The sequence below is a fragment of the Pogona vitticeps genome, chromosome 4 (assembly GCF_051106095.1).
Source record: "Pogona vitticeps strain Pit_001003342236 chromosome 4, PviZW2.1, whole genome shotgun sequence".
Taxonomy (NCBI): domain Eukaryota; kingdom Metazoa; phylum Chordata; class Lepidosauria; order Squamata; family Agamidae; genus Pogona; species Pogona vitticeps.
The window spans coordinates 138,931,183-139,174,975 of record NC_135786.1 but is presented as its reverse complement, the minus strand read 5'-3'; the positions used below and the strand labels follow the sequence as shown (position 1 = coordinate 139,174,975).

General features: G+C 40.9%; 2 protein-coding genes and 1 long non-coding RNA gene across 5 annotated transcripts; 1 reads left to right on the top strand and 2 right to left on the bottom strand.

Annotated features, from left to right (window-relative positions):
• Positions 1-357: 357 nt before the first annotated feature.
• CLPTM1L (CLPTM1 like) lies at positions 358-27,040 on the bottom strand. The gene is made up of 17 exons (XM_020797160.3): positions 26,681-27,040; positions 23,147-23,247; positions 21,542-21,731; positions 19,758-19,903; positions 18,739-18,817; positions 16,295-16,412; positions 15,499-15,593; positions 13,751-13,835; positions 12,690-12,793; positions 11,265-11,330; positions 7,870-7,920; positions 6,888-6,970; positions 5,619-5,653; positions 4,372-4,427; positions 4,230-4,274; positions 3,899-4,014; positions 358-2,701 (listed from the first exon to the last, which is right to left on the bottom strand). The coding sequence occupies exons 1-17, from the start codon at positions 26,873-26,875 to the stop codon at positions 2,617-2,619; spliced, it is 1,650 nt and encodes a 549-aa protein (XP_020652819.3). The 5' UTR covers positions 26,876-27,040; the 3' UTR covers positions 358-2,616.
• A 2,355-nt stretch (positions 27,041-29,395) lies between these two features.
• On the bottom strand, positions 29,396-111,547 carry LPCAT1 (lysophosphatidylcholine acyltransferase 1). 2 transcript variants are annotated; one of them, XM_072998460.2, is made up of 15 exons: positions 110,986-111,547; positions 87,677-87,819; positions 84,747-84,961; positions 76,319-76,431; positions 74,453-74,513; positions 61,379-61,437; positions 57,456-57,490; positions 57,055-57,109; positions 55,471-55,553; positions 54,767-54,892; positions 49,659-49,812; positions 47,833-47,931; positions 43,014-43,152; positions 42,564-42,766; positions 29,396-30,465 (listed from the first exon to the last, which is right to left on the bottom strand). In XM_072998460.2, exons 1-14 carry the CDS (start codon positions 111,529-111,531, stop codon positions 42,591-42,593), a joined length of 2,004 nt encoding a protein of 667 aa, XP_072854561.2. In that variant the 5' UTR covers positions 111,532-111,547; the 3' UTR covers positions 29,396-30,465; positions 42,564-42,590. The 2 variants fall into 2 exon arrangements, with proteins under 2 accessions (XP_072854561.2, XP_078247816.1); XM_078391690.1 differs by lacking the exon at positions 29,396-30,465 and having other exon boundaries at positions 40,077-42,766.
• On the top strand, positions 110,323-194,650 carry LOC140706820 (uncharacterized). Of its 2 annotated transcripts, none has more exons than XR_013544219.1 (3): positions 110,323-110,392; positions 191,822-191,901; positions 194,048-194,650. It is a non-coding gene; the product is annotated as an uncharacterized LOC140706820 (long non-coding RNA). The 2 variants fall into 2 exon arrangements; XR_012086696.2 differs by lacking the exon at positions 110,323-110,392 and adding an exon at positions 193,443-193,519 and having other exon boundaries at positions 191,830-191,901; positions 194,048-194,180.
• The last annotated feature ends 49,143 nt before the right edge of the window (positions 194,651-243,793 follow it).

Below are 243,793 nucleotides of genomic sequence, written 5' to 3'. Positions count from 1 at the left end.
TGCTTTTATCTTTTTATGTTTTTATTCAATTCAAATTGTTGTAAGCCACCCAGAGACCTTAGGGCAGTGTGGGCGGCATGATTGATAGATAGATAGATAGGTAGATAGACGGACGGACGGATGATACTCCCCCAGGCTTGCTTCACGGGTGAAGTGATAGTTGAAGCAAAACCCACAACTTGTAAATCAGTCAGAACATACAAATCTCATCTTTGCAAAATAGATCAGAAGAATTTGTGTAGATGCATCGCCTCCTGCCCCTTCCCCACTTTTGCCTGAAGTCATTTTTCAAAGGATGTTGCACGACAGATCCATTATATTCAAAGTACTTTTCTGCAATATAATCGGAACCTAAGGTATATCCATAAACATTTATTTGTACACAGAGTGAAGGAAACAAAGCACTGACTGGACGAGAGGCTAACCAGGTCTCTCTGCTTTGACAGGACAATTCGATGTCACTCCATTCAAACTTTAGAACAAAACATGTTCATTTAAATCAAATAATATTTGCACTGCAAATTATTCAGCTAAGCACAGATACTCTGTATTTATAAACACCACCCAGCCAAAAAACTTGGAATGTGACTATTACTGCCAAGGCAATATTTTTAATAGTTCAGACCTAAAAATAATTGGTCTTGCTTGGACCAGTTTAACCCTGGACACGTTTCAGAGATTTAAATTCTGTTTTATAGAAATAAATAAAAGTAAAGCTGACAGAAGAAATGAAGTGTTTTGGGGGGCAATATTATTTATTAAGATTATTGGGCAGAGAGTTGGATATATCATTTTTGGTCCCATTGAAATTTGTAAGTTAATTCTGTACTATTACTTTGAGTGGGGCGAGAGCATGACAGTCTTAGTCTGATTCCAACCCATTATCAAGTTCCCACACTAATAACTCACAACAAGCAACTTGCTATCATCTGTGAAAATCAAATACCAGTGGACTTGGGCTTGTTGGAAGTGAAGAAAATACGCATCGGTACTCAGATTAAATGCAAAACCTTTTGGCAACAAAGGTCACTATCAAACATTCACAAGGGGACATGGCATGATAAGCTCTACACCCCAAATCCAGTGATTCCTTTACAGGTGGGGCGGGCAAGTGGTCCAGTGGCACAGAGCTCCCATACCTTTTCATGCATAGGAGGTCCTTGTTTGTACTGCAGTGCTCAAAATGTTAGGCATCTGGGTCTAAAACTCTGCAACTTTGTATATTATTGTCCAGGAGTAAGAATCCCACGGAATGCAATGGGGATTAGCTTCAAAATAGGATTTGCAGGATTGCACCTCTTTTCAGTTTCATGCCTGAACAGAAGTGAATTTTTCCCCACTTGCATTTTGAGCATGCTGAAATTATATTTCAGGAGAAGCAGTGCCATTATTTGATGAATACAGACATAAAAAGGATAGTTGCAAAAGGCTACATACAGCCCCATATCCAAACACAAAAGGCATTTGGATAGTTTTTCTAGCAATTTTGAATACAATTTCTTCCTATAAATTTCTCTTGATGCCTCCATTCTGTTTACTAGTTGCATCAAAACCACTTATTCTAGACATTGTTTATGTCAATGTAAGAAAAAGTCTTCATTTTCCCTGCCGATGTATAATTGGCACAATAGTGTCATGCAAATATGTATTTACACCCTCTGAAAAAGATGTCTGACTACAACGTAATGGCTCACTTTAGGAAAAAGGGTTCAGTTTGGGAGGAATCAAAAAAATTCCAATTCTAAGACTACAGAAAAATATTTTGGCCTTGTTTTAAAAAAAATACCCCTACCGGTTGCTATTCACTGCACATGCTCAGTTAGACTTCTGTTAATAAGATTTTGCAATTTAAAAATGCATTTTTAAAAAGTTACAAGTTTTACATGTCCAGTGCTAGATTAGAATTGTTATCAGATACAGTATAGAGTGCATGCCTTTGTATGATGGTAAAATTTCTAGTAACTAGTTTCATCAGTTACCAGAGTTTTTTTTGTCTTTTTTAAAAAGTTGCTCATAGTAGGGAAGGAGATACAAAATTGGGCACACAATCCAGCCAAAACCCCATTTTTCAACCCAGCTGAATTCCAAACTAGAGCTAAGCGCATGTGGCATAATCTCTCTCACTGTAACATAAAAGGGTTTGGCTGGATCACTGTACCAACAGAGTACAAAAATTTTGAAATTCAAGGGCTGAATTCATCATTTTATCACCTTTTCATAATTATTGACAATATTTCCCTCCTCACAGTCTAAGTGGTGGCTTAAAACATACTGTATGTACTACACCGTCAGTCAGTGGGATGGTTTAAGACTATAAATAGAACAGACACAGATATTTATGCAGAAATGCTCACAGAAATTCAAAATGATAAGTTTTTGTGGGAAACCTGGCAGAAGTATTGGCAGGCTTCTTGACACCCCTGAATACACAAATGAAAAAAAGAAGATAGTTAGATCCACAGGCAATGAAAACATGTTTTGGCAATGTAGATGATATATTGTCCATTAAGTTCTGTCACAAGCCTTGAAGAATACTCTTTTGCTTCATCTCTTTTAAAAGTCATACAACATTTGCAGTCAGTATCAGTCCAAAGAGGCTCTCAGAGTTATCTTAAATTATTCTTTGTGGGGCTTTCTTTTTGGCTTCTCTTCATAGGATTCTCCATATTCATTCACTCTGCTCTTATCCACAGGATAAAGCCTTATGGATAAAAAGAAACAATTACATTTTTAAAGGTTCCACATGATCATATTTTTGCAAACTTTTACACTTTTTATTGAGCAATTAATAAATAATATGAATTTTAAAAACAACATACTGTAACTGCTTGCATCAAAAGTTCTCTAAATGTCATTATAATGGTAATTTTGTAGCAAAAAATATACTCTGGCAAGAAAAGGAGATAACAGAAAGGCAACCGCCAGAGGTGAAGCCAGGTCTGATGTCAAAATGTGGTCCTCATTTGTTTTTCCTCAACCCATCCTGGTCTCCACAGTCAAAGAAACAAGGCAAGAATACGACTTCTACCTTCTACTCAAGAACTGCACACTCCCCCAACCACCCTTCAAAAGGGGGAAAGAAGAACATGGCTTCCTTCTACCACCACAGCCTTAATTAGAGAAGCTAGACTCTTCCTGTCAGATTTTGTCTATGCTGCACTATTCCCAAGTGCAGTGTGGTTTTACTTCTACACCCAGCAACGAATGACTGTCACTCATTTGTATGATGGAAAGTAAAGGGATACACCCAAAGCTAGCAGCATAGCAATGACGGCTACTCATGCCACTTGCAACTCCTGCCAAGTCTGCTACTCCATGTATAACCCCTACATTCTTCTCTCTCATATTGCAGCTGGCTTGCCGATATGGTACCCTCCAGGTGGGTTGGACTGCAGATCTCACCATCCTGGCCAGCATGGCTATTGGCCATGAAGGGAGTTGTGGTCTAATGCATCCAGAAGGCACAGAGTTGGGGAAAGCGCTATAAGAATGTCAAGAGGTGGAATCTTAAAAGGCCTGAATAAAATCCTGGCCAGCAGCTGTACAATCGAACTGACACGGGAAAATATAGATAGCTAGATGGGAAAGGAACTACCTGGCAACCTATATCCCTTCTAGAAACGGTGGCAGGATTTTATAAGAGCTCATTGCCTGGAATCTAAACAGAAGTTGAGTGACTGGCAGTGTCCTTCAGGACTGTGGATTTCCATATAATGTCTCATCTATCCTTGAAAATATGCTTGCCCTTCAATGTCAAGTCAGCAATAACATTAACAGCTTCCTTTTACTCAAGTTTTAAAGCTAGTTTTCTCATCCACTTATGATATCCAAAGTTATTAAGATGTGACTAACAAAAACCAAAGCAGTACTGAAGCACTGCTAAGGGACGAAATCATACCATCTTTGGTAAAGGTAAACCAGAAACACGACATCATCTCTAAAACATGCCAGCCGATGAGATGTTGGCATTGTGATGATAAATGCAAATATATCATCAATGAAAGTGTTGAATGCCTGGAAGAAAGAGACAGCACATTTAATGGCACAGGAACCACCAGCAGACTGAAGTCTGCTCACATTGCTGATGCTTCTCTAATGATATTGATCAGTAACTCTTCTAATAATCTTTTATAAGTTAATGAACACAAATCTACTTACTGCTTTATTTTCAAGTAAATAAAAACAAATAATCTCACAGGACTACATGTTTTAAAGTGAAATCAACTTACTTTATAAGTGAATGCCTTCCATGGCAAATGTGCAACAGATTTCATCTAGAAAAAAAAAACCCAGATGTTTGTATGTACTCAAAAGCAGTGAAGGCAAGTAGACAAATTAAAACTTAAAATGTTCTATTAAACTTTCAGTTACCTTATAATTTACAAATAATTGTGGCAACATAAATAGAAATCCAAAAGCATATACACCTGTTGGAAAAGAAAACATGAATATGCTTCAATTTTTAGCATTACAGACCCAAGAATGCATGTGCTTGCACATCCTGATACGCAGTCAAATGTACTGCGGACACATTACATTGAGATTTTTGTCCCAATATGGTCAATAAGGGTGGCTTCCAAGTAAGCATGCAATGTAAATTAGTACAGTGTTCCCTCCAAAATAAGACAGGTTCTTACATTAATTTTTGCTCCAAAAACCCACATTAGAGCTTTTTTTCAGTTTTTTTTTTCATGTACACCAATCTACATTTATTCAAATGCAGTCCTCTCTTCTTCTGGTTGCTGCACAATGGTGGAGGACGGGGTTTCGCTTAACTGGGGCTTAATTTTGGGGTTGGGCTTATAGTACGAGTATCCTGAAAAATCATACAAGGGCTTATTTTCGGGGAAACAAAGTAGCAGCCATCCCATCTGGCTGCAGAAAAGGAGAAGCGAGGGAGCAGGATCCATTCAAATAGCTGCAGGGATTAGCTGCCATTTGGCTACTCCTTGGATTGCCCATCTCATTGTCATTAAATGTGCATGCAACTGAAATCCTTAGGCTCCTCTTCTATTCATACTGAAGTGCAGCAGATGAACCGGAAGAGCTACCCAAGTGGTGGTGTGTGAAAGAGAATGAGGAGACCAACTGGATGTTTGCAAAATGAATTGGCGAAAACCATGAATGACATAAAGAAATAATGTGATGGTATAAAAATTGCAGTGGTACAGCTTCCTTTTCCTTCACCTCTGCTTCTTCTGTGATCGCTTGCTATTTTATTTCAGACCACTGGAATAGAAATTTTGTTCAAGAATGGAAATACTAAGATTCCAGGGAAATCAGGAATATTTTGGATCAACTGTGTGCCTCTACTTCTACAATGAACTGTTCTAGGGAACATTTGAATGGTCTGCAGCATGAAAAACTCCCTGTACACATAGCACTACCTTCTAGTGATAGTTAGCATTTATTTCTAACACCCTAATTTTCTGCTTTCAAGGTTTATTTATTTAATAAATCATTTAAGTTAGGATTTCACTTGCCCACAATTTGAAGTGCCAGTCTTGCAAGAATTTCAATCTAACTGATGTGACAAATATTTCACATGCCATCTTTCAAAGAACCTGGTCCGTATTCTTCTCTTCAACAAATCAGGTAACCAAAGAATTCAAACTTACCATTGACAAAACTGTTGATTAACCACGAATACCAACTAAGGAAAAAAGAAAGAAAGAAAAGAAAACTATATTCACTCCTGGACAATTCAGAAACAGAAGATTGATTGATTGATTGCTCTATTAGTGCAAAACACTGTTGTGGGCAGTATAACAAATAAAATTCAAAGACAATTAAAAACTCACAAAATAAAAAAATGGATGGTGCAAAAACAGTTTATAAGTAGCAGGACAGGAGATGAGAAAAAATAAAAATAAAAAGAAGTTGTAAAAAAATATAAGTGTTGTAAAAAAGTTTTGTTGTAAAGTGTTGTACACTTTAAAAATCATCTGTACAACAGCTTCATCCCTTTATCCATTTGATTACATATTTTGAATTTAGTATTTGGAAATCATGGTCACATATAGTGTATAGCATTGGCTGTCAAGATGTAACCTTTAAAATAGAGAGAATGATAGGCCAGAAATATGTGCTTTGTGCAGCATCAACCCAAATTGCATAGCTGGCATACACAATTGTTCCAACTGTCTGCTACATACTCTGTAGTACCAAGATTGTGCACTCAGTTGCGTGCCCAGCTGCACAATAGTCAGAAAAACTATAAAAACCACTTGTGCAATTTCCCTTATGCACACAGTGCACAGTCAGAAACCACAGTTGGAAACACTTTTGCTACACATTCCTGATGGCTATGAAACAAGCTGGTTATGACCTGATATGAACCATTGCTGGCTTAAAGGATCCAGCATTCATTCTATCTACATTATTTGCAATATTTACTGAAGATACAAAATCAGATAAATATTTAGCCAGCAGGAAAACAAAAAATGTAATTCTTTTCAAATAAGAGCTACGGAAATGCCTCTGGGAAGCCATCAAGCAGGACAACAACTATGATATCAGAGATTATAGAACAAACATGATCAGTACCCATTGATAGTCCTATCTTCCTTCTAAGTTCTGTTCAGCATTAACACCTGAAACAGGTACTAATATGGAAATAAGGGCTGTATGAAAGAAGCAATTTTATTTTTATTTTTTTTCTGATCATGCCGAACATGATTTTTTTGCCTCTACTTGCATCAACTTACACTTGCTTACAATTACCTTTCCCCAAGTTTTGAGAAGTCTCTTTGGTTCTCTTTGCAATCTATTTTTGTTCCAAACACTCTTCGGTATTTTGGTGCCAGCATCCTGTTACCACCCTCACTTCTCAACCATTATGTTTTAAGTTTTTTGAAATAAATTTATACTTTTATAAATGTAAATACCTTTTGTATTTGTTATTCAGTAGTGAGTAAATTGCACCTCCAATACACAATGGATATAGTAAATATGACAAGTACTTCATGGCCTAAGAAAGAAGACAAAAGATTATTTTTTCACCTGAATTCATATGTTATTATTACACACAGATTCCATTTTTCCCTCTATGGAATTCAGGGTGATACACCTGAAGCCCCCTTCCACCATTTCCCCCTCAAAAAGTTAGATTGAGAGATTGCAACTGCATTCCCAGGGTTACCCAGAATGTGATCCTAGGGACTGCATCCCAACGATGTTCAAATGAGGAGTTCCAAGCTGTTTTACTTTCTGTCCACGCTAGTGAGTAGCAAATATGAGGAACCAGGACTGTTCTGAATGGTACCATCAATTCCTCTCACTGGAAGGCCTTGCTAGGCTCTATTCTGCAATTATCTACCAATCCCCCAATATTTACCTGAAGTTTCCTGATTAAATAATCATCATGACATTTCCATTTACAGAAGACAATGAATAGCACAGCTTCCAACCGTATTTTAAAAGTCTGATTCTTGGATCTGTGTCAGAGATAGGTAATTATATCTTGCTGGTTCCACAAGATTTTCCCCGGACATCAGTATCTGCGCTACCTTAAATACCCTCAGATGCATTAAACTGCTCTCAGATGTTTCAGTTTATTCAAGGAGTTGCTGTGGATCTTTTCTGTGAATACTGGACATTTTTCCAAGGATTTTCCTTGAATCTTCAATCCAGCTGTATATATTAAGCCACTAGGAAATTAAGAAAGAGATCCAGACTATGACACTATCACCAGTGCCAACAATATTGGCTCTTGCTCCTTCCTATCCTTATACTGCAGGCTCATTTTTATACATATACTGCTTGGCCGTGGCTTAATAGCAGCAGTATTGCTAAGAAACTGCACAGTGAATACATTTGTTCTCCTCAGTTAACATCTCCATTAAAAGTTACTTTGAAGATTTATCTTACCTGGGTATCATACTCCTCCGTTTTCTTTTCAGATTCAGTGAATGCACCAAACTGTATAAAATGTAGAGGAAAAACCATCAGGGGAATAATATGCACATGCTGAATGTGTCAGAAGGGAATTCTGGTTTTCAGATACTCTTGGTTTCAGATTTTAAAAAAGCACAGCAACGCTCTGAGAGCAATGCACTGCCTAGATCAGCCACCAAAGAGCCTTTAACCACATCTGGCTTGTTGAAGGACATCTCTCCAGAGGCTAAAGCAGTGTGGGGAAAATGGCAGGAAGGGCAACAGAAGTTCCTGGCAGGCTAGCTCAGGGTAGTAAGGCACTAGCAAGAAAACAGTTACTCCTCAATCACTGCTCAGAAAAGACTACTAGGAAAACTAATTGCTGACCTGAGGCCTTAGAGCAAGGAGAGGACAAGGGCACAGTGTGCTTTATAACCTAATAAAAATGATGCTGTTGACAAAGTTATGTCCTAAGGTTGAAACAGCCTCGCTGAGTATAGCTGCCAGGAACTCCACGGAGTATGATGACATGGCATTGCGGACTTAGTAGGTAAAGGCAAGAGAGGATCAAGGGAAACATCCATTACACTTTTGGGCACAGCGGGACCAGATGCAAACTCACTCTTGTTTAACATTAACTGTAACAAATGATGTGAATGATCAATCTTATTCATAATGGATTACAATATTTGTAAGATGGAAAACAATAGTCTTCCAAGATGAGATATCAACTAGCTTTAAACCAGAGACTTTTATCTGTTCAAATACTTTAAAGATTAAAATGGATTAAAGTTGGTCTGATTTCTAAAAAAAGTTGTTTCTTTTATATGAAAGATGCATCTAACCCAAAATACAAACCTATTTTATAGGCCAACTACAATTTGCATATAAAATATAAAAATTATCATGTCCTAATATTTTGGTCATTTTGATTAAATGACCAAAATAAAGGAAAGGGGTTGCAACATGTATCAAACAAAGAAAGGCACATACCACTTTGTATGTTTTATATAGGAAAGGTGAGCATAGCATAGTTTTCCAGTCAGATTTTAAAAAGTTCTATTATGCTCGGTATGAGTTTTGAGGAATATTGCTTTGGTTGCAGACAGGTTTGTAAAAAATAAAATAAAAAACTATTTGTTAATTATTTTCTATCACAGAAAAGCTTATCTTTCACTGGGACTTAAATTCAAACAATCCTTTTCCTGTCAGCAGCCTAAGTGTTGAATTCAAATATGACTGGTCACTTCTGTGTTTTTCAAATTTTCTCAGCCTTTCTGCTATGTTTGCAACAGAGAGTTCCAGAGTCTATTAAAATAAATCATCAGGAGATGTATCGCTTTCATTTGAGTTATTTTTATGCTACATCAACAGTTCTGTTCCATTTATCTTATTTGTGTATTACTTTTGACCATGCTTTTAGTGTTATTGCAAACCACCTTGGCAATACATTCGAAGAATGGATTATAGATACAGTCAACCTTTGACTTACGAATGGCCTGAGTTACGAACATTTTCACTTATGAACCGCTCTCATAGGAAAATATTGACTTGACTTACGAAATTAGATTTGAGTTACGAACTGAAAAAAAAACGCGCAGGAGATGGGGAAAGTGTGAGATTTGAACTTTCAGTTAACCATTGGCCAGTGAAGAGGGTGCCTGTCAGCTTCTTCACTTTTCCCAGCGTTTAGAGAGTGTACTGGGAGACAGTCTTCAGACTGCCTGGTACTGCCTGGTATTGCCTGAACTGTATTTTTATTTTTTGGCTATTTTTTGATTTTTGCTTTTTGACATTCTTTTTTTAAGCAGAACGACTGCCTGTTCTGGGTGAGTACACTGTATATTTTTACTTTACTGTATGTACTGTACAGGGTTTTTTGCAGCTTGTTGGGGGGGTAGGGCTAGGTGTGTGTGGGGTCTTGCAGTGTTTTAAAATGTCTGTGCCTGTGGTTAAAATATTCTTTGAGTGCATATGCTGTTTGTTCAGGAAGGAATTTTCGTGCTGGAGGAATGGTTGCTGGATTGCTATGCCTTGCTGGGGGGGTATGTTTCTGTGCTCTTATGGGTCTTGCGGTGTGGATGTGGATCCAGAGTCTTTTAAAATCAGAAAATATTCTTTGAGTGCATTTTTGTGCTGGAGGAATGGTTGCTGGATTGCTATGCCTTGCTGTGTGTGTGTGTGGGGGGGGGTTTATGTTTCTGTGCTCCTATGGGTCTTGCATTGTTTTAAAATGTCTGTGCCAGTGCTTAAAATGTGGATCCAGAGTCTTTTTGTGCTGGAGGAATGGTTGCTGGGTTCTGTGCCATGCTGGGGGGGGGGTTTACCGCACCTTGACCTAAGAACCAAAAACAGCCAGAATGGATTAATTGGTTTTCAATGCACTCCTATGGGAAATGCTGATTTGACTTACAAACTTTTCAACTTACAAACTTCCTTCGGGAATGGTTTAAGTTTGTAAGTCAAGGCCTGACTGTATGCATAAACAAATAGACTCAAACATATAACTTATTTCCAACTCCTTCATACATGTAATTCTTAATCTTCATGTAGAGGGGAGAAGGGTACACACCCCTATATACATAAAAAACATGATTTGTTTTATTCTGCCCGAATATATGATACTCCCCACCCGTGCAGATACACAAAGGTATGTTAAATTACCACAGTTGAAGTCATTCTTGTTTAGTCCTATATGGAACGCAGAATATATGTTATCTTTAGTTAAACATATCTGCAGATGTTCTGAATAGGATCAGGGCAGTAACACTGCTGAAGTGTATTCAACGTTTTCCCAGCCTGCTCCCCCAACACTGCTGAAGCCCTGAAGTACATCTGGATGCAGTGCGATATATATGCAAAGGTTCCTATCCTACAATTTAAAATCAATGTAACTCTTTATTTTAAAATATTGTGGAGTGTGTGAGGATGAACCACCTAATACAGGCATACCTTGGTTTACAAATTTATGTGTTCTCTGGGACGTTATGTAATGCAAAAAATTCGTAAACTGAAATGTGGCTTGCCATAGGAATGGGGGCAGCACTATAAACCTCCAGGCACAATGCACCCTGGGTAAACTTGCTTCGTACTGCGAAAAAAAAATTCATAAACTGAGGCATTATTTTAATTGGATTTGTTTGTAGACCAAAAATTATATCAACCGAGGCATTCATAAACCAAGGTACTACTGTATGTTCAACTCATTCAGTTGAGGATTCCTTGCAACTTTTATCAAGGTTTAATAAAAAGGTGTCACAAGTTATAGTCACAGATCTCACACAGAGTTTATCTTTTGGTCCTTATTTTCACATATTGTAATCTTCCAGAAGAAAACAGGTGTTGAATGGCATGAGATGATTCAAATATACTAAACACCAGGACAATACCTTCATTACTGGTTTCAGACCATTCCATTCAATTGTCATTTTCAATGCTTTCTTCACTTTCCAGAGCTAGAAGGTAAAATATTATGTTAGCACCTTGGTGTATCAAAACTGAACATTTCTGCCTTGTTTAATAATCTGAATCTTATTGGTAATAACAATTTTCAAGTGTAAGACACAAACGAAGGGGTTACTAATGGAAAGATACTTTAATTATAACTGCCACATAGATAAATTAAAATCTGGAAAGAACATCAGTCTTGTAATCCTCAGACCAGTGACCATGGAGCAGTGAAACCACATTTGAGAAGCAACAATTAATACAAAATGTAAACATGTAACAAAATGTTAAAATGTATCTCAGCCCTTAGCCTGGAGCAGAAGGTTTGTAGTACTAGTGCAACTGTCCTCAATGTTTCACTGGATTTTTTTATCCTACATTTTGAAAATTTTATGTACTTTAATTCACAAAGAATACACTTGTCCATCTTGTAGGAGCTCTCAAAGTATTCAGAAAAACTAGAGTGTCATTGGTGCCCCACTTCTGGATCACTCAAGTTCAACATCACAATTTTCTAACCAAAGAAGACAAAAATCTTAACTTTCCATTTCAAGTTTCATACATTGATCCTCATCATGCATACTTTTCCTTCCCTTGCTCTCCTCAAATGAGAGATCTATTTTAGTGAGCAGTGCAAGATGGAGCTACCTCTGTGAGCCCAAAATGTAGGCAGTCAAAACATGGGTCATTACAATTGAAACCAGCAAGTTCCCAGGTTCACAGAAGCAGGCCAGTTTCATGGGGCAGGGGCAGACCATAAAAGTTAACATGTAAATTCAGATTTCAGCCTTGCATTTTTAACAACTGAAAGAAAGAAGAAGATAGCATTTCTAGCCCTTGTGAGTGTGAAGATATGTTTGGCAGTGTGTTGAGCAAAGACTATTGGGCATTCTAGCTGTCGCTGCTCCTGCATCAGTTCTCCTTCCTCTCTATGACTTGCAATATACAGTATATCACAAAGTAAATGAAAGAGCAAAAACAGCAGAAAAAATTAAGCAAAATATAAACATGCAAAATTACTAAATTGGCTTTTTCTTGCTACAATTTTTTCCTTGCAGATCAAACAATGCCTAAACTATTTCAACATACAACCCAAACAGTTGGAACAGTTTTTACCAAGCTATTATTTTAAGATTTTTAGGTATTGTGTCAACAACTAGTTATTAAACTGGTTTCTATCATCACCATCCGTTCACCCTTCAAACCAGTTAAAAAAGACAAACCATTTGGAATTAAGCTGGTTTTGACCTCTTAAGGTAAATTGGATGAAGTCAGCTTAAATCCACCTATTTTTACTAAGCTGCTTTGACAAGAGAACTGGGCTGCCTATGTTTACACATAACACATACAGGTGTAGAGCAACTCACCTCAATTACTGCCCCAACACCAGCAGGAATCAGCACCAACAAGCTTGTTTGCTCATCAAAGAGGAAAAGAAATATGATCACAGTACTGAAGCATCGCCAAAGAACTGTATAAAAGGAAGTCGTATTAGTACACTGTGCATTTTATAAGAAGAAAACTCTACAGTCTGAAAAACTCATGAGTTTAATCGTGCTTCACAAATGACAATTGCTTGTTAGACTTCTACAAGTCCAGGCAGAAGAACTGTCACAGTTACAGTGTAACCTGTCTTGACTCCAATAAGACAGTCTAGCACAAGGCCGGGGAAACATGTAGCTGCAGTGAGAAGGACATTACTAGTGACCAGGGTAATCATTAGCAGAAGCAAGGTGCATGCTGATGCACTACATTGTGATTCTGCTCACAAGCCCTAATGTATGAGAGAGAGATGTCATAATTTTGGAAGCAGAATAAAATCCCCTGTGGATCACAAAAGGGAAACATATAGCCCCAAACATCGGTTAAGAACAAGTAAGGGCTGGCTTGCAAAAATTAATTCCTTATGTGGGGGGAAAAACCCTAACATGAAATCTTCACACCTCTTCCTAATACACCCCACATAAATGCAGCAGAAAAATCAGTGCTGCATGTATGATGAGCAAAACATGGTACGACCATTTGCAAGAAGCCCTTCCCACTTAGCACGATAAGGTGATGATAGTGGTTTGATTTTGGATGTCCTGTTCTGAGGCATTTGAATTCTGGATGTGCTTCTCAGTTATAAGGGGATGGATGGTAACTAGACATGGGATATTTGTATTTGTAGCTCCAAGGATATGAATATCCCATGTCTGATAGTAACCTCTTCCTAGCTGTTGTCTGTTGAGTGATATTAGCAAGTATTTAAGCAAGCCATTTTAAAACAATACTGAGGTGTTATACTTTCACTTATTTCTGGCAGCTACTATTGTTTATTTGTTCAAAACTCATATTGCTGACATTTTGCTGGAAGAATTCATCTAAAGATGGAGCCAAAGGGGAGGGCACCCTTCCCCACATATCAAGTCAATCAATGCAGCCATACCTGCTTTTGTAGACATGCCAATCATGCTCTTCTTTTTTTTCCAGAAGCTGATGTCATTTTTGAATGCAAGGAAATCAAAGAGAAGCTGCAAAAGATTAGTAAGTAAACATATTGGTAAAAGTAATAATGATATATATTGTTCTTTATCACATTCTGGTTTTTTTTATTTACCCTAGTATCTTATTCCAAATCCCGTTCTCTATGACCTTTCCTTGGCCCAATAGAAAATGAATTAAAAAGAGAGAGAGAGAGAGACTGCATAAGTCAAACATCACCACATTGTTATCCAGAACTGCCATTAAAAGGGAGCAGCATAATCACAATTTCACAATGGGCATATGTCCACTATACTTTTTACTAGCCACCTGACCAGACATAGCTAAGTATGTGACCTTGCAACAGCGATGAAGAAATGAAACCTAAAACCTTCCTCTTTATAAATGCTACTTTGCCAAACTGCCTAATTCTTACTTGCCATGACGAGACTGTTTTCAATCCTCACTTAATAGTATGTGTTTGATCTGAATAGCCATTTAACACCCCATCTTGTTTAAACAAAGATAAAGATTCACAGACCTTGAGGATCTTTTATAAAATCAGCACTAAATTGAAATTAATGACAATGCACCTTTGCTTATTTGTAGATTTCTGAGTTTATGATTTCCAATGACAAATTTTGAATTAAACTCTTCCGAAAAATTTAATACATGCCTTAAACGCAAAGTAGAAACATTTATATCTCAGAATATCTCAAGAAATAGTGTTGCTGCTATACTATATAATTTTGTAGGTTATGGAAATAGAAATATTTAGGTTAGGGTTCAAGTGAGTGCGAATGAAATAATGGCCAAAATCCAGTAGTAAGCCACAACTAGAGTTAGTTGTATTGACCTATGGAAACTCATGGAAGGTGTGACTTACCAAATCCCCACTGATTCAATAGGCCTAGTTTAGTTGCAACTTACTACTGGATTTGAGCCACAGGCTCTCAAGCTTAAGCACCCATCTTCTTTTCAACTTCTCTATGCATTTTGGCTTCTTTTTCTGACCCAGTTCATTCCTAGGTTGCTTGTTTTAACTAGCTTTCACAAGAATAAACCACAATTTCCCAAGTTCATATGTAATGCCAAACTGTTTTAGTTCTATAATGGGAAAACTGATTAAAAATGGAAGCAGAATCTTTTATGCTCTTCTATCGCTGGTGGAGGAGTGATGCTGAAGCTCACTATATACTGTAGATGCTTCTGAGAGAATAATTATTCTCTAAAACAAGACACTTTGTTTCAGACTGCAGATGAAGCCTATCCCATCACTCTGTAATTCAGAAAAATAACAAGATTGGAGAGAAGCTAGCACCTGTTTAATTACTTCATGCATGTGAGGAGCAGTTATGTCTGAAGAGAAGAAGGGCCCTGGATGTGTACACAACCTATAGGAGGGCACTAATTTCTCATCATCAGATGATGATTGCTGCTTACAGGAGCAAAAAAACAGCAAAGGGTCAGGCTAGCTTCTGGATTACAAAAGGATAAAATAGGGATTGACTTGCAAGACAACACTCCAACACCAAAATTGAGGAGTGAGGGTAACATGTATAACCTGAGGGACACGAGTGTGGCCCACATGTTGTCTATGTGCAAGCTAAACCATGAGAAATTCCTGCTCCTGCTCTGCTGCCCTCTTGTAATTAACACCTGCAATTTCCATATTAGCAGATAGCTATCATACAGTGTCTGTGATCTACTTACATGGAATGCTGCAACAAAGAAGGTCAAAGCAAGAAAATAGAGGTTTGTATCCACAAAAATGCCCTTTACTTCATCAGCATCTTTTTCTGAAAAACCTAGAAGAAGAAGCCACTATATGGTTAATCAGAAAACGAAATCAGTAATTCCTAGTGTTCTAAGCAGTCCAGTTTTGTGATATTCACAACTCATGCTTTTCGTCTCTTTTTCATTCAGTCTGTGGCTCTTCAAGCTGTTGCTAGATTGCAACTCTCAACCAGCATTGCTAGCAGTCAGGGATGATGAGAACTGCAATCCATCACTACCCTTGCTTTCATTTTGGAAAAGGTGATGTTACCCAAACTTGTACAACTGGAATGATACCACTGGGATACTGGCAACCGAGTGCAATTCAACTCTTGCTGAACAAAAACTGAAAAATCTCCACTTTCTTTGGACTACACCCATTTTGGGCATTCTTTCTATACATGCTGTTGTTTATATGGCGCAACATTCAGCCATGTCAACCCCAAATTTGAAGGCTGAAGTGGCACAGACCTGGAAGAGTTTTCCTCTCATATTTGTTCCCTGTGTAAATAAGAAAGAAGCAGGACATTTCTATCGCCTCCAGATTACAAATTTATTCAAAATATTTATACATGGTGTTCTTCACGTTGAACAGTACCAAAACCAAACACCTGGAATAAAAATCGTCTACACAATTAACTTGTGATCTTCGGGACTGATGTCAGAAACTTTTCTAAGCAATTCAATTTTCTCCACCATTATCCTCTTTAATCAAATGGAAACAGAAGCTTACCAAACTGCTGCAGGGAGTAAACAGCATCTTGCATGTGGATCCAAAATCTAAGTTTTCCCAGGGATATTTTATCATAGGACACCGTAAGTGGCAGTTCTGTTGTAGAACGGTTTATAATCTGAAGTATGGTTAAAAAAGCATAACAGGATTAAAGCTGCCATCTGCTTTTCAGTTTAAGATTACCATATTTTTCCGTATATAAAATGACACTTTTCCTAATATAATTAGAGGAAAAATTGAGGGTCGTTTTATACACAGAAGTAAGGGGGAAGGGATCAAAGCGCTTTAATTCCTGCTTTCCCCCTCCACTTTCTTGCGAGGAAAGCTCTTTCCCCCTCCACTTTCTTTGCAAAAAGTCAAGGGGGAAAGCAGCTTTTTGCAAAGGAAGTGGAGGGAGAAAGCACTTTCCTCGCAAGAAAGTGGAGGGGGAAAGCAGGAATCAAAGCACTTTGATCCCTGCATGCCTATGTCATCACCCTGCCTTCACCGTGGTTTACAGATGACGTGGTATGCTTCAGATCATGCACCGTTTCAAGCCTTCTCCATATTTTTTATTCCCATCATTTTGGTACAGGTTGATTTTAGTTTCATCTGCCCAAAGAATGCCATTCCAGAACTGGGCTGGCTTTTAAAGAGATTTTTTGGCAAAGTCTAATCTGCCTTTCTGTTCTTAAGGCTTATGAATGGTTTGCACCTTGTGATGAACCCTCTGTATCTGCTCTCATGAAGTCTTCTCTTTATGGTAGACTTGGATAATAATAAGCCTACCTTCTGGAGAGTGTTTGTCACTTGGCTGGATGTTGTGAAGGGATTTTTCTTTACCATAGAAAGTCTCCTACGATCATCCACCACTGTTGTCTTCTATGGATGTCCAGGCTTTTTTGTGTTGCAGAGCTCACTAGTGGGTTCTTTTTTCCTCAGAATGTATCACTTAGCCACTCCTAATGTACCTGCTATCTCTCTGATGGATTTCTTTTTCTCCTGCTGCCTAAGGATAGCCTGTTTCACTTGCATTTAAATGCATGTTGTGGGTTCATAGCAACAGATTCTAAATACAAATGCTATACCTGGAATAAACTCCAAACCTTTTACCTGCTTAATTGATGATAAAACAACGAGGAATAACCCACACCTGTCCATAAAACAGCTTTTGAGTCAACTGTCCAATTACTTTTGGTCCCTTGAAAAATAGGAGGCTGTATATTTAAGAGCTGTAATTCCTAAAATCCTTCAAGTTGGATGTGAATACCCTCAAATTAAAGCTGAGAGACAGCACTTTGAGGAACTATTCATTACTTAACTGTAAATTCAATTCCTGAATTCAGTTACTGATGGCAATTTTTAGAGTATATATTTTAATTGTATTTTAATTGCATTATCTTTTTTATTGTATTTTAATTGTTGTAAGCAGCCCAAAGATGGCTTTTATTTAATAAATAAATAAATAAATAATTATTTATTAAATAAATACATTTATTTATTTTGGTACACTGTCAAAATAACAAAACTTGTTTGTGTCCAATTATTTCTGGACCTAACTGTATATTCTTCTAACCGACTAGGTGATAAACAACATCATTCTAAATATCTACATGATGGCCTCCTACAAACATTTCTGGGGTGCTATCTAGGAAAATTGTTCTAAGTGTTGAAAGAGTTTTTGGAATCTAGCACAAAGAGTTAAGAGTAGAACACTTGGTGATCTGCCAAGATAAATTTCCTAGGCATATGGCAAATTCACTCAGGATCTGGTAATGCCATTTGGTAATATTTAGAGTTATCCAGAATACCATTTATTTAGACTTTTGAGTTTCAGTCACGGTGAACTAATGTTCTGGCCAATATGCTTGGCTAATGAGATCCAGCAAAGAGAGGCTGGCTGGGTGAGTCCAGGAGTTGGTAAATGCTTCATTATGTCAAGTGCTGCCTTTTTATCCTCTGGATCTCTTGTCAGCTTCTGACACTGTTGATTATAGCAGGCAACTGGATCTGTAGGGCTGCTTAGAGGAAGTGGCATTGAGGATGTCCATTCACCTCTATATTTATAAAGCGCTGGAGTGCCACAGGGGTTCTGTCCGTCTTCGAAGCTGTTTGTATCTATACAAGCCTGCTGGCCACAGTCACTAAGGTTTTTGGAGACAGTTTACATTGGTTCCAGTGACAGACACCTCTACTCCTTGTCATAAGTCAGCTGAAGATCTACAGGTTTTGCACAGCTATAATGGGATGAATGAGGGGCAACAGAAGAGAAATTCTGGGGTTCAGTGGTTCCAATGTCCAGGGAAGCACAAAGTTCATTCAAGTATTTGAGGAGTAAGGGTTCACATCTTGGTTTTAAGTCCATTAGTCTGTGGATTCTATTTTGATTTTGATAAATTTGTCTATATAATTTTAAATTGTTTTATGTTGTTTTTATTGTTCACAAATGAATCAATTTTACTTACCATTAAATCTTTCACTCTGTTGCTCAGTTGATCAATAAATAATATTGGAAGATAATGCACTGTCTTGCCTAACTGAATCCTACATTAAAAAAAAAGAATTGTATTCTGAGTGTATTAGTTTAAAACAAATATTTCTATTTTAAGCAATTTTTATCATATGCATCTTTCAAAACAAATCACACATTCTGTGTCAGGCAAAATGTATCTCCAAAACCTCAGTATTTAATTTGAATAAACACTCAGAGAAAAAAACAACTTGTAACAGTATACTACACAGAATTGTGTCTATCACGCTGAAGTAAACAAAACAAACATTAGATCAGAAGTGTCCAACCTTTCACCTTCCCTGGGCCACACTAGAAGATGAAAATTTGGTTTGGGCCACACATAAATTTGGTTTGGGCCGCATGGGGGGCAGCCCCAGCCGTCCTACGCAGCCCCGCCCCAAGCGCGCTTACTGGCAGCTGTGATCTCAGACAGCAGAGGCTGCCAGCTTCGACTCCGGCAACTTTATGGGGCCGGGAGGGGAGCCACCTGTTGACAGGGACAGCGCAATGGAGTCACGCAGCCCCCCTCTCCCCTCCCCTCCCCCTCCTTCCTTCCCTCTCTCCTCCCCTACTGTTGTGATGTGCCCCAGCCGCATTCCAGCCGCAAGTGCCGGCACTGTAACTTGAAACTTTGGAATTTCTTTTAAAATATAAAATTGCACTGGGCCGCATTACGAGCTGACCTGGGCCGTATGTGGCCCACGGGCCGCAGGTTGGACAAGCCTGCATTAGATAATGGAAGTGCTGTCAGCTGCAAAGCCCCGAACCCATTAAGATATATTTTCAGAGACTAAAACTGTTATTAAATGAAACTACCATCGTGCCATCAGCTTTCAGTCAACTGTCGCTTTTCTGATAACCAAACTGTAGAGAAAATCCTAGGCCACGGCACAGAAGTATTGCTCTTCACCCTGCATCCAAATATTTTGTGGACTTTAAGACTAGCAACAAAAAGTATCAATATTCACTTACATTTTCATGTATCTGTGCACATCAGCTGGGAGAGAAGATCCATCAAAGACAAAATCTTCCACCATAACATTTAAGGTTAGCCTGGACCTCCAATGAGAGACAGGCTCATCTAGGGCATAGGTCTGCTTCTTTTCTGCTTCAATTTGCTTTTCAATTAAAAAGAAAATTACAAAAATAAAAGGACAAGGTTTAATTCCATTTCAGAAATCTAGATTCAAAGCAATTGCAATATTCTGTGCTAATATTACATTATAACCAGAATAGCTAAATAGTAGTTAAATAAAGCATCCATCCTTTTCTCTTCTATTACTCCTGTAGGAAAATACTTTGAGTGACAGAAAGGTGCAAAAATGTAGAATCAAGTATCCTCGGCTTTGTTTTGCATAGAAATAAAACAATTGCTTAGAAATCTGTTCAATTGTCACAGATATTATGTGAGGATATTTACCTGGCTCACATCAAGTTGATTCACAGACTGAAAAGGAAAGTATTTAAAGCAAAGCAAAACATGCTGCTTATATACTACCCATAGCACTTAAAGCACTCTCTGGGCAGTTTACAATTTAAGTATGCAGGCTACACATTGCCCTTCCAGCAAGCTGGGTACTCAACTTACTAACCTCAGAAGGATGGAAGGCTGTATTTTGCAGTACATATGTCTCACAGCTCTGCCTTCAATGTACTTAAGTGGATATGTTTATTTTCTATGCATGCCCATTAGCAGGTGACATAAAGACAGAGGTAGGACAATCTGATTGAGTTAAATTGCAATTGTGGCATCTTGATGTGAACAGTGTACCAGTTTGTGAGCCCGATAGCTCTGTTCCTGCTGGGGAGTGTGGGCTGTCAACCTCCACCCAAGCACCGTGCACCTGCACATCTGCAGTGCACCTCTGGACTGGGCTGGAGAGGCCAGCGATGGCCTTGAGGGTTTGCAAGTGTGCACCGAGGCATTTAAGGGAAGAGACAGAGTTGGAGGAGGAGGAGGAGGGCTGTTGGGCTGACGCTCTGGTGGTGCTTGAAGTTCAGAAGAAAACTGTGATGGCCAAATTCTCCGGGAAGGCTGGGAGACCATCTACCATTGAGACCTACTCTCTGGCTGCTGGGTGGAGTTTTGTGTTCCCCTGGAGGAGGTGGCCAGGGTGCGACAGGATGAGGCGATGAGAAGCGAGGTGCTGAGAGAGATCAGTGCCAGGCACACCGCCATCAAAGACAACCCCAGGACAGCCCTTTCCCTGAGCCAGACTACAAACATGGGAACACTGGGGTTCACCCAGGTACTCCTCCACCTCTGCCATCACTGTGGGCCTCACGGAGGCAGGGCGAGATGTCCTGGGTTTGGCTGGAGTTGAGCACACCTTGAGGGCAGTGCACTGGATTGCACAGATAACCACACCCTCAGAAGAGTATCCAGGATCTGGTAGGATGAGTGCTGAAGCTACCTGAGTGCCGGGAAGCTTACAAGCTTGTATTTGCCATCCCTGCTGTAATATCCTGTGCCTTGCACACTTAAGGGGGGGGTGTCTTGGACTTGATGGAGGAGGCAAGGTGACTGCGATTAGCTCATTTGGGACAACATTAATACTCTATGGTGCCTTTTAAAGATACATTTTCTGTTATACACCGAGCAGGCAGTATTTGAGTTCATGTAAAATAAAACAAACGTTTTCTTTGACCATAACTGACCCTTTCAATGGAAGGCAATGTGGAGGCATCTCACACAGTTTACATATTGTGAATTGTTCTGTAGAAACAGTGCCAAATGTCAGACAAAAACATCTCACCTGGGTGACAGATTCTCCTGTGAGAAGATTAATTTCTTCTGGTTTTGGTACCATATAGGTAGTCAGAGGGCTTACCATATGCACCTCTTTGCCATCACGCCAAGGCAGAATTCCAGCATGATGAAGAAATATGTAGGCATATAATGTCCCATTATTTCGTGTTTTCTTTGGTACAGATACATTAACTGTCCTACAAACAAACAAAATTAGGTATATAAATTTTACAATTGCTCTTAGTTCTGGCATCATATCACTTCTACCACAGATAGGATGACTAACATTTTAGGCACTGAAAATGAGTTTTTCCTTCATCAGTAATTTAATTGATAACTTTTAACACTAACCTTGAAATGTTCTTTAGATGAATGATGGCAAAAAGTCAATTCACAGTTCGGAATGGATCATGAGTTTTAGTCTGACTCATCTCTCTTTGGTTTTGTTTTAGTGAAGCATTTAAAATAATGGGCAACTTTCAACTGTCACAATTCACAAACATTAAAAACCTTATTAAAGACTATTTCTATAGAATACATTATTTCATTCTGTTTTCCAGGAAATTCCTGCTCATTGCAGGAATGATCCCCCAACCCAAATTCTACACAGAAAAAGGGAGAGATGGCTTGCTTCCTACTTCACTTTTTTTCTGCGCCCAGAAAACACAAGCAGTGCCTTGTTACTGCCTCCTTCCATGAAAACCCTATGGGAAGGGAGGGAGTAAGGTTTGCCTATCTGCAACTACAGTTCTGTGTGTCTGAGTTGTCCTGAGGAGGTGCAGAGCAACTCATGTATGTGAGTCATGCAAGCCATGAACTACTTTTTCTCTATGGAGACTGGGGGCAGGGAGGAAAGAAAGATGGTTTCTTTCACTTCCTGTTGTGGCTTAGCAGGTGGTGCCAGCAGCAAGTCACTGCTGCAGTTTCTGCAAAAGCCAACCTAGAAAAGAAAACCATACCACCTTTCAATCCCATCTACCAAAGAGGAAAGCCCGGGTAATTCTTTCCTGTGGGTTTTTGGAGGATGTAGCAGCAAAGATGCTAAGCAAAGTCTTCCACAATAAGTCCACTACATCATAAATTTCTTCTCAGCACAAAGTTCTTTGTACATTTTACAGTACTTAGGGAACAAGAAGAATTGATGGGCATGCTACCAAGCTATTTTAAATATGGAAGTATCCTTTGCACCATGGACAAACCCTGCCCAGAAAATCAAAATAGAGGGGCTTAGCTGTGAAGCCTTAGAACATTTATCCGGAATGAAATCCTACTAACATCTATTAGACTTATTTCTCAGTAAGGATGCTTCAAATTGGAGTGCCTGTCAGACAGATTTTGTCTTCTGTAAACTATTTTGAAATCAGTAAGAAAATAAGGTGTTTTAAATAAGAAGAAATTCAGTATCATGGTCTAAAAGCATTCAGGGCACTAGATAATCTAGCTAACATTAAACACTTTGAAGACCCAGTCATTCCAATGAGAGAGATTAAAAACATGCTTATCCCTGCCACCAAAATAAATAGGACTTAATAGTACTTAACACAGGCTCAACTGAAATCATTGGCACATAAGGGATTCCTTTGGAGACACTTTACAAATAAATCCATAATACCTTTCAAATTTGGAATTGACATCAAAATTCTCCACATTCAGAACTAGATCTATATTATTTTCAGTTCCTATGTTGGATCGTGTGGTTGTGTAAACACTCAGCTGAAACAGAAAGGGAAGAGTTAACACATGTAGGAAGGCTTGCTTCAACCACCTTACCTTGCTGGCTACTGAAAAAGAACAGGCTGTACTCCTGCCACTCATACAACATTTATTCCCTTTACCTTGGATTACACGTTGCCCACATAAGCTGCCAGAACCCCTTCCCCCAACCCCCACATTTCCATCAAACTTAAGAAAGCAGTGGAGAAAATGTTACTGCCTCTGCTTTCTCTCTCCTCCATTTCAGCCTAACAGCCCACAAAACATGTGTTCCACCAAAGTGAACAGAGACTGTCAGCTCATTTGCCTTTGGTTCCTGCCTAGTACTGTACAAGCAGGAAGTTACTGGTCAGATGGTGGACCACAATACAAGGCCAGTGGGCAACCTTCAGTTGTAGGCTGCATTTTTAAGTGGGCTTAAGGTACCTCTCCTTTTACCTGCAATCCTATTTGAAGAGAGGTAAAAGCTTAGAGTACATAATTCATCAGGGACTCCAAACAGGAACTGAAGGTCCTAATTTGGTGTTTATCAAAACCCAGTGATTAGGACTATGGGATAAGACCTAAGGGAATTCTTCACTCGCTTGTCTTAGACGTGGCAGTCCAGGAGGAGAAACTACCACAATCAAACAGATTGTCTGTGTGTGGGGGAATATGTTTTGGCAGGCAACTCATTTTCTTTGGGATGATTATGATAAATAGATTTACCCAATTTAAGGGCAGCTTTTTTGTTCCCTGAAAAGCATGACTACATCCTTATATGATAACATCCCACACTATTTAAGCAATATCTTAAATACAAAAACCATATCAGAGGGGTATATAAACACTCCCCCCCAACATACAAACATGTCTGTATACAGTATTAATATCTACCAGAGAGTCCATGCTTCATGTCTTAGCAAGAGAAGTGTATCGACTAGACCACTGGTTCTTAACCTTGGGTTACTCAGGAGTTTTGGACTGCAACTCCCAGAAGCCTTCACCACCAGCTGTCCTGACTGGGGTTTCTGGGAGTTGCAGTTCAAAAGCATCCGAGTAACAAAGGTTAAGAACCACTGGACTAGACTATGGAAAGTGTCAATATGGTGTATTAGTTAGAGTGCCGGTCGGGGGTTGGGGAACCAGGTTCAAGTCCTCGCCAAGCCATGCAACTTGGTGAATGACCTTTAGCCAGACATTCTTTCAGCTTGACCTACCTCACAGGGTTGTGAGGAAAAGGTCTATAGAAAAAGAAAAGACATGTATGCTGGTTTGAGCTCCTTGGACGAAAGGAGGGATATATATGAAAGCAATAAATACTGTTTAACGCACCCAAGCTGCAAACAGGAGCAACTGGGCAGTATACGTAAACATGCTGTTCATACATAACAACATGTGCTTTGCTGGCTTGCTGTGCCTTTGAAACCCATCTTGGACAGATCATCTATATCTGAGGCTGTGGTTTCTCTACCACCATCTGGACTGCAAAGTGCTTTGCAGGAAGAAGCTGTCTTCCTCTGTGAACTTGTGCTTAGTTTATTTACATAAATGGCTAAACTACTGGACACCTTTTTGTAATGTAAGTGCTTTTCAAATCTTGGCCCATGTCCAGCCCAATTTGCACATGACTGATATTAATGCCATTGCATTCCAAAATGTATATTTCTGTGTATAATATATACAGATATGTTCCTTGTCATGGTCTATTTGGGACTGCCACTCATCAGGGGTAATGTGAATTACTTTTGGTTCCCAGCAGCATTACATGCTGACACGTTTGGTCAGAGTACAAATAATAGTATTCTGAACAAGTGGGGAGGGAACAAGGAACAAGCAATAAACAACCCTGTGTTGTCATCTGTTCTGTTGGTCTCACTTCCCTTTCAGATAGCCACTAGAGTGGAGAAAATTGACAATTACTCTTCTCCATGAGGATAACTCATTATAACTACTGTACCAGTAGACAAGCTCTGTCCTATGAAACACACCTGGGTTCAAAAACCTTTTTACACTGCCTAATTTTTTTAAATATTCACCCACTTTTGTGTTTGAGCCTCTGTAATCATAAGATCCTAGACGGTTGCAATGCCTATATATGTCCACACTCCCATCTATTTTGTGCAGGACTGACGTTTACATTTTGATAATTGAAATCACACAAAGATTATGTAGTGGTGCCTGTAATTTTGAAGGAGAAAACCACCCAAAATTTCAAGCCCACACCCCCTAATGATCCTTCCAACTGAGAAAAAGATGAAAAATCAAATTCCACCATTTATTGGCAGCAGAGTGGGGTGCTAGTTGTTAATTATGTAGCAACCATACTTAGTGTTACACAGCATTTGGAAAAGACTTCAAAGCATGTATAGGGCTGCTTTCTTCACATAGCTAGGGCTAGTGGGAGTTGCAGAAAAATAATGTCTGGAAAGTCACAAATTTTCCACCTTTGCCTTATTTGGGAACATTGCCTTGGATCAGAGGACCCTGCTGGAGGGAGGGGACAGGAGACCATCTTTGCCAAGTCCTCCTTTCCACCACATTGTTAATCTTCTAGTCCTTTTCAGGAGGTATGGGGAATGCAGCTGTCAGGAAGAATGGGAGTCAAGCCCCTGCCTGAGCCATTCTTCCAATGTCAGCAAAGCTCTGTTAAACACAACTTCAGATCCAACCCAGAGTAACCCTTAGAATTCTGATTAGTAGTTAGTTAGCCTGGTGCCAAGTCAGGACAGTGTCTCTATTTTCCAAACAGCTTGCTGAGTAATCTCCAAGTTCGTCCTCCTGGCGCATCTGAAACATTCCCCCACCTGCATGTTGCATAAGGGCAAAGGTAGCCGAAGCTTATACGTATAGCCAAGACGTTCCTGATGGATCGCTCACCCAGCCTATTAGCGGGCACAAAAGTAACTGTAGATCCAGCTTCTCCCAAACTGGGTGCCTGCCATACCAGCTGGCTGGAAGTCAACAGGTGAAAGAGGCTGCTGTAAACGCAAGGAGGACTGGGTCTGATTGTAAAAAAACCAAGCACTTCCTGCTGGGATTTGTGCACAGGGCGCTGGATTTGGCATGACTTGGCCTAACTGAGCCAAGGAGATCCAACCTCCTTAAAAGAAAGCACACCTTATTTACACCTTGGCTACTAAGAGCCTCCTGCTCTCTAAATTTAGCTGGTGGGTGACTACATTTTTAAAAAGGCGGGCGAGGGGAGAGGGTCGCCTAAAGTTTAGCCCACTGACTTCGATGCAAGGGCTTTGGGCGACACCCCCCCTCCCTTCCCCCCTTGTGTGAAAACAACCCATGCCAAGAAAATAAAAATAAAAAAAGAGATTCCACCCCCGCCACAGAAAGCGCATCCCTTTCCCCCTCTGCCTGCATCTGCCCTCGGAAGTGGGGATGGCAGGTGTGGGGAGCCCAAGAGCGGAGGGGCCCTCCGACCCTCCCCGGCCCCTCTCACCTGGAGCTTGGGCCGTCGCGCCAGGTAAGGCCGGATGCAGCCGTCGTTCCCTTCGGCCCCGCGGGCGGCGGCGGCGGCGGCGGCGAGGCAAGGCCGGGTATGGACGATGCCGTACATCACCCAGCAGGTGTGCGCCACGTAGACGGCGAACAAGCCCACCGCCAGCCCCGTCAGCGAGCTGCGCCTCGGCAGCATCGCCCCCCCCGGACCGGCGCAGCGGCCGCCAGCGGCATCGACCACCCACCACAGGCAGCGGGGCAGGAGGCGGCAGCAGGCGGGCCACACCGACCGCTCCAACCCTGGGGCCGGCTAGCGAGCGAGCGAGACCAAGCCGGCAGACAGACAACCCGCTTCCCTCCGCTCGGCTCTCCCTTTCCCTCGGCAACGGAAACGGATTCGCCGCTGCCCCGTGGCATGCTGGGAAATGTAGTTCCCCTGGTCGCCTGCCGCCGATCTTTTAGAAACACAAAATACTGTATTAGGAAATACAAATCTGGGAAAGCATATTATAAAATTACACAGACACCGTTTCTTCTTTATTACTACGCCTTCCGAAATCTGTTGTCTGGATATCTGACTCCAGAAACAGGGGCTGACATTGGTGGATCACTGAGCTAGGAAACAGTAGCAAATTTAGTTTGTGTTAACTGTAGGTTCTAGGTTATATGATATTATTTAGTTACTAGCAACAGGTGAACGGGCAGAAGCGGAGACTTAAACTCAGCATAGGTGTTTAATTCATGCCTAACAATAGTGTTTCATGCATTGGTAATTTCTAAAATAAACTATTGTAACACTTTCTATGTAGGGCTAGCCTTGAAGTCAGTACAGAATGTCCGCAGGTCCAAAATGCAGCAGCCAGACTGATAACAAACACCTCCAGATATGAACATATAACCCCAGTCTTGACACACTTTCATTGGCTCCCTATTAGTTTTTGTGCTGGTCATGGCCTATAAAGCCCTTAGTGGTTTAGGACCTCAGTATCTGTCAGAACATATATCTCAAAAAACAGCTACCTGTTCCACCTGCTCCTTGCAGCCCAGGATGTTAAAAATATTGACACTGAAGAAGGCTAAAAGTCTACACCAAGAACCATGTATTTCTGGGCATAGCCCCTCCACTTTAGAATAAACATCCAGGGGCTCATCAGGCACCTTCCCGGTTTTTGGCAAAAACTGTATTATTCAAAGCTGTCTTTTATTAACTACCTGAGATGTGCGAATCAGTTTTATTCTGTTGAATTTTTACTGAAAATTTGATTTTAATTAGGATAGGGTTTTATCTATTTAAGTATTAATTTCAGGGTATTTGTTGTATTTTCATGTATCTTTAATAGGTTGAAAACCATTCAGAGAGTGTGTGTTCTATGAGGTAGTACACAAACTTTCCTTTCACTTCCAAGCACGTCCACAGCTGAGTGTCCTTTCGGCTTTGGCCCAACCACGTCATTAGCTCTGGAGCTACTTGTACTTGTCCTCCACTCTTCCTCAGTAGCATGTTGGACGCCTTCCAACCTGAGGGGCCCATCTTCTTGTGCCATATCGTTTAGCCTTTTGTTTCTGTTCATGGGATATTCTTGGCAAAGATACTGGAGTGGCTTGCCAATTCCTACTCCAGGTGGATTCCGTTTAGTCAGAACTCTCCACTATGTCCTGTCCATCTTGGGAGTCCCTGCATGGCGTAGCCCATAACTTCTCTGAGTTACTCAAGCCCCTTCGCCATGACAAAACAGCAATCCACAAAGGGGCACTGTGAATATGGGTGGATATAAATCCAGGAACATCACATGGAGTCAATCGTATATGCAGATTTTACTGTATTCCACTGATTTTGGTGAGATTGAAATGTATGTAAATAGGATTAACTGTTGGGTTAGATTATCCAGGACCACAGCCTGGACAGAAAGGGTCCATCCATTAAAATCTCAAAAAGCTGAAATCCCTGCATATCTATTGGTTGAAATCCAGTAGCAGAACTTAATACTGCATAAAGCAGATGATGTAATCTGCTGCAGTTGTTGTAAATTAAAAAATTCTCATTCCCCTCCAGGTTTCAAGGCTCCCTCAAAATTCATTTCGTCAAGGCAAAGCTATTGAGGTCCATGAGTTTCAGGGGAGAGAGTCTTTATTTTCTGAAAATCACCGCTGGTGGCATGAAAGTGGCAATTATAGGAAATTAAAAGATTTCTATCCCATACCTCCCATGCTTTCCTCCTTGACAAAAGGGATCCCAAGGGAGCCTCAGGGGAGGTAAAGCATACATTTTTTATTTACAAACAAAAAACAAAAAACCCACAAACTTTGTTGATGACATCATTAGACACACATAGCCTACACTCCACTACTAGATTTCAGCCATTATCAGATTGTCATGCTTCTGACTTTACAGTATTATCTATCATAGTGGTTCTTAACCTTTGTTACTCGGATGTTTTTGAACTGCAACTCCCAGAAACCCCAGCCAGCACAGTTGGTGGTGAAGGCTTCTGGGAGTTGCAGTCCAAAACTCCTGAGTAACCCAAGGTTAAGAACCAGTGAATTCTATCACATTTAAAAAAAACACAGAAGCCAGAGGTTCATCACTGCACCCTTTTGTCTCCACATTTACTGCTGGCCAGTCAAATGAGGTGGGGGAGGGGCAACAATCAAGCAGGCAAAATGAGCAGCTGTTCTATAATGTATAACTGAAAACTTGAAAGGAACCTCTTCAATCTTTTTTTAATAAACAAACACGAGATTTATTTAAAGGAAACCAGCATGTCTCATAACAGTAAATCATAAAAGCCATTATTATTTTGTTCCTTGGCTTGGTTCAGTTTATAGCACTTTACAATCAATAACAAAGACACAGACTTTCACTCACTTGACAGATACAAAAACAGATTGCTTGAAGTGAGGTATTTCCTTTAGGAAATTTGTGAGCAGTACTGATATCAGGTACAGTCAGACCGTATAAACTTGAGACAATGTACAAAAAAGTAACATTCTTTGAAAGATTATGTCAGTCAAGACAGCGAAATGAAGCATTTCATGACTGGAACATAACTATATTTGCACCGTTGGACTGGAGTGCAATGTCAACATGACATCATAGCTGGGGATGCTATTTTTATACAATATTTGGGTACACTGTCCTCATCTAGTGCACTTATTTGCCAGTACACCAAGTTTGGGGACTTGACTGTAGATCCATGTAGCTGATATCTGTTCCCGTTTGGACTATAGATAAAAGTCATTACTGTTATAATGAAAATAAGTATACACACAACAGTGAAAAAGGTACATTTGCATCAAAAATAATATTCATTCCAGGATTTTTAGCTTAATCAGTACAATATGTTGTGTGAACACAAAGATACAGCATCAGAAAACTGTCCCCAGAAATAGGCTAATTTCCCCCTCATTGAATACAGAATGTACTCAATTCAGTAGCACTGATTGCCATGGAATGTACAGCATTTATATAAGTGCTGGTAGTCAATTAATTCTCGCATTGAATAGCAGCATTAGGAATCCGTTACTATCATATCAGCAGAGATTGTTGGTCCAATACAGCACAATTCTATACATATTTACTCGGAAGTACATCTCTTTGGCTGATATCCTGTTGGTGCCTTACACCTCATAAGGCTGATGGCGGCAGTAGCAGCAGCTATTTTTTTCAGTAAACATTTCCGACTTCTGTCCTGAAGGTTCTATGGAAACCCTTTCATCATTAAAGGGATCCCCGGTTGTGGTGATTTCCAGTAATTGATGAAATTGATTCTATGGGAGCCCTGGGACCTTTGGGAGAGAAGTGGGACATCTTTAATTTCTGAAAAATTGCCACTGTACACATAATTAGGCTTATATGGTGTAAGTTACACCAACAAGGTCTCAGCCATTGAATTAGGGCTTATTCTTAAGTAAATGTGAATAGGAATGCAATTTTATGCTGTCTTCAGGCAGTGATCCAGATTGGGCATTGAAGTAGCAAAGTAATCACTGATTAGAGAGAAGAAATTTATCCCCAAATCTAGTTTTTTGTGTGTGTGTGTGTGTGTGTGTGTGTGTGTGTGTGTGTGTGTGTGTGTGTGTGTGTGTGTGTGTGTGTGTGTGTGTGTGTGTGTGTGTGTGTGTGTGTGTGTGTGTGTGTGTGTGTGTGTGTGTGTGTGTGTGTGTGTGTGTGTGTGTGTGTTTGACCTTGAGCTCAGAATACTCTTTTTAAATTTTTAAAACCACTTTAAAATTAATGGTTCAATGTTTTTGATTTCACCCACAAAATAAATCCCTGTCTGTAATGTAATATGTCAGCAATTACAAAAAGATATGGAAAATAGTCCTACTGCAATGGTCTTGGAGATAGTTTTAGTAAGTTACTGTAACTTAGAGGTCATAAAGTACGTCATACAAAGCTAGTAGATGTATAGGCTTACTGTTGTAGTTGCCTATTCTTGGTCCTTACGTTATAAACCTCAGAATGTGTTAAAGAGGAGCTAGTAACCTACTGAAGTTCCCATCAATAACAATTATAACTTTAAGGGGCTTTCCTCCCCTAAAAGTAATAATAGAAAAAGTGTACTGTAGTCCTAATGTAAACATGACACAGAACTCTTTACTAACAAGAGTGATCTGACCTTTTAAATATATCCTATTACTTGTGAAATTCCATACATATAAGAATATTCCAATTTCCTTTGTTTTAAAATCAGGACATTGAATCATAATGCTGGCTCATATACCTGCTCTCAAAGAAGTGCCCAGATTGATTTTCATAATAAGAGGCAAGATATGTAGAATATATGGACATTAGGAATATTCAAAGTTTCTTTACAGTTATTTTAGCATCTGAAATTGAACATTTTCTTTTTTGATAAGGGTTGAAATATGCATTTAAAAATCTCATTTACAGATAAGATGCTCTGAAATAATTTGCCAAGCTATATTCCTTCTAGAAGCTTGTCATCATGAGTGTTGTTAGCTTCAAGACTGGTCTCCTACATTGGGTGATTTTAGAAACATGAAGTGATGGTGGTATCTAAAGAGCTATTTCCAACACAAACTTTAAACACATATGGAACATTTTAAAAAGATGTTTACATACATAACATCCTTTCCTCCCCTGACACACTGGATGAAATCCTATTGCTTAATGGAGTAATTTGCCAGCAGAACAGGCCCACTATCCCACATGGATTTTAAGTCAGCTCCTCCACAAGTTCTACTAATGCAGTGGGCTTATTCCAGTTCTGACTTGTTCTAGAGTGCCTTATTCATGCCAAGCAACAGAGTTTCAGCCTTTATATCACATTCTCCCAGGTTCACAAAGCATATTTGCTAGATAGCACAGGGAGTGAAAGGAATGCTGATTGCAAGATTAAAGCCCAAGTCACCCTGGATTTATATGAAACTTGTTAAAAGTTACTTATATCCTGAGCTAAAGGCTCTGAAGATGACCTAAATCCCTAAATGATGGTGTGTTTAAAGGTAAAGAATTATAGCCTTGTATTTCATTTCACCATAGGTTCCCCCCCCCCTTTTTCCTACAAATGAGAATATGGATACCTAGAGGAGGAAGTTGTACGGCTTAAAAGAAGAGCTACTTATCGGAAAATGTCTTCCAAATGCTGGTTCCTGCATCTGCCTTATAATTCATGATAGTAGAACTTAGGACTACTGATTAGTTCCCAGGGCCATAGTGAATCATTACAGTAAGTAAAGAAACAAAGCCGGGAATCCTGTCGTGCCACTTAAAGTGTAATGAAATTTAGTGAAATATGTAGCAAAACCTTTGGCCATGCAGTAGCCCCAGTATTAAAATGCTTTCCACTTTTCCTGAATGTGTAAGGGATGCTGGTGTGAGTAGGAAGGTTGAACTTAAATTAGTACACAATAACCATTTAAAACCTTCCTATCTTGCAAATATGTTTTACTTGAAAAAAAAATTGGAGAGATTTACTCATGAGGCTTATGCTTTGATATAACTAAAAGAAAAGAAAGAATTTGGAGACATTTTACTCTGTGATAAACGACACCAAAAGCCTTTGGGTGTATTTGAAACCCTGACATGGAGAAGCAGCTCTGTTTAGATGCTATGTAACTGGCAGTGTCGACCCACAGATGAGGTGCTAGTCTTAACCAGTCAAATGAGAGTCTACATTAATTTTCCATGTTGTGGATCATGTTTATCTTGTTTACAGGCAATGACAGGAAGTAATGGCTATTTAGATGAAACCAGAGCTATAAGGTCAGCAGCAGCCTGAAAGGTCTGTAAGATCAGTAACATTTCATTGTTCACCTTCAATGCCAATAAGAAGTAAATAAATGAGGAGTGGCCAGGGAATTCTATGTACATTTCTTTAAGTACAGAAAGATTTGTGTTTAATTTATTAAGAAGCTAGTTGGTTCTTAAATAAATGCAGGATTCCTATGTTGTACTAAGATCTCTTGATTGGAAGGAAAAGCCAGCGAAAAATGAAAAGTAAAATTATTTGCTTATTTTTGTTAATTATTTGCTTACTTCTACTAATTAATTACTGTAAGGTAAAAGCCAATACATTTGTTTCCTCCAGATTTTTCTCAACTCTTCATTCATGGCAACATATATGACAATAATGAGAAAACATGATCACAGAAACCACTGAGAAAATGCAAACAACTTGACAGATAAGCCTTGTAGTTCAAGACTCTCAATCAAATCCATGTTTTTAAATTGATTCTAGATTGATTATGGCTTTTAAAAGAAAGACTATTGGTCATGTTTTCCTACCATATTACAGGTTGCTGTCATGAATCATCTTGGCACTTTATCTGGATGTTTATAACCTCAATTAGCAAGTGTCAAAAGAAGCAACAGGAAGACAAGAGAAGTGGAGATTTAATCCTTCTATTTTGTGAGATAATCTTCTTTATAAGTTGTTCACCTGGTTTGCTAATGTTCTTAGCAAGAAGCTTGAACAGGGAAGCAACATCACATCAGAATTTAAAACCAGGTGGAGTGAATCCTTTGTGGGATAAAGAAATGCAGATTCATAAAACAATATAGAGAGAAACTCTACAAGAATGCAGGGGAAAAATACCTGTTTTGGTACCTCAGTGGCCGACTGATGATTAATAATTTGCCAAACTATTACTTACCCTTGTGACTTTTCTTCGGACTAAGAAAGACTAAACCATAGTTGGTAATTCATCAGTACAAATTATTGACAAATGTAGGGTTCAAGTTACAATCTCTGGATGGTTCTGTATACCAAAAAGAGTTTAGTATACGACAGGTATCACCATGTGACAATATATAGTTTTTGCTTCTACCCAGATGTACTGAAGAAAGAGGCTCTACTAGTTCACAACCATGCTTTCTTAAAGTCTCAGAGGCCTACTGTAACTGGGATAATAAACTGACAGGTGATACAGCATTGAATTGACAGAGCAAGGGTCACGTGCAGTTATATTATGCACAGCAGAAGCAAGAGAATACAGATTGCATTTAACATTGAGACACTAGAGTCTGGAATTATCAAGGTCACAGTATCAGAATAAAGGCAAAAGTACCACCCTATTTCTACTTCACCAAATGAATGCTTACATGCCAATAACATGAAATATTCAAAGTTTTTTTTTTTTTTGCAGGCATTTCTCAATCTGAAGCAGAGTTGCTGAATTCTGTTTTTGAAAGCTGTTTCCCAAATTAAGGATATGAAAATAAGGAGGACTTCATCAGGATGATAAAAGTCTAGGTCAGAATGTGTGGCTCCCAAACAATCTTAAATTTTGATATGAAAATGTAAAAAACAAAACCAAAAACTCAGCAAATTCTCCACTAGATTTTTCGAGGGAAGAACTGAAGGAAGCCAGCAAAATATGCAGCAGGTGAAGGGAAAGAAATGTGATGAACTGTTGTTGTCCCATCATCTGACAGAGTTGGGAAACTGACATTGCAAATTGTCTGTCAGGAGGAAGGAATTCCTGCTTCTGTAACAAAACACAGGAGGTAAGGGTGAACAGGATACAGCCCTAACTGGAAGCTAGTCCTTAAGGAATTATGCAGGCTCTGGAGAAAAAGCATTCAGAGAAGTGGCACGGATAACATAACTGGCATGATCCAGTGAGTTGCCCTTTCAAGGATTTTTGGAGAAGTCTAAGCAATAGTACAGTTAGAGATTAGCAGGTACTGTATTTTTCCCTTTTTAAGAGGCTGTTCTGTATCAATTGTCATAATTTTCTTTATTGAAACCCTTTAAATCTACAGAGAAAACAAGGTGACTGGTAAAAAAAGAGAGAGAGAGATGTGTGTATGCCTCTTTACCTGGCAGGTCTTCTTAAGTTCTCCTATACAATATGTTCCTTTTGCTCAAGGTTATAGGTTATGGATTTTCCAAAGATAAGGGCATTCCTAGGCCTGGTAGCCTAATGCAGTGAACCACAGTGTAGTGGAAAAAAGAACCCTTCTGTAAAATGTGGTCATATTTTCTACTTTGCTATAGCACCAGAACACCCTCTTATCTACCATGAGATTGTACTTGTCACAATTCTTTCAGCAAAAAAGAGCACTAAGCAGCTATTTAAAATTTCTATGATTCAAGGGGGATTTGAAGCCAAATGTTACAGTGTGGCATGTTTCCATTTAAAGTGCTAGCTAGCCATGGCCACTTTCATTCCACACACCCCTGCCTGGTTTGTTACCCCAATTCCCTATCACTTAGCACTGGCTTGTTTGGGGGCATTCCCCCCACTTATATATGGATGGTATCATTTTGATAACATAAGAAACAGCAAACAGAGATTAAATAAACTTATTTGAATCTATGATTGAAGATCATGAAAAAGCTTTAATTTTCACTATGGTTAAAATTCTGGAGTGTATCTAAAACCAGAGACCATTACTTTGCCCAGCTGATCTTACCCTTCATATTCAAGAACTGATGCTTTGCTCTGATCATTTCCACTCACTGAGCGGAAAAGAACCAAGCTCACATATAATGGGTCAAATAAAACCATACTAAAATTAATTTCTACAGATGATTTTCCATGCTAGCAATGAAGCTCATTCTCTAAATTTGGCAATCTGAGAAGGAAAAGAGGACAAGCATCATTTAGGGCTAATACAGTAGACTACTGAATACAGCCCTTATCTGCCATTTCCTCATTCCATCCTACCCACATAATTTTCAAATAAAGGATCTATTACACATGCAGTCTTTTGTACAGATAGTAGCACTATGTAGGTGTTTGCCTGAACATAGAATGGCTACAAGCAGGTAGAAGGGTGGGATTAATCAGTGCACCCACCTCATTTCTCCATGCCTGCCCGCCTCTGTCTTTGCTTCTTCCCTACTGAGAAGGGAGATCTGAATGGTGTGCCACTTCCATCCACTTGAATAGAAGTATAATGTTCAATGTTATTTATCAGGTTCCCTGATCATGTAGATGTTCTAACTTGTACTCCAGTGGATTTGAGTAGAACACCCCTTTGGATCTATTCTTCTCATTCAATAGAGAAATGGCACAGAGTGATGGGAATGGCTCCCTCCATCTTGCTTACACCCTGCCTCTTCATTCAGGAAAACACCTAGGCAAGATTTTCATTCTGCTCCAAAGGCAATTACATAAAGAAGATTGCAGAGGTTTTAATTATTTCAAAATCACACTTCTTCACATGCTTTCCAAAACCTAGAGACTGCTGAGCCTAAGCAACTTTTCAAGAAACAGCATTTTAAAAAACTTGATAGCACAATAGCCATCTGGTTACCATATGTAAACAGTAACTCCATATGTTTTTGATTGTTATGAAAAAAAATCCTATATTAAAATTCATTTAAATGACAGTGGGAAGTATAAAACACTGTGGCACTTGCTTGTCCAAGTAGGACTCTATGGCTGAAATCCTGTTGTTTAGCGTAGTTATACTACAGTAGCCCCATGAATTAGTAAGGATTTGGTGAGTAAATTCCTCCATGAGCTCCACTGATTCATATTGACTCACCAAATTCCCATTGATTCAATGGTCCTACTCTAGTCCAACTTACTACACTAAGCAACAGGATTTCAACCTATATTATAGTCATTATCCCACAAGCAAGCTGTAATGTGTCAAAAGCTATTCCCATCAACAGCAAAAGGACTGAAGTGATCATAACAGCTCTTTTCAATAACACAAAATGTTCTTGATTCTTTGGTCCCAGTCTTGACATATACCACCCCACCAGCTTCAATAGGTGTTGTTTTTGCACAGAAATTTGGGCTTTGGATAGACTCTGTTATATTCCACAAAAAGATACTAGGTTTTGAACAGAGCAGGCATATAAATAAACAATATGTTTAATGTCTTTGCTCGAAAATAGATACATTTTGAAAAAATTCTTCTAGTCTTTATGGCACTAGATACAGAGATAAAACAGACATATGGTTCTACCACAGAAAAGTGGCTGCTTCTAAGCTGCTACAAGAGATCTGTCCCATAATGCTTAATGTGGCATGAAAGATGGAATAGCAAGGTCACAGATGGGAATTTCTATTCTGCAGTAGTAGTACTGAAGCATTGCTGTTTCGCTGCATGCAAAAATGCAATTATTTTTCACAGTTTAAAACTAGAACTTCTTGTGTGTGCATCCGGCTAAGGCACGAATGGATATCTCTCTCACTGTTGGCTATATTGGCTTTCATAGTTCATCAACACCTGGAGGCCCATGCCTTCTCAACTCTTGCACTGGGGCTTGTCTATACTTGTGGACATCATATAACCATGCGGGTGGGAAAATACCAATATGCCAAAGTAAGTAACTTAATAAGTGTGTTTATTTGGTTTTTATGGTACAGTAGGCTATGGCTGGCAGCCGATACTGCTTCCCATTAGCATCTTCTCCTCTGATAGAGCCAGCTCAACTCTTTGATTTAATGGGAAGCTGATGATTATGAAATAAGAGGGATGATGACTAAAATGCCATTGGATGAATGTGAGATTAATCTGTAGTTGGGTTACAGTTGGTGGCCCACACCGTTAGTAATAAGCTTGGACATAATTGCTTTGTCTGGAGCATTTGCTTAGACAAAACTGCTAAGATTCACCATGATCTGATACTGAATTAACTTTGGGGAGTTCATGAGATTCTTTTGAACTTGTAGATACCAAGAATGTGGAGAGAGTGTCTCATGTATTGAGAACTATCATCTGTTTATTTGACTCCTCCCCTTGTGGCTGATGAATAATATTATGGTAAAGGGAAGTGATTAATGCCCCTTAATTAGAAAGAAATTGATAAGTACAGGGTTTGGGTTTGTGCCCATGTTATTCAATATCTACATGAAGTTCCTGGAGGTGGTCATTTGACATTTTGAAGGGATGCTGATAGCTTTATTCTTCCTTGTCATCTAATACCAAGGAAGCAGCAGATGCCTCTCAATAGTGCCTATGTTAAATAATGGGCTGGATGAGAGTGACCACGCTGACATTAAACCCTGATAAGATGGAGATCCTGTTGGTCATCTGAGTACCAAGCTATTCTGAGGTTCTGGTTGGATTCTGCCAGAAAGTCATCTTGTAATACCCATGCATAACTTGACATAATTGCAGTATTTGGAGTGCCAGCTGGCAGCAGTGGTGAGGAGAGCTTTTCCATAAATCTCTTTATTGCATCAGCTAATATCTTTTGGAGACAACAACTTGGCAACAGTCACCCATGCTTTAATTGCATCACATATTTAATGCCCTCTATATGGAGCTACCCTTAAAGAGTACAGTGGACCCTCGACTTACGGAATTAATCCGTATTCAAACAGTGGCTGCAGGTTGAAAAGTCTGTAGGTCAAGGCTCCATTGACCTACAATGCATTGAAAACCCATTAATCCGTAACTGGCCGTTTTTGTTCCATTTTGGCTTTTCCCCCAGTCTGTAGGTCAATTCTCCGGCTGCAAGTCGAACCTAAATTTTGCAGCCAGAGAAGTCTGTAGCTTGAAAAGTCTGTAAGTGGAGCTGTCTGTAAGTCGAGGGTCCACTGTATCTAGAACCTACAGTCAGCATGAAACAAAGGGCAGAGTTTTGGACTATGACTCAGGAGACCTGATTCAAATTTCCACTCAGCTACGGAAACTGACTTGGGGTGGTAATGGTAAATCCACTCCTTAAATCTCTCACATACCTCGAAAACCCAATCAGTCACATAATTCTAGTGATTCAACAGCACACAACACACAAAATCTTCTAGTTAAACAAAATATGGTTAAAGTATTACTCTGGTACTAAAAAAAATTAGCTTCCAGTGATTTTCTGGCCCAGTTTAAGGTGCTGATTTTTTGTTTTATATTTCAAATACCTTAGGGTCTGGCCATCTAAGGCAGTGGTCCCCAACCTTGGGCCTCCAGATGTTCTTGGACTTCAACTCCCAGAAATCCGGGCCAGCAGAGGTGGTGGTGAAGACTTCTGGGAGTTGTAGTAAAAAAAATCTGGAGGCCAAAGGTTGGGGACCACTGATCTAAGGCACTGGTTCTTAACCTTGGGTTACTCAGGAGTTTTGGACTGCAACTCCCAGAGGCCTTCACCACCAGCTGTCCTGACTGGGGTTTCTGGGAGTTGCAGTTCAAAAGCATCCGAGTAACAAAGGTTAAGAACCACTGATCTAAGGGACTGCCTGTTGTGTATGAAACTGCCCAGACGTGAAGATGTTAAGGAGAAGTCTTTTTTTAGACTGCTGCCACCTGTGAAGGTCTGCTTGACAGGCAGGCAGGTGAGGACTTTCTCTTATACTGTTCCGAGTTTGCTTTCACTGAACTAAGGGTTCAGGGAATGCCCCTGCTTGTTTAGAAGGTAGATAACTCAGGTGTTCCTCCATTAGCATGAATCAGTGTTTATGGTTGTAGCCAGGTTGAGGATATTGTATACTACCTTCCGAAGAGACCCTTATATAAGGAACCAAGGATAACATTCCTTTCTTGTATTATGTCCAGTATACAAATACATCATCCCAGATGTAATAGTAGAACTTTTATGTGATGATCAGCCATTTTAAAGCATATGACAGGAAAGAGACTGCATTGTTCTTTTGTGAGAACCAAATGCTTAGGAGTAATACACAGGTTTCCCTCCTAAATTTCAAATCTTGTCTTCCTTATTTTGCTATTAATTTTAATTCTATTTTAACACCCCTTTGTGAAAACTAAATAGAATAATTTGCAGACTGTTGCTTAAAACTTAACTTTTGAACTCTGCCTTCTTTGCTGTCTTTTTACTTATGTTTTACTGTGAAGGGCCATGGCTTAGTTCAATTCATTTTCAAGTTGAAGATTATATAACATACTGTATTCCTTTCAGAGTTCTGCCAAACTCTCATTGTTACTGTACTGCTTTTTACGAAGCATATGAAAACACACTGGCAGAAAACCTATTGGACTTAGTGTAATGTAAAATTACACCTGTTTAATTCATGGGAATTTAGGCCCAGGCAGTCTATGTGTTGGATTGCGCAATATACCACCAAGGCCATACTGGCAGGAACTTAAGCTCACATGGGCTCTGAGTGGTCTAAGCCAGCTCTTTCCCAGGAGGCTCAGTAAAGATTTGCATTCCCAACCTCTGGCTCCACATTCCTAGCCACTGAGCTAAATGGTCTCTTTTTAGAAGCAGCAGGTAAAATCAATGTGTTGGATTTTAGGATTTTAAAGGAAAGTGAGCGGAAACAATTAACACAAAATTCAAAAACAACCTAAACAGCTGTTACAGATTCTGATTACAGTATATCCACCTAACCAATCTGCGATCCTGGTTGCATTTTACCAGTTTAAGAAGTCAAATTTTACATAAAGTGGAATTAAACTCCTCAGGATTCCTCTTCTCAGCCATGCAGAGCAGGGAAGGGGATAGAGGATGTGTCAACTCATGGCTTTTACTTCTGCTCACTTAACCTAGTTAATGTATAAAGTACTAAATCGTAAGTTGGTGTCACATGCTAACCAGGGCAATTTCTTATAGTGAAATGCAATTACAAATGAGGGAGAAGTTGAAAGACAATGTTTTCCTGAAAATTTAGAACTCGTGATTTCCATGGATGATTGTGAGGAAATATTATGGATGCTCACTGTTAACCAAAGTTTATTTTATGCCTGTTCAGTCACTACTATTCAATGGCTGTACAGTTGTACAGTTCTTTGTGTACAATGGTAGTGCCAAATTGCTGCTGATTAAAAGCTTCCTTTCAGGATTTTCAGGTGCACATGACTTCATCACTTTGTGTACAAGTTGTGTGAATTCCAAAATCACTTTTAATCAGCAGTAATTTGCCTTTACTCAGAGTCAATTTGCCACTGCCTGCAGACATCAATTTGTCACTGATGCTGACTGTTGAACACGTGGAGCTGTGTAACAGGATTTCAGCAAACAGGATTGCAAACAGAATTTTGTTTCTGTGCAAAAAAGCCACACCCACCAAAACTGTTTTTTTAAATGCACCTTTTAAAACAATTGCTGTCTAAAATACCTAAATTGAACAGCAGCAAGAGGGGCAGGGAAACAGCCATGGCTGTGCTCATTCTGTGATCATATGCAAATTAAGAAATCAGACTTAAATCCAGAATTTATCACCCTGAGGATTTTTTTAAAAAATTGGCTAGAATATCACTGTGAAACTTTAGACCGCACAACTTTGATGACATCATTAGACACAGTTATTGTGGGGCAGATAAAAATATTTCTATCCCACCTCCAAATTCCTGGAATACCTAGGAACTCTTTCATCTAGGGTAAGTCTGTGAGAGCTGTGGGACAGAGGACGGAAATGATCCCCACTGCCAATCCTGGTCCCAGTGACAGCAGTGATTTGGGGCATTAAGAGTTCCCTTTTCTTTCCCATAGCTCCCAAAGGCTTCATCAGGATAAAAGGGATCCCTGTGTGTCCCAGAACAAAGGTACTGGGTATAGGAAGGTTTTAATTCCCCCACCAACAGCTGCAGCTGATGACATTATCAGACCAGTATGGTGTCAAGTTGCACAACAGGATTCCAACCATTATGTATTCCTATACAGTACCTTAAAGCTATAAAGATAAAAGCATGTGAGCAATAAAATCTCAGCAGCTTTTGAGCAGGGAAGGAAAAATGTAATCTGAATTTCCAATTATCCAGACTGTATTTAATCTGCCTATGTAGATCTTTGTTTTTGCCCACTAACAAAAGCAGAATTATGAGAACTGTAAAAATGTACCTCATTTGCTTCTTTTACATGTATTTTTGGAATCCCTCTTTTCTGAAGTGTAGATTTGCACTACAGAATACATCTAGTACAGAATGCACACAGCCCTGGGAACATCTCTTCTTACCCTTTTTGATATTATCAAAAACTAAAGTAAGCAAACAAAGGAGTCTCGCAAGGAAAAATAATAAAAACAATTTCTTAGTTAAAACAGCTTTTGAATACTTTTCTTTCAACTATTTACTGAAATGAAACTAAAAGGACCAAATTCAGCTTGCCTCACCTGGAAGATGAATGACAACAGACCTATCCATGTGAAAAAGGAAAGTAGAACTTGACCTCAAAACAATTCCCTAAATCGGGATAACACTAATCACCGAAGTGCACTTGACACCATAGGAGCTACAGTATTCTTCACACATGCACATTTTGTGGGACACTTTGTACATGGAACTAAGCAATGGAATATAAATATGAGAGCATCTTCTTTTTAAGTACTCAAATTAAAGTTCATTTACATTCTTTACTTTCCAAGGTAGCAATGGAAAAACAAGTTCTTCCCACTAGAAAGCCTGAAGATGCTTATTAATGTAGTAAAAATGTCACACACACATGTATACACACACAATATTTCCCCATTTTTTCTCTCACACATACCCCATACACACTTCAGGTTATGTAGCTGATTGACTATGAAGATCGCTAGACGGGATATATTCCTCTCACCAGAAGAGGATGGTGGAATTATTAATATTAATCCAATTTCTTCTGTAGGCGATATCTCCTCTCTTCAGTAAGTTCTGGGCTGAAGTCTGTACAAAAGCCGTTAGGAGCAGGAGAGTGCAAACAACTTTCAGTCTCCATTTGATCAGGGTATAGATACTGCTCTGCAAAGTTTGGATACATTTCGGCAAACCTATGGAATTCATCTAGAAACAGATGCAAGAAAACATACATTGTAAGCGTATAAAGTGAATAACACATCTATTTAAACAGAAGGGATAGGACTTAGACTGGGTCATGTTTAGAAGAGACCCAGTGATTTGAGAACTTGTATCCTGCAAACTGCAGTACTCGCCAATGAGGTCCAAACAATTTTTCAAATATGCCACTTCACAAGTCTATGCAAACAAACTCCGTTGTGTGTGTATTTTCAAAACCATTTTGCAGACTTACCAAATGTAATTTTCCCTCTTTCTTTGACATCTATAGCTCGAAAAAGATTTGATACATTAAGGTCTGAAACGCCAATGGCAGTTTTTAAAATGCAAGTTAAATCTTCTTCTGTTAGAGCACCATATTCTGATTGATACATCTGATGGGGGTAAAAAAGAAAGAATATGATATGTGGTTCCAGTAAATAAGTGTCACTACTAGCTAAAAGATGTAAACCCAAAGCATTGGGTGGTTCTTTCAAACCAACATGCGATGCAGTGCTCCAAGGGCACACAATTTCTCTTGTTTCATAAAAGTGTGCTGCTTATATACCATCCCACAACATTTAAAGCACTCTCTGGGTGGTTTTTTATAATTTAATTATGCAGGTTACACACAGTCCCCCCAGCACACTGGATACTCAACCTTGGAAGGATGGAAGACTGAGTGAACTTTGAGCCATTACCTGGGATCGAACCTGGGTTGTGACCAGAGTTTTGGCTGCAATACAACAATTTAACCACTGCGCTATAGGGCTCTTCGATGACCAATCATGATACTAAATGCCAGTAAAAATACCATCTTCTCAGACTAGAGGAGATTCACTAGTTATGTATACCTACTTGATAGATAAAAAATAATTAGACTGTCCTCAAATAGGCCAACCTGAGAATCAAATTTCACTGGTTTTGCTTCACAGTGGAGAAAATAAATCAGGCTGATGAAGGTACAACATGTTTATGAGAACTGTTAATTTAACATGCCTTTGAGTCCTGATTTGCTGTCTCCTTTTAAGACTAATGATTATGGTGTATTATTTCTGGTAATATATTTTAGATCATTATTAGCTTTTCTTTGGAGTTCTGATGGACCAAAAATATATCAATATCATTTAACATATGATATTTTAAATGAAACTGAACAACAAAGAATAATCTAATCTCTATTAAGGCTTCCCCAAATGTGTGTAGCACATAAATCTGGGCATAAGGCTAAACTCTTCTTTTTTATTTTATTTTTTAAATTTCCAAAACAAATACAAGAATACAAAATACTTACTAATACAATCTAAAACAGTGCACCCCCATACCCACAGGACCCTTTGGAGCAATACTTTTATTACGAACCTCCTTTCCAAAATTGAATCCATTGTTGTTTAGAAGCTTTCCCCTTTCCTTTCACTACTACAAATTCAATAAATCTACCCCAAATAGAATAAAAATATTTCAACTTATTTCTCATCTTTTCATTTTAAGTTCAGTAGTCAATTTATCATTTAACGCAATGTCCCATACTTCATTATATCAATCTTCTAATTTAATATCATTTTTATCATTCCAGAATCTAGCTATTAATATTCTAGCACTTGTCATAAAATTGGAAATGAATTCCTTTGAGCAATAATCAAGTTCAATCTTATCAAAAATTGACAACAAAGCAATTTTAGAATTAAATTCAATATCTTTTCCAAATATAACACATATTTCCTTAAAATCAGCAAGGCTAAACTCATCACAGTTGGTGGCAACAGATTATTAAAATTGTAATGCATCCTGAAACTATCTAGTGGGCCACTGCTGTCCACACCTGGCTTAAAGGGAACCTCATGCAGGAAACAGTCCTCCCAACCTTCTGGTCCCACGTTATTTAGGGATTTTAAAAGCAGACAGGCTTGGCTCTCACTTCATTTCTTAGAGTTTAACGACTCTCAGCAGAATATATAAACAAATGTCAGCTCTGAAGTGCTGTATGTGAGCTATTGTGAAGGGGCACACCAATTGCTGCTTAGGGAATAAAACATACCAAAAAATATAATTGTAATGCTCTTCTTTGTGGATTCTGTGAATCATATACGTGTGTCTTGGGCCTGTGCAGAGCTACCATCAGAATGTTCTAGAGCTGAGATATTGATTTATAAGAATGTATAGTCCATATTTTTGCCCACGATTCTTCTGATACATTCCACTTCATTAGCTCTGGAGCCACAGTAGTGCCACGCATGATGCTGATAATCCGTTCCATTGAAATCGCTGTTTAGCGAAATCATTGTCATGCGAAAACCATTTCTCCATTGGAATGCATTGAAACCCGTTTAATGCATTCCAATGGGAAAATACCTCGTTGTTTTGCGAAGATCGCCCATAGGGCAGCCATTTTGTGAAGCACCGATCAGCTGTAAAAATGGCTGTCCTGCGAAGCATGGTCCGGAAAACACAGGGCAGCCATTTTGCGAAGCCGCCAATCAGCTGTAGAAATTGTCGTCATGCGAATAAACGGTCCGCGAAGCATGGACCAGATCATCGTCAAGCGAAAATCACCCATTGGAACGACTGTTTTGTGAATCGCTATAGTGATCGCAAAAAGTCATCGTTATGCGGATTTGTTGTTTAGCACAGTGGTTCTTAACGTGGGCGATAATGCCCCCCAGGGGGCGATTTCATTTTTCAGGGGGGCGGTAGAATGAAAAGGGGCGGCGTGTGGGCGCTGGAGCAGAAGGGGGCGGTAGGGGGGCGCTGGAGCAAGCCAAACCTGTGAAGATGGCTGCAGCCTTTTTACAATGTGCATGAATATATATTTTCCTACAATTTTAATTTAGTTTCAGACTTTTTGTCTTGAAATTTTTAGTTCCTGCATTTGTTTTTATGCCCTTTTTATATTTCATCTTGTGTCTTAAAATTCACTTGCAACTAAATCATTAAATGTTACTTTTTGGGGGGCATTTCATTTTCTTGGAATTTAATTTTATTTTCAGGGGTCATTGGATATAAGTGTCTTAAATAAATAAATAAATAAATAAATAAATAAATAAATAAATAAATAAATAAATAAATAAATAAATAAATAAATAAATAAATAAATAAGATATCATCACCGCAGGGAGGGGGGGGCGATGATAACTTCCTCAATGGCTCAAGGGGGCGTTTCTTTCAAAAAGGTTAAGAACCACTGGTTTAGCAGGGATGTCGTCTAGCGAGGTACCATTGTATTTGTACTTGTCCTCTGCTCTTCCACAGTAACATGTTGGACGCCTTCCGACCTGAGGGTCTCATCTTCCAGCGTCATATCTTTTAGCCTTTTGTTTCTGCCCATGGAATTTTCTTGGCAAAGATACTGTAGTGGCTTGCCAGTTCCTGCTCCAGGTGGATCATGTTTAGTCAGAACTCTCCACTATGACCTGTCCGTCTTGGGTGTCCCTGCAGGGCATAGTCCATAGCTTCTCTGAATTACTCAAGCCCCTTTGCCACGACAAGGCAGCAATTCATGAAGGGGAACACTCCCTGAGATCTTCACTAATAACTCTGCTAGTCAGGATTTCTGGGATTTGTAGTCTACGAACATCTGGGGACCCAAGGTTGGAAATCACTGGACTTTGGGATGAATTGTACTATTTATAAAGTAAAATTTCCTGCTGGATAATTGGGTAACAGATTCTGTATTATAATCCCTTTCATTGCTTTTGTTTTTTCCCCAACAGTAGTCAATTAAAAAAAATCAACTACTGGCCTGTCAGTCTTTTCACTGAAGGTATACCTGGCTGCAAGAACGGCATAACAGCCCTCTCACTCTCTGTCTCCATCCCCCTTCCACCATCCTACAATGAAGAGGCTCCTCAAACACCTGACTAACTTAGCTGTAGAACATTCTGATGGTGGCTCTGTGCAACTGCAAAGCCCTTATGTGTGAAATGAGAAATGATGACTCAAAGAAACAGGCTGAAATCCTACTGCTCAGTGTGGAAAGTTGCAACTAGAGTAAGGTCACTGAACCAATGCAGTTGACTCACAAAATCCCCACTGATTCAATGGGCCTACTCTAGTTTACTGTGCTAAGCCAACAGGACTGCAGCCACAGTTACAGGAAAGCAAATTGTCCTTATGTACAATCAAATCCCTTCATACAACAATCCTCAAAATTAATCACCTCATTAACAAATATAAGTTACCACTTGATGCTGCACTCCTCAAGTTCTGATCATGGATGTGGGACTAGTTCTCACTTATCACTTTATTTGAAGAGGCAGAAATATATACCAAGCTCCCAATTATTTACAAATGCAGGTTAAAGAAATGTTGCTTTGATTTGTAAGCAGAAATGCCTGAGCATAAATACTGTATGACCATCATTAAACAGAATGATTGTAATGTCAGTAATAATTCTACATTAACTACCATGTAGGATGTTGTTGCAATGATGGGCACTTCCTGTACAGCAGTAGTCAGGAAACAGGGGTAAATTACCCCAAATGGGGTAAAAATGAAAATGAGGGCTGTCGCAGCACGCATTTTACCCCCAGGCATTTTATTTCTGACGATGCTATGTGTAGGTGGGCGTTCCGTCGTGGGAAGAGTGAGCATTGGTGAGGAACTGCACAGGGCACCCACCTGCCCTCCTTGCCTCCAAAGTGTGTGGGGGGGAGGGCGGCGTACCAGGCCAGCTGGACTCTTTACCCAGTGGAGCCCTGGCCGGGGCTCTCCTTCCTGCCTGCGCCCACTTGCCCAGTGCGCTAGTGAGGAGGCCCCCTTCCCATCCCACCTCACCTGAGTTCATGGCCAATGGACCTGCTGGCCCTGTAGCGCCTGCCTCTCCTCGCCAAGGACGCACTTTCCCAGCGGTGTGGCAGCTCCAGACTGGCTGCCCGGACGGTGGCCACAGGTCCCGGGCAAGCGCAGAGGCAGGGCGGGGATCAGCCACGGACAGCAAGAGCCAAGGGGGGGGGGTAATGCCAACGTAAATAAATTTTTTGGGGGGGGTAAAAAATTTCCCTGACCCCTGCTGTACAGTACAATACAAGGGTTTGCTTTTCAACAGGAAAGCTCTTTAAATAAAAGCAGCCACTTACCCTAAAAGCCAACTGTATTGTTTGCAAGGTTTTGGATGGCCTACAGACTACTGACAAAGCAATGACATACTCTCGTACATCAATCAGGCCATCTTCCTTCTGTAAAGAAAGTGTATAAAAACTTTATTAACACTTTTAATAGATGGTTACACCAAAAGCATAAAAGAACACTGACATTTTTATATAATTACTTATATCAAGGTTTCTGTAGAAGGATTTGAAGCCATAGATGCCTATGGACTATTATTAACATTACATCCTTCAGAATTTCTTGCTTAAGATTCAGTTGTTTTACAGAAAGGAAAAAGTGGCACTTGGAGTATCGTTATACTGTACTAAGAGGCATGAATGAGTCTCTTGAAACTTTTTCTAAAAAGTAGCTCAGATCCAAGAGTTGCCTTCATACAAGTTGATTAAATGGTCATTTTAGTGCCATGTTCCTGATGCTGTAGCCTCTGACATTACCCTAAATCTAGTTGTTAATCCCAAATTAAATAAAATGGATTTATGGACTAATTTACTATTTAGCAATTGATTCAGAGGATCTACTCTAGGTGGCAAAAGTAACTGGATTTAGGCCACTGTGTTTGTTATGTATGTAGGCAAACACAAAGAGATGGAAGTTGGTTTGTAAATATATAAATATTAGTATCATAGGGCTTGACTACAAGTCATAATACTCTTGTTTTTGCATTGGATTTGGCAAATCAAATAAAAAATATCCAACTACATGATATACAGTTAAGTGCACATTTTTTTCCTGCTGGAAAGTGCTTTTTTTTAAAAAAAAACATCCATGTGGGGATACTATCTTTTGAACTGATTCTGTTCATGTTCTTTTTTTTTACTCATTTTGGCATGTATGATTGCCTGTGTTGGAGTAAATTGTGTCTTTGAGATTTGCCAAGTTTTGGGTGCCAATTTCAATGCATTTTGCACTGCAGGGTACCCTACGGTTTTGAACTCTTCCCTTTTTTCCATTGATGTTTCTGTTTTAGCCCTGCATAACTTAAGTGCTGGAAACTGGAGGCAGCTGCCTCACTGGAGGTTTAGCTTCTTGTTCCCTTATATATATATATACTCTGTACAGTTATCACAGTCAATAAAACATATCATTTAAAACCCCTGCTCACACAATCATTAACAGGTATGTGAACAGGATCAATCAGTTTAGTAGTCACATCTTAAAGGATTATTGTTCATTATATAAACAGGTGCTTTCTGCATAAAAGCTATACTGACCAACAGTGGCTGAAATCTTGTTGTCAAGTTGTGCAAATGACATAAAGTTAGATGCAAATTGCTGTAAGTTAAGAAATTAAGCAATGTTACTTGTTGCACACTGAGTTGTGCAACTCAGTATGCAACAAATTATACCTACAGGGAATTCCTGACTTAGACCAATTTCCATCTAAAAGTTATGCCACTTGAGTAACTGCACAACAGGATTTCAGCCATTGTAAAACGGTACTCTTAGCATGAATTGATAACACCACATAACATTTACTTCATATAATAAAAATAATCTATTTAGAACAAAGGTGGTCAACTTTCAGACTCTTGGTCCCTCACCCACAAAATATTTTGTTAATTTTTTTAAAGTGAAAAAGCCCTCTTGTGGCTCCTTTTAAACATATAAGTGGGAGTTGCTGAGCGGGACATGGGGGAGATGAAGTATCCCCCCCCCCCAAACAACAAGAGGCACAAGGGGATTTTAAAAACAAGTTTTCAAAATATTGTATAAGGGGTGCTGGGAACACATGCCACCTGCACGTCATACTTTGCCCCCACCCCCTGGTTTGGAAAATGACAATTAAGTTTCTTACCTCATTAAATAGTGCAAACATATTTTTGAATGTATCTGAAACTGGTACCTCCAAGTATTCAGCAAACTCCTTGAGACTGACTCGTTTACCTCTCATTCTCTTGGCACTTGCTGAATAGTCCTCAAGTTCTTTTTCAAGATTTTCTGGCTTTAACCTAAACACAGGAAAGAAAACAATGGATGTAACTATTACTTTTTGCAAGTAATCCTTTTTTGGGGGAAACTTTGTACTATTTTTGCATTTGCTTTAAAATGGCTTTCATGAATAATTTTAATTTCTAACATATGTAATTTGTTAGGTTTCCCATTTACATTCTAAGGCAGTACCCTCAGTATGCTGATTTTCTCTATTTCTTTCTCCCTGGATTTCAGTACTTGAAGTTTAAACTCTGTATTATGGAATTTATCTGAATGTACAAGTTGGCTAGCAAAAAGCTGGGGGATCAATATGATAAAAAGAAAGGTTACCTACCTGTAACCATGGTTCTTCTAGTGGACCTCTGTGAATAAATGGGTTTCTTCTGCGCCTGCGCAGGACGTTTCGGAAGATTCTAGATCTTAAAAAAGCATAACAATTAAGATTCCCTCTCAAGGTGCAAGCTCTGCCTCCTCAACCTTCCCCTCAGTTCCTGCAGTCTGCCATTGCCAAGTAGAACAGGTCTAATTACAGACAACGTGACGGATAGAGGAGAGGAAGGGAGGGATGTGTGAATTCACAGAGGTCCACTAGAAGAACCATGGTTACAGGTAGGTAACCTTTCTTTCTTCGTAGTGGCCTCTGTGAATGCACACAAATGGGTGATGACAAGCTCACTTACCAGATGGAGGGCCGCCATGGAAGCAGAGATGTCAGTATTGCCCTTCCATATGCAGCATCATTTTTTGCTCTGACGTCAAGGCGATAGTGCTTTGTAAACGTCAATGGGTTGGACCAAGTAGCTGCTCTACAGATATTCTGTACCTCAGTTCCACAATGCAGTGCAGTCAATGTCGAGACTGCCCTAGTGGAGTGTGCTTTCAGATGGTCCGGTATCGGCTCGCCAGAGAGTTCCTATCTGTATAGTTTGAATTATCCATTTGGATATAGTTCTGTGTCGATGCCAGAGCACCTCTGTTGGGTCCATAATAACATATGAACAATCTAGGTGATTGTCTTAATTGTTTCATTCTATTGAGATAGAAAGCCAAAGCTCATTTGACATCTAGTGTGTAGAGCTTGCGCTAGACCGGGGTGGACAGAGAAGGGAACAACGTCGGCAGCACTACTGGTTGGTTCATATGAAAATCAGACACTACTTTGGGCAGAAAGGAGACATCAAAGTATAGGGTTAGGTTGTCCAGATGAAGTTGCAGGTATGGGAGATCAGATCTCAGGGCTGCCAATTCACTGGCTCTCTTCGCTGATGTAACTGCAACCAAAAAGATCGTCTTTAAGGAATGTAACTTTTCATTGCAGGTGGCCACTGGTTCGAATAGAGGCTTGGTTAGCGCTTCCAGAACTAGTTGTAGGGACCATTGGGGAATGATTTGTTGTGCCGGGGGTCTGATGTTCTGAAGGCCCTTCATGAATCTTTTGAGAGTAGAATGAGAGAAAAGTCTAGCAAACCGAGAATGAGGCGGTTGATGAGCCACTATTGCTGAGATATAAACTTTGATGGTGGAACGTGGCAGTCCAAGGTCAAAGATGCAGGAGGAAGGTAAGTATCATTTTGAGGGAGACTGGAATTGGAGTCAAGCTCTTGGGTTCCGCAAAATTTAAGAATGATCTCCATTTGTTTTCATACAGTTTTGTGATAGATGGTTTCCAAGCCCTTTCTAAAATTCTGAGGAATTTGGGGTTATCCTCCAAGCAGTCAGGTTCAGTGAGTGCACGTCCGGGTAGAGAATGGAGCTGCTGTTCTGGGAGAGAAGGTTCAGTATTGACAGTAAGCGAAGCATTTTTGTTGTTATCTTCCTGAGGTGAGTAAACCATGGTTGGTGGGGCCACCACGGTACGATCAATATAGCATCTGCTCGATATTGAATGATCCTGATGATTGTCCTTTGGATTATCGGTATCGGTGGAAATATGTAGAGGAGTTCTCCTGTCCAGTCTATCATAAAGGCATCTCCAATTGATTTGGCATCGATGCCTGCTCTTAAACAGTATCTGGGACACTTGATGTTGTATCGAGTCTCAAAGAGGTCTAATGCTGGATAGCCCCACTTGCAGCAGATCTCCTGAAAGACCAACTTGTCTAATGTCCATTTGTGCATACAGGTGGGCAGTCTGCTCAGACAATCTGCCAAGTAGTTGTCTTCTGTTGAGATGCAGATAGCCTGTGAGAAAATGTGGTGGAGAAAGAACCATTACCAAAGTTCCATTGTGAGGTGTAGGAGGGGTAACGAGTGTGTCCCTCCCTGTTTGTTCACGTAATGCATTGCTGTGGTGTTGCCTGTCACCAGTTGGACCGCTTTTCCTTTGATGAGCAGCAGAAAGACTGAACTCAACCATCTGAATTGGGCCCTACAGGCAAATGGCTACTCCAAAAATGAAATCACAAGAGTCATCAAACCAAGAAAGCAACACCAAACTGAAGAAGAAAAACAGCCACCCACAAATAAAGTATTTCTGTCATACATCAAAGGGGTCATGGACCGCATGGGGAAACTTTTGAAAAAACACAACCTACAAACAGTATTCAAGCCCACCACAAAAATACAACAAACGTTACGGTCAGCAAAGGACAGAAGGGACCCCCTCACCACTGCAGGAGTATACCGGATACCTTGCAGTTGTGGCCAGGTATATATTGGGACCACAAAACGAAGCATCCACACCAGAATCAAAGAACATGAGAGACAGAAAAATCTGCAGTAGCTGAACATGCCCTGAAACAAACTGGATATGAAATTCTATTCCAAAATACTGAAATACAGGCCAACACCAGCAATCATTACGTCAGACTGCACAGGGAAGCCATTGAAATCCACGAGCACCAGCAAACTTCAACAGAAAAGAGGGAAGTGTGAAGCTCAACAAAACTTGGCTCCCAGCTCTCAAAAATACAACATGCAAAAGGTCAACAAACTCTACCCATCCACAAGGACAGGGGATCACTACACACAAAAGACCAGCTAATGACACCCATCAACCACAGGAACAGATAATCTCTTCTCCTTAGCACAACAATACACCCACAACAGTACACACTAATCACCCATCTACAGAAAAAGACAAAGGCCTATCTCACAGCCATAAATACTGCACTCCCAAGCCAACTACACCAGAGCACAGAGTACTGTCCTCTGAAGATGCCGGCCACAGAGACTGGCGAAACGTTAGGAAGAACAACCTTCAGAACACGGCCAAAGAGCCCGAAAAACCCACAGCAACCAGACATTTGTTGTGTCCGTCGGTTAACAGGAACTTTCAGAGACAAACAGAGCACCTCTTAAATCCTCAAGGGGCCATAAAACATAGGATAAAGGGGAAAAAATCCCGGGGAAGGGTGGATGGGGGGAAAGGGCGAGAAAGTGAAAAGAACGATATCGTATAGGGAACAAAGGTTCTAATCGCTAAGGGAAAATAACTAATATTGATTCCAAAAGGAAACAGCTAGAATAAAAATAAAAATTAGGTGGAAAAGGCTGTATTTATTTTCTTTATAGAAGCTCTACTGTTCCTCACGTCCTAACCAAATGGCGGAAAAAAAGGAACTGAGGGGAAGGTTGAGGAGGTGGACCTTGCGCCCTGGTGGGGAATCTTAATTGTTACTCTTTTTTAAGCACTAGAATCCTACGAAACGTCCTGCGCAGGGGCAGAAGAAACCCATTTGTCTGCATTCACAGAGGCCACTACGAAGAACCTCTCTTTTCTGAAAATGAATCTCTACACAATACAGTATTCAAAAGAAGAAAAATAATCACAGTTCAATAAGTTTATGTGTTATTTCATTTGCAGTGAAGATATAACAATTATGTGCCACCAAGTTTATTCCAACTTATATCAAGCTCTTTCAGGGTTTCCTAGATAGTGCATACTCAGAAAATGTTCACCATTTCCTTCTTTTGCGGGGATGGTCTGGGGCTGTGCGGCTTGGCTAAGGCTACACAGGCTGGTTCTTCTCCGGGGAGGCGCAGTGGGGAATCATGCAAGGTTGAGCCTGTAATTCCTTCAAACTACAGCCCTAATATCTGTGAGGATTCTCAGTCATCCAGGTGAGGTTAACTACTCATCCTAGTAGCTTCTTCAGTCTGAAGAGAGTTGGTAGGAGACCCCTGAAATATCCTCAAGGTTAGTTTCACTTTCCCCTGGTCTGAATAGGCTGGTTAGATGGACAGAGGACTGGGGGTGAGTGAAAATCCCACTTCTGCCGTCCTTCTCCACCCATTGCCATGTGTCCTTAACAGTCATGCTGCCCTTTCATCCATCCCCAGAAATATCAGGACCATACCCAACAGAAAGATCACTGTTAATGACTGTTAGCGACCCATAAATAACAATGGGTGGAGAAGGACTGCAGTAGTGGGATTTTCACTCACCCCAGTCCTTTTTCCATCTAACAAGCCAATTCAGACCAGAAGGAAGTGAAACCAAAGTGGAATCTCCTACCAACTCTCCTCAGACTGAAGAAGCTACCTGGATGAGAAGCAAAATGTTTCAACCTAATAAAAAAGTAGTCCAGTTGCCATGATTCAGCTTCCAGATACAGCCCTAATATGTGAAAGCTAATCGTGATTTTCCCTTCCAGTCTGCATTCAAAGTCAGAATACAGTAAGTTTCAGCCAAGAAGGAAAATTCTGGATTTTCTAATTGTAAGACCCACAGCAAATTGACACTGCATATGTTCAGCTGAAATAAGGGTCAGTCTGAGTTTTGTACTTAATTGGTGATTACATTATATGAAAAGGCCTTGTAGTTTTTCAAACAGTTTTAATTCTGGTACAATACTATATAAAATTCCAAAATTTGCTTAAAAAACAAAATATTAAAAGATAGCCATTCCTTCTAGCAATTTTTGTTCCTACCTTCCTAACTTCTGAAAAATAACAAGAAAATTACATTGTACTTTATAAAATTACATTAAAAAAAAACACACATTTTAAAATATCCATAAATTTACTCACCCAAGACTCCTTACAAGTTTTGCAAATTCTAGGAGACAGGTGTTTGAAGGAAGACGTAGTTGTCCTTCAGCCAAGGCTAGCTGGCAATCTTCAAAAGTATAGTCTGTTACTGAAACTCCCAAAGCCCTTCAGTAAAGAAAAAAATATATATTTATGCAACTACAATAGATCTTGTCTATAATTATGCACATAAAAGATTTTGTCTGCCCTTTCAACAGACAAAACCTAAATACGCACAGTCAATAGCCTGCAGTTCAAGTAATGATATTCCAAGGAGAAAGACAGTTTTTCATAAATATACCTTGGACACTTCCATTAGTGATGGGGAAGAATTATTTTGACCTGGTTTCGCCTCCAGCAAATTGACCTAGACTAATATGCAGCTTTTCCAGATTTTATTATATTACTCTCACCTCAAAACTTGTCCACAAAATGCATACAAACGGAACATTGTATATAAAATATGTATCAATGTTAATTCTACAGAAAAATAAATGCAACTGTTTAATGGAAGCTATGAGTGGCTAAATACCTGAAAAAGGGAATATTCAATTTGTAAAACTTTAAACCAATTACTTTTTCTAAATTGTTTCATTTGGGTGGAATATGAACACAAGATCATTAAACTCAATACTATCATTTCGTATCAACATAAAAACCAGAAGATTCCATGCCTGTGCTACATGATAGGCCAAATCACTTACTTTGCCATTACACGTCTCACGTTATTTGCATATAAAGATGGGTTTCTTCTTTCCTCTTCAGAAGGTATATACACAGGTAGGAACTGTAAGCAGAAAAATTATTATCAGAGTTAAATACAATTTCATCATCAACTTGCACTAATCGTATTGTTTTGAAGAATAGAGTAAAAGGGGCAAATACTCAAGAGCAAATATAAAAACAATGCCGTTTTTACAGATAATCTTTTGGAGTTTCAGTAATGTGACAGCTATTAGTTTTTCACATATACCCACGAAGTATGTTCCTATATAAAAGCTTCTATTAGTTCCTGATTATGATTTTAGTGCAAATTAGTGTTTCTTCTATAGATTTCATTTTCCACCATTCTATAACCTGAAAAATACTGTTGCCCTCTCTAAGAGAGCACTTCTTTTTGTTCTTCTACAGGGGGTTGCAAGTCATTTATGGCAATTCAAATTTTGGATGCAAGGACTATAAAGAAGGATGCCCTGTGGCCTTCAAACCAGTCTTCAGGTTCTTTAGCAAGCAAGTTCTCTTTCTCTTTTCCCATTTATTTTAACCCTGAATGATCAGAGTTAACAAGATTCATTCATTTCTGATTACAGTGGTGCCCCACGATGATGATAATCTGTTCCACAGAAATCACTGTTTAGCGAAATCATCGTCTTGCGAAAACTGTTTCCCCATTGGAATGCATTGAAACCTGTTTAATGCGTTCCAATGGGGAAAAATAGTTGTTGTTTTGCGAAGATCGCCCATAGGGCAGACATTTTGCGAAGCACTGATCAGCTGTCAAAATGGCTGTCCTGCGAAACATCAGTCCCGAAAACATAGGGAAGCCATTTTGCGAAACCACTGATCAGCTGTAAAAATCGTCTTGCGAAAAAACGGTCAGCGAAGCATGGACAAAATCATCGTCCAGTGAAAATTGCCCATTGGAATCACTGTTTTGCGAATCGCTATAGCGATCACAAAACCTCATCGTCACGCGGATTCATTGTTTTGCGAGGTTGTCATCTAGTGAGGTACCACTGTACATTACTGAAGTAGCTTAGCTTTCTGCAATGCATGGGTTTTTCCGTTTCTTGATCTTTGTGTTTTCATAGGTCACCCTTTTGATCCAAGAAATTCTTAGCATTTTGTGGTAAGCCACATTTCAAATATTTTTGGTAGTTGCTTGTGTTATAAATCCATGACTCCATGTCACACAGTGTAACTCCAAATGCACAGTACTGTACAATGTGCATTCTCAAAACCCTTTTAAAATGTTTCTTGCATGTTACATTCTTTGTCTTAAGAAAGCCCTTCCAGGCCCCCTTTATTCTGATTTATCTTGTGTGGCTATTAATTCTGCTGTTCATTCAACCAAATTGGAGGCTACTGATATTTGTCCTCCTCTATACTACCAATTCTATACTTTCCAATTATTTTACATCCCTTCCTGCACTACAGTATCAACCTTCATATAAATACAAAGGGGAAAAGATTAAGAAAATATATGTATTTTTACACCATTTGTCCCAAGTATATGTACATTAAAGTCATTGTGCATACAATAAAGTCACTATTCGTTAGACACTAACCTCTATTTCCACAAAATTATGAAACTGGCATAAGGTAAGCCATAGAATTTTTAATCTGAGTCAGGGAAAAGGAAAAAAAAACATTAATTTACAAGAACATCCACCATTTCTAGTTCTACAATTACCATTGAAATGCATACTGCTTTGTTTTTACAAGTTTTGCGTCATATAAAATACACAACAAATAAGAAATTATAAAAAACACTCAATTAGGAAACTAATGTGAAGATTACCACTTATTTCTTATTGCCTCACTGGTTGGTCTTTAGAAATGCTATAACCATAATTTAAAACTAGCATAAATAATTCATTCTGAACACAATTTAAAGTGAAATACTGAAGTGCTAAACAATAATGAAAGCAGTTGATAATTGAAGTACAGTAATGTAAGTCTGACTTACGCCCCTGGACCTTGCCATGTCCATGTGATTGTATCCTATGAAACAGAAATGCAAAAGTATTTTTAAAACAATAAGCTTCTTTCAAACAGATAGCATGTTTAAAGATTTCACTAAAGTAGTATCATTCTAAAAGAAAGGTGGCAAGAAATAGCAAAACATAAAAGCCAGTATCCACTCATGGGGGAGACGTCATCAGCAAACCACTGCTAACTAAACAGCTTTCCCCCATCCCCCTGATTTCAAGATGCTCATGATTTGCATGCAATAAGACAAAGCAGTTCTCCACCCTGAAACTGAAAAAAAGAAAGTCTTCAGTTAGCAGCAATCTGCTGCTGCCAGTGATGCAATTCCTGCTGTGACAGCATAGCTTCACTAGAAAATTCTGGCCATTGTATGCATTTTATTTATTTCTGTATTCATTTAATGCACCTTGAAACCAGTTTGATAGTTGGCTTACTGTTAAAAATGATAGTAGTTAGCAAGATTGCTAGAGGTGCAAAAGGGACACTGGGAGAGATGGAGAAATGGGCAAAGGTTTTTAAAGCATCAAACAACAGAAAAGTGTATTCTGGATTCCAGAAGCATACCGTTAATCATTTAGAATAATTTACAGTACATTTATTATAGTGATTTACGAAACAGAGGCTGAAATCAGGGGGTGAAAAACTTCTGTTACTTACGCCATGCAAGGCTGGTGCTGTCATCAGCCATAGCAATAAAATAAAATAAAATATTTCTATTCCCCCTTGGAAGATCTCAAGGGATTCCTTCCATTGTGGGGAAGCTGTTGGGGCCTATGGAATGGGTATGTGTGTGCATGTGTGTTTAATTTCTGAAAACTGCTACTGGCAGGGTAATTTTACTAGTCAGGTGATTTCTGGAAATTAAAGCCCCGTGGCCCCTCACAGGTTCCCCATGATGAAAGGGACCCCATGGGAGCATTGGGACGAGACATGGGCTCTTCGTATTTGTGTCCCTGGGGATACGAATATAAACAGCAGCACCATATATGCCATGGAGGCCCATTCCCTTGCCCCAGAACTGGCCAGTCCACCCACCATTCGGCGCACGGTGCTTGGCTCCATCATCGTCACACCAATGAGCGTGGCTGATTCTTCCCTGCCTCCCCAAGCAGCTCAGAACTGCAGCACAGAGGCACAATGGGGAATCTCCCTGCTCAGCTAATGAGTGGTGGGCTACACAAAGAGCTGGGGACAAGCCAGATGGACTCCTTCCATGATTGGTGTGACAATGATAGAGCCAAGCACCCTGCGGTGAACAGTGAGTGGACTGGCTGGTTCTGGGGGGAAGGAATGGGCCTCTGAGGCACCTGTGGTGCCACTGTTTGTATTCATATCCCCGGGGACACAAATATGAATAGCCCATGTCTAACCGGGACCTGGCAGATTTCTGAAAAACTGCTACACCTGATAATGACATGAGCCTTACACAGCATAAGTTACAGAATGGGACTTCAACCAAAAATATACAAATGTTACAGCAAGACGGTTCAGTATGTGCCTTCTGAATACAAGTATAATTATAAAGTTACATATTTATATTCAGTCACTTGCAGAGAGTGGAAGCCAAAATATATTTCCATAATATTTGAACATGAAGTATTTCCATTTTGTAATCAGTCTAATAATAATATCTAGAGAGATTCCTATAAAGATATTGGAACATGTATATGTATGGCTCTATTTATAAGGAATATGATTACTATTAATATAAATTACTATCAATATAAATAAAACTAATATAAAGACCACAAAAAGCACAAAAAACCAAAGCAAACAAGAGATAGATACATTTCTTGAAAACACAGTGTAGAGCCAGGAATTCCTATAGCTTACAAACACTGTCTAGTGAAAGAGACACAGCATTTCAGTTCTAGGACTAATAGTACAAATTCATATGTAGTATCTCACAGATAAAATGTGATAGTTTTTATAGGATAAAACCTTTAGACCTTTAAAGGTTAAAGATTACTACCAAATGAAATACCAGGAAATAAAACTCCAATTTCGGATGAACAGATAATACGTTGCTATGAAATTCTCGTTCTGCCTTTTCCTAGGTGTGATCAAAATGTCTGTGCAAGAAAAGGAACTCCTAAAAAAATCAATGTTCATGTGTAGTTTTGCTAATTCTGAACTTGACTGCTGCTTGAAAGTGATGAGGTAAATTCCATATCCTGAAACATCCCTTCCGTGAAAATGGGAGCTGAGTATGTAATACATTTGGTTTATTTCGTTCAAACAGGAACTGCTAAACTACATCAGGGAACACACTTCCTACTCCTGCCTTTTCAGAAGTGTTGAACCAACTATTTTATGTTCCTCCCCGCCTGGAACTAGACATTGAGGCTATATTGACATCGGCTGTGGCAGTTCTGAACAATGATACTGTGCTGTATCCAAATCAGGTTCTTTAGCCAACAGTTTCATTTTTTTACACCTTCTCTCATTTATTTTACTTCAACGATCAGGTGTAACAATCTGTACTTTTTGTTTTTCCACGGAGTGACGAAAGTTACTTATCTTTCTACATTTATGAGTGTTATGATTTCTTGTTTTTGGTCATTGCTTGTATTGTGATTTCTTGGTCTTTATCTCAGTTTTTTGCTGGTTGCCCTCTTGATCCAACAAAACAACACATGCTGCATTTCTCTAATCATAACTAATTTGTACATTTAAGAAACAGTAAAATGACAACAGTTGTGCAGGTCATCCATTATCTGATTTATTCCAATGTTGTTGTTTATCTGTTGTCAAACTACTTTGCACTTCCAGCAACCCAATGAATTAATGATGTACAAATTGTCTTATTGTTAATGGCACTGCTCAAATCTTGACAACTAAAGGCTGTGGTTCCTTTTATGAGTCAACCCCTCTTACGTTAGCTCTTCCTCTTTTCATATGACCTTCTACTTCTCCTAGCATCATTATTTTTCCAGCAAGCCTTGTCTTCTTGTGACAGTTTTAAATACAACTAGAGATGGGGGATATCCATATACAAACATACCCCCACAGGTGGAAATAACGAGGGTCCGGGCCTTCTCGGCGGTGGCTCCTCGTCTTTGCAATAGCCTCATCCTGAGATCCGTATGGTCCCTTCCCTGGGCATCTTCAAACGCCAACTGAAAACCTGGCTGTTGAAGCAAGGCTTTCCTCCATCCACCACCTGATTTTGTTCTCTGTGCCTTTTTCCCATCTGGATTATTGTGGTTTCTTTTTTTTTTTTAGTAAAATGTTGTTATGCTTTTACATTGTATTAGATTTGATATGTTGTTACCCGCCCAGAGTAGTCAGTACGACTAGATGGGAGGGCTATAAATGTAACAAATAAATAAATATAAATAAATAGAAAGGGGGAATTCAATTCAGATGATTATCGTATCTACTATTCTGGGCAAGAATCCCGTAAAAGAAATGGAGTAGCCCTCATAGTCAACAAAAGAATGGGAAAGCTGTCTTAAACCAGACCAATTTAGTTCATTCATCTTGAATATTAAAATGTTTAAACATCACATTCTTCATTATCTGACTGTAAAGCTTATCTTGATTTACACTTTCCCACATTCCATACCCCAATTACATGTGCTGAACAGTATCAGACTTTTTCCCTACGTCTGTGCACATTAGAGATTGATATTTCATCTGGTCGCCTCACTAGCAACAGTGTTATTTGTATTTACTGTCTGTTCTTCCCCAATGACTGATTGAGTGTCTTCTAATCTCAAAATCTCATCTCCTGTTCATTTTGGACTGTTTCATCATAGGTGTTTTTGACGTATAATTACTCAGAAGTAGTCTACCAGTGCCTTACACTTTACAGAAAAATAAAACTGAGAATACACTATCAGATAATATCCAATTAAGTATGCACTTTTTAGGGATAAAAACATATTCACAGCTTACCAGTTTGTTTGGGTAACGTAAAATCACTGGCTGAACAGGTACTCCAGGGATAAATGCTCCTAAAAAAACATACAATATAGGCTATATGTAGAGTTACAGATCATTCCAACTGCAGATATTAATAGTCTTAAAACAATGACCTGATCCTTTTTAGGAATACTTCAAATAGATTTATGCTTAGAATGAGCTATCAGGCAACCTTGGTGAACTTGGGGGCCATATTTTTTTACTCTCAGAGAAATCGTCATTTTCTACTCTCCCTGAAATGGTCATTTTTTGGTCATTAAAAACAGTGTGTGGGAGTTAAAATTTGTTTTAGGAGGGAGCCTTGAGAGAACCTGTCTCAAGAAGCAAAAATGGATAACTGAATAATGACATTAAATAAAGTGACAAAATAATAAAACAAAACACAAAACAAAATTGGGTTCTTTTAAAACTCAATGTCATTATCCCTCCCCCCAAAAGAGTGGGCCCTCAGCTTGCCTTGGGGGCTACATGTGGCCTACAGGCCATTTTCTCCTCACTCTGAGTCAATATAAATAGACCCAGTCATACTCCTAATCACTTTCCACAATTTGTCATCATTTTCCATTTCTGTAAGAGATAACGTGATTTGCAGATTACACTGGCTTTGCTTTGGCAGAAACCTCAGAGCATGTGTAGGTTTTCAGCTGCCAAGTGTACATAAAATTTGGCAGAATGAATTTTTCCTTTTGTTGGTAAGTGAAACCAAAACCCAGCATAACCCTTGCAAAATGGGGTCCAATAAATTGCAAACGCAATCATATTGCTTATGTATTTGGTGTTATAGTTGATTTTTCTATTCATATGCTATTAAGTTCACATATCAGTGTGAAACACATACAAATATAACTTACACATTAGAGAAAACCACATATGAGCATGCAGAAATTCAAAAGTCCAGGCATTTAAAGTTACTGGAAAATATAATAAAAAATTGTTGCCAAAAGCGGAAAAAATTTTAAACTAATACCTGCTCCTACCTACAAGTTGAAATATATGTCAACTTTTTAGAGGATAATTGTTAAAGAAGGAATACCAACATGGTATATTTTTTTCCTTGAGAATCTCTGTGAGACTAAAGCTACATAATGTATCACAAACATTGATATAATTATTTCTGATTTTACTCTTATAATAATTAAGGAGGATATTTTGTTCCAGATATGAAAAAAATGCACAAAGAACTGGTGCTTGGTTCAAGATATTGATAATCAGCAATTTTGTCAAAAAACGGTGACAAGAGTTATGTCCTGCAAGTCAAATTCTGCGGTGCTTTTATATATCCACAAAAATGAACAGCACATATATAAGAATATGTTCCGTCAAAGTTCTGTCTTTTGTGAAAAAAAGCAAAAGTTTTCTTAATTATCAGAAAATGCCTTCTAGCCCATCTTTTGTGTTATGATCAAAACATTAAGAAAATCAGTAATACTGAAATGCAATCTCCATTGTTATTATTAATCCTACTGGACATACACCATATAGACATGTAAGAAAGCTACAGTATGCCATAAAGCCACATCTCTAAGTGGAAACTACAAAGTAATCCAAATTGAACCTATTCAACAGTATTTCTTTTAGTATCTGCTTGCCATTGTGTGCCCTGCTGGAAGTGAAGTGAAAATCCTTCCTGGAACATGAAGTTCTTTCCCCTTTCTTTTTCACCAATGTTCACAGTTTTATTCCAATGCTAGTACCTTTCATAAGGCTTTAGCAACTGCATTTTCTAGCTAGAATATAAACTAGAATTCTCTAGCAAGAATATAAACTTATTCAACTGTGTTGAAGGATTCTTCCAAGATTCAAGTGAAAAACAGTCTTTTGGTTTTGTTTATTTGTTCTTTGTTTGTTTCAGTCTAAAATTTTGAACAGCAACCTCTACGCCCAACTACACCTCTTGCAGAAACTGATGACTGTTACATACAGCACTGATGTTACCTGTCTGTCATGGGTTGGAGGGAAAGTTCCATCCTATGGGGAGTGGAAGGCGGGACATCAGGAGGAGGGGCTGTACTGTATATATATGTGGAGCTTGTGTGAAGAGAAGTCAGAAGCTGGGAGAGCTGAGAGAAGAAGCTGGTGTGGGAGTCTGTGTGTCAGACAGGGTACTACTGTGTGTCAGTCAGTACCAACCTGATAGGTTCAGGTGTATGTATGGGTAGCCAGAACTGATAGGTTCAGGGTCTGTGCTTTATTGAAAGGTGTTCTGTGTGAACCAACCTGGTGTATGTATGATTGAGACTAAGCCACGTTACTGTATCTTATTCACTTGATCATTTTATTTTCCCTGTGTGTTATTTTAAATAAACCTTATTCCTTTGTTTGTTAAAAATCCATCCCTGGTCTGTGTGACTCCTTATAGGGAATGGTTGGTGGCAGCTTAGTGAAACTGTGGCATATCCCAGTAGGTCTGGGGTTGTCACATTGATTGGTGTCCAGCGTGTGGGATACGACTGGTCCAGTTGTCCAGTGGTCCAGCAAAGCCTTGGCAAGTGTGCCCAGAGCAAGGGGGGTCTAGTCAGGGACAATCTGAGGGCGCGTAGGTAATCTTCTAGGCGTACCTCACGGGGAGGTGCGCTAGTGGAAGAACGTGCCAAGTGGGGAGACTAGATTAGGGAGCTCTGAGGCAACCTGTTTTGGCGGGAAAAAGCTGAGGCAAAACTGTGTAAAGTAGCAGTGATCTAGCCTGTCTGCTGAGAGGCCTAGCAGAGGGGGGTGGACTCTGGCTGGCAACAGTTGCAAGTTAGTGCTGAAAGAACAGCAGCAATCTATAGAAGGCTGTTTCTGAGGCAAAAGAGAGGAAAAAAAAGTGGTCGCTTTATTTTGAGGCTTGACTTTTGAGAGCAGCCTGTTCTGGGGGGGGGGATTATGCCCTTGACTCGAAGCCAAATGGCAGAAATGGGTGAAGTGAAAGACCCACAGGTGGACCAAGGTTCTGAGGAGGAATTTGGCTCAGTGCAGGATGAGAGCACGGGAGAGCAGAACCCAGAACTCAGGAAAATGCTCATAGCCCAACAGCATGAACTGAGGATGAGGCAATTGGAAAGAGAAGAAAGAATGCAGGAAAGGGAGAGGCAGAGACAATTTGAAATTGAATTGGAGAGAGAGAAAATGGCGTTTGAGTTAAGAAAATTGGAACTGATGAATCAGAACAATAATAACAATAGAGATTCTGAGGTGGGCCAATTGTCTAAAACGGACCTGAAGAAATTCCCTGTGTACCACAAGGGAGATTGCCCTGAGGTGTTCTTTTCCCTAGTGGAAAGAGCGTTTGTGGACTTCTCAGTAAGGGAAACTGAGAAGATGACCATTATGCGATCTTTAATCAGTGGCAGCCTGGCAGAAGTCTATGCAGAGATGCCAGAGGAACTGCTAAAAGATTTCGCAGAGTTTAAAAAACTGGTGTTTGCCAGACATGGGATAAATGCGGAACAGCTGAGGCAAAGATTCAGGTCACTCACCAAGAGACCAGAGCAGACTTTTACCCAAGTGGGGGCCCAACTGGTGAGGCTGCTAGAGAAATGGCTATCTCAGGAGGGAACAGAGACCTTCCAGCAGCTCAAAGACCTGATAGCGCTGGAACAGTTTTATTCCATCCTGCATGGGGAACTGAAGTTCCAGGTGCGGGAGAGGAAACCGAAATCTGTGGCAGAAGCGGCAGAGATCGCAGATTTTATTTATCAAATAAGAAAGCCTTTAGGTGAGGGGAAATCTGTAGGAAAACCCAAGGAAACCTACAGCGAGTACTCTCAGGGACCAGGGAGAAACCAGCAAGGGGGAGGGGCCCATGGTGAAGGGAAGCCCTCAGACATGAAACTAAGACCTCAGATTTTGGAGGGAAAACCAAAACCAGATGAGAAAGACTCCAAGTACAGCAGAAAATGTTATTTCTGTCAAGGAAAGGGCCATCTAATCTCAGAGTGTGAGAAATTAAAGCAGCTAAAAGGAAATGTGCCTCATGATTTGAGTGGAACCAAGCCAAAAGCTGTGTTCTGTGTCCAGAAAGAGCAAAGCTCCTTGTCACTGAGGGAGCCTGTTGCCATGGCTACTCACTCTGGAACAGATACATCTGCTGATCAGGCTGAGGAAAATGGTCCTCTTGTGGAGGTCAAGCGCTGCTTGCTAGTGAGAACAGATTCGCAGTTGTTTGAAACCGCAGGGGTGAACGTAGGAATACTTGACCATCAGTATAGGGGGCTAAGGGATACTTGTTCCCAGGTGACCCTATGCCATCCAGATATTATTCCTAGGGAGTATATAATCCCGAATGAGAGCCTAAAGGTGGCAGGGATTGAGGGACAGGTGATCTCGCTGCCAGTAGCTGAGGTACCTGTGAACTTTCAAGGCTGGAGGGGAGTTTGGCGGCTAGCGATTTCATCGACTCTGCCAGCAGCCGTGCTCGTGGGAAATGACCTGGCTGAACATGTGAAACGGGTGCTAGTGATTACACGCTCACAAGCTACCACGGGGACAGTTCAAGGGGGTACTGATGAGCCCGAGACGGAAGCAGAGGGGAGTTCCGAGGCTGTGGTGGAAACCTTAACCACAGACAGCCGATTTGGCCAAGAGCAAAAGGCAGACACCACTCTCCAAAAGTGTTTTGAACAGGTGACAGACGCCCAGCTAACACCTGAAACCCCAGTGAGATTTCGAGAGAAAAAGGGAATTTTATATAGAGAGACCCTGAGGAATATCTCAAAAGGGGGAGATGGGATCAGAAGTCAGCTAGTGGTACCTGAAAAGTATCACCCCATGATCTTACAAAGGGGGCACTCTGACATGTTTGCTGCGCACTTAGGGGTGAACAAAACACAGCAGAGAATCACACAGAATTTTTACTGGCCTGAAATAGGGAAGCAGATCAAGGAGTTCTGTAAACAATGTGATGTGTGTCAGAGGCAGGGGAATAACCGTGACAGGACCAAAGCAAAGTTGTGCCCTTTGCCTGTGATTGACACTCCGTTCAAATGCATAGGGGTGGATATTGTGGGACCTTTGCCCAAGGCCACAAAGAGGGGGAACCGGTTCATTCTCACCATTGTGGACCATGCCACGAGGTACCCTGAAGCCATACCCTTGACTAACATTGAAACTAACATAGTGGCAGATGCCTTGGTGGGGTATATGTCCAGGATGGGATTTGCCTCAGAAATAATCACCGATTTGGGCGCATCGTTTACATCGAAGCTCATGAAACGGTTATGGCACATCTGTGGAATTAAACACAAGGAAACCACTGCCTATCACCCCGAAAGTAATGGGTTAACGGAGAAGTTCAATGGGACTCTGATGCGCATGATTAGGGCTTACTTGGCGGAGAATCCAAACAATTGGGACCAGAAGCTGCAATCCCTTTTGTTTGCTTATCGATCAGTGCCACAAGCCAGTACCGGGTTCAGTCCGTTTGAACTTTTATTTGGGAGAAGGGTGAAAGGGCCCCTTGATTTGATCAAACAAAAGTGGGAGCAGATCACCCAGGATGACCCACAAGACGTTGTGACATACATAGACACCTTGATGAATGACCTAAAGAGAAACCTAGAGCTAGCAGCAGAAATGAACAAGCAGGAATGAAATTGTAAGTACTATAAGATAGATGCTGATTAAAACAGAAAACATGGTATGACCACAAAGCCAGAGAGAGGCACTTTGACCCAGGGGAGGAAGTGCTTTGGCTTAGGCCCTGCAGAGAGAACAAACTGCAGCTGGGTAGCCCAGAAATAAAATACTTGGGTCACATAGTAGGGGGAGGAGTGATCAAACCCCTAGAGGCCAAAATAGAAGCAGTTCGTGATTGGCCCAGACCCAACACCAAGAAAAAGGTCAAATCATTTCTTGGGTTGGTGGGCTACTACAGAAAGTTCATCCCGAGGTTTAGCGAGATAGCGACTCCGCTGACCGATCTGACGAGGAAGAAGACTGATGACCGCATCCCGTGGACCAGCGACTGTGAGGAGGCGTTCCAGAGGTTGAAGGAGGCCCTCATCAACTATCCAGTGCTGCGTGCTCCAGACTTCGACCGGGAGGTCATCAGCTACACCGATGCGTCTAACAGCGGGGTAGGAGCAGTTCTTTGCCAGGAGGATGAAAATGGTGACCAGCATCCAGTGTCCTACCTGAGTAGGAAACTCCAGAAAGGTGAGAGACATCTGGCAACCGTGGAAAAGGAGTGCCTGGCCATAGTCTACGCGATCCAGAAGGCCAAGCCTTACATCTGGGGAAGACATTTTATTCTGTGCACTGACCATTCACCACTGCAATGGTTAAAGACAATGAAAACCCACAATAGTAAACTTATGAGGTGGGCTTTAAACCTGCAAGACTATGACTTTGAAGTGAAGGTGGTCAGAGGGTCAGTGAACTGTGTGGCTGACGCCTTGTCAAGAAGACCCGAAGAATGAAGACGGCGAAAGACACATGGACTATGTATATATTTTGGTGACCAAAGGTTAAATGTACTTGTTTAGTAAACATGCTTGGTTTGTATGAATAAAGGTAACTTGATGTATTGTAAATGGTAAATGTTTAAATGCCTAATTGATGTGTTTATCCTAGAGTAAGTATGGTATTGTATGTTATTGTATAACTGTTTTTGTATGTTTTGGATTCAGGTTGTTTTTTGGAGAAAAGCACGTTAGCTTTCCCCCTACAAAACAACTTATAAAGAGGGGAGGTGTTACATACAGCACTGATGTTACCTGTCTGTCATGGGTTGGAGGGAAAGTTCCATCCTATGGGGAGTGGAAGGCGGGACATCAGGAGGAGGGGCTGTACTGTATATATATGTGGAGCTTGTGTGAAGAGAAGTCAGAAGCTGGGAGAGCTGAGAGAAGAAGCTGGTGTGGGAGTCTGTGTGTCAGACAGGGTACTACTGTGTGTCAGTCAGTACCAACCTGATAGGTTCAGGTGTATGTATGGGTAGCCAGAACTGATAGGTTCAGGGTCTGTGCTTTATTGAAAGGTGTTCTGTGTGAACCAACCTGGTGTATGTATGATTGAGACTAAGCCACGTTACTGTATCTTATTCACTTGATCATTTTATTTTCCCTGTGTGTTATTTTAAATAAACCTTATTCCTTTGTTTGTTAAAAATCCATCCCTGGTCTGTGTGACTCCTTATAGGGAATGGTTGGTGGCAGCTTAGTGAAACTGTGGCATATCCCAGTAGGTCTGGGGTTGTCACAATGACAACCAAGGTTTATTTATGACCTAGTGATATCTGATAAACAAAGAACATTAAGTCCAAGCCTCTTTCAAACTCTCTGTTTAGAAATCAGGAATAACAATGAAAATCGGTGTGATCCGGGGATGGTCACTGTAATGCATACTTGTTATTGTGCATACACAGTATACTGGATTTGACATTCAGACAATTTCAAACAATCTTTTACAGAAGCCTCTACCAGACCAGTGCTACAAATGTTGATCCACAAAGGACCAAGCTCACCAATAAGATGAAATATCAGTAAACTACTGTACTAAAACTGCTAATAAAGGATTCTAGCCAGTAACTTCTTGTGAAACTCTGCCGGCATAGTGGGACATGACATCACCAGCAGTGGTACACTGTTTTGGAGTGTGACTCATGTAGAATGAGGCAGTGCAGTACATACTCCAAAACTGGAGTGGTGGGGGAGGAGACCTCTTTAATTAGCAGCAATCTGCTATTTCCAGTGATACCATTCCCAGTGTGCCAGCAGACCTTCTGAAAAAGATACTGACCAGTACTGTACATTTGACCTAGAAAGAGCGCAGTATTTTCTATTGGATTTATTTAATAAAGACTTCATTCGTGGACTCTTTTGCTCACTATTCCCATAAACAGGTTCTCTCTCCCCACCCCACTCTCATCTTGCATACCTACACACAGACACAGACAAACAAGACATTATAAATATGTAGTATAGCTTTTAAAACACTAGTGTGGTACAACTCAAGAGCCTATCAAGTGGTATCAGAATAGACAGACTTATCAAGGATGATATCATCATCACCACTACTATATGTAGCGGAACCCCCACGTTACGCCTGTCCATCAGTGGAAGCTCAAGAGGAGGAGCCAATGAGAAGACAGGAGCGGCGGAACCAAAAAGACAGGGGAAGACAGACAGACAGTTGGGGATGTGGAATGGCAGTTAGGGTTTAGGAGAGAGAAGAGGAGAGTTAGGGAATTGAACTGAGAGATTTCGGAGAGTGATTTGAGAAGGTTAATATATATATTGAACAAGCAGGAATGAAATTGTAAGTACTATAAGATAGATGCTGATTAAAATTATATAGTAGTTCGGAATAAAAGTACAGTGGTGCCTCGCACAGCGATTGCATCGTATAACGATGAAATCGCTTTGCGATGAAAATTTTGCGATCGCTTTTGCGATCGCTTTCCGATGTTCCCTATGGGGAAATTTCGCTTTGCGATGATCGGTTCCCTGCTTGGGGAACGGATCATGGCAAAGCAAACAGCTGATCGGCGCCTCGGGAGGAGGGAGGGAAAGAGGGGTGAGGGGCCTGGCCCCATTCCCGGCGCACAGCAACCCCTGGGGCACCGAGCCAGAGAGCAGTTGCGGCGGGCGGTGCTGCAAAGGAGGAGGCGCCCGCCGGGGACCGGGATCAGGGTGCCAGTGGCTGGACGGGGGCGGCGGTGCACCAGAGACACCCTCCTCGCCCGCCAAGGAGACCGGGAGTGCGGGGTTGGCTCACTGACGGTGGCTGGCGTGCCCCTTCCCTCTCCTCCTCCCCACCCACGCCTTCTTCCAGCCCGCTGCTCGCCTGCCTTAGCTGGGTGTCTCCTGGGCTAGCTGGTGAGCGAGGGGTGGCCGGCGCGTCCCTTCCCCACCTCCACCCCCCGGCGGCTGCATCCCTTTAACCCCTCGCTCGCCTGCCTTAGCCGGGTGTCTCCTGGGCTAGCTGGCGAGCGAGGAGTGGCCGGCGCGTCCCTTCCCCACCTCCACCCCTCGGCGGCTGCATCCCTTTAACCCCTCGCTCGCCTGCCTTAGCCGGGTGTCTCCTGGGCTAGCTGGCGAGCGAGGGGTGGCCGGCGGGTCCCTTCCCACCCACCCCTTCCCCACCCCCGGCGGCTGCATCCCTCCAGCCCACTGCTCACCGGAGAAAGACCCTCCGGCCCACCTGTTTGTGCCCCGGGACAGCCCCGGCAAGGAGGCCGGGCGTCCTCCAGGGCTGGCTGGCAGTGGAACTTGGCTTTGCTATGATCGGTTCAGATCATAGCAATGCTTTTATAACAGCTGACTGGCGGTTTCAAAATGGCCGCCCCCTGTTTCTGGGACATATTCCTCCCTTAACGAACAGCGAAAATGGCCGCGCTATGGAGGATCTTCGCTGAACGGTGAGTTTCAAGCCCATAGGAACACATTAATTACGTTTTAATGTGTTTCTATGGGCTTTTTTGCCCCGTATAGCGACGAATCCGTATAGCGACGATTTTTCCGGAACGGATTATCGTCGCTATGCGGGGCACCACTGTACTTGCAACCAAATACATAATCAAATCCTTGTTAATACATGATACAGTTCCTACATGATTTACCTTTGTGATTTACTTAACAATAAAATAATATTTGTTAATTAAACCTCTGATTCCTAAGCTCAATAAACCTTAGCTTTGGCAGCACACATGTGTAACATACATAATCGGTATCAGGAGGATAATACCTGGTGGCAGCTGAAAGAGAAAAGGGTATGAACCTGTGTGGGGGCCAAATAAACAGGGGCAACAAGGTAAAGCGCCACACTATAGTTCCTTCCTTCGGCAACAACGGTACATGTATATCGCCAGATTTTAGAATTTGGCAGAAGCTCAAGTACAGAAGGCAGATCTAATATTTTACTATTTGCAATATTAAAATTCAAAGCACAATTTCACAATTATTATGGTCTTCAGTAACTGTTCTTACTGCACCTGGAACATTTTTAAAATTCCACAGAAAATGTTTATAGAGAACTGAGCCAATGCCATTAATCCTCAGAAAAGATTATGTTGCTATAGTAAGGCTTCAAGTTTAAATATTTTAGAAGAGATTATATCCCAAACGTGCCCCTCACTTATACTGATAATGGACTGTTAAGGAATTTATAATAAGCAACACCTTGAAAGAGATGATTCAGCAAATATAATAAGTGGAATTCAGTAACTAAATACAAAATGTGATAAAAGATGAAATATCCTACTTCAGTGATTTTCTCCTGGAAATAAAGTTTGGAACTGAAAGCAGTGACCTTATTTGTTATGCGTAACTTTAGAGAATAATAATATTTATTTGTTTTTATAAAATAAGGTAACAGCTGGTAATAAAATTCCCTTTTTCGCTCTCTAGTGTGACAAATTGTGTTTATTCATTAATCCTAAAGCAGTGGATTGTCTCATTATAGAGTTTTCAAGGTATGACATATTCATAAATAGTTTGCCATTGGCTTCTTTTGCACAGTACTAACAAGTGTTAAATTGAGCGACACTACTGTTGTCTGTGAAAGATCCTCTGCTAGGGTCACCTTCTACTACCGCTGCTGTCCACGAGCTGCCAATCAAGAGTTTCTCCACCCCATTACTACTGGAACCATCCATTCTCTTCTGCTGATCTGACTGTTACTCCTGAAGAGGGCAGATGCCTCTTAGTCTGGTGTCTCAGCTGTGAACATTCCACTTTGGGCAAACCTAAGAATCCAAATGAGTAATGGGATTTAGCCTCCTGATGGCACTGCTCTTGGCTTCCCTGACACACTTAAACCCCCTCACAATGTGAATGTTTACATCGCTGAGCAAAAACCAAAACAGTAGTGCACAGACTGAAGACATTCAAAATGTATTCCAGCCCCCAAGAAAGGAGATGCCAACAACTGTGGTAGTTATAGGAGCACTGCATGCAAGCAAGGTTATGCTCCAGGTTTTGTAACAAGAACTTTTACACACACGGAGTGAGAAATGTCCAGTGTTCAAACTGGATTTAGAAAAGGAAGAGGCATTAGAGATAGTTTTGCAAATGTACATTGGCCACTGGAGCGTACCAAAGTATTTAAGAAGAAAGTCAGTCTGTGCTTTATTGATTACAGCAAAGCTTTTGGCTATGTGGATCATGAAAAACAATTAATCATTCTAAAAGAAGTGCATGTAACACAACTGTCCCAATGCATCACGTATTCTTGAACAAGAGGCTATTGTTAGGGATAGGATATGAAGAAACAGGCTAGTTCCATTAGGCAAAGGCATCAATCAAAAAGGTATTTTATCTTCTATCTGATCAGTCTTTATGCAGAATGTATAATGCAAGCAGCTGAATTAGAATCAGACTGAGAAGGAAAAGTGATTGAGGAAGTATCAATATATGCAGGTGACATATACCATGTTACTCGCAGAATGCAGCAATGATTTGAAAGGACTCCTGCTTAAGATGAAAATGAAAAGCAGGACTACAGTTAAACATAACAAAAATCATGTCTATAGACGAATTATATAACTTCAGTGTTGAGAATGAAGAAATTCAAAATTTTAAAGATTATTTTGTCCCTAACTTTGATCCAAACAGAGACTAAACCTAAGAAATCAGAAGAAGACTGAGACTCGACGAGAAAAGATTCTTAAGTGCTAGGCTGTATTAGTGGAGACTAAGATGATGATCACACGCATGCGCAAACAAGCACTCTCTCTCTTGCATGCGGGCGAGCTCATGCACATGCGCAAACAGTGGTGCGGTGCTTGTCTGGGCATGTGCATACTTGTGCACATGTGCAAATGGTGGCGCAGCACTCTCACTGGCATGCTGGAGTTACATAAATGGGCTGAGCGGGGGTGAGTGCGTGCAGAGGGTGCAGGTCTGTCTTGGCGGCCCAGTCTGGCTCAGGCCATGGACTGGCATCGGGCCATGGACCTCTGATTTACATAACAAGTACTGCTGAAATTTTTATATTACTGTGTAAATCTGTAGTCAGGCTTTATTTAACATACGTTTTTTGGAATGCAATAAGTGGGCCTTAGAAGAAGTGGGCTCCTGCTGATAAAAGTATGTTATGTGCCATAGTAACTTCTATTCTTTAATAAGTTTTTGAGGTATGTGATATGTTCAAGACATTACTTATCACTGCCATCCTGTCTGTTGCTATGGCCAAACAAATCTGAACTTACATCTCCTGAGTCCCAGTCTAAGACTCTATTCATTTCTGTATATAAAAATTTATGCCAAATAAAAGTTGTTGCCACATTTTTGTCATTTTTGATCTAAATATTAATGTGTTGCTGAAACACGTATATTAAAGCAAAGTTTAAAAAACAAATGATAAAGAGTTAACAAATTGCTTTTTAGAAATGACATCACAAGTTGTAACTAAATATAAGTGTAATTTGATGTTTCCACTTTAGCTATATCATGTGGAATTTGTTAGTTAACAGTGAACATTATCACGCACGAAATGCCTCTTTCTTCAAGACATAAAATTGTTCTGGGTGAATTAAGGCATAGCCTTAAATTGTAAGATTCACAGTTAAATGTACTGTACATACTTTCTTTTAAAAAAAACAACAGATGTCAGTAAAAATGCTTTTGCTGCTTTAACAATACATGCATTCCAAAAGCCATGTAATGAACTAAATTCTACAAGATTATTATTATTATTATTATTATTATTATTATTATTATTATTATTATTATTATTATTATTATTATTATTATTATTATTATTATTATTATTATTATTATTATTTAGGTACAAGGTAGTAAGTGAGCTTAATAACAATTTCGTGTATTACAACAAAGACAAGCCATGTGCTTTTCCTGTATGTTGGCCATGTCTTTACACATTTTAATAATGTTTGAGGCTCTGAAAACCCTTGTAAATGTGCTAGGGAGCCACAGGCAATTACAGGTCGCAGGACACATCTACCTAATATTATCAGACATACAAATGTTACAGAAAACATGTGGCCAACCCAGAGCAAGAACAAAAAGGACATGTGCCGTTAGCAATAGGGAGCAATGAACTGCATGTGTCAGAATCTAAAGTTACAGACACTGTACAGAAAGGAAGGATGTATATAATACATACCAGGCTTGAAGGTAATTAGACAGGATCGATTAGTGCAGGTTCCTTCTGGGAATATCATTATCTTAGAAAACAAAACATACCTTCCATTACCAATTATTTCTATACATCCTGTGCATCTTTCATATATAATGTCTCAAAGTCAGATTGTAAATCTTTAAACTTCCTTAATCTCAAAATGCTGTTAAAAAACTGCACACACCAAGAAAGCCTGGCTGGGTTATTCAGCGAGGCATTCAACACAAAATAATCTGTGGAAGAATGTATGGAATGAGGCCCAGCTATCTTAGAAGCACTCTCCTGTGTGAAACTGAGAACTATCATAGCCAGATGCTTTCTCAATAGGCAAGACTGCAAATATAGTAAAAGGAACCCCCTCCTTTTTTCCTTGTCTCAAAATCTCTTCATCTTTAAAAACTGGATGGATGCAGGAACCAATAAATGACAACTAACCTTCTCAATTTTTTAAATATATTCTGCAGGCTCCAAGAGCTTCAGAATAAAGATGGAATCTCTTTTAAAGTCCTTTAATTTTCATTAGTGCTCAGGAAGGCTAAACAGAATACACATAACATAACATGGCACTCAAAGTAATCCTATTATTTAAAGCTAGAGTACTAGACACATAGCCTTCAGCCTAATTCCATTTGATAGTGGGAGAAGGAGAGACAGAGGAAGGGTGACAAGGAGAACACAATGTACAGTTCAGCACATCATCCACCTTCGGCACTAGTTCTGCCATCAGCTTCAGTCTTTTCAAGTCACTCAAATTTCCCATGTACTCTATTCAAATCTGGGAAAAATAAAAATGACTTTGCTGAAAGCTTTCCTTGGGTTAAAATTCTGTAATCACAGTGCCCTCACTAAAAAGGTCTTTCCTTGGTCACCATCTGCCTCACCACTGAGAATTAAATGGCAGGACAATGTTCTTCCATGATACGGAAATAGTTATATTCCAAATATAAACATATGTTGAATGTGAGTCAGCATAACCAGAATTTAAAAAACAGAATATGTGGGCCTGTTTCCAATGACGTTGTTGCTTTACAGCAAGATGCATTGCCTCAGCAGTTGTGCAGTTTCAAAGTTAGAGCAAGGATGGTGTCTAAAACAGTTTCATGCAAGTGGTTGTAGTAAACATGGAAAGTAGAAAATGAGACAATGTAAAACTGTTAAACAAAATCATGACAGTAAAACCTGAGCATAAAATAAAAACCTGCAGAAGACAGAAATCGATCTTCACCCTGTCTAAAGGGTGCCCTGAAGAGCTGTGACTTGATAAGATGAACTTAAATGAACTTTAAAAGGGGGAAGAGGGCATTCCTTTGTGTAGGGTTTACAACTCAAAAGCTCAGTCCCTCACATTTATCCACCACAGTTTATTCTGTAAAGGAAGGAGATTGGGAATTGCTGACATTGATTGGAATACTGTACTACAGATACAGACAGACAAACAACATCCTTTAGGGACAAGACGTTCTATCAGTAAAAAGGTAAAGGTTCCCCTTGACAATTTTTGTCCAGTCGTGTTCGACTCTAGGGGGCGGTGCTCATCCCCATTTCCAAGCCACAGAGCCAGCGTTTGTCCGAAGACAATCTTCCGTGGTCACATGGCCAGTGCGACTTAGACACGGAACACTGTTACCTTCCCACTGAAGTGGTCCCTATTTATCTACTTGCATTTGCATGCTTTCGAACCGCTAGGTTGGCGGGAGCTGGGACAAGCGACGGGTACTCACTCCGTCGTGTGGATTTGATCTTACGACTGCTTGGTCTTCTGACCCTGCAGCACAGGCTTCTGCAGTTTAGCCCACAGTGCCACCATGTCCCTCCCACAGTGCCACCACATCCCTCAAGTTCTATCAGTACCTGTGGCCATTTGCCATTAGACTGAGCACGCCGTCTTATCTCCTCCACAGTTTTCTTACGAGACTCCTGATCTGATCGTGAGACAAACACAGGTCGGATGTACTTGATAAGAGCTGGAAAGAAACACAGAGATGCCCGTATTCCTAAGTATGTTGCTTTATTATTATTTATTTTAAAAAATTAAAATAACAATGAGTACAAGACATACTATATGTACAAGTGGTACTTTGATTAAAAAAACATTTTGGAACATGTGCCAAGCTGTTTCCCCCAAATATGAGAAAAGTAACCAAGAACACACATCTTAAAAAGGATACTTTACAAAACAACAATTCTAATATTTACTGGTAAAGATACTAATTTCCATTCTGACATTTAAAACTAAAAGCACTCACTCAACAACAGTTTTAAGGATTGCCTCTCTAGGCAATCCTTAAATCTTAATAGCTAAGATCGAGTCCTCATGAATGCTGGGCATTGTTCTTTATTGGTTGTTTTAAAAGTTTTTAAATGCTTTTCAATTCTTATTATATAATTAATTAATAGCTTTTTAATTCTTGTTGTATGTTAAATTGTTTTTAAATTTTGGAATTCATTTTGTTTTAGTCTGATGGGTTTTAATCACTCTGAGTCAGCCTGGGTGCCCTCAGTGGGAGAAAGGCAGCCTAGAAATAAAACAAGCCAGCAAGCAAACAAACACAGACTTTTCGACGCAATTTGTGGGCCTTCCAAACATTTCCCCTTTCATTCTCTATAAATAGTTAACTTAACTCACTATTATTTTGCAGCTTTAGGTAATTAGAACAGTAAACCATCTGTTCTGAATGGTACAAAAGGCAAGTTTGTGCCATGGGTAACACTGTATTTTGAAACTGAAACATAAGGACAAGGCCATAATGAACGAATGCAATGTGGTTTTATACATATGCTGCTGCAGACCATGGTTAACATTATACCATATTTACAACTGGTACTGCCAGGTTAGGGTAACTTTGGATTGTGTTATTAAAAATCTTTTCCTCACAAGGAAAGTTGTATCTCCTTGAAACCTTACCCATTTTCTCTGTTGATAGCTCTGACACAATGCAAAAGGTTTGTTCAAAGGTGATATTGCTAGGTAAACTCTCCTTAGATATGCATATCAAACTTCTTTTTCTGTGCCCCACCCAGACTGCTGATCTCAAATCTATCTGACATCCTGCACATCCAATCATGCACGGAAGTAAATCTGCCATGTATTTTACTATATGGTTGATTGCTGCACCATAATGCTTTCCATGGTACTGTGCTACTCAAATAGCAAAGGATGATTAGATAATGTGGTAACAGACCCTGTTTTTTAGGAGCCGAGGTGGAAGATTGTCAAAGTTCTCTGTCAGATTAAGAATTAATCCCAATCATATAAATATAGGCATATCTACCTAATGATAATGTTGTGCTTTCAAGACTACTCAGACTTATGGTGGCACCTAGTCATAGGACTAGGTATAAAGTATTTAGAAGTGGTTTATGATTTCCTCCTTCTTCTGGGGGGAACTCTGGGTCTATGCAGCTTGCCCAAGGCCACATATTAAGCCTCTTCTGTCAGCAGGCACACTGGGAACTGAACACCTAAGTACTCACAGATATTGCTGATTGATTGCCATTATGAGGTTACTTTTCTGCCGATGAGGAGACTCAAGGTGGCTCACAACATTAAAACAAGTAAAATTAAAAACGGAATGATTTATACAATTAAAAATCAATTAAACATAATAGTAATTTAAAATGCAATAAGTGGAAAAAATCTAAAACTTTAATGTTACTGGAATTTAAAATAGATTTTGAATTTCAGCAATTTAAGATGTTTAGACAGAATAGAATGTAATGAGGTAGGTATATTGACATCTATGGCTCAAAGGCAGATAGGACATATTTGGCCACATACTAGTTTTGTAGTAATGCCAATAAAGGTTTCTGTATGTACTAGTTTTGTTGCAAAAATTCAAAATGCTACCATAAGAAGAAAGTTGCTTACTATATCGATGGACAGACCAGTCTCTGACACCTGCCAAGGTGTCCTTCACTCATCAGCAAACAATTGATTCAAGAGAAAAGTTGTACTTTACACTTCAGCCTGTCATGAATTTTGCATGTTTCCTCTCCTTTCAAATCAATTTCACACCCAATACATACAAAGTGACTTTATTTTAGACTTTTAGTTTTATTCCCCTTATAACAAGACCAGTGAATTAAGTATCTGGCTCTGGAGCCAGAGGTTGGGAGTTCCATTGCCCACTGTGCCTCCTGAGAAGAGGAGCCAGCCACTCTCTCAGGCAACCCCCAGGAAAAGAGAATAGTAAATCACTTCGGAGTGCTCTCTACACAGAAAACTCTGGAATGGGTCACCATAAACCAGAATTGACCTGAGGACACATGAGGGGGAAAGTGTCTTAGCAAACATAGCCTGTTGTTAAGAATTTAAGGAGAAGAACCACACTAGATTAAACCAAAGGCATATCTAGTCTAGCACCATGTATATGCTATTGCCAGCTGTCTATGTGAAGCCAATAGCAGGGCAGCAATGCAACAATAGCCTCCCACACATGTTCCCCAGCAACTGATATACCAAAGCACACTGCCTCTAACAGTGGAGTGAGCATAATCCATGCTGACTCATAGCCATTGACAGCTGCATTATCTATGAGTTTATCCAATATCATTGCAGGCAGGAGGATGATATAGGTATCTTTCTTGTACCAGGAATCGTGTACCATCCAGTGGGATGGGACTGTGCCACATTGCACATTTCCTCCACTCAAACGTTGGCTCTTCAAAAAAAGAATTAATTGGACATCATGGACAGTGTGGCAGGGAAGCCTGAATTCAAAATCTTACCCAGCCTGAAATGAACAAGTTTTGGAAGCTGCTGTCTTTCAACTTAGATTTGCCTCATAATATTGCTAATTGAGTAAAACTGAATGAACTGATGTATGCTAGCCTGTGCTTACTGAAGGAAAAGGGAAGAAACAAATACAAGAAACGTAATGTTAAAAATGGAACAGGCAAGTATCGAAGTATTTTTTTAAAAAAATAATGAAAACAGCATCATCTTAAAAACAGTATAGTGCTGCAAAAGAAAATGAAATGTGTATTTCAAGCTCTCTTAACATACTCATTTAGAATACAGAATGGGTTCCTCCACAGCCTGGCTCACCAACTTAAGTCATCTGAAGCTACCTGCTCTGCAGAAACTGTCCATAAAAGAATCTCCTGCTGCATTACAACTGATCTAATTACAGAATTTTCAAAGCAGAACTTTCACTAAAACAATTTGAACATTCCCTGACAGTGCTGGGATATGGTGAGAACAAGTAATCTTTAGTGCCAGCTATCCGTTAAATACAATAAGGTGTGAACTGTCAAGTGATGTCAAACTGCTCTCTCACCACATATGAAATCCATGAAAAACCTATATTTTTAGCCTTATAGAATTGTGATCAATTTTACCCTACTAGAATAACTGGCATGACTGAAATTCCTATTGTGCTAGAGGTCGACCTGATCTTGAAAACTGCTGTCAGAATTATTTATTTACTCTTCCTATCTGCAGATGCATAAACCAGAGCTCTCCCCCCGTCGCAATTTCTTGTTAGAAAGGAGCAAAAAGAAGAGTCCAACTGACCCTGTTCCATGGACAACAGTTGTAACAATTTTCTGTATTGTTCTAGCGCATTTGTTACTGTCAAATATTTCTGTTCATAAATACTAAAACACAATGGCTGAAATCCTGTTCCATAAGTTATGCCATGTAAGCCTGATGTGTCATCAGCCATGGCAATTTTCAGAAATTAAAGATCACTCCTGGTACCTTGGCTTGCAATGGCTTCCCCAAAATAAAAAGGATTCCATGGAAGCCTTTTCGGGATTGGGGAAAGAGTTGGAATCCGATTTTATTTACTGTATTGTAAAGAAAATCACTGTGTCGGATGACATTAGTGTAGGTATGCATACAGGATTAAACGGTGCAGTTGTCCACACAGGATTTCAGCCACTATTTATACTTTTTCATAACAGAGAAGTTAGTCCTTTCTTTTGGATCAGAAAGGATCTAGTGACACTTTAGAAACCACTAAGGTTTATGTGACACAAGTTTTCCATGTCATGTCACCCGCTTCATCAGATGCACAGAACCATGTCTTAGCTGACATATACTTATATGATCAATGCAAGTGGTACTGGGGTCTCAGTCTGTGAGCAGATCAGTGGTGCAGGCGCCTCTGGTGGTGGACTGTCTAGTCCCGGCCCAGGGCCTGAGAAGTAGAGGATAACTGACCCTTGTGTTAGGCCCATTTGAAATTAGTTCCATGACTCTAAAGAGAGAAACTGAGTGAGGTTGAATCCCACACCTGGGAAAATGAAACCGTTGGAAGCCAAGGCAGAAACTCTTCGGGAGAGATAGTAACCCCTAGGGAAGGGAAAGAAAACATCTACACCATGAGGGCTAGGGGATATAAAAGAGGCACAGAAAGCAGCAGGGGAGAAGTCAATGGAGCAGGAGAAGAAGCCGGGGACTTCAGCGCAAAAGATCCAAACTTAGGATCTCAAGATTGAAGCTGGAGAGGAGGGGAGAAGGACGAGGGTGCTTGAGGCGTTACTCCAGAGCAAGTGGAAGACAACTACCAAGCTGAGGAGGATGTAGAAGAAGAACCCAAGCCCACAGGATGAGGGACCCCAACAAAAAAACAGCAGTGCCTACAAGGAACTGAAATTAGGGAACCCACACCCACCCACCACTGATGCTAGAGAAAGAAATGCCAGTGAGAATGCCAGGAGTGGAAGGAACAACAGACCTTGTCCACATTGTGGGCACAGGCCTTGAGGTTTGGTATGCTGATGTGGCATACTATATTGAGCCAAGACAGGCTCTCGCTTGTCTTTCTTGGTGATGTCAACCAGGGATGTGCGGAGGACTGAGACAGATACAGGATCAGTGCCTTCAACTAACCCTGTAGCCAAATTAACCAAGGAGAAATGTTTGGTTGAACCTCTTGTCTCCGTTGGAATATCTTCTGTTTTGTTAAAAGGAATCCACACTCTGCTGCTTATGAAGCAGGGAATGGTGGAGGGGCTGCCTGCTAACCAGGCCAGAGGCACTGAGTCTCAAAGTCATAAAATAAAAATTTCTATTAACATGGTTTAAAAAGTTCTGGTCCTCCTCCTCAGACACATGTATTGGGGGATAAAGAACCCTATACTATCAGATCCCAAGTACATTCTGTTTTTCAGAGTGGTCCGACAAATGCCTTCAAGAAGCCCATAAAGAAAGAGATAAAAATAACAGTCCTCCTGTTTTTGATTCTCAGAAACATCCTATTCAAGATAAGTACTGCCTCTAAGTCTATAGGCTGAACATAGCCATCATGTCATGTAGTTAATTATAAACCTATCTTCCACGAATTAGTATAATTCTCCTTTAAAGCCACTAAGACAAAAGCTTAAGCCAATAACTACATTTTGTCATGGTGAATGCCAAAAACTATGCACTTTATGAAAAAATACTTCCTGCATGCCTCATAGAATAATTCGAAATTTTTAGAGGTATTATTATCGTAGAATACAAAAAATCTGTATCTACTAAATGGGCTTTGTATCACACATAATTCTATAATTATTCATTTTCTCCTGACAAACTAAAATATTTCAAATTCTGCAATTTGTTTTAACATGAAAGATACTTTAGAGGCCTTATTTTAGTAGCTCTTCTCCGCCTTCTCCATCGTTACAATAGATATTCTGAGACACAATGTCCAGACCAATACTCAGTATTCCAAGGTGTGCTGCACCACAAAACGGATCAAGAGAACTCAAATATCACCAGCTTATTCTTGGTTCCTTTCCTAATAAGCCCTAACATGAACTTTCCTTTTTTCACAATTGCAAAACATGGTGTTTCTGTTTTCATCAAACTTTTCAGCGCTAAGCTTTCTGAGATCCCAAATTCTCCATTCTTGTTAGTCACTGGCAGTTCCTCAGATTACAAAGTCAAAACAGGATTTATTTTTGCCTGAAAGTGCTTTGATTTACACTTTCCTCTAATTGTCCTGCTTCTGATGTATTTAAATAAATAGTAACTGTTCACAACAGGCTTACATCCTCTCTCTATTTTTACATTCCTTATCATCAATTTAGCAAGAGTCTATGAGTTTTCTTCTTCTCATCAAGGCAAGACTTCCATATTCTGAAAGAAACCTTCTTGCCTTTTATAATCTGGCTCTACTTTTTAGCCATGCGAACTTATTCAGACATTACAGATGTAGGAGAGCTCCTTTCTCTTATTTAGTTTTCTTTCACTGATAATGCCTGACTAGCTACTCTTTGTGGCATATCTTTGTTGAGCTGCTACTGTCTGAAATCAGACAATACTTGTGGAGGTATTGGAGAAAAGAAATGGTATAATGGAGATACAATTTGACACATAACTGTTTATGTAATACTGCTGCTGTCTGAGGAAAGTAATGTCTCTTTTGACTGCAGCTTTCTTCTCTGCTTTGTTTATAGATAAATTGGATTTAAAGATCCCAGTTGTTCTTTTTCTTAAAAAATAAAATAAAACAAAGCCTTTGGCCTTTCTGCAACTTCTCAGTTGCATGGAGACCTAATATACAAAGTAAGAAGTCAAATGTAGCTGTACCCTTAAGTGTAACATCCATAATCTATTTTTCTTCCCTTGACAAGCTGTTGACACATCTCTCCAAACGTTTTGTGCAGTAAGAGCTTCTACTGAGTTGCAAAGCTACTGAATTAAAAATGAACTGTTGCATTTGTCCTCAGAGTAAACAGTGTCCAAAATCTTGTTTGTTTTTAGCATCTGCTCAACTGTTTGGTCTCTCTCTCTGTGTGTGTGTGTGTGTGTGTGTGTGTGTGTGTGTGTGTGTGTGTGTGTGTGTGTGTGTGTGTGTGTGTGTGTGTGTGTGTGTGTGTGTGTGTGTGTGTGTGTGCATGCGCACGCGCGCACACACACACACTTGTCTTTTTATGGCAGGTACGCAAAAGGATACTTACTAATCCCTTGCGCACATGTAAACCCCATGGTTTTTAAAAAGATAGGAGGTGATCTCTGGCTTGCATAATAGCAAACCATAGATGGCTGGAGCAACCACTGAGTGCTCGGCCTGCAGAGTAGTCATACCCTATGAGTGCTAAAAGGATTCTGATCAATTAAACTTAAAAAAAAAAATCAAGATGCCTACACAGGAGTCAACATGTTAAATCTGTACACAATTACAAGTACAGCGTAAATGGGCAAGAGAAAAGGTTGGCAAAATCTAGTCAGGGTTACTAGAAATCACAAAAGCTATTATAATAGTATCAATGAGACAACTTCTCAACATGTGTAATATTTTCAACATGTGTAATATTTTCCAAAGTTTGAATTATTAAAAAGTATAATGTAAATTATTTTATATGATGTTCCGCAGCATAAAAAGGTAAAGGTAAAGGTTCCCCTTGACAGTTCTTGTCCAGTCGTGTTCGACTCTAGGGGGCGGTGCTCATCCCCGTTTCCAAGCCATAGAGCCAGCGTTTGTCTGAAGACAATCTTCCGTGGTCACATGGCCAGTGCGACTTAGACATGGAACGCTGTTACCTTCCCACCGAGGTGGTCCCTATTGATCTACTTGCATTTGCATGCTTTCGAACCGCTAGGTTGGCGGGAGCTGGGACAAGCGACGGGCGCTCACTCCGTCGCGTGGATTCGATCTTGCGACTGCTTGGTCTTCTGACCCTGCAGCACAGGCTTCTGCGGTTTAGCCCGCAGCACCACCACGTCCCAATCAGCAGCATACCTAGGTGCTAAAATACAAATTATGAAAAACACTGTCTTGAAAAAGAAACGATGAACTTTAAGTTTAAATAGAAATTCAACCTTTGGCTCAGGCGTTAAACCTACTTTGAAACGTAATGACAGCTTGTGATCTGGGTGGTGGTGGTGGAATCATGTCAGTTTGAGCTGACACACTTACCCTGCTCTTGTCATTACCAGCCCATGTTTCAAAAATGTTGTGAAGGGTTGTGGTCCTCTGAGAGGTTGCTTAACACCCTTCCATCTTGACAAATCTGTTTTTACCTTACCACTGGCAGACTGAGGACTGGCAGATAATTTTCCTGAGGTCAGATCTGGCCTTTAAAATACCAAGCAGTAAATTCCTACACATTGACAGGACATTAAAACATGGGAACCAACTTCTGTTTTCCAGTTTGTTTGTTTTTTAAAAAATCACGGTTCTTTAAACACAGCAATACGTTAATAGGTTCTGTGAAGTCCACCCACTTTATCTATCTCCTAGGTCAGTTCATGTTGTATTTAGGTGAATGGTTTCACAATTACCAACATTAAATGCAATTACTATAAATATTATTTGGAAAATGGGAAGGATTTCTGACTTACTTCCCCAAACAGGAATGTCTTTGCTTTCTGCTTTCATAACTATGGAAGCCATAGTCATTGTTACAGGTATAGCATCGAAGTATGAGGAATGGGGAGCCAGAGTCAGGATTGGAGCTTCAGTGGGTAAAGCCTGCCTGCCCTTCACGTTTATCCAATGGAATCCACCAGCAAGCCACATGGTCCTCATGATGGCCTTCAGCAAGACATCCACCACCCTGAAAGTAATTAGATACCAGAGAGGAAAAAATATTAACACTAGGCTGTTTTTTTTAACACACCAAACACATTAGCAACTAGATAGCTGGAAAAATCAAGGAGCCATTCTGAAAAGCACTTACATTCTTCATTTTCTGAAAGAAAATATTATGCTGACACTCTGTTTTACATCAGAGTGCTCAAAAGCAGCTGGGACGGTTTGCATCCACTCTTTCCTAAGTATATCAATTCATACCAAAGGACTTTATCAAAAAAAAAAATATTTTTTTTTGCATAGGGACTAGTTCCAGCAACTTCATGACAGAGTGCAATACAAACTGATAGTACTGGGTTTCATGGCATGTTCTCTTAACCACTATGCTAACATAAGCGATATGGTATATTTATAGATTTTTAAATAACAGGTCATACAAACTTAGCTATTATCCCAAACAGTAATAATACCTAAAGATGAAGGCACAAGCCTTCAAGACAATACTGTATAGTTTTAAGAACTGAAACAGCCTCTTTACATCCCTTTATCTCTTCCTCAACTAAAAAAAAGTCATTCAAGTTCTGAATATTCTCTTCAACTGAACTTTGCCCAGAAGATCCCTATTCTTAACTGTCAAGCTACTCTTTCCCTAATTTGCTATTGGGAGTATGTATCACTCTTTTATTAACAAAAGTCAATTAACTATTGTGCAGTCATCCTGTCTAAACATCTTTAAACTCAACTACAGTATAACAGTGCAATTTAACTCAAAAGTGTGTGTGTGTGTGTGTGTGTCTCTCTCTCTCTCTCTCTCTCTCTCTCTCTCTCTCTCTCTCTCTCTCTCTCTCTCTCTGGCAGTCAGTTTCCTGCTCTGATACTGTCTAGCGGTTGCACAGACTACCCAAAACACCAATACACAAAAACACACAAAGCTAAAAGTGGCTAGAGAAATTTCCAATTTTGAAAAATTAATATTTTTAGGTTTTTAAGTGGTACAGGGGAGGTAAGGGGGCCTGTGCCCCCTTTAAAGGGTGAATCCCATGCCTAAGAATTTCCAGAAGGCCCAGTTCACCCTTTTTTCCTGCAAGAAAGACAGCGCCAGTGAAATCATCATGGCCACATTTTTTCCACTTCTGCTCTAGCAGCTTTGACCCTTGAAAGGAAGAATTTGGTTATAACAAAGAAAAACTGAACATTTATCTGCAGAACCACCTTGGACACATGGGGAGATATTTCCATAGGCTAGATTTCCCATCTCTATGGTGTGCTTCATCAGGCACATGTCTGAATTAAATATCAAACAGGTCCCCCCCCCCCGAGAAGTCTGTTCCAAGATTAACAAAGCACTCTATGCAGATTCAAAACAATTTATTATTTTTCATATGACTATTCATGGCTTAGGGAACACTGAACTGTTCAGCAACTCTCTTTCATTTCTACCCAATCAGATGTACTCTGTGTTAATCCAGGGATTAACATCACACAGCACGTAGAGATAACAAACGGAAAATCTTCCAGAAGAAGCGGCATGCTCAAGATCTTGTAAACACTTCCGGCAACTCATCTTTGGGTATCAAATAAAGCAGTTAAGCAGTTTATGCAAAACAGACACAGACAGAGATGTTCAGGACAAACATAATGCCGAATATGTATTGCATAGCAGAAAACAACATGTTAATATGAAACTATACATTGCATGTAGACACCTATTTAAATTCTGATGGCTGCTTTACATAGTTAAAAATGTCCTCAGAATTGGACAATATCCAAGTAGTGTTTGATTAACTTTTTTACAGCTGCAATTTGTCATTCAGCATCCTTAAACATGTAGTTCAGTCTGCTATTATAAATGAACCCAACCTAGCTTGTATTCTTCAAACTAATATACAGACTGGAACAAGGTTTATTTATAGAACACACTCTTCATTTTTCATACTTCTTTGAATTGTGTGCAGTTAGCTTTTTAAAAAATGTATGTGTGTGTGTGTGTATAGATAAATAGATATTCTAGGATAAAATGCATACAGAACACATAAATTTACAAGAATAAATTTGCAAAGCAATATATTTCACATGGATGTGAGAATGATTTAGACTTTAATAAAACTAATCCACACATCTCCATTCCTTGGCTTTTATGCATTATCATTAGACCTTCAGTTCATTACTTGTTGGTATTTTAATAATGAAAAGAGTTTTTCAAAGACATGTTATGAGCCTTCTAAGGTCTACACTAAATGTTAGGATGGAAAGATCTATATTTTAATCCCTCTCTGATGAGAGAAAGGATGATGCTTAACTTACTTTTTGTTTGTTTTCTTGTCTGATTCAAGCACCACATACCATGTACCCTTAAGCTTAATAGTTCAGGAAAGAATGCAAAGGGTTACAAGCCATAAGGTGCAACCAGAGTGATGGATTCTGGTGCTGCCAATCAAATGGCATTATGCAGCTATTCCATTCTTTCTTCTGTAATAGTTCTTTGGGCTTTTTTTTCTGAGAGAGAAGACAAAGTAGGAACACATACAGAGGCACCATCTAAACCCTCCAAAAATTTCGTGAACATGGTATTGCACAATAAAAGCCTTGTCTTTGCTCCCGAGTACAGAAAATTTCTCAAGTTTTATTTTAAAGTAGTTCTGTTTCACACCCATCAATAGGAACAAGTCCATTAATCCAGTAAACCATGTCAATAGGACTTGAGAGATGTTAGGAATCCAACCAGATAAAAATGACTTACTTTCGCCACCATGAGAGTGGTTTTTCTAATTCTTTCTCAGCAGATCCTATTGATGCGATGAATGCAAAAGGCCAGGCCAACAACATCATAAAAGCAGCAAACAACAGCCGGATGGGAAACAGGGTCAATGTCATGAAGGCAATCTGCAAAAATCCAAGGAATTTAGTTCTTTTAAGACTGGACTATAGATGTGGACAAGCCAAATAATGTTGTAATGATGGTTACCTTTTCTTGAATGTCACACAGAACAATAAGCATATATCCCCAAAATCAAATTATAGTAGGGGTGTCGCATGTTGTAATAAAGTTTAAGTATTATTTACAATCCTGTATATACAAATAGACTTTCTGCTCCCCACAATTTTGAAAATATGTTTGAAAAAAATTAATTTACTTTGTGTCCTCTAGGGCAGAGATTCCCAACCCCCGGTCCACGGCCCGGTGCCAGTCCGTGGCCTGAGCCAGACTTGGCCGCAGAGAGAGACCTCCCCCTGCACGCACTCCCCCCTGCACAGCCCATTTGCACCTGTGCACGGCTGCCCGCAAGTGCGCTGCACTGCCTTTTGTGCATGTGCACAAGTGTGAGCATGTCCGCACAAGCGCTGTGCCACCCTTTTTGCATGCGCATGAGAGCACAGTTGCACAAGGGAGCGCACACTTCTTCACATATGCACACGAGTGCAGGGGGGGTACCCCTCCTTCCCCAGCCGGTCCACGGGGCTAAAAAGGTTGGGGACCATTGCTCTAGGGAGCATAAGAGACAATTTTGCGTTGTTTTAAGGGCTCACAATACACACTGTCTTGCAATCTGTAAACGTTTTCAAAATGATCTGAACCAGTAAACGAGGAACACTTTTGGTTGAAAACCCACCACCACTTTTCAAAAGAAAAATGTGGTAGTATGTGTACAAGCTTCCAAGGTTTGGGTGTGCATATGTGGACTTTTGGAGATGGCCCACTCCTGCCTGAGACAAGAAAAGAGGTATTCATCCCTCTGCTCCCAAAGGATGTACAGGCTCTTTTGTAGTCGTGACTCTGAAGATTGTGAACTTTTGCAGTAGTATTATCCCTTAAGGTACAAACATAGATGATTTATTTCTAGCAGTGGTAATACTGCCCATTCTAAATACATAGAACAGCCTTTAAGAGCCACGCCACACCTAGGTACTCTGAAGAACAAACACCATTCTGTGCATCAGATTTAGGGCACTACAGGGAAACTTGTTCCTTATCATAAAATAATGCAGTGTGTAAAACACTGATGCAACTGGAAAATTGGAAAGTATAAGTACCTTGGAGTTTGCTGCCCATTAAAAAAATTGATTAGAAAATCCCCCCAAGTCTCACTTATTTCACATCCAAGTGCATCAGAGGTTGTGCCCTTTTGGCAGCTGACCCAAGAAGAGGGCTAACAGGGAGCAAATATCAACTCACCATCGGCTTGATTTTCTGTATTTTTGTGTACTGTAATACCTTTTTATTCCAGCTCAAGGCAACAGGGCAATACTCATAATCCTGTTTTATCCCCATAACAATCATATAAGGAAGATTCCATCCTATACATCACAAATATAAAAGCACTCCAGTGCACAGTATTACTAGTAGATATGAACAGGATGGGGTTTGCAAAGACGTCCTTATTTATTAAAGGACAAAATCCTCCAAGCATAAATTTACATGGCAGAACTTGATGGTATCATCAGTTTCTGCCCATAAAATTGAATTTAAATTAGTTAAAAGCTTCCTATCCCCCTGTTTTACTTCCCAAGGCTTTTCAGAGCTCCATTTTGTCCTTGGGAAGTCTTTGGGAATGTTCAGTTTTGATCTCAGTGGTGGAAATCAGAGGCAATTAAAGGGGTGATCAAAGGCTATCCCCAATCCCAAGGCCACCAAAGGCTTCCTCAGTGTAAAAAGATCCTCTAGAGTAGTGGTTCTCAACCTTGGACCTCCAGATGTTCTTGGACTTCAACTCCCAGAAATCCTAGCCAGCAGAGGTGGTGGTGAAGGCTTCTGGGAGTTGTAGACCAAGAACATCTGGAGGCCCAAGGTTGGGGACCACTGCTCTAGAGCACCTCAGAACCTAAAACTCGGGGAGGGGGACTTTGACTTAATTTAAATTACATCATACTGATGACATCATCTGCCGTGTAAATTTAAGACAACAGGAGCTCAATATCTTGGGAACAAGGAAGTTTCAGATATCAGAGAAACTCTCTTGAGGGCTGCTCCCCATTCCAATCAACTCAAAGTTGCCTCCATCAATAACTTTCCACTGATATAATTCCTGCTACCCTGTACAGCAATTGTAATCACTTCATCAACAGGTAATTCTAATCCAAGTAATTAAAGCTTGGATTAATTAATTTTCAGTGATAATTTTTTGCGATAACATCACTGTAAAATTGTACAGAACCCTAAAGGCAAAAGGAAGTGGCTGGAACGACTTTCTCCCCTTAATTTTAATATCCTCTCCAAATTCCAGCTGTAGTCAACATTACGTGTTATCTTTAATGCTAAAATGTCTTTATTACCATCTCAACAGCCACAAGGATATCTTAAATATATTATATTGGCTCAACTCCAACAGTAAGTCATAACTACAATAGGCCCATTGAATCAGTGGGAATTTGATGAGTCAACATCTATGTAAATTCCACTGATTCAATAGAGCTACTCTAGTTGTGACTTATTACTGGATTTCAGCCATTGATACATTACTGAACCTTGTCTTACTCAAAAATTTCCATGAGTTTTAACAAGTAATCTATAATAGTGACAACAATACAGGGAGAATCTGCTTCCATCATTACTCCAAGCACATAAAATCCACACTCCTGAAATCTGGCATGGATAATCATTGAGGTTATATTATTCTTATATGCATATTACATACATACTTTATTGTTACAGCATCAAGCCATACATAAAACAAAACTGAATGCAGAGCTTCTATAAACAGACTAATTGAACTAAGAAAAAACTATTTGTAATTTCAGTATAACATTAGTTCATTTGACGGCAGATACCTGGCTCTTCAGGAGTAAAAGGGCTTCTTGGCAATAAAAACTATAGCTGTATCTAGACTTGAAACTTAGTCCACATGCTTAACCTACAGGCTACTTAATCCTTTCAACCTCTGATACACGTCTGTGTAGTCCAACTGCCTGCTAAGCTGTGCCTGTTCATGGCTTTAGGATTGTGAGTGTGGACACACATTCGGGGGGGGGGGGAGAAATGGGAATTCGTTCTGTCTCATATATGGGCAAAAGAAAATGGGGAGGGGAAAGGCTGGTTGGCTGGTTGTAAAGGAAAACACAGCGAGGAAGGAGTGAATTGTACACAGCTGTCACACTGCATATTTGGTTGAGTTTTACTTGGGTTCTATGCATGCAACTTGGTATCAGCATGGGGATTCTGAGCTTTCACTGTCAAGATATGAGACAAAGCATGTGGTCACTATTTCACCCAATTGTTCTGCAAAAAACAAACCTGCTACTGTACTGAGTTTAGCCAATGACTGATTTTGGGACATGAGGGATTTAAATATATGCAGTCACCATGTGTGTTGTGTTTGTGTGTTGGAGAAAGAAAGAAAGAAAGAAAGAAAGAGAGTAAATAAGGCCTGAAAGTAGTGATAACTCCTACAGTTTTAATAGTTGTTAAGCTGCACCTGCTGAAATTTCCTCTTCCACAAGAGGAACAGTACAAGAAGTTTATCCTCTATTTCATGTTGCCACCCTAGGTGGGAGTAACTCCAAAAAGGTATGAATTTCTCACTACTATTCTTGCTATTATGATGCAGTTTCATTACTTATTTTAAAAGGATCAGGTCAGTATGATTTTTCCTATTCTGTAGGCTAGATATTAACTGTACATGCAATTGGATAACTTTATATACCTCAAACAGCTCCCCAAATTCTATGGAATCCCCACTGCTTTAAAAGATATACCTGCTGAATTAGTGCTATTGCCTGTTGATTTTAAAGGCACGGGAGCTCTGTGAGAGGAAAATGTAGTTTAAAACATGACGAAGAAGAGTCATGGGACTGCACACAGCACCTTGTGTCACAAGTTGCTGACCCCTAAATTACATGAAAGAAACTTTTTTTAAAAATTGTAATATTTTATTTAATTTCATATACAGCATCCTTGAAAGGACTGTTTCAAATGGTAAATAAGCTGTGCTTATGAATGTGGGGAAAAATGAATGGAAGGCCTAATTGATAATTCATTTTGGTTTTATTCTTGTTAAATCATGACATGGTGTAATATGTCATCTGCTGTTGTTCATCTGAGGCTGCATTTATCTAATTTTCAGACTTCAGATGGTTTTTACTATGTTCTAATATGTAAAACCACAGAATTCAAAGAGGGTGTACTGTACTTTCTTTTTCACGACTGTACATTTGTAATTTAAAACTGCGTAATGTTCTAGCGTGAATAAAGAAAAGAAATAACACTTTATTCCTCTGCCAATCTACATATTACATAGATCAAAGTCCTGGTGATTGGACAAGATGAAAATGCTGTAGGAAGATTTATATAGGTGTAGGCATATCAGACAAAAAACAAAAGCATAAAGAAGACAAAAACACTGTGGCACCTTAAAAACTAACTGCTATTTTTTAATGAGAGCTTTTATGGATCAAATCCACTTCTTCAGACATAAGAATGAGACTACATGGTAAATAAATATATATAATGGCTCCAGAATAAAGACACAGTGGATGGTTGGTAGACACAAGTTGCATAGTGACTTACAAAATGTGGCATTTCTCACCTGGAGACCCCTATTTAATATTCAGTTCTTTTACTTTGGCACTACAATGTAAAAAACTACAATGGTTAGCGGGGTCCTGTTCGAGAGAATGAAGCTGTTGTTTGTTCCTGGTAAGTGGTGCCTGGAAGGTAAACTAATTGCATGCACTGGGCCATGCTTAGACTGATGGTAGATTAGAAGTTACTCAAGCCTTGGAATCCCTCAAAGATCTTCTTCCCACTGTTTAGATGAAGTCATCATTACTGATGCCTCAAACATGGAGAAGAGGTCAGCGGAGCCAGGAACTAAGGATACACTGTTTGAAATAGACTATAAGTAGAGTGGCATACTAACAGGTTATGTGGCATCAACAATGAGGCCACTGGATACTACAGTGGGGTCTCGACTTACGAACGGCTCGACATACGAACGTTTCGACTTACGAACCTCTCTCATAGGAATATATGGACTTGAGTTGCGAACTTAGATTCGAGTTACGAACTCTTTTTTTTCCTTTTTTTAAAAGCTAAGTCATCTTAGGTTAAAAGGAAAAAAGGAAAAATATCCCCCTCTAGTGGCAGAAGGCAGAATAGCAGCTTGCCATTAGTTTCTATGGACAAAAAGAGCAGATACGGATTAAATGGTTTTCAATGCATTCCTATGGGAAATGAAGATTCGACTTACAAACTTTTCGACCTGAGAACTGCCTTCCAATACGGATTAAGTTCGTAAGTTGAGACCCCACTGTAGCTACCTCAGTTTCTACAAAGGCAGGCAAGGATGTAAATCATGAAGTCAATGGCATCATCAGGGTTAATGTTCCTGATGCTTTCTGCAACCATGTTTGAGTGGTGTGCTGGTGTTTGGCACTTTTACATCCATAGTGACCAAAATGTTGTTTTCAGACTCAGTACCATCTTATAACAACCAAGAGTCCTAGTACGATTGGGGATGTGCACAGAGTTCACACAGCAAGATATTTGTGTGTCAAGACTATAACCCAAGAGACATCAAGGAGTCAGTTTCTGTCTGAGATTCTATGCATACCTCAGGACGTCTCTGCTATATATTTAAATGAATGGCTTTATAAAAACACAATATTAATCAAATTATGTTGACATTAGTATCTTCTGATAAAAGCCTGTGAGCTTACACAAATTGCCTGAAACATGTTCAAATACAGATATGTAACACTCTTGCAAAAGCGGACACAATGTTCATTCACTTCAAAAAAGCTCTTGGTTTTCTGTAATGGGGGAGAGAGTACTGTTTTCACAAGATAAAAGGCATGGTGGACTGAAGGGAGGGAGCCCACAGATTTAGTGTCCCAAATTCTAAATGCAACTAATAAGCCATTAATAATGAATTAAAGACATGGTAATTAATACTGGATATTCAGTAGTAGTGTAGTGGATACTGAGATGGACTAGAACTCTGAAAACCATGGTTAAAATCCCCACTTGGCTGTAGACACTCACGAGGGTACAGAACTGGAAAAACCCTTAAACATTTCACTCACCTTGAAAATGTAATTAGGGTAGCTATAAGTCAGTTCTGAATTGATGGTACATAACAACAATTAACATATAAGCGTATTCAGCAAAGAAGTACTACTGTGTGCGCACACAAGGATTAAGTCTTATGATTACAGACTCATCTGAGTTACACTGGTAACAGAAAAGTACTTGGTTCAAACAGAATAGCTTAAAATATACAGGACATTAATTCAATTTGAGAACAGAATTTAGAATATGAAAGAGGTCATTACCAAGAAGCTGACTAAGCTTTCAGAAGTAATTTGGGGTTAAGAATCAAGTTACCTGAATGAACAAGGTCAGATAATCTGTTCCACAGCAAGCTCTATTCGTTTTAATATTTATGCCAGGGAACTACTTGAAGTATGAGTCTGCCTGACATTTAGTAGCATTAAAATGCTATCTAAGTGGAACATGCAAACACATCTACCAAAAGGATGAAGTGTAAATGAGAGACATGGAAGCTTTTGCAACTAAAATAAACCACAGAGGAATATGGTAGTTTAAATACAAATGCTCCAGCTATGTAAGTCTCAGAAATAAAGCCCTTACCATGTCATTTTTCACGAGCACTGTTAAAATTGGACCATATACTAAAATGTGATAAAAAGTAGAATCTGTATAGCATACATGGTGGTAAATGGTAATGTGGCAAGTTGCAGTTAACATAAGCACCATCAGGTAGCATTTAATGAAAAATACAGCTACATTAAGATCCTTGTTAACTACAACAATTAATCCACTATCTTCATTCTTAGGCAGTAAGAGCATACATGGCAACTTCTGCAAACTTTTACATCTCTTAATATTTAACTTTATTTCATTTATTGATAGAAATCCAGCGCCTTTTTCTTGGGATTTCTTTCACTCTCGGAGACAGGAGTGAACAACTCTTCTGTTTCCATTTGCTTAGCCTCAAAATCTGTTCCTTAAGGCCCCTTTTCAAGGAGTGTGAGAAATGGCTGTTTGGAGGAAGAGACGTGGAGATAGTCTTGTTGCAACAGACTGCTCCATTAGCTTCCAACAGTTGCATCTAGTACTTCACATAAGCCCTTACAAACCAAGTAAACCTGGGAGAGAGAGACCAACATTTTTTTTCTTGTGTGTCTCTAGATATCTATTTAGTAAATCTGTGGTACAGTATGCCCAGCAACAAAAGCTCTCTGGGGGGATTACACAGTAGCCAGAGAATAAAAACACAATGTACAAATACTGTATGATCAACATAGAAAATAAGATAGATAAATGCGGAGACAGATACAAACACACATCCATAATGCCCGTGAGAATAAGAATCACTCCACCTAGAGTTAGAAAGACTGCAGTGTGGGCATCAGACAGGATATTTTGGAGGTGAGGTACAACTGTGAAGTCCTCCAATCTAACTTTGATCAAGACAAAGGGGGAGGGGACCTCTAAAGTGACCTGGGGGTTTGGGCAGTGTCACATGACTAGATTAACATTGGAATATTGCTGTCCTCTTCGGTTCTAAACACTCTTAACATCACTCCGTCTGGGTAATTGTCTAGTTACCTCAGCCTCCTAAACAGCTAAGGTGTCATCAACAATAGGAGGAAGGAAATATTGGAGATCATTTTCAAGCCCCCTTGTAAAGGCAAATTTGCCTGAAAGTATATTAACAGAATAAATAAATAAAATGGTGAATATTACCGATTATGGATCACAATAATTTTACTGTGTAAAAGGTTTCACTCAGCCTCCATCTGATTCTTCTCCTAAAACTTGTTCCCCTTGTTGCTTGCTATCAACAGCAGACATTTCTCTCCCTATGGTAAGTCATTGCTTGTTGGCACATTTCAGAGTGTGCATTCGAGGAGACTTCCTTCTTCACAATTTGTGGCTAAAAGAACAATCCATCAAAATATTCTACCATCTGAGGTATAAATAAGGAATGTTTTATTTAAACATAGGTATAGTGACCCACTCTTACATTTTTTGGTCAAACAGGAGATGGCAAGAATAAACATTGACATCCTGGGCATCAGTGAACTAAAATGGATGGGCGAATTCAATTCAGATTATTACTATATCTACTACTGTGGGCAAGAAGCCCATAGAAGGAATGGAGTAGCATTCATAGTCAACAAAAGAGTGGGAAAAGCTGTGCTGGGATACAATCTCAAAAATGATAAAATGATTTCAATACGAATCCAAGGCAGACCTTTTAACATCACAGTAATCCAAGTTTATGCACCAACCACTGATGCTGAAGAGGCTGAAATTGACCTATGAACACTTACAACACCTTCTAGAACTGACAGCAAAGAAAGACGTTCTTGTCATTATAGGGGACTGGAATGCTAAAGTAGGGAGTAAAGAGATAAAAGGAACAACAGGCAAGTTTGGTCTTGGAGTTCAAAACAAAGCAGGGCAAAGGCTAATAGAGTTTTGTCAAGAGAACAAGCTGGTCATCACAAACACTCTTTTCCAACAACACAAGAGGTGACTCTACACATGGACATCACCAGATGGGCAATACCGAAATCAAATTATGTTCTCTACAGCCAAAGATGGAGGAGCTCTATACAGTCAGCAAAAACAAGACCTGGAGCTGATTGTGGTCTGATCATCAGCTTCTTATAGCAAAACTCAAACTTAAACTGAAGAAAGAATGAAAAAGCACTGGGCTAGTCAGATATAATCTAAACCAAATCCCTTATGAATACACAGTGGAAGTGAAGAGCAGATTTAAGGAACTAGATTTGATGGACAGAGTGCTTGTAACACTGTACAGAAGGCAGCAACAAAAATCATCCCAAAGAAAAGCAAATGTAAGAAAGCAAAGTGGCTGTCCAACGAGGCCTTACAAATAGCAGAGAAGAGAAGGGAAACAAAATGCAAGAGAGATAGGGATAGTTACAGAAAAGTGAATGCAGACTTCCAAAGAATAGGAAGGAGAGACAAGATGGCGTTCTTAAATGAACAGTGCAAAGAAATAGAGGAAAATAATAGAAAGGGGGAAATTGGAGATATTAAAGGAGCATTTTGTGCATTGATGGACATGATAAAGGACAAAAATGGTAAGGACCTAACAGAAGCAGAAGACATCAAGAAGAGGTGGCAAGAATACACACAGGAATTACGAGTATACAGTGGTGCCCCGCTTGATGATTACCCCGCTCCACGACGAATCCGCTTTACAATGCCTTTTTTGTGATCGCTACTGTTTAAATGGGGAAAATCCGCTTGACAACGATCAGTTCCCTGCTTCGGGAACCAGTTTTTCACTTCCCGGTGATCAAAAACAGCTGATCGTCGGGTTTTCAAAATGGCCGCTCGCTATTTTCCGGACCTATTTCCGCAAGACAGCGACCAAAAATGGCTTTCCCTATGGAGGATCTTTGCTGGACGATGAGGTATTTTGCCCACTGGAACGCATTGAACCGGTTTTCAATGCATTTCAATGGGTTTTTTCTTTTCGCTTGACGACAATATCGCTTAACAGCGATTTTAACGGAACGGATTAACGTCGTCAAGTGAGGCACCACTGTACCAGAAAGATCTGGATGTCCCGGACAACCCAGATAGTGTGGTTGGTGACCTTGAGCCAGTCAAGATCAGTCTATATCCCAATCCCAAAGAAGGGCAGTGTCAAAGATGCTCCAACTACCGTAAAATTGCACTCATTTCACATGCTAGCAAGGTTATGCTCAAAATCCTACAAGGTAGGTGTGGCAAACAGCCCACACATCACTCCTGTCAGTCATTTTAGAGCTCTAGTGCAGGAGCCTATGACAGGACAGCAGGGGCGGAGTCAAGAGAACTGGGAGAGACAGTTAGGGAGAAGATTGAGGAGTGTTTAGACAAGAGATTAGAAAGTTGGTGTGTTACAGAATATAAAAGAGTTAGAAGTAATAAGAAATACACAGACAATCAGAATATATTGAGACCTTGGTTAAAGTGAATGAATCCAAGCTAGCTTACATGTAATCAATGAATAATAAAAGAATATCCATGATTTTTCATCTGTGATTTTCCTACCAACCCATAAACAAACCTTGTTATATTTGGCAGCAATAGTCTGAGATTCATAATTGGTAATACACTCTGGTGGCAGTGAAAAGGGGTGAAAAGCACAAGTCATGTCTGAAGATGAACCTATGAGTGGGAAAACAAACAGGGGATACTGGGGGTGTGTGACAAAAGGCTTCAGTAGTATGTGGACCAAGAACTCCCAAAGTATAAGCTGGATTTCGAAGGGGCAGAGGAACTAGACACCAAATGGCTAACATGCGCTGGATTATGGAGAAAGACAGAGAGTTAAAAAGTCTACTACTGCTTCATTGACTATGCAAAAGCCTTTGATTGTGTGGACCACAACAAATTATGGCAAGTTCTTAAACAAATGGGAGTGTCTGACCACCTTATCTACCTACTGAGAAATCCATATGCAGGAAAGGAAGCAACAGTTAGAAGTGGATATGGAACAACTAATTGGTTCAAAATTGGGAAAGGAGTACAATGAGGCTGTATATTGTCTCCCTGCTTATTTAACTTATATGCGGAATACATCATGTGAAAGGCAGGACTGGATGAATCCCAAACCGGAATTAAGATTGCCAGAAGAAATATCAACAACCTCAGATATGCAGATGATACCACTCTGATGGAAGAAAGTGAGGACTTAAAAGAACCTCTTAATGAGGGTGAAAGAAGAGAGCGCAAAAAATGGTCTGAAGCTCAACATCAAAAGAACTAAGATCATGGCCACCGGACCCATCACCTCCTGGCAAATAGAAGGGGAAGATATGAGGGCAATGACAGATTTTACTTTCTTGGGCTCCATTGATCACTGCAGATGGTGACAGCAGCCATGAAACTAAAACACGCCTGCTTTCTGGGAGGAAAGTGATGACAAACCTCAACAGCATCTCATAAAACAGAGACATCACCTTGTCAACAAAAGTCCGAATAGTCAAAGCTATCGTTTTCCCTGTAGTGATGTACGGGAGTGAGAGCTGGATCATAAAGAAAGCTGACTGCCGAAGAATTGATGCTTTTGAATTGTGGTGCTGGAGGAGACTCTTGAGAGTCCCCTGGACTGCAAGGAGAACAAACCTATCAATTCTAAAGGAAATCAACCCTGAGTGCTCAGTGGAAGGACAGATCCTGAAGCTGAGGCTCCAATACTTTGGCCATCTCATGAGAAGAGAAGACTCCCTGGAAAAGACCCTGATGTTGGGAAAGTGTGAAGGCAAGAGGAGAAGGGGATGACATAGGACAAGATGGTTGGACAGTATCATCGAAGCTACCAACATGCATTTGGTCAAACTCCAGGAGGCAGTGGAAGAAAGGAGGTCCTGGCATGTTGTGGTCCATGGGGTCATGAAGAGTTGGACACGACCTAATGACTAAACAACAATATGCATATATTATATGCATGTATCTATTATTCCTGATGAGATTATGGCTCTAGGCATAAATGCTTCTCAGTGTGCATATTGTAGAGAGTGTAACATTACGTGCCTGCAGATTTAGAGCAGATGCTCATATTTTACAAGAATACAGCAGATACAGAACTGTGATTTTTCAATATATTTTTAAAAATTCAAATAAACATTTTTAAAAAATCATACATAAAGTTGATTTTTATCTTCTAATGGGAATAATTTTTATCAAAATGCTTTTCATTTTTTAAAAAGGCCTACGTGATTATTCTCTTAATTTTAAATGTGTTGCAGCTCTGAAATAATAAACTAATTATATGTTCTAAGTCTATTTGAGACAATTTCTTCATACAGTCTTTTAAAAAAGTTTTATAAATAGGGTCCAACAGTTCTTAGACTAGGATCTCAATTTTATGCATTTCCAACAGTTCTTAGACTAGGATCTCAATTTTATGCATTTCCACAGGGATCAGGATATATTATTTAGGTTAATCTTTCTATCACTCTGAGTACTTAGTCTATATGACACCATCAGAAAATCTCGCAGTTTTTAAACTGGGTTTGTGTCTACAGAGACAGATACTTGTTAGCAGAAATATATGGAGATAAGACTTGGACAGTCCCATTTTCCAACTCTGACTGAATTTATTCCTGAACCCATTTTCTCTTCAACATGATACAATGTTGGCAATTCTTTGAAGTCCTATTAAAATCTACAGGATTGTATTCAATTTTTTTCTGAGTGATGTTAATTCCTTTAGGTGGCAAGCCTAATTATGGTCCCTTGACAATTTTGTGTAGACAAAGCAGGCCTTTACCTCTATTTCTGAAAGTGTACACTTTCAGACACTGGATGTGTTGATGAATACAGTGTTGAGATTATAGCAAGAGTGCACTTTTATGGGGACATCACATGATTAAATCATGTTTTTTCTTGATTTTAATGTGATTGAAATAATACTTTAAATCAGTTTGATTTCTATGTGAGAACATGTTACGGAGGTGCTTTTAAAGCCAAAATAAAAACTGCTACCATATCATCTATCCCAAGAAATACAAAAAAAAAAAAAAAGAAGTTTATAGATAAAAATTCTGAAGCTGTCATGTCATTAACTAAAACTAGCAGAAGTACTAGATATATTTCAGATACAGGAACAGACAAAGGCCATTTTGTCCAGATTTTAAAAATGAAATTTTACTTTACTTTTTAAAGTAAAAAGTACTTTACTTTAAAGTATTTTAAAGTAAAGTACTTTAAGGGAATGAGCAGTTGCATAAAAAATGAAGCTAAAACATAAGGTTTATCCCAGACTTTTTTTAGGCTCATTAAAATCACAGGCTAAGAAACTATCATAAACAGGATCTCCTGTTGATCTCCTTGTACAAACCAAGGTTTCCAGTTCCATAGTTTCAAGAATCTCCAATGCAGAACAAGCAACACAGATCTGCTGTCCCACTTATATTAAATTATGATGAAAAGCCTGGTCTTTAAACTGTTGTTATCTCACTACTGTAAAAAGGTAAAGGTTCCCCTTGACAATTAAGTTGAGTTGTGTTTGACTCTAGGGGCCAGAGCTCATCCCCATTTGTAATACCCCCCCAAACTGTAACAATCTTAACAGATCTTCCTGAATAGGATATATTTGAATAGCACGTCAGTGATTAAAAAAAGGAGGAGGGTAGGAGGAAAAAGCAAGTTGCTGCAGTTACATCCTATTTCTGGGCTACCTCTATGGTCACCACTAGAACTGGGAAAATAGATGGATTCTCACAGGACATAGCTGGATTGTACTTATGTTTTCTAATAGTCACTAAACTGGAGTTGCTGGGGCATGCAGCAGGAGCAGAGGAAGACACTAGCTGTGCCTTATTTATTGTTTGGCAAAGACAGAACACTGTTTGCCTTTCAACTCAATGCTCGTATGAAGTCAGAGCCAAATTCTTAAACATCTAATTATGATCCTGCCCAAAGGTCAGAATCTCAGTAAAGTCAGGGATGGCATCCTATGAATGAAGGTAAATGCATGCTGTGCTCACATGTTATTTAAAGGCAGCAAATACAATTCAAATACTGTAGATAATTCAGTAACTTCGACACTAGGCCAGTTCCTGGAATGTATATCAAATAAATTAATTGTTAACTATATGGAAGATAGTTATAAACAGAATGTACTGCAACGGGATTCATAACATGTGGACTATGCCAAGACTAGTCAGATCTCTTTTAAGACAACAGCTGGCTTTGTGGGTAAAAGGAATACCATAAATCCATTATGATTCAAATACTCTTAAAGAAATTACTGTAATGGAAAAACATAAATATTAAAAGTGTTAAATGAAGGAAAGTAGTCAATGAACTGCTGTGCTATTTCCTTGGGGTTTGCATATAGTCTAATTACCTTAACAAATTTAACTTATTTTACCTACATTTTATATGTGTTCATAATTTTAAATTGTGAAATGCTCTGATACAAATAAACAAACACATATAATATATGTTACTGAAGTACATTTCCAGAAATTGTGGGACTGAGTGTGTTTTTCCCCTCTTAATCCTATGACCATATGAGATTGTCTGAATATTGGGTACCTGAGATTAGAGCTTTGTAATGGTAAACTCCATGTGGAACAACAAGAATTGACTTTATACTAACATAACATGTCTGTTTAATTCTTTACTTTTATATATACAAATGTCACACTCTAGGATGCCTCGACCAATGAATGGGTCCTTCGAGGCGAGGTGGGTGGGGCCTATTTACATACGTGTTCTGGTTTTTATTTTTTGGTGAAGAAGCAAGTCTATAAACTATAGCTTCCAAAGAACAAGGAAATGAAGTGTCTTAGAGATTGGTAAGTAGCATAACATAATATATGCACAGGGTATTGCACACCACTGAAGGCCTGAACAGGTCAATTCTATCTTCTCTCCGGTTCTGCTTTCCCTCATGGTTCAATGCATTATCACCTCTGAACACTCTCCTTCAGGATTCCTGCCAGCCATGCCCTCTTCCAACAGGTCATTATATCCCCTATTTTCCATTTTTCTTCTTCATGTGACACGCAGCATTCTGCAGCTCCTGTTCATGTTCAGTATCCCTCTTTTTTGGACCAACACATGCTTCAGGACTCCTCTAAGCATATGAATATCTCACTCTTGTTACTTATTGGGCCTGTTTTGGCTAAAGAAAAGAAATAGAATTGGATGTGACACAACAGACTACCAAATTTCTGTATTTGGAAATAGCACCTCTGTAGTAAGAAAGATAAATAGATATAATAGACCTAATGGCTGCATATTTCTGGATTAGAGCCTACATTATCCAGTATGCTTAAAATTGAGAAAGCAAGACAGGACCTTTTATTAACTAAAGCACAATTAACAGCTCAATCAGTGTGAAGATGCATTGGTGCTTAAGAGCGCAACAAGTATTTTGCTGAATCAGATTCTCCCCTCCAGGAAGGATCAGAGCCACTATAAAACAGTGTCTCCCAAGTCTCATCCTGGAGAGAGGGCCCAGAAGGATACCACAGTTGATGGTATCGAAAGCTGCTGAGAGGTCTAGCAGAACCAACGGAGATATACTCCCCCTGGTTCCTGGTGTAGGTCATCCACCAAGGTGACCAAAGCAGACTCTGTCCCATAACTAGGCCTGAAGCCAGATTGAAATGGCTGTTGAAGCCATGTTGATGAGAGCTGAAACATATCAATCCTTAATGGCTTGAGCCCAGGCTATCTCAAGCACCACATCTCCCTTTATCAGCCAGCTTGGGTCAGGAGAGGCCTGCTCTGCTGTTGCTCCCAGACGCTGGAACTCCCTCCTATAGGATGCAAGACTGGCTCCACCTTTACTGTCCTTCTGCAAGCAGAAAAGACCTTTAGCTTCAAGTAAGTTTTCCCTGAGTGAATGGCTGCTGAGTGGGGTTTTAAAAATTCATTGCTGTACCTTACTGCACTGAAGGTGTTTGAGTGTTACTTATCATTTTGGATATTGAACCTACTCCCAGAGCAACTTTAAAAAGTTATAGTACATTATCTCATAATTTGATTCCCCACTCATAACTATGTAAAGTTTAGCAGAACAGAGGAGAGAACAGAATATTGCTAAGACTGGAGAATATCGGAGGTTCAAGAGCAAAAGAATAAAAATATCAATACTGTAGTTGCTAATACAGGCAGGCTTCTTCTAAGTATGAGAAGCATGTAACTTTAGAAGTGGTGCTCCTGAACAGTTACGAGAGCAAGGAAATAAGTTTCTAATGAAGTTTGACACATTTCTGAACAATGTAACAGAATGAATTTTTAAACATGCACATTATTAGTGTAAAAGTATCCTTTTTTAGCACTAGGATGTTATATGCTCTCAAGCATCAATCACTGAAGGCTACAGTTAAAATTAACAATTCAAAAATCCAATTGTTTCCAAAACATAAGGCTTCTTGCTGATGAAGTGCTAGACAGATTTTATATACATGTATCTGTGTATTACAAAGATATAACAAGTCACCATATATGAGGTTTGGAAATAATTAACTCAGAGGACAATTGACCTATGATTACAGTGGACCCTCGACGTATGCACGGCTTGACGTGCGTACTTTTCGAGGTCCGGACTTCTCCAGCCACAAGATCTCCAGTCGACTTGCGGCCGAATTGACCTACGGACAGTAAGGGGGAGGCGGGGAAAGTGCCAAATTCATATTTAGTGCTTTCCCCGCCTCCCTCTTCCAGTCCGTAGGTCGCTGATCATGCCTCCGGATGCCTTCCAGGGCTTCTCTGCTGCCATGGGAGGCATCTCGGAGGTCCCTCGCCACCGCCGATCGTGATTCAGAGGCACGTTCGGCGTCAGGGGGGAGACCTCAGAGATGCCTCCCATGGTGGCGGAGAAGCCCTGGAAGGCATCCGGAGGTCCCCTGCCACCGCTGCTGGGAGCCAAGCCGTGCCAGGCGATCCCGGCCATGCTCGGACTCCTGGACTTCCCCCGCCGCCGCTGCTGCTGGGAGCTGAGCCACGCCGGGCAGTAGACTGGGCCTACCGGGGGAAGCCCTCCCCTGGTAGGCCTGGTCCCCCATGGGAAAGCCTGCATCGGCGGGGGCGGGGGACCTCCAAGAGTCCTCCAGCAGCAGCGATGGTGGCAGTGAGGGACCTCCGAAAGGCCTCCAGCAGCAGCGGAGAAGCCCTCAGAGGCCTCGGGCAGCGGCAATGGGAGACCCCTGGAAGGCCTCAGAAAGGTAAGTTTTATTTATTTTTAATCGTTTGTGTGTGAGAGAGAGTTTCTTGGGCCTGTTACAGATTAAATGGTTTTCAACCTATGGAAACCGTTCCAATATGGATTAATTCCGTAGGTCGAAGGTCCACTGTATTTTATTCTCTCTTCTTTGCATCCTAGATTACTTGATTGAAGCATAAGATTCTCTCCTTCTTCCTGGCTAAATCTTGTCTTTGGCCTACAGGCACTTGTTAGTTCTAGTTAGGCATCCTTTAGTCTCGAGAGACTATGGTAACGTGCTCTGTAGGGAGGACTTGGAACAGCATCTAGTATGGCTGAGAAGGCCAAATCGAGAGTGACAATCCCTTCCACGCTGAAGACAAATGCAATCTGTCCCCTGTCCAGCTCCCTAATTTTGTTGTTTTCATGACTGCCTCTTTGCTTCGGCCTGCTGGACAAGGGTCTCTTTAAATTGGGTGAGGCCGTGATGCAATGCCTGTCTCCAGGCTGAACACTTAGATGTCAAGATTTCTCATCTGTTGAGGTCCATTCCCAAGGCCTTCAGATCCCGCTTGTAGACGTCCTTGTATCGCAGTTGTGGTCTCCCTCTGGGGGGATTTCCCTGCACTAATTCTCCATACTTTTTGAATCCAACCATCAGCCATTCTCACGACATGCCCAAGCCAACGTAGACAGGCACTTGTAGTGCAGGTGTATCTCTACTTCGTTCTGTCTGCTATTTGTAGTGGTCAACACCCTACATAACAAAAACATTTTTATACTCTTTATCTACATGAACTCTATGAATTGCTCATTTCTACTTCACTTTATAAAAGTAACTACTTAGCATGTAAGCCTCTATGTCTGGGAAATTCTCGCCCTTCGATTGTCTAAACTAAGATGCATGGAATGCAGTGAGTGAATGTTTGAGACTATCAGCTTATTCCTGTGTTTCTGATGTTTGGGCAAAATTGGTGACTGTGGCAAGATAACAGATGTAAGAAATGAATCAAATATTTAACCAAAAGCAACACTGTAAATAAGGAACAGAAATATTGTTCACTTCATAATGAGCAAGTTGTTCATTAAAAAATTAGTATAATAGTTTCAACACACACAAATATGTAAATACTGTATGTAAAAATTATATGGTGTGCACCTCTAGATACCATCATCTAGTTGTACATTAACATGTTTTAGTTCCTATACTGACCAATTAGTATGCATAAGTGGTTAGAAACTAGATGAAGTTGCAACAGTAAACTTGACTTCAATCAGCAACAGAGACTCAGATCAATCCATCTGAGCTGTATTCTGAACATAAGAATGTTGAGAACAAGGATCCATCTAGTCCAGCTTCCTGTATCTCACAGTGGACCCACCTGATGCCTCTGGGAGCACACAAGACAACTAGATACCTGTCTCATGGTACTACTCCCCTGCATTTGGCATTTTGAGGTGCCTTCATTTTAAGCCTGGAGAGTATACATCCCCATCATTGCTTGTAACCTGCAACGGACTTTGCCTCCAGGAATCTGTACAATCCCCTTTTAAAGGCATCAAAGCCAGATGCCATCACCACATCTTGTGGCAAGGAGTTCCACAGACTAACCACACGCTGGGTAAATAAATATTTTCTTTTGTCTGTTCTCACTCCCTCAAAAATCAATTTGAGTGGATGTCCCCCAATTCTGGTATTGCGTAAGAGGGAAAAGAGCTTCCCTCTATCCACTTTATTCATCTCCTGCATAATTTTTTGAGTCTCAATCATGTAACCCCTCAGGTGCCTTTTTCTCTAAAGAGACACAAACGCTGTAGTCTTTGCTTATAAGGGAAGTGCCCCAGTCCAGTCATCATTTTAGTCACTCTCTTCTGCACCCTTTCCACTTCCATTATGTCTTTTTTGAGGTGCAGCGACAAGAACTGTACGCAATACTACAGGTGCAACCTTACCAGCGTTTTGTACAATGGCATTATAATGTTGGCTGTTTTATTTTCAATCCCCTTTTCAATGATACCTAGCATGGAACTGGCCTTCTTCACTGCCACCGCACACTGGGTTGACACGTTCATCGAGCTGCCCATCAGCACACAAAGATCCCTGATCCATCACAGACAGCTTAAAACCCATCAGGTGATAAAGTTTTCATTTTTGCCCCAATGTGCAAAAATTCTTATTGCATGAACTGGCTATTATCTCGTATTATAAAAACACTGTGTGCATGATAAACATCTCACAATGTTTGCTAAATATATTATACTGTATTATGAAGTACTGCCTAGGGTTTAAAGGAAAGGGTCAAAAGCTTGTCCCCTAATTTCCAATTGCTCTTATTTACCATTAAAGTCCCTCCTATTGTATGCAATACTGGAGGGTTCCCAGTTTTTGTCAGCATCTTTTTATGGTGCAAAAGCTGCATTTGGAAGGTCCTGTTATGTGCAAGGTGCTTAGTTCACATTTCTCTGGTTCCCAAACATACGTTTCACATAGGTCTCTCCACACATTAAACTGTAGTTTATAATCTACAGGCATGAACCAGAACAACCTCCAAAAATACAAACAAACAAACAAACAAAAAACCCAACTCAGGCTTCCTAGAACCTTTCTCACAGTCTGACTGTGAATTCTGGCAGCCCTTGATTTCAAACTGGCTTGTTTAGAAAATGCCAAGGAATTATTTTAGCCATGATCTCTGGTCCAAACCAAACATGGAGCCAATGTTTTGTGAAAGTAGAACTAAACCTTGTGAGGGGCAGCTGCCAACACATGCTGATGAATGGTTTGGCAGAAATATGTGCATTTAAAACTTTAATATCATGTGAAATTCCGTTTGCCTCTGGGTGCAACTAGAAGATGAATCACAGAAAGAGAAAAACAGTGGACAGAAGGTAAATTCCAAAACACATATTTTGGCAATACTTTTATTAAGCCAACCAAAAAGCCATAAACCCTTTGTAACGTTTATGTGGAGATTTATTTTTAAAAACCCAATCAACAAACCACAGTTCAATATAAGAAAGCACCAAGGCTGCAAGTATGGTGGAAAGTAGGAAGGGAGCATGACACTATTAAGCAGGCTATTTCTGAAGCCTTCTCCTATAATAAACTAAGGAACAATAAAAAAGTCATGGAAAGCCAGTTCAACAAGAAAGTGACTTTTTCATACAATGCAAGACTATTACATGAAATTCACTCCCAGAAACAAATTACAATAATAATTTTCTGTACAGTGGTGCCTCAACTTACAACAGTCCCTACTTACGACCATTTGGAGTTACGACCAACTCCGGCCGCAAAATTTTGCTTCGACTTGCAGCCGGAGCTTCCAGTTACGAACACAAAAAGGCCAGGGAAAAAGGCAGGAAATTCAAATTTCTAACTGTAGATGGCGACTTAGTGTGGGATCGGAGGAGGCTGCCAGCTAAGGTAAGGTGCTGTTTTCTGCTTTTTAAAAACTGTTCTGGGTGGGTTTTGCAGCATGGTTTTGGGCTGGGGGGGTTATGTTTCTGTGCTGTGTTGTTTCATTTTTTGATGATTTTTTTTTTTTGCAGCCCCAGCACCTTTGGAGTTTGCTTTGCTGTTTATTTTTGGTTTGGGATTTTTTTTTTTTGCTTGGATTTTTTTTTTTTGCAGTCCCAGCACCTTCTGGGTTTGCTTTGCTGTTTATTTTTGGTTTGGTTTTTTTTAAGCCCCAGCGACAGAGCTTGCTGTGTGCTTTATTTATTTATTTTTAAGCCCCAGCGACGGAGCTTGCTGTGTGCTTTATTTTTGGATTTTTTTAAAGTCTCAGCGAGGGAGCTTGCTTTGCTGTTTAATTTTGTTTCTTTTAAAGCCCCAGTGCCTTCTGGGCTTGCTGTGTGCTTTATTTATTTTTTTTTTTTGCCAGAACAGATTAATCGCATTCCAATGCCTTTCAATGGGAAATAGTGCTTCGACTTATGACCATTTCGAGTTATGTCCATCTTATGGAACGGATTATGGTCGTAAGTCGAGGCACCACTGTATATGAGTTCAAAAGAGAATTAGCTATGTTTGCAGAAGATATTGTACATGCACAGAACAACTTGCTACCAAGATTCAAAAGTGCACCTCCTGGTCAGAATTATGTAAATACTGTACAAGAAGAAAAGACACAGCTGAAGCTGGACAAGTCTGTCTTAGGGCACATTCACATGGTGGTTTCCACATCACCAGTTCTCAATATTATAGGGGAAGTGTTTGAAATATCACCTATTCGAAAGCATGCAAATGCGAGTAGATAAATAGGTACCATCTCGGTGGGAAGGTAAACAGCGTTCCGTGTCTAAATCACACTGGCCATGTGGCCACGGAAAGATTGTCTTCGGACAAACGCTGGCTCTATGGCTTGAAGAGCGGGATGAGCGCCGCCCCCTAGAGTCGGACACGACTGGACAAAAATTGTCAAGGGGAACCTTTACCTTTTTAGTACGAATTTAACAATAAATTTTGCACACCCTTTCTTGTTATAGATTGTACAGTGGGGTCTTGACTTGAGAACTTAATCCGTATTGGAAGGCGCTTCTCAAGTCAAAAAGTCTGTAGGTCAAGTCTCCATTGACCTACATGCATTGAAAACCGATTAATCCCGTAACAGGCCGTTTTTGTTCCATTTTGGTTTTTTTCTGGTCTGTAAGTCAATTCTCAGGCTGCAAGTCAAGCCTAAATTTTGTGGCCAGAGAAGTCTGTAACTCAAAAAGTCTGTAAGTCAAGGGTCCACTGTACTACCTGCTATTCTTATTATGTTGCTAATGCACCAACATGATAGTTGCTATGCCTTGCAAAAAATGACCATCAGTGCATATAACAGAAATTCACAGACACACAAAACACAAAATGCCCATAAGGTACAGTATTCTGACAACAAGAGCACTGAATGAGACAAGATGAAAAAAAGTAAGTTTAACTATTAACCTTAGCAAGGCAGCTCCTTGAGTGGTGGCATTCTACTGCTGTACTGTCCCAGCAGTTTCATCATAACTTGCTTGAGCCCATTGTAAATATGCCTTGAACAACCCAAGCCAGCTGCTGTCGTGAACAGAATTTTAGTCAAGAATCTGAATACCACCAATATCCATTTGATTCAGTGAGACTTCCATAATCAGGTTTGGTCATTCTGTTCTGTGATTTGCTACAATACCTAACCTTACAGTCGTATGAGGCCCAGGAGAGGTTCTAATACAGGAAAGTCAGTAAAATGGGGAGAAAATATCAAATCTTTTGTATTTATTGCGTGCCAATTCAATAGAACAAACAAAAATACAAATAAGATGTGGCTAACAGATGTACACTCTGGGAGAATGAGAAACAGTTGTAAGATGGTCTCTATCACTGTTCACATAATACAGAAGACATGGGGACCACCGACATTTCTTCTGAACCAAATTAAAGATGACATGGGCTCTGATTATTCTGTAATCTTAAGTACTGAAAATAAACTGGCCTTCTTTCCTGGTAATCTTGGTAAGTACTGGTTTTACCCGGTTGCAACAACTGCTATCATTGAAACAGCAAGCATGGCTGGGCTCTGTGGCTAGTACTGTAAGCCAGAGAACCCTGGCTGGACCAGAATAAACCAGTAGAAAGAAATAACTGAAATGTGAAAACCCCACCGGCTTTTCTCTTTTAGAGTATGAAAAGGCAGGTAGGGGAGTGTAGCAGGTTGCTTCCTGATGGCACCTGTGCACCTTTAAGGAGGGCACCCATCCTATCCTCCTTTCCATTGATTCTTCTCTGGGGAAAGGCTGCAGGATGAGAGCTTGTCCAGACACAAGGCCGCTGACAGGTAAAAATTATACTTGATCAGGTGGGTCGATCAAAGACCATACACCCACTCTACTTCCCTTGTAATCAGTATCAGAAACCTTCCTGTTAAGAGAAATAAAAGAGGAGGGGTGGCTCTTTTCTCCTCCAAAGGGATCCTTGGTTTGGGGTAGGTTAAGGACTCCAAGGCTTTTGCTTCAGGAAGCGCCCGGGGCGGCTGAGTTCCATCGCAACCGAGAGCAGGAGCTAAGTCGAGGCTGCGGGGGAGGGGCGCGAACGAGGCGTGCAAGTCTTTCACTTTCTCTCTCCTCTTCCGCCCCCCCCCGCTTTCCCCGTGCCCACAGAACCTCCCCATGAAGGCGAGTGACAACAATAGTGCGCTGCGTTCCTTTCGCGCGCGTGGCTCGCGCCAACACTGGCGGTGCCCGTCTCGCGAGCCGGCGCGCGCTCCCACGCCAAAGGGAAGGAACTACGGGGGGGGGGGCGAAGGCACGGCGAGGTGTGTGAAGGGGGGGTTGGAGAGAAGGGAGGGAAAGAAGGGGGCGCGCGGGCGGCGTTTCCTCCTCCCCCCCGACACACACATAGAGGCATCCACGCGCACCCGCACACACCCACCTTGGCTTTTTGCAGGGCGCTGAAACGCAGCTGGTGCACGAAGGGGCTCCGCACCGGGGGAGGGGGCGGCCCGCGTCCCTCTTCTCCGCCTTCCTTGCCGTCGCCTCCGCCTGGGGCGCAGCATCCCCGGCCCTTCAGCCTCATTGTGGGATGGGAAGAAATTTGGGGGGGGGGGGAAGAAGAGAGAAAGAGAAAGAAGAATGGGCGCAGTAGTAAAAATATTTGGGGAGAGGAAGGATTGCGAGGAGCGACGTGGGGAGGAGGAAAAGGCTGGAGCGGAGGGGGGGGATTTCTTTCTTGTGATGGAAAAGGGAGGGGCGAGGAAGAGGCAGGAGGTTTCGGCGTTGCGGCTGAGAAACTAGGCCAAGCCGGGCCGCCGCCGCCGGTGATGGTGGAGGAAGAGGAGGGTGCCTGAGCAGCGCTCGACCGCTTGGTCTCCCTGAGCCGGCAGCGGGCGGGGGGGGGGAAGGGAAGGAGGGGATGCGCGGCTCTGTCAGACGCTGCCACCGGGTTCCCAACTTCAGCCCCGCCCTCGGAGGTGCGCATGCGCCATGAGCACAGTGATGTTGGTTGATGACGGGGGGGTGAGGTTGGTGGGAGAGGGCGCGCAAGCGAGCCGCTTGTTTCTCTGGTTTAGAGCGTTATTAAGGCGAGTGGGCGGGAAAAGTGGATGGAAAGGACCCCGGGGCTGGGCTTTCCGGGAGAAGGGTTGGCAGGGTGCCCACGCAATGTTGTGTTGTGTGTGTCCGTGCATCATTCATTGGAGAAGGTACCACCCAGCGCAGCTGCTCTATAATCCGGGTAACGGCAGTGAATCAGATCATCACCTTTATTAGCTGACCCAAGGAACCAAGATTCAGTGACGTTAGGTACTAATTCTTTCAAATCCTCTAGGACTGTACGTGGCCGAAAACAGGAACCATGGCCTTCCAGCCAAAGCGGGATGGCTGGGTGATAACTCAGTAAAAATAGAATTAACATTGCCATCAGCAGCAGCAACAGGTGAACCAGAAAATAGAGATTGAAGGATTAGGTATAATCCAGTACCAGGAGTAAATTTCCAGTTTTGACATCTTGGATTAGAAGGAAGCCTCTTAAGATCTATTACATTTAAACTGGAATTGCTGTTAGGTAAACATACATAGGATTCCTGCTGAAGTAATTAGTCATTGTTGCTGAATTTTTAAATTAGTGCAATCAGAGGACATTTTGTACTGAGGACTTCTAACAGATATTTGTATGTTGTGGAGTTCCCCTTGTAGAATATTTTCTGTTACAGCTGCCAATGGTGTCAGCATATTATACAACAATTCAAATCTGATCTGTTAGTTTTTTTTTTTCGTTTTTATACCTTTAGAGAAGGACCATAACATCATGATGGACAAGTTGATAAATCAGAAATTAAAAACTGTTATCTTTAAAGTTTTCAGAGTAGTTTAGTTTTATAGCAAGTCAAGGAAAAAAACTCAAACCAATAAAATATAATACAATAGTATAAAAAGAGGAAATGGCAAAAACAGAAGCAAACTGTGCCCCAACAATCTGCACAAACCAACTTAAAATACTTATGCTGTCAGAAATGATTTAACATAACTCTCTTACTAGTAGCTGTAATGGAAAATACGCTGCAAATGGAATGCCACAACATAGAAAACTCTCTCCTCAGTTATTACATAGCAGAACCTCCCCAGAAAATATTGAGGTAAGGGCAGGACAATAGAGGAAGTGATGCTTCTTCAGTTACATGGATGCAAATCTTTATAAGGCTTTAAAGTAAGTGTCAGCACAGTGTATTTAGCCCCAAAGCAAATAAGCAACCAATACATTTTTCTCAGACTCTGTTATATGATTCCACCCGGCTGTGCTGGTAAAATTCTTATGGCTACATTTTGCTTCAGCTTCCAAATCATCTTCAAGGGCAGCTCTGAACACAACACATAATAATCTAATCAGATGACTGCAGACAGATTATCCTATCCAATCAAAGGGCTGAGGAGTGAAACTGTCAGAAATTCAAACCCTACCAAGGAATCTTTCATGTTTGCTTTCCGCGTTGGCACATTTCGGCATGAGTTCAGGCCAAGATTTGGCACCTTAACAGCCTTGGTTGCTCTAATGGATGATCTTTTAGAAAAGAAATTGAGAGTGCAGTCATGTTCTCTTTGATTCCTTGGCAGCTTGTGAGACATCAACCATGGTATCTTGCTGGGCTGACTACAGGCTCAATGTCAGGGGCACAATGCTCCAGTGTTTCTGCTTTTACACTGAGAACTAGTTTCAGAAGATAGCATTAGGGATTATCTTCTTGACTCTTACATTTATACTGTGGGATCTTGTAAAGTTTCATCTTATCCTCCATGGTTTTCAGTATTTATCCAGAACCTTTAGGTGAGATCATCCAGGGATCTGGAGTAAAGTATGTTCAAATATCTAGGAGGTTAGCACTGGTAATGTGTTGCAAGCAACAACAGACTGAAACTTTTTTTTGGCATAATTTATTTATTTATTCAATCTGTATCCTGCTCTCATTAGTGTTAAAGCACTACTCTGGGCGGGTTACAACACATGTAATGAAAAACAAAGATAGAAACATTAAAAGCAGCAACAATAACCCTTTAAAAAAGATGGCACTGACTAATCATATACACCCAGAGCTGATGAACTGAAGCTGAATCCAGATAAGATGCAGGCACTGCAGATAGGTGATCCTCATTTCCAGGAACTAGGTGCATGGTCTTTTCCAGATGGGTTTCCTTTCCTCATGAAAGTGTAGGTATTCCCTTAATTCAGCTCTGTTGCTTAAAGGCTCAGGTGATACTGAAGAGAAGAGACTCAGTCAAACACACTGGATATCCTTCTGTCTTCCTTCACAAAGTTACCACGTGTTATGTTTTTGTTGTCTCCCATCAGATACACAGATACAAGAGATTATCTCATTCTCCCTGTTAGAAAATTTAAGAGGTTCCTTTAAAGAAAAAAAAGTAATGGCTGTTATTACCATTCCTGTCATTTATCCAAAGAACCATTTCCTCCAATGACATCCAAATGGATTAAAATCCAAAACCAAACTGGAACATTTAAAGAGGAGATTGTGCGGTATTGCTTCAAGAAATAAAAAAAAAAAAAACAACCCTATTTAGTATGACCATTTGCTATATTTCAGATTAGGTTTACCTCATGTTTCTTATTCCAAGTAACAGCACATTATTTAATACTTATTAAGAAATTGTTCCTTTAGAGCTGAACCACCGAGGAAGATTTTTCTATGCAGAGGACTGGCTGGATAGCTGACTTTATACACCCAACTGTTGAATCACAGGTCAGAAGTTTAATCCCCTACTGTGCCTCGAGGGAGAAGAGCCAGTCTGAGTGACCTTGGGTGAGCTACATGGTCCCAGGATATGTCAAGAAGAAGGGACTGGTAAACCACTTCTAAGTCTTTTAGATTCCAATTTCTTTAAGAACTTGCCATAGTTTGCTGTGGTCCACACAGTCAAAGGCTTTTGCGTAGTCAATGAGGCAGAATTAGATGTTTTTCTGGAACTCTCTGGCTTTCTCAATAATCCAGTGCATGTTAGCAATTTGGTCTCTAGTTCCTCTGCCCCTTCGAAATCCAGCTTGTACTTCTGGGAGTTCTCGGTGCACATACTGCTGAAGCCTACCTTGTAGGATTTTGAGCATAACCTTGCGAGTGTGTGAAATCAGTGCAATTGTATGGTAGTTGGAGCATTTGTTGGCACTGCCCATCTTTGGGATTGGGATGTAGACTGATCTTTTCCAATCCTCTAGTCACTGTTGAGTTTTCCAAACTTACGGGCATATTGAGTATAGCACCTTAACATCATCTTTTAAGATTTTAAATACAGTGGTGCCCTGCATAGCGACGATAATCCGTGCAGCCAAAATCGTCGCTATACGGCTTCATTGCCATGCGAAATAAAAAAGCCCATAGGAATGCATTTAAACCCGTTTAATGCGTTCCTATGGGCAAAAAAATTACCTTTATGCGAAAATCCTCCATACGGCCGCCATTTTCGCTGCCCAGTAAGCGAGGAATGGGCATGAAAACACAGCAGGCGGCCTTTTTTTTACCCGTTGGCCATTTTGGAACCACCAATCAGCTGTTGGGAAAACATAGTTATGCGAAAATTGGTAAGCGAAACAGCTTACCGATCATTGCAAAGCGATATTTTCCCATTAGAAACGTTATGTGATCGCAAAAAATCGTCACTATGCGGATTAATCGTTAAACGAGGCGCCCATAAAGCGAGGCACCACTGTAGTTCGACTGGAATGCTGTCACCTCCATTGGCCTTGTTGTTAGCCAGGCTTTCTAAGGCACACTCTCCAGGATGGCTGGCTCAAGGTCAGCAACCACACTATCTGGGTTGTCCAGGACACCCAGATCTTTCTGGTATAATTGCTCTGTGAATTCTTGCCACCTCTTCTTTATGTCTTCTGCTTCCGTGAGGTCCCTACCATTTCTGTCCTTTATCATGTCCATCTTTGCCCAAAATGTTCCTTTAATATCTCCAATTTTCTTGAACAGATCTCTAGTTTGTCCATTTCTATTATTTTCCTCTATTTCTTTGCACTTTTCATTTAAGAAGGGCCTCTTTGTCTTTTCTTACTATTCTTTGGAAGTCAGCATTCAATTTTCTGTAATTTCCCCCACCTCCCTTGTATTTTGTTTCCCTTCTCTTCTCTGCTATTTGTATGGCCTCGTTGGACAGCCACTTCGGTTTCTTGCATTTCCTTTTCTTTGGGATTTTTGTTGCTGCCTCGTATAGAATGTTACGAGCTTCCATCCATAGTTCTTCAGGCACTCTGTCCACCAAATCTAGTTCCTTAAATATGTTCTTCACCTCCACTGTGTACTCATGAGGGATTTGGTTTAGATTATATCTGACTAGCCCAGTGGTTTTTCCTCCTTCAGTTTAAGCTTGAGTTTTGCTACAAGAAGCTGATGATCAGAGCCACAATCAGCTCCAGGTCTTGTTTTTGCTGACTGCATAGAGCTTCTCCATCTTTGGCTGCAGAGAATATAATCAATCTGATTTCGGTATTGCCCATTTGGTGATGTCCATGTGTAGAGTCACCTCTTGTGTTGTTGGAAAAGAGTGTTTGTTATGACCAGCTTGTTCTCTTGACAGAACTCTATTAGCCTTTGCCCTGCTTCATTTTGAAATCCAAGGCCAAACTTACCTGTTGTTCTTTTATCTCTTGACTCCCTACTTTAGCATTCCAGTCCCCTATAATGAGAAGAACATCTTTCTTTGGTGTCAGTTCTATCAGATGTTGGAAGTCGGAAAGTAAGTAGAAATGGTCAATTTCAGCCTCTCCAGCATCGGTGGTTGGTGCATAAACGTGGATTACTTTGCTGTTGAAAGGTCTGCCTTGGATTCATATTGAAATCATTCTATCATTTTGGAGATTGTATCCTGGCACAGTTTTTCCCATTCTTTTGTTGACTATGAGAGTTACTCCATTCCTTCTATGGGCTTCCTACCCACAATAGTAGATATGGTAATCGTCTAAATTGAATTCACCCATCCCCATCCATTTTAGTTCACTGACGCTCAGGATGTCAGTGTTTATTCTTGCCATCTCCTGTCTGACCACATCCAACTTCCCAAGGTTCATAGATCTTACATTCCAGGTTCCTATGCAGTATTATTTCTTTGCAGCATCAGACTTTCCTTTCACTTCCAAGCACGTCTGCAGCTGAGCGTCCTTTCAGCTTTGGTTCAACCACTTCATTAGCTCTGGAGCTACTTGTGCTTGTCCTCCACTCTTCCTCAGTAGCATGCTGGACACCTTCCCACCTGACGGTCCCATCTTCTAGCGTCATATCTTTTAGCCTTTTTTCTGTTAATGGGGTTTTCTTGGCAAAGATACTGGAGTGGCTTGCCAATTCCTGCTTCAGGTGGATCATGTTTAGTCAGAACTCTCCACTGTGACCTGTCCGTCTTGGGTGTCCCTGCACGACATAGCTCATAGCTTCTCTGAATTACTCAAGCCCCTTCACCACGACAAGGCAGCAATCCGTGAAGGGGGTCTGATTTATACTGGGAGACTATATAGAAAACCTGATGCTTTTACATCCTGAAGCCTCTGTTATATTGGGGGGTGACTGCAACACAAGGATTGGTGGAAACAATGAATCCTTGTTTGTGAAACTGAAAATTTTACAGCACCCTCTTTATTGTAGACAATCCAAACACCAAGGTTGTAACTATGCTGGGTTGTGCTTTATGTATAAGACTAATAAGCTTGATTTAATTTTGTTAAATGGGAGTGTGGGGGGAGACAGGCTGGGAGAATTTACATATGTATCAACTGTTGGAGCCTCCACTATAGATTATATTTTGGTCTCACATGAGCTGGTGGAGGAAATACATGAATCCAAGGTGGATTGTCGTACTGAGAGTGACCATCTCCCTTTGGTTATAAAGGTCTTCCTTAGAAATCAACAAGTGTTTGCAGAAAGAGGACGTGTAATTGGGTCAACAGTTGATATAAGAGCCACCCAAGTTAGACGGTCTATAAAACTGGGAGACTGATTGAGGCAACTTTTGAATTCTGATTTTTATCAGCAATTATGTGGCTCCATTATATTTGCCACCTCAACTATGTCACTGTTAGAGTCATTTGAGAATTTGATAGAATCCCTACAAGCACATTTTACCTGCCGTAAAGATAAAGAAAATCAGAAAATGCCCCCACCCTACACTGCCTCTGCCTGTACCAAACCTTGGTTTGACAGGGAATGTAATGCCATGAAACAGGAGCTGATGGTTAAATACTGTACAGAGAGTATAGAAAGCAGAACCTGGTGAAGGTTCCACCAGACTGGCTCTTGCTAAAAAGGAATTACAAAGCATTGATAAAGAACAAAAAACTGCAGGCACAAAAAGAGGCATGGCAACATTTAATAACTGCAGCTAACCTAAAGGACTCTGTTTCCTTCTGGATGATAATGACCAGGAGTTTGTATGTTCGATCATGGGAAATACATATTGTATACCGGCAAATGTATGGAAGCTACTGTACACTTCCAGAGCCTTTATGCAGTTAATTCTGGAGGTATGCATGGTTCCATGAAGAAACTAGAATGCATACTGGAGTGGGCCACTGTTTCTACTCAGGAAATTATATTGCTAATTAGTCAACAAAAATCAGGCAAAGCCCCTGAGGCAAATAATTTCCCAGTGGAGCTATTGCAAGCAAATTTGAATTGGTGGGCCCCTGTTCTAGCACCCCATTCAAACAGCATCTATCCCGGAAGACGGGCTTGGCTATTATTGTTCCAATATATAAGAAAGGGAACAAATCAGATCCATCTAATTACTGCCCAATAAGTCTTCTGAGTATCATCAGTAAGTTGTATGCACACCATATGTTAGGAAAACTACAGGATTGGCTCCACAATGAAAATATCTTTGCAGATGAGCAAGCAGGTTTCAGATCTGGGAAGTCCACAGTGGATCAGGGTTTAATACTGCAACATCTAGCAGATAAATATTCCTCATGTAAAGGTGATGCCATGTACTCTGCATTTATTGACTTTAAATCAGCATTTGACTTGATCCCAAGAGACAAGCTGTGGGCCAAATTTGAGGCTACTAATATTGATAGGTGACTTCTATTAATTCAATGTTTATATGAGAATACCGATGGGCTGAGAAGACTGCTAAGAGCTTTATCATCTTATTGTATGCAAGAACAACTAACCATTAATTACTCCAAGACCAAGGTGATGATTTTCAGTATTCAGTAGGAGGAGACTAAAACACAAGTCGTCTATTAATGGAAACATCATTGAGGAGGTAGGGTGCTATAAGTATCTGGGAATAATTTTTCATTCTACCAGGTCTTGCCCCCCCCCACCATACAAGTTATGCAGCAACTAATGCACAGAAAAAATGCCATGGCATTAATTAGGCTCTTTTACACCAAAGGGGGACATAATACGCCATCTGTGCTACAAGTATTCAAAACGAAAAATATAGCCCAATTGCTCTATGGCTCCCAAACATTTGTTCACTCTAACATGCATCACCTCGAGCTGGTACAGATAAAATTTTTGAGGGCTGTTTTTGCAGTTCCCTCACTGTCAAAAGGACACTGAGGTTGGAGACAGGGTTAGTTTCCATTAGAGCACAGGCTAAGATTCAGATGCTTAATTATTGGTTAAAGTTATTTTTTTGCCTGGTAGTTTTGACACCATTGATATTATTAGACACCTTCTACTCGGAATGGAAGCATTTCCTGAGTATGGAATTGACTCAGATAGGTTTTTCTCCCAGTGTTCTCGTAACAGTGGGTTACGCAAATGCTAAAGCAGTAATAAAACAAAGGATCCAGGGTATGGAACTACAAGAACACTTAGACTTCCCGGACAAACTCAGTGCAGTACAAAATTGAAACTTTAAACCTCCTGTCTGTCTGTCCAATTTAACACTCCTTAAGTTTAGAAGAGCCTTCACTCTATCAAGATTCAATCTCCTACCCTCTTAGAAGGAAGATTTCAAGGTATCCCCTACACTGAATGTTTATGTCCCTGCAATGGGGAAGAGATTGAATCTGTGGGACATGTTTTGTTACACTGCTCATTTTATCAAGATCTGTGAAGGCCTTTTCTACTGTCCATTCTACAGAAATTTCCTGGGAGAAATATAAATGTCTATATGACTTTGCTGCTTTCAGACAAAGTCCCAGATATCACTCTCAAATTGGCTAAATATTGTGCTGCTGTATTATCATACCGTAGCCTCCTATCCTTGTGAGGCTACTGGTTGCCCTGGCCTAACGTTGACATGACAACCATGACAATGAACTGACAATGATGCAATAATGGCTTTTGGCCTATGTTTTATCTGTCCCACCCCATCCTCAACATCAGCCACCTGGCTCGGAGGGGAGAAGGGGCTTTAGAAGGGGGTGTTGTTGTTTTTAATTGTTATTATTAATTGCCATCAGGTTGCATAGAGATCCACGGTGGATCTGAGGGAACAGGAAGGGGGGAGGGCATTGGAGGGGACTGCCATTGAGGTGGTGCTGGGTAGGGGAAGGAATGGCGGTGGGGGTAGAACATGCCCACTTAGGAGAAGAGAGGTTAGATATCTTACATCTATCCCCTCTTCTAGTCCTACCCCCAACCAGATGGTATCAGGTGGCCATATCAACAAACTCTCGAGCCGCACGGTGCTGTTGATGAACACCAGGTCAGTACAAAATAAGACTGACCTCATCTACAATGTAATTCTGGATGAGGGTGCTGATCTGGTGTGCATTACTGAGACCTGGGTGGGAGAGGAGGGTAGTGTTCCCCTCTCCCAGCTGTGTCCGCCTGGGTACTCAGTCCAGCACCAAGGTCGCTCGGAGGGTTGGGGAGGGGGAGTGGCTATAGTCTATAGGAGTTCTGTCTCTTTGACCAGGCCTCCTATCCCTTTGAGAGGAGGTCTTGAGGGCCTGTATTGTGTGTTGGGCTTACGAGACAGATTGGGGATTCTGTTGGTGCACCGCCCACCCTGCTGCGTACCAACAGTCTCCCCGCCTGAGCTGACGGAGGTAGTCTCGGACCTGGTGTTGAGGATTCCCAGGCTGTTGGTGCTGGGGGACCTCAACATCCATGCTGAGGCTGCCTTGACTGGGGCGGCTCAGGACTTCATGGATGCCATGACAACCATGGGGCTGTCTCAATGTGTCATCAGCCCAATGCATGAGGCCATACTTTGGACCTGGTTTTCTCAATGGGACTGGAAGATAGTGCTTTGGATGTGGAGCAGCTGGTCGTGACCCCATTGTCATGGTCAGACCACTTCCTGGTCAAGTTTAGTCTATTAGCTTCTTCTTCCCTCTGCAAGGGTGGGGGATCTATTAAGATTATCTGCCCTCGGAGACTAATGGATCAGGATGGTTTTCTGAATGCTCTGGGGGATTATCTGTCTGATATGGTCGGTGCTCCTGTTGAAGTTCAGGTCACCCTATGGAATAGGGAGATGACCCGGGCGGTTGACACGATTGCGCCTAAGCGCCCTCTCCCTGCTCGCCGAGCCCAGACAGCTCCTTGGTATACTTCTGAACTACGGGCGATGAAGCAAGAGGGGAGACGGCTGGAGTGCAGGTGAAGGAAGTTCCATTGGGAGTCTGATCGAACATGACTTAGAGCCCATTATTGGGCCTATTTCGTGGCAATACGGCTGGCGAAATGGCAATATTTCTCCAGCCGTATTGCTTACTCAGAATGTCATCTAGCAGAGCCATTCTGGGTGGTCCAGGATCTTCTTCAATCGGGCAATCCAGTGGAGGTCCCAGACTGCTCATCAGCTTGCTGTGATGAGTTTGCCATTCATTTTGAGGGGAAAAAACGCTGAGATTCTCAGTGGGTTGGACTCCACCATTACTGCAAAATCAGGATGTGTCCAGTGTGTTGTGCTTAGGTCAAATATTAATGGATGAATTTCAGTTGTTGAGACCTGAGGATGTGGACAGGATGCTTGGATCTGTCCGTTCTACCACCACTCCGCTCAACCCTTGCCCATCTTGGCTAACTGGAAGATCTGCTGGGGTGGGGTCGCACCTGGGTTCAGGAGGCCGTGAACGCCTCTTTGAGAGAGGAAGTGGATCCTCCCACCTTGAAAGAGGCAGTAATTTGACCACTCCTTAAAAAGCCTAACCTGGACCCAAGACTGGTGGTTAACTACCGACTAGTGGCGAGCCTCCCTTATTTGGGCAAAGTGTTGGAGCGGGTTGTGACCGGTCAACTCCAGGTGCTGCTGGGTGAAACGGATTTTCTGGATCCATTTCAATTGGGTTTCAGGCCAGGTTTTGGTATGGAGACTGCCTTGGTCACCCTGTACGATGACCTTTGCCGGGAGAGAGACAGGGGGAGTGTGACCCTGTTGATATTCCTGGACCTCTCAGCAGCTTTCGACACCATCAACCATGGTGTCCTTCTGGATAGGCTGGCTGGGTTGGGAGTAGGGGGCACTGTTTTACGGTGGTTCCACTCCTTCCTGGCTGACCGTGTCCAGAGGGTGGTGCTGGGGGATAGTTGCTCTGCCCCATGGCATTTATGTCATGGGGTTTCTCTGGGCTCGATACTGTCCCCCATGCTGTTTAACATCTACATGAAACCTCTGGGAGAGGTCATCAGGAGGTTTGGGCTGAGGAGTCAGCAATATGCTGACGACACTCAGCTCTACCTTTCATTTTCCACCAATCCAGGTGAGGCAGTTTCTGTGCTAAACTCGTGTCTGGACCTAATAATGGACTGGATGAGGATTTATAAATTGAAACTGAATCCAGACAAGATGGAAGTTCTGTTAGTGGGCGCTTTGCTGGACAGGTTGGAGGGCCATTTCCCTGCCCTGAATGGGGTTACACTCCCCCTAAGGGACAGGGTCCGCAGCCTGGGGGTGCTCCTGGACCCCAGTCTAACTCTGGAAGCCCAGACTCGGTGGCCAGGGGTGCCTTCCTTCAGCTGTGGAAACTGTAACAGCTACAGCCCTATCTGGACAAGTGCAGTCTCATGACAGTTACACACTCACTGGTAACATCTCATATAGATTATTTCAATGCACTCTACGTGGGGCTGCCTTTGAAGAAGGTCTGGCGACTGCAACTGGTCCAGAATCAAGCTGCGTGGCTGGTGAGTGAGGGGGCTGCTAGGGAACACATCAAGTCGATTCTGTTTAAGTTACATTGGCTACCAATTGCTACCTGGGCCCAATGCAAAGTGCTTGTTTTGACATATAAAGGCCTAAACAGCTTGGGGCCTGGATACCTCAAGGACCGCCTCCTCCCATATGAACCTACTCAGCAGTTAAGATCTAGCCAGGGGCCCTTTTGAAAGAGCCGTCCATTAAGGAGGTAAGAGGGATGGCTTGTAGACAAAGGGCCTTTTCGGCAGCTGCCCCCAGACTATGGAATGCCCTCCCGACTGAAATTCATCTGGCACCGACGTTGATGACATTTCCGCGCCAGGTCAAAACCTTCCTGTTCCAGAAGGCTTTTAATTGAAATAATATCAGTTGTGGGTCCTGAGGGCAATTTTTAGAGTATCTGTTTTAATTGTATTTTAATTGTTTTATCTTTTTATTGTTTTTTAATTGTTGTAAGCCGCCCAGAGACCTTTGGGTAGAGTGGGCGGCATATAAGTTGAATAAATTAAATAAATAGAATCAAAGAAAAGTGAAGTTGGAAGGGACCTATAAGGCCATCAAGTCCAGTGCAGGAACACAATCAAAGCATATCTGCCAGGTGATTATCTGAGTTTTTCTTGAATGCCTCCAATTTTGGAGCACTCACCAACTCCCAGGGTAACTGGTTCCACTGTCATACTGCTCTAACAGTTAGGAAGTTTTTCCTGATAGTCAGCCAAAACCTTTAACGAGACCATTGTTGCGTGTCCTGCACTCTGGAATGATCAAGAACAGATCCTGCCCCTTCTCTGTATGACAGCCTTTGAAATATTTGCTATCATATCACCCCTAACTCTTATATTCTCAAGGCTAAACATGCCCAGATCTTTAAGCCTTTTCTCATAAGGCTTGGTTTCCAGCCCCCTGATCATCCTTTTCACCCTCTTCTGGACTTGTTCCAATTTGTTAGCATCCTTCTTGACAACTATTGTGTCTGGGACTAGACACAATAGGTGAGGCCTAACCAGTGCTGAATAGAAGGGGACTGGCACCTCGCGGGATTTGGAAACTATACTTCTATTAATGCAGCCCCAAAATAGCATTAGCCTTTTTTGTAGCCACATCACATTGTTGACTCATATTTAGCTTGTGATCTACGACAATTCCAAGATCCTTCTCGCTCGTAGTTTTGCTAAGCCAGGCATCCCCCATCTTGTAACTGTGCAAATGGTTTCTTTTTCTGAGGTGCAGGACTTTGCACTTATCCTGGTTGAAATTCATTCTGTTGCTTTCAGCCCAGTGCTCCATCCTATCATTTTGAATTTTGTTTCTGTCTTCTAAGGTGTTAGCTATTCCTCCCAATTTTGTGTCATCTGCAAATTTGACAAGCATTCCCTGCACTCCCTCATCCAAGTCATTAATAAAAAATATTGAAGACCGGGCCCATGACTGAGCCTTTGGGTACCTCACTTGTCACCTCCTCCCAGTTAGAGAAGGACCCATTAATCATCACCCTCTGAGTACGATTCTGTAGTTGTATGTTATTGTGCAACTCCATCCTAATTTATTTCCATTGAACGTATGCAAAGACATGATATTTCCTGGCTGTAATACAGTACCTCAAACTCTTTATCAGGATGTTGTGTTTGAGTATTTTACAAAGGCCTAGTCTGTCCAGGTATGCTTGCAAATGTTAGAGAAAATGAGAATGCTGACATGTTAGTTTTCTTTTGCTAAAAAGTGGCTTACGTAGAGGAGTATCTGAATTGTTCCTCTCATATAGTTTATCCTATAAAGTGCCTCCCAGGAGCATGCTATGCCTCTGCATAGGTAGATCGCAAATAGAACTTATTGGAATTTTATGTTTGGGATACCCACATGGGGCCTGAAGCTAGCAGTACAATCTTACCCAAAGACACCATATCTATACCATTCTACAATTATAGACAATAACACGCTTATTAACTAGAACAGTGGTACATCTTATACTTCAGTACACGACTAGGTGATAAGGCCTTCTCTGTCTCCAATTTGCGGCCATGTGGCCGTATGCAAATGACAGAAATAATAATCTGTCTGTATGTAAAGTCTTCATTATGAAATCTGGTGGTTTCCCCCCAGTTACTCAAGAAGAGAAGATGGAAGTGTGTGACACATGATGTTTGAACTCTAAGGAGTTTCCTTCCTGAAAGACCTAAGCACTGTACTTCAGGAACACAAAGTATCACTTATCTAGAGAACAGTGGGTGCTAGGAGTGAAAACTGATGCTCTTTATCCACCTTTCCCACTTAATGTAGAAAAGAAACACTTACTAGTTACTGATCATAGCTCAGCCTCACCTACTTCTTAAAGTGGCAAGGTGGACTTCAAACAGTTGTGCAAGAAGTGGAGTTTCAAGCAGGTGCATTCACTAATGTAAATCCCACTTGTTAAGTGATGTATTATCTCTAACAAGCATGTATAATATTTCATCCATGAAAAGATTTAACAGATGTCTGTTCTCCCCAGGGAACCCCTATAACTGTTATCATCTGAGGAAGACTGGGGTTTGTAACAACGTTTGCAATTGTTGCATTTTGTTGCATTTGCATTTGCAATTGTCTCTCACTGGCCCTCCCCTCTCCCAGAATTCTTTGGAGAAAGCTACAGTACGACAATTCCACGAACCTGAATGAGAGTCAAATTTGTAGTGTTCATAGGCGATACCTTATGAGAGATATTTATTATTATGGATCATGTCTTTAAGCAGCTTTATGCCCGGAAATATGAGGCAATCTAAATTTGCCCCATTTTATCTTTACACCAACTTTTTGAAGTCAATTAGGTTGAGAGACAAAAGATCAGCTGTGTAAGCAGGAATTTCCAAACAGTCTTCCTGGGTCAAGCCTCTTTTTAATACATCAATGAATTACAGTATTTCAGTTTAGTTTATGATTTGGGCTTTCATTATAAATGGCCCAGGATAACATCTCAAAAACTACAGAGAGAATAAATCAACCTGTAAATAACCTTCCAATACATAATTGCATATTCTAGTGATTCAGTTTATATACACAATTATAGTCCATAATGTGTGCATCAGAATACTTCTGTAGTTAATCTTTTGCTATGATTATTGTCACAATAATCTCCTTATTTCCACTGATCAAGAGGAATTTTTTTTCTGCTGATTTGATTGTTGTTCACCTACTGTCTAACATTCCAGAGGACTTATGCAGAACTTATATAAAGCTGAGTTAGGTACAGTATCTGGCTGTGGAGCCAGAGGTTGAAAATTTGATTTGTCAACTTGCACAGTCACATAAGTGCTGCCAGGAGAAGGAAATGTTAAAACATTTCGTGCGTTGGTGTGTTCAACCTAGTGGGATGCCCATCTCTAGTCAATACAGAAATCAAATAAACTGCAGTTGGGAGCAGGATAGGGGAAGCTGTATTCTCTTTGCCAAGACTAAGAGCAGATTGTGGTAGTGATTATGAACGGTTAATATCCAACATTAGAGTAAAACTGAAAAAGAACACTAAAAGAATTGTGGTGCCAAAATATAATTTTAACAACATTCCTAATGGTTTTAAAGTCCACATAAAGAACAGATCGGCATTATTAAACTTAACTGACCATAAACCAGAATTGTGAATTAAAACCTGAGAAATTGTTAGGGACGAATGCAAAAAGACAATTCCTGTGGTAAGAAGAAAAGAAAAATATAGATGGATGAGAGAAGAAACAATATTGTAAAGGACAGGTGAGAATCAAAAGTAAAAGATGACAGAACACTGAATCTAGCTTTTCAGTGGCTATCATGTCGAGACAAAGAGAACTTTACCTTGCTTTTTGTATTGCCTAACATGATGCTTGCACACTTCCATGGCTTTTTTTTTGTTGGTCCTCCTATTTGTCCGGTGGTAGAGAACACAAGGAGTAGGCCTTGTATAAGAAATCTATAAGCTATCTTGCCATCTAGTAAGATGCTACTCCCATGATCCCTCACCGTTGTTTTGCTTGGCTGTTAGAGTCAACAACATTTGGAGAGACACGGGTCCCCTAGCTCTGCCCTCGATATTAAGAACACAGAAGAACCCTACTAGATCAGACTCAATATCTATTTTGTCCAGTGTTGTGTTTGTACTGTGGCGAAACAGCAGGACATGAGTGCAGCTGCCCCAGCTGTCTTGCATTCTCAGCAAATTGTATACAGAGGCGCATTGCTTGTGATGCTGGAAATAGTATGCAGCCATCATGACTACTAGCCAATCACCACCGAAGGCCCTAACCTCCATGAATATCCCTTTTAAAGCCAACCACCACTACATCTTGCGGCAGTGAATCCTACTGTCTCACTATGTGTAGCCTGTGCAACAGGCTACTGAATCTCCCATTTTATCTGAATGCCCAACACTTTCTGTATATTACTATATGCATAAAAATTAATTTCTCACCATCTCTAAATAAAAATAAAATTCCTTAAATGCCACACATTTCTGATTTCTTCTTCTTCCAGAAATAGACTAAAGTGGCTTGAAAAGAAAAGTCTCCACCGGTGACTTTTGCTCTTCTTTAGGACATTCTCTGAGCCAGAAACACTTCAGTCAACTCATCCTTACGGTTGGAAAAAGCTATTCTGCTATGCTAAATAAATCCTAGCACCATCCCTGTGCCAGCTCAGTCTAGGGTACAGATAGTCATCTGCCACTGCTGTGCTTCAAGGTGAGTCAGATGCATGAGCCAGACAGGCTGGCCCATCCTCGGAAAATCACTGTGTCAGTTACTGTGTATGTAGCATCTGACTTACATCTCTGTGTGAATGGAGATGCAGGAGGTGTTGGTGGAAAGGATCTACCGCCCCATCATCCCCAAAGGGCCATCTAACAAATAATTCTAGATGGTAAACAGCTGAGGAACTTGAGCTACTACTTCCTCTGAGAGGGCAGTTCTGCCTTACATTTGTTTGTTAACTACTCTGTGAGTAAAGTTGAATTAGAATTGGCACAGCTTTCATTAAAATAACAAATAGCCCTCCATAGCCTTGCCCTTCATTAATTTATCTAATCCTCTTCCAAAGCTATCCAAGGATTACATTGCACATTAATTTTTAAATACATAATATGTAGCTACATCTTGCTGTATCATCTTACTTAAAAGTAAGTACAGGAGTATTCCATATGGGACCATACAAAGAAGGTTTTCATCTTTTCCTTTCTACCTGCATTCCTTAGGAAACACCCCCCCTTTAACCAAGTGGCAGTTGGGAACAGTGAAAAACTTTCTGAGTAGAGACAAAACTTTCAACTATACATGATTTTATCATGTTTTCTGCAGAGGTGCTCATATGAGTAGTGAAATATATCTATAACCTAGGTTCCCAACCTTTGTTACTCGGATGTTTTTGAACTGCAACTCCCAGAAACCCCAGCCAGCACAGTTGGTGGTGAAGGCTTCTGGGAGTTGCAGTCCACAACTCCTGAGTAAGCCAAGGTTGAGAACCAGTGATCTATAAGATAAAACACATAATCTTCCTCACTGATGAATCTTGCATTTAGTATACTTTTTTGTGATTGGTCACTGGAGGTAAACACAGGCTTAATTTGCAAGTCTCACTGCTGAGGTGGATGCCTTCGACGTCCCACTATAGGAGTGAAAAGAGATTAATGGTAGGGAACACACTGTTAACATCGAATTTGATTATATAATGTCTATAGACATTAGACCCACTGACTTCAATTGTGATTTCCTTCCAGGTGAACATGTAGAGTATTGCAGCCTAAGGATATTATTTCAAATACTTTGGGATCACTTGCAATTCTCACAGAGCCATCATGGACAAGTGGTTACATTACAAAAGAATGAAGGAAAGAAAAATAAGTATTGATTTTTTTTTTAAAGAAAGCAAATGAAAATACAGGGAGCTTTGTGAACTGCCATCTCCTGTATGTCTAATTTCCCTCTTAACAATAAAAGAACAAAAAGCAGAGGAAACAACATATTGTATAACTACCCAGAACATAATAAGAACATAGATTGCAGACAGTGCAGAATTATTAACAAACATTATTTTACACCCCCCATGAAAGAATTATAACATTAGTAAACCTAGACAATGTGGTCAATATAGTCTTTAAATAAAACATGGATGTGTACTGAATTATCTACAAAAATGTTAATAAATAGCATGCAAAGGCTAAGCAGGAAAATTGCATGGCAATCAGTTGATGGCAAGAACTTCTTTTTTTCAGTTCTCCAAAGGAGTTAATGAGGACGTTCACTCATAAGGATCTCTGTGTATCCATGATGATGGTTTTCCCCAACTGAGTGCTCTCCAGATGTGTCACACAGACTTAAAGTCTGGTTGTCTTACAGTCAGTGACCATATCTGTACAATTCTTGGAACTGTAGTCTGACATATCTGCGGGACACATCAGGATGTTGGGAAGGTCACACAAAACTTTGCAGCTGGGCTGGGGAATCTTTGGTCCTCCAAATGTTTGAAGTTGCAACTTTCATAATTCTTTACCATTGGCCATGCTGGCTGGAGCTTCTAAGAGTTTGTTCAAACATCCTGAGGGCTCAGAATACCTCCGCCTTAATCTACATCACAACTGAAGACACTCACAGGCCCTGTTCGCAGGAGGGAAATGTTCTCTAATTATCCCCCAGTTAGATTGTTGCTCTTTCCCCCTGGTCACACGTCAGACAGTCAAGATCAAAACATTTTCCCGGTCAGTGGTGTAACTACAGTTATTTTCTACTCCCTGGGAGGACTGTGTTATTTCGTACCTCGGTTGTATTAGTGCATTCCTTACCAGAATTGCCTGTGCGCATGAACTTCTTTTCAGAATCAAAGCCAGGAAGGTGGCCACAATTATTTTCATGACTAGCACATCAGTACATTGGGTAAAAGTATGTCACAGAGCAATTTTGATCCCTTGCTGCAGTACCAGCATTTCGACAGGAAGCTTTTTGCCAATCTTTGTGGGGAGACAGTCTGGGGGAGGGGAGGAGGAAATGGCAGATTAAGCTGAAAGGCAGAAGAGAAGGTAGCTGAAGTAGATGGACTAATGTGATTCTGCAGGAGCAGCCAGTGCTACAAGAGCACATATTCCCAGTTAGAAACCCCTTCTATATATATATACAGTGGTGCCACGCATAGCGACGATAATCCGTTCCGGAAAAATCATCGCTATACGGATTCGTCGCTATGCGGGGGAAAAAAGCCCATAGGAATGAATTAAAACCTGTTTAATGCATTCCTAAGGGCAAAAAACTCACCGTTATGTGAAAATCCTCCATACGGCCGCCAATTTCGCTGCCCGGTAAGCGAGGAATGGGCGCGAAAACACAGCGAGTGGCCATTTTTTAACCCAGTGGCCATTTTGGAACCTCCAGTCAGCTGTTCTAAAAACATCGCTATGCGAAAATCGGTAAGCGAAACAGCTTACCGATCGTCGCAAAGCGATGTTTTACCATTAAAAACATCACAATGTGATCGCTTTTGCGATCGCAAAAATGTAATCACTATGCGGATTCGTCGTTAAACGAGGCGCCCGTTAAGCGAGGCACCACTGTATAAAGCAAGGGCCTGAACTGCCCCTTGAATCAGGAGAGCAAATCAACTGGTATCATGGTGGAGCCAGTCATAATGATTCAAATAGGAGGAAATAAATCATTACTGCTAAACGTTCTTGGGATATTTGCCCCGGTATATATGCCACATGACCAAGAATCAGTACATCAGAGGTATGGAAAGTATTGGAAGAACTAGAAAACATTTCCGTTGTGTGAGCAGGATCTCAGTTATATTTCGCAGCGATTATGGTCTCAGAAAGCCCTAGTGACAAATCCCAGGAAGATTCCCTGGGTAGTAGTACCCAACCCGTGTGCCCCTTTCATGTACTCAGCCTTCTATTCTGTTGATTTGTGGCATCTAAATAAAAGGACTGCAGCTGGCTGGATAGCTCAGTGAAGTAGATATATGGCTGTGGAGCCCTTGGTTGAGAGTTCAGTTCCCAACTATGCCTCTTGGGAGGAGAGCCACCCTTGAATAAACTGCACAGACTGGGATCACCCCCAAAAGAAGGAAATGGCAAGCCACTTCTGTGTACTCTATGCCTAGAAAACCCTTGAAAGGATTACCATAAGCAAGAATTGAAGGAACTTGAAGGTATGTTCTTCTTCTTATTAACTGAGTCCTAGTTCTAAGCTATTGTTAATCACTTGGCCAGTTAAGTTGTCTGGCATGTGTGAGTGAGTCATGACAGATTCATTATTTAAAGAACACTGACGCATTTCATAGGTAGGCTTTAGTAAAACAAAGCTAGCCTCTAGGGCTATAAAACATGAGAGTAGGCCATAGTACCTGGCTGTTGAGGTACATTCAGCTGGGTGGATCAGAAGTTGGGCAGGGTTCAGCATTTTAAAAATATTTTTAAAATATGTTGCGATAAACACCATTAAGCTTTCTCCCCCCCATTTAAAAAAATAAAATCCACATACCACACCTCTTCAAGTGGTAGCTCTAGGACTGCCACGTGACAGGGCCTCCAGGCAATGAATCAAATACCAGGAGTGGCACTAAACAAAGAGAAACTTTAGTTTTTGTATGTGGTAAAGGTAAAGGTTCCCCTTGACAATTTTTGTCCAGTCGTGTTCAACTCTAGGGGGCGGTGCTCATCCCCGTTTCCAAGCCATAGAGCCAGCGTTTTGTCCGAAGACAATCTTCCGTGGTCACATGGCCAGTGCGACTGAGACACGGAACACTATTACCTTCCCACCGAGGTGGTCCCTATTTATCTACTTGCATTTGCATGCTTTCAAACCGCTAGGTTGGCGGGAGCTGGGACAAGCGACGGGCGCTCACTCCGTCACGTGGATTCGATCTTATGACTGCTTGGTCTTCTGACCCTGCAGCACAGGCTTCTGTGGTTTAGCCCGCAGCGCCACCACGTCCTTAAAGCTGGGGTGGACAAAACGGAGCTTCCAAATATTGTTGGGCTGCAACACCTACATAGGATATCCACTGGCAAGCATATGGAGAGCCACTCTTTGCCTGTTCCTAGTTTAAAGCCTGGACATTCAACATAACCTATTCCAGATGATACCAGGACCAGCACAAATGTGTCTGAGTATATGTTATGCTTGCTTCACTCCCCAAACCTTCCTTACCCTGTCTCTATGACAGCACAATGGACAATCCCCTAGTCTCAGGGTTTCGGGTCATATCTCAGTCCATGGGATGTTATTGACCTGGTATCCTTAATGACTCCAGAAGTTCAACAATTTGGTTTGGGAACACATTCCTTACAGTTGGTCCTTTACTCAAACTCCTTGCAGCAACATTTATAATGTGCTCTTACTCCCACATTCTCAGAAGTAAATTGCATCAGGCTCAGTGCACTGTACTCCAAGTTAAGTGGGCACAGGAATGCAGTCTTCACTAGTTGAATACACCAAAAAGTAAATACTATGGTTAGATCAGACTGTTCCCTGAGCATTTTTGAAGGGGTACTTCAGAAAACTGATTAGAATGATGGAACAAATGCCTGCTTCTACAATGCAGAATATTGCTAGCTGAGACCATGGATTTATATTATGAATTAATTTGCACACCTATGCACTGAATGAAATATTCATATAGCACAAGTGAATGATTCGTAATGTTTTGTAAGCATCACAATAAATGGGTGACTTTGTCATCTGAATACCAACAAAAGGTTGTAGATGGATGGCAATATAATTTAATCATTTTAATGTACACACACATACGAAAATCATCAAGCTTGCCCTCTCTGGCCTTTTGGGAAACAAGAACCCGTGTATCTAATTATCTGAACCCCAAGAACACAAAAGAATAACAAGTAGTGGACTCATAAATCTGTTGGAACAACTCCATGTTTTCTGATTAAACTCTATTCCTGGTGGCGCCCAGCAATCATGTTCGCCCTGTGTTCATAGTAATTGCATGTGTCAAAGCTGAGGCCTTGTGTAAACTGCACCAAATGAATTACAATTTTAATTTAGAGAGAGATAACTGTATTTGCCCCTGCAGGCAGATTGCATCAGGTCACTATTATACAACCGAGTAAACGTGGGGGAAAGAGGGAGAGCCTCCAGGGCTCTCCAGGTTAATAGTAAGTGGGAAATGTAATGAAGCCCACACCACAAAAGCTCCCTCCCCATTTTAACAAGAGAATAATTTACAAACATGAAATGCACTGTACAAATTGTATGCTCTCTATGTGTAAGTGTCCAGAAGTACACATTTTAAATTTCTCTACTATAACAGCAGATGACCTAGTGATAACCTATGGCTAGAAGTTAAAGTTGGAACATTTTTTAGAAATACAGATGCCATTTAAAAACACACACAGAGGAAGGTGTTCAATATAAAAAAACCCAGAACATTGTTCAGCTTTTTATAGACTGCTGTCTTAAACATATTTTCACAAGCCACTAGTTGCATGCAACATCTGGCAGCCCCATATGAGACAAAATACATGCTGAGGATCTTGACCAGAAACAATAACTATAAAGGTCATACTGGACATTCATAGGAATATACGTTCTCTATAGTTAAATGTGGTTCCTTTGCATATGATGTCCACAGAAATCTAGAGATTCTTAGGTGGGGAGAATCATGTGCTATGAGAAACAGATACCTTTCCATACGCGGGAGACACACCTTTGCAAAAATCATAATCATAATGGTTGAAATCCTATCACTTACTGTAGTAAGCTGCAACTAGAGTAGGCCCGTTAAAACAATGGAACTTACAAAGGAGTTGACTCACCAAATTCTCCCCTGATTCAATGGACCTACTCTAGTCATGACCTACTAGGCTAAGGAACAGGATTTCAGCCATTGTCTAGTTTGATCCTTTGTCCCACTGATTGCCACAAAAATCTCCTTCATTTTTATCACTTTCTTCTCTTTTATTATTCAGTTTTTAGATATATACATACAAGAGTAAACTACTAACCAGTGCAATGGTTTTTATTTTGCATTCATTATGGAGAGCTTAAAAAGACTATTCTCCATCATATTTAACTAATAATTATTTGTTGCCAAGTCACCTCTGACTTATGGTAACTCTTTCCAGGGCTTTCCAGGTTAAAAAAAAAAAAAGACTCAGAAGTGGAACTGTGCAGCTTGCCCAAGGCCACACAGGCTGGCTTTAGTCACATGAGGCACAGTGGGGAATTGAACTCCCAACCCCTGGCTCCACAGCCAGATACCTAAGCCACTGAGCTATCCAGCCAGCTAGCAACATATTTAAAGATATAAAGAATAAACATCAGCTGAACACAGTTGAGCTGAAAGGAATTAGTCATCTTTTATGCAGCATGTATCCTCTTGTGGAGTTCTGCCAACACAGAGGGAATGGCATCACTGGTAGTGGCAAGTTGCCAATAATTAAAATGCCCCCTTTTGATTTTGGCATGCATGCAAGTTCACTTTATTGCACATAAGTTGCACTCATCCCCAAATTGAAAAAAAAAATCTTCAATTAATTTGAAGAAATCTGTTGCTGGGTGCGATGTCCCTTCTGCTACATCAGTCGAGCTCCTCTGCAGGATGATACTGGCCTCTGGTGGCAAAGGCCATATTGGCAAAAGATAGACTAAAATGTTGGATATAAATCTGATCAGGAAGCTTCCCATGCAGCCCTTAGCACCACCCATAGCTGTATGGCTTTCTAGCTCAACATGTAACAGTAATAATTAGAGAAAAAGGCACTTGCTACCTCTGCAAGAGATAATCTGACCAGTTTTCTAGGGGCCTTCAAAAGGATTGCAAATGGTATTTGACCTGGTATGGATGGTGTGGACTGGTTAGCTATTCAAAATACTGTATGCTAGTTTGATTCTTTTTACATGTGTTTAATGTCTTGATTATTAACTACCCTGGTCACCAGGTTTGCCTTGTTGATAAAGTATCTAGTTTTTAATGAATAGATATATGCAAGATTTACCTGCTGCTACCAGAAAAGATGCAACAGTGAAAGATTCTTTTAAAGAAGCGTCCCTCAATGGAAAAACTGCAGTTTTAGAAAATAAAGTGAAAAGTGCTGTTGAAGCAATTGGAATAAGTAAATCAGCAGGAGTAGATAGTGCACCAACAGAGCTATTTTAAGGTGGAGAGAATGCATCTATCCATATCCTAGCAAGAATATTCTATCAAATGTGTAAAATACAACAAGCTAGAAACAAGCAACTGAATGGACAAATAAAGGGAACATAAACAAACAAACAACACAGGCTAAACTATTTGCGTCTCCAGTGCCCCCTAATGGCACATAATCACTTATACAAACCCTGAGTCTACGAAAATCCAGGTGGATTATAATTTCAAAATGTACCATAAACGAATAAAAATCAATCCATCAAAACAGCAAAACACAGGACTTAGAACATCAATTAAGACTTTGTGGCACAATTATTAAAGCTTAGAGAAGGCATAGTAAAAACAATAGCTCACCAATTAGAAGTTATATACTCCTTTCAAAATTGGAAAGGGAGTGTATCTGGTGGATCTCCACAGAGAAGGAACGCCACAACGATGGTGTCACCACCAAACAGGCCATCACATATTTGTCTGTTAGAATATTCATACTACTCCACATAATTCTGTCATGTGTTTGTTTGTTTAAAACAGTCATGCCCTGCCTTAAGAAGGCCTGAGGTAGCTTGCAATGTTACAGCAAACATGATTAAACCAAACAATTCTATTGTTTTAATTCTATTATAACCTGCAAGGCATGTTAGCATTATTGCTGCCATTTTGCAGATGGGGGGATGGGATTAGCCCGACAGCATCTATTACCTTCATTGCAGAAATGGAAGAGGAAGCTGGAACTTCCTGACTCATGGCAGTGCCCTAACAATGATACTACACCCATTGTCAATCAGTTCATCCAACACCCACTTTGCAGATCAGCCTCATTTGTCCCACAGCTCGTGCTTAACAAAAGTAGCAAGGGAAAGGCAAATAATAGCGTGGTCAATGTGTGCAGGGGTGACCACTGATTGCTTTAGGAAGCCATTTCAGTGAATGGTGCAATTATGCCCAAACTACAATCTCTGCATGCTGTCTGGGTTATGTGGCTGTGTTATGAGCTTATACTGTACTTAGTTTATATTCCATAATAATCAATAATTTAGATTAATTTGGGGTTTAATGAGGATTGTCATGATGTGAATCTCAAAATCCAATCCCTTGGATGTGCACTATGACAGATAAACACAACATAAGACTACAAAAAGGCTGTTGGATCGGACAAAAGAACTCTCCAGAACGTGGAAATTTTCTTTTAAATATAGTCAGTCCTAAGAAGCCCCTTTGACCAAATTTCTGCAGTGTAATTATAAACATTTTATTCACTGTTATAGTTATGTTGAGGCGATCTCACTAGGTGACAGAAGGAGACTGTCAGATGGTTCAAGTGCTGGCTAATACTGCTGCCTCATTCTCCAGGGTGGATGACGTAGCAGATCAGAGACAGTTAGTATTTTATAACACAAACCAGGAGGCTGTAGCATTTAAAAGGTTAGGACTTTTCAGAGAGCCTAATAAAATCATTTGAGAAGGAGGATAGTAAAATACACTTTTTATTTTAAAAATGTATCTAAATCACAAGATACTACTTGGGGCTTCTTGTATTTGTTTAATCATTAAGTCATGTCCGACCTTTCGTGACCCCATTGACCAGAGCATGCCAGGCCCTCCTGTCTTCCACTGCCTCCCGGAGTCGGGTCGCTTCAATGATACTATCCATCCATCTCGTCCTCTGTCGTCCCCTTCTCCTCTTGCCTTCACTCGCTCCCAACATCAGGGTCTTTTCCAGGGAGTCTTCTCTTCTCATGAGACAAATATTGTGTTCTAATTCTCCAAGTTTTTCTTTTTTTACTTTTCCTCTTATCTGTACAGTACATGTACAGATAGTTTCACACACAGAATGACTTTAATGCACAGAGAGCAGATATCTCTCTCCGACTCAGTTGTAGGACAGAAAGGCAGTGCAGGTTAGCAAGTGGCAAACATATTAAAACAAACTTTAAAGATGGTTAGCACAAAATTTCACGACCTACTTGCCTCCAATTTGTCTTGGGTATTATCCTCTGGGGTTGCTACCATGTAACCATGAACTTTTTCAGAGAGAAAAAGTTATGGCCATTTTACAGAGCACTTTGGAAGGGGGGCTGGCACAACCAACCTGGACTGTTTGCTCCCAGTTTGGGGCTCATCATCCTGGGATCAGCATACTGGAAGGAAATTTACTGCTGAATGTACTGGGTCATCCTGGTACTGCCTATCTACACACACCTGGAATTGCTCCTTGATGCCTCACCCTGATGATGGACCTCCCTTGTTTCCTGTCTTCTCTGCTCTCTGCTTGCCTACTTTACTCCCTCATCTCTGTGGGACACCCATAAGCAAACATCACCAAACGGTACATGACCACAAAGTGCACAGATCAAAACACTTCAGTGCACTACTGGGGCCCACAAAAAGCAGATCTGCAGTGGAGCAAATCAGAGCAAAGGAGAACGAAAATAGACCACCACCCAGAATGTAAGGCTTTTTGTCCAGTTTTCACATCAGTTTCACACCTGCCTTGTGTAAACATGAGGATGGCATTATGTGTGCAAGGCAAGCTGAACAAATGCTTAGTCTATACACAGTCTTGATAAGGTTATTCCAATTACAGGGGGCTACCATTGGTCTCATGTTACATGTATCTTATAAAATGCTAAAAAAAAGTTATTACCATTTTGGATTCAAGCCAAATCATGTTAAATCTGTTCAAGTAGAACTGGATCAAATTTGAACCATCAAATTTGGAAAGAAGGATTTACACAGCTCCGCCTATGCGTCTTCTGATATTTCTTGGTAATTTGGAGTTTGTGGTCCTCCAAGGTCCAGAGAAGACTTATTGGGTGGGGGGGAGAAATTTGGAAGTTGCCCATAGCAGGTTTAAATGGAAAAATGCATATTTTAAGAAACACATGACAACATATAGTTAATCTGCTTCAGAATCCTAATCTCATGATGTACAATGAATCACTACAATTCTGGAGACCTTGGGAACGTAGAATTAATTGATTCTTGTCCTCCATTTGGTCTGTAATCTTTGTTATATGCAACTATCTATTATGTTTTCACCAGAATGAGTTTTTATCCAAGAGCTATAGAATTTGATGCCAAATTTGAAACGGGCTATTAAAAATAAAATAACAAAAAATCCACTAGAATGAATTGAGTGTCCTTTAATTTCAAAGTATGAGCTCCAATTAGGAGATAGTTTGCAGCCAAAGAGAGGTTTAGTGGATAATATGGACTGATATTCTCAATTTTGCAACTGAGTACTCTGATTAATGTTCACCATGTACCTGATCCACAGAGCAATGCATTTGATGTTTATCTGATTTTAAAAACACCACACAAGTCAATTATAACACTCCAGATTTACACCAACGGCACATGTGAAGGGATCCGATCCTTTGTGTCTCTAGTCTAATCAGACAAAAACCTGTTCCTGCTTTATCCTGCCTAATCCTACTTTGTTTTAGGGATATTAAAGAACTTGCTTGTTACCTACTAATTGCTGCTTTCTAAAGTCTATCAGTGAAGAGAGCTCAACATCATTCCTCAGAGGCCAACCATCATAGCCCACTTTAATTAAAACACTTAAGAAGTAAAACAAACATGAATTCCTCCTTCAGACCTTTTTCAGAGCTTCCATATGATTACATCTCACGTCTTCCTGCTGTGCCTGTCTATTACACATGCCTATTTTTATCAGATCTGTTACAACCTTTCTGCACAGTGTTAACGTTGTAGCTTACATTGTTGTTGCTACATGCTGTCAAGTTGCCTCTGATTTATGGCGACCCTAATAAATGAATGATTTCCAAAATGTCTTCTTCTCAACAAATCTGCTCAGCTCTAATTCAAACCTTTGGCTTCCTTTAGGGATTCAACCCATCTTAGGTGTGGTCTTCCACTTTCTGTGCTGCCTTCAGTCTTTTTCAGCATTATTCTCTTTTCCAGAGAATCCTGCCTTCTCATGATGTGCCCAGAGTAGACATGTGATATTTGTATTCGTATCCCTGGGGATACCAATGAGAATATCGGCACCGCAGGTGCCTGGGAAAATGACCCTCCCCACCCCCCAAACTGGCAGGTCCACTTACTGCCTTGTGCGGCCTGCACAACCAGCATTATTCCCTTTGCGCCAATCTGGGAACCAGACCAGCCAGTGCTTCCCCACCTTCCCCACAGAGCTGACTGCTCAACAGCTGAACAGGGAGGTTTGCCATCCTGCCTCCTCGCCACAATGGTCAGCTGCGTGGGGAGGTGGAGAAATGCAATTTGGGAGGAGTGTCCAGTTTTCCCAGGCACCTGTGGTGCCTATATTCATATTCATATCCCCAGGGATACAAATGCGAATATCCCATGTCTAGCCCAAAGTAGGACAGCCTCAGTTTCATTTTTTTTTTTTTTGCCTACAGAGACAGTTCAGGTTTGATTTGGTCTAGGACCACTCATTCATCTTTTCTTCTTCTTCTTAATGTTCAACTGCAGTCCTGCTTTAGCATTTTCTTTTTTCACTTTCACTAAAGGTTGTTTCAAGTCATTGCTGGTTTCTGCCAGTAAGACAGTGTCATCTGCATATCTTATATTATTGATGTTTCTTCCACCAATTGTCACTCCTTCTTCATCTGAATCTAGTCTGGCTTCCCATACAATATGTTCTGTGTATGAATTGAACAGGTAAGGGGAGAAAATGCACCCTTGTCTGATACCTTTGCCTATAGGAAACCTTGCTCTCTCTCCATATTCTGTCTTAATGTTAGCTTCTTGTCCACAATATAGGTTACAAATCAGGACAATCAAGTGCTGAGACATACCTATTTCTTTCAGAACAGCTCACCTAGTAGGAAGAGAAAAAAAAAATAAAGGTAATGAAATAATGTTGGGGGCCAGGGAATGGAAGGGTCTATATTTTGTGAAAACTCCCGCAGATAAGGTCCCTGATTACCAAGAATTAAACCCATTCAACACATTGAGGCTTCCTTCCCATAGATACAGATCAATTAGACTGGATTAATGAAGCTCATAGTAACAGTGATAGGATTGTGTTGCAATCTGTAGATGCTGCTTTACCAAAGTCTACGTATTACTTTTGGGTGTTCCACAACAATAAGCACCATATAGAGAGTGGTTTGGTTAGCAGGGCTATGCTGCAGTGTGTAGTTGTAGGAACTGAAATCTATTTTTTGGGGAATGTCCTTGCTTTTTTAAGTATAAGAAGACATAAACACCAGTGCTTGCCAGGTGGGGAGGGCGGAGGGAAGAGTTTGTGTTTAATGAATAATTGAAGGTTAAAAATATTTTAGAAAAGAAACTATGAATCAATAAAGCATATAGTTGCCAGCAGCAAAGTAACTGGGGCTCACCAACTTCTTCTCAACACTTGGATCTCTGAGGAAACCAACCTCATGGACAGAGGAGGGGGACTTCTCTTTTATGCCCCTCTCTTCAGAGGACAAATCCTAAGGAGTAACAGGTGACCACTGACAATTGGCGTGCTTCTCAAAGGTGTGCCCTAAAAAAAGCATTCCAGGATGAGATCTGTTCCACCAAAAGCTAGTCCTGCCCAAAGTCTGTGTGCACACATGTGTGTTTGAAACCTACAATTTTCACTGCATGACTTGCACTCTAAATTGCTTATTGAGAGAAAAGGCACGGGTAGCTACAACAAGCTTTCAGAAGGTGGCAGGAATGACAGGTAGAACTGCAGCATCAGTGAATAATAGCTATAATAATAATTTTTTTAAAAAAACCCTTGCTAAATATAAGGGAAAAATGCAGAATCTGCATGAGGATGATACTATGGAAATCTCTAATCCATTGTAACTACATGGTTACTTGAGCCATCGAATTATAGTAGATGGCAATGGATAGAACAGCATGCTTCTGTCTAACAGTGTAGCCCTTTAAAGTTGGTACTTATGTGAAAAGACAGTCACAGTACAAAAGGGTCATTGGACCATGCCTTGAACCCCACCCCACTGATATGTGGCTTCTGGCTTCTCTGTATGCAGGGGGAATGTCTGCAGTATGGAGACAGCTGTATTCACAAAGACTGGGATAATTTAGAGGCTTGATTATGCCGGGTTCTAAACTGCCCAGAAAGTTAAAGGACTGGCCCTATAAATAGAGAGAGGGAGGAAGCCACTCGAGCATCAGATGTTAGAAGGGATGCAGAGCAATGCCACACAACCTTTCCAAACAACATACAAACAGCAGCATCACCACAATTTATTCCAACATATTTCTGCACTGCATATCCTGTCATCCACAAGCTAGCCAGCAGCTCTCAGTTATGTTACAGGCCATTATCTATAACCATTTTTGAGGCAAGATTCAGCTGCCAATCCAGTCACTTTCTGTATACAAAATGAGAAGGGGAGGGCTGCCTTTCTTTCAGGCAAGAAAGTGACTTGGGCTGGGTGTGGGGACCTCCATGTACATGGCAGACATCTTATTGCAGATGTTCGCCTTAAGTGTGCGAAACCAGAAGAAGTAGTGCCATGCTGGAGACAGGTTGACAGGTGTGGGTCCACAGCCCCTTTGCATTTCCATTGCCTCTTCAGGCAAGTCACGACTAAATCAGGTGTGTGAGAAAGTGTACATTTCATATACTTTCTATTTGGGCTGTAGCCTTCCCCCCAATATGCCTCAGGAAATAGATCTCCATGAACAACTTTAATGAAGAGAGAGAGGGGGGGGGGAGAGATCCAATCTAGGGCAAATGACATTTGTTTCAGATGCCCTGTTTCTCAGGTTAGTAAGCCATTGGTGTTTATTGCACTGCTGAATTGATTAGGTCATGTAGGGCAGCCTGTACAAATAACAGCATCATTCACAAAAGGGGCCACAATTTGTTTCAACATGTATTGAACTCCTGCTGGTCCTTCAAGCTCTCATGGAAGAGAAACAGAGAGATTATCAATCTTCCCCCTCCGCCACCCCCAAAACCCCAAGCAACACCTTCTTCCCATTTCCTTTCCTACATCCCTTAAACAAGCCCGTAGGCCAATATCCATTTGACTGACATCTTGACTTGTGTTGTAGAAGCCTACAATATATGTATTGTATATGTTTGATCACGTCTGTACTGTTATATGTCAAGGCTGATATGACTTCTGTACAGCAAATATTTACGCAATACTATTAACTGTTTTAAGGTACAAGTGCCATATGCGCCTGCAACTCTGCCTTTCGAAAGGTGTAGTGATATTTTTTGTCTCAGACTAACCATAAGCTCCGCTGTCCTTTTGGACGTGGTAATTTCCAAGAAGAAATGAGTTATCATGCCACAAGAAATAAAGCAATCAAGGCTTAAGTATTATACCACCTTTCTTAAATGTATTATTATTATTATTATTATTATTATTATTATTATTATTATTATTATTATTATTATTATTATTATTATTATTATTATTATTATATGACACATCAACAAACAAGTATTATACCACCTTGAACTTACTGGACTCAGGGTGTGATCAGAAAGATAAATGACTCCTGTTTTGGACTGCTTGTGGCATGCTATGGCACAAACTCTTTTCTGTCAATGACATGACATGTAGGAGATTGAGAACTAGCCCGGCCCTGATTTGCGCCCAAGCTGGACCATTTTAATTAGGTAGCAGAGTTGCTCCCTTTTGGAACTGGGCTGGAGTGATTCCTGTATGAATGGATGGGAGATTTCTCCTAGTGAAGCAACCCTTTCCAGCGTGATCAGACATGATTCTTTATTGCCATCCGATTGCACCCTTAATGATGGATATCCCTGAAAAAAAGAGGCACAGGATTGCACTGTAAAGTATACATAGTTCCCATGAGCTCTAAGAACTTGCATGAAAAGAAGGCTCCTGATCACAGTGGTTGGTGCTCGTTGTGGATGTTGAGGTAGAAGGCACAGCAACCAATGGTGGACACAGCCAAGGGCCCACCTCTCGAGGAAATCGATTCCATTGCTGTACTGCACTAACAGTTAGGAAGCTTTTCCTGATATTCAACTGAAATCTGGATTCCTTTAACTTGAGACCATTGTTGCGTGTCCTGCACTCTGGGATGATCGAGAACAGATCCTGCCTCTTCTCTGAATGGCAGCTTTTCAAGTACAGTATTTGGAAAGTGCTATCATATCCTCCCCTCAGTCTTCTTTTCTCAAGACTACACGTGCCTAGTTCTTCTAGTCTTTCCTCATCGGGCTTGGTTTCCAGCCCCCTGATCATCCTTGTTATCCTCTTCTGAACTTGTTCCAATTTGTTAGCATCCTTCTTGAAATGTGGTGTCCAGGACTGGACACAATGCTCAAGATGAGGTCTAGCCAGTGCTGAATAGAAGGGGACTGGCACCTCGCGGGATTTGGAAACTATGCTTCTATTAATGCAGCCCAAAAATAGCATTAGCCTTTTTGTAGCCACATCACACTGTTGGCTTATATTTAGCTTGTGATCTACGACAATTCCAAGATCCTTCTCGCTCATAGTTTTACTGAGCCAGGTATCCCCCATCTTTTAACTGTGCAATTGGTTTCTTTTTCCGAGGTGCAGTACTTTGCACTTATCCCTGTTGAATTTCATTCTGTTCTTTCGGCCCAGTGCTCCAGCTTATCAAGACCATCTCTAATTTATTTTGTGTTTATGTGTAGTAAGAATCTTAGAAGCTAAGAAATGCTTTTTTTACTTTATACAGCTTTATTCTTAAGAACACTGATATTTTAAGAGAGATTTAACTGTTTTTTGTTTTTAACTTTGCCTTTTGAAGGCTGTAACTGCCTGCATTTTTAAACATATGGGCCTGCAATTTTGAAGAGACGGGCATGAACCATACCACGAATCAGAAAAACGGACGAATCGGGTTGATTTGTAATTCAGTTCACAACCTTCTCAGGAATCCTGTTTTGCTGAAGCAAAAGAAAATACCAAACTTTCCTCCCCTTGGCACTTCATTTCCCCCCCCAGGCAAAATGGATGCCCACCCACCCACTTCCCACTGCCCCCTTTGCCATCTCTTCCTCCACCACCACCCCTTCCCCTGCCACCTCCTCCACTACCAATACTGCTACCATAATCAGAGATAGTGAGCAAGGAGCCCGGATGCTGCCTCTGCACGTGGCACCTGGGCATCCAGGCACCCAGGGAAGTGGCAAGGGCAGCACAATGGTGGCAGCCGTGCAACAAGACCAGGTAGGCCCACACCCTCTGGGCACCAACTGAAAACTGAACCATGAACCAGTTTGGTTTTCCGTTTGGTTCGTGGTGGCTCATGATTAACCACAAACCATCACAAACCACAATTTTTCAGCCCATCTCTACTTATAACATGACTTAAATATTTGTTTATAACTTAAGTTCATTTTGAATATATTTTTAAGTATGTGTGGCTATAGTTTTTACCTAACTGTGAGCCTTTTGTATTTTACAACAACTCTAAAGCAATTTTGTGCTTGTAGAACATAGAAGCAATATAAATAAAAAAAACTTGTAGAAATAGACAAGCTTATATGGCCTGAAACTATTGCAACACTGAAAAGACTTACACTTTGATGCTCAGATGAACTTAGATATGATTGTCTGAACTTGTTTGGTTTCATTCCGAAGTTAACTCTTTATGGGATAAATGTCAGCTCTGATGTACACAGACTTCTGATTTTTCCCTGGAGGTCTATGGAATTTCTGTAGGACTCTTGGGGAGAGCCAAGCATCCAATTTCTGGATCTGACATGATTAGCTATGCCATATTATGTAAGTTTCTCATGAGAAGAGAAGACTCCCTGGGAAAAACCCTGATGTTGGGAAAGTGTGAGGGCAAGAGGACAAGGGGACGACAGAGGACGAGATGGTATGACAGTGTCATCGAAGCTACCAAATTGAATTTGACCAAACTCCGGGAGACAGTGGAAGACAGGAGGGCCTGGTGTGCTCTGATCCATGGGGTCATGAAGAGTAGGACACAATTTAATGACTAAACAACAACAACAAGACTGTAATATTCTAATGCAAAAGTGCCAGATCCCGCTTGGAAGAGGGAGGGCTGTGTATCATCTGGAAAAAGGTTCATTTCTTTTATATAAGGACTGTGTTTGGTTCCTATGTGCACATTTTTGCAGCCTTGCTTTAGTGACAATCTGTTGGCATCTCAAACTACTTTTATTTTTTTGCATTTATTATTTTATTTATTTATTCAATTTCTATACTGCCCATCTCGCTACAAGGTGCTTCACAACACGATAAAGGAACAAATAACACTTTGAATAAGTTCACAACATAGCAACAATACAAACATATCAATCAGGTTTTAGAGGAGTAGCATTCCTGTCCTCTGAAGATGCTGGCCACAGAGACTGGTGAAATGTTAGGAAGAACAACCTTCAGAAAACAAAGAGCCCGAAAAACCCACAACAACCATCAGATCCCGGCTGTGAAAGCCTTCGCAAATACATAAGACCAGATATTGCTGCAGTGGTTAATATTTTAAGCAGGCATGTAGCAAAACCAACACAAGAACATTGGTTAGGAGTAAAAAGAGTGCTCAGATATCTAAAAGGAACACTTGACAAATGTTTAGTTATACAACCCTCAAATGAATTAAAATTAAAGTCTTATGTGTACAGTGATTGGACTAACGATGTAACAGAAAGAAAATCAGTTTCTGGGTTCACAGTAATGTTTGCAGAAACTTTGGTGGGGTGGAAGTCAAGAAAACAAAGTTCCATAGCCACATCCACAGCTGAAGCAGAGTTTGCTGCACTGTCAGAATTATGTTCTGAAATAGTTTGGTACAAATAATTACTTACAGATTTGAGAGTTGTAGTGGATCAGGCCATAACAGTACTTGAAGACAACACTACTTGCATGCAGATGGCGACCACTGAAAAGATGCAAAGTAGGAGTAAACACATTGACATAAAATATCATAATGTAAGAGCAGCAATAAGAGAAAAGTTAATAAAGTTACAATATTGTGAAATGGAGAAGAATATAGCTGACATTCTGACAAAACCACCGAATATACATAAACACAAGGAAATAACTAGTTTATGTTCTATTCAGATGTAAATTAGAAGGGGTGTCAAGGATAATTTCCAAACCTGGCAGAACAAGGTTTGTATTAATGAGCAGCCACGTTTGTACAGGTGTGCAAGAATGCTGAGTAATTCTGAGTCATGGACGATGCAACATATGCCGAGTCATGGATGATGCAACATCTGCTATGATTGGCTATATGCTAGTATGTATATGTATATATATGTAAAGTTGAACTAAAGATGTACCCCCCACTGATCCATTACTTGATGTCATCCTGTCATGCTGCCAGTTGGAACTGATGCATATATTGTAAATATACTTTGGTGTCGGGAGAAGCTGCCTGTGTACGTGTGAGTTATTTGGACTGCCCGGACTGGACAAGACTCAGCGCCAGAGATGTCAGTTTTGTGCCAACAGATGGAAAGCAGAGTGAACCTCTAGCTGGCTACCTGGGATTGAACGATGGTTGTGAGCAGAGTTTTGGCTGCAGTTTAACCACTGTGGCTGCAGTTTAACCACTGTGCCATTAGGCTCTTCTCCTGGCTAATCTCAGATGGCCTAAAATAAAATAAAATACTTTAAAAAATCAAAATAGAAAAAATGAGAAAAAAAGAAAGGGAGGATTGAGGAAGGAGCTAAGTCCTGATAGATGCATACCCTTCCCAGAACAAGCTCACAGTTATGATGTCAGCACAAGGCCAGAGTTATGGTAGTTCTAAGTAATTTGCAACATCATTGGGCTGTGAGGGATTTCCAGTTAGAGGGAAAAGTAGATTCCCCAGCAGTGGAAGAAAAAAAAAAGTGTGGTTTGAGGAAGAAAACTCTGGGCTCATTGGCATTGACTTGTATGTAATGTAGTCAGTGGAAAATAATAAGAATCCGACCATCCCAATCCCAGAGCATTCCCTGTATTATTTGTCAATGTAGTTGCCTCTCTTAGTGTTAGCTTAGTGAAGCTGCAGCCATTTTGCTAGTTAGGATTATGCCTTTAATGTTACTTGTTACACCAACAAAGATAAAAAAGGACAGAGAGAGAGAGAGAGAGCGAAGACATTATCATTCATGATGTTATTTAGCAAAAATAATCAGATACCTCTTGTTGTCCCCATGCCCCAATAACTTCTGGTTATTGGACAGAATGCTTTCCCTCCCTCCCCAATTTAGAAGTTTTCTGCCAGAGAGTACCTGCTGTTTTTAAAGATGAATTTACCTTCATCAGCTGTTTTCTGGCACCATCGCCAGAGAAGGTTCCTCCTGGTGCAAAGAGCATCTTTGGAGAAGGTTTTCATTGAGACCATGGTGTACTGGAGGAGCCGCTGAAGTCTCCCTCCCTACCCTAGAGGCTGCAATGCTGCTCAGGTTTTCCCCGATGTGGCTATTTACATTTGAAACAACAACATTGGTGTCATGAATTTGATTATGAAAATAGAATAGAGTTGTATTTCATAGGATTTATTTCAGAGCTGCAACGAAAAAGCTAGAAATCTACTTGTGTCCAGGTGCTAATTAGAGAGAAAATGTACAAGGTCAGTTCTTCTCCAGCTAAAGAAAAAAAAAGTTAAGAAGAGCAAGCTGACCCTTATCTTATCTCAGCTCCGATGGACAAGGACATAACTTCTTAATTTAAGGAAGATGGGCGAGAAGGAGAAGGACGGAGAAGAGATGGAGAGAGACGACACCGAGCGAAATGCAGCCGACAGAACTTTAATCAAAAGGATTGCGTAAGAATGCTTATTTAAGTTAGACATTTTATTGTTTTCATTTTATAGAGGAAATGACTGGTGGCTAAGGCTGGGGATTATTTTGGAAATGCTAATTGACGTTAAAATAAACTTGTTGAAATGGTATGTTTTGTAATAAAATATAAAAAGACAAATTGTCTGTAAGCTGTCTCCTTGTTTAGACCAAGCTACAGTAGTAAATTGGATATTTTTGAACTAAGATTGTTTTGATCTGGCCACATTACCATATTACCAAATGAGGGTCCTAAAGTAATAAAAGAGGAAGAGCAGACCTTCCAGATTGTTTATTTAAAATCGAGACAGACTTGGGTGAAGGAGTGTGAAGTCGCCTAGAGCAAAATTACCGGACCCGGTTTTGCTGGCATTAGGGACTAATCATTCTGAATCCCTCTCTGTCTCGTGTAAAGGCAGTTCTAAGGAACGCTTTTACCACATGGTGGCAGGTGGGATATTATTCACGTGCTGTGTTTACCACATGGTGGCATCTTGGGATCTGAGCCTTACGTGCCGTGTTTATAGTATAGTGGCAGATGGGATTTGGTTTGCGCTTTGCTCAAGGGCTGAATTAGCGCTGGTAATTGTTTTATGAAGGCAGATGTGTGAGCAAACAGATACACACTGCTGAATAAAGGACAAGAGAAACTTCTCTGGCATGAGCTTCAGAGCAAAGCAGGGAAGGTTGTAAATTATTGTGACTGGAGAAGACTCCTATGCAGAAAGCTCAGGCTAAAGTAATGCAAGGAGAGATTCTGCCAGTGGCTTAAGAGTTCTAAGGAACAAGCATTGTGCTGTTTAAAAAGTGCCAGCTCGTTTCACTCAGGTGAAGAGTGGCAAAATTGTTTTGAGTGTAGCAGGAGTCTATAAGGAGCAGCCAGGATAATAAAAGTAATTTAAAAGTAATTAAATAAAGTTTAAAAAGGAAAATTTCCTACCCCAAGCCAGAGCCAAAAGGATTTCCTGAAGGGAAAGTAGGATTAGTCAAAGCTGACAGTTTAATTGTTTTATTGCTCCTCCCGTGCTTCGGCCAAGGCTGCAGGGAGGGAGAGAAGGAAAAAAAAAAAAGGAAAAATGGCTTTTAGCAGTCGGTGTTCACTGCCTGAAGTATCAGTGGATAAGGAGATTTTGGAAGCAGTGGAACACTGGGAAGTAGATAACCCAGAGGATGAAGAATATGCCCAAAGATTAATAGAAGCAAATTCTGAAGTTGTTAAACCAAAAGTGAAGCCAAGAAGGACACAGCAGTACCCTGGGGCGGAACAAGTTCCAACTCAGCAGGACCTGCTAACAGGAGAAATAACCATGCAGAGGGGAACAGCTGGAGCAGAGGCCAGCAGCAGTCCAGTAGATGCAAAGGATATAAGTCTCAGGTTGCAAGAACAGCTTACCCTGATGATGGCAGACTTCCTGGGTTGCCAGAAACAATGGGTGAATGCACACACAGCAAATGAACTTCAAACAAGAAGATACCACGAAATGAAACTACAGATTTTAGAGAAGCAAATTGCTGAGAAACAACAAGCCAGAGACTCAATATCTAACATTGTCAGGAGAAACCTACCATATTACCAAGAGGGCGATGACATTTTTTCATTTTTATCACTTTTTGAATTTTCGTGTGCTGATCTGAACGTGCCAACACAATTATATTTAAAACTTCTACGATCACAAGTTTCCGGGGAGTTAGCCACCATTTTAGCAAGAAGTTCCAGCCAAAATTTAACTTGGGAACAGTTTAAAATTTTGGTTTACCAAAGAGAAGGTTTTACACCAGAACTGCTAAGGCAACAGTTTAGAAAATTGAGGAAGACCCCTCAAGTGAGTTATTCTGCCCTTGCTGATCAAATAGAGGTGTTAGGCGACCGTTGGTTAGAGGCTGCCAAAGTCAATACATTCGAGGACTTAAGAATGCTACTGTATATAGAACATTTTCTAAATTTAGTACCACCAGAGTTAAAGAGTAGCTTATTGGAGAAAAATTGCACAGACCTCCAAACGTTGGCGCTTAAAACCGATGAATTAATTTCCTTCAAGAAGAGTGAACCTATTACCAGAGGAAGGCCTATTCCAGAAGTGCTTAGGAGGCAGAGTCAATACGAATCCAAGAAGACAGTGGTTCCTGAACCAAGACAGTCTTTTGCTGGAGAGCGAAGAAGCATGGGCCCTAGCCAGACTAGGTTACCCTTGGCTTGTTTCCATTGTGGAGGAGCCCATTTAAAGAAAGATTGTCCAAGACTGTCCATATCAGATAACCAAGACGGGAAGCAAGTTGGTAAACCACCCTTACCTGCCCCACGGAGATTTCAGCAGACACCCTTACCAGCACCAAGGAAATTCGAGAAGGCACCCATACCAGCTCAACGGAAATACAAATCAATAACCCCGAAAGTCAGTTATCTCAGCACAACATCTCTAGAAATACCAGAAGAGTTACCAGCAGAACCACATGTAGTTAATCAACTATGTAATGTGCTACCCCAGAGACAAGGAGTCGATCCAAATTTTTCTGAAACTAGTGAAATGCAAGCAACAGAGCCAAGGATTGTGCCAAGGATAATGGGCTTACAAGTAGCTCAAGTCTCAACGACAGTAAACCAACAGACATCCTCAGGGGAGAAATTTTCAGTCATAGATCCCAGTAGCATCCTACCGGAAGAACAGTTATATTGGTCACTGAAAAGTTTTTCAGAACCCGTGACTCTATATTTTGCTTCAGGAGATATAACCATAAACACCTCTCGAGATACCGCCGCGGACATTTCTTCGATTAACAAACAGTTTGTGGATCCAGAACTAATCTTGAATAACCTGAGATGTCCAGTGAAAACATATGGATCAGGAGAAATAATCGAGAGATTCATACCATTAGTCTACTTGCAAATTAGCTACAAAAATTGGAAAGGCGCAAAATATCTATTAGTGCATGAAGGCAAACCTGATTTTTTATTGGGAAATGATCTAGCATTTCTTAACCACCAACACACTTTAAAATCAGCTTCCATACAAGCAGTGACACGTGCGCGAAGCAAAGCAATAGAGCAAGTCCCAACTGAAGATAACTCTGAGGAGAAACCAGATGGACATGTAACGCAACATCAACCCCTTGCAGATGAAACGGATAGTACAACTGAGATAAAAACTGAACCAGAGGATGTACTAGTACCAATGGGATCAGAGGAATTCAAACGAAAACAGATGGAAGACCCTACATTGGATTCTTTGAGGTCTCAAGCAGACAGTTACGCGGTACAACCGGTACAACAAAAAGTAACCTTTTTGTGGGGACAAAATGGACTATTGTACCGAGAATATTTTCCCAAATCAAATGAACAGGCGGAACCAGTACAACAACTAGTCATTCCAAGAGAGTACAGGGAAAAAATTCTACAAATGGCCCACGATAATCCAAGTAGCGGACATCTGGGAATCCAAAAAACGTTAAGCAGGATTTCACAACATTTTTATTGGCCCGGAATTTATAAGACTGTCAAGGACTACGTTAGTACCTGTGATTACTGTAAAAGAACAGGGAAACGGACTGAGTGTACAAAACAAAAATACTATCATGACAAGAAGGCCCGTCACCGAGAGTTTGAAGTGGGTGATATGGTACTTGTACTAAACCCGCTCAGACCTTCAAAATTGGAAGTAGTCTGGGAAGGTCCAGGGGAAATCATACAAAAAATAGGAAATGTGAATTATCTTGTGAAAATGTTAAATTCATCCAAGAAACCAGTTATGTATCATGTAAATAGTTTAAAAATGTATAGAGACAGATCGGCAATGGTGTATCAGTGTCATGTGGCGTGTTTTCAACCAGAAAGCGAACCTGTTGATATGCTAACTGAATTAGAAAATGCGGGTACTTGGTCTGATAATATTGTCCTATCCGGTACCACAGACCAAAAAGAGAAACTTTATCAAGTTTTAGAAAAATACCAAACGGTTTTTTCAGACCAACCTGGTTATACAAATATGATTAGTCATGAAATTAATACTGAAGCCAGCCCTCCAATTCGGTCAAGTCCATACCGAGCAATTGGAGATCATGCCACTCAAATTGAAGAGGAGATTAAAAAAATGTTATCTTTGGGGGTGATTGAAGAATCATTTTCCCCATGGGCATCGCCAGTGGTTCTGGTCCCTAAAAAGAACGCACTAGGCGAGATCCTCGATGAGGTGAGATTTTGCGTAGATTACCGGAAATTAAATAGTGTCACAGTTACTGATCCATACCCATTACCTAGAATGGATGACTTAATAGAACGCCTTTCACAGGCTAAGTTCATCAGCATAATCGATCTCAAAAATGCATATTGGCAACTCGATCTGGCAGAGGAGTCTCGTGATAAGACCGCATTTATCACTCACGTGGGAACTTATAGATTCCGACGTTTACCATTTGGGTTAAAGAATGCAGGAGCTTCTTTTCAAAGAATGATTGATAAACTGTTACAGGGGTTACCATTCGCTAGTGCATATCTCGATGACGTTGCAATTTTCAGTTCGGATTTTGACTCACACTTGGTTCATATTGAAACTGTTTTGGCAAGAATCCATCGAGCAGGGCTAACAGTCAAAGCGAGTAAATGTCAGTGGATGAAAGGAAAAGTTATGTATTTAGGTCACTTAATTGGGCAGGGAGAAATTCAACCCCTGCAAGTGAAAATACAAGCTATAAATGATTGGCCTATACCTAAAACAAAGAAACAAGTGCGATCATTCTTAGGTTTAATTGGTTATTACCGAAAATTCATACCCAATTTTAGTCATTTGGCTACGCCTTTGACGGAGCTAACTAAGAAAAGGCAGCCTGTCAAGGTAAAATGGACCCCTGAATGTCAAAGTGCTTTTGATGCCTTAAAGACCAAAGCCATCAATGCACCTATTCTAAAATCACCTGATTTTAACAAGTCTTTTGTTTTACAAACAGACGCCTCAGAATTGGGTCTCGGAGCAGTATTATTACAACAAGGAGAAGATGGGAACCTGTATCCTATTTCCTACTTCTCCAGAAAACTCTTAGAACGGGAAAAACATTATGCCGTACCAGAAAAGGAGGCACTTTCTGTTGTCTGGGCATTAAATCTATTAAGACCTTATTTATGGGGGCGCAAATTCACTCTGCAAACTGATCACCGAGCTTTGGTTTGGTTACAAAAAATCAAATCTCACAACCAGAGATTGCTAAGATGGAGTCTATCCCTGCAAGACTTTGATTTTGAAATACAACATATTCCGGGAAAATTAAACATTGTTGCAGATAGTCTTTCACGAATGTACGCTGATAATGAAACTGAGTAATTAGGATAACTGTATATACACATGTGATATTGTAAATAGTCACTTGCATAATCAAATGTTAAATAAGTATAAAAATAAGAACTCTAATAGTTCTGTATTTTGTATATTTAAGGGGGGCGTGTCATGAATTTGATTATGAAAATAGAATAGAGTTGTATTTCATAGGATTTATTTCAGAGCTGCAACGAAAAAGCTAGAAATCTACTTGTGTCCAGGTGCTAATTAGAGAGAAAATGTACAAGGTCAGTTCTTCTCCAGCTAAAGAAAAAAAAAGTTAAGAAGAGCAAGCTGACCCTTATCTTATCTCAGCTCCGATGGACAAGGACATAACTTCTTAATTTAAGGAAGATGGGCGAGAAGGAGAAAGACGGAGAAGAGATGGAGAGAGACGACACCGAGCGAAATGCAGCCGACAGAACTTTAATCAAAAGGATTGCGTAAGAATGCTTATTTAAGTTAGACATTTTATTGTTTTCATTTTATAGAGGAAATGACTGGTGGCTAAGGCTGGGGATTATTTTGGAAATGCTAATTGACGTTAAAATAAACTTGTTGAAATGGTATGTTTTGTAATAAAATATAAAAAGACAAATTGTCTGTAAGCTGTCTCCTTGTTTAGACCAAGCTACAGTAGTAAATTGGATATTTTTGAACTAAGATTGTTTTGATCTGGCCACATTACCATATTACCAAATGAGGGTCCTAAAGTAATAAAAGAGGAAGAGCAGACCTTCCAGATTGTTTATTTAAAATCGAGACAGACTTGGGTGAAGGAGTGTGAAGTCGCCTAGAGCAAAATTACCGGACCCGGTTTTGCTGGCATTAGGGACTAATCATTCTGAATCCCTCTCTGTCTCGTGTAAAGGCAGTTCTAAGGAACGCTTTTACCACAATTGGTATTTATTGAACTCAGGCTATTGACATAATGTCCAATCCAGCCATTTCACCAGTTATTTAATCTGTGGTATGCCTGAAGGAAACAAACTAAGTGCAAGTTTTAGGCAAATCTTGGATAAAAGTCTGATTTCTTTGAGCACTGAAAAAGGACGTGGGTAGTACTTGGCCAAAGACAAATGTTTCCAATTTTTATATTTCTAATTTTTTCATTCCCATTTTTAAGTGAGCTTGCACAATACATCTCCTTAGGAAGTTCAATGTTTTTAGAGGTTTTTTTATACATGAAATTGGCATTTGCTAGAGCTCCTGTGTTTGCATTGATCTATTTATTGGCCTTCCATGTTTACTCACCACTTTCCCAGTGCAATTCTAAATCAGGGTATTAGCTGGAAGACATACCAGATGCAGTGGCTTTGGAGTGGGCAGAAGCCTATGTTGCCAAGAGCCCAGCTTCTCTTGTGGCAGCTAATCTAGAGACCTGCCAGGACCACTGCTGTGCTCACTCGGCTCAGCCAGCGGAAGAACCAGAACAAGGATGGAGAAGAGGTGAAATGAGAGAGAAGATGAGCTATGTAAGACCCAAACTCTTCCAGGCCAGGAACACAGCTGTTATGTTGCCAGAAAGTTTGGCCAGGGTGAGAAGAGTTAAAATAATTTCCAGTATCTCTAGGGAGAGACGAAGACGAAAGAAAATCTTTAACATGTATCTTTGTTTGAGCCCAGGGAAAAAAATTCCTAGTTGGGAGGGATTTGATTTGATTTCAGCCCAGCTCCAGTTGGCCAACTCTCAGCTCAGCTGCTCTTCAGAGATTTTGGCTAGTTAGTATTGCACCCTATGGGGAAAATTAGGAGGTGATGGAGAAAGAAAATCTTTGAAATTTGTCATTATTAGAGAAGAACTCCTAAGACTTGGAGTGAGCTGTATTTACACGAGGAAATTACCTTAAAGGAGAAACTTAAGACTGAGAACAGTATGAAAAAAGGAGACTGAGTGAGGAAAGAGGTTCAGTCTGTCATACATTTTAGTAATCCACCCATCCTTTTGTTAATTGACAAAGGAAGTAAGGCAAGGAGGAAGAGAAAATTCTACATTTTGAGATTTCAACCTGACTGGAATTTTCTTTCATGGGTAAACAAGGGGATTAAAAAAACAACAACAACAACAGCAACTGATTTCATCACATTATTTATATGTGTCAATCGTGGCTCATGAGAGCAGCTGTCACAGTACACTTGCAATAATCAGAATAGTAGAATTGTGGAATACAAAACCTCCACCTCCAGCCAGCCATTACCAGATTTAAAATTTGGGGTATTTCTTTAAAAATTAAACAAATATCCAAGTTGGATTCCAGGAAAATTGGATTCGGCTTTATGAGGTGCAGTTAGATTAGATGCGGAAATTCTGCACTAATAAAACTTGCAGCCTTTGGTATCATGAAGGGCTGCTGAGGCTGGCAGAACTTTGAAGGATGACGCTTGACAGCTGTCTGCAGCTCTATCAACCAAACACTGCTTTATCTGACAAGAAGCCGCGTCCCTCGAGCCTTTTGATAAAGGGGTTTGCCCACATGTTAGAGAGCATCAAATAAGATATATAGAGAAAAGCTCAAGGAGCTCGCTCTGACAGAGGCTTAAGGAGGTTAAGAGGTGATTTGGTTGTTTGTTTATCCTAAAAGGGAGAGCCATGTTATTCATTCTACTTAGTGATGGTTCAGAATTTGGAAACACCTGCAGTATAGCTAAGTAAAAAAGCAGACTTTGAAATGTCTTAGAAGTGGGGTGCAAGTTTTTTTTTTAAAAAAATTGAAATACTAAAGGCATCTTCAGTAATTAGGTAATATTTTAAAGAAAAAATTATGCATCACTCTCTGTTCTTGGCATATCACTTTCTTAGCTTGGTGGATACAAGGTTCCCTCTAAGCCAGGCACACACACACATGCATGCACACACATGTGCATGCAAGCAAGCATGCGACTCTGCCTCCCTCCACACAGCATTCTTCCTCTCTCTGTGATCGTGTTCAACCCCTTAGGTTCCAGCCATGACAGAACCCTGCATGTGGGGGTGGGGTGGGGGTGGAGGGGCAGAGTCACGTATGAGGGAGGGGGAGCCCAGCCCAGGGAGGCTGAAAATTAGAGGAAACATTGGTCAGAAGCCTGTTTGTAGAGACAAGGTATCAGCAGCTTTGCTGTAGAACTGTGGGGGTTATCTCAAGCAGTTATCCCTGTGTATAAGACAGCCCCCAGTTTTTGGTCTAAAAATTTTAGAAAAAAATGTCATTTTTATACACAGAAAAATATGGTTGTTTATTCATTATGAGAATCAGCTAAGTTTTACCTATCAATCCTAAGCAAGTGTGCTCAAAGATAAAACCCATGTTCAGAATTGCAGTCCTTATGTGATGCCTTGTAGAGCTGATTCCCACTGATGGTGGCACTTGTCAGTTTCTTAAATATGTGAGATATTTAAGGGGAGTTTTTGCTGGTGCCAGTTTCCATATCTGAGTAGGAATTTGAACCCAGATGCCGAGACATGGTCTGACACTCTTATCAGACCTTATCAGACATGCCTATTCACACGTAAGCATCCCTGGATTCAATGGGATGTGCTTGCAGATAAGTGTGTAAAGAATTGCAGCACTATTCAGTTAATCAGTGGGACTGTAAAGCACAGCCTAGTTCTGAGTGCTGAATATTGAAGGAAATTCATGTCTAACACCTCTTCATGGCATTTAAGATCAGTCCCATTCAGTTCTTATAGAACTGTTGGAATACCCCTTATGAGCACAGAACAATGTTAGGTAGATCTGATTTTTGATTTCTTGGCGACATCTCTACTCTACTGCTTTGCAGCCCCCAACTATATATGCTCATAATTATCATGACCTGTGTAGCATGGAACATTTCTGGAAGTAGCTAAGTGTTGATCTATACACCTCCAGATTTTACAATATGGGGACACCCAAATATTAACATATGGCATAAATCAGTAGTAATCTGGAAGAAGTGGGCTTCATTTGGCATTTCGGACTTGACACAATAAATCAGTATCTGCAGCTCAGACACTGTCTTGTTAGACTATACGAGTCAGATAATTTAGCAGCTTTAGAAGTACTGCCATACCACAACTTTTATTACCTTAAAACTTTTCCCCATCATAATTTTCTATATGCATGTATGCATTCTCTCTCTCTCTCTCTCTCTCTCTCTCTCTCTCTCTCTCTCTCTCTCTCTCTCTCTCATTGAAATAGATGTAACCTTAATTGAACTCCAGGATCAGTGGGTATCTAAATTACACACTGAATTACAATAATACATTTGAAAAGATATTTCTCAAATAATCATCTATATAGGATTGTGTGCAAAATGTATAGGAACAAATAGCATAAAATTATATAAAGAGCACACTTAACTCTTGACAGGTGAGATCAAACAAGAATTACATGTCATGATGGCTTCTGGATATGTTTACACATAGTTAAAATACTAATGGGTATGCTGTGACCATACTCTGTAATTAAACCCTCTTGGAATGAAATATTTCAGAGGATTCATTTTCTGTTGAAAACTGCCTGGGACTTCACAGCATTACATTTGTTACTAGGCTATTTGATCTCTGAATTAAGTTTACAGAGGCATGAGAAGCTTTGGGTTCCTTGATGTTGGCTGTAGCTACCTGCACTTTCCTCAGATATGAGAAATGTTTTGTCCAACACAGAAGGTGAGATCTGTTAGATCTGATTGTGTAGGACAAGAACTTCTGGTTGGTGAATGGGTACAAATTCCATTTGTAGAACCTTGGGGTGACTGAAACTGCTATCTAGTACCCATGAATAAGCACCATTGAACTCAATTTGGGTGTGGAGTTTGATACCCCACTGTAACTCCTTGACGGGAGCTGGACGTGATGATCCATAGGGTCCCTTCCAGCTCTGCAACTCTAAGATGGTGAAGATTATTAACAGGGCTTACCACTAGAGATTGAATATAATGCTAATCAGGGCTATGCGATCAATTGAGCTGAATCTGATATTGAACTGTGCTGTTTCAGATAAATCTAGATTGGGTTTGAACTGGGTTGGGTCAGTTCAATTCTGGTCCAAATTGTTTTGAACCAGTTTGGTGATCTCTAGACAGCAGAACCAAACCAAACAGTGTGCTTCCAAACCTTTATACAAAGCAGCATCATATATATATTCATATATATATATATGAACCTCCTTGCTTTCCACCCGGCTATATATATAGCCGGCCAGGAGGAGGGGACTTGGTTCATTGGATGGTCCACTTTCCAGTGTGAATAGAAGTAGCTCAGCAACATTCTACAGTCATAGCCTTTGGGAGAAGAGAGACATTTATTTGTTCTTTTGCCAATTCTATGATAGCAGGAGGAATGTTTTGCATGAGCTTTGTTAGAGTATGAGAGTTGGGTAGTTTCCTTCTGGTGGAGGGGGCTGTTCTCCATTAGAAAACTAGACAGATGCAAAAGTGTGTGCTTAATTGCACTTGAAAGGTCTGCTTTTATGGAAACATTCTCTCTTAAATTGGTCCTTCTCTCTGCAGGGGAATGGATCCGTCCCAGCCTCAACAAGGAGAAGCCTTATGGCTGGGCCAAAAGAGGTCCAGCTTGGGCACAGATCAGAGTCTGGCTGGAGTGGGTTTCCCCCAGGCTTCATGTGATTGCCAGGAAATAGATTGTATAAGACTGTTCCAAAAACAGTCCAGTCACACGGCCAAAATCCTATTGTAGCTTGATAACATGCTGGGTCATTCGCAGTCATGTGCTTAGTCACACACCCAACTGAGATGCACCCTGGCAGTTTCTCTGTTAGCACAGTTAGCCTTGACAAGTGACACACATCTCACATGAATAGAATTCCAGCCCATGTTTCATAGCTGTTCAAGTTCCTTAGGACAATTAAAATTAACAGATACCAATGTATGAGCGGCAGCTATGCCTCTGAGTGACTGGACTGAGAAATTAGAAACCACAACTCAAAGAGGAGTAATAGGAAACAATAGATGGAAAATAGTGGGAATCCAAAGTTTGGCCATAACAGATGGGTGATTTTGTGACTTGTAGTCCAAAAAAAAAAAAAAAAAAAAAAAGGTAGTTTTTTTCCAAGCTCTGAGAGAAACTCAAAATATCTCTGAATTACTAGAACTAGTCACTTAGGACTATAAATGACTAATTGCACATTCCTATTCATGTGTACATACAAGTAAGTTCTACTGAGTTCAATAGGCTTTATTCCCTGGGAAACAGAGAAAGTTATCCAGTAAAATGTTGGTAGTTTCAAGGACATTTACTACTTTAAACTATGGTCCAACTTAAAAGTGATGTCAGGCATGTGCATGCCACGTCTTCAGTGCTACCTTGACATTTAAACTTTGCCAGCAGGCAAAGGACTTTCATTATATACAGGCTTTTAACAAGTAAATGGCCACTCAGGAGAGGGTTTTAATGAGGGAACTGTGTGCTTTATCCTTTTAAGTGTGTTTTTTATTGTTTAATATGTTAATTTAAAAAAAAACTGGCTGAAATCCAGTTGGCAAAACTTCACCACATAAGACCAGTAATGTAAATCTTTCTTTTCTTTTCTTTTCTTTTCTTTTCTTTTCTTTTCTTTTCTTTTCTTTACAGCTTCCTAATATCCCCTTTTTTGCCCTGGGAAAGCCTTTGGGGGTCTTGGGACCAGTAGCAAGGGTGGGGTGGGGAGCTGTTTTAGCTGCTGCCCTCTACTATGGGAGGAAGATGTCATTACCTAGATGGCCTACCCCTTAGATTCCAGTTGTCGGGGGTGCATAAACTGTCTTTGCCTCCTCCACTGTTGTAACTGTGTCAGAACAGGTGTTTTTAGGATGGGTGGGTTATTGTTGCTTTCTTTAAGCTATGGCGTCCCCTCAACCAGCTGAAACACGAGGGATGTTTAGGTGCTTTAAGCTAGGGTCACTTTGATGCTGCCATTAAGGTCTCTCATCATCCCGCCTCATTCTCTTCCTTTGCAAATGCCTGTTGCCACCAGTACTTCTCCTTCTTGCTTTCTCCCCCTTTTATATCATTTGGGTTTCCCTTCCTCACTGAAGCAAACAAGACAGTCCCCAACACCCCCACCAAAATATATATCTTTGACCAAATGATTACACAGTTTAGTAGCCAATGACAATTTTAAAATTCAGTCAAACAGGGAAAGCACATCTTCCCAGAATTAGAGGGAAAAATAACAAAATTAACACACACAGAGAGACAGACACACAGACACACACACCTCTCCCAAAAACCAAGAAAAGCAAATAAAGACTAGTAAAACATGGGAATTTCTCTTTCTTCCACACTTGATGCTTTCTCTTCCTGAGTCTAACAAGCAGCAGCAGACAGGTAGGCGAGGCAGCAACAACAGAAATAATCAAAAGAAACGAGAAAGAGGAATCCTCCAAAAATCAATACAAAAGGGTAAAATGGAAGAAAATGGAAGGAAAAGCACACTTCCTGTTGGTTTCCAGGATCTTTTACAGATTCAAAATTCCCTCTCATCCTAGACATTCTGATTGGCTCCCAGCAGCCCTTGCAAGACTATTTGATGAAAAATTTATCAGGTAATATATCAAGGATAAAGGTTGAAAGAAAGGTTGCACAAAAAAAGGGAAAGCAAACAAAACAAAACAACAAACCCACTAAACTTTTGAAAAGTCCCTTCTGTTAACATTAAAAATATGTACGTAAGAGGCTCTGTTTTGATAATAGCGAAAGACCTTGAAAATAAAGAAGAATTTCTTTTCTGTTCTTTTTGTTTGAAACACAAAAGACCCATCTCTAGTCCTTCCCTCCCCCCAAGTGCTATTTGCTTCCCTCTCCCTCCCCAACCTTTAGTTTGAAAATGCAGTGACACATACAAGGTCACATTTAGTATGGCCTTATAGCCAGTGTGTAAGAGAGGAAAAGAAAGAACATGGAGAGACAGAGAAAGCTCTGAGCTCCTCCTTTTGGTGCAGTCTTTGATTTTGTGAACATGATACAGGATAGGTGGTTGTGTCATTTGCTTGTAGATGCACCTGCTTGCTTCCATGAAATGCCCTGTTCATACATTTGCAAACAGAGCACATACCATAAAGAAACTTGAAAGTATTCAGTACTGTAGTACTGCCCCTCAAACGTCTCACTGTTTAAGGAAGTGAGGAACACAGTACAATAAGAACCTTTGGCAGGGTGGCTATGTGCCCATGGCTGCAGAGGACAGTCCCCTGTTTAAAGGGCTGCCATAGGACAGCCATGTGTTTCCCTCAGAACTCAGTAAGAGAAGAGGTTAACAGTCTCCTTTTTAGACATTTTCTCCTTCTTTTGTGAATGTGACTTCTTTTTTAAAAACGAGTTTTCAATCTATGTCTCTGTCCAAGATTAATTAATTAATTTATTGATAACTGGGAAATGGAAAACCGGGGGAGTGTGTCTGTGTGTGTTGAAATTGCCAGTTAAAAGAAGGATCATGCACATGTCTCATGACCGATGGCTTCCCCACGGTGATGAAATGTGCTGTCATTTTGGAAGAGGTAGCCATGTTAGTCTTTGCAAGCATATCAGGCAAAATCCAAGGAAGCAAAGCAAAAGTAAACTAAAAAAGACAAAACCAAGTGGCACCTTAAAGTCTAACCATTCTATTTTAATGTGAGCTTTCATGGACATGTCCACTTTGTCATACATATGGAAACAGAATGAAATATTGAATGAAATATCAGTTGGGTATGCTCTTGGATGTATGTTACATTTATATGCAGTAATTTACAGCTTCTGTTGTTTCAGGGTTCTAAAACATGTTTTTGTCTTGTTTTGTTTTGTTTCTTTGGATTTTGCCTGAAATGTGCTGTTTCTCTTCAAATTACAGTGATTATTTCTTAAGTAGCACCTATATGTATAACTTAGTCTATAGCCTATTTATGCAACTCCATATCCTCCTTTGTTTACTGTTCTGGTGATGCATTTCTTTTTTTCCCCGCAATCTGTAAGTGGCCATCCTGAGATGCCATATGGTGTAGTGGATAGAGTACCATATCTAGGGTCAAAACCCCACTTGGCTATGGAAGATCACTGGTGGGTAGCAAAGGTTAACCATTCCCTGAACATCTTCTGTACCTTGAAAACCAAATTAGGATTGCCTTAAGTAAGAGACAACTCGATGGCACACGAGAACTACATGACCAATTTAGCATTTGGCCAACTGCAGGTTAACAACAGGAATTACGGCATTTGCAATGTAAACATCACCTACATCACCTCAAAGGGAAGTAAATACAATTAATTCCAAAGTTTACTCCCCTCCTCTTTCAGTCTGGCATGCAGAAAATTCTGCATTGTTCTCAGCAAACAAAGGGTGGAGCTGTTGCTTTGAGAATTGATTGCAATGCATGTTTCTGTAGAACCAAGGCAAAGAAAGGAGGAGAGCCCATCTGTGTTTTAAACCCTGGAAGGGAGAAAGCACAGCTCTGCGGGAAAGGTGCTGGCTTCATCACAGAAATACAGTCTACCCTGGACACAATTCAGGGGGAAAGCTCCTATTAAAACCACTTTTGGAAAGGCACAGAACAGAGCTGTGTTGTGGTGCATCTATTTATTTCAGAAGCTCTTGCAGTGGACTGCATTGTCTGAAAGGGAGAATTATGTGCTTTCTGTGTATTTGCGTCCTGTGCCATCAAGCCGGAACCAACATACACGACCCTAACAGGCTTTTCAATCTAAATGCGATATTTAAGGAATGACTTTACCAATTCCACTCCCCCAGTGAAGATCCATGGCCAAGACCCTGTTCTTCAGAGTCTTAGTTCATCACTCTATCCACTACATCACAATGGGAATCTGTGAGAAGCCACACCATGCTCTGCAGAAGGTAGAAAAACACTGGAAGCATTGCCACTTCTGGTTCTGCAGAGAAGATTCGTATAGTGTTTTGCCTGTTGTGGAAGCAGTTTAAACCATGTTTGAAAAGATTGTCACAAAGGAAAAGGATCTTCTGATTCGTTTTTGCACCACTGAGACCCCAGTCCAATGAACACGTATGCTAAAGAATACACTCCATTTCAGTATTTTGACTTACTTCTTGGTAACTGTATTTAGATATGGAGTCTACCTTTGTTTACTTATACTATACATATTGTATGTCTCATTATTGTCCTATATCTGTGGTTCCCAACCTTGGGTCTCCAGATGTTCTTGGACGAAAACTCCCAGAAGCCTTCACCACTAGCTGTGCTAGCCAGAATTTGGGAACATCTGGGGCCCCAAGATTGGAAATCACTGTCCTATATTATTATTGTTTACTAGTATTATATAACAGATATAAGTTTTAACCAAAAAACTAAGCATCTGTTAAATATCGGTGCAGTATGTATGCTGTTCCTAATATTGCGTTTTTTTGTAGCTCTGATTGTGTGATGATGATGATGATGATGATGATGATGATGATGATGATGATGATGATGATGATGATGATTTCTTCTTCTTCTTCTTCTTGAGGGACACGGAAGGAGCCACACCAAAGAGTGGAAAGTATTGTGAGTACACCCAGGCATTCCCCAAGCAATGCCATGCAGCCAGCAAATCCTCCACTTCCAGAAGCATTACACTGGAACAGCGCAAAAACCACCATGGATGCCAAACTGCTGGACACTGGCTGAAGTTAAGGAAAAGTGTTGCCTATATTTCATATGCATCCATTATTTTGAATTGTGCAATGCTCTGATACAAATTGATGTTGTTTAGTTGTTTAGTCGTGTCCGACTCTTCGTGACCCCATGGACCAGAGCATGCCAGGCTGTCCTTTCTTCCACTGCCTCCTGGAGTTTGGTCAAATGCATGTTGGTAGCTTCAATGAAACTGTCCAACCATCTTGTCCTATGTCATCCTCTTCTCCTCTTGCCTTCACATTTTCCCAACATCAGGGTCTTTTCCAGGGAGTCTTCTCTTCTCCTGAGATGGCCAAAGTATTGGAGCCTCAGCTTCAGGATCTGTCCTTCCACTGAGCACTCAGGATTGATTTCCTTCAAAATGGATAGGTTTGTTCTCCTTGGAGTCCAGGGGATTCTCAAGAGCCTCCTCCAACATCACAGTTCAAAAGCATCAATTCTTTAGTGGTTAGCTTTCTTTATGGTCCAGCTCTCACTTCCATACATCACTACAGGAAAAACCATAGCTTTGAGTATGCGTACTTTTGTTGGCAAGGTGATGTCTCTGCTTTTTAAGATGCTGTCGAGGTTTGTCTTCGCTTTCCTCCCAAGAAGCAGGCAACTTTTAATTTTGTGGCTGCTGTCTCCATCTGCAAATATCATGGAGCCCAAGAAAGTAAAATCTGTCACTGCCTCCATATCTTCCCCTTCTATTTGCCAGGAGGTGATGGGACCAGTGGCCATGATCTTAGTTTTTTTATGTTGAGCTTCAGACCATTTTTTGCACTCTCCTCTTTCACCCTCATTACAAGGTTCTTTAGTTCCTCCTCACTTTCTGCCATCAGAGTGGTATCATCTGCATATCGGAGGTGGTTGATATTTCTTCCGGCAATCTTAATTCCGGTTTGGGATTCCTCCAGTCTAGCCTTTCGCATGATGTATTCTGTATATAAGTTGAATAAGCTGGGGGAAAATATACAGCCTTGTTGTACTCCTTTCCCAATTTTGAACCAATCAGTTGTTCCATATCCAGTTCTAACTCTTGCTTCCTGTTCCACATATAGGTTTCTCAGGAGGTAGATAAGGTGATCAGGCACTCCCATTTCTTTAATGACTTGCCATAGTTTGCTGTGGTCCACACAGTCAAAGGCTTATGCATAGTCAATGAAGCAGAAGTAGATTTTTTCTGGAACTCTCTGCCTTTCTCCATAACCCAGCGCAGATTAGCAATTTGATCTCTAGTTCCTCTGCCCCTTGGAAATCCAGCTTGTACTTCTGGGAGTTCTCGGTCCACATACTGCTGAAGCCTACCTTGTAGGATTTTGAGCATAACCTTGCTAGCGTGTGAAATGAGTGTAATTGTACAGTAGTTGGAGTATTCTTTGGCACTGCCCTTCTTTGGGATTGGGATGTAGACTGATCTTTTCCAGTCCTCTGGCCACTGTTGAGTTTTCCAAACTTGCTGGCATATTGAATGTAGCACTTTAACAGCATCATCTTTTAAGATTTTAAATAGTTCAACTGGAATGCCATCACCTCCACTGGCCTTGTTGTTAGCCAAGCTTTCTAAAGGCCACTTGACTTCACTCTTCAGGATGTCTGGCTCAAGGTCAGCAACACATTATCTGGGTAGTCCGGGACATCCAGATCTTTCTGGTATAATTGCTCTGTGTATTCTTGCCACCTCTTCTTGATGTCTTCTGCTTCTGTGAGGTCCCTATCATTTTTGTCCTTTATCATGTCCATTTTTGCACAAAATGTTCCTTTAATATCTCCAGTTTTCCTGAACAGATCTCTGGTTTTTCCTTTTCTATTATTTTCCTCTATTTCTTTGCATTGTTCATTAAAGAAGGCCCTCTTGTCTCTTGCTATTCCTTGGAAGTCTACATTCAATTTTCTGTAACTTTCCCTATCTCCCTTGCATTTTGTTTCCCTTCTCTTCTCATCTACAGTATTTGTAAGGCCTCATTGGACAGCCACTTTGCTTTCTTGCATTTCTTTTTCTTTGGGAAATATTATTATTTATAGTCCATTGTTCCTCCATGAAGCTCATGGCTCTCCTTCTCCTCCCATTATCCTCACAGCAACCCTGTGAAGTAGACCACTCTGAGAGAGTAGGACTGGTACAAGGGCACCCAGTGAGATTCATGGCTAAGTGGAGGTTTGAGCCTAGACCTCCTGGGCCCTAGGCCAGTAGTCTTAACACTACACCATACCAGCTTTTAATGGGACCTGGTCTACACCAATCAAATAGGCAAAGGCCTTTCTCTCCAGGCAAGCTTTCCCTTAATGACTGGCTGCCTGAGAGGGGTGCTTAAATGGATGGTATTTGTTTAAGTACTTACTGTTTTACATGGTGCGTCCCACCGGATTGCTATTTGTGATGGACAGGCAACTTCCTGATAGATGTGAAAGGCAGGTTTCTCCATCCTTCCATCTTGGAACAGTGTCCTCAAGCCCAAATCTTCATTTTCTTAGTATAGTATTAGACAAGACTCATTCACGTATATGGAAAATGGAGGGCTCTAAACAGGACCAGTACAAGGATTTGTGGGCCAAACCTGGTCTTCACCAGTCATTGTGGACACTTAGGACATAGCAGGCTTCCTTCACCTTTACACACTTAATCAACCCCCTAAGAGCCACAGCATTAGTCTTACCGGCCATTCTGTAAGCAGTGTTAATGCCATTGTGCAGTATGACAAAGGCAGGCCTTCAAAATGGTTGCATCTGCTTCTGGAATATTCTTAGTGAAAACTCCACATTGTATTTATATCTTTATATGTGTATGTACTGGTATCATGGTAAGTGACTGGGTTTTGATTAGCAATAGTAGGTCAGATGTGTGCCAGGTGAGAAGGATGATAGGATGTGAATGGAACTGTGTGTTGAGTGGTTGGCATCTTGCTTTGATGTAGAGGTGCTGCTTTAGGGTATGGAGGATATGGAGAAGTAATAGTTAAGTTTTAGTTTAGAGTTAGAGATGGAAAGAGTTATGAGGCAGATAAGAGCTCAGATTAGAGCCTGTTGCTTTTAGTGTATTAAAATAGCAGTTAGAGATATTAGAAGTGATTGTTGTTGAATCAGAGTCTAAAACAGAAATCTGCGAGGTACTTTCCTGTGAGCTGTGTCATTAAAACAAGGTGCAGTGTCTGTTTTTGTGAAGAGGCTGTGAAGCTTAATGTATGTTCTGGTGGAGCTTCCACACTGATAATACTTTCCCCCAGTTTCTCTCCCTGAGCACTTTTCCTTTCGTCTAATCTCCACAAGCAGAGGTTTCCTCAGCTTGACACAAAAAATACAGTAACTTGTTCTGTTCTTAACAAAGCCTGTCAGGGAAGGCAGCACCATGAAAAGCTCTAAGTAAGCAATTTGCTCCAACAAAATAAAGATATGGAATAAAGCTACTTATGTTTCTGTGGCCAGATCATCCTCACACCCCTCCTTCCTTGGGAATGGAAAGCCTCAAAATGCCAGGCCTGCTCGCTTTATCATTGGAGGACCTACCCAATGAGGGTAAGTGTGGAGACAAATTTGGAGATGGTGAAGAACTGGTTGTTCCTGTGGACCCAGGGCCTTCAAAGATATAGAGGGAGTAAGCATAGCATAGCTGGAGAGAGCATCACTCCAGAATCAGATGACAAAGCAGGAGCTGCTCCAAGTCTGTGAAGAAATGTGAATTGATGGTATAGCTTTGGGTTTGGCATTAAGAGATCTCCTGAAATGAACCACCCTTCTCATTGATAGAGTGCCAGTCCCTGAGTGCTGGGTGGAGTGAAACCTCTGTTCTAGCTCAGAAAGCAACTTTTATCAGCCCTTCTCCGAATGGCACCCTGAGATATTTTAGATTATTACCTTAAACTTTTTTTTTTTGTCTTTGGGGATATCTCTGCTGGACTGTTGTTTCAACTGGGCTGGAATCTTTGTCACCTGGTTCACCTAATTTAGAACACCCTCCCTGCCCAGGGGTCTCTTTTTAAAGACCATATCCCTTTTTCTACATGACTTGGATAGTCGAAGCAAGTCTATGTGCCTACTTTCACTGAAAAATCACAGAATGTAGAAAAGTCACTTGTTTGGACGACTAGTATCAACTTTGTTGTTTTTTTGGGTGTCACAAACTCACCCCCTTCATTTAGGATTTTAATAATTGTCATGGAGAAATTGTAGCCCATCAGATGGCATTTTAACTTCCATTAGATCTAAGCAGCATAGCCAGGGGTGGGAGGTGATGGCAGCTGAAACCGTTGCTGCTCTAGAGGAACATCATCCTCTGCTATTCTTATCCTGCGTCCAGGAACATCTGATCAGCCAAGAGTTCCCCAGGCATTTTTTAAAAAAATATTGTCCACATCTTAATTATCTAAAGCTTTTGATTCTTAATAGTGCTTTTACCTGCTCACTGTTTTGAGTGCTTCTGTTGCTGCTCTACCCTGTTTTATTATTTTAAAATTGCTGTAGAATCATTGATGAAAGGTGACAAGTAAATGTTTTAGATTGGTCAATTGATACATCAATCAAAGTGAACACTGACTTTATTCTCAGGTTTTTTTTAAAAAAATAATCATTCTACTGAGATTTAAAAAGCAACAAGTCTTGATTATTTCCAAACACAGAGAACTGAGACACACCTCGCTTCACTTGCCATGAGTCTTTCCAGTGAAACTACTAAATCAGAGTTGTTCCCCCACAAATGCTCTTTAATTATTTTTTTTTAAAGCTAGTTTCTTTTTCAAGAAGAGAACAAGACAAAAGCCACATTGTATATCAAATTGCTTATCCATCCATCCTGTTCAGGCAAGTATTACTCACTCTGCTTTATCCAACATGTGAGCAGGCGAGCACCTAGTATCACCCCTACCACCACCATTATTCTCTCTCCACAGGGAGACTGAAAGTCCTGTTCAAGTGGAGTCTTTCCAGGGGAACAATAATCCTAGTTTTCTCAATCTCCAGTCCTGATGTCTGGATGGAAAGCCCCTGGAGACCATTCTGAAATCGGGAATGAGTTACAAAGTTCTAAACCTGGGAATGGTGGTGAAAGACTCTCCCAGTCTTGGACTGGGGCCACCCACTCACTGAGCAGGGAGCGTCCAAAGGGTTGTCATTTAGCACTTTAAGACTCCCCCCCCCACACACAGCATCTTCATTTGAGGAGCAGGACTTACCATCGGGACTTCTGCAGAGGTCCTGCAGCTTCTGCATTTGATTTTGGGATAGTTAACTCGGCATGTGTTGTTTTGAGCGGCTACTAAGTATGTAACTTTCATCCCTATTACCTGTTTGCTCTGTAGCTGGAAGAGAACAGAATTCAGAATAGCAGATCACTACAAAACACCCCGAGTCAGATTAGTGTTTGTACCAAAGGGCAATGTCCAAAGCAGTTGTTTTAGTCAGTGTTGTAAGACTGTCATCTATAGAAGCATTATGTAGGTGGGCTTTTATGAAACATCTCATATAAAATTCAGGATTATTTCAAGTCATTTTAAAGCTGCTGAAGTGGATACCCTAATGTTGTCTTCAGTCTTTGCTTTTCCCAGGGGATAACTTTATTTCCAGACAAAACAAAAAACAAAATAACATTTTTCTTCTTCTTTCAGTCCTTAAAATTGATGGGAAAGGTTCCCCACTTTCCCTTTCATTTAAATCTTTTATGCTACACCAGGGTGGACCATTGCTAGCTGCTTATCACCTGCTTGACTTCAGGTAAAGAGCCATCCAAGCCTTATATGTTTTATTTACATCTTTAAAAATAAGATGTGGAATTTCTCGGCAAGTTCCTCGGAGACCTGCGAAACATATACCACAGGTTATGGAAGCACATCTAATTAGAGTTGACAGTATAACCTTCCTGTAGCATGCCTAGGGTATCCCCTCAAGAAATAGCTAGTTTAAGATCAGCATCCTTGAGTGCACTTCCACAGAAGGCTTTGCTCTCTCACTACCTCATAAGTGTTATATGCTTCTAAGTATGTGTGTGTGTGTGTGTGTGTGTGTGTGTGTGTGTGTGTGTGTGTGAAAGCAAAATGAGTGTTGGGTTTGGCCAGGAGGTCCAGGTTCCAATCCCTGATCAGCCAAAAAACGTGCCCTAGGAATGTCACATAACCTAACTTACATTAAGATGATGATGATTTTGTATTTTAACTAGCAGGGTACAGTGTCTACTAGCACGCATGACTATTGAATACAGTAACCACTCTGGGGACTAGTAATAAGGTGGAAAGGAGGAAATGGAAATCCATTTAGGACAGGTAAAAACAAAAAGAAAAACAAAATTGTTTTTACCTGACATGCTAGCATGGTTTAACATGACTACCTCTTCTAAAATTGACATTTAGGACAGTGGAGGAATATTTTTTTGAAACTTACTGGTGAAGCCTTGGAGTTGCCCTCTGTGTCTGTGGATCTGCCTCTCTTCAGCTAAGATGGAGGAACAAGAAAAGAATGTCTTCAAAGAAAGGAGGAAGGAAGTGAGCCAATGAGTAGTAATCTAAACATAATAAAATCGAAATCCAGGTAGGTCATATCTTTATTAGGACCAAAGCCACGTAGATATGCAAATGTTCAAGAACTTCAGAATTCATTAGTTCAGCTGATAAAAAAAATGAGAGGAAGTCTAAAAGTTTTGCTAGATGTCTAATGTATGCAGCTAAATTCATCCCCAAGATGAGGCCTGAGGAGCTAAGAGATCACATAATACCACAAAGCCTGCTAGGATGAAAAGAAAATAAAGGAAAGGGGGAGTTTCATTTTTGGAAGAAGAATAAACATATACAGACATGCCCAGCTTAACGATTAGACTGTATAACGACGAATCCGCTTCACAACGATGTTTTTGCGATCACAATTGCGATCACAAAATGATGTTTTAATGGTTTTTTTTCGCTTTGCGATGATCGGTTCCCTGCTTCGGGAACCGATTCTTTGCATTGCGATGATCAAAACAGCTGATCGTCAGGTTTTCAGAATGCCAACCAGCTGCTCAAAATGGCTCCCCGCTGTTTTTAGGAGGCATTTTTCGCAAGACAGGCACCCGAAAATGGCCGCTGTATGGAGGATCTTCACTGGACGAGCAAGTATTCAGCTCACTGGAACGCATTGAACCTTTTTCAATGCATTTCAGTGGGCTTTTTTATTTTGCTTTATGACGTTTTCGCTCTACAGCGATTTCGCTGGAACGAATTAACATTGTCAAGCGAGGCACCACTGTATCTAGAAAAGACAAGAGGAAAAAAATGTATCTAGTTCTAGACTATGCCAAAGGGCAAAGGGATCTGCTGATCTCCTTCTAAGGCAGATCACTTGCTTATCTCCTGTTCTTATATTCTGATGGTGTGGCACTAAGAATGAACAGTGATGGCAATGCATCTTCCTAGCTTTACTAATATAACTGAAGATGTCAGGAATTGAACCTATGGGCTCTACTTATTGAACTGTAGCTCTCTGCAATAGTCTGAAAGCTAGATTGCACCACAATGGCCAGAAGCTTGTTAGGCACACAATTCCTCACTATGCCTCCAGGGAGAAAAGCCAGCCTGCGTAGCCATGGTCAAGCTGCACAGTCTCAGGATGCCCCCAGGAGAAGGAAATGGTAAACCACTTCTGAGTAGTCTATAATACCTAGAAAACCGTGGAAAAGATTGCCATTAGTCAAAACCTACTTGGCAGCATATAATTATTATTAAATTTAATTGCTTAACTTTCCATGGTGAATCGCTGCTATCTAACAAGATGCTGGTTGCTTTACAAAGCACATACAGTACCGAGTAATGCAATCAGAGCCTTGTTACTGGCAACTTGCCATGGTTAGTGGTGCCCCCCGTAGGATTCTAGTCAATATCAAGCTACAGGTCTTCTATATACGTTTTTGGACAATATCCAAAGTGTCATCCCACTAGTGCAAATATTATAGTGTTAGTTAAAGCCTTGTTCTAGACTCTGCCTAAGAGGAAAGGGAATCCAACCCAGTTTTTGCTTCTACAACCTTAAGGTGACATCTTGGGCATTTCCATCTAACAAATAAATATACACACATATAAACACACCTTGGGTTTTGCCTGTAGGTAGAGTTGATGCAAACGAAGCACACCCACTGCCTAATGAAGTAGGTTGCACACATTTTTACCACTCGTACAATTGGAATATGCAATAGAACCATGAGTGTGGCCTTGTGCTACAAGTACATTGGATTTCATCCTCCTTTAAGTGAAAGTTATCAAATATAAATATAATCCGTAATCACTTTGGAGCCCAAGTTTTCATTGACCCTAAAGGGCAACACTGAAATCTAGTGCTTGTAGATCGAATGCAGAAGAATAACAAAACTAGAGGCTTCGTTTACGTATGAGGTTGCCTGTGAGCAACCGTGACAAAGACATGGAGAGGCAGTTCTCTCATTTTCATTTGCCCAGGGAGAATCATCCCGAGGAGGGCTCTGTGCTAATCATCAATCTCCCTCTGCATGCAACGTCTCTGTTTAATAGCTGATAGAGCATCTCAAAAGGGCCTCCCCTCCCTCTTTGTTGAAAATGAAATATAATGGACCTGGACTTATCAGAGTCTCTAAATGCATTTTCTGTGCTTTATCCCTACTCTGGGATTTGGTCTATCCTAGTGAGTATGTGCAGAATTGATTCTCAGCTTGGTATAATTTGATCCATCAATTTAACATTAGATTAATATGCAGAGAGGTCTCTTTTGTGGATGTTAAAAAAAGCCCAGAAGGGGAACACTTATTAATTTAAAGCAGACTTGAGAAATAGAACGAGGCCACTCCTATTAGTATCTGCCATAAAGCTCAACCACGGTCAGAGGATAGCCTAGAAATAATTGGCTGGATGCTGAGTAGGTTTATAGCTATGCAGAGAGGAGAGAATTTTGGCCATCTCCATATTTCATAGAAGAATGCAGCCATTCCCAAGCAAGAGCGTCCCCAGATCTCCAAAAAATCAACTGAGATATCATATGCTAGTAGATTTTTCTGTATGGTCTCGATTTTGATTGCAACATATAGTATATCCTGGGAAACTGGGTTTTCAAATTCAAACCGATCAGGGTCCTTTAATGCAGTAGTCCCTAACCTTGGGCCTCCAGATGTTCTTGGACTTCAACTCCCAGAAATACTCGCCAGCAGAGGTGGTGGTGAAGGCTTCTGGGAGTTGTAGTCCAAGAACATCTGGAGGCCCAAGTTAGGGACCACTGCTTTAATGGACAGTATTTCAGCGATGATGGCTCCGAGCTTTTTAAAAACAGAATGAAATTGAAAGAAATGGAAATGATATTCAGAATTACAGACAGGTGCTGCTGCAGAGCCAGAGTTGAGGATGGCTGGCATTTCATGCCAAGCCACTTAATCCATTTGTTGCTTTCCATCGCAGGGAAATTGTATTATATATTTTTTTCATTCAATGCACACAGAATTCTATAGGGCTTCATGAGCAAAATAAAAACACCTGCAGCCCACATTTTGAGAGATATAGGTAAGAAATACATCAGAAGCAGGAGAGGGTCAAAAGGCAGTGTTCCAAATTAAAAAGTAATTAGTTATCATTACAATTCCATGTGTCAAAGTAGTTACCACTATTATTACAAATTTAACGTAAGCATTTTCTTGTTATTTAAAAATCTGTCAGTTATTGTATATGTCTCCCTTAAATTGCACAGGTTTGAGCAGCACAGTTTTGGTTATGCACATTTCCCCTCCCCCAACTAACTAACTAACTAACTAACTAACTAACTAACTAACTAACTAACTAGCTAGCTAGCTAGCTAGCTAGCTAGCTAGCTAGCTAGCTAGCTAGATAGATAGATAGATAGATAGATAGATAGATAGATAGATAGATAGATAGATAGATAGATAGATAGATAGATAGATAGATAGATAGATAGATAGATAGATAGATAGATAGATAAATAAATAAATAAATAAATAAATGCTGCTCTGCTATTCATCTCCTGGATGTGGTCTGAGAAAGGTGGGTCTTGAACTTACTGAGACCTCTGTTGTTGGTGTGGCAGAGCCCCAGTCTGATGGCAGTGATCTGGCTAGCCACTTCTCCTGGCATGGTGGCTGGGGAGGTTGCTCTACAGTTAGTACAGTAAACTCATCTGTTCTCTCTCTTTCTCTGTCGGTATAAACTGTTTATGTTTTGTAGTTATGTTTTGAGGAGCATAAAAGATATACCGTATTTTTCGCACCATAAGACACACTTTTCCCCCACAAAACAGGGGGGTGGAAAGTCTGTGCGTCTTATGGAGTGAAGAAAACAGATTATATTTTCCTGTTTTCTTCTCCTAAAAAATTGGTGCATCTTATGGAAAGGTGCGTCTTATGGAGCGAAAAATACGTACATGGCTTTTGAACTACATGAGAATCCCCAGCACTGTTGAACAGAAAAGTGTAGCTACCTTTTAAAAAACTAGAATGCTGTAAGCATGTGGTCTGTACTATTAATGCATCTTAGTAAGGCTATATCCCCTATAACGATGAAAGTGACTAAAGCAATAAACTGCCAAAAATATGGCATTTTTGAAAGATTAAGCATATCTATCTATCTATCTATCTATCTATCTATCTATCTATCTATCTATCTATCTATCTATCTATCTATCTATCTATCTATCTATCTATCTATCTATCTATCTATCTATCTATCTATCTATCTATCTATCTATCTATCTATCTATCTATCTATCTACCTACCTACCTACCTACCTACCTACCTACCTACCTACCTACCTACCTACCTACCTACCTATTTATTTATTTATTTATTTATTTATTTATTTATTTATTTATTTATTTTATTAGATTTTTACCCCACCCCTCTAGACTATGTCTACTCGGGGCGGCTTACATAGATAAAAACAAAACAGTATAAAATATATAAAATCATAAATGTACAATTTCAACAATTAATTTAAACAAAACAAACAAACAGTCCCAAGATGGCATGAATCAAAATAAAATAAAAATAAAAATCACTTAATTGACTGAAGGGAAGGCCTGCTTGAATAGCCAAGTTTTTAGCTGGCTTTTAAAAACACCCAGCGAGGGTGCCAGCCGAATTTCGGTAGGGAGGGTGTTCCACAGCTGAGGGGCCACCGCCGAGAAGGCCCAGTTTCTTATTTTTTTTCCTTCCAGGCCTCCCTCGGCATCAGACCCCTCAGCCATCCCTGCTGGCTATATCGGGTGATTTGGGTAGATCTAGGTGGGAGAGGGCGATCTGCCAAATATTGAGGTCCCAAACCATTAAGGGCTTTATAAGTAATCATTAGCATTTTGAAGTAAACACAGAAACGGACGGGCAACCAGTGCAAGACAGCCATGTTGGTGTTTTCTCACCCGACTAAAAAGCCTGGCTGCTGCATTCTGTATCTTGCCATGAGAGACAAAGATCATCAATTTTCAGAAGCAGTATAACTCTGAGTTCAGTGGGACCCCTGTATTCCCAGGGGATAGGATCCAAACCCCTCCATGGATGATGAAAAATGTGGATTATAGCAAATACTATATATACAGTGGGGTCTTGACTTGAGAACTTAATCCGTATTGGAAGGCGGTTCTCAAGTCAAAAAGTTCTCAGGTCAAATCTGCATTTCCCATAGGAATGCATTGAAAACCATTTGATCCGTATCTGCTCTTTTCCGTCCATAGAAACTAATGGGAAGCTGCTATTCTGCCTTCGACCACTAGAGGGGGATATTTTGTTTCTTTTTTTCTTAGGTCAAGAAAGGTTCAGGGAAGGCAGGGAAAATACAGTCCAGGCAGTACCAGGCAGTCCGAAGACTGTCTCCCAACCCACTCTCTAAACGCTGGGAGGAGTGAGGAAGCAGACAGGCACCCTTTTCACTGGCCAACAGTTAACTGAAAGTTCAAATTTTGCACTTTCCCTGCCTCCCACGTGGGTTTTTTCAGTTCTTAACTCAAATCTAAGTATGTAAGTCAAGTCAATATTTTCCTATGAGAGTGGTTCTTAAGTCAAAATGTTCTTAACTCGAGCCGTTCTTAAGTCAAGACCCCACTGTAGCATGATCTCTGTCTCCCTCTAGTGGCCAGTTCTGGTAAAGATCTTTGGAATTATATATTTCTAAGATGTATTTTTTTTGTAATAGTTTTAATATTTTCACACTGTGCTACCTTCAGAGCTTTCCAACTATTATTCTCTTGGGAATACTCCAGGGCAGCTAGCTACCTGGCCAGTGTTGGAAACAAAACATTAGACTACTTGAAACATCTTTGGACCAGCAAGGCATTTCTGAGTCACAAATTGGTAAGACAATTGAGTTTGCAAAGTCAACATTTAAAGATCAGCCCAGCTGGACTGTTTCTTGTTCATTTTGATTTATTGATTCCTATCCCACCCTTGGGCGCTCAGGGCAGCTAAAAATTCACATAATACAAGCAAGCAAAATGAGAAAGTACATAGATCTAAATATTTGTGAAGATTCTCAGTCATCTAGGTGTGGTTAACTGGAAGTTGAATCATGGCAACTGGACTTCTTTCTAGTTAGGTTGAAACATTTCACTACTCAGCAGCTTCTTCAGTCTGAGGAGAGTTGGTAGGAGACCCCTGATATATCTTCCACATTGTTTTCACTTTCCCCTGGTCTGAACAGGCTTGTTAGTCCTTTGTCCTTCTGAACAGCCTATTCAGGCCAAGGGAAAGTGAAACCAACATGGAGGATCTATCAGGGGTCACCTACCAACTCTCCTCAGGCTGAAGAAGCTGCTTGGATGAGTAGCAAAATGTTTCAACCTAACAAGAAACAAGTTCAGTGGCCATGACTCAACTTCCAGGTACATAGATCTAAGGTCATAGACTACAAATATGGTACATCCAAAGTACAATAAACACAATAAAAATAAGTTCAGTGGTGCCTCGCATTACGATGTTAATTCGTTTCAGTGAAATCGCTGTAAAATGAAAACATCGTAAAGCGAAATTAAAAAGCCCATAGAAACGCATTAAAACCCGATTAATGCATTCCTATGGGCTTGAAACTTACCATCCAGGGAAGATCCTCCATAGCGCGGCCATTTTCGCTGCCCGTGCAGCGAGGAATCCGTCCCAGAAAACAGCAGGTGGCCATTTTTTTAACCTGGCGGCCATTTTGAAACCGCCGATCAGCTGTGCGAAAATCGTCGTTTTTGCAATAATCGGTTAGTGAAGCAGGGAACCAATCATCACAAAGAGAAAAAAACCCATAGAAAACGTCATTAGCGATCGCAAAAACTTATTCATTATGCAATTTCGCCATTAAACGAAGTGCTCGTCTTGCGAGGCACCACTGTATCTGTCACAGACAAACATTTACTTATTGTCTAGAGAGGTGTTTTAAATTGCTGCCCAAAAGACAAAAGTATGGGGAAGCACTGGATTTCTGTCAGAGGGGAGTTCCATAATCAGGATGTCATCACCATAAAGACCCTGACATGTATGAGAGCCCTACAGACTATGCTCATTTTGGGCACCATAAGGAGAGCTTTGCCAGATGACCTTAGATGATTTTTAGTAGAATGAATCAGGTCCCAGGGGCCATGACAGGAATTCTGAAGTAGTATAATATACTCAAGTGCTTGCTGCCCTTCTCACAACGTATTCAACAGTCCTCTGCATCAGTTGTATGCTCCAGACTGTCCTTAAGGAAATGCTCACACAGAGTACACTGCAACCACCCTTTAATTTAATCTATTTACATTCCTCATATATGAAACAATATATCTGTCAGCAGCAATGCCATCAATAGCCTAGCAACTACAAATAGCTTCATTCTCCTTTAGAAGAAAACGGTAGAGGGGAAAAGCAGGTGTGCCTGCCAGGTGAATTGGAAGTATACAATGGGGAATGTAGAGGCCTGCACCTGAACGTTGTAGTGGGTTCGCAGGTTCTAACAAAAGAGTTCAGGAACCTGCAAATGTCCTGTGAAACACAAGGGAGAACTCTGTTTTTCCTCATCCTTTTCCACTCTCCAAAATGCTCGCCATCTGTGTGATATGGTCCTTTGGTAAGCCAGGCTGGCAGTGGTCTAGATCAGTGGTTCTTAACCTTTGTTACTTGGATGCTTTTGAACTGCAGCTCCCAGAAACCCCAGCCAGCAGAGCTGGTGGTGAAGGCTTCTGGGAGTTGCAGTCCAAAACTCCTGAGTAACCCAAGGTTAAGAACCAGTGGTCTAGATGAGCTTTCAAGGATTCTACTCAACCATCTGGGGCTCCATGGAAAAAGATTGCTGGCATGGGTCAAACCCATTGGACAGTTTTAGCCTGGCACATTCCCTGTGATGGAGATTTGCTGTGTGTTGGCTATCCTCAACTAGGACCAGAGGAACTGAATCTATACTCTAGACATTTCTGGAAAGAGGCTCTTTCTTGCCTCACCCCTTGAAGAATATGCTACTTGAGTCTGAGGTGAGATAACAGAAGTAAACTGGCTGTGTCTTTTCTGGGTAGTTTGGACTGGAATTGGGATTGAAAATAGGCAGAAAGCTGACTTCATTTTCTGCAGGGAATTCTATGGGAACATAGGTTCCCATAGATTTCTGGAAGAGAAAACTACACAGCAGTTACATAAAATTCAACAATGTTTGCTTGTCTGTCTGTGTGAACATGTGTGTGCATGCATACATATATGTACACATGCATGTATGTGTGTGTGCGTGTGTGTGTATATATATATACACACACACATACATACACATATACATACATGTGTGTGTATATATACACACATACACACAAATACATATATGTATGTATGCATGCACACATGTGTTGACACAGACAGACAGGCAAACATATGTGTGTTCGTACAAAAAGCCTTGTATCACAGAAACACCACAATCCCCTTATGAATAGTTTCAAAGGAAACTTCCTCCTAGCTAGTCCTGAAACTGTTCACTGCTTAGAACTGGGGCACATGCAAATATCATTGTGAAAAGACACAGAATCAAGGATGGGGTTGCTTCATTACTAGGTAACTAAGGGCGGGAGAGATCTGATTAAGAATCAGATTGCACAAATTCCCATCCCGGTACAAATGCTCACCGCCAACATACATTAAGTCATGACGCGTTTGAGTAGGCCAGTTTTTCCCACTCTTGCTCTTTCCCACCTCTCTTCCATTTTTCACAGATACTCTCAACATTTCATGGTTTAGTTGCCCTCAAGCATCCATTTCGTTTGGGCTCCAACTCCCATTGGCATCAGCTTAAATAGCCATTGGTAAGGTCTTATGGGTGGTGTGGTTTAACAATGGCTGTAGGAAACTCTTTGATGCTGGCTTAGACTTTTCTCTGTGGTATGATGTGATAGCTGCCTGTAGAAAATAATGGAGACATTCAGGATTTAAGTCTAACTGTGTCTAGGCACCAACATGTCCTTAACCTCAAGTAGCAATCGGCAGCAAACAAAGCGCTATTCCTGTCTCTGGCTTTCAGTGACTTGACAATTCTTGTGCTAGGCTAGCTAATATAATTAGTTTCTTAATTTATTTCTTTTCTTTATGGCTTTGAATTTTCTATAGATTCTGTAAACTCATGGAACTGTTCTGCTTTTATTTTAATGTTTTTCAATTTACAAATTAAAGATACTTCTGTATATTTGGAGAGTAAACTATGTACAAACCAGTCCTTATTTTGAGGTAGCTGTGTTTCAATGCCAAAATGAAGAGGCATTCAACAACCAACAGGGGCTTCCAGGAGAATGTTGGGATGTATTAGCAGAGGACTGTTCTAGCTGCAGCCTCCACCTAGACTGAAACGGAACTGTGCAGTGTTCTCCTGACTCTGTGGAGGAAGGAGTTGCTGTAACATAAGTGGCTTTTCTCAATTGCATCATTCACCAAATATGGATTTGAGGTAAGAGGCCAGCACAGAAAAATCTGGAGGCTGAAGTTAATAGATAGGGATGGAAATGTTTAGACTGGAGGTAAATGTACATAAGAAATGTTACTGAGGACAGATCGACAAGACCCAAGCATGACAGTGTCTAGGCCTCAGCATTTATACCTAGGACAGGGAGCCTAAAGGGCAGTGACAGAAAACAAGTGGTCCTCCTGATGTTGTTGAACCACAATTTCCATCATCCTTTACCAGTGCTATGACAGACCTGGGCAAAGTGCGGCCCGAGGGCCACATACGGCCCGCAAACCGCTCCTGTCCAGCCCGCGGACAGTTTTGAACATCAAAACCATTTATAGCTTTTTGTCTAAAGTTGATCAGTTGCTTATCTGTAACATACCACAAAAAACTTAATCCGTTCCGGAAGGAAGTTTGTAAGTCGAAAAGTTTGTAAGTCGAATCAGCATTTCCCATAGGAATGCATTGAAAACCAATTAATCTGTTCCAGCTGTTTTTGGTACTTAGGTTGAGGGGTGGTTTGTAACTTGAATCATTAGTTCCCATAGGAACTGATGCAAAGCTGGTTAATCTGTTCCTACCACTAGGGGCAGAATTTTTTTCATTCTTTCCTTTTAACCTAAGATGACTTAGGTTTAAAAAAGGAAAGAAAAGAGGGAGGGAAGGAGGGAACAGACACCTTTTCAACAGAACACCTTGAAAAGCACCTTTTCAGCCAAGACAAGCACCTTCTGGGAAAAACCAAGCACCTTTCAGAGAACAGATCACCTTGAAAAGCACCTTTTCAATCAAGACAAGCCAATACAAGCACCTTTTGGGGGAAAGGGGGGCAGCAAAGGAGGGAGGGAACACCTTTTAAAAATCTAAAAATCACAAATTTAAAAAAAAACCAAAAAATAAAAATACAGTCCGTACAGCACTGTACCAGGCAATACCAGGCAATACCAGGCAGTCTGAAGACTGTCTCCAAATCCACGCTCAAAACGCTGGGAAGAGTGAGGAAGAAGACAGGCACCCTCTTCACTGGCCAACAGTTAACTGAAAGTTCAAATTTCGTGCCTTCCCCACCTCCCGCACGTTTTTTTTTGGTTCGTAACTCAAATCTAAGTTTTCAAGTCGAGTCAACATTTTTCTATCAGAGCAATTTGTAAGTCGAAATGTTTGTAACTAGGGTCGTTTGTAAGTTGAGGGTTGACTGTGTTTGTGAAGATTAACAAGTTTAAAATAAAAATAATCATAACATCACTGTTGCATTTTCTTTTTAAGTAAAGGTTCGGCCCCCAAACACAGTTCAGATTTTTCATGTGGCCCCCCTATAGAAATTAATTGCCCACCCCTGGCCTATGATGATTAAGGCTGGTGAGAACTGTGACATCTGGAGGGCTATGCCTTCCTCCACTCTGCTCAAGGGGATAACATTGCCTCTTGGACTGTTTCCAGATGACTGTGCAAACTGCAGTTCTTCATTCATGGTAGTTTGATGGAAGGTCCAGATGATGACATCTTTAATTTGCAGTCCTCTCATATTTTTCAGTTGTCCTTTACATCCAGAAGAAAAGGTGTTAGGGGAAAAACGATGGACTAGGTGCCAATGGTCCTTCAGTTGTGAGCGTCAGGAGCTTTCTGTCTGGAAGTACTGTTTGCCTTTCACTTTTCAGCTTTGAGTAACTCATTCCAGGGGCTTCCAACATGTAGTTAGAAGGTTCCACTGTCACCCAGGCTGGTCCTTGACAGTGACTGCCTATTGATCCCAGCTGAAGCAAGTTGACTAGTATAGTTGATGAACTGCGCTCTAGAACCTTTAACGTGGCTTGAAATAATGAGAAAATAATGTTAAAGCACAAAAGATGGATGAGAAAGGGCAAAAAAATGCATTCTGGGAGAACTGTGTTTCTGGCAGAAAAGTCTAGATATGAGGAAACGGTATTGAGTCTCTTCTGTTTTACTTACACTCTCTGAATGTGTTGTATATCTGTTGGGATATTCATCTGCATCCAGTCCACATACAGACTTTGAAGGGGATGCTTGTAGTCTGTACTTTAAAGAGGCTTTTTGGCTCTAAATGGAACTTTGCTACCTCTGCAGGTATTGTTGTGTATGCAGGCAATTACATGAAACATAACTTCTCACCACTTTATTCCCTTGCCTTTCCTAATAACCTGTATTTTAATTAAAAACAGCAATTTACAGTGCAGTTCATTTATAACAACATAATCCATGGTAATCACAACGCAATAAATTTATGTTTTAAGTAAAATTTTAATGCTCCAAGCAGCTGGGTCTCTGAAGTGTGGAAATAGCTAACATTTTTCACTTGGTGCAGTGCATCCCGTAGAAAGCACCCTGGTTTAATTACAGAGACACCACAGCCAAGGGATGGAGAATTGAGTGATTGTAATAGTAAAATGAAAAATGATTTGTTGGCAACTTGCAGTAAATCTAGAAAATATCTAAATAATGCGGAGGGACAACTTGTAATGAGCTGGGCAAAAAAAACCACAGCTGATCATTCAGAGTCCTTTCAAAAGGCGAACAGCAGAATAATGTAGAGAGAAACCACTATGAATTTAAGTCAAAAAGCAAGCAAACATATAATAGACATCAAATTGTGAACCTATACAGCCTAGCAAGATAACACACAGTAGACTCATCTGATTTCTTGCTCTTCTGCAGTGTAAGAGAAGTCAGTCACCTTGAAATAAATGAGGATCTAGGTCTGTGCAGCCAGCTCAGAGAAATCTTGAATCATTGGGCTGAGTCTGAGTTGGCTCAGTCTGATTTGAACCTAAATCGAATCAGAGCAGTCCAATGCTATTGGGATCACTCTAGAGACCCAGACACAAAAGAAAGGCAGTGTGCCTCCCAGATGTTGCGAGGCAAAGAGTGAGAAGATGAGGAAAGGGGCTGGACTTTGTGCATTGGCTTTAGTATTCTTCAGTGACAGTGTCTGCAAGGTGGAAAGGTATAGAGCATTTTTTTTGCTCTCCTGCCCGTTCTCTGTTGGCTGGAAGAGGGCTTTTGAAATACCTTTGGGGACATGGCAGCAAAGGAAAGTTACTGTGGCCTGCTGAATAGTGGCTGTGGGAAAGGGTGTTAAGTTGGCCTCCATCCCCCATATCCATCAAATGATTACAGCACCTCTCCTACCCACCCACCCCCATATTTTTGACTTAGTGATTGCTTGTGGGAGGGGAAGAGATGTGTGGAAAGTCAATAAAAGGAATCATTGGGAAACCACACATACACTCCTGAAAAATAAAGTGTCTATCTTTGGGTTGCCTGCTCAGGCTCTGCCCACAGAAGGCAGCAGAGCCCCTCCTGAGGTGAAATGAGGGTGGAAGGGAGTTCCCTCTCTTCTACCTCCTCATCTTAACCTTAATCTTTTCCCTCATGTAGTTCCGCTGCTGCGTCATGGGCTGCCTCTTTACTGATGAGTAAGCTAGCAATCCCAAGACCTGCCTGGACCCTTCTCAGGGCAGAATAAACATCTCCAATGTGAAGAGAATGATTGCTTAAGTGAAGTATGTGTTGTGTGTTTAGTCGTTTAGTCGTGTCCGACTCTTCGTGACCCCATGGACCAGAGCACGCCAGGCCCTCCTGTCTTCTACTGCCTCCCGGAGTTGTGTCAGGTTCATGTTGGTTGCTTCGCAGACACTGTCCAGCCATCTCATCCTTGGTCGTCCCCTTCTCCTCTTGCCATCACACCTTCCTAACATCAAGGTTTTTTCCAAGGACTCTTTTCTTCTCATGAGATGGCCAAAGTACTGGAGCCTCAGCTTCAGGATCTGTCCTTCAAGTGAGCATTCAGGGTTGATTTCCTTTAGAACTGATAGGTTTGTTCTCCTTGCAGTCCAGGGGATTCTCAAGAGCCTCCTCCAGCACCACAATTCAAAGGCATCAATTCTTCGGCGGTCTGCTTTCTTTATGGTCCAGCTCTCACTTCCATACATCACGACAGGAAAAACCATAGCTTTGACTATTCGGACTTTTGTTGGCAAGGTGATGTCTCTGCTTTTCAAGATGCTGTCAAGATTTGTCATCGCTTTCCTCCCAAGAAGAAGGCGCCTTTTAATTTCAGGGCTGCTGTCTCCATCTGAAGTAATCATGGAGCCCAGGAAGATAAAATTTGACACTGCCTCCATATCTTCCCCTTCTATTTGCCAGGAGGTGATGGGACCAGTGGCCATGATCTTAGTTTTTTTGATGTTGAGTTTCAGACCGTTTTTTGCACTCTCCTCTTTCACTCTCATTACAAGGTTCTTTAATTCCTCCTCACTTTCTGCCATCAGAGTGGTATCATCTGCATATCGGAGGTTGTTGATATTTCTTCCGGCAATCTTAATTCCGGCTTGGGTTTCTTCCAGTCCAGCCTTCCGCATGATGTATTCTGCATATAAGTTAAATAAGCTGGGGGACAATATACAGCCTTGCCGTACTCCTTTCCCAATTTTGAACCACTCAGTTGTTCCATGACCAGTTCTAACTGTTGCTTCCTGTCCCACATATAGGTCTCTCAGGAGACAGATAAAGTGGTCAGGCACTCCCATTTCTTTAAGAACTTGCCATAGTTTGCTGTGGTCCACACAGTCAAAGGCTTTCGCATAGTCAATGAAGCAGAAGTAGATATTTTTCTGGAACTCTCTGGCTTTCTCCATAATCCAGCGCAAGTTAGCAATTTGGTCTCGAGTTCCTCTGCCTCTTCAGAATCCAGCTTGTACTTCTGGGAGTTCTCGGTCCACATACTGCTGAAGCCTACCTTGCAGGATTTTGAGCATAACCTTGCTAGCGTGCGAAATGAGTGCAATTGTACGGTAGTTGGAGCATTCTTTGGCACTGCCTTTCTTTGGGATTGGGATGTAGACTGATCTTTTCCAATCCTCTGGCCACTGTTGAGTTTTCCAAACTTGCTGGCATATTGAATGTAGCACCTTAACAGCATCATCTTTCAAGATTTTAAATAGTTCAACTGGAATGCCATCACCTCCACTGGCCTTGTTGTTAGCCAGGCTTTCTAAGGCCCACTTGACTTCGCTCTCCAGGATGTCTGGCTCAAGGTCAGCAACTACATTGTCTGGGTTGTCCGGGATATCCAAATCTTTCTGATATAATTCCTCTGTGTGTTCTAGCCACCTCTTCTTGACGTCTTCTGCTTCTGTTAGGTCCCTCCCATTTTTGTCTTTTATCATGTTCATCTTTGCGCAAAATGTTCCTCTAATATGTCCAATTTTCCTGAACAGATCTCTGGTCTTTCCTTTTCTGTTATCTTCCTCTATTTCTTTGCATTGTTCATTTAAGAAGGCCCTCTTGTCTCTCCTTGCTATTCTTTGGAAGTCTGAATTCAAGTTTCTGTAACTTTCCCTATCTCCCTTGCATTTTGCTTCCCTTCTCCTTTCTGCTATTTCTAAGGCCTCGTTGGACAGCCACTTTGCTTTCTTGCATTTCCTTTTCTTTGGGATGGTTTTCGTTGCTGCCTCCTGGACAATGTTACGAGCCTCTATCCAAAGTTCTTCAGGCACTCTGTCCACCAAATCTAGTTCCTTAAATCTGTTCTTTACTTCCACTGTGTATTCATAAGGGATTTGGTTTAGATTATACCTGAGTGGCCCAGTGGTTTTTCCTAATCTCTTCAGTCTAAGCTTGAATTTTGCTATGAGAAGCTGATGATCAGAACCGCAGTCAGCTCCAGGTCTTGTTTTTGCTGACTGTATAGAGCTTCTCCATCTTTGGCTGCAGAGAATATAATCAATCTGATTTCGATATTGCCCATCTGGTGATTTCCATGTATAGAGTCGCCTCTTGTGTTGTTGGAAAAGAGTGTTTGTGATGACCAGCTTATTCTCTTGACAAAACTCTATTAGCCTTTGTCCTGCTTCGTTCTGAACTCCAAGGCCAAACTTCCCTGTTGTTCCTTTTATCTCTTGGCTCCCTACTTTAGCATTCCAGTCCCCTAGAATGAGAAGAACATCTTTCTTTGGTGTCAGTTCTAGAAGGTGTTGTAAATCTTCATAGAATTGTTCAATTTCAGTCTCCTCAGCAATGCTGGTTGGTGCATAAGCTTGGATTATTGTGATGTTGAATGGTCTGCCTTGGATTCGTATTGACATCATTCTATCATTTTTGAGATTGTATCCCATTACAGCTTTTCCCACTCTTTTGTTGACTATGAGGGCTACTCCATTCCTTCTATGGGATTCTTGCCCACAATAGTAGATATGATAATCATCTGAGCTGAATTCGCCCATTCCTGTCCATTTTAGTTCACTGATGCCCAGGATGTCGATGTTTATTCTTGCCATCTCCTGTTTGACCACCTCCAGCTTCCCAAGGTTCATAGATCTTACATTCCAGGTTCCTATGCAGTATTTTTCTTTGCAGCATTGGATTTTCCTTTCACTTCCAGGCACGTCCACAGCTGAGCGTCCTTTCGGCTTTGGCCCAACCACTTCATTAGCTCTGGAGCTACTTGTACTTGTCCTCCGCTCTTCCTCAGTAGCATGTTGGACGCCTTCCGACCTGAGGGGCCCATCTTCCAGCATCATATCTTTTAGCCTTTTGTTTCTGATCATGGGGCGTTCTTGGCAAAGATACTGGAGTGGCTTGCCATTTCCTACTCCAGGTGGATTGCGTTTAGTCGGAACTCTCCACTATGTCCTGTCCGTCTTGGGTGTCCCTGCACGGCATAGCCCATAGTTTCTCTGAGTTACTCAAGCCCCTTCGCCACGACAAGGCAGCAATCCATGAAGGAGAAGTGAAGTATAGATCATACTTAAGATAAGAACCTTTTAAGCCCTAACGAGATCACTCCAAATCACCCCCACCTGGACAAGCTGCATATCTACATTGGTCTCAATAATTTGAGTTTTAATTTTACTTAACTAGTTCTAGTTTTAGTTTTAATTAGTTAGCATAACAATGATGTACCATTAAGTCAATTCTGATGTATGGTGACACTTTCCAGGATTTTCTAGGCATAGAGTTCTCAGAAGTGGCTTACCATTCCTTTTTTCTAAGGGTGCTCTTGGATGGTGCAACTTGACCAAGGCCACTTAGACTCACACTTCTTGTAGGAGGCAAAGCAGGGAATTGAACTTTGAACCTTTGGCCAGATACTTAACTCACTGAGTTATCAGCCAGATAGTACAGGTCTCTTCTCTCCCCTTCCTCCATTTTGGCTCTAGTTTTTATGTTGGGTCTGAAGACTCAAACCTGTCAATCTATATGTTGTTTGGTGTGTGGTTTGTTCAGGTTTTATTTTAACTTATTGTCTTGTTTCTCTACTCTGTGTGTTAATTATAAAGTAACTCTAGCCAGCGTACAAACGCCATAGGCACTACCATAGTACAGAAAAGCAGCAAATACATTAACAAAATATAAACACATTAAAACAAATTATAAAGGAGGCCAACCCAAAAGCATCTGGAAGGACTGACTCTCTTTTAGTAAGCCAATGTATTTTCCAATTTCACGCGTGTGAAAAAGTAAGAACAGAAACAAAAGTTATAGCCACTTTGATTTCCCAGTGCAAATTGATGAGACACACAAACATTTTTATACCTAAACGTATAGTGCAGTTTGGGCCCAATATAAATACGGTTGAATCAAGCCAAAGATTTACTTGGTCCAAAGTCCTGTTTCCAGAATGGAACAGCCAGGGAGTCCTGGATAGCTTACTCGTAGAATGTGATGGAGGTGGTTATATTATACAGTATAAGCTGTTTCCAAGGTTGAGTAATTAAAACTACGTTGCTTCTGATCCCCAAATCTGTGCTCCTATCTATGGTGATTAATAGCTATTTGGTAGCCTTATACACCTGGAATTTGCTCAGTCCCTTTAAAGTACTATTGTGGCTGGACGTTTGTCTGGAATCTTGAAATGCACTATTTGAGGAATTTGAAGAAACCAAGTATTAGCAGTTGACTCAGTTTTCTAATTCTATTCTGGATATGAGCTCTTTGTAAATTCTTGGTTTTTCATGTAATTTCTATCATCCCCAGCCACTGCCCTTCAACATGGATCCTGCCCAATCTCACTGTAATCTCCACTCATTCAGAGCACCACCAGCACCCACCAGTGGCAGCAGCAGTGAGCACCTGTAGGCTGCCCATCATTTTGATCCTTCCATAGTATCCACATATAACTGCACTGTATGTCGCTGCAGGATCATCAAAATGATGGCCTCCTGCCTGCTGGCAGACGTCGCTTAGCCAGTCCATACCAAGGAGCATGGAAACCCAAATAAAAGTTCTGCTTAAATTGCAGTGAGGCTCCTGGGCCATCAAAGCTCATGCTTCAGGTTGACTTGACTTTGGATAACCAGGGATTCAGACCTGGAAGATTCAGGATTTGGCATTTGCTTGCAGCAGGCATTCTCGTGGCTGTCAAAATTTCACAAACCACAATGGTCAAGTGTTTGATCTGATTAAGTAGAGCTTTGAAAGTTACTTTTGAAAAAGTAATTAATTTTGGTTACTCATTACAATATTGGGAAAGTAACTCACGGCCTTTATTTGTTGCTATGCTTGAAAAAGCATTCTTGCAGGGGAAATTGATGTCATCTAGTGCCAAGAGCATTCTTCAGAGGTGAGGAGTGGGAGGATCCTAAGGGTGGAAGATTTAATCATTAGAAACCCCAAGACAGTTGGGTGATCTACGTGCTTGGTGAGAGGCAGAGAGGTTTAGACAAAGGTGGTTTCTAACTGGAATAAGAGGAGTATCCCACCCTAAAATGGTACAGTAAAGTGATCCCCCTGCTTAGACTATCCAACATCAGAATTAATATTGTGCTTAACCCCTGAAAGCAGTTGGGTTGGAAGCACTTACCTCTGGCTGCAACTTGGCTATGATTCACAGGCAAAAATTCCAGATGCAATCACATGATTAATTTATGTTAAAGCAGGGATGGGACGTGAGTGGCCTGTCCAGGTGCTGATCTGCAATTCCCATCCTTCATCACCATTGGCTGTGGTGGCTAACACTGATGAAAGCGGCATCACAACATGACCTGGAAGACTACGCATGTCTCACTGTTTAACAGGCTAATCAATTATGAAGCATACACTGGAGATAATTAGTTCCAGGAAAAAAGGTGAAAATAATTTAGTTCAGTTTAATTTGCCTGTGCAACAGCTGATCTTTCATGCCTCTTCACTTTTTAAAGTTCCCTTTCTATTCAGTTGGGTCTAGAGAGTTTTCAATTAAATAAATATATACTGATTTTGCAAATACTCCTGTGAGGCGCTTTGGAAGGCATGTAATTGGTTGATAATTACTGGGCTCATTGCCCTTTTGATGATGTTTTATTATTATAAGAAATGTGTGGCCTGTTGTCATCCAATCTTCAGTTGTAGAATTTTGAAGTAAATGGTAAAATTGCACTGTTATATGTTGATGGAGACTTATTAAATACTTTAACCAAAACCCATTCAGCTCATCTGGACCAGGTACACTCCAATTTTTCATGGCCTTTACTTGCCTCTTAATCATTTCAGTTGCTATTACAATATCATCCATATGCTTTCCTTGAGTTTCTTTACAAATGACTTTAATCCATGAGGCATATTTCCCATATTTCTTTCAAAGATTTTAGAGCATTATCTTTACATGGGACTAATTTCTTTTGCTCTGTATTTTCTCCTAGTGATGTACAGTGGTGCCTCAATTTACAAAATTAATCCGTATTGGAACGGTGGCCGTAACTCGAAATTTTTGTAAGTTGAAGCACCATTTCCCATTGAAATGCATGGGAACGGGATTAATCCGTTCTAGCATTAAAAAAAATACAAAAAATTTAAAGCACACAGAAAGCCCCATTGGAAGGCGCTGGGGCTTTAAAAAAAATAAATAGAGCAAGCCCTGAAGGCTGCAACCCCCCCCACCAAAAACAAACAACACTGCACAGAAACATAACCCCCCTCAGACGAAACCCACCACGCAAAACCCACCCAGAAATTTCTAAAAAGCAAAAAGGAGCAGCTTACCAGGCAGACTGAAGCCTCCTCCGATGGCACTCACTCCCCGGCGGTTGGCGGCTGGCGACAGGCCCCGGCCAGCGCGTAGGGCAGGCAAGGCGGCGGTGGGGGCCCTTACTCATGAGTAGACCCATGCCAGGGATGGGCAGGGAGTGCACCAGCTTCCTGCGCCTGGCAGCAAACAGGAGCCATCCCGCTTCTCCTTCCTCCTCCTGCACCACCACTGCATGCCCCATCCATGGAGGAGCCCGTTCGACCTGCATGCCCCAGCCCAGCCCACTCCAGAGCCTTCAGGGGCCCTTACTCATGAGTAGACCCATGCCTTTGGTGGGCCTCACTCATGAGTAGTCCCGTGCCAGGGATTGGCAGGGAGTGCACTGGCTTCCTGCGGCCGGCGGCCATCCGGAGCTGCCCCCTCCTCTCTTTCCTCCTCCAACCCCACAGGAGTAAAAAAGTCCCCTGAACCCCTGCTCTAACCATTGAGGCAAAAGAGACACAAAGAAGCAGCCTCTTTGCCACCAACAGTTTGAATTTCCCGCTTCCCCCCCCACCTTTTTCTATTCTTACGTCGAAGCTCTGCTCGCAAGTCAAAGCAAAATTTTGCAAGCGGAGCTGTTCATAAACCAAAATGTTCATAGGCAGGGGCATTCGTAAGTCGAGGCACCACTGTATAGAATAATTATTGGTTATTTCGAAATTGCATGTTTTCTCTGTGTGTGTTCAGTCATTTAGTCGTGTCCGACTCCTTGTGACCCCATGGACCAGAGCACGCCAGGCCCTCCTATCTTCCACCGCCTCCCGGAGTTGTGTCAAATTCATGTTGGTTGCTTCGATCATACTTTTGCACTATTAAAGAGCAGGCCGGGTAGGTGGGGCTCGTCAGCCATGGAAGGCAGCCCATCTAGGAGAAGGAAAACTCCAATTTCAAACCTCCACTGCCTTGTGGCTATATCCACTCATGGAAAAGGCTTCAGGAGTTAACCTCGAGGCAAAATCCGGAGCTGGAGTCCCGAAGGCAGCATGTGTCGTTCTGCCAACTCCTGCGACATTGCTGGAACCAGTTGTATTGGCTCTTGCCTTTCCATTGGACCATTTCAGCAATGTGGAGAGGGGGGATCTGCTGCTTGGGTAACAGCCTATCCTCCATATTACCTTACCCGGGCTTCATGCTCTGGAGAGGACACTCCTCGATTCAGAGCATGTTACCATAGTCTCTCGAGACTGAAGGATGCCTATATGCTTCGATGACATTGTCCAACCATCTCATCCTCGGTCGTCCCCTTCTCCTCTTGCCTTCACACTTTCCCACCATCAAAGTGTTTTCCAAGGAGTCTTCTCTTCTCATGAGATGGCCAAAGTACTGGAGCCTCAGCTTCAGGATCTGTCCTTCCAGTGAGCACTCGGGGTTGATTTCCTTTAGAATTGATAGGTTTGTTCTCTTTGCAGTCCAGGGAACTCTCAAGAGTCTCCTCCAGCACCACAATTCAAAGGCATCAATTCTTCGGCGGTCAGCTTTCTTTATGGTCCAGCTCTCACTTCCATACAACACTACAGGAAAAACCATAGCTTTGACTATTCGGACTTTTGTTGGCAAGGTGATGTCTCTGCTTTTTAAGATGCTGTCAAGGTTTGTCATTGCTTTCCTCCCAAGAAGCAGGCGTCTTTTAATTTCGGGGCTGCTGTCTCCATCTGCAGTGATCATGGAGCCCAAGAAAGCAAAATCTGTCAGTGCCTCCATATCTTCCCCTTCAATTTCCCAGGAGGTGATGGGACCAGTGGCCATGATCTTAGTTTTTTTGATGTTGAGTTTCAGACCGTTTTTTGCACTCTCGTCTTTCACCCTCATTACAAGGTTCTTTAGTTCCTCCTCACTTTCCGCCATCAGAGTGGTATCATCTGCATATCGGAGGTTGTTGATATTTCTTCCTGCAATCTTAATTCCAGCTTGGGGTTCCTCCAGTCCAGCCTTCCGCATGATGTATTCTGCATATAAGTTAAATAAGCAGTGTGACAATATACAGCCTTGTCGTACTCCTTTCCCAATTTTGAACCAATCCGTTGTTCCATATCCAGTTCTAACTGTTGCTTCCTGTCCCACATATAGGTTTCTCAGGAGATGGATAAGGTGATCAGGCACGCCCATTTCTTTAAGGACTTGCCATAGTTTGCTGTGGTCCACACAGTCAAAGGCTTTTGCATAGTCAATGAAGCAGAAGTAGATGTTTTTCTGGAACTCTCTGGCTTTCACCATATCTTTCAATTTTCTTTGCTGTAGCTATTAACCACTGTTTTAATTCTTCTGTAGTTTCAAGAATTGTTTTCCTTTCTAGGTCATATATTTTGGATAGTCTGGCTTTTACTTTTTCATTTTAAAATTTGGAAACCTTTAAGTGCTTTATGTTGCTAATGTCTGCACATAATTTGTTTATTTTTCTTTCCAGCTGAATTTTCCATTTTGGAGTTCTGGGAGTTTTCTGGTTTTTTTCCAGCTTGTAACCATGTTCCATAGTTATTATGGTAGCTCTGCTATATATGAGCTGGTTCTGATGACTATATTTGCATCATTGAGTAGAAGTTTTACTAGTTCACTTTGTAATTGGCGAAAAGCGGGGAGCCTTTATCTTTCTGTGTTCTGGCTAATATGATGTACTATTTTTTTAAGATTTGGACCTTTGGTCCACCTCCATGTGAAGAAATAAGTGTAATGGAAGAAGAAGGAAAAGAGGAGGAGGAAGAGAACAGGTCATCCCCCCCCCCATACTAATTTCAGCAAATGTGTTCATTCCAAAATCTTTGGTTACCAATTCAAAACAATTGTCAATAGCTGCTAATTTGTTTCCTGCAGTTAAAAAAAATCAAATACAGTGGTGCCCCGCTTGATGATTACCCCACTCCACGACGAATCCGCTTTATGATGTGTTTTTTACGATGGCTATTGCGATTGCAAAAACAATGTTTAAATGGAAAAAATGCGCTTTATGATGATCGGTTCCCTGCTTCGGGAACCGATTCTTCACTAAATGATGATTTTAAAACAGCTGATCGGCGAGTCTCAAAATGGCTCCCCGCTGTGCAAAATGGCTCCCCGCTGTGTTTAGGATGGATTCCTCACTTAACAGGCACCGGAAAATGGCCGGCCTATGGAGGATCTTTGCTGCACGATGAGGTATTTTGCCCATTGGACCGCATTGAACCGGTTTTCAATGCATTTCAATGGTTTTTTTTACTTTCGTTTGATGACGATTTTGTTCTACAGTGATTTTGCTGGAATGGATTATCGTCACCAAGCGAGGCACCACGGTATGTCATTTCACCCATAATTTTTAGAACTTCAATCCTAACATCCAGGCTGGGTTCTTTGGTCTTTCCATGTGCGTCAGCCATGTTGAAAACTCAGAAGTGCAATGAAGTAATAACAATTGGTGTTATTTGCATGGTATTTCGGAGTGTGCCAAGCACTTCACAGATATCTAAAATACTTATTATTTATTTATTACATACATTTGCATACCACCCAACTCAGTACAAACTACTATTTGGGGTGGGTAACAACAGACACAAACAAAATGTAAACAACATATCAACACTCCCCCATTCCCAACAGTAAGATTAATTAAAAAAAACCAACTTAATTATAAGACCTAAAGACGACAATAAAAGTAATTACTTCCATCCAGAACCCTGTAAGGTTGATCACTGTTATCTGGAAATTGCTGCTGATCTTGCCCAACCCCATTTTGAGTCCCCAACTTCTTTCTCTGTCCCAAAAAGCAGCCATGTTGTGTGTGTGCGCATTCCGTTGAGTTTACTTCAAAGCAAACATGCATACAAATTCCTCTTTAAGCACTTCCTTGATCACCCCCCGCCCCTGTGAAATCCAGGGCTCTGTTATGCACATGTTGTTTGACTGGCTCATGTCCACTTCTGTTATAATGTTTGGACAGAAATGCCTGCCTCTGTTTCTCAGTGCCATGCTCAAGATTACTGCACCGTGCCAGTGCCTGGGAAAGGATTGCAGCCTAGAACATTAGCATGTGTTCATTATTCAAATAAAAAGATACTGTCTCTAGGAATGCTCTGCTTTTGCTTTGTGGTGGGGAGTGTTCAGTTCTTTTATGTTATTACTCTTTTTTCTTCTTTTTTTACAAACATTTGTCATTGATATATGTGGCACGAGGGTGAGAAATAAATAAATAAAATGCATACAGAACGTAAGGGCTGTGTAAATATACATTAAGGAAAACTAAGCCATCAAGTGATTTTACCCTTATCTGCATTTGCAGGTTGGTTAGATTCATCAATGTATGTACGACCAAACTCCATAATTCAATTCTTGTGGATGGAGGAGGGAGGCTTAGAGGTGACGTTCTGTATATTGTACAGTAAAATCTAGTAAAGTTTTATTATTATTATTATTATTATTTTAAAAACTATTATTATTTTCAAATATCTGTGTAGGCATTGGGGCAAAGTAGCAGACCTAATTTTAAGGCCTTTTCCCAAACATTTATTTAGATAAAAGATTGATAACAGTAAAACTCTTAAAACCAGCAGCTAGATAACTAGCTTTTATTAATGACCTGCCATACACCGTGGCCGGATAATTAAAGTTTTTTTTTTACACCCCAAAGGAAGAGAGTGGACAAATTTATTTGATACTTTGATAACCATGGGACACCGGTTGAAAACTATTGATATAATCAGAACTCATTCGATTTGCTTGCAACAGACACTCCTATCAGTTAATTTCACCTGTGAATAGTTAATTATTTCCTGGATGCATATAGTTGATCCATTAATAAAATTTGACTATGTCATAGGTTTTCCTTTCCTTTGTTGCCCTCGTGCGCATTTTATCTATGGAAATCTCTCTCCTTTTTTCTTGCAGGGGAAGACAGATGTTAGCCGTGTGAAAATTTCGGTGGGGCTGCATTATAAATGGCATGCAGCAAGAATGAAGAATACTTGCTTAGCTTGAAAAGGACTCGGCCTGGATACATAATGAAGACTCCGAAGCCCCAATGATAAACTTTTTGTTTTGTTTTGTTTGCATTTTCAAAATTACTTAGGGGATGAGCATCTCTGAACTAAAGCCAAAAGCTGTGGGGAGGCACATAAAACCATTTTAACATGGGAAGGGTATCCACATCACCAGTGTTTAGTAATTCTGTTTAATTCTACTTTTTCCTCTACCTGTACTTTTGGAATTGTTACTTTTCCTCAGTTCCTTTTGCATAGGCGCCTTTCAATTTATTTGCATAAAGCTATGAGCTGTAAATCTAACTACAGTGATACCATCCCAGGTGCTTTTAAACAGGTTCCATTCAATTTATTTGTTTAAAGAGTTTAAAATCTATGACAAATGATTTTACCTAAGAACATAAAGCCTAGGATGCTGAAGTGATTCACATTTTGAGAATTCTGATACAAATTGAGCTGTACTGTTCAAACCAATGCATGGATTAAATTACACACTTTCCAGATGTTTCAATATTGTTGTAGATTTTATTTTCAAAAAATCAAAATATTTTTTGAATATATAATGTTTTTCTTAACAAAGAACAGCAGTGGGAACCTAATCTAAATCAGTGGTTCTTAACCTTGGGTAACCCAGGTGTTCTCGAACTGCAAATCCCAGAAGGTGGTAAAGGCTTCTGGGAATTGCAGTCCAAGAACACCTGGGTTACCCAAGGTTAAGAACCACTGATCTAAATAGGGCATGGAGTGTGAAAGAGAGATTCACCTCCCCACCCCATGGCATTCTGGTAACTAATGTCTCACCCAGGCTGTAATGTGGAGCACACAGCACCTTTGTAACATACTTAGAGACAGAAGCATCTATCAGTTTTGTTACTTCCTGAATTTAGGTAAATTTCAGGTTCTTTTCATCCCTAAATTGGATAAATCTGTACATTTTGGTAAATTATTGAAAGCCAAATGGAAACAAAACATGCTTACCATCCAAATTCAATAACTGTAGCTATTCCCAGAATGGAGAGGCCTATGTTGTGTCTGATTTATTTGTTTATTTATTTAAAACTTTTATAACCTGTGTTTCTCCTCAAGAAGATGGAAGGTGGCTTACATAATTAGATAGCAGCTAAAGACAAGAACTTTAGGGTTAAACACACAGGGATTCATAACCAGGCTTTAAGAAGTTAGGGTGCAATCTGAAGTAGCCAAAATTGCTCAGGGCTGGCTGAAGTGATACTAAGCCATCTAAGGCTGTGCTGAATTCAAATCTCTCCCAGTCTAGGGATGTTAGAAATGACTTAGGACTCTTCTGACTCAGGGCTTAAGGGCATGGTTATACTAATTAAATAATTGAGGTGATGGATAGTTTTTTAAAAAATTCATTTTAAGGTCATGTAGTTTTCATGACGATGCGTGTGTCCTCCTGGGAAAACCTTTAGTTCATTTTTAAGCTGTGTTGTATATTGGTGGAAGGGGGCGATGGCTTTTGGAATCACTGCATTTGAGGCATTGTCTCATGCACGCAAAAAAGCCCTCACATTGGCTCAAAGGCACCAGCTGTTGCTGCTGTGGTGCTGTTTTTTTTTTTTTTAATTTTATTTCTTGCAATCTGGTATAGGTCTAGAACAGAATGGCATAAATTAAAACAAGTTTGCCAGCAGCCCCACATATGAACACAGAGACAGACAGAAAGACAGACTCACTCACTGGTAGTGGAGGAGGAGAGGGAAGCATAGGGGAGTGTCTGAAACTGACCAGAGACATTTTTGGTTAGGGTTGTGAAGGAGGGAGACACAGAACTGGGGTTGACACTGACAAGAGATGCACGCACACAGGGGTGGAGAAGGATGGAGAACAGGGAACTGCCAGCTGGGTCTGAAACTGGCCAGAGACATTTTGACTGAATTGGCACTTCTAGGCTTGCAAAAGAAGGCACTAGGGAGTGAGAGCTGAAACTGACAAGAGACATAGGCTAGTGAAGGAGGGAGACATGTGCCCACACACACACAGGGTGGAGAAGGACAGGGAGCATGGAAGGCACTCTAGTGAGTGGGAAAACCCATAATTTACACCAACACATATGCTAAAATGATTCAAAATAAATCAATTTGACATCCAAGTTAAAATAAACAACTCTCTGATGGAAGAGTAATATAGTTGCTTCTGAACAAAAGAATATTATTTCGACAAAACATTCCATGCTTCCATGTGCATCATGTAGTCACCTGTTTTAAACTGATTTTTAAACATGCTAAACTCAATTCAAATAATTTTTCCCCTAGCATAACGACACTCTAACATGCCAGCATGGCAGCTGCTCCCCAGTTTCCCCTTTTCTGTACCTCTTTTGGCTCTTCTGCCAGCTGTCCTCAGCCAGTATAGTGGCTTTGCTGGCAGATCCAGCTGTCTTGACAGATGCAAGACTAGCGAGCATAAGGGAGCTGTGCTGGTACAAGAGCCTCTATGACTTTGGATGGTACTTTTCAGTTCTTTGCCTTGGCAGTGCATCTGTCTGTTGTGGATTATGCCACATTGGCCTTTATTTTAATCTCAAATTCTTTCCACCCTCTACAGAAGAAATTTGCAAATTCTGGTATTATCAGACATGAATGGCAAAGAAACCCTTATCCACGTTAAGTATCCTGAGCTGTACTATGGTTGGAAAATACAGGTCTGGAGTGTCATGAAAGCAAATGGCTAGTTCTTCACTTTTGTCTTATGGTCAGGTATGGAGAGGTGCTTGTGGGATGTAGTGCCCTATGTGCCAGAATAACATAGCTGGCATTGGGCACTACACACCTTGTCTTGGATGTGTGGCGGGGACAGCATTTGCCTGAGATAGCACAATACCTTTCTGGGTCTTTTATGTTCTACATTCACTGTTTTGCCATCAAAACAGGCCATGGAAGGTTTCACGTGCTTTGTCTGGTCTGGTCATGAAGTAGTAGGAGAATCAAAATGGGATGCCCTACACATGACACATTCATATATTCCATAACTTCTACATTGCTTGCTAACATTTCAGAAGTGTTACATCACACTTCATGGGCTACATTTACATCCTGCCTTTTTTGCCAATGAGCAAAAAGCACCGTACATGGCTTTCTTCCTTGTCATGTTATCTCTATGACAACTCCCTGAGGGAAGGATTAGTCCAAGACCATTTCACAGTTATCATTGCTCTGAGGGAATGTGAATCTGGACCTCCGAAATTCCAGTCCAACCTGGGTCACATAGGCCTTTGTTCATTCCATTATTAGTTGCAATGCAACAGAGATCTTTGGTAATGTATCTGACGTTCACCCAGATTCCAGCTCCATCTGCTCTGCTCCAGAAGATCTATGGACTGGTAGTCAATGCTTAAGTCTTAATTTAATTTTTAATAGGGGAGAGGGAGAAAAATTGCTCACAAGCTTGCCTTATGCTTTCTAGGGGGCACGGGGGGGGGATGTTTGCCATGTCTTAAGGGCTCCCTGGGGACCTTCATGTGCCCAGTTTTAAATTTAAATTGTTTCGGCCACTATGGGGTGCTAGAAACCTTTTTCAGTCTAAAAACCCATTTTTAAAACATATTTTTATGTCAAAATCGTGTTCAGTCAACAAAAACCCACTGTAGTAACTGGAGACGGGCACTCACACCAAAATTTGGATACAGAATTTGGAATTCAGAATTTAAACATTTGGAATTTCTGAATATCCTGAACTCTGTTACAATCCATATGAATACTATATAGTCATTATTTCCCCCCCTTACAAAAATCATTATCAGGCAAACCATTTAAAGGATTTCCCTGTGTCCTCTAATATCATCCCAGTGATTGAGTCAAGCAAAAAGAGTGCTCACCAACAGCCAGGAGTGTCTAGGTGTTAGGAAATGATTGTAATGGGCCTACTGATTGAATCCTGGAGAGTGGGGACGCCAGCAGGAAATGCCAACAGCATTGGGGAAGCAGAGGACAGGTCTCACTGGGGAGTGTGAGCAAACACCCTGAGCTTCAATGGCAGGCAGATTGGGGCAGCAGATAGGCTGTGATGGGTGGGAACTGTGCCCACAGCACAGTTGAGAGAGTGAGCACAATCCTGGAGTAGCCATTGGATGAATGAAAGTGGCAGAAGGAGGCGGCAGCAGACGGAAGAACTGTATACCCAGGATTGTCAGGGGCAGACAAGCATGTTTTGCACCCTGGCTGCTCCAGATGTCACTTGTAAAATGTACCCCCTGTGTCCGGGCTAACTGCTGCTGTACCAGTTGCATGACATCTCCCATAGAAATCTAGCGCTACTGTGCAAATAACGGGTATTCAGGATGGCAATTGGTAATGGGGTGCCAGTTCTGCCACAAACCTATGGAAACCAGTGTTGTCTGCCAGAGAGAATGGCTGGTCATCCAGGACTATCATCTCCCCTAAGTGATGAGTAACCCTGACATTTTTATGTTTACAGAAAGCCTTTTCTTGCATCCCTCCAAGCTCCTTCAGGGTAGCCTGGAACCTTCTTGAGACGTGTGTCAGGCATTTGCTGCTTCCCAGCTATTTGCTCATCAATCTGCCCTGGGCTCAGCCTCTGCCTTCTGATGACTCCTTCCCTTTACAATAATGAAGCCACTTGCTTGCCCCAGTATCCATTTCATTTGTCAGCAGCAATGGCAGGTGCTGAGTCTTCAGATGGCTGAGCATATTACTGTGGGTGAAGTGGCCAAGTCCTGCCTATGCGTGAGCATCTTCTAGCAGTGTCTGCATTCAGCCCTGTGATCATCTGTTGGACACTATTGAAAATGCTTCCAGATTATTGCCTTCTTTGGAGCTCCAGTTTTTGCCTGCATGTTCCTAACAGGGATTGCAGATTTGTCATTGCTACTAGTTCTGGCAACTGGTGGGGCAATTGCAGCCAGGGGGCAGTATTTCATGCTTCTGAAATAGTGCCCCCCCCCCGAATCCCCTCAGCTTCTTCCCCTCCATGTCAAATGTGGATGGACTTGAAGGGGATTTCCCACCAACCACAAGGCTGCTTTGCCCAGGAGAGATTTTCTGGGAATGGGGGGCTGGGGATAAACCCTTCTGTCAAAATGTCCGTAGGTTTCATTAGGCGGTGGGCCCATGTAAAAAGGGAATGGAGTCTCTATAGATTCTTGCACCTTTAAAGATTTATTAACATTTAACACAGGGGTATCAACAACCACTTCAGTTGGCATAAACGTATCCAGCTGAGGAAAAGTCTTTTCAACGTGTCCATAAGGATCAACATGATAACGTTGCTTCAGAAGGGGGGAACCGGCCCAAAGTGCTCCCTGTCGTTGGGCTTCCATAGTGGGGCGCTCCTTACAGCGCAAATGGTCCCGCAGCAAGGGTGGCGGGTCCAATCCCCCTCGAATGGTGGGTGGCTGAAGCTCTGGTCCGGACACACCGTCTTCCTCCAACGACCGCGTCCACGGGGGAAAACTACTGCCGTCCATTCTAAAGTCTCTTGGACCACTACTCCCTCAGGATTCGGAAGGGATCAGGTAGCAGTCCTCCAACCTTTAGGTTTGGGAAGTCATCGATCAAAGACTTCACTCCACGCGCAGTAGCCTCCTCTCTCTCCTTCTTTCTTGCCCGTCACTGCTCTAAATTCCCACGTAAAAGTTCCCTCCTTTATGTTCTCCTCCCAGACCTCCACCCATCCTCTGACAAGCAGACCTCAGTTTTAACCCCTTTAGGTCTTCTGTCTTCCATGGCCTCACTCTCCCATTCCTCTGCCCTTTGTACATTCGAATTATTTGGAGGAGACGGCGCACTAACAGTTGGACCTTCCTCACACCTTCCTTCAATAAGATGTAGCTGTATGGCATGAATATGAAAGGCAACGTCTGGCATTCTTCGTAAATCTCTTTTCCAACCACAAAAGCAGTAGCACTGCTTTTGCCCAAGCTGATAGTGTCAATATGAGTTGTGATACCATTCTGGTTATTCTCTGGCAGAGTGGCTCTTTGGGGGGGGGGAACTGTCTTCACTCCCCCCCTTTTTTTTGGCCCCTTACCCTGGCAGCCCTGGCTGGACTATACAAAGACATAATTGGAATACGTCTGAGACTCAGATCGGTTCCACCTTGAGAGGCTTCTCTTTCACTTCCTTGGTGGAGAAACACACTCCTGTACTTTTGCCTGCTGCTCTTTCAGTGTTAGTGCTGTACAAGACAACTGGGTGACGGATCATGTTTGGGCTCTTCACAATAGTAGTCATGGGCTGTCTTTCTCCTCTCCCTCTTCCATTCCTCTCAGTAGAAGCTGCTGCAGTAGGTGCAGGCAGTATTCTTGAAGCCTTCCTCAGGTGCCACCTTCTTCTGCCACATCCATATTTCATACTGCCTGCAGATTCTACCCAAAGAAGAGCATTATCTAATACTGCTACAGCAGATAAAATTCACACATGTGCACACACAGACACAAAATCTATTAACTTAATACATTTGTCTCTATATAACATGAAATGGCCAAAGTATTGGAGCCTCAGTTTCAGGATCGGTCCTTCCAGTAAGCACTCAGGGTTGATTTCCTTTAGAATTGATAGGTTTGTTCTCCTTGCAGTCCAGGGGACTCTCAAGAGTCTCCTCCAGCACCACAATTCAAAAGCATCAGTTCGGTGGTCAGGTTTCTTTATGGTCCACCTCTCAATTCCATACATCACTAAAGGAAAAACCATAGCTTTGACTATGCGGACTTTTGTTGGCAAGGTGATGTCTCTGCTTTTCAAGATGCTGTCTAGGTTTGTCATCGCTTTCCTCCCAACAAACAGGCGTCTTTTAATTTCGTGGCTACTATCACCATCTGCAGTGATCATGGAGCCCAAGAAAGCAAAATCTGTCACTGCCTCCATATCTTCTCCTTCAATTTGCCAGGAGGTGATGGGACCAGTGGCCATGATCTTATTTTTTTTTTGATGTTGAGCTTCAGACCGTTTTTGGCGCTATCCTCTTTCACCCTCATTAAGAGGTTCTTTAATTCCTCCTCACTTTCTGTCATCAGAGTGGTATCATCTGCATATCGGAGGTTGTTGATATTTCTTCTGGCAGTCTTAATTCCGGTTTGGGATTCCTCCAGTCCAGCCTTTCACATAATGTGTTCTACATATAAGTTAAATAAGCAGGGGGACAATATACAGCCTTGTCGTATTCCTTTCCCAATTTTGAACCAATCAGTTGTTTCCTATCCAGTTCTGTTACTTCCTGTCCCACATATAGGTTTCTCAGGAGAAAGATAAGGTGGTCAGGCACTCCCATTTCTTTAAGAACTTGCCATAGTTTGCTGTGGTCCACACAGTCAAAGGCTTTTGCGTAGTCAATGAAGCAGAAGTACAGTAGATGTTTTTCTGGTACTCTCTGCTTTTCTCCATAATCCAGCACATTTTAGCAATTTGGTCTCTAGTTCCTCTGTGCCTTTGAAATCCAGCTTGTACTTCTGGGAGTTCTCGGTCCACATACTGCTGAAGCTAGCCTTGTAGGACTTTGAGCATAACCTTGCTAGTGTGTGAAATGAGTGCAAGTGTATGGTATTTGGAGCCTTCTTTGGCACTGGCCTGTTTTGGGATTAGGATGTAGACTGATCTTTTCCAATCCTCTGGCCACTGTAGAGTTTTCCAAACTTGCTGTTATATTGAGTGTAGCACCTTAACAGCATCATCTTTTAAGATTTTAAATAGTTCATCTGGAATACCATCACCTCCACTGGCCTTGTTAGCTGTGCTTTCTAAGGCCCACTTTACTTCAGTCTTCAGGATGTCTGGCTCAAGGTCAGCAACCACACTATCTGGGTTGTCCAGGGCATCCAAGTATTTCTGGTATAATTCCTATGTGTATTCTTGCCACCTCTTATTGATGTCTTCTGCTTCTGTGAGGTCCCTACTATTTTTGTCCTTTATGATGTCCATCTTTGCACAAAATGTTCCTTTAATATTTCCAGTTTTCTTGAACAGATCTCTGGTTTTCCCCTTTCTATTATTTTCCTCTATTTCTTTGCACTGTTCATTTAAGAAGGCCCTCTCATCTCTCCTTGCTATTCTTTGGAAGCCTGCATTCAATTTTCTGTAAGTTTCCCTATCTCCCTTGCATTTTGTTTCCCTTCTCTTCTCTGCTATTTGTAAGGCCTTATTGGACAGCCACTTTGCTTTCTTGCATTTCCATTTCTTTGGGATGGCTTTTGTTGCTGCCTCCTGTACAAGGTTAGGAGCCTCCATCCATAGTTCTTCAGTCACTCTGTCCACCAAATCTAATTCCTTAAATCTGTTCTTCAGATCCCATAGGCAACCCAATCGAGAGTTCTCTCGCCCTACTATTCTTGGTGTCAGAGTATCTTTAAGTTTCATTTCTTAATAAATCACTCCAGGATGCCTGAGAAAAGGGTTTCCTTTTCACTTCTTCCTCTTGGAAGCAGAAACGTAGTCTTTTGGTTTAAATGGGGCTCCAAATGTTAGGAATTATTATTACAGATATTTGGAACTACCAAATTTGGATTCAGATATATGCAGAACTATGTGAATATGGCAAACTATGTGAATATGGCATTATTTGGTAAATTCCAAATCTTTCTGAATCTAAATACACATCCCTTGTAGTAACCTTTACAGTGTGTTAACATAGCATAAATATTTTTAAAAATAAAAATAATAACATGAGAGCTACAAAAAATAGCAATTTTGGAAACAGCATATATATTATGTCAATATGTAACAGATATTTAGGTTTTTGGTTAAAACTTGTATCTGTTTTGTAATACCAGTCAATGTTTTTATAATTTGGATTGACTGTGCCTGGCATTTCTGAATAATAATAATATTTTAAATGCAAATTAGCCATTTTAGCCTTACCCTTTGGGGAGCATGGTCCATGGACTGCTGCCAAGTCTAAATAAATTGCTATCAGTACAAGGACCATTTGAGATTTGCCACCCTGGCTTGAAGGCTAGGACTGAGAGCTGGCTTCCTGTGTATGCAGATGATTTGTTTCTTTCTGAAATTCATATTAAAAACAAACCAACCATTTCCACTCTTTGCTGTTCAGGATGTATTTTTAAAAGCAATTAGGTGTTTGCCATTTCCTTCATTTTAAAGAAATCCTATGAGCGAATCAAATGTTGTGGCAGTACGACCTAGTGGTCAGACATTTATACAGTAGTTTCCAGGTATAGACACTTTAAAAGGACCTAGCTCCTTGTTTTGCGCTCCCCCCCCCGACCCTGATACTAACTTGACTGATCAGTTTTAAGGAGGCTGACTTTAATCTAGGTAGGGCATTACAAATCAGAAGTTTACCGTAAGAGTTCCTGTACTATAACTAATGTCAGAAGCAAGGAGATGAGACCAAAGGGAAGAGCAGTTGCTAATTTCAATCTAAAAACCTAGGAACAAAGAATCATAGTGTGATCCTTCTTGCTGTAGACAGAATATGTCTGAAGTTGCACTTCTATAGCTACTACCGTATAACTAGGAATAAGCCACAGTGAACTCATGGGATTTCCTTCCAAACGGACACATATAGCATTGTGTTGCAAATTAAATACTATTAGGTGCAATGTCAGTTTCTACTTTTCTGTCCCCTGCAGTAAAGCTGGACAATTTTCCTTAGGTGGTATATAAAAATATTTCTAGATATATATAAAAGCACCTGGAATGATTAGATAGGACTAGAGAAAAAATTAGCTGCCACAGGAAAAGTTTTCTGCACACCTCTCAAGCTCTAAATGTCAAACCAGACGGGACTAGGCTAAACCTATGGGGAACAAAAATAACAGACATTGCTGAATGGATGAATGCTGAAGAGTGTCTGTCTCCCACCAGAACAAGACTCTGGCTGGACCATCTGGAAGTCACTTAATAGACTTTGGATATGAGCAAGAAGATCAAAGAACACTCAAATAAAATAGGGCTACTTACATATAGGACACATTTTTGGTGAATGTGGAGAAAATTGCTCAAGACAGCATTTACGGTATATGCTTTACCACATGCATAAAAGGAAATCTAGTAAACAGCTGAGATTAAATAGATAGATAGATAGATAGATAGATAGATAGATAGATAGATAGATAGATAGATAGATAGATAGATAGATAGATAGAAAGAAAGAAAGAAAGAAAGAAAGAAAGAAAGAAAGAAAGAAAGAAAGAAAGAAAGAAAGAAAGAAAGAAAGAAAGAAAGAAGGCAATGGGACTTGCTTCAAGAGAGTATTTTGAGAAAATCTGTGGTATTCTGTTTCAAGTAAGACTTGATGACCCATTTGAAGGAAAGTTTCCATAGGAACATGGGAAGGTTGCTTTTTAAAAAGAGAAGAGAAGCTGTCACCTTTCTTTGTTTTATAGAAAGTTATCATTTTCATCCCAAGGGTTGGCTATTTGCTTCAGGAAGGAAACGGGCATTAGCACTAATGGGAACTTTCCTCCCATGGCAAATAGCAGCCATGACCCCACTTGCTTGATCTCAAGGATGGTTTAATAACTGGTTTAATAAAGCCTACTCCCATATCAGTTGTGGTTCTTCTCTGCCTTGCTATTCCCCACCAGCACAGGGGAAAAATGTGCAATGAATGTCATACATAGATTGGTCCTTGCTTCTCCTGCCCCCCCCCCCATACAAAAAGTCAGCCGTACCCATTTCTTTCCAAGGCAAGCATGGTAGTGTTTGCTCCTTTCTGGAATGTAAGCTTTGTTGGTTTGTTGCCACGTAAATAGGTCCAAAATGACAGGAAGACTGGATGTCATGAAAGTGCAATAGCAAAAGCATCTTGAAAAAGGAAGTGAATAATCTTATTTGAAGAGCTATGGGATGCTACTACAATTCAGTCTTTAAAAGATTCAGGAAACAACACGAGACAGTCTCTAACAGCATAAAAACAATGGAGTGACCAACATAGGAGGGAATCAGCTTTATTTGTTACAATGCAATCAACTTGGTGAATAAAAACTTGTGTTCACCATTTAGATATCAGTCGTATACCAGCAACCTTCAGTCCAAGAGGGTGGGTTTTGTTTTGTTTTTTGGTTTTTTGGTCCCTCTGGAAAAGACTGATGTAAGGAGGTGGTTGTTAAAGAGATTGGGATCTTCCCGTTTCTCTACAAGATATATTAACCTCTGCTGAAACTTCCTGTTCTGGTACAATTCTTCTTTTGATCTATTAGCCGAATATCCATCAAGTCGATGTATCAGACTAAAAAGGTGGGGACACATTAATCCTAGCCCTTGTCATTAGGCATTTAAGTGCAACATTATCCATCCTGTGTGTGTTTTGTCAGACAGGGCTTGATTCAGGATACACGGGTTCATTCTCTACTTATCGCTCAGGGATAAGTATCATTATCATTCAGCCCGGAGCCTCTTGTACTTGAACTGCAACCCTGACCTAAACGCTCAGTATAATCTTACCATGTAGAGATAGCAGGAATTTCCTGTTCTCGGACAGAAGGCGCTGGAAGCTGTGGGTCAAGATGTACTCTTAGAAATTCTTAAGAATGGGGGTGCAGGATAGCAAAAAGTTTTCAAATTCAAACAGGGTGTTGAAGAAAGCGATGACAGAGCCTTCTGAACTCCGAAGCCACCCCTAATGGAAAAGTGAGCAGGCCATTAAGAGTAACATTGCCACCGGTCGGAAAGTCACTCTACCCTTCAGCAATGCTGCTATTCAGTTATTAAACAAACTGCCTGAAATGCATTTTTCTATGACAGGTAAGTTTATATCGGAAACATGAAGTCACAAACAATAGAATTCCCATTATTTGGTTTATTGAAAACTCCTAGTCATCCAGTTTTGCTGTGGCCTTTGGGGGTCATTGTAAGGGCATTTTTCAATGGTAACATCAACATCAGCAATTTCTTGTCTTAATCATGTTGTTCATTCTTTTGTCTCCAAAAATATCTCAGAGCAGTTGAGGTATTATTTCCAAATGATGTCCTGTTTATAAATAGTTTGGTCTTATTACTTTATTACCTTCACCAGCTGAATGCAATCCTATTCATACTGTTGAATTAGCTTTTGGAGCAATGCAGATATAAAAATCTACATGATTTAGAAGATTTTCCCAGTTTCACGTGCACACAGGGTCAAACTAAATGATGCTTTTTGCAAGAGTATAGAAGTGGTGCTCCTTGAAGTGGCAAAAGAATTGTCATAAAACTTAATTTTTTTCTTACCCACACATCTTGCATTTGGCATGCTTTGTTTCATAACTGGTTGGTGAAAGGCAAAGATGGCGTTACTTTGTAAGTCTGCCTATATATTTGAGCAAATTCCATTGTGAGAATAGAATGCTAGTTGATCTAAGGGAACAGACATTCCCTTTAATTTCTAGTTTCACCCACTTATAAACAAGCACCCACCCACATGTGTTTATAAATATTGTAAGACAGTTTTGGAGGTGATTTGTCAATAGTAGACCTTCTCTAGAGCTCATGAATTTCAGGACCTGTGGCTGTGAAAATGTTATCTGCTTATTTATCACTGTACCAGAACAGAGCTGAACATTGGCTCCTTCTCCACTGTTCAGCGGTGATGGACGGGTGAGGGCAGGGCTGTTCGCTACATAGGGTGATCAGCGTGTTTTGTTGTGGATGTATTGTTGTGATAAGGGGGAGAGATTATCTATCACTGTGGTTGATGGGTGTCTTTAACTGGTCTTTTTTGTGCAATGATCCCTGGTCCTTGTGGCTGGGTAAAGTTCATTGACATTTTGCAGGCTGTATTTTTCAGTGATGGGAGCCAGGCCTTGTTAAGTTTTAGACTTTCTTCTTTCTTGTTGAAGCTCTGCTGGTGTTTATGGATTTCAAGGGCTTCCCTGTGCAGTCTAACATAATGATTGCTGGTGTTGTCCAATACTTCATTATTTTGAAATAGAATTTCATGTCCAGCTTGTTTTAAGGCATGTTCAGCTACTGCTGATTTTTCTGGTTTTTTTAGTCTGCAGTGTCTCTCATGTTCTTTGATTCTGGTGAAGATGTCGGCCACAGACTGGCAAAATGTCAGGAAGAACAACCTTCAGAACAGGGCCAAAGTGCCCGAAAAACCCACAACAACCATCAGTTCTTGCTCTCTTGCTCATTACTTTTCATTCTTTTCTGTTACTTTTTTAAGAACTTAAGATTGGTAGGAGAGTGGCCTAAACTTTGAAAAAGTCCTCTAAAGATACTCTTTAAAAATAACTTTGGAAAGTAATTAGATATTACTTATTGCACAAAATTATTTTGATCCCACTTGGAGGCTGAAATCCTGCTGTGCAGTTATGCAAAAAGCATAACTTTTGGAAGTAAATTTCCATGAGTTAAAAAATCTCTCTGCAACTTGGCATGCAACAGATAATATCCACATAACCCATGGCAGATCACATCTAAAAGTTATGCCATTTGCTGCACAACAAGATTTCCACCATTATGTTACTTTCAAAATGTAATGTTGTTCCACCTTCTTTGCTCCAAAGGTTACTAGCTACAGGTTAACATGTTACTTCAAAGATGTGGATATATTGTATTTTTCTGTGTATAAGACTATACTTTTGTCTAAAATCTTTAGACTAAAAATTGAGGGTTGTCTCATACACGGAAGTAAGTTGAGGAAAGAACAAAAATAAGTGGAGGGGAAAGCAGGGATCAAAGTGATCCTGCAGGGCTTTGATCCCTGCTTTCCCCTCCACTTGTTAAGCCCCACTTAGATTTCCTAATTTTGGGTTAGAAAAGTGGGGCATCTTATACACAGAAAAATACAGTATGTTAAATTTACTTTATACAAACAGAAAAAAACCAAATAATTATTTTTCAGTTCCCCTGAACATGCTGACTCTCTATTCCTAGTAATCCTCTAGCAGAGCTTGGACAGATGCTTTTTAAAATTATGGTTGTTCTACCCCCAAATTAGTTATATTACAACGTTATAAAAGTAACTCTTTATTTCTCCCAATTTCCTAGAAGTACTAAAATAGCTATTTTCTAATTATTAAAAACAGTAACAACGGCATCTCTAAATGCTTCAACAGCTAGTTTGTTGCACAAAATGCAGGGAGTGAATAGATGGGTATTTATTCTGCTGTTCGAGCCATGTTTCTGCTGATCCTTTTGATATTTATTCCGTAGATTACACAAAGTTAGCACTAATCATGAGCAGATCCAATCTTCTGGCATATAAGTATGTGGTATATTTTGTTCAGCCAGCAGGGTTTTCACTACTGAAAAAAGTAATTAGAATTTGTAACTAATGACTACTGTGCTGTTTCCTCAGTGACTCCTTCACTACAGGGTAAAATCAGCTTTTTCATGGGGGTTACATAGACATAATTCTTGTGCTTTAAAACAGAATGTTGGGCCTTAGTCAAATCCACTAAGACAACTCTTACATTCTTAAGTTCTTGAGCTGGAAGTTTTCAGTTGGTTTACGAATACAGTGGTACCTCGCAAGACGGGCACTCCGTTTAATGACAAATCCACATTACGATGAGGTTTTTGCAATCGCAAAAGCTGCCCCTATGGAGGATCTTCGCTGGACAGTGAGTTCTTAGCTGATTGGAACACATTAACCAGGTTTTAATGCGTTTCAATGGCTTTTTTATTTTCCCTTTACGATGTTTTCGTTCTACAGCGATTTCGCTGGAACGAATTAATGTCGTAATGCGACGCACCACTGTACAGACATACTAAGAGGCCATTCGTTATCCTTATACGAAATGCCCTGCATTTTTCTCATGAAAGTATAAGACCACCACTCAAAATGTATTTGACTAAGAAAATTTTGTTGGTATTATTCCCCTTAGTCCCGTATCAGTAATCTGCACTTGGCAGGGTACGGAACTTTGATGGCTGTACCAAATTTTGTGTTCAATAAAAGATAACACGAGAGATCATTAGAGCAGCTGTGTCAGATTAAATGTATTTCCTTGTACAAGAGTGAAGTCCCTTCAGTAACCTTTGCAATTTACTTTGTCTCAGAGAGAACAATATTTTCCCAGCAGACCTCAACACAAAGGGCCATTACAAAATGTGATTCATATTTCATACGTTCAGAAACGTTCCACACAAATTACAAATGGAGGCTTTATTGCAGTATTTATGTCCTGTTACCAACAAGATATGTATAAGTAATAATATGCATCCCCAAGCTCCCAGCCTACACAGCGTACGTTTATTAGTGACTTATACTTTCTGGTTAAATACCAGGAAACGTATGTTACTTTCTCTGGAAGCAGAGAGACGTGAATCAGCAGAACGCACACGTGTGTGCGTGCACGCGAGCACACACACACACACACACAGAGAGAGAGAGAGAGAGAAAGAGAAACCATCCTGACATTTCTGAGGTTCTTCTCTAACCAAAAATGCAGGTCTCTTCCAGTAAGGCAATACCATGCTCTCCCAAAAACTTCTGCAGTGGAGTTCTAACAGGGAGAGTTTCTGCTTCTGCTTCTGTTCTATTCTATTCCTACCTTTCTCCCAAAATTCATACTCATTTGATGGTACACATCAATATTTTTTTCTTCTAAATAAAATACAGAGATAAAATCACAAAAAGTTACAATATTAGCTCACAATTGAATTCAAAGTACATCAGTACTAATAAGTAATTGCGATCACAAAACAATGGTCTAAATGGGGGAATTTCTCTTAGCGATGATCAGTTCCCTGCTTCGGGAACCGATTTTCACTTTATGACGATCAAAAACAGCTGATCATCGGGTTTTCAAAATGGCCACCTGGTGCTTAAAATGGCTCCCCGCTGTGCTTAGGGATGGATTCCTCGCTATACAGGCACCGAAAATGGCCGCCGTATGGAGGATCTTCGCTGGACGGTGAGTTTTTAGCCCATTGGAATGCATTAAGGGGTTTTCAATGTGTTTCAATGGGCTTTTTAATTTCGCTTTACGATGTTTTCGCTTAACAGCAATTTTCCTGGAACGGATTATCGTCGTTAAGCGAGGCATCACTGTAGTTTGGGCACATCCAGACATAGTGCCACCCCACCCATTTTGGATAGGCATACTGCCCAGAATTTCCCAGCCATGCAAGGATCCGGGAGATATAGTCCAAAAAAGGGAACATTTCTAAGTGCTAGCTGATTTTTTTTTTTGGGGGGGGGGTTGTTTTGTTAAAGGAGACAACAACAAAAAATTGATAGTTGAGGTCTCTCAATTGCCTCAGGTGAAGAAAGGGGTTGTGAACTACGGACAGAGCAAGAATGGAAGTTAAGCAAAGCTGACTCCATGACAATTGTGATCATATGCTTTCCTTGCAAAGCTATTATAAATTCAGCCAAGCAGACATCTGATGCTGCAATATTAATTTCAGCTCACATTCACTGGTGACTCCTGTCACAGTATTTTTTCTTTATGCAGGTAAGTCACCTGTCAAGAAACATAGTGACGCCACCCTTCCGAGAATGAACTCATTAGTGGGGCTACAGAAATGGAACAGCAGACTGTGGCAGTATTGTGGTATGTTTTTAATTGTCCCTGGCAGTAAAAAATATGCAAAACAAAGTAAATAAGTAACAACTGGCTTCCCTTCTGACATCCCAAATTTGCTGCATGAGGTGATTGTTTCACATTACCATGTGCCTGGCTATGTTTGTCCTGATATACAAGATGTCTTCTTTTTCCATTCTGTTCCTCAGAAGTTCTCATGAACATCCAGAAAATAGCTGTAGGGGCAGAGACCATTATCTCAGCCATCCACTATGTATTTAATGTACTGGGCATGTCAACTGGACAGGGTTTGAAAGTTAATCCACACATTATGTAGGAGATCAGAATTCAGTTATCTATTCCCAAAATATCCTTATGTTGTGCCATTGATATTCATGGCAACTAAAGAAGAGTTCATAAAAATATGATAAAATCATTATTCTTTCAAAGTTTGAAATTTAGTGAGTGTAGACTGTAAAAAAAGTAAGGGGTATGGAAGAACCATTGCTGAAAATGAAAGAGCTTTTAAACTTGAAGTTTGAATAATAACGTACCATAATCATGTCAAAACAATTAGCTAGCTCTTGCCCAGCAAGGTCACTGTATAATTACAATCCTGCTAGCCGAACTTGTTTTCCAAATGATAACCAAACATAAAATAAGGAAAGGTTTTATAATTTTCATTCTGTAAAATTATAACTTTTCGAGTTTCCAGATTTTTTGAGGACCTAGATCTTTTCTGCTACTGGCCTTTATTCTTCCAAACTCTATAAAATTTTAGCTGTAACGATGATATAGTGACAGCTTGCTAGATACTGAGTCACAAACCATTGGAATGACAGAAAGTGCAGGAATAATACAATTTGCTATTGAAACATTATTCTTGGAACATGAAGCTTATGTATCTCCAAACCCTGTAGAACAAGATTGTTTATAGTTAGAAGAGAAAGGCTAAAAACCAAATGAATTTTGGGAATTCAAGAATTCATTACATCATCCATGCCACTTTGGACACCAGATCTCAAAAGTAACAATCATGTAGCAATGCAGCAGCTTCGTTTCCATATACCAACAACAATCAACGTGGATTTTCCTCCAGAGATTCAAACTGGTTTTTCTGGGTGTGTTCTTAATATGCCTGGAGGCTAAAAGATCTATTTTCTTTTATATATTTTTACTTTCATGAACTTTTGTGTCTTACTTTTAAGATCTTAAACAGTTTTTTGCTGTTTAAATGTGTGTTATTAGCTTACAAGCTCTTGCACTTTTATAATAGAATTGAAGAACTGCTGGATAGTTCATTGGTTTAGGTATCTGGTTGGAAGTTTGCTCACCTGTGCCTCCCTGACAGGGGCTGGACTCAATGATCAATAGCTTTCCTTCTAACTCTGGAGTTCTAAGATGATGATGATGATGATGATGATGATGATGATGATGATGATGATGATGATGATTTACTCTTAAAAGATATGTCACTGTATTTTGGATTGACATCTGACTTAAGTATTTGCCTACAACTTAACTTTAGGTTTCGTACATTTTTAAGCATTTGTGCCTACAGTTTTTCTCATAACTGTAAGACTATTTTCAATATATTTTGATTTGTTATTTTTTTGTGCATATGGAACACAGAAGCTATGTAGAGGAATAAAGTCTGTAGAATTAGACAAGATGATGTTGTCTAGAATAGCTGCAAGAATGCAAAGACATACCTTGAAAGATAAATATTGGTATGATTGTCAATGATCGTTTGAAATCAGTTTATCTGACCTGACAATTCCAATTAGTCTAAGGATTACCAATAATACTAAGTTTTAAAGTGAACAAACCATAATAATAAGCCTGCCAGTCATGAGAAAAGATCTTTAAAAGCAATTGGAATTAAAAAAAATTCAGCTTTTTTCTAAGAGGAGGTGGACCACTTTCAGGAAATGATTATTAGTTATGGGTACCACAACAGAAAAGGATTTATCTCTCTTGTTCACCCATAATACTGCCACCACCTGAGAGACTTACAGCAAGAACTCAGCAGAAGTGTAGTGATGCATTTGAAATGGCAGACACTATCATCATGACAGTTCAGAGAAACTAAAATGTAGGTAGCAGGATGGGTGTGTGAGCAGGGATTGGCAAATCTTGATGCAAATTTCAACACATGGAAGGAGGGGGCTCTTTCACAAACTAACATGCTTGTTTGCTTGTTTGCATACTAACTAATCAGAGTGACTTATTTTTCCCCAGGCTAAAAATATTTCATCTTTCTCCCTGCCTTCTCTTCCATTTGTGGTGAAGACTCCATTATCTACTTTTTTCTTTCCAAGATGCTAGATAGGTGGCTGCATCTCTGTGGCATCCAGATCTTCTCAAGCCATGTGGGCTAAGGAAACAAACTCCGTTTTTGCTACTTTTTCCTATATATATATATATATATATAATTTATACTTAAAGATAGCCTTCTGAGTCTTATTTCACAATGGACTTTGGAGAAGGTGGAACTTCGGTAGAATAGAGAAAGGTGAACGTCTGTAGTTAATTCTGACCTTATTTTCCCCTTAATTTAAATAAGTTCCCCAAACTTTCAACAGCAGGTGCTTTGAAAAGTAATTTATTCTTCATTGCCCATTCAAGATTAAGCCACCTTCAAGTACTTCTCATTACAACAAGCATCACCTTCAGCAACATAGTGTTTCTTAGAAAATCATTTCCCTTTCCTTTTATTACAAGGATTACAGCTATGTTCAGAGAGAACAGGGAGGCCTGAGGGGAGAAGCAGAAATACGCAACCCTTGCTACTCAGTCCAAGGTCTTTTACCTTGTGTGCCCTGACTGCACCACATCTGTAGGATTCCGCAGTGTGTTCACTATATGGGCCTAAGGCACATATAACTCCATGCACATAGCACAGATTGGGAACATTAGCGTTAGCACTAAAGCAGTAACATTAAGTCATAAAATAACATTAATGTACTGAACTAATGATAAAATGTTAAGAAACATTGATAGAATTAGGTTGCTAAGTCATCATGTTAAAACATTTTAAAAACAGTAAACATGACAAGTGAGAGCTTGCTATATAGCTTAGTGAACAAAGTGTCTGGCTGTGGAGCCAGAGGTGGGGAGTTCAATTCCCCACCGTGTATTCCCAGAAGAGCCAGCCTGGGTGGCCTTGGGCAAGCTGCACAGACCCAGGCTGTCCTCAGAAGAATGGAATGGTAAGCCACTTCTGAGTCTAGAAAAGGGTCACCATGGGTTAGAATTGACTTGATGGCACACATAGAACTAGTACACAGAATTGGTATTATCAATGATATTAGTTACAGTTGCAGACCATATGCATATACAGTTAGTTGTACAGTGGTGCCTCGCATAGCGATCGCTCACTTTAACGATGAAATCGCATTACGATGGACTAAAGCGCTCCCCCACGATCATGGCAAAGGCCCCGCTGGTCACCTGTTCCAAAAAATGGGCTTTGCGCTGCTCGCGGGGAAGCACTTCCCCGGGAACAGCGCGAAGGCTCGCTTTTTAGAACAGCTGACCGCCGGGCGTTTGGGCTGCTAACAGAGAAGTGCTTCTCCGGGAGCAGCCCAAACGCCTGCCCCTCAGCTGTTCCAAAAGACGGCGGTTTCGGCTGCTCCAGGAGAAGGGCTTCTGCCGGTGCAGCCCAATCCCCCGCCTTTTGGAACAGCTGAGGGGCGGTGGTTTGAAGCTCAAATGCCCGCCCCTCAGCTGTTCCAAAAGACGGTGGTTTCGGCTGCTCCAGGAGAAGGGTTTCTGCCGGTGCAGCCCAAACCCCTGCCTTTTGGAACAGCTGAGGGGCGGTGGTTTGAAGCCCAGATGCCCGCCCCTCAGCTGTTCCAGGGAGTCTCAGCATGGCTAGGATAGGCGGGTGGGGCGGCTCCCGGTGGCGGCGGGGGCAGGGGGATCTGGATGGCTTCCAGGCAAAGCACTGGAATCCATCCGGACCCCCCACCCTCCCTGCCCCCGCTGCTGCTTGGAGCTGCCCTGCGCCCGGTTTCCCAGCTGTTCGGCGGTTCCAAAATGGCCACCGGACACCTGAAATAGCCCCGTGCAGTGTTTTTGCACCCTGCCCTCGCTTACCGAGGGCGCGAAAATGGCTGCCGCTATGGGGAAACATCGCAGAACGGTGAGTTTTGTGCCCATTAGGAACACATTAAACGAAGTTTAATGTGTTCCAATGGGTTTCCCCGTTCCGTATAGCGATGTTTCCCCATAACGAAGGTTAATCCGGAACGGATTAACCTCGCTATGCGGGGCACCACTGTATATGTAATAATGGATCTTATTCATTCTTACTTTTGGTCAAAGATGCATAAGGTCCGTTATTGCAACCCCCACTGCCCGCACCTAAGTCTTGGGTCTGTGTGGATGAAAGGAGGGTATAAGGATATTTTCCCCCTCTTCCTATTGCCACCACTGCTACCATCACTATCTAGTTCATATGTCAGGGAACAGGGGTAAATTACCTCAAATGGGGTAAAGGTGAAAATCCTGGGGGTAATGAGCAGAGTGCTACCCCCTCCCACCCACCCACCCAAACCTCAAATTGTAAGCCACCTCTCCCTGTTACTTGCTGGGTTGCAGCAGGGCACTTGTAAATCCTCTGTTAGTTCAGAGATTGGAGATAAGCCTGCTTGATTGGTTACAGCTGTGGATTAGCCCCAGGCAATCAATCAATCAATCAATCAATCAATCCAGGGCTTCTGAATGACTGCTTCCTCCGGAAATAACTGCAAAGAAGCAGGAGGGGGGAAAGGATCAAGGAGCAAGCAAGCGAAGGAAAGAAAGGTGTGAGAGACCGAGGACTTCATCAAGCTTATTTAAATGTATGTAGAAAATAGAGGGAGGGAGGAAATGGAGGGAGGGTGGGTGGATGGATGGATGTGTGTGTGTGTGTGTGTGTGTGTGTGTGAATGAGTGAGTGAGGGAGAGACAGAGTGAGTGAGAGAAACTGACTCAAAACTATGAAAAAGAACAGGCAAGAAAAAGAGAAACCTTGAATTAAGGCAGGGTGGCTTTTTAAGGTGCTGTCTAGGTTTATCATTGCTTTCCGTACAAGAGGTTCTTTAATTCCTTCTCACTTTCTGCCATGCTTTTGCATAGTCAATGAAGCAGAAATAGATGCTTTTATGGAACTCGCTGGCTTTCTCCATAATCCAGTGCATGTTAGCAATTTGATCTCTAGTTCTTTTGCCCCTTCAAAATCCAGCTTGTACTTGTGGGAGTTCTTGGTCCACATGCTGCTGAAGCCTACCTTGGAGGATTTTGAGCATAACCTTGCTAGCGTGTGAAATGAGTGCAATTGTTCGGTAGTTGGAGCATTCTTTGGCATTGCCCTTCTTTGGGACTGGGATGTAGACTGATCTTTTCCAATCCTTTGGCCACTGTTGAGTTTTCCACTGATGATGATAAAAAAAGCACACTGGTCCTTTGATATTGGGCTGTGGCACCAGGGTGGGTGACATGGTGTTTAGATTGATTTGTTCCTTTTTGCACACCACACATAGAATGCTTAAAGTGGTAGGGTAAGCCCCCTCCCCAATTCTGTGTTGGCTGTCTCTAGCAAGCATGTCATTGCTAGCACCACCCTGGTAACCACTGATGATGATTAAATCCTCTGCGAGCTAGCAAAAATTTAATGCAACTTGCTAGGCATGTTTGACACCTTACTACTCCCTATACCACACCATGGCTGGAGTGCAATGTGTTCCAGCAAAAATAGTGCACATCTTTATCAAATTTGGTGCATCCTGCTAGTTCGGTACACAGCCTGTGTAGATTCAATAATATTTTAATTCAAATAATATATGATTTCCTTCCTTTCGAATCAAGGGGGTAATGTTGGCGTATATAAATTTTTTTTTTGGGGGGGAAAGATAAAAAAGTTCCCTGACCCCTGATCTAGTTCAGCCTTGAATTGTGGAATACAGTCAATCAACAATAGAATTCCCTTGTTCAGCTCTTTCTTCAGTTCTTTTGATTGACTTTCTGTTAATAGGGCCATGTTTGTTTTATTAACGTAAATTTTTAAAGTGTTTAAAAAAAACAAATCCAGCAATAATTGTGTCAGTCAATAAAACATCATAGTGATGACAGAATGCAAAAGTTACACAACTCTGGAACAATGTATTAAACTAAATTTACATAAAAGGTCTTGGCTGATTTCCTAATGGCCTAAAATGTGTTCTGCAAAGTTCCCTGGTAAGCGAATTCCTTAGAGAAGGTGGTAATGTTGAATTCTGGGAAGAAGGGGGTAGTCAAATTAGATTATTTTCAAAAATTGATTAGAAATTGTCTGCCAAATAAATGTATATATCTCAGGTTTCTAGAATATATAACAAAACCAAAACAGATACAAAATTGAAGTATTGTAGTTCCTGAAAGACTAACAGATTTATTTCGGTTTGATCTTTTTGATTATGACAATCCACTTCCTCAAACACATGGAATGAAATACTTAGCCACAGGTTTATATATAAATATACATTGTGGATTTGGGACCCAGAGAACATGGGCACAGACATCGAAAATGAAATTTCAAAATGGCAGTAACATATATTGCCAGTAGTTTTTGAAAGAGTAGCCCCATTAGTCTCTACAAGCATATCAGCACAAAACAACAATAACAACAAAAAACAAAAACCCAGAGACAAAAATCTTAGGGCACTTTGAAAACAATTTATTGTTTTTTGTCTGATACGATCACCAGCAGTTATATATGTTGAAACTGACTAATATGACTACCTCTTTGAAAAGCAGAATACAGATAGGATCGCCAGATTTCAAGACAATGGCTTAAATCTCAAGAAATGACTATGCTTCTCAGATTCCCCAGAGAGAAAGACTACAATGTACCACAGGAGAGGACATCTAGATTTTTGCCTGTGAGATGGGCTAAAAACCGAAGCATTCATTTCTCTTGATTCCCATTAGGTGCCAGGTTTCACTGGCTTGATGCGAAAGTGTTTGTGCCCTGCACTTGCACAAAGTGGATGGACCAAAAAGCTAGGAGTGCAGGAAGGGCACTGGACACAATGCCAATGGCTGTAGGCACTTGGACCTCTCATGCCATTTGATGCAAGGTAGGCTTTTGGGGTCCATTGGTTTTCCCTGTTAAAAACTAGTGAAATAAAAGAAGAACCTGAGGTTCATTGTAATGGCCTTCCTTACAGGGTTACTCAGAGCTGGAACTAGCCATTAGGCATTTGGGGCACCTGGCATCGTCTCCCACCCATTCTGCTCCGATGCACGGGTGAGAACTCCGATCCAAAGAAGGAGGAGAATGTGGTGTTTCCACCTAAAAAAAGAAGTTCATGCTCTCTTTTTTTTTTGGTAACAGGAAAGTGAAAAGGAGCAGAAGGGATTGCTATTTATTTTTTTCACATTCTCATCAGGAGACTTACCAGTAGATTTTGGGGGCCCCTAGATTTTGGTGTCTTGGGATTTTGTTCCAGTCCCTCCACTCTGTTACAGGCCTGCAGGTATTGAAATGATTACTGGAACAGAAAGACCTTTGAGTGTGGAGGGGGAGTAGTAGTAAGGAAACACAGCATTAACTGAAGCAGAACAAGTAGCATGAGGCTGCAGTCACACCAGCAAAATGTTTCCCAGCTACTCCTCATGCATTTCAGTCCTTTTGCGGGGGGGAGGGGTTTCAGATGACACACGGTCATTACAGATTATTTTGTTCCCCCCTCCCTCTGTTACATCTGCATAAAATCCAGCCCACTGGGAGGCTGCTACTATATTTGTTCTGTGTTTCATCGCGCAGTACAACTGACATTCCAAAGAGTATGTACTACAAAACTGGACCACTGCACCGGCAGAGGGGAGTGTCAAAATCTGGGATCTGAGGATGGGTAAGTATTTCTCAATGGGGACTTATGCCTCGTGTGTCCACAGAGAGGACTCTGTGTGCTAGCTGTGGCACATGTGCCATAGGTTCGCCATCACTGCTATAGCCTATGTTTCTCGTGCAGGTAGTAGCCCTTTTGTATAGTTATTTGTGCATATTAGAACTGATCCATAATGTATAATTGGCCTCATTCATGCATTGATTTCCAAAGGTTTATACTGTGGACATTTTGCTGAATAGTAAGTCTGGTCTTGGCCCTTGAGCAAGCACTTTCAAGTGGGCCCTCAGTTCTAGGCACAGTGGTGCCTCGCTTAGCAATTGCCTCGTTTAACGATGTATTCACTTAGTGATGAAGTTTTTGGAGCGATTTTGCGCTCCGTTTAGCGATGTTCCCTATGGGGAAATTTCGCATAGCAATGTTCAGGACCTTGCCTCGCTTAGCGATAACAGTTTAGGTCCCCCTGTTTTGCTTAGCAATGTCCGTGTTCGCTATTTTAAGTGTGTCAAACCTACAGTTCAATGCATTCCAATGGGGGGGGGGGAAATTCACCAAAAATTAATGAAGAGTCAGAACAAAGCCAAATTAAGTTTGCAAAGGTTTCACAAGGTGCACTAACGATCCCAAGCATTTAAAACAGTTTTTGAACATTTAAAGACACACTTAAAATAGCGAAAACGGACCTGTCAAAACCATTGAAATGCATTGAATAGGCTTCAGTGCATTCCAATGGGGGAAACATTGTTTTGCTTAACGATGTTTCCTATGGCGATTTTCGCTTAAGGACGGTAATCCATTCCCATTGGAACGGATTGTCTGGTTTTCAATGCATTCCTATGGGAAATGATGTTTCGCTTAGCGATGTTTTCCCATAGCGATGTTTTTTTGGGAACCAATTAACATTGTTAAGCGAGGCACCACTGTACTGGGCTTGAGCTTCAGGAAAAGAAGTTGCTGCTCCTTTTTACTGCTTGCATGCACAGAGAGAGCGAGAGCGGCCTGGTAGAGATGGCAAGGAGTGGAAAAGCCATAGCACCAGGAGTCTCCAGGAATTGTCAGTTGGTTACCAATCTGGGGCATGGGTCTTGGTAGTAGGCCAGTCATGTCAACCATGGGCCCTGGCTGTAACATTTCACTTTGATAAAAATGAAACAGGAAGGTCAGACAATACCCTGGTTGCTTAGTAGGTACTGAGAAAGAAAATAAACCTTGTTGATTCTCAGCCTTAGTGCTTTTTAACCAGCCATTAACTCGAAAGCAAGCAGTCATGTTGTAGGCACACTGATCACAAACAAGCACTGGCGATGCTGAAATAGTAACATTTGTAATGGAATTAAAGAAGTTGCCTTATTTAGCATGAAACAAGAATGGAACTGATCAGCTAGAGAGGTAGATGATATTTGCTTAGTAACAAGAAGGATCTAAAGGGGAGTCTCAGAAAACAGGTGGTTGTATTAGCTTGTATTCTGGGAAAGCTTTTACCTTTCGCTATCCAAAGAAATCATATTTTCAGTACAACACTCTGTATTTGCTCCTGTCCTTGATCCTGGCACCCCAAAGAAGATACTTGCTACTGACATCTAGTTCGGGCCAGTAACAGGGAACTGGACAATTTTAAGGCACTGGACAAAAACTAGGCCATTAAGAGACTATGGTCACGTTGTTTAGAATATTAAGAGAATTATTTAATGATCTGAATAACTTCAGTTTGGATTTTTCAAATTTTTGTGTTCATGTTTGGTCAACCTACTGCTCCCTTACCAAGAAATGTTGGTCTATGGACCCAGGAGATAATAATGCAGCAATACAACACACAATAGATTTCTCATCAGTCTAGACTGACCATGAATGTCAAAGCCCCAGGCATGGCATTACGTCCACCTGCTCTAGTATATCAAGGAAAGATATTGTCCCATTTGAGATAATCACAGCAATCCTCAGCCTCAGTGTGTGAACCATTCTTGTAATGAATAGCACTGGTAAACGCTTTAGAAAGAAAAGGAAAACCTTTTGCCATCTGGGACTAAGCTATGGTTTACCTAACAATATGCGATGCTTCAGCAAGAATAAATGTAAGAATGCAATGCCCACTGATCTTTCCTTCATGCAGTTTACAGCCACTGTACCAAACCACTAACTTTGTAAGATGTTGGGATGATCTAAATGGGAATACAACGGCTGCAGCCATAGGCTGAGCAAACAGAGAAAACAAGAACAATACTTTTTCTCATTCAATATCCACCTCTGGCATCAACCAAATTAAGAATTAAAGTAAATGATTTCCCCTTCCCCTACTCGACTGCAACAGCAAATAGAAAAAGTGGCCATGTGATGCATCCATAGAAGCAATGTTCTGAATGAAGTAATGTTCTTTACTGGATCTCTAAAAAGCTACAATGATGGCAAGCTTTCAGATTCTGCGCAAGTCATCATCAGGCAAAGATGGTGTGAAATTTGGGGTTCAGATAAATAGTTCAGTATTTGGATCAGATATGAATACCAGGCAGTCTGGTTTAAGAGTCATGGGCATAGTGGCTGCTTGAGGCAGCCACTTCACTCTGCCTAATGATAAGGACAGCCCTGTGCAGATACCCTTTGAATACGGTTGGGAAAAGTATAAACTTTATATCTTCCGATTTTTTTTTCACTTCCCTTGCCCTCTGCTGATTAATTTGCTAATATCTGGTAGTGGCTCGCTTAGTAATATTGGTTTTGGAATTGTCAGGTTAGATTAGATTGTTCTAATCAAGATTGTCCATTCCAAAGTGGCCCACCTTAGCTCGCTCTCTGTAGCTAATACAGCTGCACCCTTAGTTTAACAAATAGCCATATCTGGGTTTGTCATTCTCCTTTAAAAACAACACACAAACACACATACACACACACACACACACACACACAAGACAATATTTTTTTCTCAAGAAGGAGCATGAGAAGTCAAAAACATGAGTGGAGGGTAGTAAGTGACTGATGTGCCACATGTTGTCCACTTCTGGACTACTATATGCATGGAGAGCTTTTGGCCAATGTGGAATCCAACATGTGAATGGGGACCAGGCATGCCACAGTCTGGATCATCTGCTGCATACACCTACATTCCAAACATCAACCTAAGGCTTTTGTCACAAAGAGAAAACAAAGACAAATTTGTCCATTAGGTATTTGTGAATACGATGTGAGCAGTTGATCTCCCCCGCTGAAAAAAAAACAAAGTCTAAACCTTTGAGATTCAGCTGCCACTGTTTTCAGACAACATCAAGCACCTGCAATATTCATCTGTTTTCCATTTGCAACAAAACACAGCAGCTTTTCTCTTTGTTATGTTCCAAGGAATATGGGAATAATTGCATCTCCTCCTTTCGCTCCACTGCTAATGATTTCCAGAACTGCATCTTGGGTCAATTAGAAGCAAACATAACAGAACGCACACCTTCAATTGAAAGGCTGAAGAAACAAGTCATTTCTGCATACTCCATTTGCACTTGTAACTTTTGACTCCTTCGAGTCTACAAAAATCTTTCTCTTTTCATACATATAGTCTAAAGTGAAATCCAACATACAAATGTAGATGCAAATTTAATGCCAGTTTGAAAAAAAATGTTTTACTTTATAAGTAATTAATCTTTATGCACAAGTTTTTACCATTGTAGGCAGAAATCAAAATTATGTGCCTCGTTAATTTTTAATTGTGCAGTATTTAGATTCAAAAAGTGCATTAGTCACTTTCACTATGTTTAATATTTTACAGGATGTTCTTCTGTAAGGAAACAAATCATTGGTAATGAAAAACAATGTGCTGCTTGTAACTACTTATTGCACCCACTTTTGAAACATAACAACCTTCCCCCCCTTCGCTTTTGAGTATTGCTAGAAGTTGTGTAACTTTTAAGAATACAAAGGAAGACTATTACAGTATTAATTTAATTAAATGACTGATATCGTTAGTGACCCCATTATGGATTCCTGCCTTGTCATGGTGAAGGAGCTTGAGTAACTCAGTGAAGCTATGGGCTATGCCATGCAGGGACACCCAAGACGGACAGGTCATAGCGGAGAGTTCCAAATAAATGCAATCCACCTGGAGCAGGCAGTGGCAAGCCACTCCAGTATCTTTGCCAAGAAAGCCCCACAACCAGAAACAAAAGGCTAAAAGATATGACACTGGAAGATGGGACCCTCAGGTCAGAAGGCATCCAATATTCTACTGAGGAAGAGCAGAAGACAAGTACAGGTAGCTCCAGAGCTAATGAAGTGGTTGGGCCAAAGCCGAAAGGACGCTCAGCTGTGGACGTGCCTGGGCGTGAAAGGAAAGTCCAATGCTGCAAAGAAAAATACTGCATAGGAGCCTGGAATGTAAGATCTATAAACCTTGGGAAGCTGTAGGTGGTCAAACAGGAGATGGCAAGAATATTGACATCCTGGGCGTCAGTGAACTAAAATGGACAGGAATGGGCGAATTCAATTCAAATGAGTATCATATCTACTGTTGTGGGCAAGAAGCCCGTAGAAGGAATGAAGTAGCGCTCATAGTCAACAAAAGAGTGGGAAAAGCTGTAATGGGATATAATCTCAAAAGTGATATAATGATGTCAATACGAATCCAAGGCAGGCCTTTAAACATCGCAATAATTCAAGTTTATGCACCAACCACTGATGCTGAACAGGCTGAAATTGACCAATTCTATGAAGACTTACAAAAACTTCTAGAACTGACACCAAAGAAATATGTTCTTCTCATTCTAGGGGACTGGAATGCTAAAGTAGGGAGCCAAGAGATAAAAGGAACAACAGGGAAGTTTGGCCTTGGAGTTCAGAATGAAGCAGGACAAAGGCTAACAGAGTTTTGTCAAGAGAACAAGCTGGTCATCACAAACACTCTTTTCCAACAACATAGGAGGTGACTCTACACATGGAAATCACCAGATGGGCAATGCCGTAATCAGATTGACTATATTCTCTGCAGCCAAAGATGGAGAAGCTCTATACAGTCAGCCAGAACAAGACCTGGAGCTGATTATGGCTCTGATCATCAGGTTCTCATAGCAAAATTCAAGCTCAAACTGAAGAGAGTAGGAAAATCCACTGGGCTACTCAGGTATAATCTAAACCAAATCCCTTATGAATACACAGTGGAAGTGAATAACAGATTTAAGGAACTAGATTTGTTGGACAGAGTGCCTGAAGAACTTTGGATAGAGGCTTGTAACATTGTCCAGGAGGCAGCAACAAAAACCATCCCAAAGAAAAGGAAATGCAAGAAAGCTAAGTGGCTGTCCAATGAGGCCTTAACAATAATAGAGAAGAGAAGTGTAACAAAATGCAAGGGAGATAGGGAAAGTTACAGAAAATTGAATGCAGACTGCAAGGAGAACAAACCTATTAATTCTAAAGGAAATCAAGCCTGAGTGCTCACTGGAAGGACACATCCTGAAGCTGAGGCTCCAGTACTTGGGCCATCTCATGAGAAGAGAAGACTCTCTGGAAAAGCCCCTGATGTTGGGAAAGTGTGAAGGCAGGAGGAGAAGGGGACAACAGAGGATGAGATGGTTTGACAATGTCATCGAAGTGACCAACATGAATTTAACTCAACTCCGAGAGGCAGTGGACTATAGTTATTCAAACTGTGCACCAAGAAAAGCAGACTTCAGATTAAGCAGTTGTATTTTTAAGAGTGTTATTTTTTATCTTGGCATGAGGAATGACATTCCTGGAGTGGAACTGGGTAAGATTTAGCAAAATTCAAGCTCTGTGGAACAAGTTAAAATATTTGGGTTCACACAAGGCAGGATAGCCCTTAGTTTGCTACTCTGAAAGATATCAGTTGGATACATTGTGCTCACCGTGTCTGAATGAAGCCATGGCCAATGGGAACTCTAGACATGCTTGGTGACCTGATGCTCCCCTACACCTCCTTCCCATGGTTGGGATCTACCCACTCCATGATGTGAAGAAATGCAAAGAACCAAATCATGTCCATCTTGGCTCTGGCCTGCTTAGCTGATGGGAAGCACTGGGGTGGAACGATTAATTCTTATGAGAAGACATTTGCATATCAGGGCATGGAGTGGAGATAGGATCAGTTTAGATTGCTTGGCATAAACAGCTTAATAGCCAATTTATTAATAAATTAACTGACAATGGCCAATTAATTTCAGCTGCCTTTTTAATGGAGTTCTCATATTCTAGAAGGTTCCAGTAAAACTGGATTGTGATTGGTAGCTGTTATCCTCATTACTAAAGATAAACCTGTAAGAGTCATTCAGTGCAAACAAAAATCAGCGTTGTGTCTTTGGATATCATTGTGTTGCTCCATTAGTGAGCATCATTGAAGGCCTTTAGGAAGAACAACTGATCTATATTAAGCCACAAGGAAAGTATTAGAAGGAAACAAAGTACTGTATATCATCTTTATGGGACTGGTACTTGAAGTAGTAATTAAATTTTGCCATGTAGCAGGCCTGAATGGAGCTGGAAATAATATATTTATTTTCTTTCTGTTAAAACCACAAAGAAGGATTTCCATGCAGTTCCTTTGTGCTGAGGCTCAAATACAGTACATGTTAAGTGGACTTTTGTCCCATTTCTGAATAGCTCAGTGGTTTAGGCGTCTGGCTCCAGAGCCAGAGGTTGGGAGTTCAGTTCCCCACTGTGCCTCCTTGACAAGGGCTGGACTCAACAAACCACAGGGTCCCATTCCAGCCCTGCAATTCTAAGGTTATTATTCTCGAACGAGGCCTAGACCTTATTCTTGAATGAGACCTAAAGTGTCTCTGGAAGGGTAGGTGAGGGGAGACTACTTTCCCTTTCAGTAAACCAATAGGGCAGACAGCAGGGCCGGACTGGGACCAAAAATCGGCCCTGGCATTTAGAGCACACAGGCCCACCGGCTGTGGGGACACAGGCCCACCTGTTGTGGGCTCCATTCATGATATTGTGGCGCGCTGAAAGGGCGTTGCTGATATAGTGGTATTGGTACATGCTTACGAGTTCTCCCTATCCGAATCATTGCCCTGGTCGTATAAATAACAAGGAGCATCAGGAAATCTAAACCTATAAAATCATCATGTTTAACAAAAAGTGTAATTAAAATTTAATGTTTAAATTTGTCAATGCTAGTGCTCTCTAAACAAAAAACACCAACAGTACAATGTGAGATCTTATAGCTATTTTAATGTATTGAAACATTAGATCATTAAACATAACTGCAACAAAACGTTCAATGTGAACAAGCCATAAGTAGCAGATCCTCCTGCATCAACACTTCCACCAGGAACAAAAGGCTCGGCTCAAGAACTTTCCACCTTGTTTATGATTTGAACATTTTAAATTTGAACCCTACTAATACTGGAAAGACTTAGGAATGATATGTTATCAAGGAATAAGAAGACTTTGCAGGGCTTCACTACTCTCTGCAACTCTGTTGATGATGGCATCCACGTCAAGACTCATGAGGATTTCTTCTTCTGTAGCCATTAACATGAATGAATCCAAATGGTCCTGGGATACAGTATTCCTCAGTCGATTCTTGATGAACCTCAAGGTGGAGAAGCTTCTCTCACAAGCAACTTGAGTAAATGATAGAGTCAGTAGGAATTTGTAGGCTAGACCTATCACATTATAGGCATCTGTTAATAAATTGTAGCGCCGTAGAATTTGATAGCAACAAATGGCACAATTCTTACATGTTGCACATGGATTATTTAACAGCTCCATTTCATCAAATTGTTGACTTAGATCTTCCATGGGCGTTTCTCTTGACACCCTTACAGTGTATTCTTCTAGCGCTGATGTCTTCAATTTGTCCCAATGCAAAGCTAGACTAGTTAATTCACACCGCAAATTTTCAGCTGTGGCATTCTCATTAAATTTGATCAAGACTTTACTTAAATCTTCCATTGCAGATATATGAAGCCCTTGTTCTCTTATGTTTGAAAAGTTCCTAGGGTCTAGGCATGCATAGTCGGCATACAGTGTTTCACTAGCAAGAAAACGTCGAGTTATGCTCTCCGTGATTACATCAAGGATCACATTGTGTACTTGTATATTATATGCCATGATGGCATCAGATATTACTTCATCTTGAGAACATTCACCAGCCATGCTTTTCTTCTTTCTTAACCTTTTATGAGGCAAGGTGGCCTGTACTTCAAGTTCACAATCTTCAAGTTCTTGTGGTTTGTCATTTGCCCATTTTATAAAATCATCTGCACTGTTCTTGACCCCTTCAAAATCTCTGGCAAGCTTTTTGAGATTTTCCTGTGTCCCTGTGACCATGTGATGAGCTTGTAATACATCTAAGCCACTTGTTTGTAGATATTTTGACAACGGGGATGTCAGCTCAAAAATCCGAAGAAATACATGTGCTGTGAGAACGGTCTCATATTTAAGCAGTGATTCTACGTAAGTTTTTGCCTTTATTTGTACTTCTGGCTTAGATCTTGAGTTTTCTTCAATCTTTGCCAATGTTACAATAAGGTCAACATATAAAGCCGAATCAGGTTGGGAAAATGATCCAAATATTTTTCTAAGTGCTGCATCTTTGGACCACCAGCGTGTTTCCCCAATCACAGAGAGTCTTCGATGGTGTGGGTCCTGACTGACATTTAGCCATACATTCATTCGTTGATAAGACTCACGAATAAAAACTCCAACATCATTTATTAGATTAAATAACGATGCACTTGGAATTACAACCTTTGTGGTGTCAGCCAGTACTAAATTGAGTACATGTGCATAACACCAAACATGAATTTGGCCTGGAGATTCTCTGGACAACCATGTAGAGAAGCCTCTATACTGTCCTTGCATGTTAGCTGCTCCATCGGTAGAACTACCAGTGCAATTTTTTTATGTCAATTTTACATGACTGCAGAACTTGCCTTAGTAAGGTAAGAAAGTATTCACCTGATGAAGACTCACAATCGACCACTGCCAGGAGCTTCTCATGAATACAGTCTGTCACATAACGAACAATTACTGAGCATTGGTCTCTTGAAGTAATATCCTGAGTTGTGTCAATTTGCACTGAGAACATCCCAGCTTATCTAACACCACTTGCCACTGCCTCTTGAATTAACTGTCGTATTGTTTCGACAACTTTATTTATTGTTGTTTTGGAGAGCAAAGTTACTAATGATCCTCTGCCCTTTCCACTTGAATGTGACTTCTTGCTTTTTGCTATGCAATTGTTGACATGTTCTTTAAGGCAGACATCATACTTGCCAAGAAGTAAGACCAACTCTAAAAAATTTCCATGATCAAGTGAATGGTCCTCCAATGTGTATGCAGCCTCAAATTTGTTGCCTCGATAGCTAAGTCCACGTTTCCCAATCACTTTCACAATGTCTATGACACGCTCCAATATCTGACGTCTTTTTCTGACTTGTTCTCTGTGTACAGACGTTTGATTACTATGAAGTAAGTGATTGATATCTGCACTGCTGGCATTCAAAAAATAAGCTTCAGCACTTGCTCTGTGCATTGCACTTTTTTCATGTTCTTCAATTCTTTGATGAATATGTCTCCTGTCTGTCATTCCTTCAATGAATATCTTCCTTTCCCTGCTTTTGGAGGGGAAGCATAGCAAATACTTGTAGGCACAGCCCGACAACATGATCAGATTCCTTCTGGAACTGACCTTGGAAAAAAATATTTTTGACTGTAACTCCCCAAAAGAGTGCTTCCACTGTGGGTCAGTATACAAGTCGGATGGGTGGGAGGGTAGGTGGAAGGGTGGATGGGTGGGTGAGTGAATGGGTAGATGGGTGGGTGGTTGGATGGATGGATGGGTGGATGGATGGATGGATGGGTAGATGGATGGATGGACGGAAAGCTCCTCAGCCAGCATTGGCCATTGTCTTTAGTCCAAAAAAGTAACTTTCCCAAGCTGTACTTGAGGTGCTGAATTTGGTGACTTGGTTCCAATCTGTGACCAGAAGGAGAACCTTTGCAAGCTGGATTCAAACTGTGATTGGAGGGAATAGTATTATAAGGCCATAAAGAAAAACAGGTCTCACTAAGGTCTGTACACTCCTGTATACATAGTAGGGGGAACCCCATTGTTACATTTTTTCATAGTCCTGCTGGAAGCAAAATGTTGAACTGGATGCTGGTTCACATATCAGTGTTTGGGATCTGGAACATCAACACTTATTTCTCACAAGTGTAAATGTACCATTACACAATAAGAACAACAATGGGGTAACAAGTTGATTCTGACTTACACTAACCAGGGTTTTCTGAGTTCAAAATACTCAGAAGTGGCTTACTGTTCTTTTCAGTAGGGTGGTGCCCTGGAACTGTGCAGCTTGCCCAAGGCTACACAGACTGGCACTTTTTCTTCAAGGGGAACTACACACCTTTGGGTGCACAGACATTGCACCCAACTCACTGAGCTATCTACCCAGGCCACTGATGACAATGGTGACTGTGTGCTATCAAGTCAATTCTGAGTTATGGTGACCCTTTTCAGAGTTTTCCAGGTAGAGAATACCCAGAAGTGAGTTTGCCATTCCCTTCTTCTGGAGGTGCCCTGCGACTGTGCAACTTACCCAAGGCCACACAGGCTGGCTCTACTTCACAGGAAGCACAGTGGGGAATCTAACACCCAACCTCTGATTCTGCAGTCAGATACTGAAACCACTGGGCTATCCAGCCAGTTCATACATATCATAAACAGAACATTCACATATATATTATGGCTTTCCAACAGTACAGATCATGCACACCAGCTTCTGAGAAAAGAAACAAGTCATCTTGCACATGTTTAAATGGATTGTTGACCCTAATAAAAATATTGATTGTAGATTTTGAGTTGTTTCATCAGGTTCTGGTCATCTCACATAGTTTCTGTTGCCTTGTTTGCAGACAGGGGAGGCAACAACTTTGTTGTAACAGTCGCCCCTGATGCCTGTATCTAAACACAGTTCACTTCATCTACTGGGAAAACAGTGTTCAAATCACGGGGGAGGGAAAAATTTGTTCTAGGCCCTTGCGAGGTTGCGATTTGGCTCCCGCTGGAATGTTCTGTGGGTTTCCTGAGGCTCCTTTTCCTTTTACTGCGGCGAGTCGCTCGCAAAGAGAAAACAGGAGGGACCCTGTTGAGAGGGAGGACACGTGTCCCTTCTGTGGGTAAGAAGCTGCTCACCTATGGGAAGCCGAACAAATGAATCAAGCATACCTCTCAGACACCGACCCGTTGAACAGAAGGGTCATGAAACAAAAGTTGGACTCCCGCCCGCCCTGAGCGCGAAGGGACCCGCCTCTCCTCCTCCCCCTCTGCCCCCTCCCCTCCTTCCTCCTCCTCCTCCTCCTCCTCCTCCTCCTCTCCCCTCTGTGGGGAAAGAGGGAGACGTCAGGCCGGAGCAGCGATTAGCAGGCGCTGTAAGTGGATGAGAAAGCAGCCAAGCTCAGGAGGAGCGAGCGGCGGAGGGAGCGTCGCAGGCAGGCGCCGCCGTTCCCGCCCCTCTCCGGCTTCAGCCTTGTCACCGGGCGTCCTTCTCGCTCCCTGACTGGCTCGCCGGAGAAGAGGCGCTATGCCCCAGACGGTGGCTTTGACGGGCCCTTCGCCCTGGGGATTCCAGCTGGTGGGAGGCAAAGATTTCAGCACCCCACTGTATGCAGCGCCTCTGCGCTGAGGCAAGAACCGGCCTTTCTGACCATCGGCCCTTCTGGCATTTGCCAGAAGTGCCAGATGGCCAGTCCGGCCCTGGCAGACAGAGTGAGGGAAGGAGGAAGCAGGCATGCTGTTTCCTTCTGCTGTGTCAATACTTTTTGTCTCTGATGACTTTGGACGGTGTTACTTTTTTGGCTATGACTGCACTTTGCCTATTACTAATGTTACAGAGTAAACAATTTGGCATTTGCTTTATAGTTATGAAGAACTAATCAGTAGTAAAATACTCCCACGCCCCATTATACCTGGTATGTATCATAAACGGAAGGACAGGTGGTGAGGTTTTTATATCAAACACATTGCTATGGTATACAAATAACAAACATTAAATAAGAAGCATTGCACCTTCCTCAAGATTAACGAAGGAAATTATGCTGACCATGCTGGCAGTTAAGACCTCTTCAACCGAGAATAATCTTTCTCTCTTTAGATGGAGATGCAAGATAACCTAATTCTCTTGAGTTGTAGATGGAGGACGTCTGGGTACTCCTTCACAATTTATTGTTTGTGATGCTGTTTAAGTCTGGTGCTGTGGTAGCTCCCTACAGGATCACAGCCACTCAAAAGAGCTTAGGGAGGCTGGTTTGTGGAGAACGAGGCAAAACTTCATTAAAGTCCGTAGAGGCCCCAATTTAGAGGTGTGGGCCTATGAGAAGCCCTCCTTCACCCCCAGTTTTGTGGAAGAACCTCACCCAAGAAAGGAACAGATCAGTCCTTGCATTTAACGAAGTCTTGTTTTAACTTTGAGTTTGGCCCTTTAGCAATGGACTTAGCAGCAGTGGGGCAATTAAGGTAACTGCAATTTTAGACTTACAGGGACCCCTCTCATTAGCTGGTAATGTGTAGCACTTCCAAAATATGGTAATCCAAACCAAGTGCTTCAGAACTCCTCTTGTGGATCTGCTCAGTGGGAGGGTTTTTTTTAAACAACATCACATGCTGTCTGCTGTTTGAGTGATTTGGAAAGACTTTTCTGGGCTGGGATGATTGTCTATCCAGCACTAACCAATCTTTTCTTCCAGATTTTGAAATTCAAATAAAGTCTTGCTTCTATGTCGAGTGTTCTAACCCTCTATTTTGTAGACTGGTATCAGCTGTTATCTTGCAATTGTTTGGTAGGATTTGGGTAGAAAATAAAGCAGTATGCACAAGTCTGTAACTTTTAAGCAACTGTAAGTAAGGAAACTTTTAAAATTCTTTGTCCTACAGGTATCTCAGAGTTATTGAGACTAGACATGGGATATTTGTATTTGTATCCCTGGGGATACGAATATGAATACTGGCACCCTCTCCCCACAAACCAGCTGGTCCACTCATGGGTTGCTGCATAGCGCACATGGCCATAATCCTTGTTGGCGTGTCAATCACGGAAGCAGCCTGACTGGCTGCTTTCCTACCTCCCCACGCAGCCAACCGCTCTGGCAAGGAGGCGGGATGTGAAGTCTCACACAGCTGTTGAGCAGTTAGCTGTGCAGGGAGGTGGGGAAGAGCCAGCCAAGCTGATTCTGCGATTGGCTTGATAGCAAGGACAACAACCACGTGCTCCATGCAGTGATCCATGAGTGGACAAGCAACTTGGGGGGGGGGGAACTGGATTTCCGTGGCACCTGCATTTTCCTTGAGTATCTGCCAGAGGAGTAAACATTCCTTCCTTCTGAAGTATCTGATGATACTTCTGCACATTAGCTACCAATGCATGGCCAAAAGAGAAGAAATTCGTGATTAGAAAGGGAGCAGAATTAACCAATTAGATTAATAAGTAGAAATATTAAAAATTAACCAATTAGACTAATAAGTAGAAATATACCATAGCAAGGATGGCTGTGTGATCTAGTGAGTGATATCTCTGCTCAGTCTACTGTAGAGGTAGATATTAACAGTTGATAGGCAGTTCCCGGTCCTTCCTCTCCCTTGTTCTGGATCTTTTTAAACCAGACTTGGACAAGACATCCAGCCTGTTAGACTGCCCTTTGTATTAACAGAACAAGTGGCCAAATTATGCTTTTGGGATTCAGTTATTCAGTTATGCCTTAAGTGGTGCTGAGGGAAGTGCCATCCCCTCCAGCATCTCTTTGTTTACAGAAATACAGCTGTCGGAAGAGGTGGAGGCTGTTGTGCCTTGGTAGGCCATCCATAGTAGTCCATCAATGTGAATCAGAATGCCCCTTTTGAAATGGACATTCCTATCTGAAATGAAGCTGGGGCTTGCAGTTTGGGATATCACCGGGTTAGGGGAGCTGCTTATTTGTTCAAATGAATAGCATTGTTATTTCTCACAGTGCAAACTCCTATAGGTCAGTAGGTTCCACTGAGCTGAAGGTAATCACAGCCTTACAATTACTGAGTTTCAATAAATGTTAAAAAAAGATAACCCTCCTCACCATAAGCTAGTAATGTAAACAAGGAGCGGGCAAAAATGAAGCCTGCAGCCATCTTCCACCCCATTTTGAATTTTAAAAAAACTGTTTTGTTCAAACAGTTCCTGTGTGCATTCTAGGGGATGTGAGAGGAAATTTTTGCCATGTTTGGACTGAATCTTGCATCAGTCCTAACTCACAAAACCCTCTATTTATATTCCCCCCCTAGAATTGACCATTAGTAGCCATGAGGGATTTTGTTCCATTTTTTAAAAATGCCTTAAAATGTACTTGGGGTGAAAAAAAAGCAGATGTGGCCTCCAAAGTCCAGATGTGTGTGCGTGTGTGTGTGTGTGCCTGCATGGGTGCATGCGCGTGCGTACATGCATGCGTGTGTGCACAGTTCTTGGGCATTTTGGAAGTTTTCCACCCATGGTGTAAATTGAGAAAGATGACAGGAGAAAGAAACAGTTTGGAAATAACTTATTTTTCCCTGATGATTTCTTGTTGTTATTTGTTACTGGGGTGGGGACAGGGAGGGTGACCTGAGCAGTGAGGGGATTAGAGGAAAAAACACACTCATGACCCACTTTGTGCTGCTTTGCCTTCCTTCCTCTGGGAAAAAAATGATACGCAGTGCCTGAGGGGTGCTCTGAATGACAGAGAGAAGAGGGAATAAGAGGGAGGGAGAGCAATCAGTTGGGGAGACTTAGAGGATGAAGGGGAGAGGAGTAATGAACTGTCCTAGGGAGAGATACCAGTGAGTGTGCTGGGCAGAGGGGGCGGGGGGAGAGTCCACTGAGATCTGTCTAAATGAAACAGAACCTTTGGCTGCCTTTGTGAGCTATTTTCACTTACAGAGGTGCCCCACTTAACGATTACCTCATTAGATGAGGAAATAGCTTTACAATGAAGTTTTTGTGATTGCTTTTGCGATCACAAAATGATATTTTAATAGGAAAAAACTGCTTTACCACGATCGGTTCCCTGCTTTGGGAACTGATTTTTCGCTTAACTACGATCTTTACAGCTGATTGTCGGGTCTTCAAAATGGCCGCCCGCTGTGCAAAATGGCTCCTTGCTGTGTTTTAGGATGGATTCCTCACATTACAGGCACCGGAAAATGGCCGCCCTATGGAGGATCTTCGCTGGATGCTGAAGTATTTCACCCATTGGAATGCATGGAACTGGTTTTAAATGCATTTCAATGGGCTTTCTCATTTCACTTGTCGAGGATTTCGTTCTAGAGGGATTTTGCTGGAATGGATTCTCCTCCTCAAGCGAGGCACCACTGTATTTGGAAATTATTAGACACTTTCCCTAGGAGGACATGGAATATTCTGATATTTTTAATTCTGTTCCTTCACATGTCTTTTAGATCTTTATCTCCCTCTTTCTGTCTACTGAACTATATGCTGTTATATGCTGTCATGTCACCGCCAACTTTCAGGTACCCTATGAATTACTGCCCCTTCACGGATTGCTGCCTTGTCGTGGCAAGGGGGCTTGAGTAACTCAGAGAAGCTATGGGCTATGCCATGCAGGGACACCCAAGACGGACAGGTCATAGTGGAGAGTTCTGACTAAACGTGATTCACCTGGACCAGGAACTGGCAAGCCACTCCAGTATCTTTGCCAAGAAAACCCCATGAACAGAAACAAAAGTCTAAAAGATATGACGCTGGAAGATGGGACCCTCAGGTCAGAAGGCATCCAATATTCTACTGAGGAAGAGCAGAGGACAAGGACAAGTAGCTCCACAGCTAATGAAGTGGTTGAGAAAAAGCTGAAAGGATGCTCAGCTGCGGATGCGCTTGGAAGTGAAAGAAAAGTCCGATACTGCAAAGAAAAATACTGCATAGGAATGTAAGAATCTTGGGGAGCTGGATATGGTCAAACAGGAGATGGCAAGAATAAACATTGACATCCTGGGCGTCAGTGAACTAAAATGGACAGGAATGGGCGAATTCAATTCAGATGAGTATCATATCTACTATTGTGGACAAGAATCCCATAGAAGGAATGGAGTACCCCTCATAGTCAACAAAAGAGTGGGAAAAGTTGTACTGGGATACAATCTCAAAAATGATAGAATGATGTCAATACGAATCCAAGTCAGACCTTTCAACATCACAGTAATCTGAGTTTATGCACCAACCACTGATGCTGAAGAGGCTGAAACTGACCAATTCTATGAAGACTTACAACACCTTCTAGAACTGACACCGAAGAAAGATGTTCTTCTCATTCTAGGGAACTGGAATGCTAAAGTAGGGAGTCAAGAAATAAAAGAACAACAGATAAGTTTGGCCTTGGAGTTCAAAACAAAGCAGGGCAAAGGCTAATAGAGTTTTGTCAAGAGAACAAGCTGGTCATCACAAACACTCCTTTCCAACAACACAAGAGGCGACTCTACACATGGACATCACCAGATGGACAATACCGAAATCAGATTGATTATGTTCTCTGCAGCCAAAGATGGAGAAGCTCTATACAGTCAGCAAAAACAAGACCTGGAGATGATTGTGGCTCTGATCATCAGCTTCTTATAGCAAAACTCAAGATTAAACTGAAGAAAGTAGGAAAAACCACTGGGCTAGTCAGGTATAATCAAATCCCTTATGAATACACAGTGGAAGTGAAGAACAGATTTAAGGAACTAGATTTGGTGGACAGTGTGCCAGAAAAACTATGGATGGAGGCTCATAACATTGTACAGGAGGCAGCAACAAAAACCATCCCAAAGAAAAGGAAATGCAAGAAAGCAAAGTGGCTGTCCAATAAGGCCTTACAAATAGCTGAGAAGGGAAACAAAATGCAAGGGAAAGTTACAGAAAATGAAATGCAGACTTCCAAAGAATAGCAAGGAGAGACAAGAGGGACTTCTTAAATGAACAATGCAAAGAAATACGTAGAGGAAAATAATAGAAAGGGAAAAACCAGAGATCGGTTGAAGAAAACTGGATATAATGAAAGAACATTTTGTGCAAAGATGGACATGATAAAGGACAAAAATGGTAGGCACCTAATAGAAGAGGAAGACATCAAGAAGAGGTGGCAAGAATACATGGAGGAATTATACCAGAAAGATCTGGATGTCCCAGACAACCCAGATAGTGTGGTTGCTGACCTTGAGCCAGACATCCTGAAGTCAAGTGGGCCTTAGAAAGCACAGCAAACAACAAGGCCAGTGAGGGTGATGGTATTCCTGTTGAACTATTTAAAAATCTTAAAAGATGACTCTGTTAAAGTGCTACACTCAATATGCCAGCAAGTTTGGAAAACTCAGCCAGAGAATTGGAAAAGGTCAGTCTACATCCCAATCCCAAAGAAGGGCAGTGCCAAAGAATGCTCCAACTACCCTACAATTGCACTCATTTCACATGCCAGCAAGATTATGCTCAAAATCCTACAAGGTGGGCTTCAGCAGTATGTGGACCGAGAACTCCCAGAAGTACAAGCTGGATTACGAAGGGGCAGAGGAACTAGAGACCAAATTGCTAATATGTGCTGGATTATGGAGAAAGCCAGAGAGTTCCATAAAAACATCTACTTCTGCTTCATTGACTACGCAGAAGCCTCTGATTGTGTGGACCACAACAAACTATGGCAAGTTCTTAAAGAAATGGGAGTGCCTGAGCACCTTATCTATCTCCTGAGAAATCTATATGTGGGACAGGAAGCAACAGTTAGAACTGGATATAGAACAACTGATTGGTTCAAAATTGGGAAAGGGTACGACAAGGCTGTATATTGTCTGCCTGCTTATTTAACTTATATGCAGAATATATCATGCGAAAGGCTGGACTAGATAAATCCCAAGCCAGTTTTAAGATTGCTGGAAGTAATATCAACAACCTCAGATATGCAGACGATACAGAAAGTGAGGAGGAATTAAAGAACCTCTTGATGGGGGTGAAAGAGGAGAATGCAAAAAACAGTCTGAAGCTCAACATCAAAAAAACTAAGATCATGGCCACTGGTCCCATTGCTTCCTGACAAATAGAAGAGGAAGATATGGAGGCAGTGACAGATTTTACTTTCCTGGGCTATATGATCACTGCAAATGGTGATGGCAGCCATGAAATTAAAAGACGTCTGCTTCTTGGGACGAAAGCAATGAGAAACCTAGACAACATCTTAAAAAGCAGAGACATCACCTTGCCAACAAAGGTTCACATAGTCAAAGCTATTGGTTTTTCTAGTAGCGATGTATGGAAGTGAGAGCTGGACCATAAAGAAGGCTGACCACCGAAGAATTGATGCTTTTGAATTGTGGTGCTGGAGGAGACTTGAGAGTCCCCTGGACTGCAAGGAGATCAAACCTATCTGTTCAGAAGGAAATTAACCCTGAGTGCTCACTAGAAGGACAGATCCTGAAGCTGAGGCTCCAATACCTTGGCCATCTCATGAGAAGACTCCCTGGAAAAGACCCTGATGTTGGGAAAACGTGAAGGCAAGAGGAGAATGGGACGACAGAGGATGAGATGGTTGGATAGTGTCATCGAAGCTACCAACATAAATTTGAGCAAACTCTGGGAGGCAGTAGAAGACAGGAGGGCCTGGCATGCTCTGCTTCATGGAGTCACAAAGAATCAGACAAAACTTAACCAACAACAACATGAATTACTGACCTCCAAATGATCCAATCACTGACAGCCTTCCTCGGGTCTTTCAAAGTAAAGACCATGGCTTCCTTTATTGAGTTAATCCACCTAAAGACCATGACCTCCATTACTGAGTCAATTCATCTCACATTCTGTCTTCTTCTTTTCCTCTTGCCTTCCTCTTTCCCCATTATTTATCTCTTTTCTAGTGAATTGTTTCTTATCATGTTTTCTTCTGAAGACAAGACTCCTGCACTCTAATCCAAAGCAAATCAGCCACTTTATTCTCTTATAGTAGAATAAAAGGAGTAGACTGGGGATTATAAATTAACACCTAAAAATCTTTGTTAAGATGCTAAGAAGAGAGATCTGTGAAAGGCCAGACTAACCTGCCAATGGTGTCTTCCTGGGTTGATCTGGTCTGATGCAGATCTCATGTGACCCTTCAGCACTCACCACCTGGAACAGTTTGGCAGCAGAAATAAAATTAACAATCTCAAGGATCACAGAGATAAAACCACCTCTGCAAGATAGAACAGCAGTCTAAATAACAGTAACAGGACAAGGGGCCAAGGATAGCCTTAAAATAAATACTCTTAAGTCAAGGAATTAAAAGGACAATTGTAAACACGCTGTTCCTGTAAAACACCAGCTAAGAGTAAGAGCTTAGAAAAGAGGTAAGTGTTAACAAAAACACAAAGATGATTGTTGTAGGTTTTTCGGGCTGTTTGGTCGTGTTCTGGAGGTTTTTCTTCCTAACGTTTTGCCAGTCTCTGTGGCCGGCATCTTCAGAGGACAGTTAGAACTCTGTCTGTGTTCTGGTGTAGTGTGTGGAATAGTTGAGTATTTGTAGCTGTGGGATCAGCTTTTTGTCCTTTTCAGGAGATTGTGTGATCAGGGTGTTTTTTTTGTTATGGGTGTATTGTAATCACAAAGAATAATCGGGAAGGAAAGAAGAAAACCAGGAAATAACAGTGTTCTGAAATCCAAGTGAAGAGATTTGAGGGGAAGGGGACTTCTCCCCTTGTAGATCCAGCCAAGAGTGTATGACCTCATCCGTTCTATGAACCAAAAAACCCCACAGCAAAAACCATGCCATTTTTGAATTCCCTGATCAGGAGAAAGGCACCCTATTATTATTATTATTATTATTATTATTATTATTATTATTATTATTATTATTATTATTATTATTATTATTATTATTATTATTATTATTATTATTATTATTATTATTATTATTAGTAGTAGTAGTAGTAGTAGTAGTAGTAGTAGTAGTAGTAGTAGTAGTAGTAGTATTAAATTTTTTCACCCTTCTTCCCAATATGAAATAGCATAGGTTTCATTTAATCTCTTGGAGGGCCTCCCAGTTTGCTTCTGTAGCTGAATGAGGATTTGAATCCAGATTTGTATAGCCCTAGTCCAACATTCTCCTTCATGGATTGCTGCCTTGTCGTGGCGAAGGGGCTTGAGTAACTCAGAGAAGCTATGGGCTATGCCGTGCAGGGACACCCAAGACGGACAGGACATAGTGGAGAGTTCTGACTAAACGCAATCCACCTGGAGTAGGAAATGGCAAGCCACTCCAGTATCTTTGCCAAGAACGCCCCATGATCAGAAACAAAAGGCTAAAAGATATGACGCTGGAAGATGGGCCCCTCAGGTCGGAAGGCGTCCAACATGCTACTGAGGAAGAGCGGAGGACAAGTACAAGTAGCTCCAGAGCTAATGAAGTGGTTGGGCCAAAGCCGAAAGGACGCTCAGCTGTGGACGTGCCTGGAAGTGAAAGGAAAATCCAATGCTGCAAAGAAGAATACTGCATAGGAACCTGGAATGTAAGATCTATGAACGTTGGGAAGCTGGAGGTGGTCAAACAGGAGATGGCAAGAATAAACATCGACATCCTGGGCATCAGTGAACTAAAATGGACAGGAATGGGCGAATTCAGCTCAGATGATTATCATATCTACTATTGTGGGCAAGAATCCCGTAGAAGGAATGGAGTAGCCCTCATAGTCAACAAAAGAGTGGGAAAAGCTGTAATGGGATACAATCTCAAAAATGATAGAATGATGTCAATACGAATCCAAGGCAGACCATTCAACATCACAATAATCCAAGCTTATGCACCAACCAGCATTGCTGAGGAGACTGAAATTGAACAATTCTATGAAGATTTACAACACCTTCTAGAACTGACACCAAAGAAAGATGTTCTTCTCATTCTAGGGGACTGGAATGCTAAAGTAGGGAGCCAAGAGATAAAAGGAACAACAGGGAAGTTTGGCCTTGGAGTTCAGAATGAAGCAGGACAAAGGCTAATAGAGTTTTGTCAAGAGAATAAGCTGGTCATCACAAACACTCTTTTCCAACAACACAAGTGGCGACTCTATACATGGAAATCACCAGATGGGCAATATCGAAATCAGATTGATTATATTCTCTGCAGCCAAAGATGGAGAAGCTCTATACAGTCAGCAAAAACAAGACCTGGAGCTGACTGCGGTTCTGATCATCAGCTTCTCATAGCAAAATTCAAGCTTAGACTGAAGAGATTAGGAAAAACCACTGGGCCACTCAGGTATAATCTAAACCAAATCCCTTATGAATACACAGTGGAAGTAAAGAACAGATTTAAGGAACTAGATTTGGTGGACAGAGTGCCTGAAGAACTTTGGCTAGAGGCTCGTAACATTGTCCAGGAGGCAGCAACGAAAACCATCCCAAAGAAAAGGAAATGCAAGAAAGCAAAGTGGCTGTCCAACGAGGCCTTAGAAATAGCAGAGAGGAGAAGGGAAACAAAATGCAAGGGAGATAGGGAAAGTTACAGAAACTTGAATGCAGACTTCCAAAGAATAGCAAGGAGAGACAAGAGGGCCTTCTTAAATGAACAATGCAAAGAAATAGAGGAAGATAACAGAAAAGGAAAGACCAGAGATCTGTTCAGGAAAATTGGACATATTAGAGGAACATTTTGCGCAAAGATGAACATGATAAAAGACAAAAATGGGAAGGACCTAACAGAAGCAGAAGACGTCAAGACGAGGTGGCAAGAATACACAGAGGAATTATATCAGAAAGATTTGGATATCCCGGACAACCCAGACAATGTAGTTGCTGACCTTGAGCCAGACATCCTGGAGAGCGAAGTCAAGTGGGCCTTAGAAAGCCTGGCTAACAACAAGGCCAGTGGAGGTGATGGCATTCCAGTTGAACTATTTAAAATCTTGAAAGATGATGCTGTTAAGGTGCTACATTCAATATGCCAGCAAGTTTGGAAAACTCAACAGTGGCCAGAGGATTGGAAAAGATCAGTCTACATCCCAATCCCAAAGAAAGGCAGTGCCAAAGAATGCTCCAACTACCGTACAATTGCACTCATTTCACACGCTAGCAAGGTTATGCTCAAAATCCTACAAGGTAGGCTTCAGCAGTATGTGGACCGAGAACTCCCAGAAGTACAAGCTGGATTCCGAAGAGGCAGAGGAACTCGAGACCAAATTGCTAACTTGCGCTGGATTATGGAGAAAGCCAGAGAGTTCCAGAAAAATATCTACTTCTGCTTCATTGACTATGCGAAAGCCTTTGACTGTGTGGACCACAGCAAACTATGGCAAGTTCTTAAAGAAATGGGAGTGCCTGACCACTTTATCTGTCTCCTGAGAAACCTTTATGTGGGACAGGAAGCAACAGTTAGAACTGGTCATGGAACAACTGAGTGGTTCAAAATTGGGAAAGGAGTACGGCAAGGCTGTATATTGTCCCCCAGCTTATTTAACTTATATGCAGAATACATCATGCGGAAGGCTGGACTGGAAGAAACCCAAGCCGGAATTAAGATTGCCGGAAGAAATATCAACAACCTCCGATATGCAGATGATACCACTCTGATGGCAGAAAGTGAGGAGGAATTAAAGAACCTTGTAATGAGAGTGAAAGAGGAGAGTGCAAAAAACGGTCTGAAACTCAACATCAAAAAAACTAAGATCATGGCCACTGGTCCCATCACCTCCTGGGAAATAGAAGGGGAAGATATGGAGGCAGTGTCAAATTTTATCTTCCTGGGCTCCATGATCACTGCAGATGGAGACAGCAGCCCTGAAATTAAAAGGCGCCTTCTTCTTGGGAGGAAAGCGATGACAAATCTTGACAGCATCTCGAAAAGCAGAGACATCACCTTGCCAACAAAAGTCCGAATAGTCAAAGCTATGGTTTTTCCTGTCGTGATGTATGGAAGTGAGAGCTGGACCATAAAGAAAGCAGACCGCCGAAGAATTGATGCCTTTGAATTGTGGTGCTGGAGGAGGCTCTTGAGAATCCCCTGGACTGCAAGGAGAACAAACCTATCAGTTCTAAAGGAAATCAACCCTGAATGCTCACTTGAAGGACAGATCCTGAAGCTGAGGCTCCAGTACTTTGGCCATCTCATGAGAAGAAAAGAGTCCTTGGAAAAAACCTTGATGTTAGGAAGGTGTGATGGCAAGAGGAGAAGGGGACGACCGAGGATGAGATGGCTGGACAGTGTCTGCGAAGCAACCAACATGAACCTGACACAACTCCGGGAGGCAGTAGAAGACAGGAGGGCCTGGCGTGCTCTGGTCCATGGGGTCACGAAGAGTCGGACACGACTAAACGACTAAACACACACACAGTCCAACATTCTATCCGCTATGTCACACTGGATCTCAACTTATTCCCATGTGCTTAATCTGTTGTGGAGTTTTGAATTTCTGGTAAAATTCCTTGTTTGCTACACAGTAGAAGTACAAAGACTCACAGAAGAGAATAGCTACAAGTTCCCCAGAGTCCACCACTTTCTAATTAACTGACACTTAAAGTCTCAGTAACTCACTTTGAGAAATGAGTAAGAGAAAGAATTAAAAAGTTTCTTTAATTACAGTTGCTTTAAATTATAGACTTGTGTATGTTGCTTTCTTTACTGCATACATACTTAGCAACCAACTGAACAGATCAACAGCAAACCAATAACTGCCACCAACAGACTAAAGAGAGGGAAAAAGTACTCGGAGTGGCCATTCTCTTTGAAATCAGAGATTGGAAGAAACAATTGGTTAGTGCTGGATAGATTTACAGTCACCTCAGCTCAGAAATAAAACCCTTCCAGTTATACAGACAGCAGACAGCATGCCACATTCAAACAAAACTCCAGCATAATCTATCATAGTAATACAAATAGGGTTTGGTTTCAGAAAAAGCAGCATCAGATACTCTTTCCATTTTTCTCTTTCTACTTAAAGCTATCTTTTAACTTTTTTAATTATATGAAACACAAGGCAGAAGAAAGAAGCTTAAAACAGTTGAGAAGAAATGAAAACTTGGACAATGAGCCATGAAATGAAAAATGCTGGATGCCAGAAGAAAACAGAAAAATGGAAGTATTAACAAATGGATAAGAGAAAGATTAGGTTGAAGAACATATTTGGGAACAAAGAAATGGAAATAATGATAGGAGAGCATGTCGGAGCCAAGAATAAAGATGCTATACATTTATCTTACATACTGAGTGTACATACTTAAAGATTATTACTCGACACTGATGCACCAGGTTTTAACAAAACAATAAAATCTCTCACTGAATGAGTTCTTTTTTCTGAGCCTATTGAAATTCCATTGTATTGCTGAGTAAGTGAGGAGGGTACACTACTTATATTTCTTGAAGCCATTGGGAGTTCCAGTGCCACCAAACAGGAAAATCTACTGACAAGCAGAACATGTCAGTGGATTTTCCTGTTTGATGACACTGGAATTCTTTGTTAGTTGAAAATGGCATGAGCAATTTTTCTTTCTTTCCAGCAAATTACACTGAATGGGACAAAAACAAAAAACAAAACCCAACAACTCTCAAATGATAAAAGGCAACAAATTAATGGGAACAAACATTTACTTCAGAGTGTTTTTATCTGCTAAAATAAAATCTGCACATTACAGTTGTCTGAAGCTTGGGGATATTTTCTACAACTCTTCAGACAACAGTGCCACCAAATACCTGCAGTTAGGTCTAAATCTGTTTGAATTCTGCAATAAAACATAAGTCAGGAGGAATGTAATATTACACCTAGTTAGATGAGAATTTGGTTGTAAAACCAGCCTTTCCAAAGTCAGATGGTGCCAGATTTTGGTTGCCAGTATGGTTTTCAATCACTGTAGTCCACTCATTGAAGTGGCAAACATTTGGACAGTGCCATATAAAATAAATAAAACATTGCAGAAAAACTAATATGTCAGGGTGAAGGATAGGCTATAAATTTTCTGCCTGCCTGTCACCTTGGGTATTTTTTTTAAATATAGGACTTTTTCTTCTCTCTTTTCTCTTTTTCTACAGAGGAATATTGAAGCATGTAACACCAACACATACAAAATGAAGTGGCAGAGCCTAGACACAAGTCTACCATCTCACTAAGGGACAGTGAGATGAGCCAGGTATTTAGAGATGGGATAGTCTATATTAGACTATCCCATCTCTAAATACCTTTTGCCAACAAAAGTCCGCATTGTCAAAGCTATGGTTTTTCCTGTAGTGATGTATGGAAGTGAGAGCTGGACTATAAATAAAGCTGACCGCTGAAGAATTGATGCCTTTGAATTGTGGTGCTGGAGGATGCTCTTGAGAGTCCCGTAGACTGCAAGGAGAACAAACCTATCAATTCTAAAGGAAATCAACCCTGAGTGCTCACTGGAAGGACAGATCCTGAAGCTGAGGCTCCAATACTTGGGCCATCTCATGAGAA

Coding starts and splice junctions, on each gene's coding strand:
- LPCAT1 (XM_072998460.2), bottom strand. CDS start 111,531: ATGCGCACCTCCGAGGGCGGGGCTGAAGTTGGGAACCCGGTGGCAGCG. Junction 84,962..87,676: donor CCACTCTCATGGTGGCGAAA/GTAAGTCATTTT, acceptor AATTACTTTCAG/GGTGGTGGATGTCTTGCTGA. Junction 49,813..54,766: donor AAACTTGTAAGGAGTCTTGG/GTGAGTAAATTT, acceptor TCCTGTGTTTAG/GTTAAAGCCAGAAAATCTTG.
- CLPTM1L (XM_020797160.3), bottom strand. CDS start 26,875: ATGCTGCCGAGGCGCAGCTCGCTGACGGGGCTGGCGGTGGGCTTGTTC. Junction 18,818..19,757: donor GTGCACAGATACATGAAAAT/GTAAGTGAATAT, acceptor TTTTTAATGTAG/GATTCAGTTAGGCAAGACAG. Junction 15,594..16,294: donor TTACTCCCTGCAGCAGTTTG/GTAAGCTTCTGT, acceptor TTCTTCTTCTAG/GTTTTTCAGAAAAAGATGCT.